General features: G+C 53.2%; 4 protein-coding genes and 1 long non-coding RNA gene across 57 annotated transcripts; 2 read left to right on the forward strand and 3 right to left on the reverse strand.

Annotated features, from left to right (window-relative positions):
* Window positions 1–8,180: 8,180 nt before the first annotated feature.
* Window positions 8,181–149,380, reverse strand: LRRFIP1 (LRR binding FLII interacting protein 1). Of its 50 annotated transcripts, none has more exons than XM_058700029.1 (26): window positions 149,224–149,377; window positions 76,662–76,748; window positions 69,540–69,557; window positions 66,395–66,442; window positions 64,825–64,869; window positions 64,245–64,295; window positions 61,399–61,437; window positions 56,341–56,400; window positions 53,845–53,913; window positions 51,031–51,102; window positions 49,639–49,683; window positions 47,971–48,036; window positions 43,815–43,892; window positions 35,673–35,708; window positions 35,129–35,254; window positions 33,605–33,676; window positions 31,692–31,862; window positions 28,812–28,904; window positions 27,577–27,669; window positions 26,483–26,575; window positions 24,782–24,923; window positions 14,854–14,903; window positions 13,162–13,279; window positions 12,210–12,289; window positions 11,019–11,123; window positions 8,181–9,055 (listed from the first exon to the last, which is right to left on the reverse strand). In XM_058700029.1, exons 1-26 carry the CDS (start codon window positions 149,317–149,319, stop codon window positions 8,945–8,947), a joined length of 2,064 nt encoding a protein of 687 aa, XP_058556012.1. In that variant the 5' UTR covers window positions 149,320–149,377; the 3' UTR covers window positions 8,181–8,944. The 50 variants fall into 50 exon arrangements, 49 of the variants coding, with proteins under 49 accessions (XP_058556012.1, XP_058555963.1, XP_058555979.1 ...); XM_058699980.1 differs by having other exon boundaries at window positions 64,215–64,295; XM_058699996.1 differs by lacking the exon at window positions 49,639–49,683.
* Window positions 149,381–149,599: 219 nt separating this feature from the next.
* RAB17 (RAB17, member RAS oncogene family) lies at window positions 149,600–189,784 on the forward strand. Of its 3 annotated transcripts, none has more exons than XM_058700095.1 (7): window positions 149,600–149,604; window positions 174,452–174,500; window positions 181,122–181,281; window positions 186,261–186,412; window positions 187,515–187,640; window positions 189,292–189,385; window positions 189,659–189,784. In XM_058700095.1, exons 3-7 carry the CDS (start codon window positions 181,125–181,127, stop codon window positions 189,769–189,771), a joined length of 642 nt encoding a protein of 213 aa, XP_058556078.1. In that variant the 5' UTR covers window positions 149,600–149,604; window positions 174,452–174,500; window positions 181,122–181,124; the 3' UTR covers window positions 189,772–189,784. The 3 variants fall into 3 exon arrangements, with proteins under 3 accessions (XP_058556078.1, XP_058556085.1, XP_058556095.1); XM_058700102.1 differs by lacking the exons at window positions 149,600–149,604; window positions 174,452–174,500 and adding exons at window positions 160,717–161,612; window positions 162,135–162,270; XM_058700112.1 differs by lacking the exons at window positions 149,600–149,604; window positions 174,452–174,500 and adding an exon at window positions 161,980–162,270.
* Window positions 189,785–195,995: 6,211 nt separating this feature from the next.
* PRLH (prolactin releasing hormone) lies at window positions 195,996–196,928 on the reverse strand. The gene is made up of 2 exons (XM_058696460.1): window positions 196,665–196,928; window positions 195,996–196,249 (listed from the first exon to the last, which is right to left on the reverse strand). Exons 1-2 carry the CDS (start codon window positions 196,762–196,764, stop codon window positions 196,119–196,121), a joined length of 231 nt encoding a protein of 76 aa, XP_058552443.1. The 5' UTR covers window positions 196,765–196,928; the 3' UTR covers window positions 195,996–196,118.
* Window positions 196,929–203,512: 6,584 nt separating this feature from the next.
* On the reverse strand, window positions 203,513–249,106 carry MLPH (melanophilin). 2 transcript variants are annotated; one of them, XM_058700125.1, is made up of 16 exons: window positions 248,869–249,106; window positions 244,774–244,904; window positions 230,863–231,084; window positions 230,623–230,735; window positions 227,986–228,024; window positions 226,334–226,437; window positions 225,052–225,168; window positions 223,714–223,915; window positions 221,535–221,674; window positions 216,865–217,050; window positions 216,442–216,597; window positions 214,925–215,017; window positions 214,309–214,386; window positions 212,706–212,763; window positions 210,586–210,686; window positions 203,513–207,945 (listed from the first exon to the last, which is right to left on the reverse strand). In XM_058700125.1, the coding sequence occupies exons 2-16, from the start codon at window positions 244,881–244,883 to the stop codon at window positions 207,919–207,921; spliced, it is 1,746 nt and encodes a 581-aa protein (XP_058556108.1). In that variant the 5' UTR covers window positions 244,884–244,904; window positions 248,869–249,106; the 3' UTR covers window positions 203,513–207,918. The 2 variants fall into 2 exon arrangements, with proteins under 2 accessions (XP_058556108.1, XP_058556114.1); XM_058700131.1 differs by lacking the exon at window positions 227,986–228,024 and having other exon boundaries at window positions 248,869–249,105.
* A 91-nt stretch (window positions 249,107–249,197) lies between these two features.
* On the forward strand, window positions 249,198–272,042 carry LOC131495308 (uncharacterized). The gene is made up of 3 exons (XR_009253882.1): window positions 249,198–249,516; window positions 270,469–270,641; window positions 271,301–272,042. It is a non-coding gene; the product is annotated as an uncharacterized LOC131495308 (long non-coding RNA).
* The last annotated feature ends 11,095 nt before the right edge of the window (window positions 272,043–283,137 follow it).

Here is a 283,137-nt window from a genome sequence, read left to right on the forward strand (position 1 = left end):
CTCCGCCGGCAGTGGCGGGAGAGCCCCCGGTGCCAGCTGTGGTCAGGCAGCCCTCCCCGACAGGTGTCTCTTCCTGCGCCTGGCACACCGCCGCTTCGGGCAGTCCGCTAGGGTATCCCCACCAGGAGGGGCCTGGGTGAGATGCGCAACATTGAAGGGAGCACCAAAACCCAGTCATCAAGACCCCATTTCAACGCAGTCCTTTAAGGAAATCAAAATCCCAAGTAGTGGAAAATCCCAAGTATGGTTCTGCAAGGCACAGCTATCCCGTCTTTAAAATGGGCGTATTTTTTTCATCCCTGGTGGATTTTTTTGGCATTAACTTTTTTTAAGTTTATTTATTTTGAGAGAGGGAACCAGAGGGGAAGGGGCAGAGAGAGAGGATCTGAAGCAGGCTCTGCGCTGACAGCAGGGAGCCGGATGAGGGGCGCGAACTCACAAACCGTGAGATAACGACCTGAGCCAAAGTCAGATGCTTAACGGACTTGGCCACCCAGGCGCCCCTTTTGGCATTAATTTTGATTTTTACTCGAATCATTATGTTTTGAATTTATTTTTTTTTTAAGCTTTTATTTGAGAGAGAGAAAGTGCAAGTGTGTGTGTGTGGGGGGGGGGGGGCGGGTGGAGCAGAGAGAGAGAGGGAATCCCAAGTAGGCTCCACACTGTGAGCTTGGAGTCTCGTGTGGGGCTGGAACCCACAAACCCTGAGATCAGGACCTGAACCCTGAGATCAGGACCTGAGCCGAAATCAGATGCTTAACCAACTCAGCCCCCTCCGGCACCTGTCTTTATTATTTTTTTTAAGACTGTTTCTTTTCTTTCTTTTTTTTTTTTTTAATTTTTAAATTTTTTAAATTTAAATTTAACTTGAACTTACAAACCACCGAGATCATGACCTGAGCCCAAACCAAGAGTCGGAGGCCTAACCGACTGAGCCACCCAGGTGCCCCAGACTATTTTTTTCCTTAAAGATTTTATTTTTAAATAATGTCTACCCCCAACATGGGGCTTGAATGTATGACCCAGAGATCAGGAGTCTCATGCTGTATAGACTGAACCAGCTAGGCGCCCCTAAACTTGTTTAAAATCATTTAAGATTGTGGGGGTGCCTGGGTGGCTAAGTCGGTTGAGCATCTGACTTTGGGCTCAGGTCATGATCTCATGGTTCATGGGTTTGAGCCCTGCGTCTGGCTCTGTGCTGATAGCTCAGAGTCTGGAACCTCCTTTGGATTCTGTGTGTCCTTGTTCTCTGCCCTTCCCCCATTTGTGCTCTGTCTTTCTCTTTCTTGAAAATAAACAAACATTAAAAAAAAAAATTTAAGATTGTGCTAAAAGCTTATCTTTATTATTTCTGGGGGGGGAGGGGAGGAGGGGGGAGGGACAGAAAGAGGGAGAGACAATCCCAAGCAGGTTCCACATTGTGAGTGCAGAGCCAGACTCGGTGCTCCATCCCACCACCCTGAGATCACGACCTGAGCCGAAATCAAGAGTCCCGCGCTTAACTGACTGAGCCACCCAGGTGCCCCAAAGGCTTAGTTTTCTGACATCATCTCCACATTTCCCACCAGCCCTGGGGCAGTGGGATCCTTGCTTCTCTTCACCAGAGTTCTGGGACCCTTAGAGTCTAGCCTCGGCCAACACCTCCTCTGCCCGGCAGCTCTAACGGGTCTGGACTCACATCACTGACTTGGGGCTTAAACTGTTGTGATGTGAAGTTTCCCATTTTATGGAACCCATCAATCTCTTTGTGATTTATTGCGGTGATTTTCCCCCCACCCCATTCCGAGTTCAGAATGATGGCTACTTACACAACAGGTTCCTCTTGCCTTTTAGGATTTGATTTTTTACATTTAATTTCTCCCTTCTGACTTTTATTAAATGTTTTAGCATCGTGAAAGTTACTTGTGTCCGTGGAGAAAACGCAGAACAGTGTGAAGAGGAAAATAGAAATCCTGCGTCATCTTCTCACAGGGCCTCACTTTAGAAGTTTTAGGGGTGCTGCACGGAGACACCACTGAGATCCTCTCCCACCCCCCACCCCCCTTCAGTGCCCTTATGCTTGCTCACCTGAGCTGTTAACACCTCATGCCACAAACACCTACTGACGTCCTGCTGGGTACCAGGCGGGCTGAGGAGTACAGGGCCTGAGGCAGTGCATCTGAAAGGACACACTCTCTAGCTGATGGCACGGAGAATTCGTCGTGGGCTGGGATGTGTGGAGCAGACTTGAGATTCAGGACAGTGGCGCGGAGCCTCAGTGGCACGGAGCCACAGCCGGGGGGTCCTCCGGGAATGCATCCAGTGCCCTGAGCCAGGCTGGCTGTGCCCTGGAGGGGACCTGTCTGTCTTTGCACCTTTGTAATATCTGTTGCACCTGGTGGAGGCTACTCGCTGACCCCACAGGGGCTTTTATCAAAGTTATCTAAGCTGGTGGTATTTTTTTTTTAACTTCCAGATGACTATTAGAACAACTGTGAGATTCACACCCCCTTCCCCCCAAAAAAAGAAAAAACTCAGAGCGATTTTCCTAAGAAACGTATTAAATCTCTACATTTGGGAGAAAGTTAACAATCTTTATGCTATTGACTCTTACTATACATCTCCATAGTATTTCATGCTGTATATCTCAAAGCAGAACGCACAGATTTCCTCTAATAGCAGAACGCACAGATTTCCTCTAATACAGGTTCCCAGGTATTAAAAGCTCCTTCTGGAAACTTTTTCTTGTTTTGATTCGGCTCTTTGAGTCATTTGTGCGGCTGCAGGCACCTTTGCTGAGATGAGGACTGGCCGTTTTCGCCCAGCTAAATCAGATTTTTCCCACATATTTTGTTTTCACATTGATGTATTCACGGGTGCATTCTCCCGTGTTTTACTTTGCTAAATCTTAACTGTGCTGACTCTTGGGAAATGCTTTTCTGGGTCTGACCTTTTGTTTTATATTAGGTATGCAGAAGCCAGACTTTTTTTTTTCCCCCCCACAGACTGGGAGGAGGGAGCGATGATTGTTTTGTTCTTTTTATGTTCCTTTTTAAAATTAGAACTAGGTTTAAAAAAATTTTTTTTAACACTTATTTTTGAGAGACAGAGACCGAGCATGAGCGGGGTAGGGGCAGAGAGCGAGGGAGACACAGAATCTGAAGCAGGCTCCAGGCTCCAAGCTGTCGGCACAGAGCCCGACGCGGGGCTCGAACTCACGGACCGCGAGATTGTGACCCGAGCTGAAGTCGGGCGCTCGACCGACTGAGCCACCCAGGCGCCCCTAGAACTAGGTTTTTAAGATTAATAAATTAAGGGGCGCCTGGGTGGCGCAGTCGGTTAAGCGTCCGACTTCAGCCAGGTCACGATCTCACGGTCCGTGAGTTCGAGCCCCGCGTCAGGCTCTGGGCTGATGGCTCCGAGCCTGGAGCCTGTTTCCGATTCTGTGTCTCCCTCTCTCTCTGCCCCTCCCCCGTTCATGCTCTGTCTCTCTCTGTCCCAAAAATAAATAAAAAACGTTGAAAAAAAAATTAAAAAAAAAAAAAAGATTAATAAATTAAAATGTCTGGGTGTGGGAACATTAGACCACACGATCTTCAGCCCCACTTAGTAAAATCACGGTGGGTGAGGAATTACTGCTCTACAGAATTCCAGGCTGGGTGAGGCAGGTGAGAAAACCCCTGCAGGCCAGAGCCAAGAAGCCAAGGCGGCTTTGCCCTGGGGTAGTTTACAAGACAAGCTCAGGCAGAAAACTCTCAGCACCCCAGCATTGGGGATGGGGCAACATTTCGTTCAAAGCGGAAGAGAGCCAGACAGGGGTGCGGTCTTCAAAAGGCAGAGCTCAAGGGGGAGCGGGGGGGGGGGGTGGACTCCATGTGTGCTCATGGCGGTGGTGATGGGCCCAGAAGGCTAGCGGTGAGGGGCAAACACAAACCTCAAGATCCCTCCTCCCTTATCCTGGCACCCACATCTAAATACAGAATACATGCCTCTTGAGATTTAGGGAGTTCTTTTTTTTTTTTTTTTTAATTTTTTTTTTAACGTTTATTTATTTTTGAGACAGAGAGAGACAGAGCATGAACGGGGGAGGGGCAGAGAGAGAGGGAGACACAGAATCAGAAGCAGGCTCCAGGCTCCGAGCCGTCAGCCCAGAGCCCGACGCGGGGCTCGAACTCACGGACCGCGAGATCGTGACCTGAGCCGAAGTCGGACGCTTAACCGACTGAGCCACCCAGGCGCCCCTAGGGAGTTCTTTTAGCGTTCTTGGAACCAAGGCCAATGTGGGCGGGGGGGGACCCCCCCCAAAAAACACCAAGCAATTTTTGGACACAGAGGCATGAACTGAATTCTAACATGACCTACCGGAGATAGCGTCAACTTCCACAGGTAAAGGGTTTAGTCCTCCAAGGCTCTCCTCGCCACCCCACCCCCCACAGGCTGTCACCTGTGCTTCTGACCAACCGGCTACAGATTGGAGGCTCCAGTGGCCTCCGCTTTAGGTTCAGTTAATTTGCTGGGGGGGGCTCACACGGCTCACAGACTCAGAGAAACACACTTACCAGCTTATTAAGAACATGATACAAGATAGGAAGGAAGAGATCTATCGGGTGAGGTCTTGAACAAAGGAACTTCTGTCCTTGTGGAGCTTGGAGGCTAGGTTGGTGGCCACCCACGGGGATGGGCAACTGCAAACAGAGACACTCAGCCGCTCGGGACTCGAAGAGCCTGCTTCGTACTCAGTGCTCTCGGGGACAGAGGAGGAGCCACCTGGCAGGTGGTGAGGGGGGCTATTCTGGCAGAGAGGGGAAAGGAGGAAGCAGTGGGGGTTAGGAACCGACCGTACATAGAGATCATACCAGCCAGCAGAAAGGCAGTGTGGGGGCAAGTGTGGGGCTGGGGCTTGGGACAGCCACCTAGTCCTCGAGAGACTGGGAACAGGGTGGAATCTAGTCCTGGAGGCTCTCGGACACAGGGCAGAGTCCCCGACCCCTGAGCTGGGGATCGGGCTACAGGTGCAGGGAGCCAGGCAGGTCCACAGACAGCAGCTCTCGCTTCCAAATACCCAGACAGGCATGTGCACCCGTCTGGCCTGGCCATTTGGAGAAACACGCCAGCTGCTTATGCCCCAGTTTGAAAATCTGAACCTGGCTGTCTCCACCTGGCATCCGACCCCATCCCATGCCGCCCTCTTCTGTGGTTATCAGTGTGCGTGGCCATTCTTTTCCTTGGGACCACCGCCCTCTTAAGGTGGGCATCCGTCTGCTGTCCCCCAAGAGCTCAGCACTGCACAAAGCAGAAATCCGTATTTGCTGAATAATAACATAAAATTTCAAAAACATCAACAGTAAGTTTTGATTCTGTAGTTTACATTTCAGATGATCAGAATGCGAAATCACAAACAAAAAATGGAAACTAACACCTCCCAGCGGCTCTGAATTGCATCTGACTTTACCCATTTCTATTGTCCACTTAGCATGTCTTTTTAATGGTCTCTCTACATCCCAAATGCCATTTTGTTTCTAAAAACGAAAACACTTTGTAGGAAACATTCAACAGGGATCCTGGTCCAGGTTTTCAACCAACTCTTTTCTTCTCCCAATTTTCTAATTCAGCTTAAAGCTGTGGTTCTCAATGGGGGATGCTTTGGCACCCCACGCCCCCAGCAGACACTTGGCAATGCCTGCAATACTTTTCTTGATCACGACTTGGGGTGGAGCCTGTTTGCCTTCAGTGGGCAGAGGCCAGGGATGCCGTTCAACAGCTCCTGATGCCCGGGACGGCAGCCCAGCAACCAAGCGCCATCCCGCCCAGGGCGTCAGTAGTGCGGGGTCGAGAAATTCCGGGATGAAAAAAAGCTGGCAACAAATTCCCATAGCTGTATCTGAATCTGAGGAGAAGCTGTATTACGTGAATAGATTTGAATATCATGTTCTATCTTCCTCTGGATTAGGAAGTGTGCCTAAAATGGATCTGCTCTTTTTGCAAAGATGGGTGTGAAAGGTAGACACGGAAGGTTTGACCTGTTTGGAGCCGCAGTTCTGGGAAACGTCATCTTCCCAGGACTGGGGAGACAGGGAGCCCCCCTCCTACCAGTGGCGAGACTTCCAGCCAGTCCTTGGGCTCCGGCCTCTTCATCTGTAGCCTCACAGGGTTTTTGTGAAAATTAATTCAGTGAAAATATGTATCTAACTGCCAGGCCCGTGGAAGTGCTGCGTGTGTTTGCTATTATTATCTGTGATCTCTATATGTGGATATTTTGCTGGTTAAACATAGTTGTATTAAGATGTCGGTTGTAGAAGAAACCTCGATCCTCAAAAAATTAGAAAAAACCCTACCCTATGACCCAGCAGTAGCACTGCTAGGAATTGACCCAAGGGATACAGGAGTACTGATGCATAGGGGCACTTGTACCCCAACGTTTATAGCAGCACTTTCAGCAATAGCCAGATTATGGAAAGAGCCTAAAGGTCCATCAACTGACGAATGGATAAAGAAATTGTGGTTTATATATACAATGGAGTACTACGTGGCAATGAGAAAGAACGAAATCTGGCCCTTTGTAGCAACGTGGATGGAACTGGAGAGTGTGATGCTAAGTGAAATAAGCCATACAGAGAAGGACAGATTCCATATGTTTTCACTCCTATGTGGATCCTGAGAAACTTAACAGAAGACCATGGGGGAGGGGAAGAAAAAAAAATGGTTAGAGAAGGAGGGAGCCAAAACATAAGAGACTCCTAAAAACTGAGAAGGAACTGAGGGTTGATGGGGGGTGGGAGGGAGGGGTGGGTGGGGGATGGGTATCGAGGAGGGCACCTGCTGGGATGAGCACCGGGTGTTGTATGGAAACCAATTTGACAATAAATTTCATAAAAAGAAAAGAAACCTTGAGGATAAGACAATGAAGTCAACATCTCTTCCTTGCCGGCTGGCCCACTATGGTCTGAAGAGGGTGTTGGAGAGACCGTGCAGGAAGCCAGGGCTCCCCACTCCTGGTTGCTTCTTTCTAGTTCACAGCGCCTGTGGTGTGCAACGTAGGCCACCCAGAGGCGCTCACGCTCCAGCAAAGTTAGCTCCCCAGTCCTGGCCCCCGGTTTCCTGCCTGCTGGCATCAGCCCCCGGGCGCCCTGTGACTTGTCTGTCCTCTCATGGGCGGTGGCCCCAGGCCCTCCAGTGAGGTCTCAATCCTAATTTGCCCTCTCTTGGGTGTTCTCCCTCAGCTCCAGGACATTCTCTAGAATTCTCTTCCACCCTTTCTTCGGAGTTGATGCCCTGCGGTGGGCCGATCATTCTTTATATTAAATTTTCCCCAAATTTTCTGGGTTTGGACCGGACCCAGATATATGGCATTCCTGAAAGAACCCGGAACGCTTAACGCTCATTAAGTAGAATTTCAAACTCGGAAGGCTTTTGAAAACCAACGTATTCTGACAGATCTTAGGTCAACGTAAAAACCACGTTGCTGTGGACAGTTGGGAGCTTCCACGGGATCAACGCAAGAGGAGGTTTCTGTACAAATACTGGTCCTGAACACGCATCAGCTATAGCAGGTCTGTGGGCACCAACCGTGGACTGGGGATTGGATGATCTGATCAATGGAGTGCTCAGGAAGGAGATCTGAACTGTAAGCTGTCCTCGGCGTGAGGAGACACGAACCCCTCTTGTGCCCTGATGCAATATGACCTTGCGGGTCCTGGACCCAGACGGTGCCGGGGACGGGCCCTCGTGACCTCCAGCAACGTGCTGGGAGCATTTTCTCAAACGTAGGCGCCCAACCCACGTCGCCCACACCAGCACTCTCCCAGGGTCAACACAAGGTATAGCTTCGGGTGACCCTTGGTTTGCGCTCGCTAATGTCCCGAAAAGGTGGCCCGCGTCACCAAGCTGACTTCAGGTGCAATATACACAGAGTAACTAAAAATTAGCAAGTAGCCAGACTTTCTCTACTTCTGTCCTTGAGGAAATCACAGTTGTCTCTAGCCTGTAACTTCCTCAGTTTATTTTTTATTCTAAGAATGCCAATTCTTGGAAGTGAGCTCTTCCGATTCCTGTGAATATACTCTTTGTCTTTTCCACAGGGCAAGGGAAATTAATTGATTTGATAGGCTTAAAAACATGACCCCACGTGTACAGAACAATTAATATGAAATAAAGATCTTCTTTCTCAGTGGGAAGAAAAAAAAAAACACAAACCACATGGCTAAAGTCTTTCAACATTTCATGTTTTAATTTTTCTAACAGTACATTCTTTAAAAGAAGTTAACAACTTCAATTCCAAATATAAGGATTAAACAATGCAAATGGAAAGCTGTCATTTTTCGGGGGAGCTATGGCCTAATTACCCTGGAAAAAAGTATCCTTATGATTGAACCGATGCAAAAATCCCTTAGAAAAGCTTCATTTGTTGCCTGTGAAGAGTCTTCTTAAGGTCACTTTTACTTCTAGACCATCCCCTTGTTTCGAGTGAAAAGAGTTTCGCTTGGTAATGGCTTGTGGTTCCACAGTGTTTTGTGTACGAAAAGCATAGACTAAGAGATATTACTGAAGTCGCTCACATTTGTAGATTGTGCCCCCAAAGGAAGTCCCGACACCGTGACATTTCCCCTCAGTTTTCAGCAAGACACAGGAAAAGAAAACCCAAGTCCCAGTTTAGCCTTTACTTCGACTGCCACGTTCAGTGGGAGCCCGGAGCTCCCGTGGGCCCGATGTGCTTGTTAAAACGACCTGCAGGTTCGGAGAGGCGGCCCCGCCGGGGGGGGGGGGGGGGGGGGGGGGGGGCGGGGGCCGCAGACAGAGGCATCTGGTGGCCGCGGGGGCTCCCGCGGGCGGGCGAGCAGGGGAGCCGAGTGCCCGGCGGGCCTTCTCAGAAGCAGGGGAGGAAGCAGCAATCCCGGACGGCGACAGAGGCCAGCCCGCGAAACAGCGCTCGCCGTCCGCCGCCCAGGCTCGTGTGCAAGGCGGGTGCTCACTGCTGGGACAGCAGGGCACTCCTGTTTGCCTTCATCTTCTCCAGACGCTTCACTAAGTGGCCGTTGCTCACCTCAAGCTCTTCGGTTTTGTCCAACGCGCAGCGCAGCTGCAAACAGAGGAAAGGCCGCTTTGAGGAACCCGCTTCCCCCAAACGTAAAAGGGTCGCCCAGATTCCAGCCTACTGGGAAACGCGGTCGTAGCCCGGACCCACTGAGGTCCTAGAGGTCCATACGTACGCATCTGTGCGTGGATGTATTTTTCTGGACGATTCCTTAAGTAACACAAAGGCCAAGACTCTGGCCTCGTGAGTCACTAGGCAACAGTCATCCTCTGGAACAACTTGGCCCCAGACTCCTATGACACGGTCTTGGGGGTCCTGAGGGTCTCACAGAAGGTAAGGGAGGCAGAGAAAGAAGAGTGGGGCCCAGGCCAGCTGCGGGAGTCCGTCCCCACAGCCTGGGCAGCAAGGCTTCTGCAACCAGGAAGGAACGCCTGAGGTCAGGACGGTCTTTCCTGGAGCCAGGGCCGCAGAGCCTGGGAGTCAGACGGAAGCCCCAACAGCAGGGAGCCACGTGGACCAGCAGGCAGGTGCAGGTGCCCTAAGGTGGGGGCCGGGGAGCGGGTACAGCAGCCACGCGGTTGTGCAGACACGCATTGTGGGAACAGGGTGTGCAGCCCTACTTCTGATCCAAAACCTCCAGGGAGGGGGGCTGGGGTCCCGAGGTTAGCCCCCTCTGCGTCCCCTCTCACCGGCAAGGGCAGAGGCAGAGGCAAGCCCTCTCGGCAAGAAATTTCCCCAAGTCTGGCCTGGAGTGTTCCTACAAATGCCGATCAAGCATAGATTCACAAGACACCCAACGCACAAAGGACAAGCCATCTGACCAGCAGAAGCAAGAAACCACAGGGTCAGGCCCTCAAAGACACGAATCCATCCTCAGACGTGGAAAACGGAACAGCTGTGTGTGACATCTTTGTTTTTAATGTGTATTTTTGAGAGAGAGAGAGAGAGAGAGAGAGAGAGCGAGCATGAAGGGAGGAGGGGCAGAAAGAGAGAGAGAGGGACAGAGGATCCAAACCAGGCTCTGCGCTGAAAGCAGTGAGCCTGATGCGGGGCTCGAACTCATGACCCATGAGATCATGACCTGAGCCGAAGTCAGACGCTCAATTGACTGAAACTCCCCCCCACCCTGTGTATGACATCTTTAAAGAAATAAGGATACAGTTAACAAAGAAGCAGGACCACATGTGACCACACAACAGGAAAGCATCAGGAATGAATACACTTTAAAACCAGAAAAGGTGAACCGGAAGATTCGTCACCAGTGCAGCCAGGAAATGGGAAGTACAAGGTCAGGTGGCTAAGAAATGCGCGGGCTGCAGGGACGGTCCGCCAGCCGGCCTTGGCCTCGGGTTGGAACCCCCGCGGGGGAGTGGACACACCAGGGAAGAGGAATACTTAAGGAGGTCATGGTTGCAAACTTTCCGTACTTGACTTAGAAAAAAGACTTCCTGGGGGCACCTGGGTGGCTCTGTCGGTTGAGTGACTTCTGCTCAGGTCATGATCTCACGGTTTGTGGGGGTTCGAGCCCCACATGGGGCTCTGTGCCGAACACCCGCTCGGAGCCTGGAGCCTGCTTCAGATTCTGTGTCTCCTTCTCTCTCTGCCCCTCCCCACTGTGCTCTGTCTCACTCTCTCAAAAGGAAATAAATGTAAAAGAAAAAAAAAAAGAAAAAAGAAAATAGACTTCATGGATGCAAGAGACACCACACGCTCTTGAGCCAGCAGAACAGCAAGAAGCCTGCACACAGCACACTAGGGTGAAGTTGTAGAAAATCAAAGACACAAAGAACTCGAGAGAAGCTCGTCTGTAGGCGGCTGGGCAGAAGGACAGACAGACTCTCAGCGGCAGCCTTGAGAAGGCGGCCCCATGGAGGGTGGTACCATGATGACCGTGATTTGGCCCCAGACTCCCCGTGACGTAGGCAGATGTCCCCCTCCCTCCCCCCTGCCCCGTGCTGCCAGCTGGACAATCGTCCCGCTCTCCCGGGAAACAGCCTAGAAAATTTACCTCTCTTTGGAGTTTCCGCTTTTCAGCCTTAAGTTCATCTTCTATCTTTTCGGCGTTTTCGGCTGCCGATTTATAACGTGATACTTGACTCTCTAACCTTATTACCTAAAAGGAAGGGAAACACCGTATGTATAAATTCATAGGCCTGTTTTCTTTCTCCAGTTGCGTTATCACATGTGAGACCAAGGGGTGTGGCTTAGGGAATGGGGCGGGGGGACAGACGATGCAAATCGTATGATCTAGCATGTTGGGCTATCGTGTAGGTTCCAGCCACGCAAGCTGTTCAGAGCACCCCCCTGCTGACACCTGCTAGGGCCTCATTCCCTCTCTGACCCCTGGTCCAGAAGGGTGGCTCCCACAGTGCTGCTGTCCCCTTCCCTCCGTGGGGCCATCCTGCTGGAGAAGGCAGGTCGATGCAGAACGACACTTAGGCAAAGGACCTCCGCTCTGGTCCAGTGTCTCCTGGGGTGGCATGGTGTGGAGGTGGCAGGGGAGAAGGAAAGCCCAGGAAATAGCAGGGGGGAGGAGTCGGAGGCTTTGGGATGGCAGTCCCCAGCCAGGTCTGCGGCGAGAGACAGAAGCAGCCACGGCCCAGCGGAGACCCTCGGTCCACGGAGGCCACAGCATGCTTCCTAAACTCCTTCCGTAGGATGCCGTTCTCACTTCTCTGTCCTCCAACATTCCCCAGAGTTCGAGCCACGCAGACCCATAACTGAGGGGGAGAGAGTACCATTTTTAACTCTCCCTTTGGTTAGGACGCAGTTTGCCCCAAATTTGCCCAGCAGGCTGGAGGCAATGAATACCCCAAATCTAGAACCAGAGAGAGCCACCTGGTTGGGAGAGAAAGACGGAAAAATCCAGGCAAGAGGAATGTCGCTGCGTGAGGTGTTTTAAAATTAAATAAATTCTCTTTAAAGAACAAACTTTAAAAACTTCCCAGCCACTTTAGTGATTTTCTACAACCAAGCATTGTTTATAAAGGGTGAGTATCCGTTACAACAGCCCGAATCCTAATAGTGATCTTCCCTTCCCTACTCTCTCTCTGCAGGAAATACACGGAGGACCTTTTTTGGTTCTAGAAATCTGTCTGCGCCTCTCGGTGCTCAGCCTTTCCGAGCGAGTTCTAGCGAGTACAACCTGCTCAATCATCACTGTCACTCTGCCCAATATTGCTTCAAAGTGTGCACGTACATTTTGTTCTAATGCTGTTATCTCTTGCTCAGACTTTGCAAGTTTAAATTTGAGGTCGCTGATCTGTCTGTTGGCATCCCCTAAAGGGTGAGAGAGAAGGAACACGTGTTAAGCTCTTCGGGCTTTTTGAAGTGTTGAAACAATAGTCACTGGGAACCCAGCCCTTCCTTAGTAACCGGCATGCAAATCTGTTAGGTCCTGGCCTGTGGCCCCACACCTGGTGGGGCTGAGACAGGAGAAGGCACGGGTTCTCCAGGAGCCCAGGATGGCAAGTGCCAGGCAGGAGAGCACCTGCGGGCACAGAGGACGAAGAAATGGTAGGGGTGGGGCACACGGGGGGGGCGGGGGAGACTGGGAGGAGTTTTATCTCCTTTAAGCTTCTTTCTGGTTTACGTGTATAGAAAAACGCCTTTGAATTTTTCCATACAACAGGCTGATCAAAAGGCAGTTATAATCGGGGCGCCTGGGTGGCTCAGTCGGTTAAGCGGCTGACTTCGGCTCAGGTCACGATCTCGGGGTTCGTGGGTTCAAGCTGTGCTGACAGCTCAGAACCTGGAGCCTGCTTCGGATTCTGTGTCTCCCTCTCTCTCTGCCCCTCCCCTGTTCACGCTCCGTCTCTGTCTCTTGAAAATAAATAAACATTAAAAAAAAAAAAAAAGGCAGTTGTGTCCAGCGGAGTAAATCCGGTTTCTCACGGGGCGCCACCTGGTGGTATCTTGGCGCACCTGTTCTATTCTTTAGGCTCAGACAGAAACATCCTTGCTCCACCCACCTGCCCATCCTTGTTCAATCCCACACGGAAACTTCTTTGCACTCTTGTGCTCAAGGGTTTGGGGGCAGCCAAGGGGAACACCAGGCTTTTTTTTGCGAGGATGGTTTTTCTCTTCCAGCACAAATATGATAAAAATAGGACACGTAAAGCATTCACTCCTACACAAGGGTTGACATTTACTTTGTAGGTCCATTACATGCATGTCTGTCCCGTTTTCTAAGACGTCATCTCCAGGACGCAGATTGTCTAACTTGCCATTCTTCTGTCTCTCTTCCAGCTGCCCTTTGAGTTTCTTAATCTGAAAACACCCACCGATAAAATAGGTGAATTTCTCTATTCTCAAGGAGACTGAAAAGCTGAGCTTAGAGCCTATCAGGAAGGAAGCACAGTGTAAAGAAACAATACCCCATAAATACAATCAGATGTTGCTCTGGAGTTATTCCGTGCGTCTGCAAGGTGCCAAAGAATAGGGGTTACGTGACGAGGTACCAGAAAAATGTAGTAAGAGGTTATGATCTACCGGCCGCCTGAGTAGGGAGTCTCTCCTCTCTAATAACCAAACCAAGTAAATGAAAAACTTTGGCCGGTTAGTGCTTTTCTCAGAAAGTGATGGCATAACGGGTGAAAATGAAATTAGATTTACAATATCAGACATACGTTATTTTGTAACTTGGGGTGAAAGGTTATTTCTCAGTTTGAAATTCCTCTTGAGTTCAGGAGGAGATGGTACATAAAACACTTGAAGTGTTCATCTAAGGGTGAGGAAGTCGGTGTGCCGGGTCACCTTTCCTTTATTTACTAAGAAGCCAGGAAGGACCTTCTGGATCCCCCCCAGGCACAGAAATACTGTAATTGTGTCGCCAGCAGAACCGTGTGGTCGCGCACAGAGCCCGGTCAAGGTGCAGGGGTGCCACCTTCAAGGAGCTGGCCCCTGCAGAGCTCTCCTCTGCCCGGGGAGAGCCAGGTAGAGCGGAAATGCAGTCAGCAGCCAGGACTGCAGAAAGTTACGGTGTCTAGGGGAGTCTCCCAGCCCTTGCGCTGTTAACCTCCGTCCCCCGGGGACCTGGGGGACCCCGCCTCCCCGAGCGACCAGCACCACCAAATCAGACCCCCCGCCCCATACTGACCGTTGGTGCTCTCTGCTCTGAGAAAATAAGTACGGAATCGCGATGGATACACGTTCTTAAAAGATCAAAGGAACCTCAATGCTGCCACCACATTGAGCGCTTTCCCCGATTTTGAGGGAACTCCAAGAGAATTGTCACAAGGAAGGCAAAAATACCTTTGATTACGCTCATGAAGGAAAATGGAACTGAGTTTCCTTAGAAAGTGACTGTGGCAGGGCTTAAGAACTATGCTGCATACAAAAAAAGACCAAATGGGACAGCTGGTTGGTTAGTGTTTCCGGGGGTGGAAGAGAGCCATGAAGGTAAACCCCAATTAAAACAACTTTGATTGGCTGGAACAAGAGAACATCTGCTGGAAAGGGGTGCTGATCGCCCAGAGATCCCAAAACCGACTTCTCTGAGTCGGCGGAAGTGAGAGAAGTGGTGTCTGGGGTGACTCAGTAGAGAGCTCTTGCCTCGTTGCCTCAATGGCTAATCTAGGCTCTTCACATAAATATTTATTTTAAGTAGCAATTTGCATGGAGGATCCCAAATTCAGTTCTGTGGCCTTGAGTCTTTGGGGACACCCTCTCTACGCCTCGCATGACCTATGATGCCCTACTTGGATAAAAACGGCAAGAACACAGGTTGGCTTGATCATCTGCAGACATGACATGCTAGGGTTTTCCCGACGAAGGGAGACGTTCAGGTGCCCCCCCCCCCCCCCCCCCCCGCAGAGCTCATAAAGTAATAAAAAGATTGTTACCTGTTCCAATAAGCATTCCCGTTCATCAACAAGCTTTTTCAACCTAATATCTAAAGAAACCAAAAAGACACAGGTTGAGGTGGCTCCGCGTAGGGCACCTTTCAGCAGACCGCCAAACTGAAGAATGAGCATTGAGGTTAGTGAAACGAATGATGAAGGTATTATGCACGTACCACAGCGAATGAGGCCACAGACAGGACTGGGGAGGACGTCAGCCGAGGGAGGTTGAGTTGGGTCAACCTCCTACAACATGCTTATCTCATCACGGGTAGCATCCGGCTGCATGCAAACAGGCTAATCTTCTACTTTGGGTTAACATGCAAGAGCAACCACACTGCAACACAAGATCTCACAGGCTTCATGGTTTAACATCATTAGCAAGGTACGAACGCACTGGGCGTCGTGGTTCATGTCAGGGGCACTTTCATTGTCCTCGACTTTCCGAGTTTATATCCCAGGAGAACTTCTTGCTCTCTTTTCTCTCACAGGCTCACCAGTGTCAGAGCTCTGACTACACGTCCCACGAACCTTAAGTCTGCTAACCCGCTCGTCAAGAGCGGATACTGTCTCGAGACAGACGCGGTAACGCTCCAGGTCCCCGTCACCCTCCCCCACCCCAGACAGAAGCATCTCAGGATCCGTCCCCAACCATTTCTTTGAAGGGGTGTTGAGGAATACGATCTCGAATACAGAGGAGACCAAGGGCTGGGTTTGGGCAAAACCCTACACCACTTTAAAGGACACATCAGGATGGTGCGATGGGGACAGTGATGCTAATGGGTCCTGCACGGTCACTGTGTCCCCGCTCAGCTCGAGCAGGTGTGCCTTCACCTGCAAAGCCTCACGGGTGTCCCTCAATACTCCATCCCTCTTCTACAGGCGAGCACCCGCGGCCCAGAACAGCTAAGAACTGTCCTCAGGGCCACACCCCTCACCGCGGCCTCCTCTGTTGTTCCAGATCTAAACCGGGACCTCGGTGTCGGAGCGCGACTCCCGGTCCCAGACTCTTACTCCCGAGGGGACACTGCTCTCACACTGCGCAGCTCTGACTCACCACGTGAAAAGGAAATAATCTGTATAAAATGCAATTTGTTTGCATCTAAAAAAAAAAAATCACCTGTCTCACATGGTTCCCCAAGTTACACGCTTTCTCTAAGTTGTTTTTCCAAACACCCCAAGTTGTTATGTTCAATTACAAAAGAACTAAAACCAGAAATGTCAACCATCAATTTATGATCTTCTGGATTCCATTTTAACATGCATAATCAAATTGCTTCTGATATCTTATGCTTTCTCTTCCGCAAGCCCACCCAATGCTGAAATGAAATATAAACTCAGCTCTTTGTTCAATATTACTTTTTATCTTATAGTCTATATACAAAAACCGTAGGCATCGTAAGAGGCACTGAATATACTTGGAAATGATCTTAAAGCTCACCTACGTATTGTGTGCTTTTATTACGATATTTCTTTCTATTAGAAGACTCCAAATATCCTGGGTAGCAAGTACAAAACCAAGGTTAAGATGTAACAATAGCACCAGCCAACAAAAAATAAGGGTAACGTGACCCTCACTCTTATGGCGAGAATATGGAAACAGAGAAGTAAACTTTCAAGGAAGAAAAGTCTGGAAGCGGAATTGGAGAGGAAGTTTAAAAACTAAATTGTTCGAAGAGAACGAAAGAGAGAAAGGAGCAAATTAATTTGGTACGAAGAAGACAAAACAGCTTTTTGCTGTTTTACAGGGTTTTTTTCTGCAGGTTTAAAAACCAAGCCCGGTTTGTTGATTGCACGGTGGGGCATCGTCGGTATGCTTACCGGAATCCTTAACCAGAGTACCGCACACCCACCTTTACCCTGTATTTACCAAGTGTCACCGCTCATCGTTGGCCCATAATACTCAGTTACGAATAGACGTAAACCATTCATTTCAAGACCACAATTGCAGCTTTTAGAAACCAGGCATCAAAGAAAACGAAGTCACGGTGTTTCAACTTCAGACTTTTCTCTTAAACGGAGAAGTCAAAATGAGCTGGCTATTAAAAGGTCTCAATTCTTTTAAAAAGCCGGGTTTTTCTGTGTTAAACTCCAATAAACCTTCCGGTACACAAGTTAAGACCCGTGGAATGAGAAACTCTCAGAGTGACAAGGTCTCGGGACAGGGGGCAGCCAGTGCAGAGCGCTCCTGAAGTCTCTGAACCCCTGTTCTCCTTGGTCATTCTTCTGGCCTGCACATCATCACCCCATCTGTCCAGGTACAGCCTTGTCAACCACCGGCAGCCACCACTGTCCCCGAGCCCTCCTCCTCTGTGCTGCTTTGCCTGGATCTGGCCCACGACTCAAGACAGCGGGTTCCAATTCCATTTTCAGAGAGCAAACGGAGACGGGGTGGCAGGGGCGATAATAATACACGGCCGGGAGCATAATTTCCCTTGTGGGGATTAATTTCAGCCGTCGTGGGCCTCAGGCCTCCTCTCCCCACAGCAGAGGACAAGCCACCTCCCCTCTGCATTTGCAAAGAGAGTGAGCAGGAGGCTGAGGTCTCTCAAGAATCCACTCCTGCCTCGCACTGACTTAGTTGGGACTATAACCCACGTGGACGGTTTTCATCGTCCCTGGGGTCAGCCTCCCCCTGGCCCCTCCAAGACAGCCTCTCCTTCCAGCAAAAGGCAGAACAGGGAAAGGTCTTTCCCCGTGTTTACAGGCCTGAGAGGTCTGTACAGATGGGAACTGTGTACATCAGCCACCACCGAGGTCATTCACATCTTGAAAAAAATGTAAGCCTTGCTGTAAAAGGCACAGTGGATAGAATGAAAAGGAAAGTGAGTGAAAGCCTTGCTCCTAAAAGACACAGTTTTCACTATATACAATCATCACACACCGAATAAGCATATAGTCTAACATAACACAGGCACAAACACCCCTTCCTCTCCTTCCAGAGCCTGGACATTTGGAACGAATCTCACTGAGGTGTTCCTTGTTTCGATGGCGTGCTGTACAAGGTGGTCTCCTAGGAGAGGAGTCTATCTGTGTGAACTCCCGGAACCAACACTCCAGGGTCCTCGTGACCGTGGAAACGTAAATGTTCAGGTTTTCTGTTCACCAAAACTCAGGGCAATACATCTCATTCCTAACAACTCTTGAAAAAAAATTTATTGATTCTCAGCCTCTATCGTAATAGCCCATAATTCAAAATTCTGTTACCTTTCCCTGTTTTCTGTATATACTCATAATTACACTTAATTATGCTTTTGAAGGAAGAGTTCCATTTTATATACAGTGGTATGTTCTGCTTTGGGGCTGGTAAATATTCTCGTTTTTTGATTTAAGGTATCAGTGATCACCGCTTTGTTCTGGATCATACTGACATCTCAGGGGCCTGGGTTGCTCTGGGGATGGGGCTGACAGGTAGACTTTCCATTCTTTTCTGAGTCAATCTTTTGACTCGGAATCTTTCCAAATTGCCTCATATGCCTCTGTGCATTCCTGACCTGAATATACCTACGGTAACGATTTCTTGGTAATTTTAAGGGCCTTCCTGTGGACACCAATCGCTGTGCCACAATGTCATTTCCCCCTTGGAGCAGGGTCACTGATGTTCACACTGAAGGCTCTTAGATTATCAAGAAATGGGTTGGCTGTTCAGAATCCCTTTCTTCTTTCTTTGCTCACTTGCTGATTCTCAGCTGTCCCCGTCCACTAGGAGCTGGGTCGTATCTGCCCGTCTACGGGCACAGTGCCTTCCGGATATGAAGCGATCAAAAAGTCCATTACTTAAGTGAGTGAGTGGATGATCGACCCCTGGACAGCTGGCCTGAGGGGTATGAAGCATGCCACAGTGCCCTTACATATGCTGTTGAGTAACAGAGGCAAGAAAGCCCTTAAAACGGTTGGATGATGTCACCATTTAGTGAGTTTGGTTGTCGAATCACCTCCCCAGGGGCCTTTGGAAGTAGGAATGGGAACTGCTCGCAAACGTGCATTCCAGGGTGGATGCGGCTTTGCTGAAGTTACAGGCAGCCGCCGACCCCCTTTCAAGTTCTTTGCAGCCCTTGGACTTGAGTCTCTGGCAAGCCTTGTATTTGTCCACGTAGCTGGCACAGGTGGAGAGGGCTTATCAGTCCCCGACTTCAGGATACTTACACAGGAAGAGTCAATGTTTATTTCCACCATATTCTTCAAAACATTCTAAGTGTTGGGATGGGTCAACACAGTAACAGAATGGAGAGCTTTCTTAACAGAATGGGGTTCCTCACCAGACTCACAGATCACAGGGGAGTCTATGAGGGAAGATCTTCTCAATTCTCCCCAGAAAGGTCCAACACCGGCCCTGGCCTAGGGGCCCGGAGAGAAGTTGATTCATTACTGACAAAGAGCATCAAGCATGAGTCCTTCACCCAAGGCTGACTGGGAATCAGCAGTCCAGAAGTAGGTACTACTTTTAAGACCATATTTAGGCAGTCAGAATTCAAGTAGGCCAAAGACTGGAGTCACAGGCTTGTCAAATTATAAAATGTTGGGTTTTTTTTATTTCAGTTACATAATAACACACTTGCCTCAAATTTTATTGAGGTTCTGGTCTTTTTTTTGCATTCAATTATATCTTGTAACAGTGACATGAATTCATATAATCTCACAAAGTGTCAACAGCATTCATCATGTACAGTCCTTTGTAATTTTAACATTTCACAATATTTTTTATTTAACTTTACAATTACTTTTTAAAAGGCTTCCTTGTATAGAAAAGATAGATTTCCTTCAGGAAGATCAAATCAAGAATTTTCCAATAAGAATATACTGAGAAACAGCAAAGGAAAATATTTATACCAAAACACCAAAAGTGATTCTCTATTTAAAATATCCTGTTACAGTCCAATGAGCAGTTTGCACAAAAATGGTCACGTTTTGGATTAACACTTAGACAAATAGAAAGAGAAGTAATTTTAAGGTTAAGAAAACCTAAACAATTTTAGAAATGGTCCCCCCCCCAATACCGCATTAGGAAATACAATTTCAATGTACGTCTCTTCCAGAAACAAATTAAAAAAAAAAATCTTTGTATAAAATGGCTTTGGTACATGATCAGCACAGAGTGAGGTCAAAATCTATAAAACAAATTCAGGTATCATTAACAATGAGATCAAAAGGTTATTGGTTTGAGATAAAATATTTGAACGCGGTAAAGGGAAGGGAGATCTCCCAGTGCTTTCTTATCCCTAACATGATGCATTACTGTCCTAAGGTGCAAATCTTATCACTCCGTGACCTATACGCTATTTGGCCGTTTATTTCCTTTTAAAATAAAATACCTCACAGGTTATAACGTACACATCAAAATCAAGTATGAAAGCACACGTTTGAATGCGACAAATCAATTTAAGTATCACTGTACTTACAATATGGAAGTCTCAGAATGCCATTTGGTCAACTGTATGCCGACAGATTTGGTCAAGAGTATCAGCCTAAGGCAAGTGCTGAATAGCTTTAGGTGGAATTTAAGCAGAAATACGAAGTGTTATGAGAGACACTACTAGAGTGCTCTCAGTTGGAACGCATACTGATCACAAGCGTGTCTTTCTTTCTAATCGGGGTGACAGGCTTAGCGAGGAAGTATCCATCCCCAAGTAACAGTCTATAACTCAACGTGGCAGACAGCTCGGTGGTTGACTGTCACGTGGTGCGTCTGAATCAACGGGGGCCGTTTTAGGAGCCTCACCGGTGTTAAGAGCAGATGAGCCTCTGACAGCTGGACCTACTGTGCAGTCCTTGGCCCCTCTACAGCCAGCCTCCACTCCACTTACGACAGGGTGCAGTCCTCTTTGCTTCTGCCCTTCTCGCTTCCGCCTCTCGGCTGGTCTTTGCTTTCTGAATCGGAGGCTCCCAGCTCTCCTGCGGGTGCTAGGTCATCCTCACCCTCTACAACCTTCCGGACTACCTGACTGGCACATTCCGTCGTCTCCTGCGGCTCTGTGCTTCCTGCGTGAGACGCATCGTCGATGTCCTCGAGGGGGCTTTCATTCTCCAGCAGGGTGCCGCCGGGCGCTTCTGCACTCCCTGGTTCTGGAATGCGGTGGGTGGCGCCATCTTGCTCGGCGCCATCTTTTAGAACGGCTTCATCGGGCTCCTTCATCGCGCCTGATGACTGGGCCGCGTCACCTCCCGACCCCCATGTGTCGCCATCGGCTGCTTCTTTCCCCGCTTTAGTGTTTACGCCCTCATCTTCTTGGTTAAGTTTTTCATCCGACTCAATTTTAGGATTTTCTGGACCATCAACATTTTCACTGCTTCCTGCTACGCTTTCCTTTTCTGGGCTTTCAGTGACCTCATCTTGTGCTTCTACAACTGGTTTTTCGTCAGTAAATTTTACCTGCTCTTCTTCCTTAACTTCACTTAAATCTGGGCTCTGGAACGGTAACTCTTTCTTAACATCTTTCAGGGTCTCTATAGGCGCCAGTGGTTTTTTCTTCTTGTTTTTCTTCTTCTTGTTCTTCGTCTTCTTCTGGGATGAATCCAATGCCTCTCCCTGTTGGTCATTCTTTTCTTCCTCGGGTTCTTTCGGATCTGGGGGCTCGCTTTCTGTGTCTGCCACACCTAGATCCGTTGCTCCCCGAGGACTGCTTTCGGCTGCTGGACAACAAGGGACGTTCCGCACTTCCGTCTGGATTGGTTTCTCATCCTTCGGCCCCCTTTCCTGGTCCTCCTTTTCATCACTCTCCTCACCTACCGCTGTGCTCTGAACTGGGAGCTCCCCGGGCTCAGCAACTTCCTGCGTGGCGGGCTCTTTCTCTAGGTCATGCCCTGAGCTCGGGTCCAACTCGGTGGGGACATCTACCGCGTACTTTTCATCATCACTCACGGTGTCACTGTTATACCTCGGAGGTCTGGAGTCTACTGTGCCCACCTGCTCCCCAAGCCCCCTTGGCCCTGCCTCCACCACACCCTCTGTGGGGCTCCCGCCTCGCTCCCTCGTGTCTACACTGCCCAGCTCTCCAATTTCAGGTGTTTGTGGAGACGCAGATTCTTGACATGGCTCTGTGCTACCCTCTCCCAAGATTTTCAAATCTTCCTGTGTTTCTGCAGATTCTTTACTTTGGTTGTTGATATCCAAGGCACTGTAACTGTCCTGCTCAGTCACAGGACCTGGGATTTCACCATCTAATTCACCCAAGCAGTCGGACCGCTCAAGGGAAGCCCCAGTCCTGTCGTCTGGTGTGGACTCAACCTGCTCCGTGTTTTCAAGAAAGGAAGCATTCTCTAGACTCTGGTTTGGAACGCGTTCCTCATCTGGACCATCTGCTAAGACTCCCAGCGAGGGGGCCCTGTCTTCAGAGGCTTTCTGGTCCTCGGCATTTCCACCAGCATGGAACACCTCTGTGTCCGCACGCTCCCGTGCTGGGTCCTCTGTGTGCTGTTCTTGCTCAGTATTCTGCAACATTCCTTTTTCCCCCACATTCTCCACAATTTCGCTTTTCACCTCCACTTCACTGGCTCTTCCTAAAAGACCATTGAGAAAATTGAAGGGACCCCGTGAGGTGGCGACCGCTTAACACATATTACAGCGTAAACACATGTTCTCTCTCCCACCCGACCCCGTTCCTAAGGAGAGAGACTTGCCAGAGAATCACACGAAACAGAAGCCTTCGCCAGTTCCGTGCGGCAAAGCAGCCATTGCGTCAGGCAACATCTGATCAGCGAGGGCCACTGCCGCCATCTTCAAGGCAAGAGTGGCGGCCGGTGCCATCTCGTGCGAACCGGTTTTCAAAGGGTGCCGTTAAGGTTTAACAAATAGAGCTCTGGATCGGGCAGCCAAACAATCCAGAATGAGGCGTTTAAGAACGACCTCCAGTCCCCGTTCCCTCTTCTCATTTCCAAACACGCGTCTGGGCTACTCCTACTTCCTCAGCTGTCCACCTGCACTGCACATCACGTGGCTCTAAAACCCCCTTCAAGTCATCTGAAACCTGCAATTCACCTGAAGAAATTCAACCTTTGGTCAGTCCTAAGGGAGATACTTCTGAAATAGCTCATATGAGGTAAAAGGAAATCAACCCCCCACCATCTAATTACTGTGTTTCTGAGAAAGCAGCCTGTGCCTGACACACCCCTGCTTCGTTCCCTAACGGACTGGGGCGGGGGGGGGGGGGGTTGTTTCAGCAGAGGCCAACACTCAAGGGCAAGATGACCACTTAATTAACGATCAGTTATTCACCAACTAAAGAATTACGAACTAAAAAAACCACGTCACTACTCTGGAATGAACGCTTACAGTTTAGATTCTCCAAACAAACACACCCCCGGCGTATTAGATGCCATGTTGCTATGAAGTGAAAGCCTGATAATTTTCTACCACTGTGGTCTCCACAGTGGGTCCACTCACCTCAGACAAAATGGGAACATTAGTAGGACTTCTGGTAGTTTTGCTTCACCCTTTAAAGATGTCTATCAGGGCACGGGTTTTATGACACACACTCGGCATTGATAAAATAGTGTGTGTACATGTATATATGCATACTTGCGGATACATATGTAGATATGCAGATTAAAAATATACATATTGGGAAGGTCCCGTAAGTCTTTACTGATGGGGATTTGCGGTCAAAAAACATTTGGCGCTCACTGATAACAGGGATATGTCTGGTTCTTTAAGGGTTGGTTTCCTAAATGGTGAACGAAGATTTATAAAATGTATATTTGAACGAGAGCAGCACGATCAAATTCCCAGCTGCTCACAGAGCTAATATAAAGGTATGATGGAAATCAACCCATTTTTGTCCTTTCAGCAACTTACACACAGGGCGCTGTATGCGTGTAGCATACACGCATTATGTTGTAAAGGTAACAGAGTATCTCCCTAGGAAGCGAGTCTTGAGAAGCGCGGGCCTACAGGTGTCTACACTTCCATGAATAAGGCAGTACGATGAAAGCTTCCAAGTGGAACTCAAAGTCACGGGCCCTGGCTGTACTGCGGCCTCACTGTAAAAAGCAGGGGCACAGCTGGTCCTAAGTGACAAGGAGGCCATATCTGCTGGCCGGATTCCGACGGCTGCACACCAGATTCCGAAAGCTGATCCAAAAGCCAAATATTACGACAAACCTCAACGGGTGAATCTTTGCAGGTGTTTGCAAACTGCAGCAAATATTCTTACTGTCTGTTGGGTTTCCCAATTTACATTCTTGCAGAAAACAAAATGTGACCTACAGAGGGACAGCACCTCTGACAACGGGGAAGGCATAGTCAGACTCCTGTCGGTAAAGGTCCAACACCCACTCTGACCCTCCAGCCTGGGGCTGCCTGTCTGTCTTGTCCCTCCCACCCCCTCTACCAGCCTAGGGCTGCCTGTCCACCTCGTTCCCCACTCTTTGCCCCTCACCTAGGGCACCTGAGTGGTAGCTTGAGAATGGCAACCAGACTGGGTGTCACAAGCCCCAAGCCGCCGTCCGCGGGCACCTCATGGCCTCAAAACACCGAATGGATGGTGGGTAGAATATGCGGTTCTTGTAAACAGCGTTAACTAACTCACTCACTCACTCGACAGCCTTGGCTGTTCTGACCTTTCAAGAAATCTGCAACGGAGTAAGTTAAAAGCCGTACTTGGCACATATCTGAGGAGAGGCAAACAGTACTGCCCAAACGGTCCCTTAAGTTCAAGACGATCTTCCTTGTGTTTCACAGTTTCGCTTGGTGGCTTTGAGAAGCAAGAGAAATGTATTCTTCAGCCATCGGTGGTGAGCACAGAGATGCGTGCCAGAAAACACACGTGGGTGATCGCACCGCTCGGCAAGGAAACTCCCATGAAGTGACAGAACGCATGGCATGCTGGGTGATGGTTAATTGATCAGTGATGATTACGCCAATTCTAATAATGCATGGAAGGTGCACCGATGCTGACCGGAAGATACAAGAACGCAAAGGAGAATCGGCACTTACCTAGCGTCCCGTCCCCCATCGTCTTGAGAGCATTTAACTCTTCTTTTGTTATCTTGGTAGGACCTCGGTGTCCAACGTTATTTAGGGTGTCGGAAGTCTCTCCATTGGTAGTGATCTCTGAATTGAGGACTATTCCGTGTTTCTGGGGACAAAAACAGACTCGTAATACTCACTGACTGATATTAGGTTAAAACTCTGTTTTGTTCATAATTAAAAAGAAACTCTTTTTTCCACGAAGTCCAGAAACTTCCACAGAGTCAGAGAAGCAGCAGACACCACGCTCAGAAGCATTCTATCAACACACACAAATCTGGGACATCTTCCTCCAAGGGCCGCCTCTTTCTTACATGCACCAATCAATCCCATGCCTTAATGTGCTGGTGACCAGACACTTTTAACAGGCATCCCTTGTAACTGGGCCCGCAGGCTGCCACGAAGGAGGGCATCAAGCAAATCACCGTCAAGTGACCTCACTTTTAAAACCCTGGGTGCATTCTTTAAAAAGAGAGACAGAGATAAAGAAAGAGGTTATGTGCGTCTTCTGAAAGGAATAAGTACAATTCGTGCTAAAGGAGGAATTAAGAAGTGGCTGGAACATCGGCTATACTCAAAGGAAATATCGTCCACGTTCACCACACAGCCAAACACCCTAAAACCAGTCAACGCTCGGCAGCTCCAGGCTGCGCACTTCACCAGGGATCTCAGACTCACTCACCACTCCTGCTGCCCACGGCTGTCTCCCTGAGCTTAGAGGCAGCCCCCGTGCCGGGCTCACAGCCCTGGGAGGAGCAGTGATAGGAACCTGTTCCCCCTGGTTGACCGCTGTGGCCTTGACCCCTGAATATAAGCAGCGACACTGACGTGTTTCCACCGCCGATGTAGGAACTGGCCATGGCCACACCCTCTCCCAACACTGTCTCCTACAATGCTAACAGCCCACCCGGACCCGTTTTTCTTAACTCAGTGTCCAGCCGGCACCTGAAGACCCCTTCACTTGGCCCAAACAGGACGTGGGACTTTCCTCAAACCACTGGGTCTCCAAGTCTAGTTAGTGTGGGCCTCACCTGCACCACTGTTCAGCTGGAGAAGTCCTTAAACTTGAATCTTCAATAAAAAGAAACACATACGTTCTCTAACTTTGAGTAATCTCCTGGAGAATTGATTAATGAATGTGAGACAAAGATCCAAAAAATTCCTGGAAATCAGAGTTGCTTTCGGGATCAGATATGCTTGTAAACAGACCCGAGGGAACCTGTGCTCATTGGATGTGTCTCTTCAGTGTCAGTGAACCTAAGATTTGTAATTACCAGGATTAAAATCTGGGGCGCCCGGGTGGCTCAGTCGGTGAAGCGCCAGACTCTGGCTCAGGTCATGATCTCCGGGTTCACGGGTTCGAGCCCCACGTCGGGGCTCTGTGCTGACAGCTCGGAGCCTGGAGGCTGCTTTGGGTTCTGTGTCTCCCTCTCTCTCCGCCCCTCCCTCACTAGCACTCTGCCCCTCCCTCTCTGTCTCTCTCTCTGTCTCTGTCTCTCGCAAAAATAAACATTAAAAAAAAAACCCCAAGAACAAACAAACAAACACAACTAAAACCAATGACACAAAATTAACTAACACCAGTTCGCACACGCAGTCATTGTTGAGAACCCCGGAATCTGCTGTCACGCGGGTTTTTTCGTTTTTAACTCTACTTTGGCTTCATACCTTCAATTCCTCTTTCAGCATGACTACTTCTTCTCTAAGATCATCTCGGTCACTCCTTATGGAATCAAAGAACTCTTTCTGCCTCTCTAAAGCCTGAGTGTGAGCAGAGCAGAGAGAGAGAGAGAGAGAGAGAGAAGATTCGCACAGGTGAGCAGGTGACTGAAGCGGGAATAAGGAGGCTTCTGCTGCATAAAACACCAACAGGGTTAAGGTGTTCTGTAGGATACGCTTAAAGACACAGACAAAACGCCAAGAATAAGCTCCTCAGGGATTTACGCCAGCCGAGAAATGGCGCCTCACGCTCCCTTTAAAGGCATTAACGTTTGGAGGCTCCTGTATCCTATTTCTGTCCATCGCCGCTCGGCGTTTGTTGTCCCCGATGCACACCATCGGGGTGCATCCCTGGAGCACGCGCTCCACGTCCTGAGCGAGCGTGGAAGGGGAGACGGAAGGGACAACAGGGACGGCCTCGCGAAGCACGTGCACGGACGGTGTGCTCCCACCTCGGAGACCCGCCCTGGCGCCGTGGAGGGCGCCAGGTTCTGGAAGACGGCTGTCATCAGGAAGCACGGCGGTTACCCTAAGCGGGTTCCTTCCTACTCATCACGCCTAAAAGCAGGTGGGCTGCTTTTGTCATTAACGGAGGGGGGGCGGCTGAGGCCTCCAGGGGCACATTTCAAGGTGGGGATAGGTGGGCACAGCGCCCTCCGCCTGGCGATTCCTCAAATGCCTTTCAGAAAAGCCCGGGAAACACCAGACAGAGACTGACTCCAGGAGGCCGGAGCCTTCGCACGTCCGACTGCCCCAGCGTGCCTTCCTCGCTCCTTACATCTCAGCGTGCTGCTGGCCTGCTCCGTGCAGGCAGAGAGCCCGGTGAGCGTCCACGACGTGCCCACCCCCCGTCCCGGAAGTCAGCTTCAGGTTCAGAGTTAACGGCAGCTTGAGTAAGCCAGTGCGTTCTCTGTATTACTACCTGGTGTCACCTGGGGCCACATGCACACTCATGCAAGTGTTTCTGCAAACCAAAGACCCAAAGCACTGTATCTGCTAGCGGACTGCCCGTGTGAACAGTTGCACAGACGTGGGAGTCCTACCCCTATCTTCTTGTCTTTCCACTCTATTGTCTCCTGAAGGTCAGAAATGTCCCTGACATAACTCGCCTGCTTCTGCTGTAGCTGTCGGATTTCCTGAAGGATAGGAACAGATAGAAAGAAAGCAGATAAAGGGTTAAGCGAGAAGACAAAGGGTGGGCTGGAGAGCTCTGACCCCCAGGGAGCCCCAGGGAGCAGGCAGGTATCAGCCCTGATTCGACCTGTCTCTCTGCACGCAGGAGCCTTTTCCTCTGCCTCGCCTCGTCCCCAGCTGCCAGAGCGCAGACGGAAATCCTGCCTGGGGGAAATTCTGAGAGGCGCTAAAGTTCTGATCGGGTTAAAAAATTAGAACCAAGCCTGTATCGGTTTCCTGTTGCGAATGTAACACGTTACCGCAAATTCAGCAGCTTAAAAACAACACGGGTTTATTCTCTTCGAGTTCTGGAACTTGGGGGTCCACAATGAGTCTTACGCCCTGGAGTTACAGTGAGGGCAGGTCTGGACTCTCTTCGGGGGCTCTAGGAGAGAAGCTGTACCCTCCCCTTCTTTTCAGCTTCCAGAGGCCGCCGTGTTCCTTGGCTCACGGCCCTTCCTCCCTAGGCACCAGCCTCTGCTCCCTCCCCGCTGCTGCCTTTGACTCTCCTGCCTCCCTGTGATAACACCGGGCCCCCAGATAATTTAGGGTCAATTCTCCATCACAAGGCCCTTAACTTAATCACACCTGCAATGTCCCTTGGGCTGGGTAAGGTGTCACATCCACAGGTCCCAGGAATCAGGACGTGGACCTCGTAGGGGGCCATCATTCTGTCTGTCACACCTCCCAAAACAAACGCAAAGCCACCAAAGGTGAAAACCTTCGGGGCGCCTGGGTGGCTCTGTCGGTTAAGCGTCCCACTCAGGTCATGTACGATCTCACAGCTCGTGAGACTGAGCCCCGCAGCTTCGGGCTCTGTGCTGAGTGCGGAGCCTGCCTGGGAGTCTCTGTCTCTGCCCCTTGCCTGCTCACGCATACACATGCGCTCTCCCTCTCTCAAAATAAGTGAACGTTAAACAAACAAACAAACAAACAGAAAGGAATGAAAATCTTCACCAGCAAAAGGGACTGTTCTCCTTAGGCGAGGCATGATGAAGAATCAGCCTGAACTCTCGATTTTCGAGAAAACGGTTCACTTTCATAATGCACCCACAACGCCCTCCGAAGCCACAAAGGGAAGAGAAAACCGGGAAGGGCTACCCACCTCCAGCATGTCTTCTCGTTGCTTCAGGGCCTCCTTAACTTCGGCAAACTGGAACTGCAGGACGCTGTGGGCGTGCTTCTCCCTCTCGAACTCCTACGAGGGAGGAAAAGACCGACCAGGGAGGAAAAGACGGACCGTGCACGTGGTGGTGCGAACGCACTTTCTTCCTAGTCCGCGCTCCCACGACTTAACTGGCCTTGGAGCAGACTACCTGTTACCGTGCCCGCCGTCACAGCTTCCAAGGCCTTTTAGCGACGTGAGCCCACTTCTCTGCACTTTCTGGTTGACCGTGAGCTCTGCCCGAGGACCCGGTGCATCTGACAGGTGCCCCCTGACACTTCGCGGGCCGGCAGGGCCCAGGAGGGGCCCCTTCCCCGGGGGGCTGCCGCAGCCCAGGCTGTCTGTGCGGGGGGGTGGCTGTGCCACGGACATCAATCGGAGGGAACTCTCCCCGATTTTGAAATTCAACAAGGAACACTGGGGACCAAAAGGGGTGTAGACATGGTCTACTTTGGCAAGCCTATCTAAGTGGGTGGCCAACTCTGTACTCTGGGGCCCCCGCCCCAGGGACAAAACAGGAAAAGGTGGGGAGCACAAAGATCGCCCGGTCCGACCCCGCCCTCACCCCAGGGACCCGGCAGCACGCTCCTCTGAGGTCCCCGAGAAGCTTAGACGCTGCACAGTTCCTGAGGACGGTCTGGTATCCAACTGACGGCTGACAGCTTAGGGGACAGCAGGGTCCATCTCCTAGGTCGGTGAGGGGTTATTCCGGAAGGCACATGACCTTCACTTCTCACCCTGGCATCACTGCTCGCCCACTTTCTGCAGTCCGAGGGTCCCCGTACCCTCCTAGCTGTGACAAGGGCCTGCCTTTTGGGGGCTCTGCTCGGTCCCTGCTCCCCAGCTTGGGGCAACATTCCAGATTCATCCAAATTCTCTGGAATTAAATTTGGGGGTTCTTGGTCTACTTCCTGGTGCCTAAGTGAGGACATCCTAGGGGTACTTAGAAGGCATTAATGTGTCCTCCCCCACACATGGGGCCCAGAGCGTTCTCTCTGCTCCTATATTCCAACAGGGCAGCGGACTTTCCAGTCTCATGGAAAGTTTCTCCTTTGTTTCAGAGTCTCGCTCCCAGAAACTTCATAAATAAAATTCTTCTTTAGCTTCTAAATCAATTCTATAGCAGTCAAAGAAGGAGACCTTTGAGGTGTTAATGGCAGCTTGGTTTTGACCCTTGGGATTTAGGGTACAGAGTCAGTTAAAAAAAAAAAAGATAGGGACACACACAACATAAATTTTGCTTATCTCAGCAACTCTGAAAAATCAGACAACATCCCAGGGGTTGACAGACCAAATAATTCCTAAAAATCTGAAAAACAAGTATTCCTTACTTTATGTTCCACAAAGAACATCTAATTAGTCTTTTGTCATTAATTTCAACATAGGCTCAGACTTCTTGCTGGTATCATAAATTAACCTAATTTAGCTTAATGAAAGTATTTAATCCTTAAATAGAATAACTGTAACTTTCTCCAATCAGTAGAAAATAAATATCGTTTTCTTAAAAGATTTGATACCTACAATTTCTTGTCAGTGATAAGAGGTAACAAAATAAAAATCCAGAAATGTAGTTTAATAGAAAAACAATTTTTAAAGATTTTTTTTTTTTTTTTAACATTTTTTATTTATTTTTGGGACAGAGAGAGACAGAGCATGAACGGGGGAGGGGCAGAGAGAGAGGGAGACACAGAATCGGAAACAGGCTCCAGGCTCCGAGCCATCAGAGCCCCAGAGCCTGACGCGGGGCTCGAACTCACGGACCGTGAGATCGTGACCCGGCTGAAGTCGGACGCTTAACCGACTGCGCCACCCAGGCGCCCCTAAAGATTTTATTATTAAGTAATCTCTATACCCAACGTGGGGCTCAAACTCAGGACCCCAAGATCAAGAGTCAAACACTCTACCGACTGAGCCAGCCAGGCGCCCCCACAGGAACATCTTAAAGCCTCCATTTATGACCATTCAAACATGCTGGTTTTCGTAGGCATGTTTTTTTCATGGTTATGACTTTATCTTACATGCAAACACACAAATAATCTCCCGGTAAAATTGTCTCTAGTTTACAGACTAAAGTTGCGCATGATACTAATATTAATATTATAATTATAATAATTAATTTTAATATTATTGCAAATCCCTCAGCAAAGAGCATGGCATTCTTATTCTCAGATGTCTGGGCTTCCTGGACAAGTGGAGGACCATCATTAAAAAAAAGATGATCAGGGGCGCCTGGGTGGCTCAGTCGGTTGAGCGTCTGATTTGCGCTCAGGTCACGATCTCGCAGTTCGTGAGTTCGAGCCCCGCGTCGGGCTCTGGGCTGACAGCTCAGAGCCTGGAGCCTGCTTCAGATTCTGTGTCCCCCTCTCTCTCCGCCTCACTCCTGCTTGTGCTCTGTCTCTCTCTGTCTTTCAAAAATGAATAAACATAAAAAAAATTTTTTTTCAATTAAAAAGAAAAACAAAAAAGAAAAAGATGATCACAGGGGCTGCTGGGTGGCTCAGTCGGTGAAGCGCCCAGCTCTTGAGTTTGACTCCGGTCATGATCTCATGGTTTTTTGAGTTCGAGCCCCGAGTCAGGCTCTGTGTTGACAGTGTGGAGCCTGCTTGGGATTCTCTCTCGCCCTCTGTGTCTGCCCCTGCTCCACTGGTGCATGCATTCTCTCTCAAAATAAATAAATTTTAAAAAGTAAAAGTAAACTAAAAAAACTCATACGTACAAACACACATACACATAAACGCACACACACACACACACACTCCACATACGCACCATTATCCCAAACGCACACATTCCGCCATTCTCCCTCACGCGGAAGCTCACTTTGTTCTTCTCTTCGTACTGCCGCCTGGACTCCGCCAGCTGTTCTTCGAGCTCCAGCAACATGTCCTTTAATGTGTCAACCTGGTACATGAAGTTCGTCTTTTCATTGTCAAGCTGAGCGTTGGAAACCATCGCCTTTTTGTATTTCTCCTCAACTTCCGCCAGTGAGTCCTGAGGAAACCGTGTCACGTTTTTGAAATTATAGTAAGAAAACAAAAGAGACGTTAGTTGAGTGGTCTTTGAAAACAACAACAACAAAACAAACAAACAAAATCCGGGGCCCTAATCTTAGGGCAGATGAACCAGGAGAAGAAATACAGGATCATTTCAAACGCACAGAAATTCCCCCCTTTTCACTTTGGTCAAATCGGTTATTCGCCGCTCAGAACATTAGCTATTAACTCAGAGAGCTGGCTCTCAATTGTGTCTGGGAGGAAGATGGCTTCCACGGCCATCAGCACAAGGGAGACACGCGATGAGGAGGCTCTGAGCGCGGGCAGGCCTCCTGCCTCTGACCTCATCACTCAGGGGCACCTGCCGCGGCGGCTTGGGGCCCTCAACAGGTTTCTGAAGGAATCACTCAAGAAATGTGCCCAGAACCCAGGAAAGAGCCAGTGCGTGATGGCGGAGAGAACAGAACACCCACCGCTAGCTGCCGGCTGCCCCTGCCTGGGCTTGTGAGGCGGGAAAGGATTCGGCAGAAGTTTAGGTTTCAACCCACAGGCCAACCAACCAAACAACACAGGCCTCACTGGGTCGGTCCTGGAAGGACAGAGCGCATTCCTTTGAAAGGACAGCTCTGGGGGAAAGACGCCTGCAAAATCAACGTGGCCCTGCTGTGTCTCACACCCGTGGCGGCCAGGCCACAGAGTAGACCAGTGCTTACATCCCAGAGCACAGATCAGGGCCAGGTGACCCCAGAACGGGGAGAGTAAATCCCCGGGGTGTGAACCACCAGAGCTAAAGGGAGCTGGGCGCTGTGCGGTCCGGTGTGACAGGTCCCGTCAGAGGCCTCGCGGAGACCAGTGCTGCCTGCAACGTGCGAACCGGGGCGACGACTTTGGGTGGGACCAGTGGCTCCCCGGCTGGTTCCGTGACTCCCTTCTCATGTGCGCTGAGAGCCCGTCATAATTTCCCCCTCTTTTCAAAGAGAGGTGACAAATATGCCAGTGATTACTGAGTCGTTTTAAAACCAACGTGTCCTCTGTTTGGTGCTCATAGGATACTAAACTCAGACTCCTTCTGGGGAGCTGAGAAAGAAGGGAGACGTCTGCCATCTACTGCCAGATTCACGGAGATCACAGCCCACACTATCCGCCTCACCTTCAGGGAATGTGGCAAGCATACCTCCTGGTGGGCACAACGCAGTAATTTCACATTCTAAAAGTGGGGTGTATTTACTCAAATCCAAGATGGTGCCCATTCAGACACTGCTTCAACTAGGGAAATTCTACAGCACGCAAATAATTTGGATGTTTCAAAAGCACGGCGGTACGGAACGCCTCATCGGCAGACATCAGATGTTTTGAGAAGCAAAGGGAGGGAGCGCTCTTTGTATGTTAGGGCTGCGGAACGTGAAGGAGACCCAGACACCCTCCTGCAAGCGGACGGCCCACTTCTGTGGGAAGAACTGGGCTTACGCCGGGGGGAACGGAGTGAGTACAGAGCGTGCATCAGGAAGCGTGTTAGTTTTTCTACTGAGGGTTATGGCATTCAGGTCTTGGCTCAAAAGCTGCATTTGGGAGAACGCTCAAAATGCACGTGGTGTGAGCCCACGCCGGCGTGTCTGCCGCTTGGAATTAATTCTGTAGTCCGGAGGCTCCCGGGAAGAGGCATGCAGTCGGAAGGTCTTTGGGATTTCCGAAGGTTAAGCTGGGTTAATACCATAAGCCCACACTTCCACGAACGGGTACCTTCAGCTCTTTCAACCCCTGCATGTATTTGCCTTCTACGTCCTGAATCTGGTCCTTCAACTCATTCAGTTCCTAGGAATTGGCGAAAGAGGCAAATCATATCAAGGGAAAAAGGGGGCACGACCACGATGAAAGAGCAGTGGTTCTTGGGCGCCTGGGTGGCTCAGTCTTGGTTGAGCGTCCGACTTCCGCTCAGGTCATGATCTCACGGTTCACAGGTGCGAGAGCCCCGCGTCGGGCTCTGGGCTGACAGCTCGGAGCCTGGAGCCTGCTTCCGATTCTGTGTCTCCCTCTCTCTCTACCCCTCTCCTGCTCACACTCTCTCTCTTTCTCTCTCTCTCTCTCTCTCTCTCTCTCAAAAAAAAATAAACATTAAAAAAAATTAAATAAAAGAGAAGTGGTTCTCTAAATCTTTTCTATTTCTGGGGAGTTTCCTTCATTCAGGGAATCTGAGCAAGTGATTTTCCATTTTTTTTCCTCTTAAGTGCGAAAGGAAAATAAAATAAATTTCAAAACTACAAAGATCAAAATTGAGGTGTCTCTCACATGATATTTTCACAAAATTTTACAAAATTTAGGCCTATATTACTATAATTTTGCACATTGTATTAATTTTTTTAAGTTAATTTACTCATTTTGAGAGAGAGCATGCACAAGCAGAGGAGGGAGGGAAGGAGGGAGGGAGAGAGAGAGAGAATCCCAAGCAGACTCCGTGCTGTCAGTGCAGAGCCTGATGCGGGGCTCGAACCCACAAACCATGAGATCATGGTCAGCTGAAGTCAAGAGCTAGACGCTTAACTGACTGAGCCACCCAGGCACCCCCTAACCAGTTTTAATTATTAGAAAGTTCTTCTATCAGCGAAGCCAATTCCGATCCTTTACATTTCCCCCTCTGGCCTTGGCTCCGCTCTCCAGAGGACACGAGTGCCAGTACCTTGGGCTTCCTATTTACCTTAACCAACAGCACTGCACTTCTCTCTCACACACTCACGGTGGCCTCGCACTGAGTGGTAAGGATGCAGCAGAGAAAAATGTTTATGTTCCAGTGGAAGGGAAAAAAAAAGTAACAAGGTACAACGATGAGATCTATTGAAAGCATGTTATGCATATTACAAATAGAAAAGAGGGGCACCTTCTAGGCGGAGAATGGGGGACACTGAAACGGGAAAGTGGGGTTGTTGGGAGCAGTGAGTGATCTGGTGTCCAACACATTCCAAAATACGGAGACTGAGTGTCTGCAGGAGCGGCCGAGCACCGCGGTGCGGTGTGGCGAGGGCCCCCACCAGGGTGTGCCCAGGGAGCTGAGGGAGTGCGGAGGGCACGGGCACCTGTCTGCCCTGCTGGGGGGGGGGGGGGCGGGGCGGGGCAGGCAGGTGTGGCTTCCTGCGGGTGCCTAGAACATGTGTTTACAGCAGGTAGGGGAGACCGGAGCAAGAAGAAAGATCTGGAACTTTACGGATATAGACTCGAAGGCTGATTTTCATAAAAGGTTCCTCTAGGTCATAAGTAGGTAGGCAGCCTTACCTTGATCTCCCTAATGGATGCCTCCGTGTCGATGGAGATGGACGTGTCCCCGCTTCCCCTCCGGGAGGAAGTCCCGCCCAGGGAGGCCAGCGTGGCTGCCGACAGGCCGGGCAGGCTCCGAGACCCCTGCAAGGTTGCAAGGATCGAATGTGATTTCGGACGAAACCAACATTGCTCGCGAGTCTACTGTTATGGTACTTTCACTCGAGTTCAGTTTTCAATCGGAAAATCATCCGTGGCTCACAGAAAGCGATAAAGAGAGGTTCACTTTGAGGGGCCTCGTGGGTGCCTGGGAATGTGCCTGGATTAACCTTACGCTCTATGGTCGGGCCCACGGTGGACGCCTTTGCCGCTCTGTGGGGTTTAACACACACGCTACAAGTGAGTCCTGGGGACCCCTCACGGCTGTGATGCCGGCTGGTGGGCCACACACAGTCTTTATCAAAGATGAACCGACACGTTTTCTTGTTAATTTCACCCACGCGTGTCGGGCCCCTCGTCGTTCAGCAACGACACCACATAACGGCTTACGGAAATTCCTTACCTTCTCAGTGAAATCTTTGTCTGGTCTCTCTTCAACCTGTGGAGGAAAGTGGACAAATACTAAACACTTAAGATCACTGAGCGGGTAACGGGGATTTAAGGGGCACGCGGGTAACAATAAAACATCAGCTTCCTTTGTGATTTAAAAACTACTTTGCCAACGAGCACCCGCGGAGATGATTCTGCCAGGTGGTGCGGGCACGGCGGGGGCTCGTGGGCAGCTTGGTGGGCCAGCTCGAACTTCGCTGTGTGGTTTTTCACCGATCAATTTCCAGGGGGACACAACAGCTAAAGGACACCCACGCTGACCGCAGAAAGCCTCGTCATCAGGGATCCGTTCATGAACTGGACAGGCTTCCTTCACAGATTCCACAGTTGAACGTGCCGGTCCCCGATGTGGGAGAGGATGACAGGCGCCCAGCTTGTTCACCACCCCCCACATTACTATGGTTACAGAGGGAGAGCAGGACCAGGAGCCTCTGGGGCTGGAAGACGCGACCAGAGTCCTCGTTTTGACTCCCGCTGCCCGGGTCTCCCTAGCGAGAGGAAGCAGCGGAACCGGTTGGAAGTTTTCCTACTTCTCATGAGTAACGGAGTCCCCATGAAGACTCCGGTTTAACCGTCTCGGGACTGATGCCCAGATGTGGGGAGCTGGCGGAGGGGGGTGAAGGTACAGGAAAATCTGCCAGGTGAAAAGTGAGACCCCCTCCCCTCCCAATTTGGCTTTTACGTGTCTCCCGTTTACACACGTCCCTGAGGTCGCTCTGCCCCTTCCTCAGGCAGGATCCTGTCTCAGTGGGACCCAGGGCATCACCCCCAAGGCAGACCCTGTACCTCAAGGGTATCTCAGGGTCAGCAGGCGGAGGCTGGCACCACTCCTGCTTCCTTCTTTGCGGAGCGTCCAACAAAGGGCGACTGTTTTCATTTTTGTGCACGCTGAGAGCTCCTTGCCGCGAGCGCACTGGGAAGGTCACGGTGGGCGAGAGAACCTGGGGCTCGCTTGTGTCCCAACCTCTGGGGGAAGCTGACAACGAACCATGCCTTTCCCCTCACGTCTCCGATCCTCCTTCCTGCAGCTCAGATGTTCCCAAATTTGACCTCCAGGAGCCGACCGCAGGTGCACGTGACGAGCGCGGGCCACGGCTCTGACTCAGTAGGCGGGATGGCGATCAGGGGCTCTGCAGATACCCTGTATGCTTACACCACAGGCCGTCCGAACTCAGGCTGAGGAATCCCGACAGAGCTGGGTCGGAGGCCACGGCAGGGTGGCTCGTGGACATGTAAACAGCCCACCACGAAGCTGTGCACAGGAGAGCCTGAGGGCACAGGGGCGGCTCAATAAAGGCAGCGATCTCTCGTAAGGACGAATGATCCCTGGCTTGTGCCCACCCTGGGCCCCCACGGGGCCGGATGCCCCTGGCCTCACCATCCCGTCCCCCGCCGGCAAGGCTCACTAATAGCCACCTTCTCTCCTGCAAACCCCTCACGCCTTCACCCTCCTCTCCGAGGGCAGGACACCTAAAGCCAACAGTAAAATGACACGGCAAATATAAGAGCGAACCAGACAACCAAGAGGCTGCCACGGAATCCTACAGAATACTCGATCAATCCAAAAACAGGTAGTTTCTGGAACCAGCTCTCAGCTCAGCCAAGCTCAAGGGTCTCCTGCTCAACAGATCCAAGTTCAGCCCCGGGGTCTTGAAGCGACCACATCCGGTCCCCCCACCAGGCCCACCCTTGGGTCTTTAGCGAGAACCTTCTACTTTCATCTTGCTGGTCTCCTTGCTGTCGTGAGAGTAGGAGAGGAAACGTGAGCAAAGAGGTCAATCCTCAGGCCGGGGGGATGGACCAAAGAGCAGACTGGCCTCACTCCCAGTTGGTTAAGCGAGCCCCGTGGGTGGGGGCGGGGGCCTTTGGGACTCTAGTCCTCCCCCTGCCCACAGGCCTCTCCCTTCCACTTGGCCACAGCCGGCGGCGCTCCCAGGGCCAGCGCGAGCCTGTGTGTCTCACGGGAGCCTTCCAGGCAATCTCCACCCCATGTGCCCTTTTCCTTGATGTGGCCGGGTACACACTGTCCAGCTGTGTGCCACAGCACCTGCCGTTTGTTGCTATGCGTGTTTGGTGTGTGTAAACACGTACACCTACGATTATTATGTTTGCAGATACGGGTGCCACGTCAGCCTACTGCGGATATCCCGGGGTGGTCTTTGCTCAGGACGGTTCTGTCTCCCCGTCCCTGGCAGAGCCCCACAGAGCCCTGGGCTGATGTGCTGAGTTACGATGATCTAGCATTTCAAGTGTGGCTCTCCTCTCCCCTTGGGAATAAAAATCTTCCTGAAAACTTCAAATCACTCAAGAAAAGCGCACTATATAGCGACTGGTCTGCAGGGGAATCGGTTTATGAAGTCTCCCGGGCCCGACGCCCTCCTTCCCTAGAATCAGGTGGTCTGCAGAACGAATTGTAATGAAGGTAAGGAGGGTAATTTAACTGCTGGTCGAATACGAAGCCCAGTTTAGCGGACTGTCGAGCCACCGCTGAAAAGTCCGCTGCCTTTTCGCTCTGCGGTTTGTGTAGAATCCCTTCCGACCACTCACCAGCAACAGGTAAATATCATACGTATGCACGAGACACCAGAAATCCTGTTCACCCACAGTAATATCTGTGCCTATAAGAGAAGGCCCCGCGGTTTTTAGTATTTCCTGTAATAAAGAGGAGAGAGGACGTGCACCGGGGCGTGGGGGTCTTTAACACAGCTTTGTTCTGTGCCGTTTCACCTGATACCGCCCACGTAAACGTTATCTTTGTAATCTGCAAGACATCCAATGAGACAAAACACCTAGGACCACAGCTGGCTCTTTAGTTTAAAAAAAGTTCAAAAATAGTTTTAAAAAAGCCTTTGTTCGAAACACATGATGAACTCAGAACGTGGAAATTTCGGATGCGTCTAGAGGAGAGACCAAGCGAGGAAAAAAGGAAGCCAGTCTCCCCTTCACCGCTGCGTCCCACCTCTCGTCGGCATGTTAGGGTGGGTGCCGCTTTGTGTTTCTGAGTGACAAAGGACACGTGTGTTTGCCAGCCCTCCTGAAAGAGAAGTACACGGACCCCACGGAAAGCGCCACCGAGGCAGGAGCCGTCGCAGTCCCCTCAGCTGCCACCAGATGGCAGCCTGGACAGAGCTGAGGGGGGCAGGTCCTGGAGCCGCGGGCACCTGCACTCACTTCATACAGCCCTCCTCACCTTCCCCTAGACAAAGGGACAGACAAGTCACCTGGGGGGGGGGCCGTGGGTTCGATTTTGACAAAAACACTGCACTTTACCTCTGAAAACAATATGTAGAGAAACAGAATTGAAAAACGTGAACACTGTCCTAGCCGCCGCCAGACGCGGTGTGGGGGGGGGGGGGCCACGGTGTGGACACGGAGCAGAGAGGGACCCAGGAGATGCTGTCGGGCGCGCCCACTGCCAAGGCACCGGGGTGCACGCGAGCCTGGGGCCTGGGACGAGCCGCAGGGCCTCCCTGAGTCAGGGCAGCCTCCGGGAGGCCGGCACCCCGTTACTCCCCCGTGCCGAGCAGTTCTAAACACTTCAGGTCAGCGTGAAACGTTCACAGCAACAGATTTATGAAACGTGCGTGCCAGGATTTTACAATCACCACTGAGCATACACAAAGGCCTCTTCTGAAGTCTACTAGAAACGGTCACTTCTGAAAAATTTCTGTTGAATTTTAAATCATGGCAACTCTTCCCTCTCAACCACAAGTGCTCACAGTAGCACGTTAAATGTTTTATTAGTTCCAAGCTTCCAGCATCGCGTCTATACGAGCATGCCAGCAAGGCTCGCTCAAACGGGACGTCTGCCGAGGCCTTCCCTGTCCCGACCTGGACTGCCCGGCTTCCTCGAGAGAGAATACAACGTGTGGGCACGGACGGGCTCTAGCAGAGGGGCCAGGCACAATGGAACTTGCCCCATGGTGTCCCCGACCCCCCCGCCGGGCAACCCTAGAGCCCAGATGGGAAACAGGACCACAATAGCAACGTCAGCACACGGTCCCTCTTGACAAACAAAAGGACACTCGTGAACACTGCTCAGAAAACACCCACGTCCAGGGTAATTTTCCTTCAAATAGAAATAAGCAGTAAAGCCTTCCATTGGCGTGGAGATTTCCGCTTTTCATGCAATCATTACGTTCTCCTGAATGACTTCTCCTTGAACTCCTGTATTCACAATGCATGACCTCTTTTTCCACCTGGTCCCCGCCCTCGCCTCTTCATACAATGCAGAGGAGGAGTCACTACAGTCTTGTTTTTCTAGCTCAAACCGGCTGTAAGCTCCAAGCTCCATCAACCGTGTTTTCTCTACATGCACACAGGGGGACATGAACCGGGGCTCCGCTCAGGACATTTCTGATGGATGCTTTAGAACCTGGGCGGCTTTCCCTGGGTTCCTGGAAGGATTCCGGGGCCCCGACGACACAGATGTGCGGGCTGCACCAGCTGAGGCCCTCTGCTTGCGTGGGCTCCAGGCCGGCAGTACCAAGCCTCCTGGTTCCAACTCGGAAAGCTTCCTGCGTCTGTCCCCAGGAGTTTTACACTGTATGTGTGCCGTTTGCTGCCGGCCTGTCTCCTCCAGTCAATGCATCCGTGAGGGCTGGGAAAGGTGCGTCTGCTCAACACTGTAGCCCTATGCCTAGAACATTCCAGGTACTCAATAGCTTCCTCAAGGGGAAGACCCCAGACTTGCTGGAGAAGAACACATAGCTCATGTATAGAATGGGAAAAATGAGAGTAAGGTCAAAGACAGATGTCCTGAGACCGGGCGGGCGCCCTCTCTGCCTTCCTACAAGGCCAAGAGGACCAAGTGGTGGGCGATGTCTTTGGATGCCGAGGCACCTTTCTTTTCTTCAAGTGGGACAAGCTATCACTTCCTCCATTCTGGTTACTTTTCCTCTTTAAGAGTGCCCCCTCCCCCATCCCCTGGTGCACCAGGCTTTCTTCCACACCCAGCCTTCTAGAATTGTCCCTTCCTCCCCTCCCCATCCTATCTCCTTCCCAGAGAGACTCCTGTCCCCTGTCCTCCCTCACATTCCCCGCCTCCCCCCCCCCCCCCCACCACCACATTCCCGATGAGTCATCAGGCCATGGATCAGGGGCCACCGACCCGGCAACAGCAGCAGGGATACAAGTGACCAGTCTCTGGTTCTTTGGGCGCCCAGATGGAGCTGGAGAATGGCCCGTCACACACAGTCTGCGAGATGCTGACCTTTGCTCGTTCAACGTGTCAACAGGGTGATGATCCGCTGACCTTTGTGAATGAGCACTTCACTCAGGGAAGGGAAAGGAGGGTTTATGTGTTTGTAACGAACTGGGAAGTTAGCTCAGCTTCCCACACTGTGAGCTCTTCTGCCCACCTTCCCTTCGGAGCTCGGGGAAGCCACGGGTAAGGACAGTTACATTTCCTTGGCTGTAAACACACAGAATTAAGACGAGGGAGCACTTTAGAGTCGGGGGGGCCCTCACAGCCTCTGTTCCCGTGGCTTTTCCCCGTCAATGGTGCTTGGAGAGGCTCCCGAGGGCGCGGGCTCCGAGTCTGGGCGCAGCTAGGTCACAGGGAGGCTGTCCATCGCTGGTCACCAGGTCCCAGGGGCACGTTTAACGCCCACCTCTCTGGTTACAGTGACCCACTAAACCCATTGTACGTGGGTAAAATTTTTCACAAACACGGGAAGCACATGGCACAGAAATTTGTATCTGATCCCAGTCTCCTCAAAGGGACTAGATAGAGCCCCGTTATTCTGTGACTTCATGATGTTGAAGAAGTCAAATAACCGTGGCATTTACAGCTCCATGCGTCCCAGTGGTCGCCCCAGCGTTGTGCGAAGGGAGCCCGGGATCCTTCGCAAGCCGGGCCACAGCCACCTTCTGCCAACCGCAAACACTTTCATTGGTTTCCAAAGGGTGAGCGAGCGTGCGAGGGTATCGTGCCTAAGGAAGAGTGACTTTCCGCTAAGTTGATCGTGGGAACGTTTTATTCCCAGGGGTTCTAAGGCTGCACGTGGCTGAGCCTGTATCTGCTGTGCTACCCCAGGCCACGAAGGACACCACGAAGAGTGGACGTAGAGGGTGGCGCACCGTGGCCTCAGTGAGCAGGGATTCCCTAGTTCACAAGAACTGTTCTTGGGTCACTCACGGACGACCCATAAAAAGCAACCTGCCCGATTTTAAAAACCGAAGCTACGTGACCTTGAACGACGACGATCTTCCTGTTCCTGCCGCTGGTCCTTGTGGGGGCGTCTGGCCCCCACACCCCCCTGCGAGCACCTGAGCTTTCATTCAGGCCATGGCTTCTCCTATTCTCCTCAGGACCCCTCTCCAGGATGGGGGTGCTCAAAAGGCCGCGAGGCGGGGCTCAGGGGGGCGTGCGAAGCGTGTGCAGAGGCAGGTACGGCACCTGTGTCGGCGCGGAGTGGGGAGTCTTCATTTCCACAAAGAAGCAGGCTCTCCTGCTAGAATCCTCGTCCCTTTGGTCCGTCTCTTGTGTCCTCATCCTCGACCGCACGCGCTCAGCTCCCAGGCATCCCTTTACTCGCTTCCCCAGAAGAAGCTGGGATCTGTATTTGCGTGAAACCAGTGCCCAGCGGCACGTCTGTGCAAGCGGGAGATCTCAGCCCCACGGCCTCTTCTCTGATTAGCAGGAACGCTTCCTGAATTTTAGGCGTCAACACATCTAATCGTGGTGTTGTGTAACTGAGTTAAGAACCACGTTGAAGCTTCTCCCTAAGTGGGGAGCAGAGCAAGGGACCCACTTTGCCCATTTTGCCTTCTTACAGCCGGGGTTTATCACGGAGGGGGCCATCGTCCTCTGATGTGGCAATCCTTACCGTGTGGGCGGGCACGCATGCCACACAGCCCCAGCTCCTGCCCACCGGACTCTATGCCTGCCCACTTCCCAGATGTCCTCCGGGCTACTGCCCTGCACGGCCTTCCTATAAAGAGACTGTGTGGCGGCCTCGTACCAAACGTCTGAAATTGCAAAGACCCTGGGAAAAATACGTAACAAGGACACTGAAAGGCTGGGGACTAGATGGTGAGGAACAGGAGGGCAGCTCTGTAGTTTTCTTTCTTTTCTAAAAATTTTTTTAATGTTTATTTATTTATTTATTTTTTTTTTTTAAATTTTTTTTTTTTTTCAACGTTTTATTTTATTTTTTGGGACAGAGAGAGACAGAGCATGAACGGGGGAGGGACAGAGAGAGAGGGAGACACAGAATCGGAAACAGGCTCCAGGCTCTGAGCCATCAGCCCAGAGCCTGACGCGGGGCTCGAACTCACAGACCGTGAGATCGTGACCTGGCTGAAGTCGGACGCTTAACCGACTGCGCCACCCAGGCGCCCCTTAATGTTTATTTTTTGAGAGAGGGAGGGAGAGAGAGAGAGAGAGAGAGAGATCGAGAGAGACAGAGCATGAGCAGGGGAAGAGCAGAGAGAGAGGGAGACACAGAATCCTCTGTCAGTACAGGATTGTCAGCACAGAGCCTGACGCGGGGCTTGGACTCGTGAACTGCGAGATCATGACCTGAGCCGAAGTCAAACGCTCAACCGACTGAGCCACCCGGGTGCCCCTGCAGTTTTTCGATACTGAGCAACTGGGGGAGCGGGGCAGAGCTAGGAACACCACGACCCTTCTAGGCGATACTTGATTTTAAAAACTATCTGGGTCCGGTAACAGACGACATCACAAACACAATATTAAAAGCCAATCCTTCCAACTCTTCACTCATAAAAAAACAACACGTTAGTACGCCTGGCTACATTTCCCCCCACTGGACAAAGTTTCCCTCCTTCCCAGGAAGACCCCAGCCCCGAGCACCGATAACTTCTTGATAACCGCTAACTTTAGATATTTAGCAATGCAATTCTGGTATCACGGAATAGTAATATTCCAAATTTGGGAGCATTTTTCCCAATTGTGTCTTTGCTTAGACCTGAAATAAATCTTAGGAAAGCCCTCCCACTTTATGCTGGGTTTAGGTTTTTGGAGGTGGAGGGTCCCTTCTGCAGGACAGCGAGGTAGAGAGCAGAGGGGAGGAGGAGAAGGGACGAGCAGGATGGTGGCCGAGCAGGACAGGACAGGACGCACACTCACCACTGGGCTGGCCCGCGCCGAGCTGGCTCTGGAGGAGGCTCGGGAGCTGGAGTTGAGGTGGCCGCCGCGCTCCGAAGGCTGCCCGTGCAGCCCGCCGTCGGGACGCAGACAGAAACAAAGGGACAGGGTCAGCAGGGATCAGCGACCGCAGAGGCCCCCACCAGCGGCCCGTTAGTAGAGGTCAGCCACGTGCAGTGCGGAAAAGACAGGGGTGAGCACGGACACCAGGCTCCCCGTGAAAAGGAAAGCTGTGTCTCCAAGCTTCAAATAAAGGCCCGTGAGGAACAGAAAAAAAAAAAAATTAGTCCTAGTATCAAAAGGACACAGAATTCCTGGGGAGCGAGAAGAAAGTAACACAAAGCGTCCGTTCAAGTCGGCTGTGGAGTCACGCCTGCTTTACGCACAGAAAGCCACCTCGTCCGCGCGGACAGGTCTGTGTGTTTGAGAACATGAGTCCTTCCACTCGAGCACAGAAAGTGACAGCCGGACGGGGTGCTTGGCTTTTTTAGCAGGGGAGAAGTTTGCTTTCTCTCTCATTCCAAGTGAAAACAAAGTAAGATTTAGGGTTAATACCAAATCAAGGCACGGCCCAGACTGCCTGGTCTGGTGGCCCGGATGAAGGTGTCTGTCCGCCCGCACTTTCTCTCTTCCGGGAAAGGAAAACACAGCAAGTAGCCGATCTGGAAGCTTCTCCCTCTTAACTTCGATTTTTATTCACCTTTGTTCCAGCCCTAGACACGGTGCCATGTGTTTTTGTTCTTGTGTTTTCAAGTCTTACTTGCCTCTTGAGCGAGGTGGGAGGGGAGAGGGAGCCGGGAGGCAGCATTCGAACACGCACATGACTGAGGACCACAGTCATCCAGCGGTCTGTGGCATGGCCTGAGGGACGTCGTCCCAGAGACCTGCACAGCCCAGCGGTGAGCCCCTCCATCCAGCCCCCCGGGACACCGTGCACCCCGGCGGGAGCGGACTGTTCTCTGCCCTGCCCACACGGCCCCCCGGGGACGTGCAGGCCTTCTCCCTACTGCTGTGCTCTAGGCACAGAACTTCAGAGGTGCTCGTGATTCTCATCTTAAATACCACCTTTCAGCTTGCACATCTTTCCACCAGAATGTAATCCCCTGAGGACAGGGTCTTTGTCTATTCCCCGAATTCCCTGCAGGGACCGGATGAGGCCAGACACAGGGTGCACTAAAGCAATACTTGTTGAATGAACAAGACCAACTTCAGACTATAAGCAGCCAGACCCACCCTACCCCATCGTCCTTCTCGCTTCTTTACCCCATTAGTATCTATTGTATACTTACAGGTGCACAGAAAATACAGCCATACGTACACCCTATGCAACAATCACTACCACACTTGGCATTGACAAGAAACTCACCACCATTCCTAGTCTCACCTCTTGCTTTATTGGTCAACATAAAAGAAAATACCCAAGGTCAGTGCTTTAAGGCAGAAGAATTTTGCTTTTGGGTTCACGGTCACAAGCCAGAGGAAAACTGTCCTAGAGACAAATCCTACTGCGTTCTAGGTCATTTGTGTCCCGATTCACCATGCAGAGGTAGGACAGGTTGTGGTTGACCGGGCTTTTTGCTGGCCCACGTTTTTCCAAACGCCTAGTCAAAACCGGCTCTCAAGTCAACTGACCTGATCTCACAGGGAAAAGTAAGTTTCAGGTCAGTATCACCCGGGTCCAGGTGCCACCTTCTGAGCAGCTGGTGTCTGAGAGCCAGTGGGGCTGATGCGGGGCTGATGTAAATTATAAAGATCCTGTCCAGGCCTCATCTCTTACTGGCCATGGGACCCTGGAAAAGCTAATCAGCCTGTGACCGGGGACATGGAATCGTAAGGACACTGGCCACACAGAGGTGCCAAGGATTATGGACATCACTCTCTTCCCCGACTTCACTTTCTGCTACAAGCAACTTGCACGCTCCTGGCTCAGAGCGCACTGGTGGTGATGACTGCTCCCCAGCGTGTCAAATTAACTCCCGCCAGTTCACTCACGGCCACGAGTCCTTCCCCCACCTCACACACACACCCCTTACGGATGTTGAGGAAGGTATAAAATAGAAAGGTTTTCAGGCAAAACAATGGTACTTGAAAGTGAGCCAGTCATTTAGTTGTTAACCTGTAATTAAGTCATTTAATTGCAAACAGGCACGGGAGTGGAGCTACCTTCCTGGGGAGGCTAACAGAAGCTGGACGCTCTGGAGGTGGGCACCAGCGTCCCAGAGCGGGATCAGGACCGCCCTGTGCAGGCGGGGGGGGGGGGGGGGGGGGGGTCAGCCTGGACTCAGGTCGAAACACAGGGTCCCCCCCACTCCACCCTGCATTGCAGGACAGGATGTGAGGGATTTTCAACCCCAGGGTCCAATCTGTCCAATTGAATTCAACAAATTCACGTGGGGCTCTTTCTGCGTGGGAGTGCGGTGATAAGCGCAGAAAGAATTTGTTTTTGTTCCCTCTGACTTCTTCGGCATGGTTTGATGCCAGGGACACGCGGCTAGATTTTAGACATTTGTGCTGTCAGGACAAGAAGACCTTTCACTTCCTTAAACTTCCCGAACCCCATGGCTCCCAGGTGGTTCCTACAGGAGGCAGAAAGCACACAAGTTAAGAGTGCTCAGCGACGCCCCGGTAAGAATGGGGGAGGGGCGGCTGGTCTAAAAGTCCACCTGCAGAGGCCATATAGAAGGAGAGTGGATGGGACACACATCCTGCCTGATCCGAAGTTCTACTTCGGTCGCAGGAAAACTACCCAGGGCTCGCGACAAGTTTCATTCTCTTGAAGAATTAGTATGTTGTCTCTTTTCTGATAAAAGAAAACCATTTCGTTGCACTTTATCCATCATATGCAGGCCAGAGCTAATGCACGCATTAGGCATGATCTGTGAGCTTCTTAATGGCCTACAGACATGTTTAAGAACTGAGAAAAAGACTTAATACAGTGGGCTCCACCTCATTTAAAATGTTATGTAATAAGGGCATCTGGGTGGCTCAGTCGGTTGAGTGTCTGACTCTTGATTTCGGCTCAGGTCATGATCTCAGGTTCTGTGCTGACAGGGCTTGGGATTCTCTCTCTCTCTCTCTCTCTCTCTCTCTCTCCCCCCTTCCCCCACTCTGCTCTCTCTCTCTCCATCTCTCTCTCAAAATAAATCTTAAAAAGAATAAAATGTTATGCGATATAAAATGGTTAATTAAATGTCAACAAAAACCAATGCCAATGTCAATTAATTATTGGGTTTCGATATTTATAAAAATTACATTCTAGAGAAGCCTGTAGGTTTGATTGGCTTTGTAAGAATTCCTGAATACTCATGAAACATAGTAAACCATAAATTGGATTATTTAACCACTTAAGTAGCCCATTAACACCAAAAGCAACATTATAAAAACACTTTCAAGCAGTGGTTAGCAAGCCATTATATTTCACATGGGGCCTGGGTACATTTTCACAGGACCCAAGGGGAAGCCCTGGCAGGCAGAAGGACCCATATGGTCAGTTGCCATTGTTTCCACGGCCCCTCAAGATGGGCCAACTGGTTTCCCGCTTCCACGGACTGACTCCATTTTTTCTATGTTGCTTCCCTCTTTCATTCATTTATTCACTAGTTTTTTTCATTCAACAAGTATTTCTTGCACGACTAGCTACACCCTTATGTGATAGCCAAGTCTGTCATTTCAAATCCTTTGAAGAGGTGGAAAGACAGCAAAATAAAAGGAAATTATGTACGTGTAACATCCCGAGTCTCTAATAAATCTGTTCATCTTCCTCAAGTATCCAGAGGCGAAAATAATTTGCAGCCTGTGGAACTCCCCTCTTCTTCCTTTTATTATTTTAAGGGCACCTCACTACTTAGTACTGTCAGCGTGTTGCAAGGAAAACAGCGGATGAAACTCAGTTGAGGTGGGTCTTCTCCCTTGAACTCAATGTAAATTGACGTGTGAGGACACTAACCCGCCAACCAAAGGCTTCGCCATTCACATCATCCATGACCCAGCCTCACTATGATGGGAAATTGAGATGAGATAGTGTTTCCTCCCTGTAACTCTGGTTAGTAATCTCCAGGGGTTGGGACTGTGCCCGGTAAGCCAGTCAGGGTCATGCAGCACACGGGAGAAAGTTCGGAAACCACAGAAAATGCCTTACAGCATAGGAACCGCAGGCACTACCCCGCCGTGTCCCGCCGGGACCGATGTCATCGAACACAGATGCCTGTGACAAAAACAGACTGTCAGGTCAGGGAGCCCTTCCCTCTCCACCGGTGCCCAGAACACAGGAAAAGGGAAGCTAAGGAGGTCTGACCCGAGAGAAGAACACGTTCGGAACAAATCACGATGGAAAACAAGCAGGGAAGGCCTTAAACCACCCACAGAGGCCAAAGCTGTATGCAACAGGGTCATGCAAAAATCTAAGAGAGAAACCAGTTGCTGTTAACTGGCATGCAGCGCAACCCCCCAGTAGCTCCTTGAAACGCATCATTCTGAAAAACGTTCCTTGCTAAGGAAAAACCTGTTAGTCCACATTTAAAGTGAGCAGATAATTCAAATATCCTGAATTCTGTCATGACATCCTCACGCCTGACGTGCAGAAAATTGCGCTGGTATGAAGAAACTTCGGGATACAGCAGTATGATAACGATAGTTCAGTATTTTGTAATTCTTTGCAAATTGCTAACTAGAAAACAATACTTGATTAACCTGGAAATCTCACGTAATTAGGCACTGAAGGCGAATGGGGGTTTACAGGGTTTACAGTTCGGTGGCCACACCGAACTTTGCCCGGCTGAAAGGAGCTTGGATTCCCCTATCTCTCCTTGAGGACATGGCTGGTTTGTTCAGCCAGTTATATATGCTAATTCTTAGGGGTGAATTCTGATGGAAATTCAGAAACTTATTAGCAATACAGCAGAACTACTTTGTTTAGTGAGGGTTTCCTGCAATGGGGAAGTGCCTTGTATTTAAAACTGGAAATTTACAAAGTCATAGAGCGCAATGGGTTAACATCAGTTGAGGTTACCAAACAAATCAAAAGCCATCTTTCTTTCTACCAGCAGAGTAAGTAAATGATGCCTTTGCTCCATTCCTGGCTAATAATCCTATGCGAGCACGTGTCTTCCCGGAGCCTGAGGCAGTATGACAGCTACTGTCAGCTGCGGGGAGAAAGAACACCCAGATCCAGCCAAAGGGGACTGACAGACATCACCGGTCCTACAGGCTTCTTGTAAAGGGGGAGCTCTCAGGTGGTGACCTGCAGACACGCGCAGCCACCGCTCCCAGAGCAGGTGTGAGATGCCCTTGGCCCCTGGCCCCGAGGGGGCCAGTGGGGCCCGGATAAGTTGGGGGATGGGGCGGGGGCAGGTCAGGGGGCTGTGGCGGGGAAAGGGGATGGGGGGGAGGGCAGGTCAGAGGATTGTGCGGGGGGGGGGGTGGGGAGGGGAGGGGGAAGGGGATGGGGGCACAGGCAGGCCAGGGGAGTATGGGGGGAAGGGGGGTTGGGGCAGGTGAGGGGACTGTGGTGGGGTAAGAAGGGTTGGGGGCGGGTGAGGGTCAGAGGACTATTGGGGGGGAAGGAAGCTGGGGGCAGGGGGGGCAGGTCAGAGGCCTCTGTAGGGGAAGGGGGATGGAGGTGGGGGGGCAGGTCAGGGGATTGTGGGGGGGGAAGGGGACGGGAAGGAGGGCAGGTCAGAGGATTGTGCAGGGGTGGGGGTGGGGGGATGGGGCAGGGGCAGGTCAGGGGAGGGATGGGGAAGGGGGCGGGGGTGGCGGGGGGGGGGGGGGCGGCAGGTCAGGGGACTGGGGCAGGCAGCACACGCACCCGGTAACTTGCAGGAGGCCGGGCAGCACTGTACAGATAGGAGGGCTGCAGGACGAGAGCGAAAGGCAGGTTTTAAAAGCCTTGGAAAACAGCAACAAATAACAGTGACAAGATAATCATGATGCTTTCAGTAATCACGACAGCTGAACTGTCGTACAACAGAAGGAAAGAAAAAAGTCGACGCAGGGTTTTCAGTAAATCACAGAGACACAAATCCAACTTTAAAATAGTAAACGTCCCCAGGATCTCTGAAATAGGACTATTTTCTAGCCATTTCTTTTCAGGCATTCCTGGAGGAAAGAGTCAGGGAGTGAGAGCGAATGGTGACAAGGTGAAAATGTCACCAGCAGCAACCAAACCCCACAACTCAAAGTCCCAGGTTAATAAAGCACTCCAGGGTGTTAATACATCAATTTCCACACAGGAAGAGAGCTGCGGACACAGCGCTTCTATTTCCATCAAATGATCCCAGTCCCGGTCTCCAGGAGCCAACAGGAGCTGTTAAGACTGCTCCAGCCGGCCAGGGCTGGCACGTCCCTGTAACGGGGAGCCCACACCCACACCCACACCCATATCCCAACCCGGGCTGAGCCGCGCCTGTGCGGGCATGTGCCCCAGTGAAAGGGCAGCTCCTGGCTCGGCCAGACCCTGAGTTCCAGAATAGGATCATGACTCATTTACAAGCAGAGGCCACGTAAGCCCGCAGGGCCACCAAGACGGTCAGGGAATGTGCGGGACCCAGGATCAATCACTCAGCAAGGCAGGGGAGACAGCAATGCAAGGAGATATGGTTCAACCTCTGCGGGAGGAGGAGTGCGGGGCTCTGATGCTGAGTTCCTTGTATAGACAACGGGCTCCTGTACCTACAGCCCAGGGCCTGACCCGCCCACCCGCCTTGTGAAAACAAAACAAAACAAAGAAAAACCCAGGAAACAGAGGGGAGACTGACTGAGCCAAAGAAATAGGGCTGTTCTCCCACTTCTCAAAGATGGAGGAACCAGATTAGGCACAAAGGCTTCCAAATTGCTTCCTGGACACATTTACAGGAGAAAAATATTTTTAAAGAAACACATGAAACCCCAAATGGGGAACAATTGCTGGAAAAGGAGGAGAGAGCCCCAAGAGACCAATTCTTTGGGCCTGAGCTTTTGGAAATATACACTTAATAGAGGCTCCTTTTTCTATATAAGGTCCTAAATGATTTTGATAATGTCTTACAACGTTGACGAAAGTCTTAGCAAGTTAGTCAAGCCAAATAAAACACCTGCTAAACTCTCCTCTCTGGACTTGACACGGAAGAGGTTGAAGTATCTTCGTACATTTGATCGGAGAGTGAAGTGACCCCACAGAAGGAAAGAGGAAGGGAAGCGGGTGACAAGGAGGAGGACAGACCTGCTTTCCGCTCTGGGTAGACAGGAGAGCAAGGCCGCCCCTGGGAAGCCCGAGGTCCGAGCAGGAGAGTCCCTGTAGTCAGAGAAAATGTGAAGGAGGGGAGAAGGGCTCACAGCTTCATTTCACCTCAAAGGTACAATGGTATGGCGTATCCGCACACAGCTACCTTCTACGACAAAATCGGTTAAGGGCATGCACTTACGGAGGAGGGAGAAAGGAGGACGATCAGAAGGAAATAAAGACGGTCCGGTTAATTGACAAAACTAGGACACGGGACCAAACCAGGAGTTCTGAATCAACAAACAGGCAAAACTACATTTCATTACGTTTTAACCGACAGCCAGACCATAGGGGTTTGAGAGGTCTTTGTAATTTGAGCTCTGAGTTTTAAAGTTTGGATGGAAAAATTCAAAACTAAGGATTGGCAGAGGTATCAGCCTTTATGTAATAAGATATTTCACTGGACAGGACCTCTGGCCTGGCTTTCTTAGTTAGCTATTTACACCATGCGTACGTGTTCAGGATTCACAGAAGGTGGGGTCTAATTCAGGGGTCTAATTCTGAGACCAACAGTCTATGCAACGTCTCTGGGGAATGCTACCATACAAATTGTTTCCCCAAATAAAATGCTTTATCCAAACGGAAGGCTCCTTGAAGAAGAAGCCAGTTAGGGGCGCCTGGGTGGCGCAGTCGGTTAAGCGTCCGACTTCAGCCGGGTCACGATCTCGCGGTCCGTGAGTTCGAGCCCCGCGTCGGGCTCTGGGCTGACGGCTCGGAGCCTGGGGCCTGTTTCCGATTCTGTGTCTCCCTCTCTCTCTCTGCCCCTCCCCCGTTCATGCTCTGTCTCTCTCTGTCCCAAAAAAAAAAAACGTTGAAGAAGCAGCCAGTCATCTTGGCAGTATTCTACTAATTGTACAAGCACGGGACAGTCCTTGAAGATGAAGTGGCTCCATTCAAGTAGCCTGATGGCACCTGGAGATATCCTGCCATCCCCTCAAGGTCCCATAACTTGTGCCTAACATTCCTATGTCTTGCATAAGCTGTACCACCTGACCTGAGGGGCAGGCAAGTGGAACTCTGGAGGTGGGGTGGGGGGCCGGACCAGGGGGGGAAATGTTCTAACGTCTGACACAAATATTGAGAATGGTCGAGAGGACACCGTGTGTAGAGGCCATCTTGTCAACCCCTCTGTGGGACGTGGAAAGTGCCAAGGGGGAGAGGGCGTCCACGGCTGTGGCCGCCATGCCAGGGTGTAGGTCTGACAAATCTGGAAGACTGGAGAAGTCATTCAGAGGAGTCTTCAACACCCCGTGCTACCTTAATATCTTTCTGTTTTAGATTTAACTCAAATGAAACATGCCCATGTGTTTTGCAGGAATAGATATAATACCTACAGAACACGGTAATTCCCAGAAGATTCTGCCGGTCGGTGAGTACGGTGAGACCTCGGGCAGAGCAAGGGTGGGACATGTGGCCCCAGGAAAGTTCTGACGGTTAACGTTTTGAACGGATCGGCTCTAATTTTGACTCCGAGGTGGGTTATTTCTCTTAAACGAATTTAAGTGAGTCGGAGACGTGCTGAACTGGGGGCAATGATTCACACCCACATGTTAGCTACCCAACACCATCGTCTACTTCAGAGCAAGTTTCTCAGCTCAGAAAGTGACGAGGAAGTCAAGTTTTCTGGACGACAAGGTGCTCTTTGGAAACAGCAAAATCTCCCACTGAAATTCACACAACACACAAAAAATTCACGGTGGCGAAACCCACCAATACTTTGGTGATTACAGCCGATCTTGTTTTCAGTCAAAATTCACCTACTGGGGGAAGAAAGGGTGGAGTTCTTATTAACATATGGGGCTGAAAGGCAACCGTGGAGTTTGGAAAGTGGACCAGCAAGCTGATGGGGGAATGGAAAGGCCAGCCGTGTCTGGAGCCCCCTGCAGCAGGAATGAAAGGGGGCAGGGGATGAGGCAGGACAGGGGAGAAGGACCAGGAACTACCGGCTTTAGCTCCTTAGTCTCAATTTATTTTTTCCCCATGTACTCTTCGAGGTTCAGTTCACATCCTTTGTTGCGACACTCCTTTCTCCCTATTGTCCCATTTATGCTGCACCAGCGTATCTGGTAGCTGGGTCTGCCTTCTGTTCTAGAAGTAAATGCTTCCACAGCACCCACCTATCTCACGCGTCACCTGTGTGATCTTTCTGTGATAGTCCTGCCTACACTAGGTTCCCTAGTGTTTGCTAAGTGAGCATGGGCCTGATGGAAAACAAACCAACCTTCTCTATTAGGGCTCTCACATAATTTAGAAATCTTTGCGCCCATCGAGATCGATGCATGTCCTTAAAGTGTGGGAAGGAACTCTACTGTGTAGACATCTGAATTGGGATTTGATGTGGTTTTCATCCCTAGTCCAGTCTGTCCCTGAGAAACTGCCACAAAGTTTACATGCACCCTACAAAGTGATTCTGTTTTCAGGAACTCTCAAGGAAAGAATCATAAGGTTTTCTTCCCCCCCCCCCCCCCCCCCCCCTTTGGTGACTTCTGACTACAAACACCCACATGAATACTTTCTTTCCTTGTACCCAGCTGAGTGCAAATAGGGATTCGAATGCAAGACAGTGGGCTAAGCCTGCATAAAATACATCATGTCAATTAGTGCCCCCAACCTGACCTCAGCATCCACCCAAATGAAGATTAGTAAAACAGGCGTGAAAAATGAAAAGAGAACTGAATTCACACACAACACTGCATGCTACAAGACCTGTGGTTTTTGAATAGAGGATGTGAAAAGATTTAAATGAAAACCAACCAACGTCTCCTCTCTGGCTGATGACAAAGTAGAGAATCTGCCCTCACCGCTGCTGCTGTAGCTGGAATTCTGAGAACCAAAGAAGACATTGTAAGTGGTGAGCACTTCCTCACTGTCCCCCAAAGCACCACCTGTCCTGGCCAAAAGGCAAATGTAAAATCACCAGTGTATAAAGTCACACCGGTATCAGTGCCCCAGAAATACCAACGTAGCTTAAGAATCAAGACACTCGGCTACGGCAGAACTTCTCAACAACCAGAGGTCCTCAGCTGTATTTTGTATCTTGGTGTTTCCATCCCCGCGATGTCTTATGGTTTAACTCGTACTGGTTTTCACAATATTTCAGCTCTCAAATTACTCGTAATTACTTACTCAACTCAATCTCCTGATGAGCCGCCTGTAACTTCCCACCGGGGACTTTCCTTATTACGTACTTCGTTAGGTAACGAAGATGATGTCTGGTGCAATATTTTCCATCTTTCCTGGGCCTGACACAGCTGATGGCTCAGCTCAGCCGAATTTGCAGGGAGGTGGCTGCAGCCTGAGCGAGCTGCACCCATGTAGCTGAGAGCCACCCCCCAGACCCACAGCGATCTCCAGGGACTTGGCGTATACCTTATAAAGGTCAGAGTCTTCATGGGGAGGCAGTATGTATGCATGTTACACACAAGGCGTAAGATGCTCATCGATACGGTCAAGGTCGTTCTTCTACGTAGACTTTCAATTCCTTCACGGAAGAAAGAGGTGCTTCCAAACCCTTGTGGTCAGTCTGGCTATTTTACTCCTCCCCACGGACGTGTGCTGCTGGCATCTGTGAAATGCCTCCCTCCCTTCCAGTCTTTTCTCCAAGCCCATCCTCGCCCTGGGACCTTCCCACAGAACTCGCGGCGTGCACGTACGCTATTTGGTTCTTCAATTGTTCTGTTTCCTCACTGTTTATGAAATCAATTTTATGTCCCGTTTTACTCTGCGGTGAGCAATTTTACCAACAAGCTCTCTTGCATTTGATTTCTAGAGGCATTGCTCAAATCCTAAACCAAATCAAAAGGTTTAACTTTTTTAACTTACTGTTAAAACTTACTGTTTCACCGTAAACGTCAAAGATTAAGAAATATGGACATACGGATGGCACATAGCTCACTGATGCTACCTCGTACTGACCGGAGTACTCTAGAGAAGAAGGTGGCATTGGGTAGAAAGAGTGGATGACGGAACTTCTCAAGGAACTGCCAGCTCTAAGCGATGATTCTTTAGGATCAATTATGGGGGAAAACTATGCCTCTGGGGGAAGAAGTTGCTAATTAGTCAACATAACCCCAGTGAGCAGTCTGGGGCCAGCAGAGTCCTGCAGCCTGTCCTGTAAAGCCAGCTCCAATCAGTGCACAGGAGACACAGCTGTCCCCACCACACGAGGACAGAATGGTGTGCTGCCTGCTTCCATCCCCAGACGGCGGCCTTACCTTAAAGGAAAACATAACAGAACTGGAGGAAATCCAAAGGCCGTCAACATAAAAAACATAAATAGGAAGACACGGCCTTTAAAAGGGGAGGGTTTTTTTAGTCTGGAATGAGGAGAGTTTAGATGAAACGGAGGTGTATGCAATCCTTAAGAGGATGAGAGGCTAAACTCATCAGCCAGTTTCAGAAAGCTACAGTGGGACTGGGAAACCCCTCTGACACCTGAAAACAGAATTCAAGTGCAGATAGGATATATCTTAATACAAGTAAGATAAATGAGAAGAAACACTAATAATACAACTAGTAAAATTTACTATAAGATGAAAAGTAAAGCAAATGTAGGACTAGGAAGATTTTAGATAATTTAATGTACAACGGGTCTGCAAGTGGGTCATGCAACTTCATTAGAATATATGCAGTTTGTGACCTTGTGAAGTCCCCTGTGACCTCCCTGCTAGATAGATCCAAAGGCCTCCCCACTTGTCTCCTGCTGTCGGTCCCTCTTCTCCTTTCTCCCGCCACAGAACGTTCATGACCCTGCCCCTTCTGCGGTCTCTGACCCCTGCCCTGGGAGCATTCCATGGTCAGGGTCCAGGGGAACACGGACTCGAACATGCGTGTCCTTAAAATGACCAGGGAGAGGTGGGCACGGAGGGAGAGAATGTCAGATGGGAGGTATACGTGAAAGCTGAATACACTTACTATACGCATTCTGCGTGTACACCCAGGGCAACAAAATAACGACGGAGTGAGTATTTGATCCTACATATTTCTAAGCTGAAGAGATTCTTTTTAACATCCGCCTCTTGCATTGAGACTTCGAATGTCCGGAAGACCAACTTTCTAAGAATGTTTCCCAGTTGAAAACCATTAGTTTCCACTCATTCACGTGCTTGGCCGGGGGTGGGGGTGGGGAGAGACCCTTTATCACACGGGGAAAAAAACAAAAACACGAGGAAGCTAAATGTAGCAATATTTTCTTTAAACCGCTGCAGCAACCTGGTTGAATTTTGTGACATGCACATTCACTATACTAACCCTGCCAGATCTTCTATTCAGGGACTGGGATCCATATGATTCTCCATCATAACCATTTGTCTGTTTCAATGAAGAAAAGAAGAAAACTGACATCAGTATACGAATGAAGACGCAGGGACACATCAGCAGGGAAGCATTAGCTGGGCTGTAAACTGGGCTTCCTTCGTGGAGCGAACGAATGACAGGCCCAGGACAACACAAACCTTAGCGTGCCCCTAGATGCTTCCGTGCTTCTGATCTGCTCTGCCGCAACTCGGGGGGGATCGGACACTCAAGCTAATCACACCCGCCCAAGTCACTGTTACTTGTCAGTACAGGTCACTGTAGGATTGCAGGCAATGCCCAGCCCTTCCCGCGGGGTGAAGCACGTGGCCACGGGTCCACGGCTGCTTTTCCTCCGCAGTTTTCCTGTTTCCCGTGTTACGGTGGTGCCGCGGGAGTCCCAGTTTTCCAGTGGCCTGAATGCCACGGGCAAGTGGGGTAATGCCTTGGCCCACGTCAACTAGTTTTCAGTTGTTGGTTCACAGGGTTAAGTCCTTGAAAGTCATGGCCCGGTATGAAGTTGCATTCAGAAGATTCAGAAATAGCTTCTGCTCAATCTACAATTCGGTGCAAAAGTTCATCATGGAAAAAATGTTTCTCATGGGGGTAGATTCTCTGATTAGCTTCTCTTTCTTTTTTTTAATGTGTGTTTATTTTTGACAGAGAGCGCGGGAGCAGGGGAGGGGCAGAGAGAGAGGGAGACACAGAATCTGAAACAGGCTCCAGGCTCTGAGCTGTCAGCACAGAGACGGACACGGGGCTTGAACTCGTGAACTGCAAGATTACGACCTGAGTTGAAGTTGGATGCTCGACCAACTGAGCCACCCAGGCGCCCCTCTGTCTTAGCTTTTCATTCATCCTGTCTTCCAACTTTATTTTTCAGAATGAAATCTGAGGATGCATTTCATGATTTCCTAATTTGTCCTCTAGAAAAGAGAATGATTGGGACCCCACCTCCCTTCTCTCCTCACCTCTGCACCCACGTTCCACCAGCCAAAGCCTGGCCTATCTCGAATTGCTCTCATTCTATAAGGATGTTTCTGCTGATTTAAGACAAGAGCTGTTACATGTCAGAGGCCTGACCGGCTCTCGAGATAGAAAAAGGAAAACAGTGGGGTGGGGGGTGGGGCTCCTTCGGTTGAGCGGCTCAGGTCACGATCTCATGGTTCATGGGATCGAGCCCCGTGCTGGGCTTTGTGCTGACAGCTCAGAGCCTGCTTGGGATTCTCCGTCTCCTTCTCTCTCTGCCTTTCCCCTGCTGGTGTGTTCTCACCCTCAAAAATAAATAAACGTTAAAAAAAATTAAAAACAAGGAAAAAGGAAAGCAGTCCACAGAACGGGCAAAACCGGAAGGAGACGTCGGGGGGTTGTGGAGGTGAGTCCGAATTCCAAATCAATGCTCTATGTGTGACCTTAAGCTGGCTGCTTAATCCACTGACACTCCGCTTCCTCAGCTGTTAAAAATGTGCCTAGAAATACATACTTTATAAGGCCACTGGGAGGGTTAGACCGGATTAAAATGAGTATCCCGAGTGCCTGAACCGTGTGCCGACAGGATGGCTGAGTGAGCGCCTGTGGGAGGGACCCAGCACCCACGAGGAACGGGAGCCTTGCTCACGGGGTCGGGCATCGGGAGACCGGTTGGCAGGTATTCCGCAGCTAGACATTAACGAAGAATAAAGAAAGGGATTTCCAGACAGGTTACAAACCCAGGTTCACGCCATCCTGACTATAAAACTATGTATTTACTTTTGTTACAACTCAATACCAAGTCAACTTGAAGTTTCTAAATGAAACAAAAGGGTATGTAGACATCCCTCAACTTTAAATTTCAAACCTTGGGGCGCCTGAGGGGCTCAGTCAGTTAAGCGTCTGCTTTCGGCTCAGGTCACGATCTCACGGTTCGTGGGTTCGAGCCCCGCATCGGGCTCTGTGCTGACAGCTCGGAGCCTGGAGCCTGTTTCGGATTCTGTGTCTCCCTCTCTCTCTGCCCCTCCCTCACTTGCCTCTCTCTCAAAAATAAATATAAAAAAAAAAATTAGAAAACTCTGTGAGTAACATTAAAACATTTCTGAAATAAATTTGATAGGCAGGAATGTTACTCAATCTAATCTAATCTAATCCCTTTCCCCACTGACAGGATTTTCTGATATGGAAACGTGTATCAAGGACTCGGATACCTTTCCTATCTGCTTAGAAACTCATTCCTGGGAAAAATTAATGTAACAAGAAAGGCTAACATCAATCAATTTTTGATGCCTTTTCCTTTACTAACAAATAAAGTAAAATACATTACATGTATGAACCCTCTGGCTTTCCACTGCTGCTTGTGAAATACATCCTTCCCCATGCGAGTTCTTCCTTCTGGCCTTCTCACTTTCCAGCACGGTGTGCAGCCCAGAGCAGAGGGCCGTGAAGGGCGGGAGGGCAAATGCGCCCCTCACTGTCACCATTTCTGTCCTAGCTTTCCACGGCCGTGCAGGAAAAACTCCCCCTTCAACAGCTCTGTGGAATACCCACCCTTTCTGTAGTAGTGGAATTCTGCCGTGGGGAGTATATTCCTAGAACGAATTCTCCAATCCACAGAGCTCATGGACGCCTCTATGGTGAAAAGTACTTTGATCTCTTTAAAAAAAAATTTTTTTTAATGTTTATTTTATTTTTGAGAGAGGGAGAAAGAGAGAGAGACAGAGCGTGAGCAGGGGAGGGGCAGAGAGAGAGGGAGACACAGAATCCAAAGCAGGCTCCTGGCTCTGAGCTGTCAGCACGGAGCCCGACGCGGGGCTCGAACTCAGAACAGTGAGATCACGACCTGAGTGGAAATCAGATGCTTAACTGACTGAGCCACCCAGGCGCCCTTAGAGTACTCCGACTTCTTAAAGAACACCACCAACCTTTTCCTCTTGGCTAGTTTTTATGGTGGAGCTGTTTTTATGTAGCAGAACAGGCTAAGGAGAGTTGAAAATTAACCTAACGCATCGGAATAAAAAGTCCATAGACGGGATACCAGTCATCTTAAGTCAGGGCTCTGTTTAACCTTCTTTGCTCTACAGGGCGATTCTTCTTTTCTTTTCTATTTTACTTTTTTTAAATGTTACTTTTTTTTGAGAGAGAAAAGAGAGACAAAGCGTGAGTGTTGGAAGGGCAGCGGGAGGAAGACAGAGACTCGGAGCAGGCTCCAGGCTCCGAGGTGGCAGCATAGAGCCTGACGCAGGGCTTGAACCTGTGAACCGTGAGATCATGACCTGAGCCAAAGTTGCTGGACGTGTAACTGATTGAGCCACCCAGGCACCCCTACGGGGCGATTTTTCAACACCCTTACTGTGCTGACCACCTGCATCACGGTTACCTGGTGTGCATCTTAGGACCACGGCACCCTGACCTAGGCAGCCGTCAGAGCACCTAAAGCTGGGGGCTGGGGAAGTGTGTTGTGATAAGCTTCCCAGGTGGATCTCACACAGCAAACACACACGAGCACTGCTATCAGAGAGAACAAAACCCAGAAGACATCCACAAATCAGCGTTTTCTGAAAGAGTGTAAGATCCAAGCATAAACGTCCCGTCGCAGCCAACTATTCCAAGGGAAACGTGTGATTAGTCCCAATGTCACCAGCCACCGTGCTGGGCTATCAAAGCAGCACCCCTCACGTGCAAGCATGCAGAGGGCAACGGCTGTCTTTTCTGATTAATGGTGTTAGATTACTTTTATAGTGAGTCGACAGACAGATCACGCCCAAGGGTATGGGAGATGGGAAGCAAAAGAAGGAAGGCAAAATCGAAACCCTGAAGTGCAGTCTTTGAGGCACTCGACTGAGTTTGAAAACAGAATGAAAACTGAAAAATAAAAATGAGATCGGAAACGTGTTTCCGTCTCTTGCTAACACACGTAGCCACTCGTTCCCCCAGGGACTGGCCCTGACAAAGAATTTGCTTTGGCTTTAGAATGAGAAGGCTAAGCATCTAGAAATCTGCTGCTGATGCGCTGAACGGCAGAGAATAGAAGAACTACGAGGACTGGCGAGGACTGGGGTCACTGTGAAGTGCTGCGGGACGCTGTGTGAAAGCACTTCCCGAATCTAATCACGTGCCCCTGGGCTTCCCACGCTCCGTGGCGGATCCGTCCCTGTCCCTCGACGGCTCCGATCCATAACCGGCAGCCCAGCAGGAGGCTCGGGGCTCACCAGTGCTACGCAACTCTATGGCACTATTAAATTATCGTCTTAGAGGCAAAAACACATTTTAAAAACAGATTTGCTAAGTAACTTTGAAATGCGGTAGAATGAACGAAGCCCAAAATGCTCTAGAAAAAGTCCTAAAAATGAAGCCGTGTCTAAATTGCTACAATCCCTTCAGTACGGAAATCACTTCATTGCTAATTTCTGGCGAGATGAAACTTCTCTCCTTTTTACCTTGTTGTTTAAATTTACAGGTTTTCAGAAAGCATGAGGTGTAGACAGACGGCCGTAAGAAGGGCAACTCCGAATTTAAATCGAAAGCCTTCGTTTTTGTTACTGGAACAGCACTTTTTGGCAAAAGGGCGGGATCGCACATTTCATTTCAACGGACAGATCAGAAAACGACGGAATTTTCATTAAAGTAACTTTGAACTTAATCTTTGAAAAGCAACGCAGAGGCTTTGGGAATTCCTGATCTGATCTGAGTTCCTTGAAAGCAAGGTGCCCTCCCCCCGACTGGTGCCCACAGCTGTCAGCACACAGCTGGTGCTCACAGACCGCGTGGTGAGTGAGTGTGTTCACGCACGGGCCGACCCTGAGGACCAGTGACACACCCAGGGGGCTCTGGACGCAGAGCGCTCACTCTGGTGGGGACATCTGCCCTCCGGCCCGTCGTCCCCCGAGGGGTCTGGGGGACGGCACGTGTGTCTTTCTGGACAAAGACATACTTGGCTTTGTGGACAAACACAGCCACGAGATTAGTGGAAATACTGTAGGTTATTACGTATCACACAGTAAGTACTATTAGGATCACACCCCAGCATCTATCCAACCGTCTCACCCAGGCGTAAGGACCCCCATAATCCAGGTCAGGCTGTGGCTGTCGGCGTGCGGATGGAGAGGAAAACAACAGAAAACAGAGTTGTCAAAAATCAGTGAGAATAAGTTAACTCAGACATCACAAAACATAAAATACAAGCCAGGCGATCTTGAAATCTTCACAAAATTACATTTTTTTTCAGGACTTCCAGGATCTTGTGTATTTACAAAAGGAACAGCATCAGAATGAAGCCATCATAAAATGCAGTAACATTAAATCAAACTTCCATGGCAAGGGTTGCTGTAATTCACGAAATCGGACTGAGCAGTCTGACCCCCTCCTTTACATAAGACCTACTCTATTTACATTAGACAAAAGGGGAACACCTGTATCACTCTCAATTTTTAACTAGGAAAAATGAAAGTCTTAAGATGTCCAAAAATCTAGGTTTGCTGAGAAGAAGGTCCATGCAGACCCCAGGAAGATAACGTTTTCCTGTTTGGGGTTTATGTCGCTGTCCGTGATGAATGAAGAAGGCCTATATTTTGAGAAAGTCAAGAAATAAGAGACCTGACTTCTGAACTTTGCAAATGGAGGATTTCAGAATATTAAGACACACAAACACAGCATGAACTGACCCTGTACAGACAGGGAGCGAGATGAGCTTTCTCCCAGCAGCACAGTTGGCCCAACAACCAAAGGCGGTCAGAGCGTCCAGGCCCCAGAGGACCTGGGGACGGATGCTGTCACCTCCTCGCTGCTCTGGGCTTGTCCTGAACCCGTCAGAGTTACGAGGTCTGCCTCTTATCTCCAGGATCCAAGTGCTCAAGTCTGGTTTTTAAAGAGTGTTATTTCACGAGATCAGACATATCACGGGGAAGAGCAGTGTAGGAAACCACCTGGCTGAACATGAAAATCCCATCCACGGTTGATTTTCCACTCTCTCCCCCTCTCTTATTCAACGTCCAGGTTGAGGGCCTCTTCTCTAAAATGTGACACCTTAAAACAAAAATGCTTGAAATCTTGGCAAAGAACGCTGTCTAGCAAAGAAATGTAACTCGTGTAGGTTAAACTCATTGAGAATGAAATGAAGGCTATAAACACCCTAACACTCACTAAGACTGCAATTGTTTTAAACTCCCTGGGGTCAGGAGACTTCCCGAGAATGTTAAGAAAGCGACAAATTCTCTTCCCCGAAAAATGCAAGTGTACCCCAAATCCTGAATACCAAGTGTGGAGGATCAAAGATCTGAAAACGATCCTGTGATAGATTTGGATTCTGTGGCCGATTTCTCTGCTGTTCTCTCTTGAGCCTGCATGAATCAGGTTTTGCTCTCCCCATGTGCACCAAAAGTCTCCTTGTCAAGGTCACCGACGTCCTCCACGATGCTAAGGCCCTCGGTCCCATGCTTACTGGACCCCTCGCTTCCTCCTGGAAACAGTATCTTCTCTCGGTTTCAAGGGCCGCCCTTCTCCTGGGCCTGCGTACTCCTGTGTCTCCTCCACAGATTTCCTGCAAACTGAGTTTTGCATTTATGATGTTTTGGTTACATAAAAGTTACTTCCTCTGGCCTGAGTCTTGTCAGAGAGAAGGTCTATGAGGAAGTGACGACCGTATGGCTGAGGGGAAAGTTTCGGAGTGCGGAAGCTCTTGAACGGACCTCACATCTGAACTGTTACTTTCTGGCAAAATCAATGCGGATCTGTTTTTGGCACCTGCCAGGGCAGTGACAGTGACCTTGCCCGGCACCCCAACACTGTGTTATCTTTATAGCTGACTGCTGTGAACGGCCGACGAAATGCATGCTCAGCGGCCACACAGGAAGTCTAGGGCTGGTGGGGCGCCCGGGTGGCTCAGTCCTTGACCATCCAAGTCTTGATTTCAGCTCGGAACAAAGTCTCACGGGTTTGTCAGCTGGAGCCCCGTCAGGCTCTATGCTGGCAGCACGGAGCTGGCTTGGGATTCTGTCTCTCTCCCTCTCTCTCTGTCCCTCCCCTTCTCGAGCTCTCTCTCTCTTGAAATAAATAAACGTCAAAAAACAAAAAAAAGGAGTCTAGGAGTGATACTATAATTTAATTGTTAAGGTGGAAACAAGCTTTCTACTCCATACTGTCCCCAAGTGAAATGGAGCGGCTGCATTGAGGCCTCCTTCTTACCAGCAGCGACAGCGACAGCAACCCTGTGGTGATAACACGGACATGCTCGCAGTCATTTACCGACTTAAGGCACTAATAAGCAAAACGCAGTTTCTCTACTTCGCTTCCCAAAGCACGCAATGTTCTCCAGTCTAATTATGAAGGTTTTGGGAATGTTTACGGAAAAGCACGTATTCGTCTCTGCCAGCCATCAAGCTGTCCGTGACGAAGACGTTGCATCGCCGCTGACCGAAGGAAGGACTTGGGCGAGCAGACCCGGGTCTCAGGGATCTGACCTGCTCTCATTTCCCACCAGGCCGCCTGCTGCAGTTTTCAAGGAGCTACCCAAGAACAGCACTGAGTTAACAGGTGCTTGAGCTCAGATGCACATTTGGTGGGGAGTGTGTAGGCAAGCAGGATCCCTTCAGGGCACCAGCGCCGCACAGAGAAGACTTAATGGGGGCGCGGCAGTGTTGTGATGCAGACGGATATAAAAACATTATGATTTGCCCACGCGGGAGAAACACACGACAAAAGTGCCCGCGTTTACCAATACTCTTTCCGCGCCACAAGGAAACATGCCACCAGTGATGAGATTTCAAAGGCGGCTTCCCAGATACTGGTAACAAGACGGTGGGGTAATGGACGCGAAATCTGACTGCGGGGACACAGGCGGCAAAGGACGCCAACACAGACTGTACCGTGCAAACCCAGTCATCCTGGTTACTGACCCTCAGACTTCCACGACTACCCACTGACATGCGCTCGTCTTCGTCGGAAGCCTAGTGAAAGAAAGGATGAAAACAGCCATGAAGCATAATATAACACGCATAAGAGAAGCCGACGTCCAGCTTTCAGAGGGGACGTGGCCCACGACACCATAGCAGGGCCCCAAGGTAGGTGACTCTGGAAATCTCAGTACACCTGAGCCTATGTCTTCTCCAAACGGCCCCGTCTGGGCGCCTCTGTTTACAGAGGGCTGTTTCTGGATGATACCGCTTTACGTTAATGTCATTTCTTTGCTGGTAACCTATAAACACGTAGCCTCAGTGCGTATCACTCTCAAAATTATTCATGGGTATTCGATAGCAGAAAGAGCATTAAAACTGTCATGAACATATTAATATTCAGAAGTTTCCAATGCTCCCTTCACCAAGTTAGGTCAACAGGCTAAAAGCCTTTGTTTAGGTAATAGTATCAGCATTAATTTCTTTTATAAGCATCACTAAAATACACACACGCACGCAATTTATGTATTTCAGCCACTACAACTACAAATTAGACTTCAATCAAAATGAACACAGTACTAACCGATGTGTTTCTTCTGGATCTACGTGAATAACGCTCACTGTCTTCCTACCGAAGCAAAGGGAAGAAACAGCATTAAAGGTCAGGTACAGACAGAGCAGAAGCCTTAGTCCGCTGGTGACACAATCCAGTATTTCTGATATAAATGTCACATAAATATTTTCTTTGCTGTCATCAAAGGCTTCAATTAAACCACTGGGGAAGGATGTTCTCTTTGGGCGGGGGTACGTAAGCACACAAGTAATCTGCGTCTTTCATTTTGGCTTTAAAAGCATGTGTTGGGAGAGAGGTTGGGCCTTAGTTTGTCCCTAACCTCTACTATGTGGTCCATTTAAACTAGTCTACTTTCCCCCCTACATTCAGAACCTTATTCTCTTTCCTTTGGGAATCAGAAGATAAATCATTTCTGGAAAAGATCCAATAAGGGTGTCACCCCATCTACCGTATTTTGTGCACTCTGAGATAGGCACAGTTTTCCACATGTTTGCACATCTCTGCAGTTGGGGGTATATCTTATAATCAAGGTTGCCCACATTATAATTAGCAGCACTTTTTTCTTTCTCGATGGTATACAAAGCAATGATACAGCTTTTAACTGGGTCTTAAGATTTGACAAAAATACATCTGCCTATGCCACAGAAGCCTAAAATGATGGTTTACACATAATGAAGGTTGAAGTGAATAATTTTTTCGGTAGAGGACATATACACTCTTTATCTTTCAAGAACTCTTCTCTTTCACGTTCTATACAGGTGTCTAAGAGAGGAGATCATTTTACATTTCTTTGCATTATTTATCCATAAGGGACAATGACTGTGGCATTTCCACTGGCCAGGCTCTTAATTGCTAAAAGTATGTGATGATGTCCATGAGGCCATTCAGTAAGGTGTCAAGGACAAGAGGCAGGGGCGGGAATTGAGGTGGATGAATTCATGAGAGAAGGAGTGGGTCCACGTTCTCCTGGGGCAAGGGGAATGCTCCCCCTTCTAGAGCGTCATGCCTGAGGCATCATCTCCTTCTGAGTGTGCCTGGAGGAGAGTCCTCTGCCCAAGGCGACGGGAGGCAGTGGCCCCAGAGACCCCCACAAGCCTCAGCTAGCTGCTGATTCCAAGAGTCAGCGGCTACTGAGCAGACCAGACAAAAATGCCCGGCCAGGACCATTTCTGACCCAGCTTCACAGGGATGTAAACAATCAGGCCAGACCAGAAGTCCCGGGGAGAAAATCTCTCAGGATTCAATTATGGCAGGGCAGGAATCTATTGCTATAATCAAAGTGAATAAGAGTAAAATTATAAACCGGGGCGCCTGGGTGGCTCAGTCAGTTGAGCGTCCAACTTTGGCTCAGGTCATGAGCTCACGGTTTGCGGGTTCGAGGCCTGCATCAGGCTCTGTGTGGACAGCTCACACAGCCTGGAGCCTGTTTCGGATTCTGTGTCTCCCTCTCTCTCTGCCCCCTCCCCCGCTCATGTTTGAGCTCTCTCTCTCTCTCTGTCAAAAACAATTAAAATTTTTTTTTTTAAAAGAATAAAATTATAAGCCACTTAAAGTTCTTAAAATTGTATTCAAGGCCTACCATCCACTGTTCGATGTCACCCCATTTTGTGTCCAGCCCATAATATTTCTATGGACAGAAGGGAAAGAAAATTAGGCGAGAAGTGAAACGGTAACCACACAAGAAACTGCTCTGACATGCATTTCCAAACCGCTGCCCAAGCCACACGCTGAGGGTAACATGCTGGGGCAAAGCAGCAGAGACCAAGGTCGCGGCTGCGCAGGGGAGCGCTCCCGAGCGTTCTGCACAGTGCGTGAGCCTGTGCTGAGACCCCCTCGCCCTCCTCACCCCACCCCTCCCAGGCAAGCCAACAGGGCCAGGGCAAGGCACTCTGGACCGGGAACTGAAACTCAGCCCAGCAGCCCTCGGGGAAGGCTGTTGGAGCCTGCAGAGCGAAAGAACTCATGCTGTTGCTACAGCAGAATGAGAAAAGCTTCCTCGGTGTGGGGGAGGGGGGAGAGAATGTGTGCTGACCCCTAGGCCTCCAGCTATCTGGTGTCCACGCTAAATTTAGGCCCAGGAGAATTTACGTTCTTTGGATGTCTTTATAGCACGTCACCGATGGAAAGATGACTTAGCTAAGAGGGCTTGGTGCAGGGAAAAAAAAAAAAAAATTTACATGAGCAGCTTATATGTTCGGCATTTTCTTTAGCCAATGTCTGCAGGGTTTAGCTTGCTTGTCTAAGCCACAGCGGGTCAAGTTAAAATTAGGAGAGCGGACTCAGAATGGCTGTTACCATTACTAAATACAGTAATTCCAAAGATAGGTGGGAGCCCACGTACAGTCTCAGATAATGGGGTTCTGCCTTTCTCCTCACTTTTCCCTCCATTCCAACAGGAAAAGCGAGCAATACCTGACCAAACCCCCATACCACACAACACGTGGTTTTCCTCTTCATACGTGAAAACCTTATAATCAGAAAAAGGAAAAAAAAAAAAAAATCCAATGCTTAAAGTAGAAGACGAGTTTTGAAATTGTTTTCCAATCGCCGAAACACGCTGCTAAGTTTGGCTTAGTTTCAGTGCATCTTGAGGGGTGGCCAGACTGAGTAGATGGCCCTGCGACGGTCTTGGCCCTTTCTCCTCAAGACGGCGGCGGTCTGGAAGAGGAAGCCGCTGGAGGGAGACCTGAAGCAGGCTCGAGCATTCCGCCCTGGGGCAGAACTGCAATATCAAACCTACACGAGCCGGGTCTCTTCCTGTTAGTCACTTTCCTTACTTTGATGTGTCGAGCTCAGTTTCCCAGCCGAGCAACAGTGTCAGGCTATTGTGCGTTAACGCTCGCTCCACTCTCACTGCCAAATTCCGTGTTTCTCACACGTGAAATGAGATGCCACCTAACCTCGTCATCTCCTGGCTTAATTACAAGATGGAAAAAATGTATTTTTTAAAAAAAGGGGGGGGAGCCTACATCGGTTCACAAAAACTGTCTAAATTCCAAAAGAAGCTTGTATTATCAGTCTCCCTATTTTCTTCTGCCAGTTCTGTGCCCGTATCAGCAATAGCACACCATCTACTGCTGTCTGTTGCGATGATCACGGTGGCCTTATAAGTAGCTCTATGACTGTGGCTACATTTCCATGTCACTTCAGGGAGGGAGAACACCCCCAGAAAGAGCTAGGCGCCCCCAGCTAGCAGTTCTGATGTTAGTGAGCAGGCCAGCACAGCAGCGTGCAGAAAGCGGACAATGTTTCAAACGTAAACTACTATGATTAGCCAGTGAGTCATGCGCAGGAAGCAACAGCCAAACTTACAAAAGGGGCTTGACTTTCAGAAATAGCTTTGATTCAGGAGAAGAGAAACTGTCGCACACAACAGCCAGATGGGCTGAGAGATGTTTACTGCCTCCTTTTCCTCTTCTCAAATGGTAATAAGGAAAGCGTTCCCTCCCCTGGCACGTCTTTATTACAAAAATGTACATCAGCTTTTGGAGCCGGGACTTCCTGAACTCCTTTCTAGTTTTACTTTGTGTACAAATTAACATTCTGACAAAGTTCTAACACCCTGTCCCTGGTGCTGCTGAGAAGATAAAAGTGATCTAGAACTAGAAAGGAATGAACCAGAGTGGAAATTAGCAGGTGGAGTCTCTTTCCTTGGTTCAGGGCAATTTGTTACAATGCGGGTTCCCCCTTGCCTTTTAGGTGTTAAATTCCTACGGAGACTCTGTAGGTATGTTTGGATCTAGCTTCAACATCCATTGCAATTACTCGCCTGCTTTCTTTCCACCAGGTAATAGTTATGCAGAGTGGGGGTGGGGAGCAGGACACAAAGGCAGTCTGATATCATAGCAAAGGACCCCATGGGAGGACTTTTTAAATGGACTGTGTTTAAAAGGGCTTGTTCTAACCTCTGAAACAGTCATCTTATTTTGATTTTCTTAGCTGCTCTAAAAGATACCGTTCTTCATCTATAGACTAAATACATTTATGAAAAGCAGCTATTAAGGTTGTCGTAAGTAACAAACTAGGTACATTTACAGGAAAGGCTCCAGTATATACACTCTGAATTCCCACTCACTCCATCATCATGGCTGAATCAGGAGCCCCTTACCTGGTTGCTTCCTACTGTACTCTCTGCGCCTGGCCTGCTAGTGTATTTATCTCTAACCTTCAGCTGGTTCTATGAAGGGCTAGGGAACAGAGAGGCACGTTACTATCCTGAATGTTAGGGGTGGACGGCAGGTATATTTTAAGCTCTTGGATTTTACTGTTGTATCATTTTCTTTTTGGCTCCGATTTTTAAATCAATATTTAATACTCTTTTAGTGTACGGTAATCTGCATTGATATTTAAATTTTTTTCTAATAAAATTATATGGAAGGATAACCTCTCCTTAAACAGCTGATTTCAAAGGTTTCCCACATCCTGAAATGTGATTTTACTTTGCCTTGGAATTTTTTTTTCAAAGAAGTAATTTTCTAATTTGAGAAAAGCAGAGACGAGGAAAGCCTTCTGTGAACAGACGTGAGTCTAATGGTGGCTTTTTAAGGGGATGTAAGTAGCAACTTTGGCATTTTGATCAAACCAATTCATCAACAAAGCAGTAAAAAAAGAAGCAGTAACAACTTCTATCTCAACGAAGGGCATTATTTCTGAAAGGTGACCAGGCCCTTGGCAAGGAAAAAACTAGCACATGCAATTGAGAAAACAAAGAAGAAAGAGCCTACCTTTTGAACCTGATAGATCTACAGAGAAGGGCAAAAGAAACGGGAAAAGAAATAGGAAATCCAATTACAAAAGGAGAAACATCAGAAAGAAAGGTTCTGTAAGTACCTGGAAATGTGAATAAAAGTCATACTGGGGTGGGGGGCGGGCGGGGAAACGCTGAATACTGGTAAAATACAAATTGAAAAATGTTTGAAGTCTCATTGAAAGAATTCTTAATTTCCTGACTCATTTACATTCTGTTTTAGGTACAATGGGGAGACCCGGGCGCACACACGGACCCCTACGCGGATCCGGTTATCATTCCCATGCGCGAGCGAGTCTGCAGAACCCGTCACCATCAGTGGGGAAGAGCATTTCGTCTTCGATTCGAAATTTCTTTGCACAGCGATGAAAGTTTAACTAGAAAGCACAGAAACCGATTATAAAGTCAACTGGTCAAATTCACAGACAGGAAGAAAGACGCTTTCCTGTCCTGATTCATGCAGACAGAAACAGAATGCCAGGAAAGTTAGCCCTCAACCGAGCGATCACTAGAAGAGAACTGAAATACACATTTTAAAAAGCCTATTATGACGCATGGACTTTTTCATTTGCTCCAAGTGTTTCTCCTCGGGGTGTCCCAATCACTAGGTGAGGCGGAGATAATCTGCTTCATTCACTCATTTGCTCACTCATTCATTCACAGAACAAAACATCGGCCAAGTCAGGCTTTATTCAAGGCGTTTCTAGGCGTTCGTGGGGGAGCACGGATGAACATACTCAACGTTATGACCACGTGGAGCACAGCACTCTCCATGAAAGTCACTGGCAAGAGAACATCACACCAGGGGGGGTCACGTCCCACCATCTATCTTCTCTTAGCGGGGGTCCTTGTGTGAAATAGAAGGTTCCCTAGGAGTTCCCAAAGACTCTCCACATCTTATTCTCCCCTGATGAATCCATTAGAAAGGACCTCAGCATCCTTCTAAACAGCCCCCGGCACAGTGAACAGGGGCCACAGTCTCTCACCATCTGCAGGGCAAAGAACTGTGATGGGTGGGTGTAGGGGCTCTGCTATGGGGAGGAGGGGGAGGGGGGCTGGGCTGGCCTCGGTGGGGTGGTACCGGTAAATCCCAGCTAGCTCCGAGGCCCCCGTGTGGCTCCAAACACAGCCTGCCTCCGGAACTCCCAACCTCTGGCACCAGCTTCCCGCTCTCCTGGCCCCCAGGGACGGTCACTTCTCCTTCTCCTTTTCCTCCTCCTCCTCCTCCTCCTCCTCCTCCTCCTCCTCCTCCTCCAGGGACTCACAGGCTCTGTCCACCTTCAGTGGATCTGCGCTCCCTCTCAAGGAAACCCTTTCTGGCCCAGCTCAGAAACACCTGTGTAGAGATACATGGCTCGGGGATCATGCTTCTCAATTTCTTACACCAAAATATCAACCTTCCTAGTTGAACACTGGCCTTCCAAAGCATATTCATTTCCACTTAACCAACAACTTAAAATGCCAGTACCCCGGGCTATCAGATTGTATAACCTCAAATTGTGTTAGTGCGTTCTAAGAATAGTCCGGCCCAGAGATGTGATACGCAAAGGGCGGGCTAGGGAAGTGCTGTCCGTATACCTTCCGAAATCCCCAGACTCCACTAGCTTGCCTCGTCTTTCCCTCCAGAGGCGCATGCAAACGCTCATGCATGACACGCACGTGTCCCGTCCCCCGCCCCAGGATCTGGCTCAAATCCAGAACAGCTTCTGCTTCTGTGTTGTCTGTAAAACTCGAACAAAGTTGCCTACTCCGTTTATTATACTGGGCTTCTAAGTCCACACCGACGAAAAAATGACTTCCAAGGTTTGCCTCTACTTGTGAAATGACCAGATTGCGTACGTCTTCTCCTCCCCCTTTGCTGTGGTGCCAGCCAGCTCACGGACAACTTTCATCCCACGGACACCGCCCTTTGTTTTTGTTTTTATCGTTAACCATCTAGCTGATCTTGAGGTAGAGAGCACACGCGGAGGACCATGACTTTGCAGCGGTCAGATCTACACATGAATCTTAGCTCAACCACCATGGCTGTGGGGGAAACTGTCCATTTTCCTCACCTGTACATAAAACTCGGGGAGATCCCCTCACACACTGTGACACTACCCAGGTGTGTGTGGACTGCCCCGGACCAGGGGCTCCCAGGATGTCCCTGCTCGTCCCTTCTGCCCTACCCCAGTTCTCTTTGACTAGCAAGAAAGTACACATCTATTTCAGTTTAAACCTTTCAACTACCCTTTTTGAGAAAGCAAACTTTAAACACCAGTGCTCTCCTAGTTCAAATACCTTACGCTTCTGCCCGCATAATTGTCATTTGGATGGGTCAGTGCTGCTGCTGAGCCAACCAGATCAGTATAAACTGCAGGACAGACCAGGGGGCCTCCCTCCACGCTTCACCCCTTCCTTGACCTGGCTGTCTCTGTGTTCTGCCCACCCCCACGTGCCCCTCCTTCATTCAGTGTCCCCCCCGGCTGCGTGGACCAGGGTTAGCTTCTCGTTTCCTCCCTGACACACGGATAATTCACATCGTGGTAGCTGGTCATCAGGCCTGTGACTGATCCCAAATAAGAGTCTGAGTTCAGCAGAAAAGGAATTGTTGAGGTCAATCACTGTGTCTGTGAGATCACATAGGGAGGAGGGGGAGCACAGGTGAATGATGTCTGTGAGATCACACGGGGAGGAGGGTGAGGCCACACATGGAGGAGGGTGAAGTCACATGGGGAGGAGGGTGAGGTCACACGGGGAGGAGGCTGAGATCACACAGGAAGGAGGGTGAGGTCACACGGGGAGGAGGGTAAGAACACAGAGAAAGGAGGGTGAGCACAGGCAAGTGATGTCTGTGAGACCATATAGGGAGGAGGGTGAGATCACACAGGGAGGAGAGTGAGGTCCCATGGGGAGGAGGGTGAGGTCACAGGGGAGGTGGGTGAGATCACATGGGGAGGAGGGTAAGAACACAGAGAAAGGAGGGTGAGCACAGGCAAGTGATGTCTGTGAGAGACCATATAGGGAGGAGGGTGAGATCACACAGGGAGGAGGGTGAGATCACACAGGGAGGAGAGTGAGGTCCCATGGGGAGGAGGGTGAGGTCACAGGGGAGGTGGGTGAGATCACATGGGGAGGAGGATAAGAACACATAGATAGGAGGGTGAGCACAGGCAAGTGATGTCTGTGGGACCATATAGGGAGGAGGGTAAGGTCACACAGGGAGGAGGGTGAGATCACACAGGGAGGAGGGTGAAGTCACACGGGGAGGAGGGTGAAGTCACACGGGGAGGAGGGTGAGGCCACACGGGGAGGAGGGTGAGGCCACATGGGGAGGAAGGTGAGGTCACACGGGGAGGAGGGTGAGATCACACGGGGAGGAGGGTGAGGTCACACGGGGAGGAGGGTGAGGCCGCACGGGGAGGAGGGTGAGGTCACGCTGGGAAGGGAAATTAAGAAGCTCGTGTCCACCTGAGGCACTTTCTCACAAGTAAAGCCAAGCTTTCCTGCTGGTCTTCTCACAACTCAAACCCACACTCGGGGGAACCCGCTCCCAGGCCTGAATGTGCCTCTGCTGTGCGACTGTGTGAATACCGACAGGACCCAAATGACCACCTGCTTCCCGGTGAGACGTTCCATTGGACCTGAATCATTACAAAGCTGTCACATCTTGTTAAAATGGAGAATTTCAAAACTCCAACGCGGGTACTAATGGAACGATACCTGTGCGTAAGACCCAGGAGGCCGACTGCGGCCTTTGTGATCAGATCCCTGGTTTTAACCAGGCTTCCTTTGCAAAGCCGAGCTCCTCAGTGGGCACTGAACGCTGAGGACGGCCCGAGCCGCACAGGAGCTGGGCAGTGCCCGCGCACAGGCCTGGCTTCCAACGCCCTGTGGCCAGGACCGGGCTCCCGTGTCCTTGTGCACCGTGGGGGCCTTGGCCTCGCACGGCTGCTGCGAGGGCCACCCCCAGCCTGAGGGAGGCTTCTAAGGAGGCCGCTCAGAGAGCGGCTTTCGGGCCTCAACTCTTTTTAACCTTCATTTGCTAAATCAAGAACTTCTGCCAGAGGACTTTGTGGCTGACAGGCCACATATGTTAGCAGGCTTGTTTTTAAATCAATTCGGGAGAGGACACGCTTTATCTACACGTGGAATCTGGAAGGCAGATGGGAAGGTACACACTGCATGATTCCTTCTCGCCTTGGCTCTGTAGAAATCTCCCATCTTATTCTTAGCGAACGCTCATCTTCTACCCTCGAGGACAGTGACAAAATGATCACTGACGCCCTCCTGGAAACCCAGGCGTCACGGCCGTCTCCTTCCCCAGCCTGCTGCGTCCGCTCCAGCAGTGGGGCTCAGAGGCAGCCACGGGCCACCCGAAACACCGACAGCACCAAGATGCCACCAACTGTGGCCAAACCGGGCGGAGGTGAAAGGGAAGTTGTTCTTACAGGTCTTTTATGACCTTAATACAATGACTAGGGGCCGCGGGAGAACCAAGGGAGCTGATTAAAACCAAATGAGCCCCGAGAAGGCGACAGGGCGAGAGGTCAGGGCTGTTGGTCCCGGGGAAGCGAGGCAGCCGTCGCCCCAGGCGCTGGCGCAGCTCCTGGCCATGCTGGTGGCCCTTGGCACTAACACCCTACTGCCCCCACTGCCCCATTCCCTTCTGAAGCCAGGTCGGGGGCAACAGCGTCCTGCACACAATGGGCTTGCAAATATCCACTGAACGAACAGAAACATTCTAAAGAGCAACTGATACCCAGCAATTTGAAAAAAGCATTGGAGGGGGCGCCTGGGGGGGGCTCAGTCAGTTGAGCATCCGACTTCGGCTCAGGTCACGATCTCGTGGTCTGCGAGTTCGAGCCCCGCGTCGGGCTCTGTGCTGACGGCTCAGAGCCTGGAGCCTGCCTCGGATTCTGTGTCTCCTCTCTGTGTCTGCCCCTCCCCTGCTTGCTCTGTCTCTCAAAAATGAATAAACGTTAAAAACAAATTTTAAGATAAAAGCATTTGAGGGGCGCCTGGGTGGCGCAGTCGGTTAAGCGTCCGACTTCAGCCAGGTCACGATCTCGCGGTCCGTGAGTTCGAGCCCCGCGTCAGGCTCTGGGCTGATGGCTCGGAGCCTGGAGCCTGTTTCCGATTCTGTGTCTCCCTCTCTCTCTGCCCCTCCCCCGTTCATGCTCTGTCTCTCTCTGTCCCAAAAATAAATAAAAAATGTTGAAAAAAAAAAAAAAAAGCATTTGAAAAAGGAAAAATACCTAATTTTTAAAAACCAGTGCAGGCTAAGAGAACCTTTCCATTAGGTGGCCTCTGGTTACAACTGATCCCGGCATCTGAGTGCACAGAAGGTGCCTGGCGTCTGGGTGGGTCCTACAGCACAGGTGACACTGTCTCAGGTGTGTGACAAAGTCTACCAGCAACACCTATACTTCATCTCTGCCTCTCGTTCAAACGCTTCTCTCCAGAGATGTTCCTGAAAATGCTTCTTTGAATGGCTTCCCATAGTCACTCCTGGTGTGACCGGTACCCTGGGGTTCACAGGCGGGGATCAGTCGGGTCCCCATCCCGGTCCGAGCCGAAGCTCGCCCCTGACACAACGGGAGGGGAGGGGGCTTCACGTTAGCCGTCAGCTGAACAGCCGAGGCCGGATAATTAACATGAAAATTCAAGAGCGCCTATATCCAGTTTGAAAATGACACATGTGATTCTTGGGGGAAGGCACTGAGAAGGGGCCAAACCCGTGCTCTGCATAAATTAAGAGAAAAAAAGGACAAAAAACCAAAGTCAATTCTAGAGGCAGGCCCACAACTGTGTTTGTATTTCTAACGAGGAGAGAGAACGTGGTGATTTACTTTCAAATATTTGTTCCGTCTTCATTCACGGCGTAAACACAGGACAAGGGCTAAGCTACCGCAGAAGTGTGACTGACCCTCATCTGCTTGGGTCACTCCCAGGAACTGCTGGTGTGGTGTGGCCCTTCCCGGGGGGCGGGGGGGGGGGGTCCACGTTCCCGCCTGTCCCCATCACTGTGGGGACGTCCGGCCTGTGGTCGGATTCTCCTAAGTAACATTCTGGCCTGGTCTAGTCGCCTTCAAACCCCACGGAAGAGATTTCTTCCCAAATCCAAACGTGGCTGTGCCCCTTCCCTGCTTCTGTAGCTCTACTGCGTGGGCTGCACACCCTGCAGGCAGGGAAATGACAAAGGACACCTGGGCTGGTGGCCGGGTCTCACGCTACAGGGGACGCGAGGCTGTGTGGCGGAATCTGCGGTGATTTTAGGAGAAACTGGAAATCCAGGATTTTTATCTGAAATCTCACAGGCTTTAAAACACTGGCTTAACTTCGAAATGCTGGCTGTGTGCAATCAGCCCCGGGCAAAGCGCCCGGCCACCTCCCCGCGACACGATACACTCAAAACCCTCAAGCGGTGCCCGGTGTGGATGTCCTCGCAGGGTGTGACCCGTAGAGGACACAGGTCAGGTGGACGGGGAGTTGCTTCTTCCGTGTTGACCTCAAGCTCAGGGGAAAGCTCTCTGCTCTGAGTTCAAGAGTCCTCATCCTGCCCACACGGCTCAGGCTCCAGCCCAAGGTTATGAAAATAAGTGGCAAACAGCATTAACAGGTGAGTAAACAGATTACTGTCCACGCTCCCGGGGTGGGACGTTACCGTCCACTTCCCTGGTTATTTCCCCCGCCCGTGGGCCTCAGTCATCACGAAACCGATTAAAACGCTTAAAAACCACAGGGGAAGTATTTTTCAACAAACAGTTTGCTTAGTTTAAAAAAACAATAACCCGTTCCTTCACATTTTAATTCAGAGGCTCGAGATTCTAGCTCGACGGCTGGACCTCGAAGTTCAGAGCCAGCGACTCTCGGCCCCTTTCGGCCGGAAGCCTGGGCTGGGAGACGTCTGCAGGCAAGTGGCCGTGCGGGGGGCCGTCTCGGGATCCAGCACATCGAGGCCTGGGACAGGCACGTCTGGAATCCGTGCTATGCGCGCTCCCCGGCCTGACCTTGAACAAAGTCACAGGCACAGTGCATTCCAATCGCGGCCACTGTCAACGGGACAGGTGCCTGTGTTTGCACACCCTCCCTAAAATAAATAATCGAGCCGCGTTACCTCCTTCTGCTGTCGCTCCAGCTCCTTCATTCGGATCTCTCGGGCCTCCGCGCGGGCCGCACGCTTCGCAGCCAGCCTCGCCTCCGCCTGAAACAGACACGAGTTTTATCAGAAGACAGACCAGCAACTCGCCTCCTTCCCACCGTTAACGACGAGGATGTTGCAAGAGACTTTGTTCAGGGCTTAATAAACATACAGGAACACACTGCAAACTGACAAGAGTTAAGGGTCATCGGGAGGGACAGCAGCAACAGTTACAGTAACAAGGATGCCTACCATTTACGGAGCCCTTGCCAAACGCCGAGTGGATGCTGTTCTAAGGGCTTTACGTGCCATGCCGTATGCTCCTTGCAACAGTGCCGTTAGGTAGATACTGTTACCATCCCCGGTTTACAGATGAGGAAACTGGCACAGAGAGGGTAACTTAACCAAGGTCGCACAGCGCGTAAGCGGCAGGGCTGGGCAGTGTGCCTTCCTCTGGAGCTCTGACACACCATTGCAGGAAGCAAACATTAGAGCTGGGCATGGCCACAGGCCACCGGCTCAACCCCTCCCTTTACAGAGCAGGAAGCGGAGGCCTGGAGAGGCTGCCAGACCGGTCTCCAGGGGCGGGGACTCGGGACTGCTGCTTTCCAGAACTCCCGTCTGGTCAGCTCTCGGGACACCCTGCTGGCCTCAGCTCCCCGTGGCTGCCTGCAGTGCTGGGAAGCCCATCTTTTTTATCAAGAGAACCAAGATGGTGGCAGAGTGTTTCTGGCTGATGGGCTGCCCACCGCCATGGAACCTGCCACTTGAACACCGCCTCCCAAGTTTACAAATGTCACGTTTATGCACCACGTCAGCTGATACAGTGGAGGGCTAGTCAGGTAACTGGTGCAGGTGCACCATGCAGGCTTTTTGGGGCCGAACACAACTCACCTTCTTTCCACTTAATTTGGGGGGGATACACTCGTAATTCTTCCACCAACAGTTCTGTAGATAAAGTTTCAGACCTTAAAGCAGGGCCAGGACAGACGGCCAAGTACTTCTGGTGTGGTGTGGGGCCAGCAAGCAGGAGGGGGCCCAAGGGTCATTGTCCAGCTTCTCTCAAAGGACCAGGCTCACGTCGGGGGGCGGTGTCCACACCCCCCCCCAACCCCGCCACACTTGTTCTGAATTACAAATGCATCTTCTGTCCAAGTGCTCGTCTAAGTTGAAAACTGACCACCGCTGATCTGTCGGAGGTCGGCCGGTGTGTGTCCTCATGAGGAATCTATTCTAACTTGGTTCATTCGCATGGTTCCTTTATCAGTCCCAGCCCAGGTCCCTCAAGTCAGGGGCATCAAAAATCACAGCAGCCTCAGAACTTTGATACCTCGGGGCCATTTTCAATTCTGTAAATCACATTACACCGTGTGAAGGGGCGCTCGGGGTCTATAAAAAGATCTGGCAAAGCTCAAGGGGAGGGGTGGGGGGTTCACTTGACAGATATCCGGCCATGCTGTGATGCTGTAGCCCAGGGTCGGGCCAGCAAGAGGGCGAGGTTCACACTGAGTGCAGCCTGCCTCCCTGTCTTCCTGGGGGGAGGCGTGGGCTCCCTGCCTGCTGGCTCCCTGTCTGAGCCGGCACAGACCAGACAGCTATGGCCTCAGCTCGGGTGGGAGGAACAGGGGAGGGGATGGGGGAAAAGAGAAGGGAGGTCATGGGGGAGGGAGAAGGGGAGGGGCAGAGTGGGAATGTGAGAAGCAAGAAAGGGGACAGAGGGAAGAGGGCTGCAGGGGCACACAGGCCGAGAGGAGTACGGCAGGCCCAATCCTCGGGGGTCCCTGAGACTCCCACATAATCCTCTCCCCTTGAGAGTGAGCCACACTGTAAGAGTGACAGACGCCCGTCCTGTGACCGGGTTATATCACATTGCAAAGAGAAATGCAAAAGTAATTAAGGTTCCTCATCAGCTGACTCAAGAGTTAATCAAAAGATAGATTATCCTGGGTGGGCCTCACCTAATCAGATGAGACCTTTAAAAGAGGGACTGGGGCGGGGGTGCCTGGGGGGCTCAGTAGGTTGGGTGTCCGACTTCAGCTCAGGTCACGATCTCGCGGTCCGTGAGTTCGAGCCCCGCGTCGGGCTCTGTGCTGACAGCTCGGAGCCTGGAGCCTGCTTCACATTCTGTGTCTCCCTCTCTCTCTGCCCCTTCCCCGCTCATGCTCTCTCTCTCTCTCTTTCAAAAATAAATAAAATGGTAAAAAAAAAAAAGTTTAAAAGAGGGACTGGAAGTCAGACGGACTCTCGAGCTGGCATGTGTGACAGGGCCCGGGAGGGGTCACATGACAAGGAGCTGCAGGTGAGCTCTAAGAGCCGAGAGGGACCCCCAGCTGGCTGACAACCAGTAGGAAAACGGGAAGCTTGGCTTGGTTTTGCAACACCAAGGAGCTAGATTCTGCCCACAGCCATGTGAGCTCGAGAGGACCTCAGGCAGCCTGTGAGGCCCTGAACGCGGGACCCAGTAAGCTGTGCCCGGACTTCTTTTTTTTTTTTTAGGTTGATTTATTTTAGAGATAGCGAGTGTGGGCGCGGGAGGGCCAGGGAGAGGGAGAGAGAGAATCAGAAGCAGGCTCCACACACGGTCAGTGCGGAGCCGACGTGGGGCTTGAGCTCACGAACTGTGAGATCAGAACCTGAGCTGCAATCAAGAGTCCTCCGCTTACGGCTTCTGACCTGAGACACTGAGATGAGACACGTGTGCTGTTTCAGGTGTGTGAGTATTTGCTACGAGGCGACAGATAAAGAGGACGGGGAGGTGGGGTCTCAGATGAGTCCTACTCTCACAGTGCTTGTGTCTCTGACCCGAGGGGTCGCGCGCCCCCATCCCGCCCACCTTCGGTCCAGCTCTGCTTGGGACCGGGCCGAAGATCCCTGAAGAGCCCATCTACGTGGACAGACCCGATGCCTGGAGTGGCCTCCCTGCCGGATGGACAGTCCTCCAGTACAATATCCCATCAGACCACAGCGGCTAGTCCTGGGGCCCTCCCCCCACCCAGGAAAAGGCTCCTGTCATGGCCCACCCACCCGTGGGGGCCCTCGTGTCCAGCCCAGGAAGTCCGTCCCAGCCGTGAGGATAATGGGGCTGAAAGCCACCAGCCCCCAACTTGAGGGACCTGGGCTTGGGATGACAGGGACGCATTTGAATGAACCAAGTTATGCAGTAAATTCCTCTTGAGGACACCCCCCCCCCCGCCCCCGGCCAACCTCAAAAACACAGCGACTGTAGTCAATCTACATTTTAAAAATAGTATTCTTTTTTTTTTTTTTTTAAACTTTTTATTTATTTTGAGAGAAAGAGAAAGAGAGAGCAAGCAGGGAAGGGGTAGAGAGACGGAGAGAGAGAATTCCAAGCAGCCTCCACACTCAGTGCAGAGCCCGATGCGGGGTTTGATCTCACGACCATGAGCTCATGACCTGAGCCAAAATCAGAAGTCGGACACTCAACCGACTGAGCCACCCAGGCGCCCTTCAGTCTACCTCAGTTTAGAAGTTAGAAAGGAGGTAAATACGTAATTCGGTACAATCTCATGTCCTGGCAATGGCCGCCGTGGGCACGGCTCCATCTCCCAGGATCCTCGTGGGACTCGTACGTGGGAAGCAAGACGTCCATGGCACAGGAAGTGGTCACAGCCACGCTTGCTTCTGGGAATCGGCTAATTAAAAACCCACAGACATACGGGCCAACATTTAGAGTAGTCCAAAACCTCGGCACAGCCAACTTTGTGAGCACAGAACTGCAATCAACATCACAACCCTGACCCTGGCCTGAGATGCCTGAACGAAAAATCGTAGGGTTTTGACAACATGATTCATCCTAAAAACGCCGACATTTCCAAGAACACGCAAGAGCCTGACCCACAGCCCAAGGGACCATGATCAAACGATCAGCGCAAAGTCTGCAGAGAACATACGTGATATGATCGAGTCATTAAATGAACACAAAACACAAAACAGCTATGGTCCGCCACAACGATAAGGAAACGAGAATTCATTCCCCTCCAACCTCTCCTGTGAGGCTCAGTGCTGCCTCCCACCTGCCCCCCTCCAGGCAACAGGTCTAGGGCTCCGTGGGCCTCAGGCCAATGCTTCTGTGGTTCAGGACAAACCCATCACCACCCACGCTTTTGTGAAATACAAACTCACAGCCACGTCTGACTGCATGAGTTTCCAAACGCTTACTTTCACTTCTGCTCTCCACTTGTGGGGACCGCGGCTACTGGTGATCGCCAGCCAGGGCCACCCAACCTGGTAACACCTTCAGACACAGCCAGAGCAGGGCCTTCAGGCTGCAGGGTGGGTCCCCAGTCTCTGGAGGAGAAAGCCGCACAGGGCTTCAAAACAGCAAGCTTGGAAAACGGGAGTTCACACACTGCCCAGCGAGGGGCGAGGCGTCTGTTCGATCACCCTCAGCTCCAGGGGAGCTCCTCGGATGCCCCCCCCCCGATTGGCCTGGGACCAAGCTCCTTCTGGGACCTGCTAGGGCAGCAGCAGGCCCTTCCTCCTGGGTCCTGGCCTGCCCTCTTCCCTTCCTACAGGAGGCAACAGGAAAAGGGTACCAAGCCCTCAGCTCCCGCCCCCCGGGGGGGGGGGCTCCAGAAAAGGCGGAGCTCTGGGCCCCAAGCCTCCTCTTGCACCCCACTGTGTCTTTGTTGCGAAACATACTAAAGCGTTTAAGAAGAAATGATAAGCTCTCCCTAGGCCTTGCCTTCTAATAACGAGAGGAGCTGGGGGGGGGGGGAGTGGGAGGGGTCTAAATGGCTGTGGGCTGACAAGTGCTGGGGCTGGCTGGTGGGACCTAGCTGTCACAGCGTGCCCCCCACCCCTCAGCACACCTGGGAACAGTTAGAGATGCAGAATCACCCCACCCAGACGCTCTTGGGGGAGAATCAGCATGTCCCTGGTGGGGGACGGGGGGGAGGGGCGCAGGCACTTGCTCAAGTGTGAGAAGGACCTCTGCTTTCTGTCATCCCTTCTGTGTTTGACAGCTTTCAGAATAAATAGCAAACGTTTTAAAGGAAGGAAGAAAGGGGGGAGGCAGGCAGAGGGAGAGAGGAAGGAAGGTAATGAAGGAGCCCCCAAACCCAAACCCTGCTCACTGCTGCTGGAAGGTGACCCTGGTTCTGTTGCTGGAAACCCCTGTCGCTCCCCCAGCCAGGCTCCCCCTCTGCTCCCGAGGCCCCTGCAGGGTCAGGGGCAGGGCAGGGGAGAGCTGATCCAGCCAGGCGCGGGATGAGATCCAGGCTCCTGGCCCCCAGGGGGCCCTGCCCTGTCTGGGAACCCCACAGACGGAGCTTTACTGACCCTGTTTCATTTGTCTAAAGATTCTATTTGTTTAGTAATCTCTACAACCAGCATGGGGCTCTAACTCAACCCCGAGATGAAGGGTCGCACGCTCCACTGAGCCCCCCAGGCCCCCTGAGATGCTAGGTTTTAAAGTGAGGTGCCCTCCGATGACGGAGACGGTCAGAAGCCTCCACTCATCGCCACAGTGGCCTTAGAATAATTCTCAAAGGCTGAACCCTTCGAAGTTCCGCGTTCATGGTTTATTTTACCGCAGACACGACGGCCCTCCGTCGCCACAGTGTCGCGTACAGCAGGGGAGATGCGCACACAGAGCGGCACGGGCCTGACCCCAGGCCTCCTAACAAACGGCCCGCACGCCCTGGGTCTCCCAGTGGGGTCCCCACAGCCACAGAGGCCCCCAGCCCGGGGCTGGCCGCAGGGGCGCACGGGTGGCGGGGGGGGACGCTTCTCCCCCACTAGCCCTGTCCCCGCAGCATGGGCCTGGCCAGGCTGGGGAGCAGGTGAACGGTCTGGGGGGAAAGCAGGATCCTGTAGGGCGGGGTCACTACGCCACGGCGACAGCCCCGACGGGCTCTGGTCCCACAGCGGGCCACAGAGCAGAAGCAGAGTCCACTGAGCAGGACACAGAGGGCGGCGGGGGAAGAGCCAGATGCACCCGTTCTGGGCTGACACCGCGACAGGCCTCCTGCTCGAGGCATCAGACGGTCCAGGCCGTGACGGATGCGTCATCCCAAGGTGCGGCGGGAGCTCAGGGACAGCCCCGCTCAGCTGCGGTCTGAGGCTGAGGACAACTGTAAAGAGAAGTCCTGCGCAGGGACGTGAGGAGGACGAGGAGGGAGGAGGCAGGCCTCGGCAGAGAGGCTCCCAGATGCCCTGCGCCCTGGCCAACCTCACCTTCCTGCAGCGAGGCTGGGGGTGGGGTCAGAGATGCTGCCACACCCCATCCCCCAACACCTTGCACCCCAATTCCAGTGGCACCTGGGGGCTCTAAGGCTCTCGTGGCTCCTCCCCATTTAAGCACCTGGAGGACCCCGCGTGATGACCCTCGAGGTACGGGGACATGAGGAGTACCCGCTAGAACAGAAGGGCTGAGAGCAGGAGCTGGCGGGGGAGGAGGGAGACTGCGTCCCTTGCAGAGCCTTGAGCTGCTACAGGGAAGCCCCCTTGCAGAGCCTTGAGCTGCTACAGGGAAGCCCGGCTCTGTGTGTACGTGTCCCGAGCTTCCAGGCTTTCCTGGGATTCAAGCACAGTGTGGAATTCGGTCTCCCAAGCCGTCTCATCCTGCAGTCACGGGAAATGTTCTTATTCTGCTCTTAGACTCTGCGGGCCCTCCCAGGGCTTCTAGAACCCTACGTGGGAGCGGGAAGGGGTTCATGAGCCACAACTCTGGGGCCACCTTGAACAGGGGACTGAGACACGCTTCCTTCACTTCCTCCAGCTATGCAAGGAAAGCCCTAGGGCCTGGACAGGCACCAGGGTGAAGGTGCTGGAAGCCGGCCGCCACGGGCTCAGTGCAGAGCCCAGGGCACCCTCGTGCACGCTGCTGACGTGCGAGGTGACTGCGTGCTCTGTGACGCTGGGTGCAGCCATCCGAGAACAGGTGTGTGGGAGGGGACTCGCCACACAGCTAGAACACTGCCAGGGTCAACGGAGAGGGCCCAGGCCTTGGGGACCCCAGCGACTGCCGCCTCCTTAGTCTCCTCAGACGTAAAGTGGAAATGAGCCGCACGGGCTGTGCAGAAACACAAGCAATCGGTCTGTCGGCTGAACAGCGTCCCAAAGTTAGGAGGAAGCTTTAGCATTGATTATACACATTCGCTTTGGCCGTCAGGCTTTAGAATCCAGCACAACTGAAAACCAGACTTTTTTCCTCCAGGCCACATAATGTAACTATAGCTCATAAGCTCTCGGGGAAAGTTTAAGGATGTATTTAAAGTTCACTAGGGGCGCCTGGGTGGCTCAGTCGGTTGAGCATCCGGCTTTGGCTCGGGTCAAGATCTCTCGGTCTGTGAGTTCGAGCTGACAGCTCAGAGCCTGGAGCCTGCTTCAGATTCTGTGTCTCCCTTTCTCTCTGTCCCTCCAACCCCCCACCCCCCAAAATAAAAACATTTAAAAAAATTTAAAAAAAGAAAGAAAGAAAGAAAGCAGCAGAGCGCTTCTGTCCATGTGATTCTTCCCCAGGACAGAGGAACGCAGCTCCTGATGGGACAGGCCTGAAACCCCTGAGTCGCTGGAGGCCACGTACACAGGCCCACGTGGAAGCGCCTTCTATTTTTTTTTTTTTTTTTTTTTTAAATTTTTTTTCAACGTTTTTTATTTATTTTTGGGACAGAGAGAGACATAGCATGAACGGGGGAGGGGCAGAGAGAGAGGGAGACACAGAATCGGAAACAGGCTCCAGACTCCGAGCCACCAGCCCAGAGCCTGACGCGGGGCTCGAACTCACGGACCGCGAGATCATGACCTGGCTGAAGTCGGACGCTTAACCGACTGCGCCACCCAGGCGCCCCAATGGAAGCGCCTTCTAATAGAACGTCACGCACATTTCCCGTTGAGAGTGGACAGCTGTGCAGAATCCCTCTCCAGAGTGGCCTTTGTTCCAGGAAGTGGCAACAGCCAGAAACTTCTGTTTTCCCAACCCCTCACATGCAGTAGGTTCTAAAGGTGGGTCGCTATTCAAAGCAAGCAGGTGGGATTAGGGACACGCTCTCCCGCAGGGGTGCCAACAGGGAGGGGATCGTGCTCAGCCAGCAGCTCACAACTGAGGCTCAGGTCGCCTCTGTGCCAGGCACCCATCGCCCCGGGTCCCTCAGCCATCACGTGCATGTCAAAAAAAAAAAAAAATGCTCATCTTCCCCAAACCCTTGCTTACACAATTACTGTATGTTTTTCCCCAAAGAGGAGACCTACGTTTAGGGACATGTCTGTAACTACAATCACCATGGAGGGGAAGATGCTTTGGCACGGCAGTTTTCAGTGGGGGCAGTGCCAACCCTGCAGAGGGCATTTTGGGAACTTGGGGCGTGTTGCTGGGAGGTCACAGTGAGTGGAGGCAGGCACTGATGGCATTTAAGGGGCAGGGTGGTGGCACCTGGGTGGCTCAGTCAGTTGAGCGACCGCCTCTTGATTTCGGCTCGGGTCATGATCCCAGGGTCATGGCGAGCCCCACGTGAGTGTGGAGCCTGCTTGGGATTCTCTCACTCCTTCTGCCCCTCCCCCGCGCAAGTGTGTGCACACACACACACACACACACACACACACGTGCTCTTCTTCTCTCTCAAAAAAAAGTGGGGAGGGGGCAGGCCATGGCAGGCGAACCATCCCACACTCAGGCAGGACTGCACCTTGAAGAACCTTCCCACCGACTATCCAGGCAGACAGAAAAAAACGACTCTATCTGTTTCGGATCTACAAATGGATTCCAACTGACACATAAAATCAAAGTATGTTTTGTGCAGTTTCAACCTACGCTGCAAATCCCAGGAATGTGATCAGCATGAAAATTGAGGGAAGGCTACACCTGGCTTTGTTCAGACCTCTCGGAGAGCTGGTGCCCATTCTGGAACGTCGAGCCACCAAGAGCAACGTGCGGCACCTGGGACGGAGCACACCTGTGTCAGTCTGCCCGCAGCTATGGTGCTGGGCACAGGTCTGCACACGTGTGACTGCTCTGTCCTTCTTCTGGGACACCAGGGCCAGAGCGTTTCTATATCGACATCCACATTCTGTTATCGCAATTTACCTTCGTTTGCTTTCATTTCAACGCTACGGTTAAAACATGTTGACTTGAGATGATCTGTACCAGATCTTACTACCTATGGACTTCATTTCAGGTGAGCAGTGAGGATGTGAAAACCTTGCTATAAAAAGGGGGCACTGGGTCTGACAGGGTTGAGGACCGCAGTTTTTGATAAAATGCAGAGTGGAGCGGGGGAGCTGAACCTCTCTACTGCACGGCCACTGTCCAAACAGCCCCGGTACAGGTTAAGGGCACGGGTCCGGGGGCCGCTGCATGAGCCATAAACTAAACAAAACACACTTTGTCAATTTTTCCTTGAAGGTTTGGAGGACAGAAAGTTAAAGACTGACATTTAACTGGTAATCTAAAATACCAACTCCGATGGGTTCTGGAGTAGACTGTAAAATGATCATGGAATTTTACGATAAAACATCAGCCTTCAGAGAAGCCTTTACCTTGCAAGGCTGAGGTGGCTGGGCCCTGGGCCTCCAGGAGCCCGGACCGGGGGACCAGGTGGAAAAGCCCAGGACTTTGGTGCCACCTCTCTGCAGGCCGGGCACGGGCTCTTCAGCAGGGCTCTGGATTTTTGCAGGCGGAGACACCCAACTCCAGCCGGAATCCCCCCCTGGCTCGACTGTCTACTAGGTATATGGGCTCTGACAAAGTATGTTGCCTTTTTTTTTTTTTTGGTATTAATCATGCAATATTTCTTTATTTACGTTATCTTATCCTACTTCCAGGGTAATTAACATGTAGTGTAATTCCAGTTTCAGGGGTACAGTGAGTCAACACTTCCATACATCACAAGTGTGCATCACAAGTGCCCTCCTAATCCCCATCACCTCTTTCCCCCACCCACCTGTTTGTGCTCTAGAGTTACGAGTGTGGTTTCTGGAAAGGACATCACTTTTGAACAGTAGCCCTCATCACAGGGAGTGGGAGGAATCAGACTATGTGATCTCTGGGAGCTTCCTCCGTCTCTAGAACCGTGTCTCTCTCTCCACCAGGGGTGAGTTGTTTCTACTATGAGACGGTCACTTCTCTCTCCCCGTTTTGCTACCAGAAATCTCCCGACTTTGTTTTTCTGGGTAATAAACGTCTTAAAAGCACCCCACATGCCCAAAATAACAAACCGGTATTATTCAGGAACAAAATTCTCCATGTTACTTTATCGACAGCAGTGACTTGAGTAACATTTACTCAAACTCCACATCATCCTCTTGAGTTCAGCAACTACTCATACGGATGCCGATGACGAAGGATGTTGCACGGTACCCTCCGTGCAGATACATTTCCCCTCTTGCTGCCAACACCTCCTGTATTTTCTTCTGAGATGAGAGAATGTTCACATTTATTTCCTTTAACAGCCTCATCATGCCGGAATTACAAAGGAATAAAGAAATAACAAATACAGTGTGGCCACAAATAACAGTGTGGGACTGGCAGGTGACAGCATCCTGGTGGCCGTCCCGTTGCAGCCAGTGCACCAGGGCTCCACTCCCTTCACCTTCACCTGTTCTGCTCACGGATTTCTCTGCAAACCCCGTGTCTTTAAGGTGTCACAAAACACTGAAATTGGGGGCGCCCGGGTGGCTCAGTTGGCTGAGCGTCTGACTTGGGCTCAGGTCATGATCTCATGGGTTCGAGCCCTCCATCAGGCCCTGCGCTGACAGCTCGGAGCCTGGAGCCAGCTTCGGATCCTGTGTCTCCCTCTCTCTCTGTCCCTCCCCCGCTCGTGCTCTGTCCCTCTCTCTCAAAAATAAATAAACATTAAAAACCAAACACTGGAACTGTTCCTTCTCAAAAGAAGGCAGGACAACCAGAAGCACCAGGGCTCCTACATCAGGCAGCGTAGGGCTATTTACCACCGTTCCCACATCACTTCAATTCTCAGGGAGCCTGTCTGTCTGGGTGGGGTGGGGCGCAAGCACACAGCACCCAGGAAGGAGGCTTCTGGAGGATGCTGACACCCGTAACAGTTAAAAAGTTAGTGCAGGATGAAAACAGAAAAATCGAAATTTCTGCAGCTCTTTCGTTTCTACTGGTCTTTTCCTTATTTAGAAAAATAAAGCCCATTGAAAGTTCTTCTGTCTGAAAACTACCAGGAAGGGCAACGAAACGTTGGATACAACGAGGACGTCTCACCATGCATTCGGGAGCAAGGGCATGTGTCCTAAGAGGCTGCCTTTGTAAAAAGACGTCCTTCAGCCCAGAGGCCGCCAAGAGCAGCCGAGCAGCGGCCGGTCAGCGCCTCTGCAAACTGTATACAGTGGCAATGGTTCTCAGCACCAGCTCTGAGCCAGCAGGCTGGGTCTGAGCCAGCCCTACTGCCTGCCGGCTGTGTGCACTTGGGAAAGTCCCCTGACCTCTCTGAGCCTCAGTTTCCCTTTCATCTGTACGTGGAGGCAACCGGACAAGGTTCCGGCAAGGGCTAGGGAAGACGTCTGCAGAAAACACTTAGCAAGGCGGCCACCGCAGGGCTCAGGAAGTGCTGCCTGCTGATACTTACTTACACGGCACCTCCCACAGCAGCACACAACCAGCTGCGAACACAACTCAGCTTTAAGAGCACCGGGAGAGGGGCGCCCGGGTGGCTCAGTAGGTTGAGCGTCCGACTTCGGCTCAGGTCATGATCTCCCTGTTCCCAAGTTCAAGCCCCGCGTCGGGCTCTGTGCTGACAGCCTGGAGCCTGCTTCGGATCCTGTGTCTCCCTCGCTCTCTGCCCTTCCCCCACTCGCATTCTGTCCCTGTCTCTCTCAAAAATAAACAATAAAAAAAATTTTTTTAAAGCACCGGGAGAAGACAAGTGAGGTCAGGCGCCCACCAGGAGAACGTGCAGGGGGGAAGTTTCAGGGGAGGGAGGAGAGGGTCCCAGCCCGCACCAAAAGGCCACTCTATTTCTCTTCCCCCTGGAAGATTGCACACCTACTTGACAGATAACAGAAAAAGACATGAGGACCAGAAATGACATTGCTTTGACAAGCCCTATCACGCAAGCATACAAGTGAAACATTCTGGTTAAAAAGTCCTTGTTCGAGTGAGGCTAAATGACTTCCCCACTACAAAGTAGTTGTACTTTAGACTCAAGGAAAAACCACTTACATGACTTTAACACTGTCCAGTTACTGTCCGAGGAGAAAACAAAAAACCCCTTGAACTCTGGCTCTTGCCCGAATGAATGGAGGAGTCTCAGAAGACACATTCGTGTTGTTGTTGGTTTTTGTTGTTTATTTATTTTGGAATGTGGCCAGGGGAAGGGGAGTTTTCAGTGGTGGTCTGCGATCAAATGCATGGCAATTTTGAATTATTACATCATGGATGTACATGTGGAAGAAAGAAACTAATGTATGTAATTTTATCTAGAAAGTGGGAGTAATGAAAATTTAGTAAATCCATTCCATGGAAACGAGCTTCTTTATTAAAAGAAAAAAAAAAACACTAAAATTTTGGTGTCCCAGAGTACAAACTCCTCTGCTCCCCACCCTCCGGGTCCAACCTATAGTGGGGGGATGTGATAGGCTTATTTCGACAACAGGTTAGTAATTTGGACCTTATGGCCTCCAAGGCTCCAAGATTAATACTCTTAAATATGAACAGATACTTGGAAACACTGAGTAACCAGTCATAAACAATGCCTGTGCTGAGTCACGTCTCCTGATTTTTCAGGGATAACAAATTCCTCTCGAACATTGCCTTTTGAGGCACAAACATGTTACACCAACATTCGGCCTCACAATTCTGTAGAAACCAGATAAGGACCTCTAATCAGGTAATACTCCGACTAACTTGGCCTGAGACCTGTTTTGTAACTGGATTTCCTGTGCTCGGTGTAAGTGGCAGTTTAGACTCAAGGGTTTTCTAGTTAAAAAAAAAAAAAAAAAAGTTGCTAAGGAGGCTTCCGCTATGTCGTGTTAGCTTCGGCTGAACAGAAACTAACTCTTAAAGCAAAAGGGACTTTTGTCTCTATCTTTGCCCTAGTGGACCACTCTTAATCCTATGGGAAAAGCTCTTACTTAACTATTTTTATACCTTAACTGCTTGGGAAAATGACCCATGTAAAACAAACCATGATTCCAGGGCTCAAAATCTCAGACTGAGCAACAGCGGGGCCTACAGCCTTTGCACGGACTCCGGTCAATGCTTGCACTCGCCCAGACCTGGGGGACCTTTGCAAAGGTATCTGTGATGATGAGACAGGGCTTGGGAGGCTGTGTCCACCTTCTCGGGACAGGACTGCTGGTCGGTCTGTAAGGGCTTGGTGCTAATCAGTATGTGGAAAGGGACCAGAGATAACACAACCCATCGGAAACAGGAGGAAGTTACAAAAGTTCAAGAAATGTATGGTTTCTATGCTGGCCTCTCCCGGAGCTCTGGGGCCAGGGCTGACTTATGTAAAAAGCCCCCAACTGTTCAACTTCCTTTTAATCAGACCATTAACCTCATAAAACAAACATGGAGTTTTATTTCTGTTCCCCAAGCCCCACTCTAAGATACTTCGTGCTACTATTTACTAAAAAAAACAAAAACAAAAACACCCAAACAACTCCTATAAGTTTACAATTTCTTGTTGGAAACTCCTGGGACCAGAATTCAACGTTTTGGGATTTCAGGAGGGTAGTAAGTCGTAAACACCGTATGGTCTGTGGCCACCCGGAGCGACAGCCCTCAATCAAGGCCATTCACAGGCTGCAGAGAAATGTGTGAATATTCACAAGGAGCGGGAGAAAGATAGAAAACAGCCTCCCATCAGCCAGGGAAGGTCTCCCGGCCAAATGAATTCTGCCATAAACCTTACCAAAAAAAGGCAACAACTTCCAGTTTTCAGAGCGTATTGGGTCCAGGCGCTGGGGGAACAATGGAGCGCCTCAATCAAAGCCCACTCCAGACCCCCGGGCACCTAGTCCCACAGCACCTCTAAGAAGTGTGTGTCTCAACCAGATCCAGTCCACGGGGTGAGGGTGAACGGGAGTCGACAGCCAGGGCCAGGACTCACTGGTTCTTTCTCCTCATTTCTCTGATGGCCTGTGCCTCCCGTCCTCACATCCTGATTCTCCATGTTTATTCTTTTCTCCTTCGAGGGCTCCCTGCCCAGCACGTCGTCCCTCTGAGCTCGATTCTTGCCCAAGGTTAACATCACTCTGCGCCTGCCATCTATGGTTTGCCCAGACCCCTCCGCGAAACACCAGCATCTCCCAGCAGCCTTCCCGTCCTTCCTTCTAGCTTCCCTGATGGTGAACCAGAATCCCTCTGCAGGCTCCCAGGCCCCTGGAAACCAGGCAGGTTAAGGGGTAGGAGGAACCAGCTTCAACGTCTGGCTCATGGAGGTTTAAAATGAGGCCATAGGAACGCGCTAAACCAGACCTTAAAAATATCCACCTGAGCGTACTCACCAAGGAAGGTAACTTTCAAGTGTTATTCATCACAGTCTATTTATTTCTACGCCTCTCCCCGGCTTACCAGTAAGCTCTCCAAGGCGAGGGCGGTCTTATCTTGGACCCTCCACAAACTCCCAGTAGATGATTAACTCCTGCCTGATGAAGGAGTGATTGTGTTGGGCTCACACTTTTATCAAGGCTTCCACAAAAGCCCACTAAAGTGGAAATCTAGGGTCCCTGTCTGTAGCATTGACACCATGGTTCTTTTCCAAAGTGCACCCCTCTGCCTCCCTATGTTCCCATTCGAAGTCAACCACAAGCTTCATGAAAACCGGCAATTACAAACCTTTGCCACCCTCCCCCCTTGTCCAACTTCAATGTCAACCAGCCCCACATACAGGATCCCAATACTGGGTACTGAGCTGAGTAATTGCAAAATCCCGTGGAGGGAGGGGCCTGTCCAGACCTGGACACCCCAGGAGACCAGCCAAAGTAGATCAGGTGACAGGGGTCCTTGGAGGTGTTTGGAGGAATGGGCTCACCTAAGATCCAGAGCAGGATAAATACCACCCCAAACTACCCCAGCCTCTGGAGGTGCCAGCCTCTGGGTGGGGGCACCAGTTCCCAGGTGCTGGATTTTGTCAAACACCAAACTAGCAGCTGAGATGGGAAACTCCCGACCACGCGCAGCTCTGAGACCTCCGCTGGGTCCACCGCCGGCGCGGGCTGGGCGGAGCGCGTCGAAAGGCCACCGCTACGGGCAGAGCGGAGCGCCCGCGTTCCTCCTGGTCCCGGTGAGGGGCGGCTCCGGCCGGTAAAACGTGCTTCCCGGCGCGCGAGGAGGGGCCGCGCCCTCGGGGCCGGAGCGCAGCCCCGACGGCAGAGCCCGCTCCGGCCCGCACCTCCCCACCCCACAGCTCCCCGGGCCCAGAGGTCGGCGGCGCGCCCTGCCCCGGGCAGCCAGGGGCAAACCGAAAGTTTCGACAGTGTTTTCGTCTTACCAGTCTCTGGGCTTCTGGGCTCAGACAGTCTATTTCCTTGTTCTGCGTGGCCGCAGGGTTGGTCATCCTGCCGGCCAGAGGGGCGCCGTCTCGCACAACCGGGAAAGGCCCTCGCGAACGTCCTGGGATCCGCGATGCCCAGGGCAGCGGACGACTGTCCCCGGACACACACGGCGCGTCGCAACGGGAACTCGCCCTTCCCTAAGCAGAGGCGCGCCTCCGCCTTTCCCGGGCTCGGGCGCGGCCGGGGCGGGGCGCAGGTGGCCGGGGCCGGGCGGGTCGGGGGCGGGGGCACCCGGGGGCGGTGGAGCGGGGGCCGGCCCCCTGCGTCCCGCCCCGGAGGGTCCCCCCCCCCCACCGCCCTGCCTCCCGCGCGCGCCCCGCCCCCGAGGGTCCTTCCACCCCCGCCCCCCACCCGCGTGCGCCCCCGCCACCCCCGTCCACCCTGTGCGTGCGTCCTACTCGCCCCGCGCCCCAGCTGCGCGGTTATCAATCACCACCCAACCCCCTCCGCTCGACACCGGAAAGGCGGAGGTGGAGGGGAGGGGGAAAAAAAAAAAAAGACCCCAGCCGGCCCGCCCACAACCCCGCCCCGGCTGTCCGCCCAGAGTCGGGGGAGCGCGAGTTGAGAGGTTCAGGGGCCGGGGAAACAGGGGTCTTGCGGGTGGAAAGCTCTCGGGACAGGGGTCTGATTGGGGAGGGGCCCGTGCGGATCTGAGCGGGGGAGGGGCCCTCTGGGGAGGAGCCAGCGCGGGGCGGGGTCCTCCGGGGCGGGGCTCGAGCGGGGGGCGGGGCGGACTGCCGCCTTGGCCCCGCCCCCGCTTCCCGCGGTTCCCGCCCCGCGACGCCCTCCTGACTCGCGCCAAACTGAGCTTCTGAGTTCGCGACCACCTCGGCCCGAGCGCGGTAGCACCTGCTGGCGGGGGTACCCCGTTAACGCGTCGCCCCGACAAGGGGCCGGCTGCCGGAGCCACAGAACTGCGTCGGCCGCGCAGCAAAGAGGGCGGGTGCCAGCGGTTCGGCGCGGAGCCGGGGTCTGCCTGCACAGGCCGGGGGTCCGGCCGGGAGGGCGGTGCGAGGCAGGGGCCGAGCGGAGCGGGGTCGTCCCCGCGCCGGGATGCGCGCTGCTCGTTCCTTAAAAAGTCCTCGGGGCAGAGCAGACCTCGCCAGGCTGGGACAGGAGCGACGGGAAGGACGCGGCGCAGGTTTTCACCGGAATGTTTCCCTGCCCTGGCCAGGCCCTGGGCCTGGGGTGCCTGGAACCTGGCTGCGCCCCTCCTCCTCTCCTGGGTCGAGGCTGCTCGGGCCCCCTCCTGCCCAGAAGGTCCTTCTCGGAAAGAACACCTCCCCGCCTCAAAACGGGAGTTTTCAATAGAATCGCTTGGCCTAATTCTCTGCAAAGGCGGCTCCAGAAAGTCTTGCGAGACCACAGATTCACATTTCGATGTTACAGCAGCCCAATTTCCCACTCTGCCCGCCGAGCCACAGTTCTCGCCAGATGTTAGCGCGTGGCCTGTGCGCACTGCCTGCCCACGGTGGACGGGCTCCCCGGAGCACCAGGCTTCAGAGGAGTGGGCCCGTAAAGGAAGGGGTTAACCCGGAGGGTGGGCGGGCACAGGGGGTACTGATGGACTAGAGGACCTGACCTGGGAGAGAGGAGGGGCGACAGAAAGGGAGGCCGCGCAGACGCTTGGACTGACCAATGTGGGAGAAATTCACCAGGCTTCAACTTTGATGAAGGCGAACTCCGCGCCAAGCCTTGATGCATGATCTTTAGGTTTGCCAAAAGACCTTTCAAAGAGTGAAACGCCTACCTTTTAATGCCTGTTTTCTTGTCATTCTGTACCTCTTTTGAAATGTTAGTGTGGTACAGTTCTTGATCCTTGAAAGTTACATTCATTGGAGAAAATAAACTGTTCTACATAAACAAGTGTGGAACTTACAGAATTTATCATGGAAAAAGCAATTATAATTTCGGTAGCAGCAGCAACTTCACAGGTGAGAATGATAGACGTCAGCTTGAATATTCCAAGCTGGGGAGGCAAATTCTAGAGCTACTTGCCATCCTAAACTCGATGACCACATCTCCCAGAGCAGGGGCACTGTGACGGGGCAATGCCAGATGTCTGCATTCTCCCCAACCTCCAGCCACCATCCAATCTGAGTATCAGCTCCGTGAAACCGAGCAGGGAAGGGGTTAAGTGGGCTATGGAATTAAAGTCCCTGTCACGTATTGCGGCTCGAGAGCAAGTTACTTAGCACTGTGTCTGGAGATTCATTTGAAACATGCCAATGATAATGACAGTGCCTGCTATAGAGGGGAGGACCGAGGGTACCAATGCACAGACCCCTTTGAGCAGCCCTGCTGGCCTGATGGAAAGGTAAACCAATGCTGCTGGTCAGCCCCTCTCTTCCCATGGTCCCCAGAGTCCCCACCCAAGGTGTCCAGGACTTCCTGTCCTCCTCTACAGCAGGAAGGAAGCAGGGCAACAATGAGGGGCGCCTGGGTGGCTCAGTTGGTTGAGTGTCTGGCTCTTGATTTCTGCTCAGGTCATGATCCAGGGGTCATAGGATCGAGCCCCTAGTCAGTCTCTGCGCTAAGCACGGAGACTGCTTAAGATTCTCTCCCTCTCTCTCTCTCTCTCTCTTTCTCTCGAAAATAAATAAACATTACCAAAAATTTTAAATAAAAAAACTGGCAAGAAGACCAACAATAACATAATTTCAGGTAACAATGACATCAAAAGTTTCAATCATAGGGGCGCCTGGGTGGCTTAGTCGGTTGAGCGTCCGACTTCGGCTCAGGTCATGATCTCATGGTTCGTGAGTTTGAGCCCTGCGTCAGGCTCTGTGAGGACAGCTCAGAGCCTGGAGCCTGCTTCTGCTCTCTCTCAAAACTAAATAAACATTTAAAAAAACAAAAAACACTGAGTTAAAATGGCTGAGAACGGGGATGACCAGAGAAGCTACAAGAGGGGCCAGCTGCAGAAGCCCTGGGTGGCAGGACACCGTCAGGGAGGAAGAAGCTGGCTACTTTTAGTCCTAGGGATAAACTAACAATACCAGCAGTAAAATAAGAACAATCTGTGCACAAGAGATTTCTTACTCCACTAAGTGGGAGCACATCAGAGCAAACTGCTAACCCAACATCCTTCCAGATAGGAGATTGCTCCCTTCTGAGCGTGTCTCAGTCCAGGAATCCTGTGAGACGGCCAAGTCCCAGAACCATTCCCAGCCACGGGGCGAATGTCAGAGCCTAAATTGTAAGTGGGGCCCTGAATCCATGCTTCTCAATATTATTGTGCAGACCCCGGGGCCCAAGAATAAAGTGTAAGGGGTCGCATTGCCTTCCGTTGATTTTGATTATAAATAGGTCTCTAATGAAAAGGTCCTTCATTGAAGCCCCCTTTCCAGGCAGGTTTTTTTGTTTTTTTTTTTTTAATTCTTAGCAAGGCCGCTTGTGAGGACTTAATGAGGAGCCTACAAGCTTGTTTTCGGCAAGTGCAGGAAAACATGGAAGACACGGGTACAGCTGTCAAAAGTGACATTCTGTCGAATTTCTCACTCCAAATACACATTTCTCCCCCGTGCTCAGGGCTCGAAAGGCAGCTTGGCAGAGTAATCAACACCCTTTCCCTTGAAGAAGACAAAACTAAAACCACCTGAATGTCAGGTGAGAAGAAAGCGGACAAGAAGCCCCAGGTTTCCATCCTCAGGAAGGTGAGCAGGAGAAACCCGGGTGTCTTTGCACGGGCTGAGCGGCATGACGGGGAGTGGGGGAATGTGCTCAGAACAGGGTGGCCGTCCGTCTGGACTGGGCCAGTGCTGCCCCAGGGTCCTTATATCAGCAGCTGTGAGGTTAGGGACGCAGGTTCAATTCTCCCCAGTTCCACAGTTTTTTGGCCAAGGTGCCGCTTCTAACAGGTGGACCCTGGATTTCTGGCCCCTTCCTGGCTGCCAGGCAGTTAGGGACCAGCAAACGTGCAGTCACTGGGAGCTCTGTAGTGAGGATTCCTGAACGCTCTGGACCTTCTCGGGCATTCCTAGAAGTCGCCCTGCTTGTGATCCTCTGTGCCCCCTCAACAAAAGTTGAATGTCCAATATCTAAAAAACAGTTCTCCGATGTACAGTAAGATTATAGTCGGGGACTTAACTTCTTAAGGGACCCCTGGGAAATGAGCCAAAGGTAAACTGATCAGTCTCACTTGGTTCTTGGAACAGCAGAAGCAGAGCTGACCGGCAAATGCCAGGACATTTAACCAACACGGCCACACCCAAACTTAGTTTACTCATCTCCATGGTGTTGGGTCTGTTGATAGGGTTCACGCGCTTTGCCTCCAGCTGCGGTTTGGTTCTAAGTGTCGGAACCACAGAGACAAACCCTTCCTGGGATCCTAGCACAAAGCAGAGGGCAGACGGTGGGGGCGGGGGGTGCTCTCGGCTTCCCCTTGAGTCAGATGACTGACACGAAACCATTTTTCTAAATCAGTCACAATCAGCCGTTAACTACTGCTTTTCGTGAACACGAATTGCTACAAAATGAACGGCTCTAAATCCTTCTACAAGCAATGAGCTTGCATTTTTGCTATGATTTCGTATGGACCCTTTTGACGAATATCAAAGAACACTTCACGTTAAAAAGCCGGTTCGTGAAACGATTACCCAGACTTGCACGGCACCGTCCAGTCTACAAAGCACTTCATCTGGTGGAGGGCCAGACCCTGCTTGCCATCTGCAGAGAAAGCTGCACCCCACGGGGCAGCGAACACAGCTTGTGGGCCAGAATGCTGCCTGCCTCCAGTGGACACAAGCATCCGGGGCCGGGGGAGCTGAAAAGAAGAGTGAGCTCGTTTCTAGCATAGAAACGGCTCTTGCTTAGGGAGCACTCACCTGTGCTGGGGTGTGATACAACCACATGCTTCCTTCTCTCAGCTGCCTATGACTTGGTACTTAGCCTCTCCTCCCCCGGGAGTGGGCCCTTCCAGAATGGGAGGGTGTCCTCACCTTGGAACACGGTGGGCACTTCAGAAATGATGGGCGGGTGGGTGGATGATTCTCCCGAGAAAATGGAGGACTTTGGCAGGTTATCATCAACTCTCATAGATCCTCAGTATTTTCTATTTTTGTAGAAACTGGGAACAGAAACTCTCTCTTAAAAATGTAATGTCTTTAGGAATTTTTTTTTCTTTAATAACCACCTAGTGCCCCGCGATTCACCACACTTCCTTTTCATCTAATAAATCCCTTTGGATTTTCTAAGGAAGGTGATGAGTTTGGGTTTGGGGCGGACGGCACTGAAGGGGCAGAAAGCCTGGTGGAGGTGTCCAGCAGGCCCATCGGCACCGTCACAAGCGTGAACTGGTTTAAGGTGGCGAGGAAGGTGAGCGCAGGCACGGAAGAGGAAAGAGGTGAGGGAAGGAATCATGGGGCTGCGACACGCAGGGGGTGAGAGATGTGCCAGCAACAAGCCAAGACGGACGAGGGGAGGTCAGAGACACAGAGAAAGAGGCGTCTCCGGACAGCCCCGTTCATGAGCCGCCCCAGTGGGCTGGTGTGAACAGCCGTGTTACACACGGCAGACGGAGGGAGGAGAAGGGGTGAGGAAGCCTTTAATTTACAACTTGGCTACTGCATGCCGTTGTTCAAATTCTACAATTAAACATTTTTAGCGATTTGGGCAGGTGTGACAAATGGCAGATTTGCAGCCTGGGAGGAAGGAGGGATGGGGGGGAGGGCTCCGGTAGGGACACGTGTTCATTTGTCCCTCTCGGTTTGTGAGGATGGGAGAGGCTGAAAGGTGGGAGCCAAGGGAGAGTGGGGGAAAGGGTGTGGGGGTGGGGACAGGCCCGAGAGACTCTGCCCCAAAGGGTCAGGTGTCTGGACTTTGGGATTTGGCCCTGATTCTGAGCTGAATGGAGATGAGAAACCAAGTGGCCAGGAGAGGACAGATAACAGGGAGCACGATCCTGGCACAGGGACTGTGGAGCATGGGCCTGAGGGAGGAGGAACAGAAATTGAGGGCCTGCCACAGAGCTGTCTCTGGCCCAGCCAGGGCGATGCTGTTTCCACTCCCAAGCACAGAGCCCTTCCACGAGCTCCAGAAAGCCCAGGGGTGCTGTCACAGGGTAAAGTTGGACCCACACTTAACATAATATCTGATTTATTATACTCTGGAATTAAGTTCATACCCAAAAGTGTCCAGGAATAAGTCCATAGCAATCCTGGAGGGGGAAAAAAAAAAAGTATCCATTTTTTCATTCCGTCTCTCAGAACTGGTGATCCTGAGGCCAGACCGGGGACGTGGGAGATCGCAGAAGCATCTCCCATTTATTGTAACCAAGGAAACGGCCACGTCCACCTCCAATGAAGTACCTCTTAGGAAAACCAGTTGTGCTTCTCGTAAGCACAACACACAACAAAAATCGACCAGTTATTTTCCAAGAATATTGAAAACAAAACAACCAAACTCTATTATGCATTTCTCAGCCAGATAGGGACACATTGTGAAAAATCCCTCCAAGTTAACTCTAAAGCAAAGCAAAGAATATATCTACCTATGCTCTCTGAATAGTCAATTTGAAAGGCTTTTGCTCAGAATAAATAGGGAGGTGGGAAAATACACTGTACTCTCGAGAATGGTGTTCACTAGCTAATGGAATACCCCACCGATAAGAAATAAACCAAATGCCTCACCATATACTTGGGAATAGAATATGGTGATTACATAAGCGAAGGCAATGCTTTTTCTAGGTTCTCACTCATTTATTTGGCTTGGACCTCAGTGCTCCCGCCCCTGAGTTTACCGTGTTAGAAAGGCAGAACGCAATCATAATCACAGCCACGGAACACGTCTTTACCCTTCAGAAATCCATCAGGCTAAGATGTGATTGAAAAATGTCATTCACAGAAAAGAAGTGTGGGGAGCATAGGGCTTTATGATCTGAATTGAGGCAGTACCTACAGCAAACAGGGAAACTTAAGGGCGGGTAAGATGGATTCAAAGGTTTAAAAATCAAGCATTCCCACAAATAAGCAGCTTGACTTCAAGGAGACCTGACTTAAGGATGGACGAGAACGGCAGAAGTGAGAGCCACCCTTCCACCCCAAGGTACAGAAATTCCTAAACAGCATCCCTAAAGGCATCTTTCTAAAGAAAGGAGTAAATAACGTAGAATGAAGACCGTCTCACACACTTCCGCGTGGCATTAAAAACACAAGCCCCTACCCTGATATAAGGCTACTCCCCTCTGCACTCGAGTCCCTGAAATACAGTTCAGAGATAAGTCATCACCTAGAGACTCCAGAAAAGTACCAGATTACGAGCGACTCCTTTATCGTCAATCTATATGAACTGTGTATCTTTACAGAAGGCTTTAACATAGAATCAGAAAGTCTTACCTTTGAAAAATGAGTATTGTAGATGAAATTCAAGGGAAGTTTAAGGAGGAGCAAAGGACAGCAGTCTGGAGAGGCATGTTTGGCACAAGAGTGGAAATTCTGGAATAACCGGAGATCATATAGCCACTCCTGACCACGTCATCTCCGAGTACCAGCAAAGAGGTCAATTACAGGCACCTTTATACCTGACATCTTGTGGGGCTGCTTGGACCCGCCTTGGCATAATGGGGGGCGGGGTTCTCTGAGCTCACTGGGGCCTTTTGAAATGCTTCTGACCAGGAGCTTTGATGCTAGGCTAGCTACTCAGATTATATCGAAGCCCCCTCCTCTTACCCCACTTCCGTGGAGACATCCAGTATCAAATGTGGGATCAGACTTTACGAGGAAACTCTAACGTGAATAGAGAGCAGGGTTTCATAACCTCGACACCAGGGACATTGGGGCCAAGTAGTTCTTGGTGTGGCCTCTGTCCTGTGCCTCATAGGACGTCCAGCAGCGTCCTTGGCCTCCGCACTCTAGATGCCAGGAGCACTCTCCACCCTAGCTGGGATGACCCAGAATGTCTCCAGATACTGGCAACTGTCCCCCGGGAGGCAAAACGCCCCCAGGCGAGAACCCCTGACGTACAGGGGCTTATACCTTCACCAAAGGTGCCCACGCTCTAGAAGCACACTGACTTACCAACTGACACAGAGGAGTCGCGCTAATTGTCGTAGCAGGAAGAGCAAAGCAGTCAGCACCAGACATAGAGACGGAAGGTGGGGGCCCCCCAGGCGGGAAGTCTGAAGCTGAGACTTCAGAGGTGGCATGGTCAGGCCAAGGTCAACGGGATCACGGTGGAAGTGAACTGGAAGCCAGAGCCTTGCACGGAGAAGGTCCCAGAACGGGGCCTGGCTTCTCGGCCCCTCTGGCCGGGCGCCATCACAGAGGTTGAGAAGGGGCTGAAGGGTCAGGGCACCAGTAACTCCCACCCAGAGGCCACAGTGACTCCCGCAGGAAGCCCTCAAGCCTTTGCTTTGATTCCGGCCGGAATCCCCCCTCTGCTGCTCCTTGGTGTGTGGTTTCGGGCCCTCCAGGGACTCCCCCACCCCACCCCACCCCCAGCTTCCTGTGTAGAATGGGAGGGACCAGCCACCACGCAGGATGGCAGGTCACAGTGGGCCCCCAGGCTGGCAAGAAGGGCTTGCAGCACATTCTGTCCGTTCTTCTAAAAGCACACGGATGATTCTTCCGGCAAGATAAGGGACTCCAGAACTGCAGTTTACGTCCGGGTTTAGAGAAGCCGTGGGTAGTCCCTGTCGCTTAATTCGTTTGGTTTGAGACTTTAATCAGCATTTTGGGAGCACTCACGGAGCTGTGCCCCTGGCAGGCAGCTGCCCCCCAGAATTCTGGCGTGGCCTCTACAGCTCTTCCCGCAGCCAAGCTTTCCATGTTCTCGGTCCTTAGACAAGTATATTTTGAATACAACTAAGTAAAAAATGAACTCATACAGACAAAGACTGGAAGGAAATACAGAATAAACAACACAGCCGGCCACTCTATTCAAGTGATGGCATCGTGGGAATTTGACTGCTTTTCAGAATACCTTTAGATATTATTAGAATGTTCTTTTTTTACATAATAGGTGAACTTTATTCAGGAAGCAGTAGAGGACCCACTGACTGCATTTGAAGAGGGAGGTAGGATTCTGTTTGAACAAAGAACCTGGGGCTACCAAACACGTCGAAAAAATCGCCCTCATTAATTCTTTTCCAAAAATGTCTTGGCTCGTCTCACTCTTTACTCTTCGACATTAACTTGAGAGTCCACTCATCAAACGTTAAACCAGTCTTGTCCCCTAAACTGGAATTTTATTTGAGAAACCAGGTGTCTCTCTCCACTTTCCAATCTGATACGACCTTCAGTATATTGTAATGGTCTTCTCCACAGAGGTCCTGCAGAGTTCCTTGTTCCTCAATACGACTTTGAACGGGCTCTGACCTTTTTGCCATAATTGAAAAAAAAAAAATCATTGTCGTGGGATATGCCACTGCTATGTGTGTGTGTGTGTGTGTTTTTAATATATCATCACAAAAGATTTCACTGAACTCTCAACATTACACTGGTTTTTTGGATTAGACGTACAAGTGGTTACAAATTCTCCCCTCTTCCCGTACTCTGCAGGTTTCTTTACCCTGTCTGAACATCAGAACTGCCGTCTTAGAACATTCCAGCAGCCCTGGTTTACTGGTCTCCTCTTAACATGGGTCCTCTAGGCTCAGGGAACTAGTAAGGACACAGCAGCTATGTGGGTTGGTGCTTTTGCTGTCATAATACAGGCAGACTCAGAGCTTGTTAGAATTTAAATAGCATTAAAGTCGCCAATAAAGTGAGCAGAGAATCTGTGGTCAGTCACCTGCTGAACCACCTGAAAGGAAGCAAATGACACGTCTCAGAACAAGACACTCTTGGCTGAAGGCTAGAGTCTAATTCTGACCAATAAAAGACAAACAGGCAAAGCAACTTGGAGAAGGCGCAGCACTGAGGCCGGTGTGAAGTTAATTACTATTGTCGGTGTTAGAATACAATTGCTTTCTGCTGGGCGAGTCCGGAAGAAGAGGAACGCACCAGCTCTGCCTGGGCGGGAAGTTTCCCTAAACTCACTGCTGGCCTTGGGCCAGTTATGCAAACCCCTCTCTGTGCCTCAGTGTCCTCATCTGTAAAATAGGAGTAACGGTGTTACCTACTTCCTATGGTTTGTAAGCAGCAAATGAGTCATTATTCGCCATCGGTATTTAAGTAAATAAAAAGCTAGCTGTGAATGAGGTGCAGGTGTTTGGTCTGTGCAGGGCACAATGTTACAAGAGAATTCAGGGGGCACAGAATCTAAATCTTATGTATCTAGTCACCATTTACCAAGGGGAATGGGAGTTAGCTCTTGTCCCAGATGAACTCCCGTTCTCCCCACTCCCCCGCTGCCTTCTGGCTCCAGGCAGCATGGCTCTGCCCTTGGCCTTCAGCTCAGAATGCACAGGCTGCACGTGACCCCTCACGCAAGGCAATACGTAAGCTGGTTAAACCCTTAGAATCGCAGTATTAACCGGAATAGGAAGTCATGGGGCGCTGGCAGGAGCATGGGGGAATAACCAGGTTACCTTCCTAGAACAAGAGGCCCGAACTTGGCCACAGTTACTTTCTTCGAGGTACCTGTCACTTCCTACTTGCGACTCTGATCTCGATGTGCAACCGAATTTCACAGGCCAGATAAGGGGGTATGACTGTGTCTCCAAAGAGTGGTATCATGCAGGAGAAGCTCAGGGACTTCTCTTTTTGGGTCAAGGGGCTCTCCTATGGTATAGGCTTTTGAAAAAGAAATGATCTGCCATGGTGGGGCAACTAAGAGTATTAAAAAGATGAAAATATTCAGAGATTTCAGCTCTAATATTCTATGATTGTTTAAAGTATATGTCCTACATTTAGAATAAAACACCATAGAACTATCTTTGTCTTTTGAAACTTTTATCTCTGCAAGAAGGCAAAGGGGTATAGGGCAGTGGAGACCAGGAGAAATCTGGGGGGAAAGGGTGGGGGAGGGGCTGTCCAACTTCTGGTGGCCACAGGTGGGCACTTCCAAGGGGCCTGAGCTAAATGTTCATGTTGGCTTAATACTATCCAGTAAGATAATGATAAAAAGGGACTTTAGTGAAGCCTCGAAAACAATATGCAAAGTGAAGTAAGCCAGACAGAAGGCCAAATATTGTATGGTCCACTTACAGGAGATCTCCAGAATGGTGAAACTCACAGACACAGAAGGTCGATTGGGGGGCACCAGGGGCTGGGGGAGGGGGACGGAGACTCAGTGTTTCATGGGGACAGAGTTTTAGTTTGGGGAAGAAGAGAAAGTTCTGGAAACGGTGATGGCCGCACCTGAAGTGTGAATGCACTTAAAAATGGTTAAGTTGCAAAACTCCCTGTTAGGTGTATTTAACCACAACTTAAAAAATAATGGCTAGAAAAATCCTAGTTACCCTGTTTATGCAGTATCACAAAAGGAGGAAGGAGGAGCGTCAGTGTGGAGTGTTCCCCAGAAAACAGAAGTTGGATGGTGTGAGGTCCAGCAGTCTCCACGCGAAACTGGACGTGTGAAAGGTTTGGAAATCCACGTGGAAGAAAGCTTCCAAGTATGTGACCAGCGCACGTCTGTTTTATTTAAAAAGAAAAATTTTTTTAATGTTTATTTATTTTTGAGAGAGAGAGAGAGACAGAGCATGAGCAGGGGAGGGACAAAGTGAGAGAGGGAGCCATAGATTCTGAAGCAGGCTCCCGGCTCTGAGCTGTCAGCACAGAGCCCGACGCGGGGCTCGAACCCACAAGCTGTGAGATCATGACCTGAACCGAAGTCGTACGCTCAACCGACTGAGCCACCCAGAAGCCCCATCGCGCATGTCTGTTTTAAAGCCATCTCCCTGCCGTGAGCTCTCCACATCTGCAGTTCATGGACATAGAAAGATTTAAGTCATCATGACCCTACGTGAATTTTCAGACCCCATTGGCAAAATAAGAACACTTAGGACTGGCAGGATGGCTTTCCATGTGGACAGCTGCTAATTTAATTAAAAAGAAAAAAAACAAAGGCAAGGGGCGCCTGGGTGGCTCAGGGGGTTAAGCATCCGACTTCGGCTCAGGTCAGGATCTCGAGGTCCGTGAGCTCAAGCCCCAATGCTGGGCTCTGTGCTGACAGCTCGGAGCCTGGAGCTGCTTCAGATTCTGTGTCTCCCTCTCTCTCTGCCCCTCCCCTGCTCAAGCTCTGTCTCTCTTTCACTCTCTTAAAAATAAACAAACATAAAAAAAAAAAGTTTTTTGTTTTAAAGGCAGGCATCAGGCAGATACTGCTTGTGTTAAGTCTCACATTTAAGCCATTTTAGTCTGGGAAAGCAATGCGCAATAGTAAAAATCTGGGTTAATCAGATTCATAGAAACAGAGCGAACGGCGGGTGCCAGGGGCCGGGGGAAGCAGACAGGGAGTCCCTTAGCTGGGACAGGGCTTCAGTTTGGGAAGATGAGAGTTCTACAAGGTACCGACTGCCACTGAACCGTAAATAGGGAATTGTACGTGAGGCATATTTCCCCACAGTAACGAATAATTTACGTTAAAGTTTTACATGAGAAGAAAATGGCCAAGTCAGCCTTGGCATGTCTTACGGCAGCCTGTCCAGCTATAAAAATGGTGTTTACGACAAGTGTGAATAAAATGCGAAACGCTACAACACACCCGTGCACACACGCACACACCCGTAACAGTCACGAGAAAATAAAAAAACCACAAAGACCCTAAGGAAATACATCGAAACAGATGCCTGGTTGTCTTCATGTCATCAAGAGGACGCCAAAAACGTTTTGTTTCTTTTTGCTGATTTTTTTTTTTTTTGATAAACACGTACTTCTTTAAAAAAAAATTTTTTTTTACGTTTATTTTTTGAGAAAGAGAGAGAGAGAGAGAGAGAGTGGGAGGGGCAGAGAGAGAGGGAGTGAGAGAGAATCCCAAGCAGGCTCTGTGCCATCAGCACAGAGCTGCGCGCAGGGCTCCAACCCACAAACTGAGATCATGACCTGAGCTGCGATCAAGAGTCAGACACTCAACAGACCGTGTGTCACCAGGGGCCCTGAGCACGTACTACTTTTTAAAGGGGGGAACAATAACACAAAGTTCACTTTCTTCCATTAGTTTGTTTGAAAAGAAAGGAAGGAAGAATGGAAAGAAAAACCTTTATGTCTTGTGTTCCAAGAGGCTTTCAAACCCAAGGGAGGGAACTGTAATGAATTGGGCTGGTGACCACTTCGACTTCTTCCCTGCTTTTGTGACATGGATGCCTCCGGCACGCCGGTGAGGGCCTGTGGCCGCTCTCAGAATCATATATTTTTTAAAAGTTTTAATGCTTATTCATTTATTTTTGAGAGAGAGACAGACTGTGAGCAGGGGAGGGGCAGAGAGAGGAGACACAGAGCCTGACGTGGGGCTCGAACTCATGGACCTCGAGGTCATGACTTAAGTAGGACACTTAACCCACGGAGTCACCCACGTGCCCCCCAGAATCATATTTTTAAATGCTTAAAGCAAAGAATAGAGGGTTACAAAGGAAGTCGATTATTCTGAAATGCATTGTCAAAATGTATTTTTATTCTTTTATGATTATTGTTTTAGGTTTATTTGTTTATTTTGAGAGAGACAGAGACAGCGTGAGTGGGGCAGGGGCAGAGAGAGAGAGGGAGAGGGAGAGAATCCCAAGCAGGCTCCACGTTGTCAGCACAGAGCCTGACGCGGGGCTCGAACTCACGGAGCCACGAGGATCACCACCTGTGCCGAAACCGAGAGTCGGATGCTTAACCGACCGAGCACCCAGACGCCCCTCAAAATAGATTTTTAAATCGTGATGTGGTGTATCAGCCAGAGCTGTCATGTTAACAGAAGCACTGAGTTCAGGGGACCCTCTGGCTGGGTGCTGGGTGACTGAGAAAGGGAAGGGGCTCAGGTAACATGGGGCAGTGACCTGGGGACCCCTGGGGCTGGCTGACCGCACTCCAGGGCGTGCCGCACCTCTGGGCGGGGTGTTTTGGAGTGTGACAGGGCTCCCAGACGGGGGTTTCTGAGAGCCAGCCTGACAAACACTGGGAACTGAGCCCTGAGGCCGTTGCTGGGAGACGCAGGGAAACAGGAAATGGCGGGAGGAGCCCCACAGGCCGTGTAGGAAGGAGGGCTGGAGCTGCACGGACAGCACACAGCATTGGGAGTGCACTCGGCGACAAGAGGTCGTGTCTGTCACGATGCTGGCACAGCGGGCTGTCCTCTCCCCAGCTGTCTGCAACCGCGGTGACGTGACATACAGACACCAGGGTTTCTACTGGTGACAAAGTCACAGACACCTGTGACACCACCCCAGAGTCTGGCCTGCATTCACACTGGAGGTAACGCTGTTCTTTTTTCCTGTCCAATTTCAGGGGGGTCTCTTGACATCTAACCGAAGGCCCTCGGGGGATCCGTGGACCCAAGGTTGAGGAGCTTTCTGGGTCTTTCAAGAGGTCAAATACAGTTCTTTGTCTTCTTTAATTTTGCTTTAAAGAAATCACACAACTGACCATCGACGCCAGCTTTCTTTTATGCTTTGAGAAACTAACAACAGCAACAATAATGCAACTTCGTTGTATAGATCTCTTTGTATATGTATCTTTGTATATGTCTCTCGTGTGACTGATACCGTCAACCACTCCTGCAAACAACAAATAACAATCTTGGCATTTTATTGATCGTATTATACCTATTCGTGAATGCCACAGAAAATAAAGAAAGAGAGAACGCACGACCACAGTTACATCCTTGCCTGCGCTCGTGGGGAGGTGGGCCGTTTCGGATTCCTGGCTGGTGTTCAGAGTGATTCCTGTCATGCCTCTTGCTCCCTGGGCTCGGTCAGCTCCCCCACTTTGACCGTGACCGAGGTGTCCCCGGCACCAGGTCTATGTTCCTGCTCCCGACTTCTCCGAGCTTCAGTCTACCTGCCCGCAGCTGGATGTCCCAAAGGCATCTCAAACTCGTCACATCCAAAGCAGAACTGCTGTCGTCTCCTAGACTCTTTCTCTGGCGTTTCCTCTCCGTGGGGGCGTGACCAGCAAGCGTCCCCTTTATCGAACGTCTCTGAGCCTCGGTTCCGCCGTCCGTAAACGAGCAGCGACGATGGCACCAACCTTACGGGGCTGTCAAAAGGACTAAAGGAGACGACACCTGCAGGGTGTGGGCGCCGAGCCTTGATGTCCTCCACGCCCCCCCACCCCCACCCCTGCTGTCGGCCTGCTTCTCAAAGACCACACTCCCCCTGCTCCGGCTTCAGTTCGGCATCAGCCGGCTGCCGTTTTCACTGCCGTCTCGGTGCCCTCCCACGGCCCCTGCCTCATACCGGTCAGGCCTCAGGGGGTCTCCCCTGAGTGACTGGTGACCCCGAACAGCCCCCCAACGCTGCTGCCCGTGCGATCCCATTCCTTTGCTCGTTCATGGATGGAGGGCCCGCTACACATCACACACCAAGCCAACCGCGGTGTAGCAGTGACAACAGGCAGTCAACATTCCAGGGGGAAGACTGGCATTAAGTAAGTGTACAAGTAGGGAACCAGTTCTAACTGTGATACGTGCCCTGACATTGCACAGAAGTGTCCCTGCACCGTGCCAGGCTCAGGGGTTGTCAACAGGAAACGCTGGCTTTGGGCCTTCGAGGAAGTAAGAAAGGATTACAGTGACCAGGGAGCAGGTTAGCCCTCTAGCGAAACCTTTGCCGGCCTTCCCTTGGAGGAGGGGTGAAGTCCGAACTCCTCCCAGATGTCTGTCCAGCTCTCCTGGAGGTGGCCCGCGCCTCCTGCCACAGCCCCTCCCATGCCACAGACCAGTGACAGGTGAGCCTGTGGTGCCTCCTGGTGGCGACTTCGAGCCTTGGTGAGTCCATCCCCAAGTTTCTTTCTTTCTTTTTTTTTTTTTTACTAAAGCAACTTACAAAAATTTAAGCGTTGGTAATCAAAGAGGCCCCAACCCTCGGCTGAAGAATTTAACGACCTAATCCACGTCAGAGTTTTATTTTTTTTTTTTTAAATTTTTTTTTTTCAACGTTTTTTATTTATTTTTGGGACAGAGAGAGACAGAGCATGAACGGGGGAGGGGCAGAGAGAGAGGGAGACACAGAATCGGAAACAGGCTCCAGGCTCCGAGCCATCAGCCCAGAGCCTGACGCGGGGCTCGAACTCACGGACCGCGAGATCGTGACCTGGCTGAAGTCGGACGCTTAACCGACTGCGCCACCCAGGCGCCCCAGAGTTTTATTTAATATACAAGCAAGATCACTTTTTTTCTGACTTGTGCACTGAGCATACGTGCATTGGTAAGTCTGTTCTTCATCTAAAGAGTTTGGGCATCTCCACCATATGGTAACGGGATTCCATCATGCTCTAGGAGGAATGGAAAAATACTGCTGCTTATTAAAGACGCTGAAAGTCAGTATTTTGTGGTTTATCTACACAATACTTAAAGAGACAAGAGGAATCGCATGGAAAGGTTTAGAGTTTTAAGCTCCTAAGGAAAATATTTTAACAATATGTATCATCCATTTTCAGATTTTTGTAATATATTAATTTCAGTGTATGATAGTTACTCTCTCAGAATAGCCAGGATAATAAGCCAAATTTAGAACGATCAAACTTAAGTCAATATTTTTTTTTAAGCACACTCTCCCCCCAATGTGGGGCTCGGACTCATGACCCCGAGATCAAGAGTCACACAGCAGGCAGGTGCCCCAAGTCAGCATTTTTTTAAGGGCAAGATAAAATTTGTATTTCAGGGGTGCAGAAAATCCTCTGCTTTCCTATTTTGAACAACGAATATGATATCGGATACCTAAGAATTTTAATCATTTATTATACCCAATTTTTTATTTTTCAAATATTCAGTCTTCATTGAACACAAAAGTCTAACTCTCTGGCGTAAGAATTCCAGGCTCCATCTGTTTTAAGAAGCTTCATTTTGGGGGCATCTGGGTGGCCCAATGGGTTGAGCGTCTGACTCCGGCTCAGGTCATGATCTCACAGTTCGTGGGTTCGAGCCCCGTGTCGGGCTCTGTGCTGACAGCTCGGAGCCTGGAGCCTCCTTTGGATTCTGTGTCTCCCTCTCTCTCTGCCCCTTCACCGCTCCCACTCTGTCTCTCTCCCAATGATAAATAAACATTAAAAAAAAGAAATATGCTGTCAGACTGGTCAGTTACATGACTGAAATACAATTAGCTTATAGGTTGAAGATATTTCACAAGAAAATCAGGTACACACGCATGCACAGACACACACACGCGTGCACGCACACAGGCATACAAAGCCGGGACAGTACTGACCGGCCTACGGAGCTCCGGGTGGGCTCCAGCCCCTGGCCAGCCTCTCCCACGGGGCAGGGACACTGAGGGCAGGTGGAACAAGGAGCTGGTGTGCTGCTCAGAGAAGCCCCTGGGCCCCAGCAAAGCCCTCGCTCCCTGTGCGCCCCCAGCTCTTCCTACTATGCTTCGGTCGCTGCGGGAATATAAAAGAGTCCACATAAATTCTGTCCTTGTAAGGTTCGCCTCCGATTGCAAAGTGTCCGACTTAAGCCAGCCTCCAGTGAGCCTGGACAAAAACGAGAGCCCACAGAGCATATCAGCTTCATCCAACGTCTGACGTGCTTTACTGGGGTTATTTCTGCCAATAGCTCCATCGGGAGAAAAGATCGCACTGTCCACCCTGATAACACTGAGGACAAGGACACCAAAGCACAGACAGAGCGGCTTGCGGGGGTCCTGCGGCTGGTGGGCAGCAGAGGCGGACCGGAACCCAGGCGTGTGGCGTCCGTGTGGATGTCGCTGCACGCGCCTCCCCGTGGGACGCTGGCCGCTGACTCACGCAGGTGCTGTGTTTGGTCTCAGTGACGCCTAAGCAGCCCTGAAAGGTCACCGTCGCTGTTCCCGTGGCATCATGGTGAAAAGTGAGGCTTGGGGTTGAGTGATGTCCTCAAGCTGGACTGTCCATGGTCCTGACTCCCACCCCATCCCTGGCCACTGTCGGACAAACAAATGTTTTTCCCTCTTTCTTTCTTTTTAAAAAAACTTTTTAATTACATTTAATTATTTTTGAGAGACAGAGGGAGACAGAGCATGAGCAGGAGAGGGGTGGAGAGAGACGGACACATAGACTCCAAATCAGACTCCAGGCTCTGAGCTGTCAGCACAGAGCCCGACGCGGAGCTCAAACTCACAAACCGCGAGGTCATGACCTGAGCCGAAGTCGGATGCTTAACCGACTGAGCCACCCAGGCAGCCCTGTTTTTCCCTCTTCCTTAAAACCACAGCCAGAAGGGGCCTCCAAACTCCAGCCAGCCTGGTCACTGCTCCCATCAGGAGATGTCATTATTCCAGTCTTAACAAGTGACCGAAGGCCCCTCGGCCAGGCTGACTCACCAGTGTGCCAGGACGCAGGCTTCCTAGAACACAGTGACCTCCATTTCAACAATACTGCTCTTGCCCTCCCAGCTGTGTTACAATGACAGCAAGCAGCTTTATTTGGGACATTTCAGACTTTTTCCTTTCTGTGAAACACCCAATTGAGAAATCATCCTTAGAGTATGTGTTACTTTTTCCCTTTTAGGATTATAACTGCCCGCCGCCTCCGTCAGCTGTCCAAAAGCAGAGAAAACCCGCCCTCCCTGCTGGGCTGAGTTAAATGACTCGGTGCCCAATCTCTTCCAGACTCGCCCGGTCTTCTGCCAGAGGCTGACTCAGGCTGACTCTCGAGGCGGCTGCGTGCAACACCCCGTCAGGTGAACACATCTCGCGCATGGTGGGCATGAGGGAGACCCGGTGGGCTTCTGCTCTTCAGCAACTGTGTCCTAGGGAGCGGTGGGCTGGAGTAGCCAGCTGCGTTTCAGGAGATCGTGTTGTTTTTAATTTCTTTTTTTAAACGTTTATTTACTTTTGAGAGACGGAGAGAGACAGAGCACAAGCATGGGAGGGGCAGAGAGAGAGGGAGACACAGAATCCGAAGCGGGCTCCAGGCTCCGAGCTGTCAGCACAGAACCCGATGCGGGGCTCGAACTCACGGACCACGAGATCATGGCCTGAGCCAAAGTCGGACACTTAACTGACAGCCACCCAGGCACCCCAATGTGTGTTTATTTTTTAGAGAGAGAGAGAGAGAGAGAGAGAGAGAGAGAGAGAATGAGTGGGGTAGGGGCAGAGAGAGAGGGAGACACAGAATCCAAAGCAGGCTCCGGGCTCTGAGCTGTCAGCACAGAGCCCGACGCGGGGCTCGAACCCACCAACCGCGAGATCGTGACCTGAGCCGACGTTGCATGCTCAACCGCCCCTAGATCGTGTTGTTTTTAAAAAGAGGCGTGTGTAAGCATTTATCTCAGGTGGAGCCGTCATTTCGGTGCTGAGCCCCACCTCCGCTCTCTCTCATCTACTCAGCAGGCTGTGACATTAATGTCTCACCGGGCAACTAACGCCCAGGGGACAATCTCCGGTTCGGTCCTCAAGCACTGGCTTAGGCTTAGTTCTTTCGGGAAGGTGTTCACTTCCTGATCTGAACTGAGAAAAAACACTGGCCACCGCTAGGACCAGGTAAATAAGTCATCTACAAGTCGGCAAAACCAAAGCAAAACATTCTCACACTCCCAGACGTGCTTTGACAATTGCAAGAAGAACTTCAAAGCATTCGAGAGCTTCACCTGCTACCAGTCTGTAGCCATCAGACTCACAAAGGCTAAGAATAATCGTAGCGCTTGACCCCGCAGTGAACGCGCGGTGAGTGTAAACGCGGATGCGACCTTTCGGGAAAGCAATTTGGGAACAGGTGTCAGGCCCGTCACACATGTTTACGCTGCTTACATTTGTCTCTGCCCATTTAACATTCCAATTTAAGGAGGCAGGTTGAGGTGCGAGAACTTACTTCTTTGTGAAGACACTTCCTGCAGTGTTATTCACAGCTGAAAACAAACAGACACAAAAACGTGTGGACAACCTCTTTGAGTCCAATAGGAAAAGACAAGCACATGATGGGATGTCCTCCGTGCTATATTCTGTGGCCGTTAAAACGTTTTTCAGAGCATTTTGATACAAGAGTTGGGCTTCTTTCTTTCCTTAGGAAAGGGAATCAAAAATGCAGTGTTTCCAAATATGCAATTGAGACTGTGTTCAAAAACATCCACAGGCAAAACACACACACACACACACACACACACACACAAAAGCAAAAAACAAAAAACCAACCCAGAGGAAAATAAAACAAAGTGTTAACAGGTCTTATGCTTGGTCACAGTATGGGGCGTAATTTTTATTTCCTATTATTGTCTGAATTTTCCTTATTACTTCCTACAATGAACGTGTATTATAGTTAGTATAATAAATCAAACATTTCTTTTCCTCAATAATATCTATCTTTTTTTGGCAATTTCATCATTTATTCAACAAAAACCTTGTTGAGAGCCAAACATCAGGATAAATGCTGTGAGGATGATACGCTCCTAGGCCGCCCCCTGGGCAGGCAGGGAGGGCTTTCTGGAGGAAGGCGGAAGGGAGTCTGGAAGGATGGTGAGTGATCGAAGACAGAGCTCAGCATGTCTGCATGTTTGGAGATGAGATGGGAGACAAGGCCAAGGTTTTAAATCTCTCCTGCCCGCTGGGGGGAGTCATTGAGAAGGACGGTGAGGAGGGGCATCGTGGCATGAGGTCTGTGTTTTCTGGGGATCAGGGGCACACCAGGATGAAGGCAGATTTGAGGTGGGGCCGACCCTGCAAGCAGAGAGACCAGCAGCCTGCGAGGTGACCGGAGACGGAGGAGCTCCTGCTCCTCTGGCTCTGAGCCGCGGGGACAGGCCAGAGACGCGGCAGGGGTGGCCGGCCGGCTGGGGGTGCTGAGGGCTGTCCGGTCACCAGGGGGAGATCCACGCAGGGCTCAGGGCAAGGAAGAAGGAAGCACCAGTCAGTCGGGGCTGCCCGAGAGAGGTCACAGAGCAGAAACGCGGCGGCAACGGCCATGCGATGATGCTGGTCTTGTCCTGCAGGGTCTGTGGGCGTCCCGTGCAAGGACGGCGAAGGTGCTGGATTCTGGGGCATGGAGGGGGCTCCAGCACTTGCCCCCTGCTGAGCACCGCACCTGGATGCTCTTCATCCTTACGACAAGCTCATGAACTAGAGCGCTTTCCCAGGAAGGACACTGAGGCACAGAGAGGCGAAATCACCTGGCCCGCGTCTGCGGTGCGGCCGGGACCCTGGGGCACTTCCGGGGTGGCTGCGAGCCCCTAGGAGTTTCGAACCAAAGACGCATGGGTAAGAGGTCACTGCAGCCGCGTGGTCGTTGCCATAGAAACCCTCCCGCGCACCCAGCCCGAAGGGAGGAGCCCCGCCCCAGAGGATGCGCTTGGCTTGCGGACTGCAGTTGGAGGCTGATTTCGAACAACAAAGGACGTGCATCCGTCCGTCCTTCCCCCTTCCCTGCTGCAGGGAGGCGGCATCGCCCAGCCAGGCTGCAGGGGTGTCCTCGCTCTCCACCAGCCAGCTCAGCCCTGCTGGGAGACGCTTAACAACAGCCACGCCCCCTCCCCCCCCCCCCCCGCCCCCCAATCCCACTCGAGCATCGCGCCTGGTTTTAACACTAGTAAAGGTTGTAAAGAACTTACATTTGTTTTATTTTTGTAAGTGAAACTACCTTTTGGCAGTGTTGTCATTAAATGAGCCACTGGAGATAACACCCCAGTTTTAAACATTGTGCTTCTGATAAACAAGGCATCGTAAGCATCGTATTAAGATATTTTGGCTTGTAGCTACTTCTGGGAACCAACTCCTTCTCACGTGACGGGTGGGTGCCAAACACCCAGCTCTCAATTAAAAACCTGCCAGGAGGGGCGCCTGGGGGCTCAGGTCATGATCTGGCGGTTCACGAGTTCAAGCCCTGAGCTGGGCTCCGTGCTGACAGCTCAGAGCCTGGAGCCTGCTTGGATTCAGTGTCTCCCTCTCTCTCTCTGCCCCTCCCCTGCTCATGCTCTGTCTCTCTCTCTCAATTAAAAAAAAAAATTAATAAAAAAAAACCACATCAGGAGAAAATTCACTCCGGAAAATAAGAAAATCAGTGTTGTTTCTCTTAAACTAAATTAGCATTGTATTTTACCCTGACATTTATATGAGACTCTTAGACTTTAACTTCATTAACTTCAAAAAGCGTAAGTAAATAGTTTATCCCCCAATATGTAAGGCTGCATTATTTGACGCGGGGCAAGAAGCTTATTTAAATGCTTCATGAATAATTAAAATCATAACTGTTCTTTGAGACATGGGAGAAACTCAAAATCTTCTGGAGTCAGCACAGTGCAATGGCTGATAAGCCTGAAGTCATTGATTAGCTTCCAGAAAAATCCCTACGCTCAGTTTTACAAATAGAAACTCTCGGCTGTCGTGAAATTCTGCAGACTAATGGAAAACCAAACTAGGGTGGCGTGCTCGTCGGTCTTCACAGATGTGCGCCTCCTTTGAACCAGCAAGTTTAACTTCCAGCGACGATCAGAGATGCCCACGGAGATGACTGAACAGGTGTTCATGTCCATGTTATTTATAGCAGAGGGAAACGGGGGCCTTCTGCAAACAACTGTGGTGAAAATACGGACAGAATACGATGTAGCCACGGGGCAGAAACAGTACGTGTAGGATGATGACTTTACAAAATGTTATTTCCTCGAAATTTCAAAATTCAAACAGAGAACTTCCAAGAAGGTGAAAACACACTTCCAGAGACCAGACCCTCGCACTTTGGAAAGGAAGGGCCTTCAGCTCCTGAGCAGCGTTTCTTTGTGGCAAGTTCCCTTTTAGCTGGGATAAAGCCTCGCCTCCTTGGAGTGTCTGCCCTCACACAGACGACACCTTGTTTCTTCCGAGGGCACCATCCACGCACTTGGACCTCTCTCTCAGTCTGTCTGCTTTTCCCCGACCGCACCTGTGTCACAGCACTGGTGGAAGATACTCGCAACCGGCCGGTATGTAACAGGCACTCAGCAAATTACGCTTCTGGTTTTTAACAAGATTTAGCTCCTAGAACAGCCTTCCTGCGGGGACAGCCAGCCAGCAGGACACCCCGCCTGAAGCAGCCAACGGGCCTGGAGGTCACAGGGGCTTCAGAGCTCGGCACAGAACCTTGGGAAGCAGCCCTGGGCAGGGGCAGTACGGTCAAGATCCCGAAGCGGCAGTGAGCAGGAGCCCAGCTGGAGAGGAAGGCACGGGTCACTGCCGTGAGCCCAACGGCCTTGGCACCTGCACATCTATTCCCACCCCCCCTCCCGTGATTCTTCCCCCTCCAGGGCCCCACCGAAACTGCTCAGGCTGAGGCCACCAGGGGCCTCCCTACCGCAAAGTGCCAGCGACACTCGTCCACTCGTGTCTCTTTGGTCTTTCCGCAGCACGTGACATGGCCCATTTCCCTCCCGTCTCGGTGACTGTCCCCCGGCCCCTGGCTCCAGGTGTGTGGCCGGTGACCCTTCTCATCTTCTTCGTCCTCCGACAGCCCAGTGCTCCGCCCTCGGCACCCTGCTCTCCTGTTCTCCTTAGGAGATCCCACATACCCACGTGCTTTCCACCATCTCTGAGCTCTCTCCTCCACCAGCTGGGCCAGCGTGTGTGGACGTTTGCTAGATCATTCCATTCGGGCATGCCGCACGCCGCTTTCCGTCCTTGTCCCACAGAAGGGCCACCGACTTTATCGATGATTTCTCCAAGCCACAAATTCTAGTCCTTTAAGTTAAATCAGTTATAGCCGTTAATGTTAATCGATGCGTTTTAATTCCGAGGAATTAGGCTTCACTATAAATAGCCAGATGGAGAACGGGAGAAAAAACTGTCCTAGTTACAAGGTGTTATTAATGGATCGCGCTACAGAACAAACAGTGTATCAGGCCAGTTTATGACGTAGCGTTGTACATCGTCAAGTCCCCAGAGAAAGGAAAAAAATATACTCAAGTAGTTGGGCCTGAAAAAAACAATGGCTTTCCGTATCTCGTCGAAGGGCGTTAGCGTGTGTGGACATGTCACATGTTTCAACCCCGAAGAGCAAAATCGTACAGGAGATGCTTAAGAACGCCGTGCTGGGGGGGCCCAGGTGGCTCAGTCACGTAAGCGTCCGACTCCTGACCTCAGCTCAGGTCATAATCTCAGAGTTCACGAGTTTGAGCCCCGCATGCTGTGCTGACAGTATGGAGCCTGCTCGGGATTCTCTCTCTCCCTCTCTCTCTGCCCTTGCCCCATGTTCTCTCTCTCTGTCTCAAAATAAATAAATAAACTAAAAAAAAAAAAAAAAAAAAAGGAACACCGTTCAAGGTTGACTATCATCCTCCAAAAATTCATGTCTACCCGAAACTTGTGAATGTGACCTTATTTGGAAAGGAGCTCTTTAGAGGTGCAATCGAGCTAAGATGAGGTCATACTAGGTTGGGGTGGTCCCCCCATCCGATGACTGGTGTCTTTATACCAAGGGAGAAACTTGGACACAGAGATTCAGACCCACAGGGAAGATGCCATGAGAAGATGGAGGCAGAGATTGGAGGAGGTGTGTTCAAGACAGGGAGCGTCAGGGTTTCTTTCCAACCATGAGAAGCTGGGAGAGAGACAGGGACAGACACTCCCTCGGAGTTTCCAGAAGGAACTAAGCCTCCTGGCACCTCAATTATGGATTTCTGGCCTCTCGAACTGTGAGATAATAAATTTATGTTGTTTTAAGCCAGCCAGTTCGTGGTAAGCTGTTATGGCAGCCTCAGGAAACGAGTCCCAATCACACTAGGCACACACAGACTTCAGCCAGAGTTCACATTTGCTCATCTTCTGGGGACTTCCTGGGACCTGGGTCAGGGCAGCCTTTGCCACGCAGCCTGGCCACGTAACTGCAGAGGGCAGACTTGGCCTTCTGGAGCTGTCCTCGGGCAGGCACGCTGAATGTGTGCTCACCTCCCTGCTCTGTACCCGGGTCGACGGGGGTGACGTTCCCGAGTTCTTGTGCTTTCAAAAATCAGAATTCTATTTCCCTACATATGCTTTCAGAGAAATTCTATGCGTGTATAAACAAACACAACTTTTTTCTCCTTTATGTTTGAACGACAGTTCGGTGTATACAATTCCTGGTCACACTTCTTTTCTGTGGCTTTGCTGGCATTGTTCTAACTGATGTTTAGTCGAATGTTGCCACGGGGAAATGTGAGGCCAGTGTGAACACTTTTCCCTTATAAGTGACCCGCTCTTCCCCCCCCCCCCCAAAAAAAATCTTCATTACAGTTGTTTAGAAACTTTACTAAACTATGTCTCAGTATTGGCCACACTAAGAACTATGTTTTCTGGGATACGGTGTCAATTCAAATCTCTTTTCCTTTCCCGAATGTTTTATTAATTTACATTTTGAAATATCATTTCTGTTCTATTTATTTTGGCTTTCTTCTTTGGAGGCTCCATTTATTCTGGAGGCCTACTTCCCCAAAGTGAAACTCACGCTTTTCTTTTTTTTTTTTAATTTTTTTTTCAACATTTTTAATTTATTTTTGGGACAGAGAGAGACAGAGCATGAACGGGGGAGGGGCAGAGAGAGAGGGAGACACAGAATCGGAAACAGGCTCCAGGCTCCGAGCCATCAGCCCAGAGCCTGACGCGGGGCTCGAACTCACGGACCGCGAGATCGTGACCTGGCTGAAGTCGGACGCTTAACCGACTGCGCCACCCAGGCGCCCCTGAAACTCACGCTTTTCTAGTTATATTTTCTGTCCTCCCTTTTTTACTTTCTGTTTTTATTTGTACCACACCATGCATTCATTTTCATCGGGCCGGTGCATGTGGAACTTCCACACAAGTAACCACGCCTGTGGCCGATGGTGTTTGTGCAGGAGTACTGCACAACGTGGCCCTGGGAACCCCGAGACCCTCAGCCAAGAATCACTGTCTTTACAATTCAGCCAAAGTCCCGCATAGACAGGTGCTCAGTAAGTATTAGCGGATCGATTGACCTCAGAAGGCATTTCAACAGATGTAAAAACCATACGGCTTCACTTGGCATAAAAGGGCACCAGTGTCACTTGAGTAAATGTATTCGAGTATCTGAAAATCCATGCCTCGCTGCTCCCCAGGAAAATAGCTTTGACTTTTCTTACAGTAACTTGCGGCGGCAAAAAAAAGAAGTCTGCCATTCCAAACAAGACAAAGGGAGTTACATAGGTAGCACCGATTTGCTTACACGGTATTCGTTTTATTTTGTTTTGCAATACATAATGCAAAGTGCACCAAAGATCAGTCTTTTTTTTTTTAAGGCTACATCTGTGATTCCTTTCAGGCAGACAACTCCCAACCCCCAACCTCCCAACCCCTGCACACACACTTCAAGTCCAGGGGGTCAGGGTGAAAAATGAAATGAAATAAAACAGAAACAAGCTGAATAGCAAAACCGACAGCTGATTGCACAAACACACCTCAGACTCGGGCCCTAGAGCTCACCGTTGCGAAGGGAAGAAGAGACCAGAAGGAGACGTCTACACTGTTTGTGGAATTACGGTCTTCTTCAAGAGCAACCTAATGAGAAAAAAAGTAGCCTTTCTCTTGATTTGTCTTTCGATGTTTCAACTGAGGGTCTGGATATTTTTGGACATAAAAAGATGTAGTGCTCGGGGCGCCTGGGTGGCCCGGTCAGTTAAGTGTCTGACTCTTGATGTAGGCTCAGGTCAGGGTCTCACAGTTCGTGGGATCGAGCCCCGCATCGGGCTCTCTGCTGACAGTGCGGAGCCTGCTGGGGATTCTCTCTCCCTCTCTCCACCCCTCCCTCACTGTCATGCTCCCTCGCTCTCTCTTCTCTCAAAATAAACAATAAATACACATTTTTAAAAAAGATATAAAATTTCTTTGGATATTTCTTCTTTTGCTCGCGTGACTGGGTTTCAATCAACACTGACCTGTTGGAGAATACACAGGACTGGTTTGAGTTAAGTCATGTTTTGGGGTTAAAGATGTACTATCCACATCTGATCACAGCACAAGTGAGCCAGCGAATCTCCACCGATTTGGTGGATTTAGTCAACCTGCCCAGGGGGCTTTCTCACTGTTTCAAAGACAGCAGAAATGTAGCCCGCCTAAGAATCTACGGGACGTCACTCGGCCCTCAACAGTGCACGCTTTTAGATTCATCTAATTGCCCCAGTGAATTCAGCCTCGCTGAAAACCTATAAATGTCCACCTTCCTTCTGAACATTAAAAAGCCCTCTCCACTGGGGCGCCTGGGTGGCGCAGTCGGTTAAGCGTCCGACTTCAGCCAGGTCACGATCTCGCGGTCTGTGAGTTCGAGCCCCGCGTCAGGCTCTGGGCTGATGGCTCGGAGCCTGGAGCCTGTTTCCGATTCTGTGTCTCCCTCTCTCTCTCTGCCCCTCCCCCGTTCATGCTCTGTCTCTCTCTGTCCCCAAAATAAATAAAAAATGTTGAAAAAAAAAATTTTAAAAAGCCCTCTCCACGAAGACGTGAGTGATGCCGGGGTGGCCTGGAGAGGCCTCTCGAATGAAAGCCCCGCTAAAATCCCTGCAGCCTCCTGCTGTGCGATTGTGAGTTAAAAAAATTGGCTTTGATTGTCATGCCCAGAATAGCAGTTCCCCAGTCTGTGCACAAGAACACTTTTTTCCACCAGGGGAGGCGCCCGACCCCACCCCAGACTGGGGCGGCGTCTCCAAGTCCCCATGTGCTGCTTTTCTCATTAGTGACTCACGTTGTGAAATAACAGTTAACGTTTAAAAATGTTTTCTGGGTGCCAGACACCCTTACCGTTTAAAAAAGTCACTGGTAAACACTGAAACCAACTGAACACTCAGGAACATTAAAATCACGTGGATAACAACTTCATCTGCTATCTGGACCAAACGCGGTTCGGTCTAATTTCATTCTAGATCAAGACTTTACTTCATCAAGTGAAGTGGATCATAGCCATGCACAGAGCTCCTTAAAACCATCAGGCTGCTCTTACTACGAATGTCTCCGTAGTACATCAGGCTGCTGTTACCACGAATTAGGTCCACACGGGACGAGCCAGAATTGTAATCTCCTTGACATCGAGGTGACACAGGAGGAAGGGGGCATCGGGCAGGAAATCACAAATCCACCGGGAGAGTTCTCAGGAACCACGGGGCAGGTCTGAGTCCTGATGCTGAGTTTAGGATGACCCTGTGCAAGTGGAGGGCCCGCTGAATCTCGTTTTTCAAATAAAGGAGATGGGGTACGGATGCATGATCTCTAAGACCCCTTCCAGCTAAGTTCTTACGGTCATTTGATTGAATGCCATTAATCTAGGAGAGCACTTAGCAGCTTCTCCCTTTGGGTCTGGGCGGACGGCTCAGCGATGCTTTGTGACATGTGCCTTTTATGGAGTCGGAGCCCGGCGGGAGCAGCTGCTCTGTGTCCAGTCACCGGGAGGCCTGAACGCCGCCCCCATAATAAGCGCCCCGGGTCGGCACGCCCTCTGAGTCCGCGGCCAAGTGACAGAATGGAATGGAATGAAGTGATGCATGGCTCTGACACAAAAGGCCAGCCTCAGAGCTATTTGCAGACGGGCAGTGTCTCAGGGAAGTTCAAGCTCTCAGCGGCAGGCCCGCCTTGCTGAGTTCCTATGTGCTGAGCCAGCTGCTGGCTCCTTGGGTCAAAGCCTGACGGGGGTGTGAGGGGTGCGGGGGGCACAATGGGAGCCGTGGGCGGTCCCGAGTGACGGGCGGGGTGTGAAGGAGCCAGGGCCACCCTCCAAGTCTCCGCAGGGGCCGGCCACCGCGAAGGTGGCCGGCAGCCAAGCGGGTGTCATCCGTGGGAGTCGCTCTGATGACCCCCCAGCCATGGGGAAGGCTTCATCACGGAGCCAGAGGTGGAACTGAGACCCACCGGGCCACCCAGTGGCCAGGGCGCTTGTGTCCAAGGGACAAGCTCAGGATACCAGGGAGCACGATGCGTGTGTATTTTCACAGCCACAGGAGGTGTAATTTACACACCATGAAGCTCATCTACTTCATGTGTACAAGCCAAGGAGTTTCAGCAAATTTATGGAGCAGGACAACCACCGCACGATCTAATTATAGAGCATCTTCCATCCCCCCAGGGATGTTGGTTTACATCCTCTGTTCCATCTGGTCTCTGGCGTCGACGCGCTCCCCAGAAGCACCTTCAGCCCAGCCTGAAATATTTGGTATCGAGACTTCACTGGATTTTTTACTGCCTCCAAGGCCACCATGGAGAAGTAATCAAAAGCAATCACCTCCTCTCCTTTACAGCATTTTTATGTGTCACCCTTGATCTACACAGCTGAGCTCCCTCACAGAATGACACCCCCGGCCCCCCTGTTCTCATTATCTCTGGTCCTCACATTCTCATCCCAGCCTCCAGTCTGGCACCCACACTCCCGCCATCCACCATGCTCCCAAATTGCAACCCTACCTCAACTCCCCCCCCACCATACACGGTGCCCTGCGCCTTTTCTTTTGTGGTAAAATATACCTAGCATAGAATTGACCATTGCAACCATTTCTAGGGGTGCAGTGCAGTGGTGTTAAGTATATTCACGCTGCTGAGCGACCACAACCACCATGGTCTCCAGAACTTTCTCTTCTTCCCGAAGAGAAACTTTGGCCCCATGAAACACTGACTCCTCCTCCCCCTCCCCCAGCCCCTGGCGCCCACCATTCTGCTCTCTGTCTCTGTGAACTTGACTCCCCTAGGGACTTCATGTAGTATCTGTCCTTTGGTGACTGGCCTATTTCACTTAGCATGGTGTCTTCAAGGTTCATGCATATTGTAGCAGGGGACAGGATGTCCTTCTTTTTTAAGGCTGAATAACATTCCCTTGTGTGGACAGACCACATGTGTTTATCCATTCATCTACGGATGGCCACTGAGGCTGTTTCCACATTTTGGTTATTGGGGACAACGCTCCTATGAACATGGGCGTCCAGGTATCTTTTCTAGATCTTGATTTCAATTCTCTAGGTTATAGTACCCAGACGTGGGATGGCTGGATCATGTGTTCATTCTAAGTTTAATTTTTTGAGGAATCCCCCCGCTCCCTCGAACCTGCTTCAATCGGGCATCCACCCCCGTGACTCGCTGAACCAACTCTCATCAAGGTCACCCCCAAATCCAGTGGGTCCCTCTCAACCCTGTCCTTCGCTGACCCATGGGTGTTACCTGACACAGGTGATCCCTTCCTTCGCTAAATTCTTTCCCTACTTGGTGTCTGAGGCAGCAGCCCAGCGTGCTGTTTCCCTACCTCGCTGACCCCTCACTTGCTCTTGTCCCCTTGATCTCATCTAGTCTTGTCCCACCGATACCCTGGTGACTCCCACGTTTATATTTCCAACTGCGATCTCGCTCTTGAATTCCAGACTCCCATCCATCTGCCTTGTCTACTTCTCTCCTTGGAGCTCAAGTAGGGTTTCAGACACTGTACGTGCCAAACCCATCTCCGAACTCTCCGGTTTCCTCATAGTCTTCCCATCTGAGAAAGTGGGAGCCTATTGTGTTTTTGGATGGACAAACTTACAGTGGAAGGCCTCCTTGTCACCGCACTGTACCCAGCGATCACTGCAAGTGGCAGCACCGCTGAGGACCTCTGACAGGATGCGAGAGGAAGCCCACGGCTCCGCCCACGGGGGAACGGCGTGCCAGAGTCTGGAGAAGCACCCTGACACCTGCTGCCTAATGCACACCAGCCCCGCGTGGCCACTGAGCGGGTGAACTACCAAACCCAGAGGTAGCACCAGATCAAAGAACACTCCAGATTTCAGGGCTCAGTGAGAGACAAAGAATGTAAAATACCTCATTCCTAACGTTTATGTGGATTAATGTTGAACTGATACTATGTGGGACATACTGGGTTATATCCAGCATGTTGTTAAAATTAACTTCACCTATTTCTTCTTGCTTTTTGTTAATGGGGCTAAAATAAAATTATCGTGTGGCTCACCTTATGTTTCTCTTGGACAGCACTGGTCCAGAGCTAAGTCTCATTTACAGGGAATACAGAGGAGAGACAGACAAGTACAGAGAAGCCAGAAGGGAGCCACCCCTAAATCGAGACCACAGGACCGTCTAGTGGTCAGGTCGCCTGGCTTCCACAACATGGGGGTGGGGACAGGAGGGCCTCCAGAGATCAGAAGGCCCTGATGCACGGACTTTGGTAGATCCCGCTTCAAGGAAACCAACTGTAAAGCAGCATGTTTGAGATAATTAGGAAAATTGTATTTGGTTTGAGGATTGGATGATATGAGGAATTAATGTCAGATTGGCTATTTCTGAAAACACCGTGGCAATGTAAGAAAGTGTCCCTGCTCTTAAGTGATGTGCCCTGAAGTGACCCAGTATCTGGAATTCGCTTACTATGAGCAAGGAAACAGGAAAAGAGTTGGATGAAGCAAATTGGGCAAAATCTCATTGGCTCCAGCTGATGGACATGTGGGCATTTCTTGTACTTCTCTCCCGAACTTGGGGTAGCTTTGAGATTTTTTACGTTAAGATTCATGTGGAAAAACCTCCAACTAACGAATTAGTAGAAACTAATGGTGAAAATTGATGATGACTATGACTTCGCCTCCGAATTCCCCTAAAATCCAACATCCACACCTCAGACCTGTGAGCGTTTCTGAGGGACGGGGAGGGCAGAGGTGTCCAGACAGCAGTTAGGCTTTTCTCCCCAAACCGACTTTATTCAACCCTCAGACGAGCTTGTGTCGAACCCTGTTTACTTTTCCCACGGCTCAGGGCAAAACCCCTGGGGTCATCTGGGGTGTCTCTCCTTCTCTCCTACTTCACATCCGATCGGTTATCAAGTCCTGTGGGCTCTCCTTGCAGAAGGAATGCAGAATCTGGCCAGTTCTCACCACCGCCACTGCTGCGCTCTGATCCAGGGACTCTCACCTCTCTGCCAGGTCACTGCCCCTGCATCCGGTCTGGCCCCCTGCTTCCGTCCCCATGCCCTCCAGGCTGCTCCTCATGCACCACTTGCTCAGGTGGGTGATGGCCATTCACACAGGACTCAGTCTGAAGGGTATGCTCTTGGGTTTTGCAGTGCACAACCTACACAGCCATCTGCAACGGTCCTACACCAGGAAGAACCCTCTGAAAACAGAGGCCAGAGTGGGCCTGTCTTCCACGAAGTGGCCCATTAGCCGCTCATTTTCCCAGGAAAAAAAGCTCAAGTCTTACGGTGCCCTAGAGGCCCCTGACGACCCAGTGCCTAGGTGCCTCTCCCTTTGGGTTCACCCTGCTCAGCCACACAGCCTCCCTACTCAGGCCTGCTCTCAACCAGCAGCCTTTGGGCGGCTATGCCTTCCGCCTGGAATAGCACCTTATCAGGGCTCCCTCTGCTGACATCCCATTACAATAGCAACCCCCCTTTTCCTCATAGCCCTGCTTTTCTTCCCTGCACTTTTCAACACCTGGCCTGTCACAGAGCTGCCCGTTCAGAAGTTTATCTTTAGGGTTACCGGGGGGACGGGGTGATGACAATGACTTTGCCTGTGCGCTGCTGTGACCCCGGCACAGAGGGTGTGGTCGGTAGAAATCTGCCCAGTGGACAGATGGATATGGAAAGTAAGGTTGTTTGAGGGGCGCCTGGGGGGCTCAGTCGACTGAGCGTCCGACTTCGGCTCAGGTCATGATCTTGCGGTCTGTGAGTTCGAGCCCCGCGTCGGGCTCTGTGCTGACGGCTCAGAGCCTGGAGTCTGCTTCGGATTCTGTGTCTCCCTCTCTCTGCCCCTCCCCCGCTCGCGCTCTATCTCCCTCTCTCTCTCAAAAATAAATAGACTTTAAAAAAATTAAAAAAAAAAAAAGTAAGGTGGTTGGAGATGAGCACATCTCACCTGGCCCCGGCATGTGGCTCCCTGCTGGGGCTGGTCGGGATCTGCCGAATCGGAGAAGGAATGCATTCCTGAATGAACAGGTAAATGCACAGAAAGGCGACCCCGGGCTCAGGAGGCCAGAGTGATGCCGGCCCCCGTGGCTGTTCTGAACCACGAGAGGGAGGAAGGGGGGCAAAGACCGGAGGGAGAAAATGAAAAATAAAACAATGTCAAGACCCTTCGCCGTCCACGGTCAACGGCAGCCTGAAAAACACCATCTTCTTTTCAGGAAATGGAACCTAAAAATACACCGAGTGCCCTCCTGTTGGCCTATAATTGCATCTAACATCATCGCGCTCTCAGCTGAGTGTAGCTAATTAAATAGCGCCCGCCCTGTGGGTGCTCAAGGGAGAGGGGGGCCGGCTCCTGGCAAGCCCAGGGCCGCAGCGGTGTGGACGCCCCCAGCCCACCGCCCCACTCTGCCTCCTGCTCCCGCAGAACCCACCACGCTGAGCCCGGGGGCCAGGCGGTGAACGAAGCCCTCTGAGTGCGCGGAATTCCCCGGTGCAGCCAGAGCAGCAGAACGGACAGGGTCACACGCACAGGGCAGAGGGGACGAAATCCTGAAAAGCCCGGGGTCTTCCAGGAATCTGAGAGAACGAGGTCAGAAGTCCAAAGCTGCTTGATCTCAGAACTTTTTCCTTCCTTCCGGTGAACCCTGACATCACTTCTGCTTTGCGTGGGGGCGGGGGGGACGCTCCCCGAACCATCACGCACACTCTCCTTCCTCCCGGGTCTAGGCTGCTCGGCGGTGGAGGGGGGGCGGCGGGGGCTCGGCTGCCTTCTAGGAAAAATGGTTTCAGTCGCTCAGCAGAGAAGCAAAGAAAGGCTGAGATCCTGTGACTTGACAGGCTCACGAATATCCTGAGACGTGAAATGAAACGCCAGGGCCTCGTACAGCAGAGCGCAGCGGATGCACCGGCCACTGGAGAAAGAACATACCTTTTGTGCCCTGCCACACAATTTCAGAAAAGAACAGTCCCTAGAAGCAGAGAAGAGAGGAGCCGTAGGCCGGCTGGAGGGTCCGCAGTTGCAAAGACGTGGCGCGCAGGAGAGCTACGCCCAGTGTCCGTGTTCTGATGGCTCGAGTGTCCCCGGTACGTCCAGGGAGGGGCAGGGCTCGCGGCTGGCCTCCCCCCCGCCCCCGCCAGGCCTCCGAGACGACTCCGACATGGAACAGAGTAGGTGGAACCCCAGGACCCAAACGAACCCAAGCAAAAAGACCAGTGTGTTTACACGCTGTCTCAGTTGCCGGTTTAGACGCTGGACACAGAAGCTGCCCTCAGTAGTTCAGAACGGCGAAGAAGATAGTATGTTCTTACCCCAGATCCGGGAAACATCGACAAGCAGGTGCGGCTCCTGCTTCGGGAACGGTCTGAAACGCGGCCTTGCCAGCGGCCCCGGGTCCCCACGAAAACACCCCAGGAGGTAGAGTCCTTTGTAAGGCGGACCTCTCCCCACCTCAGCTGGGGCCGGGGTCTGGGGGAGCCCCCCACTAACTGGGAGCGGGTTGAGGGGCTAGAAGAAAGCCTGGTCGGCTTCCTCTCATGGCGGCACCAGGCTCTGGGGCCACCGGGGTGGAATCCGGCCCCTGCTCCCCACCCCACACATCCACTTTGGGGGGGCTGCCCTGTCTAAGGGAAGGGGCACTTTCTCCTGCCCAGCTGTGCACCTGTCGGGCGGGTCTTCCTTCCTTTCCTACTTTGTTCAGAGGTCCTCACATCGGCTCGAGGAGCCGGCTGGGCACCGTCCCCACCCTCGTGCCCAGAAATGATGTGTCACTTCAGGGTGGAGGTACTGAGAGCCAGGGAACAGGTGGGTGGCCTCTGCCCCTGCTGTGGTGACAGCAGAAGTCCTTAGAAAGGAAGTCGCCCAGCAGGAGGCCTTGAAGCTTAACGCACTGAGCCCCTGAGACCCATGATGGGCGCCTAGTGTAGGCCAGAGAGAAACCTCAGCCATTTCAGGGCTCTGAAGATTTGGGGTGTTTACTCCCACACCATAACCTAGCCTATCCTCATGACACCAGGTTTCAAACATCAACACTAAAGAGAATCCAGGGGCGCCTGGGTGGCTCATTCGGTTAAGCGTCTGACTTCGGCTCAGGTCATGATCTCGGGTTCGTGAGTTCGAGCCCCGCATTGGGCTCTGTGCTGACAACTCAGAGCCTGGAGCCTGCTTCAGATTCTGTGTCTCCCTCTCTCTCTGCCCCTACCCTGCTCATGCTCTGGCTCTCTCTCAAAAATAAATAAACATTAAAAAAAAAAAAAGAGAGAGAATCCAAAGTGAAAAAAGTCAACCATGGCAAAGCTGTGTGATAAGAGGGCAGGTTTATGATAAATGACTCGGCAGGTCATTTCTATATGGGAATAACAGTATCCACCTGTCATAGTCTGCTGCAGCAGCTATAACATAATGCCACTGCCTGGGTGGCTTATGAACAGTTCTGGAGGCTAGAAATCCAAGTTCAAGGTGACAGCAAGTGTGTTTCAATGACCCAGGGGAGAGCTCCCCAGGGTCTCTTCTGATAAGGACGGGAATCTTACTGGGTCAGGGCCTCACTGTTGTGACCCCATTAACAAAATTTTTTTTTTTTTTTTAACAAAAATTTTTTTTAATGTTTATGATTTATTTTTGAGGGAGAGAGAGCGCGAGAGCCCTACCTAGGCCAGCACTGATGCAATTCCTGATGCTCCCGGAGAACCTCGCGAACTCTGCTGCATGTGACTTAGCCCCGGTGCTTTCTACAGAGAGGCTTGTCATTCTCTGCAATCCAGACATTTCGTCTCGAACGGTCCGGTCTGCATTTTCTTCGATCTCTCTCATGTTCTATCACTCACTATTACAGGCCTACGCCGTTTCATTATGCTTCGCCTTTTGTGCCTCGCGGATACTGCAGTTTTTACAAGTTGAAGGTTTTGGGCAACCCTGTGCCGAGGAAGCCTATCGGCACCATTTTCCGACAGCGTCTGCTCACTTTGTGTCTCTGTCGCATTTGGGTAATTCTCGCAATATTTCAAACTTGTTCATTGTAATATTTGTCGTGGTGATCTGTCACCCGTGACCTCGGATGTCACTACTGTCATTGTCTGGGGACACCGCGAACCGCGCCCATATAAGCCGGAAAACTGAATCGATAAATGTCCTCTGTGTGTTCTGTCTGCTCCCCCCGCCGGCCACCGCCTCGTCTCCACCTCTCCTCGGGCCTCCCTGTTCCCTGAGACACAACCCTATTGCAATTAGGCCAGTTAATAGCCCTACGATGGCCTCTACGTGTCCAAGTGAAAGGAAGGGTCGCACGTCTCCCACTTTCAATCAAAAGCCAGACATGAGGAAGCTCGGTGAGGAAGGCCGGTGGAAAGCTGAAACAGGCCGGAAGCGGGGCCTCTCGCACCGAACGGTCGTCCAGGTTGTGAACGCGAGAGATGAGTTCTCGGGGAAATTAAAAGGGCCGCTCCAGTGAACACACGGATGGTAAGAAAGCAAAACAGCCTTATTGCTGGTACGGAGAAGGTTTTGGTGGTCGGGATAGAAGACCCAGCCAGCCACAACGTTCCCGTAAGCCAAAGGCCAATCCAGACCAAGGCCCTGGCGCTCCTTGTGAAGGCCGGGAGGTGAAGAGGCTGCCGGAGGAAAGTCTGGAGCGAGCAGGGGTTGGTTCAGGAGAGAAGCGTGTCCGTAACACAGAAGTGCAAGGGCAAGGTGAGGCTGCGAGTGCTCGTGCCGGAGCTGCGGCAAGTTCTCCGGGAGACCCGGCAGGACGATGGTGGGGGCGGCTGCCCTAAACAACAGACGGGCGGTGTGGACGGAGCCGCCTTCTGCTGGAAGGAGACGTGATCGAGGGTTTTCACGCTGGAGAGCAGACGTCAACGCCCGGCTCCAGAGCCCCAGGGGACAGGCTCTCTTACCAGGGGCCGGTGCGACTGGGGACTTGACAGTGATGCCAGTGCCCGTTCACCGTCCTGAAAATCCTGGGGCCCTTCAGAATTATGGGAAATATACTCCACCCGTGCTCCGTAGGCAGAATAGCACAGCCTGGATGAGCGCACGTCTGTTCACGACGTGGTTTTCCAAATATTTTAATCTCACTGTTGAGGCCCAGGGCTCAGAACAAAAAAAGAGACTCCTTTCAAAATATTAGTGCTCACTGACAACGTACTGGGTCACTCAAGAGCTCCGATGGAGAAGGACAACGAGACGAATGCTGTTTTCCTGCCAGCTATCACAGAACCCATTCCGCAGCCCGTGCATCAGGGGGTCGTTTTGACTTTCAAGTCTTTACGTTTCATGAGGCTACAAGTGTCATCGTGATTCCTCTGAGGGATCTGGGCAAGGTAAACTGAAACCCCTCTGGAAAGGATTCACCACTCTCTACGTTTTATATTGAGAACATTCACGATTCACAGGAAGAGGTCAAAATACCAACATTCACAAGAGTTTGGAAGAAGTCGATTCTAGCCCACACGGACAACATGGAGGGTCCAAGCCTTCCGTGGAGGAAGTCGCTGCCGACGGGGTGGAAACAGCAAGAGAACCAGAATCGCAAGCAGAGCCTGATGATGGGACCGAGTGTGTGGCCGCGGTCTTGGGGGAAATCTTGAACGGAGGAGGAGTTGCTTCTTGGGGAAGCGGTTTCTTGAGGTGGAATCTGCCGCTGGTGACGATGCCGTGAAGACTGTTGACGTGACCACAAAGGACCTGGAAGATGCTTACACTGAGCTGATAGAGCCGTGGCTGTGTTTGAGGGGACGGACTCCGGTGTCGAAAGATTCCTACTGTGCGTAAAATGGCGTCAAACGGCATCACGTGCCACAGAGAAATCGTTTGTGAGGAGAAGTCATTCGAGGCCACAAACTCCACTGTTGTCTTATTTTGGGGAATTGCCACAGCCACCACCCTGATCAGTCAGCAGCCGTGAACTTCGAGGCAAGATACTCCTCCAGCAAGAGGATTCTAACTCACTGAGAGCTCAGGTGACAGCAGTTTTTAGCAATAAAGTATTTAAACAACTTTTCTAATGTTTATTTATTTTTGAGAGAGAGAGCATGAACACGGAACGGGCAGAGAGAGAGAGAGGGAGGCACAGAATGCGAAGCAGGCTCCAGGCTCTGAGCTGTCAGCACAGAGCCCGGCGTGGGGCTCCAACTCATGAACCATGAGATCATGACCTGAGCCAAAGTCGGATGCTCAACCGACTGAGCCACCCAGGCGCCCCATGGACCTGTCCCTTTCTGCTCCTCCAGTGAAAGTAGAAGGGGGCCTCTGGGAGTGGGGAAGGAAGGTTTGGGGGAGCAGAACACAGAAGGGTGCTAGCAAGACCCAGAGAGCCAGCCGGCGTCCCAGCAGTGAGGGAAAAAGGCAACGGCCACGGGGTTGGGTCACAATCAGGCCACGTCAGGTACCACAACACATTCAAGGGCTTCCCAATCCCTGCTCTCGGGTTCACTGGTCTCGCCAAGTAATCTGGTTTTGGCATTCACACTTACAGAAGTCCACTGACGGACTTCAGGAAGGCACAGGACATTTGCACAGCCTCAAAGATATCAATCTGAAATTTACTAATTATGGTGAAGGTTTCAACCTAGGATCACACATTCTTTCAGGACATGGAGCTGAAGTCCTCTGTCCGAGTGTGGCTGGACTTAGGAGGAACTCGCTTGCAGGGAACAGAGCTGGGGGGAGGGTAAGTACCCGTACAGTGGAGGAACCTGGCAGACCCCCCCCCCCCTTAGCCCAGCGGTCCAGGTCAACACCGTCAGTGATAAGTCGTGTGCCATCGTGCATCCCCCGATGTGATGTGAGCAAGAGGGCACTTCACCTCCATGAAATTCTTCCCTCAAATCCACAACCTCAGCCTAACCAGGCAAATCCAGAATGAGAACATTCCACAGAACACCTATCTGCTACTTTCCAGAAGTGCCCAGGTCACGGAAGACGAGGAAAGTAGAGACACCGTCACAGACTGCAGGAGACAAAGGGACAGCGGGACAAGATGCAGCGTGGGGTCCCTGCATGAATGGATCCTAGGACAGAAAAAAGACTTTGCTCAAAAAACTGGGAAACCCATACAAAGTCTGTGATTTAGTTAACGAAAAACATTGCTCAGGACAGGTTATGACTTCTCTCGAAGATCAGTCTAGCTAAACTTTCTGGGGCAGGGGCACACGTCCGAATTTCTTCATTTCAATTTCCACCTGCATGCCCCTCCAACCCCCTTGACCCCACCCCTCCAGATGTTTGCAGTGGCTCCTGGTGTGCACACGGCTCTCCAGAACCACGGCTCGTACGTGAGGTTAAGGTCAGGCAAAGACAGCTATTTTTTGCACCTGGCAGGGTATATTAATAATACACCTAACTTCCTCCAGTCCGAACCCTGTGCCCCAACAGGGAAGCCACACAATAGAATGTTCTACAAACATGCTCCAAGTTTCTTCAGCCCCTGGGAGAGTGCCATCAACCTCAGGAGCGCTTTCCTGGACACCGTGCATGCCTTTTTAGGGCATGCCAGCTCACTGTGCTGGCAGCGGGCAGAGCAACCTAATCGCCCCCACGCCGCCCGATGAAACCAAAGCCCCCTCACCTGGATCACTCAGAGATTTTTTCCAAGTGCACACATAACACGGAGAGTCAACGGAGAAACACAAGAGAGAAAAGGTCACCAAAAACAGGGAGCCGGGAAGAGGGAGCAAACGTCAGGTGACCGGGGCAGGGGCAGAAAGCCGCCTGCTTTTCCACTCCTTCCATGTCCTATTACATGAAAGGGGACAGGCGACTCACTGTGTTGGCCCAGATAACCGATCTGCACCCTGCAGGGGCTCAACCCCTGGCCGAAGTCGACCCCGCTGGCCACAGCTTTCTGGTAAATCTTCACTCACGCATAGGTGACCACTGTTGATCTCTGGACTCTTGCTCTGGCTTCAAAGTAACTGAAGGTTCACGTGTTCCTGAAGTAGGGCTAACGCGACCCATCTGTCCATCCCTCCACGAACTCGCTCGCTCCCTCACAACCAGGTGTGTGCTGTGTGCCCAGAGGCCGCCCCCTGGGGTAGGAGGCCACCCCAGCCTCTTGTCTGGGGAGCGGGGAGGCTCTCAGAAAGGGCATCTTCTCAGCAGCGGCTTCGCCAGCCTGAAGGTCATGATAATACTCCTCTCTGTGGCTGAAAGAACTCAGCCAGTCCTCGGGCGCTTGGGCAGGAAAAAGCCATAGTGTTCTAATCAGGAATATTAGTGTCAATGCTATTCTCTGGCTCTGTGATCAGACCCCCAGTGGCATCAGTTTATCTGAGGCGGACCTTCTAAGCTTGGGTGTGCGTGAGAATCACCTGGAGGGCGGGCTCACCCCCAGAGGCTCTGATTCAGGAGCGGGGACACTGAGAAGCCGCATTCTTAACGCGTTCCAAGTGGCGTGGGTACTGTGTCTGGAGGCCACGGTTTGAGGGCCGTTGATCTGAGGTGCCATCGACCACCCTCAATCCCAGCCCCACGTGCTTTGTCTTCTCAAAGTTGGTCAAGCAACGCAACAGGTACTTACTTCAGAGAGACTGTTGTGAGCATCCCCAGCTGAGGGGCTGGAACCATCTAGGTGACAGGCTGACCTGAGCCCCACCCCCCACGAGGCACCGGTGGCCTTTGCACGTTTGTTGTGCAGTTAGCATCCACAGAACGCAAGAGAAGGCAGACAGCCAGAGAGAGGCCTTTACGGCAAGGTCCAAGTAAAGGTGGACCTTTAAAGACACTGGTTCCAGCACTTCCCCTCCACACTGGTACCTCTCCTGACTCCCACACTACGCATGCACCTGTGCCCTCCCCTGCTTCTAGAAGAAAGCAGCATCACCACCAAAAAATAGAGAGTGCCCTGTGTAAAGAAAAATGCACAACTCCCAGGGCCAGTGAGCATCTGCTCCAAGTTCAGGAGCAGCTACAAACCAGCCTGAAACATCCAGGTGTTAAGCATCTTTTTTGCACTTTTCTGACAACAATGCCACCACCATCTTACATTTGCAAAGCCCTTGAGACTTCGCGTGCATTATCTCAAATACTTTCTCCCGAGTGCCCCATGTGAAGGCTGTGAGACTGGCAGCCCCTGGTCCCTCCTTATAGTTAAGGAGGCCAAAGCTGAGTGCAGTTTGTCGCCAGGTACCCAAACCCACCCACTTCCTTAGTTAGGCAGCCTGGAGCCTGAAGCCTAGAGTCTGGAGCTGGAGCCTGGAGCCTGAAGCCTAGAGTCTGGAGGAAAGCCTGGAGCCTGGAGGAAAGCCTGGAGCCTAGAGCAGAGCCTGGAGCCTGGAGCCTGGAGGAAAGCCTGGAGCCTGGAGCGGAGCCTGGAGCAGAGCCTGGAGCCTGGAGCCTAGAACCTGGAGGAGAGCCTGGAACATGGAGCCTAGAGCCTGGAGCCTAGAACAGAGCCTGGAGCCTGGAGCCTAGAGCGTAGAATAGAGCCTGGAGCTGGAGTCTGGAGCCTAGAGTGGAGTCTGGAGCCTGGAGCCTGAAGTCTAGAGTCTGGAGGAAAGCCTGGAGCCTGGAGTCTGGAGCCTAGAGTAGAGCTTAGAGCCTGGAGCCTGGAGCCTAGAGCTGGAGCCTGGAGCCTAAGGTAGGGCCTGGAGCAGAGCCTGGAGCCTGGAGCCTGGAGCCTGGAGGAAAGCCTGGAGCCTGGATCCTAGAGCAGAGCCTGGAGCCTGGAGCCTAGAGCTGGAGCAGAGCCTGGAGCCTGGAGCCTAGAGCCTGCAACTTGGAGCCTGGAGGAAAGCCTGGAGCCTGGAGCCTAGAGTAGAGCCTGGAGCCTAGAGCCTGGAGCCTGGAGCCTAGAACCTGGAGCAGAGCCTGGAACCTGGAGCCTGGAGCCTAGAGCCTAGAGCCTGGGGCTTGGAGCTGGAGCAGAGCCTGGAACCTGGAGTCTGGAGCCTAGAGTGGAGCCTGGAGCCTGGAGCTGGAGCCTGGAGCCTGGAGCCTAGAGCCTAGAGCAGAGCCTGGAGCCTGGAACCTGGAGCAGAGCCTGGAATCTGGAGCCTAGAGCCTAGAGCCTGGGGCCTGGAGCTGGAGCAGAGCCTGGAACCTGGAGTCTGGAATCTAGAATGGAGCCTGGAGCTTGGAGCCTAGAGCCTAGAGCAGAGCCTGGAGCCTGGAGCCTAGAGCAGAGCCTGGAGCCTAGAGCCTGGAGCCTGGAGCCTAGAACCTGGAGCAGAGCCTGGAACCTGGAGCCTGGAGCCTAGAGCCTAGAGCCTGGGGCTTGGAGCTGGAGCAGAGCCTGGAACCTGGAGTCTGGAGCCTAGAGTGGAGCCTGGAGCCTGGAGCTGGAGCCTGGAGCCTGGAGCCTAGAGCCTAGAGCAGAGCCTGGAGCCTGGAACCTGGAGCAGAGCCTGGAACCTGGAGCCTAGAGCCTAGAGCCTGGGGCCTGGAGCTGGAGCAGAGCCTGGAACCTGGAGTCTGGAACCTAGAATGGAGCCTGGAGCCTGGAGCTGGAGCCTGGAGCCTGGAGCCTAGAGCCTAGAGCAGAGCCTGGAGCCTGGAGCCTGCAGCTGAGGGCGGGAGCCAAGCCTCTGTCTCTCCGTCCGGATCTCTTTTAATGTGGGTGGCAGGCAAGTGGCCACTGAACACACGTGATCTGTGGCCACACCACCCTTACCTCGTTTCAGAGGGGTGTGTAGGGGAGACGTGGGGGTCCTAATGAGCGGCAGGAGTCCCTGTCCCGAGCGTCACGTGTGCATCCCCTCATCTGGTCCTCGTGACCATACATCATCACCTCCACTTTAGAGATGGGAACGCCGAGGGGCCGTGTGGATTGTCCGAGGTGGCAAAGTCAGAAAATGGGGACATCAGACCGCAGACCCAGGTCTTCTGACCCAGAGTCCAACTCTGACCCTCTATGTTGTGTTTTCTTACGGGCGTACAAAATACCTCCAATCATGGGAATCAGTAGGAAATTTTATTTCGCTGGTTTCTGGGGGATTTCCCACAATGCCATCCACCTTACTGAAAGCACCCATCGTGCCAAGAAACCCAAAAGCAACTAACACAGATGTGGCTTCGGCGGCAGAGTTCAGTGTGGCCCCGGGACAGCTGTGGCCTCTTGCCGATCAAGTCTGACCAGCTTATCGATATGGAGACGGAACAATTCTATCTCCTGACCTACGGTGACAGCTGATGAGGTTTCGGAATTTAGGGGGTTATCCATGAAAACCAGTCTGTGTAATCCACACATGGATCCTGACAGAGGCAGCCCCAACTACCCGCAGAAAAAGACCACATCCACAGGTTTTCGTATTAGTGAGGAGAGCAGTCCCACCACGCCGCCGAGGAACTCTTGTTTGAGCTTCGACCGGGTTCATTCAGGAGGTGGTTCCTGAGTGACTCCTGGAGGCCGGGTTTGGGGGTCCCCCAGAGATGGGGCCTGGTGCAGCCCCCTGAGAGCACATCGTCTAATGGGGAGACTAGAGCCGCTAAAAGGAAACAGCGACCCGGGGACGAGTGTGACAGGAGGAGTGGGGGGCACTAGGTGCACATCTCGGGCCCGGGGCGGGAGCCGCACAGGCCGCGAGGCTTCTCAGGAGGAGCGGGAGGTGAGGGGGAACGTATTGAGCACTGGCTGGGGAGGCCCCTTCTCAGGAGCCCGCCACTGACCCCTGTCTTCGTCCTACAGACGAGGAATTAAAGCTTCCAGAAAGCGAAGGACCACGTCCCAGACCCGGCGAGCCACAGAGCTGCCCCTTCTATGTCTCCTAAAGAAAGAAACCATCCACAGAGAACATGGCACGGGCCTAAGGAAGGAAGCCTGACCCTGTCTATGAAGTCCTCATGGGGCCAGGTGTATCTTCACTCGGAATAACTCAAAAATTTTAAGAAGCTGGATACAAAACCGAATAAACAGAATTAATTATATTCTGTTTATATTTACATTCTGTAAGAGATGGCGTTTATTACGTGCGTCAAAAAAGAGACAACAGGCCCCCAACGGCATCACGTGTGCTCAGCCCCGTGTCAGCAAAGCAAGACTCAGCACCCGACCAAACTGTGGTTCCGGCCTCTGTCGGGAGCGCAGCCTTAGCTGGTGGGTGCGGACTCGCCTGCTCAGCACTGGGAAGTGACCTGCCAGATGGATCCCTGCCGCCTCCACGCGAAGGCGGCCTTGCCTGAGACAATCCGGTCTCTTTGCCAGAGACTTCCCTTTCCCGCCCCTTCTGCCTAGACAAACCGGGTTTGTTCAGCTCTTCAGGGCTCCTTTCTATTTGCAGAGGGCACTGCCCATTCCTGAACGGCAGCATGAAGCTGGTTAGATCCTCAATTACTCAGTCGGATTTTTTTTTAACTTAAGTTTGCTTATTTTCGAGAGAGAGAGAGAGAGAGAGAGAGAGAGAGACAGAGACAGAGCACAAGTGGCGGAGGGGCAGAGAGAGAGGGAGACACGGAATCCGAAGCAGGCTCCGGGCTCCGAGCTGTCGGCACGGAGCCCGATGTGGGGCTCGAACCCATAAACCCCGAGATCATGACCTGAGCCGGAGTCGGACGCTTCGCAGACTGAGCCACCCGGGGGCTCGCCCCCTTACACTTTGCTACGTGATGTCATTTAAACAGGTCGGTAACTGGATGGTCTGGGGTCCGGCCTGCCAGTGTGCCAGGCGGTGCACCCGCTCTGTTTACCACTCAGTATAATTATGAACGACTGCGTCCCATTCGGGGAAAGTTGGAAAACTCTTTATGAAAGAAAAAACACACTAAAGTAGTGACACTGTTCATCAAACCAAAACAAAAAACAAAAAACAAAAAACAAAAAACAAAACACCCCCAAACCAAAAACAAACCAAAAACAAACAAACCACGCACTAAATATCCAAGTGGAAAAGACCTATGAAGCTGAAAGGAATCCTGACGCTGAATTTTCAGTTGGCGAGGGCGACAGCTTACCGTGTCTTCCTTCACAAATCGTATGTGACAGTGGAGGCCGGAGGTCTAAGCCACAGAGGGGAATCTGACGGACACAGAACATTAACATGTAGTAAGTACTCCGGCCTCACCCCTGTAGCCTGAGGGTCCCCGCACACCCTCAGGCCAAGGGAATGGAGAGGGCAGAGGGCGGAAGAGTGTTGCGACACTGCCGATTTTCTGTCCTCGGGAGAAGAATGGAGACACACAGGCTGCAGGGTGCTTTCTCAAGAACAAGTGTCGTGCTGGGCGTGGCCATGGCACCAGGGCACCTGGCAGGGACCCTGCACAGGACCACAGTCTAGGGATCTAGTTGAAGGAGTTCAGCTGCGAACAGCGAAGCAACATGCCTTTTAGGAGACGCGGGGACAGGGGCGCCTGGGTGGCTCAGTCGGTGGAGGAGGTGCGGGGACAATTGTAACCCCGTGGAAATGTGCTGTGGCTGGTCCTCCTGCTGCCCCACACCCGCCCCCTTCTCCAGGGGGACCCTGGTGGGCCACCGGCACCACCCCCGCCGGCAAGGCTGAGGTGTGGTCTCCCCCATCCCTCCTCCTGCAGCACACCTGGGATTTCGAGTGAGGGAGCCGTGCAGGCAGGTGCACTCGGGAGGTCTGGCTCTCATGGGACCATGTGGCAGCGCGGGCTCCCCGTCGTCTGGGGGCCCCAGGCTGGACGGGAGCGTCATTCCAGGCCTGGCCACTTACTGTCCTGATGCCCCTCCCAGGCTGCTCTCCTCCCAGCCAGCGGGCACCCACGGAAATGCCACCCTCAGGTGACAGGACGATGGCGGACTCACCGGAGCAAGGGCCTGGCTCTGCGTCCAGGCAGCTCCTGGCAGCGATCCCCCCGTCCTCAGTCTCCCCAGCACGAAGCCAGCAGGCACGAGGCAGGGCCAGTGCGGGACGTGACCCCCAATGGCCGGAACGCCGGCCCTGGCGCTGCGTGACCTCTGGGCCCGGCGGCTCTCAGCAGCGGCCTTGTGGACACCACGCTATCCCTGGCGCACCTGAGCCATGGCCTCGGGCCTTTTCCTGGAGGGAAAGGCAAGTCTCGGCTGCCCCAGTCGACTCAATTCCTGCATCCCCGCTCCGTGGCCCAGCGGAGCGAGGCTTGACGTGACCCGTGTTGTTGGCCTTGAAGCATACCCGAGGTTGGCGGGAAAAGGGATCTCCGATGGGCAGAAAGGAGCCACTCGGCCCTGTAGGATTTTTCACTCAAAAGATCGCTCTCACCAGCTCCCACCTTCATGCCAACCCATCTTCCCTGGGCAGCAAGAAGTTCCTGCCGAAGGAGGAGAGAACTCAAGGTCTGTTCCAGTGCCCGCCTTGTAGACTCTCTACACCCTCCCGGCCCCCGCCACCCACTCGAGTGCACTCTGGAACACGGCGAAGAGTCACCGAACTTACAGCTGATGTCCCAGCTTCCTGAGTCCGCAGCTGCTCCCAGGACCTTCCACCCGGGCCCTCCAGGGCATGATGCACCTGCTGACTTCCGGGAGCGGGAGATGGGGAAACTGGGCGCAGAGCAGGGGTGGGCCAGCCCGTGTTCCCTGCCCCCACGGAGCAACGGGGCCCAGGGTCAGGGCTGAGCGAAGGTCGGGTTTGCGGGGCCGAGGCGAGCGGGGCTCAGCTCAGCCATGGAGCCGGGGCGGCAGTAGGAAAATGCCAAACGTGCTTCTCCATGGGGCCATCTCGTCCCCGGGGCACCTGCCAACGTCTGGGCCATTTTGTTTGTCACGCGGGGGGAAAGTCAGGGATGCTGTTAAATCTACAACACACAGGGCAGTCTTTCCCCCAGCGGAGAGCTGTCCCTCAAATATCTGAATGACCGCAGTGCGGAGGCCGGGAAGCCCCTTACAAGAAAAGCAAGAGAAAGAATGTGAGAAACCGAGACGACAGGGGAGGGCCGTGAGGCCACCGCTTCATGTGACAAATGGGCAGGTAACTGAGTGGCTCCTGAGAGGTCAGGTAAGCCTGGAGATACACCACGCGGGACAAGGCCAGGTGGGGTGGCCATGGTCTCCAGCGTGGGGACCGCGGCCCCGAGGAGTCGCTGCCCGACAGCCTGGAAAGTCTGCTGGCATCTTGCTCTTAATCCTCAAATTCAAGGCCAAGAAGCAAAAACGCTGCTGAAAACAGAGGGCCCTTTGCGTCCCTCTGTTCAGCTGCACACGTGCTCTAGATTCTACGGGAGCCGCAGGGTCGTGGCGCTGAAGACACGTGTGGCACTGAAGTGGCCAATGTCTGTGCGCTCACTCAGAGTCACCAACCAGCCCCAGGGCCGTCGGTGACCCTGCACGCGGGGACCTGCCTTCCTGGGGTTTCCGTTCCTATGGTCTGCTCTCCCTCCTCTCGGCCGCCTCCTGGGAAGGGGGTGCTGCACCCCCTGCCCCTGGAAGAGCGGTTCTGGACACGTCCTGGCCAATCAAGTGCCCCCACTGTCTCTTTCCGGAGGTGGACACAGCCACCAGAAGGCAGAAAACCACCGGGGCTCAGTTAGTGCCCACCGTGTACCAGGCCACCTGCCCTGCGTTTCCCGGGCACAACTCGTGACTCTAACCATGGGGCTCAGATGTGATAAGCTGTCTGCGGTCCCCCAACTTAAGAAGGCTGATGGTGCTCCTTCCATGGAGACACCCATCCATGGAGTGTCCATGAAGACTTCCGTCCATGGAGACACCGTCCATGGAGACTTCCGGCGGTCGGCCGGTCCTGCCCCCACTCCCCCGGTACGCTCCTCCTTGGCGCCTGGCCACGAGTGACACGGAGCCCTGTTCTGCATTACGGAACACACCTCTATCACGATGTATTACAACAGAGAATAAATCACTGCTCTGAACCTCTGCTGCCAATCCGGTGGCCACTAGCCGCGGTGGCTACTGAAATGCAAACGAATTAAAATTAAGTAACACTTGGGGCGCCTGGGTGGCGCAGTCGGTTAAGCGTCCGACTTCAGCCAGGTCACGATCTCGCGGTCCGTGAGTTCGAGCCCCGCGTCAGGCTCTGGGCTGATGGCTCGGAGCCTGGAGCCTGTTTCCGATTCTGTGTCTCCCTCTCTCTCTGCCCCTCCCCCGTTCATGCTCTGTCTCTCTCTGTCCCAAAAATAAAAAATAAAAAATGTTGAAAAAAAAAAAATTAAAATTAAGTAACACTTAAGATGCAGTTCCTCACTGGCACGGGCCACATTTCAGGTGCTCAGCTGCCACACGGGGCTAGAGGCCACCACGTACACAGCACGGAGACGGAGCGCTGCCCTCGCTGCGGAAAGTCCTAGCAACCAGCCCTGCTCTGGATGGTGTTAAAATACACCTGGGGTAACTTAAAGCAGTATCCTAGGGCATCCAGGGTAGAGACACAACAGATGTTCAGTCAGCATGGAAACTGAATCTTTCTGTCAACCTGGAAACGTCCGCGTCTTCCCCCATGCCTAAGAGATTTCATAAAAGGAAGTGAAAAATAAAATTAAGTCAAGGATGATGGCTTAAAAAAATAGATAAACTTATGAGATGGAGCTTAAGAGCAAAACAAAACGTTAGGTCCTGTAGGTTTCTATCATCACGACCACGGTGTGATTTTTCATTTACTCCCCCAAGCCAAGAAGTGGGTGGAAGCATTGCAATGCAATACTCCAGGGGAGGCCCTGAGCAGCTCTGGCTCTTACGTACTTGCTGATCCAAGAGTTTACCCACTGCCAAGACCATATCACATTCTGCCTACCTAAACTCTCCAGGTATCTCATAGTTGTTTCATGGCTCAGATTTTAGAGAGTGTTCCAAACAAGTAAGTGAATTATCCTTGACGGGTAAAGCTATGAGAATTTTATTTCTATAACTCCCTTTGTTTGCTCACCTAATTTGATACCTTATTCCACTCTCAGTAAAAGAATGTCATAATGACCAGTTCCCTTGTCCAGGCTGTAGGGACATTAGAGATTACTCTGTCCTGTTATAAATCTCGTATTAATTTTCAACGTTCTTCTCAATCCTTAATCAAAAACAAAACTCTACCTATAGGAACCAGCTTACGGAGGTCTGGTTTGATAGCATTAGGCAACATTTCCTTCCAATACTGACACTGTCCAGGGCACTGGCCTTGCAGACCAGGGACCTGAGCTCCAATCCAGGCTGTGTGCCTGTGCCCTGAGGAGCTACTTAATGCCCGGTGTCAGCACTTCAGCCGCCCCGCTGCACCCCCAATGGTGTCCTGGTCCCATCTTGTGCCATGTCACCTCCTGGCCTTTGCCCAAATTGTTCTCATAATGTTTTAGTGCCTCATTCTCTGAGTGGATAGCCAAGGATCACCACACATCTGCAAGAGGCTTTAAGATAAAAGAGGCTGCAACAAAGGACAAAAAGAAACAGACCATAACGCAGCGGACAAAAAAAAGAAAAAAAGTTTTGGAGAAAACGACAATAACAAATTAATATCCTCAGAATGACAAGAAAAGGTGCTACATTTGAGAATCAGAGACAATGCCATAAAAAGGGAACCAAGAATAACAGCCAAAAAAAAACACCCCACCTTTTTGAAATGAAATATAGAATAGGTAAGTTTAGTAGAAGGAGTGGAAGAATACAGTTGAGTAATCTCCCACAAAGTATCACCAAGAGAAAAAAGCTAGAGAATGGGAATGAAAAGGAAGTTATTCTCAACAAAGGAGCTGCTGTAAAAGAGACAGAGGAAACGATGGAGAAGGGAAAATTCAGAAAATTCCCCAGAATTTTAGGATACATGTTTTGTTCAGATCCAACGAACCCAATGAATGCTCAATATATGGGGGGTAGGGGGATCCAGAACGCTAAAGATCAAGAGAAGGTTCTAAAAGCTTCTAGAGAGTAAAAGCAGAGATCATACAACATACTGAAAACACACAACTCATCAAAATTCTCAAAGCAATCCTGAAAGCTGGAATAAAATGGGAAAAAATTCTTAAATTATGGTAGAAAATAGCTTTTAATTTTACTTTCTTAGGAACTATTAGTTTATTTCATTGAAGAGGCAAGGCAGTCACATGGTTCCATGTCCAAAGTGTATGAAAAGTTACACTTGATAAATCTGCTTCCACTCACATCCACACTCCATTTGCTCTGCAGGCTTTGTTCACCCAAATGCGGAGAAATCCCCACCCTTCTCACATAAGGGACAGCGTGCTATTTTCGCTTTCTGCACATTGCTTCTTTCAGTTAACAATGCATGCTGGAAATAATTTCAAAGAATACATAGAGACCTTTGTCATTCTTTGGAGAATTATTTTTAACCTAGAATGCTACAGTCAGCCAAACTATCAGTCAAGTATGAGGGTAGAATGGTCCTTGTCGGACACGCGAACGCTTAGGAAGGGCCACCAAAGGACGAAGGACGCGTTCCAGCAAAATGAGATAGTAATCCAAGGAAGAAGACGATATAGAATCTGGCAAAGAGGGATCCAACAACAACTGAACAGTGGCAAGAGAAACTCGAAGAGTCGTGGTCAAGGGACATGACCAACGAGTCCTGAGAGCGCCCGGAGCAGGCTAGGGGAGTGGATAGACATCTGGGGGAGGGGGTCGAGTCCCAGAAGAGAGAATGAAGGGGAAATGGTAGATGGTCTGGTTTGTTGAATCACACAGGAAATAGTATTGTGAGGGGCTCTGTCGAAAAGGTGTTGAAGAACTGGCTGTGACAGACACGTAGACAGAAACGCAATTGAAAAAACCAAAAAAACAAATCATTAACTCCAGAAAAGGCAGAAAGCTGTCCAAGGACAGAAACGTTACAGCACCACACGGTGCGTGACATCACCGTCACCACCAGCCTCCCCTGCACCCGGGGCTCGTGCTGAGTGAGGTCTTCTCACGAAATAGCTCCTTTGCCCCCATAAACCCCTTGCGGGAAGTGCACTCGAAACTTTCCCACCTTACGTGCGGGGCACCTGGGCCACAAGGTGAAGTAACCACGGAGCACGTGGCAGGGCCAGGACTCGAGCCCAGGAATCTGACCCCCGTCGCATTATCCTCTTTAGCAGTCCGTTGTCCTACGACATAACCCCGAACACGACACGACTGTGGTGTGACAATGTGGAGGGAGGAGAGCGGGGCTCCAGCCCCCCCCAGCCCCCCCCCCCCCCAGCCAGGAAGCCGGCACTTAGTGTCCACGCTTGGAAAATCGATAGAGTGCACACGTGTATTATTTATAGACACGGAGCTAATCACCAGATCATTCAGGGTCTTGTCAGGCCATTGAGAACTTGGCCTCGATGGGGTGATATGAGAAGCCGTTGGAGAGTTTTAATTAGAGAAGTGACATGATCTGACATATTTTAAAAGGATCACCCAGCTGCTGTGTGGAGAATGGCCTGAGAATGTGGGACACGGGTAAAACATAGATTACCTTCAATAAACGCGACGGTTTAGGAGTCGAGACAATGCAAAAGGACAATGCAAAAGGAGGGGTAGCCGGGGGAGAAGAGTACGGACCCTCCCGTGAAATGTCACGCCTGGTGGCCAGAGGTCAGCTGGGGACAAGAGTCCCAGAGATGGGAAGCGAGTGGGTGTGACTGCAGGACACCATGGGCAACGGGGCCTTGGCTGGAGCCAAGACATCGATTCCAGGAAGTGGGGGCAGCCTGGGGGTCGAACTGGCACCTTCCTGGTTACCTTGGGCCGGTCCCTTAGCACCTCTGAGTCTGTCTCTGTCAAACAGAGACATACTCTAAACTCTGCTCCTGGGGTTTGATGTAACTATGGGGGAAGCTTCTGGGAGCATCTGGCAACCCGCAGGCCTCAGAAGCCACCTCCGCTCCCACCTCCGCCCTTCCCAATCCTGTTCCCTGACAAGGCGCACAATCCACAGCCTCGGCTGGAACCCGGGTCCCCTGATTTCCCACCCGCCGGGCCGTCTCCGTGTGTCACCCACAATACAAATCGCAGCCCCTAAGCGGGACGCCGGTGAATCACGAGAGTCGCCCAGAAAAGGGAGAGGGAGACAGCTGGCTCTCTGACAGAAATAGCTGTGGGGCGGGGCCCGCAAGCCATCGGGGACCCGCAGGCCCGTCCACAGCTGAGTTCCTGATCCCACGTCCAACTGGAACCATCTCGTTGGGACTCACCGAGGCAGGCCACGGTCACGGGCTCAGTGTGCGCACCCCCTGATGGCCCAGACTTGGTGATGAAAATCCCCCCGGACGCCTGTCTTGTCACATTCCTGATGCCCTCTGCTGACACACCGGGATGTGCGTGTCTGTCTCAGGAATAAGAGCCCCGGAAGGGTCTGGGGTTACTCCTCAGCGGCTGCGTTAGAATTGGGGGTTCTTCCCGTGGGGCAGCCTGTGCCGTGCCGGGCATCCGACCCCCTCGCCCCTTCCCACCCCCTGGAAGAAGGGGGCACGACAATGTCACCTGGGAAAAAGGCATGAGGGTGACAGTTCGAACGACAGGAAACAGGCTGTAGCAACAAGACCACGTTCGGGTAAACGCTGAGCTCAGTGTGGTCTCACCTGAGGGCAGGGGAGCGGAGCAAGGGGCCAGGGGTGTGTGTCAGGCCCGCTGGGCTCACTCCCAGACGGCACGGGCCCAGAGGAGCTGGAGGAAGGTGAGGCCCCAAACTGAGCCCGATTTCCAGGACCGTTCTGAAAAAGAACTTGTGTGCCCAACCCCCAGCTTGGCTTGAGGCTGGAGGAGAAAAGAGACAGGGTCCCTCAAGACAAGCGGACTTAGGAAGGCTATTTGCGGAAGCAAGGGGTGAGGGGGGCTGGGCAGTAAACTGAAAGGAGGACTTGGGATGAGAATATCCTGCATTTACAGAACTACCCAGAATGAAGCCCGGGGTTGTCCTAAGCTGGGGTCCCTGCAAGCAGAGCCTGAGGCAGGGATTTGCATCCACAGGCAGCAGAAGAGGGGTGAGGGGAGCTGCGGGGCAGGGGCAGGAGGAGGCCTCCGCGGGAGTGTGCCTTCAGCCCCGTCCCACGGGGAGCTCTGGAGCAGAGTTAGCTCCACCTTGAAGCAAGGGGAGGGGACACGGACACCCTTGGTCAACAGCTGCAGCTGCCCCAGGGGTGGGGGGTGTCATACCCCCACCCCCACAGTGACTCCTATGTGGTCAGGGGCACCTTTCTAGTGAAGGGGCAGCTGTGAACCCCCAGGAGCCACACTCACAGGCCAGGGAGTCAACACCCTCCCACCCCGATAAGAGGGATCTGAGCCCCTGTAGGCATCGTGTGCCCAAGGGTCAGTCTCAGAGAAGAGGCTCTGGGGACAGTCAAGGAGAGGGCACTGTGCTGTGAGTGAGGAAGAGAAGGGGACAAGGGTTTGTGTGGCCGCAGGGGATGACTCATTCACCGCCTTGGTGAAAGGGCCCACAAGTCCATTTCTAATACAACTTGCCTGTGATTCTTAAAAACCTTTCTTTTAATGTTTATTTATTTTTGAGAGACAGAGAGAGGGAGAGACAGAGACAGAGACAGAGTTGGAGCGGGGGAGGGCAGAGAGAGAGGGAGACCCAGAATCCAAAGCAGGCTCCAGGCTCCGAGCCGTCAGCACAGAGCCCGACGTGGGGCTTGAACTCGTGAACCACGAGATCACGACCCGAGCCCAAGTCGGACACTCAGCCGACTGAGCCCCGCAGGCGCCCCGATTTCCTTTTTCAATTTTTCTGTTGCTGTGATTCTCCTTTCGAGAGGATACTCTGAATTGCCCCAGGCACCTGGAGAGCAGTATCCTCTCCCTCAGCGACAGAGCCCTGGATGAGAATTTGGGATGCTACCAAAAGCCTTGAGCAGAATGTGAAACGCGGTAGGAGAGAAAAATAGAACTGCTTTCAAAACACCTTTCCCCAGGGTGTGAGAAGCACTGCTCCCGCCCTCAGTGGCGACGAGTGTCTCAAAGTGCTTCCTGGACCTTTTTCCTGACAACACCTTGCCCGAGTTCCACGTCAGGGACAAGCTAGTCGTGCTAATGCATCTACAGTGTTCAAAAGTTACAACTCCATTTACTAGAAACCCGCCTCGGCTGAGACCATAATGTATCTGAACCAGGAGTGTGTCAACTGGCCGCGTGTCAGGTCACTGCTTCCGGCACGTACCCAGGAGGGTCCCAACCCCTCGGCCGACCGGGCCCTGCCTGCCCGCTCTCCTTCCCGCACGGTGACCCTGCCAGTGGGCCTCAGGTCACCTCGGCCCAGAATGCTCCTTTTTCTCCAGAGGGCACATTCCTGGACACCCGGCCCACGTCCACCCACCTCCTGCCACCTGCTTAAACCCTCTCCAATGTTCACTCAGGCCCCCTCGCCTCCCCAAATGCTTCAGAGGCAGCCAACGTTCCCCGTTGCCAGGATGGGCCTGACGGGTCCTAAGGGAGGACTACCCCCCCCCCCCCCCCCCCCCCCCGCCCAGCCCCACACACCCATGCACAGAGACTAGCGTGGGCTGCTGAGTCAACAGTCCTGGTCACAGTTTGGCTCAGGAGCAGCCAGGGAGCCACGTGGAGATGTGTCACGGAAGATGCTTCTAGATCTCAGGAGAGAGACCGGGTGTGCGCTCATGGGGGGGGTGGGGGGGGATGTCTGGGAACATGGCAGCCAGTCTTCCAGGAGCAAGAGCCTGGAGATGAGGCCATCCGGAAGAGGACAGCCCGGCCTCAAGGTGCTGTGGAGACAAGGGGCCACTGGTGGGGCTGGCCAGGAGTCCATACCGCAGCCAGTATGTTTCTTCTCGCGGAGGCCAGTGCAGGTCAGGGTTTCTGTCACTTCCAGAAAAACCTCGAAATGCCATTTCCTCCAGGAAGCCGCCTCGGATTGCCATCCCTAGTCCCATCAGTAAACTGGAACTCTCGTTTCCAGACTTTCAGTGCACAACATCCATGCCCTTGTAACGTCAGCTCTCTTCCTGTCTTCTGTTATGGTTATTGCTCTACAGGTCAGGCCCCTTTCCCACCCAGTTCTTTTTTTTTTTTTTTTTTAACGTTTTATTTATTTTTGAGACAGAGAGAGACAGAGCATGAACGGGGGAGGGGCAGAGAGAGAGAGGGAGACACAGAATCGGAAGCAGGCTCCAGGCTCCGAGCCGTCGGCCCAGAGCCCGACGCGGGGCTCGAACTCACGGACCGCGAGATCGTGACCCGAGCCGAAGTCGGACGCTTAACCGACTGAGCCACCCAGGCGCCCCATCTGACCCAATTCTTTGAGGGCAATTCCCTTCAGGTCCATCCCTGAGTCCTACTTTCCCTGGGACAGAAGTCTGGAGAGCATGGCACGTATCTGCTGAATCGATGAGCAAATAAGAAGGCGCCAAACTTATGACACTTTTGTTAACTTTTAGCGCAAGTCTCAAGAACTCCGTGGTGAACAGATACTCGCCATTTGAATCCCGGTTTTAATTTTCACAGTTGGGCCCTAGAATTCAATTTGTAGCAAAACAGAAAACGTAGCACCTGCTTCTCCCAACATTACAGATACATGCCACTCAGTACTTGTAACAGCCCCATCTGTGGCTTTAATGGGAGGACAGGTGGGAAGATCTCACACTGACCTAGTTACTCACCGACAGCCAAAGCGGATTTCTTCTCCCCATTTCAGAGACGAGAAGACAGAGGCTGAAAGGGGTCGAGTAACTCACTTCCCTGGGATCACATAGCTCCTCCGGGGGGACGTGTGTGCGGTTTCACAGCCCAGGTCTGACTCCCAGGCCTGAACCTGTTACTGCCATCTGTGTCCCCCCGGCTGGGGGGCAGGACCACGGGTTCCCGGTCCTCAGGACCTCAAGGGTGTCAACCCAGGGAGCATCCCCAGCCTCTCCTTCCAAACCAAAGCAGCAGATACCAGGCAGACCTAGCGAGCGCTCAGTCTCCTGTTCCTTTGTCCATAAGCAGCCACGGAAAGACAAGGCCGAGACCACCAGTCCCCCCCGGCCTCCCAGAGGACACTTGCTTGGTCTTTCGGTCAAATACACACATAAGTGATACTCCTTACAGCAGCGGGGATTATATTCAGGCTACCACTTTTAGCCAACGTCTTTATTTAGCCGAACGTACTTTAAGCTCCTGGTACTTCTTTTGTTTGTTAATTAATGCAACACACTCAGGAGCTTGTACCACACGCCTGACTCTGTGCGGAGCTCTGCGGATACAAAAGGGAGTGAGATACCGCCTGCCTGTGTGTCACCTCCTACAGGGAGAACAAATTATGCCGAGGCGAAGTGACCACCACACCAGGTGCAGGGAGGCAAGAGTGACAGGAGCCTGGGGGAGGCAGGGAGACTTCTGCCTGCCGTGATCTGGGTGGGCTCATAGAGGACACAAATCTCCAGTGGGTTTTAAGGCATGAATAGGAGTTTGCCCGGAAAGCCCTTTTCCTTTTCATACAGAGGAAAACCAAAGTCTTTATCCATTTCGGTATTCAACAAACACCACTGGATAGCCACGTGCCCATCAACGCCAAATCGGGTATTTGCAAACCGAAAACACCTAAGAACTGGTCATAGAGCAGACCTCAGTGAAGAGGCAATCAGAGCCCGCAGCCTGAGTGGCTTGGGAGTTTTTCCACGTGAGGCCAGTGCTGTGTAGACTAAGTCCACATCCTAACAGAACCCTTGGGAGGGAGTACATGACGGGGGGATGAAGTGTACCTGCATATACAGTCTTCGTAGTTAGCATTTTCACGGGACACAATCCCCAGGTAGCAAGTTTCTTTGTCACGGGGGCCCAGGGAACGGGCCCCCTTCCCCAGGGAGCTGCCGCCGCCCATCTGCCGTGCAACTTTCCAGCGTCATTGGTTAGTTTAACCTAAAGGTTGGACCCTTGGGGGGAACGGCGCGGACGGGGACAGACAGGCACACAGCGTCCCTTCATTTGCCACGCTTCAAGTTCATCACCAGCCGTTCCAATAAACTGCCCAGGAAACTTGGACGAAAACCTCTCCGTGCGCCTGGACCCGCTTTCGGGCTCGGTCCAGAGACGAGATTCACAGAGACCACGCTCATGCCCGAGCTGCACCTGCGTGTCAATCGACGGCCAGTGGTCACGGACATGAACCAGGCCGTTTCGCCAGGGCCATGTGGCCTCCGGGGACCGTCCACCGGCCTCCGGGGTCGGCCCGCTCCACCCCCACGAGGCCGCGCGACCGAGCGGGGCGCTCGCTCCCCGACCCCGCGGGCCCCGGGCGGTGGGGAGGGTCCCGAGCCGCCGGCCCCAGCGCCGCTCCCCGAGGGGGACGGCGGCCCCGGGCGTGGGGGAGGGGTCGGCGTCGCCGGTTCGTCCCCGGGGCCGAAGGACCCGCGCCCGGCCCGCGCCGCCGCCGGCGGACGGACCGAGCGACCCACCGACCGGGGCGCGACCGCCGCGGAGGCGCCCCCGGCCGCCCCCGGCCCCCGGCTCCCCCCGGCCGCCTACCTCGCGCGCGATCTGGTTCAGCGCGTCGTCCTCCGCCGTCAGCCGCTCCCGGTTGGGGAGCCGCTTGCGCCCCGAGCCCTGCGTGCCCATGTCCATCGGCCGCGCCGCCCGCTGCCGCCGCTCGCGCCCCTCTCGGGCCGGCCCCGCTCCGCCCCTCCCTCCGCCGCGGCGTCATGGCGTCAGCGGGCGCGGGCCGGGGACGCGGGGACACGCCGGAGGGGGGCACACGGGGGCCGGGGGCGCGGGGACACGCCGGAGGGGGGGGACACGCCGGAGGGGAGGGACACGGGGGCACGGGGACACGCCGGAGGAGGGGGGGACACGCCGGAGGGGGGCACACGGGGGCCGGGGACGCGGGGACCCGCCGGAGGGGGGGACCCGCCGGAGGGGAGGGACACGGGGGCCGGGGGCGCGGGGACACGCCGGAGGAGGGGGGGACACGCCGGAAGGGAGGGACACGGGGGCCGGGGGCGCGGGGACACGCCGGACTGGATGGGGGAGCAGGCGGGGCCGGGGTCGCGGGGACAGGGGCGCGGGAACCTGGCACGGGGTCTTGTGGGGACGCCATGTAGGACGGGGCCGGGGACGCTCTGGGATGCTGAGCATGGAGACAAATGGCAGTCTGGAATGGATGGCTGGGGTTACCCCGCGCAAGGACGCGGAGGTGACAGGGCTGGGGGCGGCGGCGGGTAGAGGGGCCGAGGGACCAAGCAGGGTTCAGAGGCGCCGGGAGGCCCAGGGCCCCAAGCGGCCCACTCCAGGCCAGTGGCTCCCGGTGGAGTTGGGACCTCTGCGGGGCTGCTCCAGGGCGCAGAGGAACCGGGTTGCAGAGAAGGGTTTGTGCGCAGAGGAGTGCAGGGACCCGGGGTTGGGGGGGGGGGGGGGGGCTCAGACAGGGGCCTCCGATGAGCTGGAGTCAGGCAGTCACAGATGGGGTAACAGGCAGGCTCTGGAGTCAGGTCCAGGGGGTCCGGATCCAGCTCGCAGCTACCAGGCGGTGACTTTGGCCAGCCTCCTGGGCTTTGCAGCACATCCAGAATCATGGAGTTGATGTATAGGGTTCCTTCTTCACGTGCATGTCCCCTGTGACCTCCCACTTCACTTCTGCGTCCCCAGCTGTTGACAAAGGAGTGAACTTACCTGAGCCTTACCTTCCACACTCTAAAAGTGGATTTTAAAATAAATTGGAGAATCAGAGAAGGTTTACAGAGCCGTTGCCTTTTTGTCTACGGTAACGATGCAAGCAACTGTTAGCTGTCGGTCCTGACTTAGAAAACAAAGGCGCGAGTCCAAAAGTTACTGGTGTTTGTGTGTTTGGGTGTGGGGAGATCTTCAATGGGGCTAGGGAAGAATGGGAGGGAGGGGGCCATATTGAAGTCACTTGTGTCCCTCCCCAGCCAGAGCCCCACAGATAAGGACAGTTAACATTTTGGTATATGTCTCACCAGGTGACTGTGACCAGGTTGGTTTGGGTTCTTGAAGTACCGTGGAAGCTGGAAGGAGTAGGGAACGGAAAGGGGGTTCTGCAGTCCCAGGAAAGTCGATGAGGTTGTATTGCTGGGAAAAGGCAGTGAGGGGAGGACACAGGGTGCTCAGGACACCTGAGTGGGCGTGGGCGGGGTGAGCGCACAAGGCAGGCAAGGCAGGCGTTAGGGCTGTGACCTTGTTCTTTACTGGTATTCCCAGAGCTTGTGCACGCCTGACACATCGTAGGCACTGAGGAAGCGTCTGTTGATTGACTCTCCGGTGCCATATTCCGCCGCTTAGGACCCCATACTCCTTGGGTGACATGAACCCGGTTGGAGGAAACTATCTCTTGCTGTGCCCTGAGCCTTGCTGGAGGTGGCTCACCACTCCCCTCGCCCGTGACGCATTGCGATGACTCTGTGTCTTTGCTCAGCCTGGTTTTCAGCCCCATCTCTTTGCTCACTCGTTCGCCCACACCCGCTACCCGGCAGGTGCTGTGCTGGAGGCTGGAGCACGACTGTCAAGGACACAGACATGGACCCAGACATGTGCCGGAGGTACCCGGAAGTCCTCATCCCAAGCCACATTAAAGCCTCCTATGTCTCCTTTCTAGAGGAAGTCTTCCCAAGTTCCCAAGGCTGCCCCTACTTCCCTCATCATTCTTCATCAGAACTTTGAGCCACTTTTTATTCCAGCACTTAAATTCTTCCGGAATGGTCTGTTGACCACGAGGAGGGCAGGCACAGACGGAGTCTCACTCACCTTTCTGTCCACACTGGGATTGGATGTGCTGCTGGTTCAGTCATACTGGGAGCGTGTGGCTGAACTCCGGGAACTGAGTCTAGTTCCCAACACTCCTACTTCATTGTCCCAATTGGCTTTTTCCCAGAGACAGAGGACTCACTACCTTGCACTGGCCAAGAGGTGTTTCTGAACAGTCCCAGTCCCTGGACAGTGTTCTTAGACTCTGGGGTGAATTTTGTCCCCACTTCTCCTCCTCACCCCCCCCACCCCCACTCCTGAAAAGAGCCACCTTTTGGGAATCTTCTGAACCAATGTTGTTGATCCTCAGTCCTATGATGACATGACCTCCAGACCTAGTCCAATGATGTCATGACCTCCCAGACCTTGTCCTATGATGTCATGACCTCCCAGCCCTACTCCTATGATGTCATGACCTCCCAGCCCGAGTCCTATGATGTCATGACCTCCCAGCCCTACTCCTATGATGTCATGACCTCCCAGCCCTAGTCCTATGATCTCATGACCTCCCAGCCCGAGTCCTATGATGTCATGACCTCCCAGCCCTACTCCTATGATCTCATGACCTCCCAGCCCTAGTCCTATGATCTCATGACCTCCCAGCCCGAGTCCTATGATGTCATGACCTCCCAGCCCTAGTCCTATGATGTTATTACCCCAGACCTTGTCCTATGATGTCATGACCTCCCAGCCCTAGTCCTATGATGTCATGACCCCCCAGCCCTAGTCCTATGATGTCATGACCCCCAGCCCTAGTCCTATGATGTCATGACCCCCCAGCCCTAGTCCTATGATGTCATGACCCCCCAGCCCTAGTCCTATGATGTCATGACCCCCCAGCCCTAGTCCTATGATGTCATGACCCCCCAGCCCTAGTCCTATGATGTCATGACCCCCCAGCCCTAGTCCTATGATGTCATGACCCCCAGCCCTAGTCCTATGATGTCATGACCCCCCAGCCCTAGTCCTATGATGTCCATGTGACCTAGTCCATGTGCTTTTTCCAACTCTCTCTGGCGATGCGCTCCCAGACTGGCTGGTTGTCACTTTAGAATCAGTTTTTTTTGTTTGTTTGTTTTTTACCTTTAAGTGGAAATGCTACTACCTGCTTTGTCACGGTGGGAGCAGTCCATGTAAAGAGGTGTTTCAGGGTTTGACACACAGACAATCGATAAATAGTCCCTTCAGCTCCTGGGTCTGAATGAATGGTGGGCAGTAGTTTGTGCCAGGCGCGGCGGGGCAGGGGCAGGGACATTAGGCCGCTTTAAGGGTCTCCCCTGTTCTCTGGTGCCCCCTCAGAAGGAGATAGACTGCTACATGATCTCATCCAATCACGCTGAGCCCCAGGCTCGCTGAGAAGCTGGGGCTCTCTCAGCCCTGGACCCTCGGCCTCTCCTGCGTGGTCATCCGGGAGCCCATTTCTACCGAGAAGATGAATTCTCCGTGGTTGTGCCATGACAGCCACCAAACCCTCCCCTGTAGCCCTTTTCCTACTTTCCTGCTCCAGGCGTTTGCACTACCCACGAGGCGTTGTCTCAGAGCAGGAGACAGAGAGCACCCATCACAAGTCCGGCGTCCAGGCCGAGAGAAGCAGTGTGGGCCGCCTGGAGGAAGAAGTTAACGAGCACTCTGGAGGCGGCCTCCAGCCCGCGGGGCCCTCCGTGGGAGCTCACGTGGGCCAAGAGGTGACTCACTCCGCTCCGCTGGGCAAGACTTGCTTGTGGTTCTGCCCCAAACTTCTTTCACTCGTCCTCCGGCCTTGCCCCTCCAATGAGCATGGGCCGGAGTGACCTCACGGCTAGAGAAAGGCTGCAGAGAATTCCAGCCCCTGACAGGGATGGCTTGAAAAACCAGCGGACACAGCATGGAGCTGAAATCATGCTCGGAAGAGAGGCTGGCTGAGGTCAACTCGGGAGGTCATCTGGCTGGTCTCCAGGGGCCGCTGGCCTTGATCTGTGTCTCTGCATCTCGTACACAGCATATCCCAGGTAGAACATTGGACCCGAACCCGCTTCCAATCTAGTCTTGACATTTCCAGTTACCTTTTCATGTCTCTTGGACTCCTTCTTCTCCCCTAAGCTCAGGTTTACCCTTTCCTTCATCTCTGATGGTCTCTACCCCCCTTCTGCACCTGTGCTGACACTCCGTGGTCTGTCTGTACGAGGCTCATCTTATCTCACGTGGGGATTACCTGCAGTGAATCGTTTCTAGGACTTGGGTGGGGCACACAAGACAGTCCATTGAGGTACAGGAAGAATATACTAGAACTTGTATAAATATGTATTTTTTATGTTTATTTATTTATTTTTGAGAGCGAGAGAGAGAGAGAGGGAAAATATGAGCAGGGAAGAGGCAGAGAGAGAGAGAGAGAGAGACAGAGGGAGGCAGACAGAGAATCAGAGAATCCCGAGCAGGCTCCACGCTGTTGGTGCAAAGCCCGACGTGGGGCTCAGTCCCATAAACCTGTGAGATCACGACCTGAGGCAAAATCGAGAGTCGGACACTTAACCAACTGAGCCACGCAGGTGCCCCTATGAATATGTATTTTCAACTAAAAATAAAAATGTGATATATCCAATATTAATTTGATTTTATGGCTCAACTGAACGAAGAGCCCCTATATATTAATATTTGATACATAACCTCCCTTGAAGTGGCCACATGCCAGGTCACAGTGATACACAGGTGTCCCCAGGTGCTGGTGGTGACCTTCTCTCTACACAGGATCATTTTCAGAGTACTTTGATGTATCTGCATTAGCAAGGTGAGATGGGTTTATGGATTAAACAACCTAGTTTTAACCAAAACTCAAAGAGTAGATCAATGGCTTCAAAGGATTTACGAGATGCCTCAAAAAATGATTCCCCCAAATCACAAACAAATAAGAAAATGAGATACACGTTTCTTACACCAAGTGGGAGCTGTTCATTGACTTCAGTATAAGGGTCTTAGATAGGATGAGAATCGGAAACAATGTGAAACGTGAATTTCCATTTCCTATCATTAATAATTAGCTTCATTTTTAAGTGATACTCTTCCTTGATTTATAAACTAATCGTGATAGATTATGAACAGAATTTAGACGTTAAAATATATAAATATTTATGGGCGTATTTAAAAATATTTAATGATTGAGTTCATGGTGAAAAAAAAAAGTCTCGGTTCTAGACCAGTAAGTCTTGAATTTGGGGGGATCGTGAACTCCTTTGAGAATCTGATGACAGCTGGATTCCTACCCTCCCCACCAAAAGGCACGTGAATAGGAAATTTGAATACAATTTAAAGGCTGATACTTTGAAGCCGTCCTTGGCCATCTGACCCCCATTCCATCCTGTCCCCATTCAAGCCTTTCTACATACTAAAGCAGAATAATCTTCTGAAATACCCTTTTGTCATGTTGTATAACGCACATTCCAGAACAGCTCCCTAGGGGGGCTATTGCAGAAGGTCTGGAGTGTCCCAGTAGGTGTGAGGTTTGTCACTGCTAACGTATGACCACAGCGGAAATGCCGAAGTTCATGAAAGTATTTGCTCTAAGTGATGTTACTGTTGTAATATCATCCTCACCGAGTGCTACCCAGTGGCAGGAAGTTTGCACAAATGAGCACCTTGGTAGGAGGATGTCACGCCCGGGATAATTACGTGCTGTGTGTCTCTGGGGAGAAAGCTGAGGGTGGCTGTCCTCCTGCACATAGCACCGGCTCCTTGGCCAGCCCTTCGAGCTCTGCCAGGAGAGCATTCCTGAGACCTGGGACCAAGGTGGCCTTTTCATAGCTGAGAGCCTTGTCCAGGGTCAGGGACCCATGGGTGCTCAGAAAATGTCTGTGGCTCGATGGTATAAAGAACCCTTTCGTAAGGTGCCATATAAAAGAGGATGAGAAGACCGATTTCCTTTCTTCTTGTGGAAGACCAGTACTGCAGGTTTTTATTGATGTGCCATGGAATCCATTTTCTCCTAGCATGGGATTTATTAACTGTAATTCAGTTGGTTTTAAAAATAGGTGTCAGAGGGCTTTTAGCTTCTAGCAATGGAGGTGAAGCTTATATCGAACCGACCTTCCTGCCGACAACAATTATAAACCTCAAACAAAATATAACATCAGTCATTCTCAGGCACTGGAGAGTAATCAAAGCAGGTAGAGACTGGAAAGGTTACCACCCTTGAAGCGAGGGAAGTCAGAGAAGTGACATTACTCTCCCAGAAGACATTCCCAGGCTTCGGGGTGCCCTGGGGATAGAACTGAGGACCGACAGCACTGAGGAATGAGATGTCAGAGGCGGGGGCTGCAAGTGCAGTGGGGAATCGAGTGAGGAAGCCCCATAGAAGGGGGCTGCATAGAGGACTGAGCCTCAGGATCTGCGTGCTAACTTAATCAGAACCTGTGGCTGGGCCCTGAAGTAGGTGTGTGAAGTGAGACTCCGATACACCCCGAAGAAAGCAAGAACTGAAAGCCTGAGTTGAGGAGACGTTCCTGCAGCTGCCTAGTGCTGGGGAGGTGAAGTAGGAATTCGAGTCCTACAGAGATAGAGGGACGTGGCGATCACCCAGAGCCTTTCGCTGCAACTCCAGAGGGACGTACCTTAACAGTAAGACCACATACAAGGACTAAGGGATATGACAGGAAAATGAAAATAGACATCTCAGAACAAAGCCTGGAACTGAGTCTCAGCACATCAAGGCCATGTGTGAGATCAAGGCTAACTGTCTACTGGAACCTAATCCAGTGCTCTTCAGAAGAAGATACTAGAATCCAGGGTCATGAGCACTGTCTCCAGCGCAAATGAAAAATTACTAGACACAAGAGGAAGCAAGAAAATGAGACTCATAGTCAAGAGGAAAGATAACCAGTCAGGAGGGACTCACAGGTGCCCCCAATGATGAAATTAGCAGATGAGTCACATAAAATAACTACGAGGAACATGGATATAATGGATGAAGTGAGAGAGAATTTTAGGAAGGATTTGGGAATTCTAAAAATGAATCAGATAGAAATTGTAGAACTGGAAAATATAATATTTGCCACGAAAGATTCACTAAATAGTATTCAGAATAGATTGGCTAATGTAGAAGAAAGGATATGGAACAGGAGAAATGGTCAATAAAATTACCCAAACTGAGGGACAGAAAGAAAAAAATATGAAAAAACGGGTCCCAAGGTCAGGTCACCGCAGTGGTCAGCTGATTTTTAACAAAAGCACCAAGATAATTCAATGGAGACAGGAAAGTCTTTTTTTAGTAACTGGGGCTGGAACCCCTGGATATCTAGAGGCAAAATAAAGCTTGACTCTTGCCTCACAATACACTCAATAATCAAATCCTAGTAGATTTCCAACCTAACCTTAAAAGCGAAATCTATAAACATTTTAGGAGAAAAATGGAAGAGTGTGCCTTTGAGACCTTGGGGTAGGCAAACATTTCTTAGGTGGTATACAAAAGGCACTGATCATCAAATACAAGATTGATAGATGGGATTTCATCAAAAATTAAATATTTCTGCTTATTTAAAAATTCAGTTATGAAAATGAAGAACATGGGCCAATCTGGGAGAAAATGTCCACAATCCACAGATGTGACAGAGTACTTCTATCTAGAACATATAAAGATTTCCTGCAAATCAGTCAGAAAGATATAAGTGGGTCCTTTAAATAATGGGGAAGAATTGTAGGAGACTGTACGGAGGTTTCTCAAAAAACTAAAAATAGAACTACTCTATGATCCAGTGGCTGCACTACTAGGCATTTACCCAAAGAATACAAAAACACTCATTCGAAAGCTACATGCACCCCATGTTTATTGCAGCATTATTTTATTTTATTTTATTTTATTTTATTTTATTTTATTTTATTTTTTTAACGTTTATTTACTTTTTGAGACAGAGAGAGACAGAGCATGAACGGGGGAGGGTCAGAGAGAGAGGGAGACACAGAATCTGAAACAGGCTCCAGGCTCTGAGCTGTCAGCACAGAGCCCGACGCGGGCTCGAACTCACGAACCGTGAGATCATGACCTGAGCCAAAGTCGGACGCTTAGCCGACTGAGCCACCCAGGCGCCCCAATTGCAGCATTATTTACAATAGCCCAACTATGGAAAGAGCCTAAATGTCCACTGACTGATGAATGGATAAAGAAGTGGGGGCAGTTGGGTGGCTCAGTCGGATGAGCGTCCGACCTTGGCTCAGGTCATGATCTCGCGGTCCGTGAGTTCGAGCCCCGCGTCGGTCTCTGTGCTGACAGCTCAGAGCCTGGAGCCTGCTTGGGATTCTGTGACTCCCTCTCTCTCTGCCCCTCCCCTGCTTGTGCTCTCTCTCTCTCTCTCTCTCCCCCTCTCAAATAAATAAATAAGCAAACAAATTTCTTGTCTAGTCCTACGCTGGTGTTTAAAAAAAAAAGAAGTGGTATATATACACAATGGAATATTACTCAGTGATCAAAAAGAACGAAATCTTGCCTTTTGCAACAACATGGATGGAGCTGGAGAGTATTATGCGAAGTGAAGTCAGTCAGTCGGGAGAAAGATAAATACCGCGTGATCTCATTCCTGAGTGGAATTTCAGAAACGAGACAAATGAGCGAGGAAAAAAGGAGAGAGAGGGGCAAACCAAGAAGCAGACTCTTAACTATAGAGAATAAACGGAGTACACTTTCGTGATGAAAAAAAGAAAGTAAAATGATTTAAAACAACAAATAATGGGCAAGAGATTTGTAGATTGGCACAGGCCCCTCCTTTAAGATCACGTACAAATGACCAAAAACCAGCGGGGGAGGTGCTCGGCTTCCTTATCTCCAAGGACATGCAAAATAAAGCCAAGTAACATACCACTTTGCACACACTGGAAGGTCCACAGTGGAAAGGTCCGGCAAGCGTGTGTGTGGGTGAGGATGTTGAGTCCAGGGAAGTCTCGGATGCTGTCATGGGAGTGTCAAGTTCTACAGCCACTTTGGAGCGCTGTTCTTAGAAACATAGCCTGCCCTGTGATCCGGTCGTCACTCTCAGTGTTTGCCCAAGGGAGGTGGAAACGTGTCCACAAAAAGATGTGTACCAGAATATTCCTAACAGTCAAGAGCTGAAAACCAACCCGGTGCCTGTCGGCGGGTGAATGGATAAGCCCATCGAGGTTCCAGAGGTGACACCACTCAGCAGTGAAAAGTAACAAACCACATAGGCAGTAACGCGGATGAGTCGCCAACACATTACGTTGAGTGAAAGAAGCCAGACGCAAAAACATCGACTGGTCCCATTTCTGTGAAATTCTAGAACAGCAACACTGAGCTGTGGGGATAGAAGTGAGAACAGTGACTGCTATCTGAGGTGGGGGATGGATTGACTACCAAGAGGCCCAAGGGGACCTTTTGGGGGAGATGGCCATGTCGTGTACCCCCGGTGAGGTGGTTGCTACAAAGGGTGACCAACCCCCGCCAACCCTGTCCAGGTCATCACCTGGGAGGAGGGGCTTCCTGAGATGTCCGACTTTCAGTTTTAAAACAGGGATAGTCCCGGAAAAACTGAAACCAGATGGTCATCACCTCCCACCCCGCCACGACATGCACGTATACATTTGTCATCCAATTTTTGCATGCATGTGGAAACACATCTACGCTTAAAATCCGTGCATCTTATTACGTGTAAGTTATACTTCAATCTGAAAAAAGAGTGTCTTAAAAGGGAAAACCACCAAACCAACAAACACAGAAGCTGGCAACAGAAGAGAGCGTTTGCCCTTTAGACACCAGGTCAAACTCAGTTTTAGTGCAATGACTTTGAAGGGACCACAACTTAAGGAGCTGCCCAGCACATCATCCATACGCATCACTTCCTCCAGGACACGGGGATGCTGGATAAACAAAGGGACCGTTGGTGTTCCGCCGAGGTGACACCGTCTCGGGGAGAGTTTAGGAGCTTGGGCAGTCCCATCTGTTTCCTTCCTACCGTTAGTTGTGGGGTCCCATCCCCATGACACGCGGTTTTCCTGCAGAAGGACCACTGGGAACATCAGGATGCCAAGAGAAGCAGGTGATTTGCCCACAGTGTCGGCTGGCTTGTTTAACCTGCCGTGAAATGAATCTTGGAGCTCCCTCCACAACGCCCCCCACCCCGAAACCGACTAGCCAATTAATCCCTGTTAGCATTTGCACACCCAGGCAGAGCTGGGGTGTTCCGGGCTGTGTTTGGATTTGCCGTCGTCGTCCGTTTGGCACGACTGTCCGGGCAATCTTAGGTGCCGGCTGGTTCCTGCGCAGTCTGGCGGGCCGTCGGTGCCCGCACATCTGGGGAGGCGTTTTGAGGGCGGAGTCGCCGTGCCCCTCCACTACGTCCGTGTTCCAGTTAGCTCATGCGGCCTTTCCCCTCCAAGGATCACTGTATTCCTGAGCAAAACACCGTCCTTATCAATTACTCACCCCCGAGCCTCCAGAAGCGGAAATTGAGCACAGCTGTTTCAGATCTTTTTCATTATTACTAGAAGATGACTGCCATATTTTTGGCAGTGGCTTTAAAAGCACTCCGTGTCCTCAATTGGCCAAGTTTTAAACCGTACAAACATGTCACCAAGTTTATGTGATGCTGAATAATGCTCTGAGGACTTTCTCCTGGGGGGGGAAAAAGTCAGTGGAAATTTCTGCACTTGAAGATGACAGTGACCAATCGAGAACACTCTGGAGGAGTCTGGCTCTGCCTGGTCCCGCTCTCAGCTGTAACAGCGCTCAGGGCTCCGGGCCAAGGCGAGGCCTCCCCGTCGGCACCCGATCTATTTTAGGACCATGAGAGAAAAATAGTTTGCCACTGACTCATTTGCATCCTGTGCTCAAGGTGAATTCTTTACATCCATTTCCCCAAAGAACAGCCGATAAAATTCGGCTTTGTTTCGAGCAGAACAAAGATGATACGGTTTTCTTCCTAGGAAACATTTTCCTGACTCCTAGTAAAATGCAATCCACAGCGCGAGACAGGGGCCTCGGAACAATGATCGCCGAAGTGGCCAGCCCTGCAGACTGTCCGGGGGAGTCCAGGGCCCAAGACGCAGGTGCAGCAGAGAACCTACTGTGTGCACGGGAGAGAAGAGAAACGAGTGAGACCCAGTTCCTGTCCTCGGTGCCTCTCAAGGCAGCAAAAGGAGTTGGGGCATGAGTCGAGTACGTCGCCACCCTGCTCCAACGTGGCTTCTCACGGACCATCAGGAAGGGACTCCTGCTTTGTGGATGGGTGTGATCTGCTCCCACGGGAAGAAGCTGAAGCCGAGGAAGACCCAGGCGGGGAAGCTGTGCGTGGCTGCCTTGCTGTGACCTGGGCCTCACGGCCCCGATTTCCCCGCCCCAAGGACAAAAGCGTCAGGCGGTGAAGGGTAGCAAGTTCTGCCATCCCCCAAATGCCTCTTTGGCATGAGGGTTATTCTGAGCCGATTATTTTAAGAAACAGGAGACACAGGAGAAGCGCAGAAAACGGGGTGGCAGTTGCTCCTTTGTAAGGGAAATTTGCATGTACACAGGACAGCTCTGGGTGTGGGGGTGGCTCCCTCTCTACCAGAAAGAGAAGAGACTCTAAACCACAAGAAACTCTGATCAGGGGACAAGGCGCCACTCAAATCTGCGCAAGCTTATCCTGGTTTACTGCGCTTTTCCTGGTAACCTCCCCGTAACTGGACCCCCCGCGCCTTTCTGCCTTTTGTCTCTAGCTGAACGCGGTATTTCAGCCAGTGGCTTGAGCCACTCTTTTCCGGGTGTCTCCCGTGGATGCGTCTTAATCAACTTCCGTTTGTGTTTCTCTTGCTATTCTGTCTTGTATTGCAGGGCTCTCAGCCAGGCATGCAGAAGGGTAGAGGGAAAATTCTTGTTTCTCCCCCATAACCATCTCTGTCCTCTCCGGAAACATCAGGCCTGTCACTCTGAGAAGGGGATTCAGGATCCTGGCTCAGCACCAGACCTTAGCTATTGACCAAGGCCCCTGGCTGCCCTGATGGGGCAGAAATGAGACACAGCTCCCAAGAGGAAGGAGGGGCCCTGGCCTTGGGGAGGAGAGGCGGGGTGAGAAGGGCAGGGACTGGGCCGAGGGACCGGCCAGAGCTGATCCCAGGAAGGAGGACCACCCTCCAGAACAGGCCCAGAGCCATGTCAGTGCCTGAGAGAGGCGAGCGAGAAAGAGACAACTCAGACCACACATCCGCGGGTAAGCTTGTGTGAACCCCCGTGGGTGTGTGTGTGTGCACATGGGTGTGCAAGCAGGATGCATCAATAACTTTCTGCTTCCCAGTCTTGGGCAAGAGCTTGCTTTTGCCTTTCTGGGTGGTCGACGAATGCATTGTGGGGGAAACCATCAAGCATGCCGGGACTCAAATTATTTTATTTAGTTCCTGAAGGACACGTGTCTTTCATTCATTCACTCACATGGCCGTTTAACTCTGCTAGGTCTTTTTTTTTTTTTTTTTTTTTTCCTATTTACCCACCACGCACCTGTTCACTGACCAGTTCAATAACTATGTTCTGAAGGTCGTCCGGGAATGAGGCAGAGGGGTGGCCTCCTTTGGTGGAGTCCCAAGGGAAGCAAAGCCCTTCCCGGCATCCTTGAAGATCATCTTTGTCACTGTCGATGGTGGCGCCTCCTGTGGTTATTGGGGCTTTTACAGTTACCAGTCCTGGTGTAATTACAGAGCCTCCCGCTGTGGAATCTTACTCCAGCCCCTGTTTCCAGTTCTGTCCCCTGGGATGGGGTCTTCTGCATCCTGCCATGTTCTGGGCAGGATAACCATCTACTCGGGCCACGGTCCTTAGGAGAAGACTTCTTCACATCAAACCTGGAGAGGAAGAAAGGCCTGGAAGGGGATCAGGTACCTGCCTTCCCTTGCCTGGCTTCCAAAGAGCGTTTCTTCCAGCGCATCCTGAGCTTCTGGCCCAGGGTGGGGTTGGGGGGAGGGTGGGCACTGAGTGCTCTGGGCGACTCTGACTGCCCTTCATGCTCTCAGGGGCTCACCATCTACTGTTATGGCAACATTCCTTGTATTGCTGTTGCGAGTGATGGAATTTATATTATGATTTACTTCTGCGAAGTTTCCTTTGGCCTTTTCAATCCACAGTAGGCTCCTCGAGGGCTTTTCTGTGTGGCTGCAGGGCTCTCTGGCATAGTTCCGGGGGGCACGGGAAGGTTTTTGATAAATACTTAATGAAGGACAAGTTTGCAGATCTCTTGTGCAAAAGAAATGACGTGCTCACTCCATTCTGTGTTGGTCAGACTGCTCTTGGGGGTTTGGTCTCGTTCTGGGAGTAAATTTATGTGGGCCATCGACAGAGTGTCCAGAAGGGCAAGTGGGGGAGGGGGCTTGGTGATGCGAAGAAGCTGAGTGGTGTGGCTGCTGGGAGGGCAGCAGGCATGGGTGCAGGGCACTTGTGCAGCATGAGCAAGGACGTTTTTAGCGCTGGGACCTAAGGGGCACAAGGAGCCTCAGGAAGGGATACATGTCCAGGAGCACCCCAGGGAGGCGCTGGCACCAGGTTGGGTGGGTTCCCCCAACATGTGCTTCCTTACCACTAGTCCCAGGGCACATAATAGGCAGTTCACGAAAGATGCACTTAGGATCCAGTAACTTTGGGAAATGCGGGTCGAAGTAAAGGTGAACAGGGGGGTGGTGCACAGCTCCCCCAGGGGACTCCTCGGGCAAATGGGATGGTTCATTGACTCCCCAAGAAGGGATTGCAGGGAGCGGTCCTTCCAAACGCAGCTGGCCGAGCAACGCTGGTCCTAGGATCATATCACACGGGTCTAGAATTCACGGAGCCCGCTTTCGGAGCTAACAGAGCCCAGGGTCTGTTGGACAAGACGTGGGTCAAGGGCCCTGCCTGCCCGGCAAGGCTGCCGCAGAGTGACTTAGCCCCCACGCCGGGTGCCCCACCTGGAGCTTTCTGTGGCTGTCTTAGTCCCTTAGGACTGCTATAGCAGAGCAGCACCTTCATTTCCCACAGATCTGGAAGCTACGGAGTCCAAGATCAAGGTGCTGGCGGATTCCGCGTCTGGTGGAGGCCTGCTTCCTGGTTCAGGGACTTGCTGTGTCCTCAGTGGTGCAAGGGGCGGGGGGGTCTCTCTGGGGTTTCTTTTACAAGGGCACTAATCCTATTCACCAGGACTCGCCCTCGCCCTCGTGCCTAATCTGCCCCCAAAGACCCTGCTTCTGAACGCCATCGGATGGTGGGGGTGGGGAGGGATGGGGGTGTGGGGTTTCAACCCGTGGAATTTGCAGGGACGCACGAGCCGTTTCCGGAACAGCCACGGGTGTCTTTCCTGTCTGGGATCAGAATGCATTTTAGGTACATTTGCCCTGAGAAGTTGAAACAATATAGAACCAGACTGGTTGTCATGTTTTGGAGTTTGTAGGCCGTGCACCGCATGAGTAATAATTATTACGTGATAATCATTCGAGTAACAGCCATCGCTCTGAAGACTCTCTGCCCTGTGCACAAGGAACCCCCTTTTGCTCAGACGTTTGTTCACGTTCCCCACACCCCATCTGCCTCCCCTAGCGTCCCCCACCATCGATGGCTCATGGGGATGGGAGTTTGGGAGTTTGCGGGGTGATTGGCAGCCGGGCAGGGCTGGTCTCTCGTCCATCCCAGATCTGAGGGCTGCTGTGAGCACAGACGGGCACAGATGTGGATTCCAAGCCCCCTGCTCCGGGCTTTGATGAGTAACCTCAGTAGATGTCTAATAAAATGCCTTCTATTCCTGGTAGCTTCAGTTAACTTCGTAACTTGCAGCCAAAAGAATGTTTTCAAAATACATTGGAGACAGTGGGGAAGCATCGGCCCCCTGCCCCTCCCTGGCTTCTGGTGGAATCCTTGGCGTCCTCTGGCTTCTAGAAGCGTTTCCTCCATCTCAGCCTAACTTTCCCTTTTTGTAAGGACACCTGTTGTACTGGGCTAGGTCCCACTGTGATGACCTCACTTTCACCCGATTACTGCTCTTTGGCCTCTATGTCCAAATGAGGTCTCATGCAGAGGTACTGGGCATTAGCTTCAGCGTATGAATTCTGGGAGAGACGCGGTCCAACTCGTAACACTGTGGGCATCATAAATCTTCACGAGAAGCTCGGCCAACATGCTTATGGGGAGGTCTGTCTCTGCGAAAAGCGAACTGGGCGTTTGTTCAGGCCCAGTCCTTCGGGGGTTCCTGAACCAAGAGGAGGTCTTTGGACACTAAGTGTTAGTACTAGGTTGACGAGCATCCCCCAAAATTTGTGTCCTAGGAGCACCAGGGGTTGCCAGGAACCACCAGAAACTAGGAGAGAAGCATGGAACAGATTCCCTCTCAGAGCTTCTGGAAGGAACCAGTCTTATGGACACCTTGATTTCCGGGCCTCCAGGATTGTGGGGCAACACATTTCTCTTGTTTTAAGCCCCCAGTCCATGGTGATTTGTTACATCAGCCCCAGGAAACTAGTGCAGAGCTGAACCCAACGAGGGGTCTCTGAGAGGATAATCACCCGACATGGAACAGCAGACCGAGCCCAAGTCCTTCAGAGCTTGGCCCCGCGTGCTGCACGGATCATGCTGGGAGGCACCCCCATCTCTCCTGGGCCCCAGCTGACAGGGGCACGGAGTTTACCCCACAGAGATAACGGTTGTAACACGAGCACACACTCACTATGTCACTTGTTAGTTCCACGTGACTAACTAGGATGATCATGTTCTCTTGTGGGCACTTGGCCACAAGAACAGAGACCAAGAAAGTGGACAGAAAGAAGGAACGGAAGGACAGCGGTGGGACTCTAGAGGGGCGGCAGATTATAATTTGGTCCCCGGAGCTGCAGCAAGTCCTGAATCACTTCAGCCCAGCCCCCACGAGACCTACTGCCAGGATCCCCCCACCACTGAAATCCCTGTCAGTCCTTACGGCCGAAGAGCCGACAACCTGGCGGTCTGTGCCCACCGCTGGGCAGGGACTGGGGACCCTGCAGCCGGGGAAGGAGGGGCTAAGCTGGTGCTGTAGAGTCTCAAGAGCGACGGCCACACCAGCGCCAGACAGGGGCCCCGATCTGGACGTCGCCTCCCCAGCCAGCAGCTGGTCCAGGGTTCCTCACCTCCCAGCAACTCCCTCCTCCCGCTTTGCTGATAGGACAGGTTCGGGGGGAGCACCCGGAGGGATGGGCTCTCACCTCTCACCCCTGCAGCTGGAACCTCCAGCACTACACTCTGTAGAGGGCCCGCCTGGCCGCTGCCTTGCCCTCCCTGACTGAGAGAAGGAAGTGCCGGTCAACCAGCACAGAGGGAGGGTCAGGCCCTGGCCTTGGCATCTGACAGACGTGAGTTCGGAGACTGCTCTGTCCTTTGCAGGTTGTGGGACCCGCAGTAGGTCATTGACTTCTCTGAGCCTCGGTTCCTACATCTGTAAAAGATGAATAAAGCTGGGTCCAGAGCACGGGAGGTTGTGAGCAGCGAAGGACTGGGAATGTGCAAGACCCAGCACAGAGCCTGGCGTGGGATGAAGAAGCGGGGGTGACTTGGCCCTTGAAGGAAGGGACCTGCTCTGCATGAGATCGTGTTGATACGACTTCCCTCTGAGGGCCTCCCCACGTGCTCAGGGCAGGGCAACTAGAACTTACAGGTCTGAAGAGTCAGACAATGCAGTTCAGGCTGCCAAGAATGGCTAGAAAATAAGGGGGAAAATCTTAGTGTACTGAGAGTCTTTGTCGTGAAAGGGTGTTGGGTTTTGTAGATGCTTTTTGTGCATCTACCGACTCGACCCTGTGATTTTTCTGTTTCAGCCTCTAAATGTAATGGATCACATTAACTGATTTTTGAATGTTAAACTAGCCTTGCATACGCGGGTTAAATCCCACTTGGTCGTCATGAATAATTCCTTTTATACATTGTTGAATTTGATTTGACAATATTTGTTGAGGACTTTTGTATCTGTTCATGAGAGATATTGATCTCTAGTTTTCTTTTTTTTTTTTTTAATGTTTATTTACTTTTGAGAGAGAGAGAGAGAGAGCGGAGGAGGGCAGAGAGAGAGGGAGACACAGAATGCAAAGCAGGCTCCAGGCTCTGAGCTGTCAGGGCAGAGCCTGATGCAGGGCTCGAACTCATGAACCGTGAGATCATGACCCAAGCCGAAGTTGGACGCTTAACCAACTGAACCACCCTCTGTAGTTTTCTTTTCTTATAATGTCTTTGGTTTTGGTATTAAGGTAATGCTGGCCTCATAGAATGAGTTAAGAAGTATTCCCTCTACTTCTGTCCTCTGGAGGAGATTGTAGAGACCTGGTTTGATCTCTTCTTTCAATGTTTGGTAGAATTCACCAGTGAACGCATCCAGACCTGGTGCTTTCTGTTTTGGAAGGTTATTAATTACTGATTCAATTTCTTTGATAGACATAAGCCTATTCAGATGATTTCTTCTTGCGTGAGTTTTGGCGGATTGTGTCTTTCCAGGAACTGGTCCGTGTCATCCAGGTTATCACGTTGTGGGTATGGAGTTGTTCACAGTATTCCTTCATTATCCTTTTATTGTCCATGAGCCTGTAGTGATGTCCTCTTTCATTTCCAGTTTTAATAATTTGTTTCCTCCCTCTTTTTTTTTTTTTCTTAGCCTGGCTAGTGGCTTATTAATTTATAGATCTTCTCACAGAACCGGTTTTTGGTTTCTTTGATTTTCTCTGTTGATTTCCTGTTTTCAGTTACATTGACATCTCCTCTAATTCTTATTCTTTCTTTTCTTCTGCTTACTTTGGATTTAACTTGTTCTTCTTTTTCTAGTTTCCCAGGGTGGAGGCTTGGATGATTGATTTTAGATCTATCTTCTTTTCTACTACGTTCACTGCTATCTATTTCCCTCTGAGTGCTGCTTTTGCTGCATCTAGCAAATTTCGATAAGTTGTATTTTCATTTTCATTTAGTTCAAAACATTTTAAAGTTTCCTGTTAGATTTCTTCTTTGCCTCCTGCGTTATTTGGAAGTATGTTGTTGAATCTCCATGTATTTGGGGATTTTCCAGTTATCTTTCTATTACTGATTTCTAGGTTAATTTTGTTGAACTGAGAGCAGACACTGTATGATTTCTATTCTTTTAGGTTTGTGAAAGTGTGTTTCATGACTCAGGACGTGGTCTATCTTGGTGAGTGTTCCACAGGAGCTTGAGGAGAATATGTATTCTGCTGTTGTTGGGGAGAGGGATGAAATCTTAAAGAGAAGGGGGCCACAGAGGAGAGAGCCCCCCAAATACTGCATCTTGATTGTCCTGAAATCCTTAGCTGATGTCTCAATGGTGCACACACACAGGTAAGACTGCAAGAAGCTTGGTGGCACGTGTCACCTGTAGGGCGTGAAGAGCTGACAGGGCCTCAGCTCCTGCCCACTGTAGGGGAGAAAGAGTGTGGAGTTCATGTTCTGCCACATAGAAGAGCTTGGTAGACGCCTTAGGCTTTCCATTGAGACCCCAGAAGGGCCTCAGTTTAGGAGCCAAGGCTATGTGCCAGGACTAATATTCACCCTAGGATCCATGGCAAATCAAAATAGGTCCCACCCCAACCAGGTGTGAAGCAAAATTCCCACAGGTTCGTGGTGATCCACCAGTAATTGAACTGGCTGCTGAAAACAGGTCAACACTCTTCAAGGGTAAAGGAAATGAGACGCATGGTTAAGAGAAAAACAAAACAAAACAAAACAACCAATCAATAGAGACAGACTCACAAACAAACCGGATGTTGGAATTTGTGCACAAAAAGTTTAAAACACTCTGACAAATATGGTCAAGAATCCGTATGGAAAGAGAGATCATATAATAGGCAAAGAAGTGTGAATTTCAGAAGAGATTCAGAAATTATAAAAAAAAAGTACCCAGTGCAAATCAGATAACTTACAATTATAATATAATATACTTTTTAAAAATGTTTATTCATTTTTGAGAGACAGAGCATGAGCAGGGGAGGAGCAGAGAGAGAGGGAGACACAGAATCTGAAGCAGGCTCCAGGCTCTGAGATGTCAGCACAGAGCCCGATGCGGGGCTCGAACTCAATGACCGCAAGATCATGACCTCAGCCGAAGTCAGATGCTTAACTGACTGAGCCACCCAGGCACCCCTATAATACAATATACTTAAGAAATCAGTAAAAGAGAGAGAATGGAATACGACAAGTGCTTGATGCACTCCACAGAGATGGAAAAAAAGAACAAAGGAACAAAGAAGAGAGGGAACAAATGGAAAATGAACATCAAGATGGTAGACTGAAATAGAACCATATCATTAATTACATTAAAGGTAAATGGACCAGATACTCTAAATTAGAAGGCAGAGAGGAGAAAAATGTTAAGACTCAACTCTGTCTACTGTTTTCAGTACATGCACATGAAACATGAACATGCAGACAGGCTTGCCCACTTTGTTCTTGGGGGTCTGTACCCCCTTTACCTCTTCTCCAGCTCTATCCCTCTTCCCTTGCACTCCCAAGTCAGCCCCGTAAGGCTGGGAATCAGGCAGCCAGGAGAAAAAGTCCCGTGGAAGGCAGGGACTGGGGAGCAAGCAGAGAAAGCGAAGCCAGAATCCCTTTTAGAAGGTGTGTGGTGGGGGGGGGGGGGGCGCCTGGGTGGCTCAGTCGGTTAAGCGTCCGACTTCAGTGTGGGTCATGATCTCGTGGTTCGTGAGTTCGAGTCCTGCGTCGGGCTCTGTGCTGACAGCTCGGAGCCTGGAACCTGTTTCAGATTCTGTGTCTCCCTCTCTCTCTGACCCTCCCCCGTTCATGCTCCGTCTCTCTCTGTCTCAAAAATTAACATTAAAAAAAAAATTTAGAAGGTGTGTGGTGGGAAAGATGGGGAATGTGTTCATGCTAATGAGTTTTCCCCCATCATGGACTGTGCTCAGAACATTTATTTATAAGTGGTGTACTTGAAAGTTAAAACATGTTATTCCACTGAGACAAGACATGAGGCATAGGTTCTTAAGCCAGCCTACAACAGTTGATGTTTGACAGGCAGATTGTTCTATGCTTTCATCAAGCATGCCAAGGAAATGGTAGCTCCTGTTGGATTAAATTAAGCTGGGTTAGAGGAAGTGTCAACGTCATGATGCTTAATCTCTGGGAACATATGGAGTGTCTTCATGTATCCGGTCTTCTGTGTCTCTCATCAATTAATGTTTGGTAGTTTAATTCACTTTTATCTGGTTACTTTCTAAAAGTCTATCCTTAATAATATTATAGCCGATGTCCTTTTGGATTTTCTAAGTATAAAATTATCTGTAAATAATGACATCTATCCTTCTTTCTTATGTTAATTATTTCTTTCTGTCTTGTTTTGTGTGTGTGTGTGTGTGTGTGTGTGTGTTTTGGTTTTACTATCATAATGTGTGACCAAGGGAATTTAATGTCATGGAAATTAATAATAAAAGGAAAATTAATACAGGGGATACTTGTTCGGTCTTCTGTATTTAATTAAAATACTCCTACTGCTTTTCCATTAAGTGTGATGTTAGTTTTGACTTTAAAGGTAGGTCTTCCTGTCTTCAGAAATCCTTCCTTCTAATCAAGGAATTCTTCATATTAGGTTCATGGGTGAACGGGTTTGATCCAGGAGTATCCTGAAATCGTGGGTACAGAATTTTCTCTAAACGCTTACATGCAAAGATTGGTTCAACCAACACTTACCTGGTGACTGTTATGTGCCAGATTTGTTCTAGGCCCTGAAGTTACAACAGTGAACAGGGCAGTTAAAAAATCCTGCCCTTAGGAATTTATAGTGTAGTCAGGGAGACAGCAATAGACAATAAGGAAAATATAAAACATGTGAGCCGCTGTGTCATGGAGAAAAATACCGCAAGGCCGAGGGGCAGGGAGTGCTTGGGTAGGTCGGTCAGAGGAAGAGTTGTGGGGAGGGGGCTATGAGAGCAGGCCCTGTTGTGGGCTGAATTGTGTGGTCCCCTGAAAGATGTGCCCACGTCTTAACCTATGGTACACGTGACTGTGACACTATTTGGCAAAAGACTCTTTGCAGATGTCATTGAGTTAGGGATCCGGAGATGAGGTCATCCTGGATGAAGCGGTGGGTCCTAAATCCAAGGCCAGTGTCTTCGTGAGAAAAGGAGGCCCACAGAGGAGGCCCTGTGAGGACGAGGCAGGGACGGGCCTGATGCAGCCAGGGGACCCCGAGGGCTGCCAGCAGCCACCGCAAGTCAGGAGAAAGGCCGGGGACAGATCCTCCCCCAGAGGCTCTGGGAGGAAACACCTCTGTGAACCCCTTAATTTCGACTTCTAAGTTCCAGAACTATAAAAGAGTTAAGTCTGTGTTGTTTTAAGCCACCCAGTTTATGGTCATTTGTTACAACGGCCGCAGGAAGCGAACATGGCCTGAAGTGTGTCCGTCTGGGAGGAGAAATTTCCAGGTAGAGGGAACAGCAGTGCTAAAGGCCCTGGGAGCGTTTAGCCAGTGGAGAGCAGTAGAATGAGGGGAGGGGTCACGGACTAGGGAGGCGGACGGATGGTCGCTACCCAACTGCTCCCCGTCAGAAGGCCCTTCGTCTTCTTGCCGTTGGGCGAGTTTCTGGTCCCTCCTCAGTGGGTCCGGTGTTACCTCCCTGAAGGGTCCATCTTGACCCTTCCCCTTCCGTCTGGCCGGGGGAGCCTGCCTCTTCTGCTTGCACCCACTGCTCTGTTAGCACCTCGTCCGAACCTGGGGAGGCCGCCTCTCACCGGGCAGGCCCCTGTCCCGGCCTGTGGGGTCCTGGGTGCCTCTGGCCGGACTTTGCTTCTTTGCTCCGCTCTGCTCGGCCCAGCCTGGGAGTGAGCCAAGCACCGGACTGATTGCTGAGCTGAGGAATTTCACTCGGTGTTCAGAAATCCCTGCCGGAATTTTCCATTGAGATAAGCAAGGGTGAAGGTTTGGAGGCAAGGCAGATGGCCGTTTCTGCTTATCTCAGAGGCCTTAGGAGATAAGAACATTCTGGAAGACCCGTACCTCAGCCATCTAGCACACTGGGTCTGATCCTTAACTACAGGAAGCCCAAGAAGGAAGGGGACGCACCTCTTCCCCACAAACCCCCACAGCGGGGTCACTGGGCGCGTCTCCTGGAAAGATGTGGTAACGGTCTGGGCCACACCGGTGGCCTCTACACAAGGATTGGGGGCAGGGTGGGGGGTGCTGGGCAGGTCATTGGCAGTGTCTGTGATGGGCCCTGATAAGTGCTTCCAAAATCTCAGAGATGTTTCTGTGGCGGTGGGTCAGGCGTTCGCCATGTGACCCCAGGAAGGCACACTGGTGGGACGTTACAGGAGGCTGGTTTGGGTGCGAAAGGACCCACATGCAGGGGCTGCCTCGGGAAGCAGAAAATCCCCGGTCACTGCAGATAGCGGAGCAGAGTCTGAAGAATCGGTTGGCGGGGGTGTTACAGACGGTCTTCAGACACTAGCTGGGGGCTCAGACCAGATAATCCCCAGGGGCCCTTCCGGCTTCCACATTCTATGATTTTGTATTTCTTTCCAAGGGGGAACACAGTAAGACCTTGGATTGCAAATTACTCGTTCTGTAAGACTTCCGCAGGACGGGCAAACGTTTCTAATAAATTTTAACTTGATAGACGAGCGGTCTTGGGATCCGAGCAGTACGTGATGCCGAACGTCACATGATCACCCCTGAGCCAATGGTTCTTGAAATTCGCTTCGGATGACAAGTGTGTTTCCGGAATGAATTATGCTCGTAAACCAAGGTTTTACTGTATACGCCTGCGGATGTGGATGCTTGTACGTACGTATGGCCCGATTCCACGGCGTAGCAAAGATTCCCTCTGCTGATGCGCGTGCAGGAAAGTTGATAAAATGCCGAGAGAGAGCTCACAAGTTATACAGCTCCATCAAGATGATATTAACGGTGTCATAGAAGTGAATGACTTTGCCGTCTTTGCCTGATTTCCCACGGTCCACCAGCAGTGTGCTAATGGGTAGATTTACTCTGGGTCAGCTGGGCAAGGTGTGCCCCCCTGTGTGGGCCTTAGCTCAGGCGCTGGGGTAGGCAGGATTCTGGACTATCGGCTCGTGGTGTCCACACCCCGTATAATCCCTTCCCCCTGAGGATGCCCAGGGCTGTCGATAGGATGGATGTCCCTCCTGAGTTAGGTGATGTTACATGGCAAAGACGAAGGGTTTTTTGCAGATGTAATTAAGGTCCCTTATCAGTTGACTTTGCGTTAATGAAAAGGAAGATGTGCCTGGTGGGCCTCACCTAATCAGGCGAACCCTTTAAAAGAGGGTCTGGAAGTCAGAGAGACTCTCCTGCTGCCCTGGCAAAAGCAAGCTGGCATGTGTGGCCCCTGTGGGAGGGGGCCACATGACAAGGGCCAGCAGGTGGACCGTAAGGGCTGAGACGGGTCCTGGCTGACTGCCAGCAGGAACACGGGACCTCAGTCCCGCAACAGCAAGGAGCTGAGTTCTGCCCACAACTGGCTCGGAAAGGACCTCCGGCTCCAGAAAGCCTGTGGCTGAGCCGACACCGTGACTGCAGCCTGGGAGACCCTCAGCAGAGGACCCAGCCGGCTGTGTGCACACCCCGGACCCTCGGAAACCGAGACGTGATAAACATGCTGGTGGCCGTCTGTCACAGAGCCTGGGATGAAGACACGGGCCCTGAGCCTGCCCCTTGGGGCCCTCAGTAATAGAATCTCCGGGCAGCTGGATGGTCACATGGGGGCTGAACGGATTCCAAAAATCTCTCCTGTGGTGAGGGCCTGGCTTTGAAACCTCAGGCACAAAACTCCCTTTTTGGAGGTAGGATGCTGGTGATCAATGACCTTGTCTCTGCATTCCTGCCATAAAACTGGGATTTACAACGCTCTCTCATTTTGTGTCCCCTTCCCCCCACCTGCAGGAAGGTGGATACTTCACCGTAAATGGGGACAAGCCCATCCCTGTTAAAAAAGAGAAGAAAAGCACCGTCATCAGTTTCAAAACTGGACCCTCCCCCGTATGGTTATATAGGCGGAACAGCACATCCTCCCCCGGACCTTTGGTTACTGGTCTGCAGGGGTGTGTGTGAGGGCGTGAAGGTGCCATTCACAGGAAGGGAGAGCTCCTGGGTCTCCAAAGTGGCAGGGCCCAGCCACGCTTGTTGGTGGGATCCAGGGAGGTGGCCACATCCCCAAGGAAACGATTGTGTGGAGGAAGGATCCCCCTGCCCCAGGGGCGGTGTGGGCACACCAGAAAGAAGCTGGTCCTGAAGGGGCGGTGTGAGGGCTTGACAGCAGGAGCCTGGCATAGTCGAACCCCCTCCAACACAAGATCCCTGCACCCCAGGGGGCGTGGGGAATGTCTCCTGGCAGCTAAGTGGGATGGGAGCCCCCTTCCATCCGTCCCTCCCATGGCCGGGTCTTCTCGTCCTCTGGGAGGAGCAGTCGGGCTGAAGGGTGACAAGGCTGGGAGGGAGCGTTAGAGAAACACAGCCCCTCACCGCCCCCTACCCCCACCCGTAGCACCAGGATCTGGTTGTCCGACCCCAGGACCAGCCCCCCCTGGCTTGCCTCTGGTTCGGGGGCAGGGCCCCACAAGAGCTGGCTTCCAGCTGTTTGTGGCAGGAATAAGTTCATTGGACCAAAATACAACCCTTTATTCCCTGAGCTTGAAGTTTTGAGAGCAACAGAGAACCTGCAGCCCCCAGGAAGGACCAGGGGATCCTCAGCACTGAAAGGAGGGACAGAGAACAAAGCCTAGAGCTTCCCCCAGCTCCCCTGCGTTGAATGACAGCTCACACCTGCAGAGGCTTTATATCTGGCCCGCCCTGCCCCCATCCCAGGTGACACGGACCCTGGTGGACTTTGCCCTGGGATCCTCCCGGAAGGGAGGAGGAAGGTTAACTTTGGAGCTGGAGGCGGGGTGGGGCTGGGCCCGGGCTGCTGTTCTGACCTGTTTTCTGTTGGAGCAGGACCTCCGCCCCTCCCGGCCCTCCCACCTCCCACCGTCCCAGCCACCTGGTGAGGGAAGCAAACCTTTCCCCAGGCCACAGGACCAAGAGAGGGGACGCAGGCAGAGGCCCTGCGGGGACACTGATGACAAGCCGTCAGGCTTCCCGGGGGTGACCAGGCCTGGGACACACGTGAGTCATTGTTTTAACTTCTGTGTGCTTTGTAGAGTGTGAGTGTGTGTGTGCGTGCGTGTGCGATGCTTGTGTCTGTGTGTGTCTGTGTGTCTGTGAGTGTGTGTCTGTGTATTTCGGTGTGTGTGTGTGCACACGTGTGCACATGTGTGAGTGTGTTTGTGACTTTGCCCTCGGGCACGTATCCAAAGGGCAAAGTGCCAGGTGAGGAGTTTGTTCTTCTGACGACCAGAGGTGTTTGGATCCCCGTGGCCGGCGAGGTCAGGCTCCCAGAAGGGGCCTCCTGTCTAAATAGGGGCCCTTTGAGGGGCGCCTGGATGGCTCAGTTGGTTGAGCGTCTGACTCTGGCTCAAGCCACGATCTCACAGTTTTTGAGTTCGAGCCCCGCGTCCGGCTCTGTGCCGGCAGCTCGGAGCCTGGAGCCTGCTTTGCATTCTGTGTCTCCCTCTCTCTCTTCTTCTCCCCTGCTCTCACTCTGTCTCTCAAAAATAAATAAAGATTAAAAAAATTAAATAGTGGCTCTTTGGGAAAAAGCCAGCACTTTGGAAAGTGCCGGCGGGGGAGAGGAGCCCTTGAAGGGACCCATTTCAGATGACCTAGGTGCTCAGTTAGCACAGACTGGCGTCGGCATAACCAGCACGAAATCCCTGTGTTTTTTACACTCTGGGGCAGGGATGACACACGGGTGACGTCCTGCACGACAGACTCAGCAAATCAGACCCTTCCCCCAAATGCCCTCTCCCACCCCGAAAAAGGACTAGCTTGGGTTTGCAACCCTTTCTTTTTCCCTTTTGTGGAAAGGAGACAAGCGTAGAGAGTGTCTCTTCACCCTAATCATGAATATTTCATTCCTGAGAACATCTTTGTGTTTAGGAGGACTTCAAATCACCCCATCTTGATTAAATTCTAAAGGCTGGGTCAGAAGTCATAGTTTTAATTTTCTCTCTGAACAGAGGGCTCCAGTCTATGACTACTGGAAACTTACAACGTATAATCACACAGAAACGTACACACGAAAGTGCTTTCTGCAGCCTTATTCATTACAGAGAAAACACTTCTGCCCAAGAAAAGATCTAGCAGTTGGGAAACTGTTCAGCCAAGTGGAAAAGCTGTGAGAGTGTTCTGTGGGTCATTAAATGTCTGTATGCTGAATGCATATAGAACATATACAGCAATGTGAAAAGCTTCTTTTAATACATATTGCTTTGTTTAAGGGGAGGATACATGATTTCACGTTAAAACTATGGGTTTTGGTTCGCTTGTTTTTAAGATTTGTAGAAAAGAAAAACAAGAAGACAATAGGCAAATGGCACTCCTGGTTATATTAAGGATGTAGGATTATGGGGGATTTAATTTTTTTCCTATTGACAACGATGTGTTTATATTGATGGTGAAATACTATTTTTATTTATTTTTTATTTTTTTAAGTTTTTATTTATTTATTTTGATAGAGAGAGAGCGGGGGGCGGGGGCAGAGACAGCCAGAGAGAGAGAGAGAGAGAGAAAGAGAGAGAGAATCCCAAGCACTACCCAATGGGGGGCTCCAACTCATGAACCATGAGATCATGATCTGAGCCGAAACCAAGAGTCAGACGCTTAACCAACTGAGCCACCCAGGCGCCCCGTGAAATACTATTTTTATTTTTTTATTTTTTTATTTTTCAACGTTTTTTATTTATTTTTTGGGACAGAGAGAGACAGAGCATGAACGGGGGAGGGGCAGAGAGAGAGAGGGAGACACAGAATCGGAAACAGGCTCCAGGCTCCGAGCCGTCAGCCCAGAGCCTGACGCGGGGCTCGAACTCACGGACCGCGAGATCGTGACCTGGCTGAAGTCGGACGCTTAACCGACTGCGCCACCCAGGCGCCCCTATACTATTTTTAAACAAAGCGATGTATCACCACCAAAGGAGCAAGATGCTGGAACGTGATATCGTGGTAATGGTGTATTCATTCATATTCCACCTGTTTTGATTCATGCGGACATGTTTGGGGCTGAAGATTTTCTAGATTTAAGAGCTTTATTAATCTGAGCGCATAAATAGCAAGGCAAACTTGAAGGGGTATCTTTACATACTCGAGAAGGTGCTGCCGTAGGTGTGTTAGAACTTTTTCCGTGCAAAATTCCAGTACAAATCAATGGGAGACCGGCTTCTAAGCAGGAGCCTTAAGTCCTTCCGGTTAGAAGCGAGGTGTTAGCTGGGGGGTGATGCAGAAAGCTTGGAAGTTGCATCCTTAAAAGTGTTTCTTTTTTTCCAGCTTTGTTGGGGTGTAATTGACATCTGACACCCGTGGGTTTAAGGCGGGCACCCCGTTGATTTGATACATTTATGGATTGCGACAGGATGCCCAGCACGGTGTTAGCTGCCACCTCGTCCTGTCTCACAATTACTGTTTCTTTTTGGCACTGAGAACAGTGAAGATCTACCCTCTCGGGGACTTGCGAGTATACGATACAGTATCAGTAGCTAGGACCTCCGTGCCGTACGTCGGATGCCCAGCCCTTGCTAACCTTGTAGCCGGAAGTTCGTACCTTTAGACTGACATCTTCCCATTGCCCGCCCCCAGCCCTTGGTGACCACCGTCCTGCTGTTTTTCAGAGGGTTTGCTATTGAGCTGACTGTCCTCAGCTACTGTCCTCAGTGAGTCCAGGCTGGTGGCTCCCTTGGGCAGGCTCAGTGCACCACTGTTTTTTTGTTTTTTTTTTTTTAATGTTTATTTTATTTATTTTGAGAGAGGGAGCGAGCGGGGAAGGGGCAGAGCGAGAGGGAGAGAGAAAGAGAGCTCCAAGCAGTTCCACACTGTCAGTGCAGAGCCCGGTGCGGGGCTCGAACTCACAGACGGTGAGATCATGACCTGAGCCGAAATCAAGAGTCGGATGCTTAACCAACTGAACCACCCCCCCCTCTGCCCCAGGCGCCCCTGCACCACTGTTCTCGAAGTGGGAAGCACGTGCTGGCACCCTCTGCAAGTGGCTGACACCACACCAGTGCCCAGGGAACCCAGGGTGAGAGTGAACACGGCCCGCTCCGGCTTCGAATTCTGTGTCTCTGTCTTAGAAAAGCTGCTGGGCCTCTCTGTAAGGTGGGGGTAACGCCAGGACGCCCCCGAGGCTTCCGGCTCAGCTTCAGTGGGACGTTCTATGCAGCCTGAGCCGGTCAGGGGCGTGTGGGCACGTCCATCCTGCCCCTCCATGGAGCTGGCCTCTTCGTTAGGCTTGGCTGCTTCTCCTATCACAGCCTCGCCCGAGTACCTGTGCAGGGTGACCGTGAAGCAAGTAACGGTCAGCTTTTCTTGGCCCCTCGGGGCTGAGCCCCCCGTATGGATCTTTTTCTACCTTTTTGTAGATACCCCAGGTCACCGCTTGGCAGGCTGCCTGGGGTTTGGCCGGCTGAGCAAACTGTGCAGTGTAAACAGCGCGTCTGTCCAATACGGCTTCTTGCCGAACCCTTCCTACGCGTGTCCATGAGGTATTTATTGAGCACCTACTATACGATCAACGAACACAGCCCTTGGTCTCATGAGAGGTTACAGCCTGGCGCATGCGAAAAGGTATTAATAAAATAATTATATCAAGTGCATCTCGGAAGTTCCAGTCCAGTAGGGCGCCTGGGTGGCTCAGTTGGCTAAGTGTCTGACTCCGGCTCAGGTCATGATCTCGCAGTTCACGAGTTCGAGCCCCGTGTCGGGCTCTGTGCTGACAGCTCAGGGCCTGGAGCCTGCTTCGGATTCTGTGTCTCCCTCTCTTTCTGCCCCTCTCCCGCTTGTGCTCTGTCTCTCTCTCAAAAATAAATAAAAACATTAAAAATTTTTTTAAAAGAATTAAAAAAAAAAAGAAGTCCTAGTCCAGCAAGAGAGTGAAGTTGTTAAAAAAATAATTCTTTGAGTTAAGGCAGAGTTACAAACTGAGATTAATTCAAGCTAGAAAAGGGCCAGGGGACCGCAGGCCACGTGATGGAAGAGACTTTTATCTGTTTTATTTACCTGCTGTTGGTGGGGACCAGATGTGATCAGGGGTGGCCGCTGAGGCAGGACAGAGGTCTGCTTCAGCTGGGACAGCGAGCCCTGAGCGGATCTAGCTGCTTTACCAGAAGCAAAGCCCCCAGTTTATCTGACAGCAGAGTGGATGCATAGTCAGTCTCCGGAAATATCTGAACTTTGAGACAATATCATTTTGTGACCTTTCGTGGTGATTCCATTCAGAATCCTGGGCTCTGATTTGCCACGTGGCTTGCAGAGTTGGAATCAAGCTACAGATTTTATTCCTGGGGGGCCCGGCTGACGTTTCAGCGTCTCTCCTATTTTGTTCATGTTTATTTTGCGTTGGCTTTGAGTTTAGTCTTCGACTAATGGGTTTAGACCTAATGGGCTTAGGCTAATTGAGTTTAGACCGATGGGTCAGAAATCTGCGGAAGGAACTGCATGGGTGGAGGGCTCTCGGAGAGGAGGACGGACCCTCCCGGGACCCTCGAGGGGCTGCTGTGTGTCTGGGTGTGAAGCGGCAGGAGTGGGCGGGGCTGGGCTGCCGTCCAGGCCACTGTACCCCGAACCCACCCCCGGCTGATTCTCCACGGAGAGCCTGCTCCCGGCCAAGTCGCTCGCGTCCTGCCTCAAGTCCTAAGAAATTGTCCTCAGTTGAGGCAGGCATTTCGAAACACTGGTGCTTCGATGGGTCATTTGCCCCTTCCTGTGTGTTTGGATGGTACACGGCTACTCATTCCTCGGGTGTTCGTTAGGCACCTACTGCGTGTGCTGTCCTGCCCCCAGCCCCGAAGAACAAAGATAAAAGTCACAGCAGCGGTTCTCAGCCTTGGCAGATACCGGGATCACTTGGGGAGCTTAAAAAAACAAAAACAAAAACAAAAACACAAAAACCATGGGCGGAAAACTTGAAACGCTTTATTTTTCTAAACCTTCTCTGAAACGTCCTACGTTGACCCTGTAAGCATCATACTTGATGGAGAAACTCGTGAGTCCCGTAGATGGCACTTCACATGCCTCCCATGGTCCCCTGTCCCCAAGGGGCAGGAGCACCAGTGAACCCTTCTCTCCAGACCCGTAACCGCCCCCCGCCCCCCGTCACTTCTGCTTAGAACAGCCTCGTTAGTATTTCAGACCCAGCCCGGTTTGTGCTGAGACTTTGACATGCTTTTCCTCTTCTTCAAAATTCCTTCCCTTCCTCCCTTCCCATAATCCTTGGGGGTCTCCCTCCTCCCCACCATGTTAAGGAGGGAGCAGAGATGTTCCTAAGACTGCCCGCCAGGGGTGGCAGTCGATATTTTTTTTAGAAGAGGATTCTTCCTAGAAGCGCCCCGGATAATACACGGAGACAAAGTGGTGACCTTGGAATGCCACCAGTCTGTAGCTCCTCGTGAAACAGAGGGTCTGGCAACGTCTTCAGTGACCCCTAACATCACCGCGACAGCGCCTGGCCACTACTTGCCTTCTGAGGAAATGCAAGGCTCACACGAAGCATCCTGGCCAAGAGATGGACTGCTGTATCTGATCAGATCTCTGTTCGGAAGCACCCAGCTCTAGGAAACACAGCATTCACAGGACACACTCAGTAACCACAGCGGAAGCAAACAGCCAAACCCAGACTGGAAAGTCGCAGGACAATCTGATCTCTTGAACAAATGAATTACAAAGAGAAAAAGATTCCCCGTACGTGTACTGAGATTTGCGGATGAAACAATGAGGCGTCTGGGATTGGCTTCAAACCAATCTTTGGCGGGAGGGGGTTTGGGGACGTGAGTGAAGCAAGACTGGCCATAGCTCAGTGTGCGAATGCAGCACGGTGCCCGAGGATGGTCTCCATTCTACTGTGGCAGGTGCCCGAAGTTTTCTATACGGAAAAGATACGCGCGGTTTGCCCAAATTTGTTTTGATCACAGAGCTGTTTTCCTCCACAGCATATCTCTCTGGGTGCTGAGGCTTTAGACACAGTGGGAAGGACCAAAACGTCGAGGTCCTTGAGACACCAACTTTTTCTTTAGGTGGATAATTCTGAAACACCAACTTGAACCCGTGAGTCACAGAGACAATACGTTGCCTCTCGGGTGTTTCAGATACTTTTTGGAATAAGTAATGGGTTTTTAAAAATTATTTATTATTTTTGTTAAATTTTTTTTAATGTTTATTTATTTTGGAGAGAGACAGAGACAGAGACAGAGCGAGAGCAGGGGAAGGGCAGAGAAAGAGGGAGACACAGAATCTGAAGCAGCTCCAGGCTCTGAGCGGTCAGCGCAGAGCCCCATGTGGGGCTCGAACTGACGGACTGTGAGATCATGACCTGAGTCGAAGTGGGACGCTTAACCGACTGAGCCACCCGGGCGCCCCTAAGTAATGTTTTTTTTTTTTTTTAAAGTGAGAAGAATGGATTGAGGACAGTAAGCCCCTATGATAACTAGCCCCTATGATAACTATGGGTCCTGCTGGGCACTGCCCGTACCCTTCCCAAACACGACCCCCAACTAGTTCCTCACAACAGACCTGTCACCCGGGTACGGCTCACCCCACTCTACAGGTGGGGAGACGGGGTTGCAGAGTGGGGCAGGGATATCGACCCAGGCTGCCTCCGACTCATTCATTCAACCTCCTGCAAATGCTGTCTCTTTGCAGGGCATGGCGCAGGCGGGAGGTGTCCCCTGCCCCGGGGCTGCCCCGGGCCAGCCCCGCGTGTTCAAGCTGGTCCTCTTGGGAAGTAGCTCTGTGGGCAAGTCCAGCTTGGCTCTCCGGTACGTGAAGAATGACTTCAAGAGCATCCTGCCCACCGTGGGATGTAAGTGACATGGGACAGCACACCCTTCCTTAGTCCGCTAGAGGAGAAGCCAGGGCCGATGGCTCGGGTGCGGGCACTTCCCACACTCCCCCCAGAGCCCCGGGTCGTGCCCAGCACCGCAGGGAGGGGACGAGGACTGTGCTGGTCAGACACATGTGGAATCCAGAAGGCGGTCGGGTTTCAGTAAAGCAGGAGTCTGCAGGGGGTGGAGATTTGGGGTCAGGGCCTCGGGTCCCCAGGGGTTGGTGAGTGGGATTGTACCTGGTGGAGGGGGGGCTCTCCCTGCAAGGCGGGCTTAAGTTAAGGCTGTCTAAAGGCACCGATCACCATCTTGTGACTAAGGTCATCACCCACGCCCGCACTGCAGAAAACAGGGTGGGACCAGGGGCTGGCTTGTCCAGGGTGCTGCTGCCTTCCGAGCATGCTGGCTTCAAGATACTTTACTCCAGGAGGGCCCGGGTCCCTGGGCCCCCCCAGGAGGTCTGGATCTGTTGGCAATCGCGTGCAGTGACTTGGCCACAGAGGATGGCACAGGCTCTGGGTAGCGCCCTCCGGAAAGGTGCCTGAGTCAGGACTGTGTCCTAGCTGTCTCAGGGCAAGACCCCCATCCTTCCAACCAGGGGATTCTGGAGCCAGAGCGGTAACCGGGACAGACAGACTCATGTCCCCGAAGCAGAGCCAGAGTGGGAATCCCAAGTGAGCATAGCCTCCTCGGGGGGGGGGGGGGGGGGGGACAGCCTGCTGAGGGGAGATCAGAAAAGCCCTGGTTCTCCTGGCCACCCCAGCCACCCCCAGCCACCTACCTGCGAGGCCCGGGTCCCACTTCAGGAGAGAGCTTAGTGGGGGAGGTGGAGGCTCCAGGTGGGAGTGCTGTGGCTGGGGGGCTTGAACCACAGAGAGCTCCCGAAAACCCCACCAGTGTCCCCACGGAGCGACCCCTCATCCTGGAGTCCCAACTGGCCGCAGCCTGAGGATTCGGGCCCATTTATTTCCCCAGCCTGCACGGAGTGACATCTTTTGGAGAAATGCTGACATCTAGTGGTTGTAGGCGTATTCGCCCGCGGGTAGCAGTGCCTCTCCGGGAAGGGAAAGGCGGCAAGCATTCTCCACTGTCGCTGCTGAACCCTGGTGGCCCCGAGAAGGCATCCATTTCTCCTTCAACCGGGTCTCCGATGATGATGTTTATGGAAAAGGCAAACGCCACGAAGAGGCTCAGAGGAGTGAGTCAGCTGTTTGTTGACATTAGGAGAGCGAGCACAACCACGTCCCTTATGTCAACGTTTGTAGAGACGCTTTTTAATCTGGGGCGATACCGTACAAGCCGGGCGCGCAGATGGGGGCTGTTCAGCGCACCAGCTTCCGGGAGCCCCCCCACCCCAGAGGGCGTGCAGCTGAGGCTGGGGCGTGGCCGAGGGGCGTGGCCGAGGGGCGTGGCCGGAAGCGTCCTTGGCTCTGGGGCACCTGTGTTGAGGTCTTCGGTGGGACCAGCCTAGGAGGAGGAGGTGGGAGAGGGGGGAGGGGGGAGGGGGAGGAGGAGGGGGGGAGGGGGGAGAGGGAGGAGGCCTGGATTGTGCCCTGACGGGGCCACGATACGTCACTGTGCAGGTGCCCCCGGCTCAGTCCATCCAAGGCCGTGAAAATGTGCCAGTGTGTTCCAGAAACTGAAAATCCCCTGGGTTTTGGCCTGATCCCTCCCCCGCCACCTTGTTGCTAATATCATTTCAGGCAAAATCTCCAAGTCGGTCTGGATTCCCTGGAAGTTTACTTTTCAATCACTTTTTGGCTTTAGCTGTGACAATGTAGACAATGTGGTCCGTGGGTTTCTGAACAAGTGATTAATGTGGGCTCTTCCTGGTTGGAACCCAGGGGTCCCTGGGGCCCAGGACTGGCAGGTTGCTCTGGATTCCATTCCTGGGGCCCCGAGGGAGCTTGTGTCTCTCTCTGGGGCAGATAAGGTTCTGGTCTCTGCAAGTATCTGGTTATTCGTGCCTAGTCATCACTTGGACTGAAACCCTCCTTGCAAATTGGTTGGGGTTGCACATGGATTTAAGCTCAACGGGGAGCCATCTTTTACAAAGTGGAGAAGGAAGGGGCGCCTGGGGGGCCCAGTCGGTCTAGCGTCCGACTTCGGCTCAGGTCATGATCTCACGGTTTGTGAGTTCGAGCCCCGCATCGGGCTCTGTGCTGATAGCTCGGAGCCTGGAGCCCATTTTGGATTCTGTGTCTCCCTCTCTCTCTGCCCCTCCCCCGCTCGTGCTCTGTCTCTCTCTCTCTCTCTCCTTCAAAAACAAATAAACATTCAAAAAAAAACACACAACAAAGTGGAGAGGGAAAAGATAAGAAGCTAGGGCTGCTGAAGAGTAGGCAGATCTGAGAGGCCCCTGGGGAAGCTGGCAGTGGGGCCTGCTTACATCACGTTCCATCCTGGCAATGGCCCGGTGAGGGCTGGGAGCCCTTCGTCCTCCTATGGAAATAGGCTGCAGCTTTGTTCCACCCAGAGCTGTAGCTGCTCAGGCTGCCATAACAAACACCACCCACGGGGTGGCTTACACAGCAGCGATTTATTCTCACTCTCCTGGAGGCTGGCGTCTGAGGTCAGCGTGTAGGCCGGTAGGTTCTGTTTTGGAGCCTCTTCTCTGGGCTTGTGGGTACCTGCCGTCTGGCTGCTATCTTGCTGTGTGCTCATGTAGCCTTTCTTTGTGCTTGCATAGGAGGGAGGGAGAGGAGAGGGAGAGAGGGAGGGAAGGGAGAGGGAGAGAAGGAGAGAGAGGGAAGGTAGGGGGGAGAGGGAGGGAGGGAGGAAGGGGAGAGAAGGGGAGAGAGGGATGGTGGGGGAGAGAGAGAGGGAAGGTATCGGGGAGAGAGAGGGAGGGAGAGAGAGAGAGGGAGGGGGAAGGAGGGAGAGATCAAGCCTTCTGGATCTCTTCTCACAAGGTCATGATCCTACCATGGGGGCCCCACCCTCATGACCTGTTCTAGCCCTGATCACCTCCCAAAGGCCCTACCTCCTAATACCGTCTCTTTGTGGGTTAGGACTTCACCTATGAATTTTGGGAGGGGACACAGACATCCAGGCACAACACCTCGGAAGTTGATCTGACTTCAGGTTTGGGGACACACAGGGCAATGCAGGCTGTGCGGGCAGAGGACGCCCGTTGGTGGGTTCTGTTAGGAGCCACCCCAAACTAGGTTCTCGTGTGAGAGAACTCTACCCGCGCTGCGCTGAAAACCTCAGCCCAGACTCATCCCTTATCCAGTGTTCGTAGCGGGTTGCATTGTCCCCCAAAAGATAAATCCACATCCCAATCCCCAGGGCCTGTGAATGTGGCCTTGTTTGGAAAAAGGGTGTTTGCAGCTGTGATTAGTTAAGGATGTTGGGATGGGATCATCCTGGATTTGGGGCTGGCCCTGAATCGGTGACAGATGTGCTCATAAGAACAGGAGAGAGAGAGGGAGAACAGGAGAGAGGGAGAACAGGAGAGAGGGAGCGAGCACAGAGTCACAGAGGGAGGGCCCTGTGGAGACACAGGCAGAGATGGGGTGACGTGTCTCCAAGCTGGGGAATGCCAGCAGGTGCCGGCAACTGCCAGAAGCCGGGAGAGAGGCAAGGAAACAATTCTCAGAGATTCCAGAAGGGGCCAACCCCGGTGCCAGCTTGATTTTAGACCTCTGGCCTCCAGGGCGGAAAGAACGAACGTCTGTTGTTCTGAGCTACCCAGTTAGCAGTAACTGTTATGGCAGCTCTGGGAACGGACGCGCTTGGCCTGGCGGTGACAGTTTTAATATCAAACACGCGGTTGTGTTTGCCAGTATCCCCTAACGGGTCCGAAACCCGGCCTGGGGTCTGGGCAGGCCAGCAGCTCCGCCTAGAGCCTCCTCCCTGCTCTGGACACGGCCTCCCCGGCCCCTCCCAGCCCCTCCCTCCAGTTCTGGAGAGGACACAGCAGAACACCTTGGTGTCACCAATTTCATTTACTTACTTATAAAGTTTATTTATTTCGTGAGGGGCGGGGGGAGAATCCCAAGCAGACTCCGTGCTGTCAGCACAGAGCCTGATGTGGGGCTCTTTACTCACTGCTTCGGCAAGTAAAGCTCAGAGTTAAAAGTCAAACGGGAGGCAGATTTCCCAGTGCGTAGAATGAAGGGTTTGGGGCAGGTAGGTCCTTCGCTGCATGTAACTATTAAGCAGGGATGGGAATGAATACAGGTCCCGGCTCACTGGCTCCAGGGCGACAGGTGAGAACACAGAAGTCCACCTGTGCCATCAGGGGTGTGTGTGTGTGTGTGTGTGTGTGTGTGTGAGGAGCACAGGTTGGCTGCTAGAGACCCGTCCTTGGGAAGGAGGGGGGGTACTCAGCAGAAGCCCTTGAAGGCTGATTGTTGCCTGAAGACCTCGGCGGACACCCGGGGGGCCAGAGGAACGACGCCGAGCGGGGCCCTCAGGGAAGGGAGGTCGGCAGGGAGAGGCGTCGATGAGGCCAGAAGGTCAGGGGGAGGCAGGAGGGACTTGGGGGACGACTGATGTGGTTGTGAGCACCTCTCGGCCAGGTTGGTCTGGTCACTGAGCGGCCGGTGGGGCGGGGGTGCGGATGGTTCTAGAGGTCCCCGGGGCTCAGCCGCATCGCTGGAAGCCCACTGGGACGTGCTGGACCCCTGGTTGTCAGAGGCCCCCAGATGTGGGGAGGCCCAGGCCCAGAGGTCCTTCCACATCACGCCGTCCGGAGGACTTTGTCTTTGGGCCCCGAGAGCCCATCTTCCCGCCCGGAGCCTCTGCGGAATCTGCAAAGGGTCCACGGCAACGTGTAACGCTTTTCCTTTCGTGGAAGCCGCCGTCTTCCGGGAGAGGGGATCGCTCGGCCTTCCAGACGGCGACTCGGCCAGCTGTCTCTCTGGGCCCAGGGCTCACGACGGCCCGGCCCGAGCTGGGGGCGGGGAGACCCCGTCCTGTGGGCGAAGCTGTCCCCGGGCTTCTGTTCCAGGCGCGTTCTTCACGAAGGAGCTGGAGTCGGGCGCCGTGGCTGTGAAGCTGGAGATCTGGGACACGGCCGGCCAGGAGAAGTACCACAGCGTCTGCCGCTTGTACTTCAGGGGCGCCAGTGGGGCCATCTTGGTGTACGACATCACCAGGAGGGTGAGGCTCCCCCCGGGCGCGTCCCCACCCGCCTTCGCGAGGCACCTGCTTCCTTGGGCTCCCAGGCACGGGGACGCTAGCTTCTGAGGGCTTTCTGTGACCGGCCCGCGCTGGTGCTTTATGGTAAAACCACCACAGCCGGTAGAAAACACTTAATGAAAGTCTGTCACTTCCTCCAGGAAGCCCTCACTGATAACCCCTGCTCCTCCTGCATGGTTGAGTTTGTGCCCCTCCGTGGTCCTCTCAGAACCCCGCACGGAGCACCCCCGTCTACCGCTCACGGTTCCTTGGGTGCCCGCCGAATTGGTGAGGGGTGTTGTCGCGGAAATAGTACGCGGCCCCTGGCTGTACGTCCCCCACAGTGTCATCTGGGTAGCTACTAAGTACGTGAGCAGGTGCTTAGAGCAGGAGGAGGGAAGGGAGCTGAGAGGAGGGGCACCTGACTCAGCCTGGGGTTGGGAGACTTCCTGTAGGGAGGGAGGGGAAAGTGGGGATTAGCCTGTTGGGGGTGAGGCAGGGCATGGGGGGTACGATGGTTGGGTGAGCAGGAAGGGAAGACAGTCTTTAGTGAGAGAGCAGAGACCCAGAGACGTGGGGTGAGGGCAGGGAGGGAGACGGGTTGGGCTGGGGAACGGGAGGCCGTCCACCTGAGCAGCTCAGCGGCAGGGAGGGGAGAGGGGCAGCGTGGGGCCCGGGGCAGGCTCCCCCCCGCCCCCAGGCCTGGTCTCCAGGGTCCGGAAGTTAGGATCAGGTGATAGCCACGCCCCCAAACTCTCCTGCACAGAGTGGTCCCGGAGGGCGCCCGGGAGTGAGGGGCCCGAGGCCTGACCCCGAACAGCCCGCAGCCTCCAGACTCGGGCCCTGTGGGGAGGGGAAGGAGCTGTGGTATGACCTGGGCCCCGAAGCCAGAAGACCGGGCCGCCCCGCCTCAGGGGACAGAGCAGCCCTCCGGGGGGTCTGTCGTCTGGCCGACTGGACGGTGGGCGCTTCCACGCAGCGTGGCCGTGGACATCTGCATTGCCACACCCGCATGTCTTTGCTGGGAGAGCCGATGAAGAGCACCCGTGAGATTTGTGTGGCGTTCATGTTTTTTCTTCGTTAGGATTCCTTCTGCAAAGCCCAGCAGTGGCTGCAGGACCTCGAGAGGGAGGCGCCCCCGGGGGAGGTCCTGGTGATGCTGGTTGGCAACAAGACGGACGTCGGCGAGCGGCGGGAGGTGACGTTCCAGGTAGCGCTTGGGACTGGGTTGTGTCACTCCCCGAGGGGAGAAGGGGGTGACCCCAAGGTGTACACGACCACTCGCGACCCAGTCTCCCACCCACCCGCGTGCACACCACACCTGCACGCACGTCACAGACACTCATATATACTTCCTACTTGAATGTCCCTTTTGGGCAAAGATTTCTGATCTTTCCTGGAAAAGCCAGGCCTAGCGATGGTTGTTCCCCACATGTGGGGAGGCCCAGGCCAGCCCTTCTGGAAGGGGGCGGGGGGACCCATGTGGCCGGCCTCCAAGGACCCTGGCCGGGTTAGCCAGGCTCACGAAGAAACCGTGGCCTTTCCTGCCCCTTCATCCCGGGCTGAGTTATGTGGGTGTTCAATCAATGATTGAAAAAGGGATAAGTGAAAAAAATCCAGATTTCCTTGCTAGGAACCGAGCAAGGGCTAGAAACTAAAGAAAGCCATAGTTGGGGTGCCTGGGAGGCTTAGTCAGTTAAGTGCCCGACTTCGGCTCAGATCATGATCTCAGCATTCCTGGGTTCAAACCCCACGTTGGGCTCTGTGCCGTCAGCAGAAAGCCTGATGTGGGGCTTGAACTCACGAACCACAAGATCATGACCTGAGCCCAAGTCAAACACTTAACCGACTGAGCAACCCAGGTGCCCCCAATTTTCATTTGAGAGAGAGAGAGAGAGAGAGAGAGAGAGAGAGAGAGAGGGATTGTGAGTGGGGCAGAGGGGCAGAGGGAGAGAGAGAGAGTGGGGTTCGATGGATCCCACAACCCTGGGATCATGACCTGAGCCAAAATCGAGAGTCAGATGCTCAACTGACTGAGCCATCCAGGTGCCCCTGGCTTTCATTTTAAAATAATTCCAGGATTACAAAAAAGTGGTGCAGAAGTACCACAAAAAGTTCCTGTATGCCCTTCGCCCAGCCTTCCCGAACACTAAGGTCTCGCAAAAACACAGAGCAGTGAGCAAATCAGGAAATGGACATTCACGCAATACTAAGTCCACACCTTGTTCAGATTGTATCGGTGCCTCCCTAACACCCTGATGCATCACTCCCTGCAGTACTCACCCGTGTGGAGAGTGAGGGGGGACCCCCAGAAGGAGGGCTCAGCTCAGCTCGGCTTCCACATTTCCTGCCTTCTCACTTGCTTGGCCCTACATCAGAGCCCACGGGTGCTGAGAGACGTGTGGGCAGGGAGCCGCCAGCTTCCCCTGGTGGCTCAGGCTCTGCTGGGAGGGGAGCCCTCCCCCTGCGAGGGCCTCCCCGCCTCCCTGCCTCCCCGGCCCTGGGCCCCCGCAGGAGAGAACCGAAACACAGAATTGGAAACCATCACTGGTCTTGGGTCTCAGAAGGCAATTGAGTATTACTAGGGAAGAGACTTTTTTTTCCTTAAAAAAATTATTTTTAAGTTTATTTTTATATTTTGAAAAGGAGAGCATGAGCAGGGGAGGGGTCGAGAGAGAGGGAGAGAGAGAGAATCCCGAGCAGGCTCCACGCCATCAGCGCGGAGCCTGATGTGGGGCTTGATCTCAAGAACTATGAGATCATGACTTGAGAAAAAAATCAAGAGTTGGGCGCTCCACGGACTGAGCCACCCAGACGCCCCGGGGAAAGTCTTTTTGTAAATTTGCGGCCACTTCCTTCAGGAAGGGAAAGAGTTTGCAGAGAGCAAGAAGTTGCTGTTCATGGAGGCCTCGGCCAAACTGAACCACCAGGTGACTGAGGTCTTTAGCACCATAGGTGAGTGGTGGGGCCCCCAGGAGAGCAGGGGTGGTGGTGATGGTGGGGGAGGGGAGTCATCACTGCCTCTGCTTCTTGGGTCTCCTTTCTGGCGTCCTGGGACCCGACAGAATGTCTCCGGGGGCTGGAAGGTGAGCAGGATTGCCAGGGGCCTGGACTTCATGGCTCTGGGTAACCGTCAGGGAGGACGGGGTCCTGGGACTGCCCCGCGTACAGGGTGCGTGCCAGGCCGGGGGCCTCCGCTCCCAGACCACCCTCCTCTGTCCTTCACAGCCCAAGAGCTGCTGCAGAGAGAAGACAGGAAGAAGGCCCAGCCGCAGAGGGGAGATGCAGGGCTGGCTCTGAAGGGGGCACCTGCCGGGCAGGCCAGATGCTGTGCCCACTAACAGCAGCCGCGCCAGGAAGGGCCTGGGGAGGATGCCCCCAGGCCCCGGCTCCGGCTGCCCCTTGGGGTGAGCCACTGCCACGGCCACGTACTCTGATTCCCCCTGAAGCGGGCTTGTTGCCGAGTCCTAGAGGTTCTGGAAGCTGACATCCTTGAGACTTACCACTTCTCAAAGCCGGCGGGAATCATTCAGGAGAGGAGCCGGTGACAACGGGCTCCCAGGCGTGATGAGGGAAATTGTCCCCTTTTAGGGTTTGTGGGCCTTGGCACGGGGAAGCTGGACTTTAACATTTACCAAGGGACGAAAACTTTTCAAAGCAGTCGCTCCGTTTCTGCCCCCAGCACACTTTGTACATCCGCTTCGTTAAAAAAAAACAACAAAAAACCAACAAGGAGCTTTCCAAACATAAAGATGAGAAAAAGAAAAAACACCTCCCTGGTTCCCATAAGATGAAAGTCATACAGCCTCGCACATACTAAAAACATAAGATAAAAATCTGTAACTTTCTGGAATGTTCTTTGCCGTGATGACTCCTAATTCTTTATGTAAAAGGCGTATACGACTCTGCTCTTCCTTGTGAGGCTCGTGTGTCCCGGGCAGATGTCCTCACTCGGGCTCCAATAAAACTCTTTTCTCTTTAAAATTTTAGGCCCCGTGTTGACAGGGTGGGGGGTGTCAGCTCTGCCTCAGCAGACGGTGATTCCAGATTCCCTGGGACAGGTGCACCCGCCCCTGCCTGAATTCTCGTCCCCTCAGCTGCCTCGCTACCCAGCATAGGGTGAAGCAGGCCAGGGGACGACGAGGACTGGAAACCCTGGGCTGGATGGGGTGCTGTCCGGGGCTGGGCCCGCCTGGTTTGGGGAGCTGTGAGAGGAGGGCGCAGGCCCGGACAGGGGTGGCGGTGCTGGGCGGAGATGGGGTGTGGACTATGGGGCTGCGTCCACGTCCTGCCTCTCAGGGCCGTGGCCCAGGGAGGGACAGAACCCAAGGGTGGGGTTGGGGCCCCAGGCCCCTCCCCCTCTCTTCTCCCAGCTCTGAGTTTCACCAGGTGATGCTTGTGCCCTGTGAGCCTGACTCTTGGCCTGTGGTGTAAGTTTTGCAGCTTATATGTCTTCAAACATGGAACCACGTTCTATAACCTGGCGGTTAGAGAGTTTGCAAGGTGGGGTTCGCCATGGCACGTGGACAGGAGGTGGTGCGTGAATGAGGAGGCGGGCCCACGCACAGGCTGTGACGGAGGAGGCCCAGGACACCTCTCCGGTGGTGACACATCACGTGTTCACCTCCTTACTGCCCGCCTTCAGGGGGAGGCCCCGATGGCCCTTCTGGGAGCTCGACCCTGATGTCAAGGTGGCTATTTTACTGTGGGGGGGAGGGGTGGTGTTGGTTTCATCCTTGTCCCTGGGACTGTGATTAGCTAGTCTGAAATTTTAACACTGTTGTCCCCCTGGAAAGGGTGGCCTTGCTGTATCGACTATGAGGGTCAACAGCAGGACCAAGGTCACGCTGACTCTGAATTCGTGACATCTGCAAAGGGTGTGGCAGCATTTCTAGGGGCTCCTCTGGAATTGCTCTCATCCACCTGCGTGGGGACGTCCTCCCAGCCCCAGGCCTGGACCTCTGTCGGGGCCCAGTGCACGAGGAACCCCGGCAGCAGACTGACCAGGACACGGAGCCAGGCACTGGCTGGGACCCGTCCACATGAGGTCGCCTCAGCCTGGCAGTATCCTGCCAAGGGTCAGGGCTCCCCACGAGGATCCCTTCTAGGTTCTGGCGGCTGGTCCCACCCTCATCCAGCAGGCCCTGGGACCCCCTGCATTCCAACCTCGTGATCCTAACTGGAAGGAGCTGGGCCCAGGCAGACCCAGCGTCTGTTCTGGGGAGGTGGGGACAGCCCAGGTGTCCCACGGATTCAGGCCTTCCTGATGTACATTCTCCAAGAGCTTCTCATGGATCTTTCTAGACTAAAGCAGATTTCACAAGGCTTCCCTTGTCATGATCTTTGAGAAAAGCTACAAGGCAAATACAGAAAATAATAGCCTTGGAGAGGGCCTGCTTCCTTGATTTCCACTCACGTTATTTTTTTTTCTTGAATAATTTCATCCGTGACAGTGTCTGTGGTCAAGTTGCCCGGTTTCTCATGCTTATTCCCGCGTAGATGAAACATATAAAGTGTGAGTCCCTGGGGTGCCAGTCCCTGGGGTCCCCTTCCCCCTCTGCTCCCCCCATCTTCCCTGCTGTAGCAGGGCTGGGGACCCCTGTGCCAACCTGACCAGATCCCCCTTGGAGGCCGCAGGAGGCCGAGGTCACCCCTGGCCACTAGATGGCATTCCAGCATCGCTTAAGGCAGACCCCGCTGCTCGAGGGCACAGGGTCTGGGTATTCGCTGCTAAATGCCAGGCTTTCAGAGACATTTCTCATGAGTTGATTGATGCGATGGGAAGTGGCAAAATGAAGGAGATATTTGTAGGATACCCATGTATCTATACCTATTCCCTCCTGTTTTGTCTAGTGAGTATCACTGTGCTAGAATTTATTATTAAAACGTATCCTTGGACTTCTTTCCACCAGGCATCCTTCCATGGTGTCCTAGGCTGGATGCGGTGCACTGTGGTCCTGGAGCTCAGCTCCCCATCACCCAGGATGTGACTGCACCTTTCCCTCTCCTCTGCCCCACTAGGCGGGTGGCTCGACCCTGCTATGGAATGACCTGGGAGCCTCCGCAAGCAGCAGCCCTTGCCCCCCCCCCAGGCTCTGGTTAAATCGGTCTGTGGCGCAGCTTGGGCCCTGGTTCCCGGGAGATTTGAGCCTCCCAGGTGAACCTAATATTCTGGCAAGCTGGAGAACCGCCCGAGGGCAGAGGTTCTAGCCGTCCTTTTCCTATGGGGCGCTCGGTGCCTGGTACAACATCTGACACACTCCAGGCGCTCAACAAACATGTGCCCGGCAAGAGGATAGAGATGGGTTTTCCCCTGAGATCTAAAGGAAAGACAGGCTTTCCAAAACCAGCTTCCACCACAATGACGGGTGGAAGGGCTCTGTATCTGTGCTCTGCCCACCTGATCTCGGCCCCATCCTGGAACCTGAGACTGGGGTGGGGGGCAATGTACGCAGGGAGATGCACCCATGGGGTCGGCAGGCATTCCCGGAGGAGTCCCAGGAATACCAGTTCCCTTGTGCGATGGCCTCTGGTCCTGACGATGTGGGAACAAAGGCAAATGACAAGTTGAATTTCCTTACTGCCTACAGCCCACTGACAAGTCCTTGAGACAGGCAGTGACCTTCCTCTGGGGGCTTTGCCCGGACGATGACACTTTGCTATGGGCAAAAGGCAAATTTAGCTTAACGTTATCCTTACCTGCCCCGTCCCCACCCCCAGGATCCCGTGAGTCTATATTAACATATAAAAATTCCTTTAGAAACTTCCTTTATCTCTACCTCCCGAGATATATGTGGCAATCATCCTCCAAGCTTCTGGCCCTTGATATCCATCTGAAGGGTCTCCTGACAGTTTGTACTCAACGGCAATAAATGACGTTTCCCTAGCAACAGCCAGCCCCTCAAGGTCCTGGACACCTTGCTTCCAAAATACCTTAGAGACTTGCGCTGTCCCTAACCCCCTCCCAAGCTGAAGGTGTATAATCAGTGACCTGCCACAGCCCCAAGGCAGCTCTTTCTGCCCACGGGTCCTGTCCCTTTTGCACCAAAGATGTCTCAAGAATTCTTTCTTGGCCATCAGCTCCGGACCCCTACTGCTCTCAAACCCCATCACTGAGGGATGCCAGCCTGTGAGCCCACTGTCCTGCCTGCAGCCTGGGAAGCTGCTCCCGCCCCACTTAGCCTGAGTTTGGACCTGGGTCCTCTCTGGAGCCCGTATGTGTGCACGCCTTCGGTGATGGAGGCAGGAGACTCAGAGGGTTGGTAAGTGGCCTCCAGGAGGGGCCCTGCTGTCCTGCCCCTGCTGTCCTGCCCCTGAAGGTACCCTTTCCCTGTCTTATGTTTCCTCGGGATGCGTCTCCTCCAACCCCACTGGAAGAGTTTCCCAGGCCCTGTTAACAAGACAACCACAAAGCCATAATGGAACCACTGAAGGCCCTGTTAATACTTAACCCAACCGCGGTTTCCACTCCCTCTGGAATGTAACCTTTAACCTGCCAAATTGGAATTTCCTGGAGGCCATCCTCTGCAAGACCCCTTCCCCCTTAGGAGGGCGACCTTGCCTAAACAATGCTAATAAATCCCTTAAAAAAAAAAAAAAAAAAAAGAACCTTCTCTCTGTCCTTAAAATCTTTCCTTTTCTGCACCTGGGCAGAGCATGTCTACTGGCTGGACTGAATGCTGCCCGATTCAGGGGTTGCTTAGTAAAGCCAACTAGGTCTTCAAATGTTTGAATTTTGTCTTTTAACAGCCCAGAGGGGTCGACTCAGGGACTTCTTCTTTCTTTAAAAATTATTCCTTTCTTGGGGTTCCCACTGGGCCAAACTGAGACAATTTAAGCATCTAATATTATTTGTAAAGTGTTGAACAAAAAGAGAGAGAGAGAGAGAGAGAGAGACCTCCTTTAGAAGAACCCAGCTAATAAATGTGGAAGGAATTGGAGAATCTCCATTGTGTGACCCACCGGTGAGGTCATTTGCTTCCCAGCAGGGATGTTCAGTGGGTGTATAAATCACTGGTGGGGGCTGGGGGGGGTGCTGGGCACACAGGGCTGGTATGTCAGGCACACGGTGAGCAGGGGGGAGACCCCTTACAGTGGAGATCCCCGCCTCTAGGCCAGGGTCACACGGAGGGACACAGCAGGAGGAGGGACACAGTGCCGGTGCCCACAGCAAGTGACTGAATCCAGCTGAGGCGCTCGATCTGCCTCTCAGACCACAGGAAATTCAGGGACATAACAAGGGAACACACCTCAACAAACCAGATCATTCTACAGGATGACGCATTGGGGCTCTTGAGAGACTCAGTGTCAAGACAAAATAAGAAGGTCAGGAGCTAACAAGCAATACCTGACTATGACAGTGAATTTAGATCGCAGCCTGCTTTCAACAAAAAGAAAGAAAAAAGGACAGCAAGACTTTCTGGCCATACTTGGGGATTTTTGACTATGGACTGAAAACCAGGTGATATTATGGAGTTATTAGAAAGTGTTTTAGGCACGGTCGTTTTCGAGGACCCGAGCTGTGGCATCGGCAGAACCCCGGTCCTTTTTATGGCTGAGTCCTAACGCGCTGTGTGGATCGACCGCACTTCCATCTGTTCCTGTGTCAGTTTCTGAGCATCTGCTGGGACCTGCTTTCCTGGCTGCGCCCCGTCCCAGGCCGGGTCCAGCACCTGTCTGTCCCGGGGAGCGGTCCTGGCCCTGCCTCCTCCCTGTGTCTGGTGAGCCCTGGACCCGCCTCCCTCGAACCGGAGCAGGGACGGCTGGGGTCTGGGGGCCTGTGGGCTTGCTCTGCGGCCTCCTGGGTGTGGACGGACAGAAGTCTGGCAGTCAAGGTGGGCTCCCGAGACCCTGAAAGCAGGGTGCAGACAGCGGCCTGCGTGCTCTGGGTTTGGAAGTGGCTTCCCGTTAAGCCCGTCCCCACCACCCTCCTCCCTGCACGCCGGGGTGGGGTGGGCCTTGGGGAAGGGGTTTACATCGAACACCCACATCGTGTTGGCCTGCAAGCAGGTGCTGTGACTGCCTGAGCTGTGGAGTGAGGTGGGTGTTCCTGTCCGGGGGTGTTCAGATGGGGACACTGAGGCTCAGAGTTAAGGGCTGGGCTCAGGTGCCCAGTTCGTGGGGGTGTGGCCCTGGCACCGAGGCAAGCTCCTCTGAGGCAGGACGTAGGGACATCTTGGCGCGATTTGGAACGGGCAGCAAAGGGACGCGGTGCAGTTCATTTAGGTTCGAGTCTCCCGCTGGTGGTTAGAAACAAGCAGCTCACACTTGTCTTTCTCCTCTGAGTGCAAGCAAACAAGGGAGGTGAAAGCGACTGGGCTCAGAGAGGACGGGTCAGGGGGAGGGGCTGTGCTGCCCGCCCCAGTGTGCAGCCTGGACAGCCACTCAGAGCCGCTCGGGTGGAGGGCGCTATGGGCCGCAGGTGACCCCGGAAGGTCCCAGCTCCCCTACCCAGTGCTGGGTGCCCTCAGGTGAGTCACGGAGCCTCTGGGCTGCTGGACTCTGAGCATCCTTCTAGGCTACTGTCCCTCGAGGGAAGACAGCTTCCAGTTTGCCACCACAAAGATGCAACTAAACAAGGCCAGCTGCTTTTATTAGGATTGAAGGGAAAGGAGCCGTGGAGGGGGGTGGGGGGAGGCTCCTGGAATCATGTCTTCCTGCGCAGGGCTGTCCCCCATCCCCAGAGGGCTCAGCGCCTCCTTTCAGGGGGGAGCAGCCTGGCCGGTTCACGACATCCCGGGGGGGCTGCTGTCCTCCGGCCGAAGCGGCCCACGGGCCTGATCCTGCGGCCCGCGTACCAGGCGGGATCGATGTCAGGGTCTGGGAAGGAGAGAGCGAGAGCTTGTGCGCGGGCGTCCGCGGGCGTCCGCGGGGCGTCCCCTGACACGTGCGTGCCGTCTGTCCCCGCAGGTGGCAGGCCAGGTCACTTCTGGGTAGTGGGCAGCTTTGGGAAATGGGAACTCAAGCTACGCAGCCACCCCTACCTCCCCCGCCCCCACCCCCACCCCAGGGTCTCGTGCCAGGGGCGGGGAAAGCCAATGAGCCCCTCAACTGTGTGCTGCGCGCGGCGGCAGGGGCGCTGGGAAGCAGGTGACCGGGCCACTCCCTGGAAAGGCCAGGCGAGCAACAGGCCGCACCCCTCCCAGGGCAGGGGCACTCGTGGTGAGCCACGGTTCCTGGGGGTGGAGGGGGGGGGGCGGGTGAAGGAGGCTGATGCCCAGGGTCGGGCACTCACTGCGGATCTCCATGGAGTGCGGGTGGGTTTGGCTCGCAGCCCCCCGCAGGGCCAGTCCCAGCAGCAGCAGGCCCAGCAGCCAGGCCTGCAAAGCCTTCATCCCTCGGCTCCTGGCTCAGGGCCGGCTCGAGGTGGGATCCCACCCGGGAGGGCACGACCTGGGCGCAGGGCAGGAGCAAAGTTACGTTACACACCCGGCAGGGCGGGCGGCCACAGAGGTGGGAGCCTTAGAGAACACGAGCGCGGCGTGCGTGAGCGAGAGGGTGTGTGCACGCGCATGTGTGTGTACGTGCGCGCGCGCATGCGTGGGACCGCGTGCCTGTATAGGACACGAGAGCGCGCGCGTGCGGTCACAGGCCCGTGCACGTGTGAAGTGTGGGGTGCGCGCGCAGCTGCCTTCCGCCGTGAGCTGCTGTGAGCCGCGCAGGAGCGGGCCCGGGGCCCGACGTGGCGGCCACACCGGGCTCTTTGCAAAGCGCGTCGCCCTCCCCGGGGCCTCATTCTGTGCAGCGAGCCTTACGTGAGGCCAGCACGCGTGTGTCAGCCTCGGACGGGCTCAGACCCGTTTGCACCACCCTCGTGTCATCGGAAGGAACCGGGGAGGTGTACACGCCGTGGGTGTAGAGAAGTGGGCTGTCTGGGAACGGCCCCGGTCTGTCTGTCTGTCTGTCTGTGTCAGGGAGCCGGAGGGACTGGAGCTCTCTGTACCGCTGTGTGCACCCTGTGCACACAGGCAGGGGGGCAGAGGCCAGCAGGGTGTGGGGAACTGGCCCCCAGGGTTGCTGCAGAGGCCCTGGGTGCAGGGGACGGTTTGCCTGCCAGGGACGTGGCTGGGGGCTGGGGGTCCCTGGCGCAGGCTGCTTTCCCTCACTCAGCCCAGGACTTCCTGGCACCCAGTCCATTGTGTCCCCACAGGTCAGCTGGTGGTCGGGCTGTGGAAGAGTCCTCTGGCACCCTGCCATCGTGGGGGGGACCTGGCCCTCCTCCCGCACGTGCCGCCACCCTCGGCACTTGGGGGGGGGCATCAGAAGGCTCCTGAGCACCCTGTGTGTTCCAGGGAGGACCCCTCTGCCGACCTTGACTTTCCAGGTTGCCCAAGCCCCATGGAAAGCGCTTTTGGTCTGAGAGATTTAAAATGCCCACCTCTCTGTTGGGGTGTCACACACGGGGTGGGAATTGGAGGACACGGAGGTGCCACCACGAAAGCAGAGTAATGTAGAGACCCATCCGGACGGGCTGGGCTGTTGCTGCTCCTCTGGGCGGGACCCAGGCCGGTGGCTGGCCTCATAGGAGGGGTAGGACGCGTCCTGGCCCCTGGTCCCCAAGGACCTGCTTCTCTTCCGCCTGGAGATTCTTGCCTCCAGCCCACTGGGCTTCCTGCTCTGCATTGCCACAGGGGCGCAGGGACAATTCTGCCCTTTGTCTCTACTGTGGCCAATGCTGGAGCATCGGAGCTGGGCAGGTGGGTGCCCCTCAGACACACAAACCCCTGGCTACAGGGAGACCCTCCCACCCTAGCCCTACAGGGAGGAGAGTGACAAGGAAGGGGCACAGAGAAACAGGGTGGGGGTGGGGTGGGTACTCACCGCGGGTCCCCACGAGCGTGCTGCACGCGGCGGTGACCCAGGCAGGGCCAGCTCACCCCCTTTTATAACCCGAGGAGGAAGCAGCCCACCCCCCAGCTGCCCCCCGCCTCAACCGCATCCCCCTCCCTCCCAGGGTGGCATCGGGACAGAGTCTCCGCTTTTTCTTTTCTTTCTTCTATTTTTTTTTTTTTTAAACTCATCAGCGACGTGATTTGTCCCTTCCTGGGTTATATAATCTCATTTGGGTCGAGTGGTTTTAAAACACATTAGCCTTCCTTCTTCACACCGGCCTTTGGGCTGATGGCAAAGTCTGTGCCACGGGCGGGGCAGCGTGGGAGCACTGCGGTCACAGAAAGGTGACGGGAGAGGCTGCCGGGGCCTGGCCCCGCTTCCCAGGCCTCAGTCCCCGTCTGTCCCCCACCTGCGGGGTCTTCACAGCTGCATTCATCACATGCAAACCAGTGCCGTCCTGTTTCTGTAACACACAGAATGCTTCCTCCCAGGCTTTCCAGTCCCCATCACTACTGCTCAGAATGAGCAAGTTTACTGTGATTATAAAAGAAATGTATTAACTTTCACTATAAAATAAGAAACAAGTTTGTACTAAAAAACTGTTTTGAAAGTTTATTTATTTTGAGAGAGAGAGAGAGAGAGCAAGAGCAGGGGAAGGGCAGAGAGAGGAGAGAGACAGAATCCCCAGCAGTCTCCTTGCTGTCAGTGTGGAGCCGGACATGGGGCTCCAGCTCAGGGACCCAGGGATCACAACCTGAGCCGAAGCCACGATTCAGATGCTTAACCGGCAAGCCTCCCAGGCTTCCCCACTGGCTGTTTCCAGGCACCCCTACTAGCTGGATTTGCTGCTAATACTTTACTTAGGATTTTTCTTGTCTGTTGTGTTCGATTCTCCTTTCTCACACGGTCTTTGTTCTGCTTTGAGGCTAAGGTTTTGCTAACCTTACAAAAGAGGAGGGGCCCTTCCCCCTTTCCTTTGTTCTGTGAAGGAGTTTGAGGAAGGACACGAGTTTGGGGCTGTTTGGGGGAGGGAGAGGGCAGGGCTTGGTGCTGATAAGAGGGGAGAGTGGGGGGGGTGGGGGCTGGGGTCATGGGTTGGGGGCTTCCTGGCTCCAGAGCTCGGTGGGCTGAGACAGGAGCCCTGGGGACAGGGAAATGAGTTCAGTGGCGGCAGGTGTTCGTGGATCCTGAGAGACGGCCGTGTGGCCGTGTGGTTGCTTTGTGCGTCCGGAGCTCCTCAGTGGGGCCTCGGCCACGGCGGGAACATGGGTGTGAACAGAGCTAACGGCTGGGCAGAGGGTGAGCTCACCGGGGAGGAGCGGGGAGGGGGGGAGGAGGGCAGAGAAGGGACGGGATTGGGCAGCAGGAGGAACCCAGGGATCAGCCCAGGGGAGGAGGCTTGAGCGCAGAGGGGCGGGTGTGAGGGCGCCTCCCTGCGGGGCCCTTTGCTGGGCCGGCTGTGGATGATGCCCCATCCTGTCCTTTAACTGCCCTGCACACGAGAATTCAAACCCCTCCGCTGTCCTGGCCCCCCCTGCTTCTCCAACACACTCTTGTCTGCTGGGGATCGGCAAACCTTTTCTGCAATGGGCCTGACGATGAACACATCCGGCTTTGTGGGCCGGGGTCTGTGTTGTAGCTGCAGGTGAACTGAACCTGAGTAGCTAGGGCTGGGCACCTGCAGGGCTGTTTCACAACACCAGGCTGCTGGCTGGATTGGGCCCCTGGGCCGCAGTCAGCTGCCCCCTGTATTTCTAGGGGGCACATTACTCATTAGAGGTGTGGGCCAATGGTCCACCATCGAGGGAAGCCCTCGGGCCCTGGTGGGGAGACCACAGTCTGATTTATGAATCCCACGTGTACGAGGTCGCTGGGTCACTTGCACAGGATCAAATGACCTGCTCCCCTGCTAGTCGAGGCAGATCCCGCCCTAGGCTGGCAGCACCTATGAGAGACATGGCCCTGCTCGCTCCGTCACTTTGAGTCTGGAAGGTGACTGTGACCACTCTAGGGAAATAGAACTGGGGCTGAAAAGCCCGCCAAGAGGTTCATGGTCAAGAGGGAAGCCTCAGAAACGTCATAGGGGCATGGCTGCCCCTGGGCCTCCCTGGCCCTGCCCTCCCTTCCCGAGGCTGGGTCTTGTGTCCCTCTGTCCTGACGGAAAGTGCCGTGCGTGGCTCATACACTCGCCGTCTCACCTGGGCTGGTTTGAGTGGGTTCTGCTCCTTGCAATGAAAGGAACCCCACACTGGGGAGACCCTCATGAGCGGACCCCTCTCTTGGAGTGAACTTGATGGCTTTGAATTCTTGGAACTCTTACCCTCAACCAGGTGGGTTCCCGGGCATACTCAGCAGGGAGCACGGTGGTGGGTAGCTGTTTGTGGTTTTGGTGTTTGGACCATAATGGTGCAGTGGGTTGAAGAGTGTCCCTCAGAAATTCACGTCAACCAGGAATCTCAGAATGTGACCTTGGAAATAAGATCTTCGCGGGTGCAGATGGAATCACGTTAAGATGAAGTCGTGCTGGGGTGAGGTGAGCCCTAAATCCAGTCCCTGGCGTCCTTAGGAGAAGAGGAGGGACACACGGTGACACCAGGAGAAGGTGCTGTGAAGACAGAGGCAGAGACAAGCCAGGGACAGGTGGAGGCCACCGGAAGCTGGGGCAGAGGATGGCACGGATCCTCCCTCAGAGCTTCCAGAAGGACCCGGCCCTGCCGGCACCTTGGCCTTGGCCTTTGGCCTCCTGAGCTGTGAGAGAACACGTTTCTGTCACCCCCAGCCACCTTGCTTGTGGTACTTTGTTACATCAGCCCCAGGAAATGGATGCAGGAGTCCGTAAGCGTGTCTGAGTGACTGATGAAATATTTCTTTCTGGTACTTATTTCTAGAAGACACTAGTCTTTGTGGTTTTGGCCTGTGTTTCTTAAACGTGGGCTCCTTCTGGAGTCCTGGAAAAATGGTACACAATCTGATTGCAAGGAGGTGGCCGTGGGGACTGGGAGCCACCAGAGTCCTAGCTGTAGAATGACCACGGTGTGTGTGTGTGTGGGGGGGGGGCCTCCAGTCACTAGCAAAGCTGCTTCTGATGCAGAAGTTTTCTGAAAATCCAAATTCTTGAGGACTTTTTAAAAATTATTTATTTTTACAAATTTTTTTTTTCAAATGTTTATTTTTATTTTTGAGAATGAGAGAGAGTCAGACGGTGAGCAGGGAGGGGCGGGGCAGAGAGAGAGGGAGACACAGAATCCGAAGCAGGCTCCAGGCTCCGAGCTGTCAGCACAGAGCCCGATGCCAGGCTCGAACTCGTCAAATGCAAGATCATGACCTGAGCCGAAGTCAGACACTCAACTGACTGAGCCACCCAGGCACCCCAATCAATTGCATTTTTAAAAAATTTTTATTTTATTTATTTTTTTTTGAGAGACAGAGCACAAATGGGGAGGGGCAGAGAGAGAGGGAGACACAGAATCCGAAGCAGGCTCCGGGCTCCCAGCTGTCAGCACAGAGCTCGACTCGGGGCTTGAACTCATGAACTGCAAGGTCATGACCTGAACTGAAGTCGGGCGCTTAACTGACTGAGCCACCCAGGCGCCCCTCTTGAGAACATTTTAAAGGACTCATCTTTAATTTAGAAAGCTGTTTCCCAGGTCTGTGTCGGGGAAACACCGCTCCCAAGAGCTGAGGTCATGTTTTAGTGAGAGATGAGCGGTGGTGGGCGTGTCTTCCTCCCCGAGGGGACAGTGGCTCTGGGAACTCTGGCATCACACTTATCATCATCGGAAATGACATTCTCCATTGCTTGTATGTGACTCCCATCCAACTGGGTTCTGGGTATCCGGTGTGGGAAATATCAGACGTGGCTTTTATGTAGGAACTATGCCTTAGTCAGGGTTCTCCAGAGAAATGGAACGAAGTGTGTGTGTGTGTGTGTGTGTGTGTGTGTGTGTGCGTGTGTGTAGAGAGAGTTTAAGGAACTGATAAGATTGTGGGGTTGGCAAGTCTGGAATCTACATGGCAAGATGACAGGCTGGGGACCCAGGGAAGAGATGATGTTGCAGCTGGAATAGGAAGGCAGCGCTGAGGCAGAATTCTCTCTTTCTCAGGGGACCTCCGTCTCTCTCTTAAGGCCTTCAACTGATTGGATGAGGCCCACCCACACTATGGAGGAGAATCCGCTTACTCAAAGGCCGCTGATTGTAAATGTTAACCACATGTAAAAAAGCATCACAGCGACATCTAGACTGGTGTTTGGCCAAAAGTCTGGGCTCCAGGGCCTAGCCAAGTTGACACCTAAAATTAGCCATAGCCATGGGGCAACATCCGGAGAGGGCTTCAGTAAACTCACCTGCAGGAGTTTTAAGTTGAGAGCAAACAACGGTTGGACGTCTGGAGGAATGAGCAGAGTTGCTGGTTGAGAGATGATGCTCTCTGTTCTTGTTTCCTTAGCTTTTCCGCGTTTTCTGTTTTCTTCCCGACAAAAGACAAAGATAGTTGTACTGCTAATAATTATTAGTAATAATTCTAATAATAATTCTGTGCAAAAACAATTTTGGTGCCACAGGCCTCATGAGCACGCTTAGAAGTCACTCGGCCAGCTCGCGTGCAGGCTGTGGAGTGCCTGGGGACCAGAAGCCAAGCGCACAGGGATCCTCTTGTGCCTTCGGGGTGGGTCTCCGGCCCCCGGTGAAGCGGCTTCTTCTGCACAGTGCTGCTGAGACTTACAGAAATCGCTGCTGGCTAGAGCACCGCCGTGGAAGACCACTGACCTGGGGTGGCTTGGGTCGATGCGCTGGGGCAATCGCCTGGAAAGTCATACCCTTTGCCGGGCATCTGGCAGGAACTGAGCGTAAGTGGCTATCTGGGCCTGGACCGCCATGTGTTGGGCGCTAGGTGATCTGAGCAGAGGGCCTCATGCTGCCTATTCTAAGCTCACTTTAAACCATGAAGGATCCAGGGCACCTGGGTGGCTCAGTCGGTCGAGCGTCCGACTTCGGCTCAGGTCGTGATCTCGCAGTTTGTGAGTTCGAGCCTGAGTCGGGCTCTGTGCCGACAGCTCGGAGCCTGGAGCCTGTTTCGGGTTCTGTGTCTCCCTCTCTCTCTGCCCCTCCCCAACTCATACTCTGTCTCTCTCTCTCTCTCTCTCTCTCAAAAATAAACATTAAAAAGAAAATAAACCAAGATCTGCACATTCAGCTCCTCATGATGCTTCTTTTCTTTTCTCTGATAAAGAAGACTGTTGGAGAATAAAACTCTGGAGAAATATTTTACTTTTTTATTTGAGTAGGCTTCATGCCCAGCTTGGGGCTTGAACTCATGGCCCCGAGATCAAGAGTCACATGCTCTACCGACTGAGCGCCCCCGGAGAGATGTTTTCAATGCTAGCTCTAATACCCACTTGGACTTGTAATGAAACCACGGACTCCTCTCGCTCTTGGCTGAACACCAGGGTCCCTGGTCGCCCACCTCCCCGTAATCAGCTTCCAGGAAAGGTGCTTCTGGAATGACCGTCTGCTAGAAAAGGGACTCGGGAAAGCTCTTTCAAAGAATGGAATTTATTATATGAAAATGACCACCTCTTATTTGCTGCCACGGGGAGCCAGCACTCAGCTGTCGGCGTGGGCACCCAGCGAGCTCTGTGGATTCGACACCAGTCTGGGGAGAGTCCCACTGCGAGGGGGCAGGAAGCGCTTCCCTTGGTCAGCCCTTGGGGACACAGCTGACTCTCGTCTCTGCCGCCCGTTTGGCTCCCAGGGAAGCCCTGCCCCCAAGCCGGGCTGCGGCCTCGGGGCTCTGTCTAGAATGAGCCACAGCGTTACCCCTGGAAAGGCCAGCATGGAGTGGGCAGTTCGGGGGCACTTTGAAATTTTAACCGTGGTGACAGCCACAGGGAGCCTCCCCTCTCTCCGCGTGGGGAACGCTGGTCCTACTCAGGCTGTCCACATGCCACTGCCTCTTGGGGGGGGGACGGTCAGTCGTGCCTGGGAGTCTCCTGGAAACCGGCAGTCTGGTGGCTCCGTGGCCGTTCCCGGGTGCTGTGCCGGCTGCCGTGGACTCCACGGGCGTGGGCCTGCTTGTGTCCGAGCCCCCAGGTCACTGCTCAGTGAGGTCACACGCACAGCCATTGTTCCTGAAGCTTTTCTACCACGTCTGGGCAGGCTGGGCTGTGGCCACTCGATGCACTCAATGCACTGTCTACCCCCTCCCAGTCCCCCTTCCCTGAACTGGTGGGACAGGAGGTTTACTTGCACAGAGTGGGTCCTCTGGCCTTGAGTGGGGCAGTGAGTGCCAAGTGTCCTGCTGCTGGGTGACGTGAGAACAGTCATGGGGGGGGGATTCTATGAGGATGGGGGCGCAGAGGACAAGGGGGAGCGTGTGGCAAAGCCAGTGGATGGGACGGGGAGGACGCCTGTTGTCCATGCTCCCGGTCGCTCTCGGAAGTGAAGCGTGTGCCTGAGCCCAGGGCTCCCTGGGAGGCTGGGAGGAGGCCGTTCACGGGAGCATGTGCCGTGACCTTCTGCTTTCCCCGTGCTTTCTCTTAGGGTCTGGCCGGGGGAGGGGGGGGTGTTCCATTGATCTCTGTCAGCATGATTATAATTTAGCTACAGTGGGCTGAATGGTGGCTCCCCAGACTCCTATCCTAACTCCTAGAACCTGTGGATGTGACCCTATTTGGAAAACGGGTCCTTGCACATGTATTTAGGGTAAAGATCTCCAGATGAGATTACCCTGGATAATCGAGCTGGGTCCTAAATCCAAGGGCAAGCGTCCTCGTGAGAGAAGGGCAGAGGGAGACTTGGGAGACCCAGAAGGCCTCGTGAGTCCTTCCCGTGAAGGGTCGGATGGTATACACTCAACTCTGTTTTTGCAGCACAAAAGCGACAGACAATAAGGTGGCAGGTGGGCGTGGCCAGGTTTGTGGACCGAGGCCTAGAGGCAGGGCAGGCGACCTGAGGAAGGAGGAGCTTTGGAGAAAAGAGGCGGGGCCGGCTTGCCTTGGACAGGGGTCCCCCAAACCCCCAAACTGACAGGCCTGGCGGATCCCAGGCTGGGGCTTGTTTGGAAGGCACGGGGATCCCTGTAGCGAGGTTCACGGCCATCCTTCTGACTTCCTGGCTGCCCCCACGCACGGCACGTGGAGTAGCTGGGGCTCCCTGGGGACACGAGTTCGTTCACAAGTCACAACGAAGGTCTCGGTAGAGTAACAGAGCACCGGCCACGGAAGCGAGAGCAGAGACAGCACGGATACGACAGGACAAGCTGTAGACTAAGCACACGGATTTGTCATGAGATGAGGGACAAGATCCAGGCGTCGTGGAAAAGAACCGAGTGGCAGTCTTTGGCATAAAGGTATATTCCCAACAGCCAGGTTTTCCCGACAGAATGTGAGGGTGAAGGAGAAGACAGCCCCAAGCCCTGGAGTGAGCTGCTGGAAGGCTGGGGTGGACATTACTGGGCACAGCAAGGGGCTGGGGGCGGTGAGGCCAAGTTCGGCCGGAAGGGGGACTCTGAGAAGCTGGAGGAGGGGGTGGCTGGTCTCCAGTGTGGAATTGGCTGCACTTCCAACCCACAGGTGCGCAGAGCCGTGGGGCTTGATGGGGGTTGGAGAGGAGCTTTGGAGGGGTGGAGGGACCGGTGCTGGGGGCTGGGAGGACGCCCGCCAGGTCAGCACAGGTCACCGGGCCTCTGTGGTGCCGCTGAGTGAATGAGTGAATGAGTACGTGCTCTCGCTCTGATGGCGCTCGAGTCGGCAGTGGGGGAACGAACGTGGCTAATAAAGCCCTCCGGTAGGAACAAGTAGTACCTGGGACCCGTTGTCCCTATTACATGAACACTCGGGGACACACGGCCGGCAGACCGTCTCTTCTCTAACTCCTAGGAACTCATGTTGACTTTGATTTACTTTGTGGATAAGGAGAGGTGTTACCCCCCCCCCCCCACCATTGATCTCCTTTCATTTGTAGGAAGCTTTTAATCGTTTTTAGCACTGAATTAGAACCTACGTATTTGCACCAGCTTCCATCCAGAGAAGGGGCCTCACGTCTGTCTTTTGTACAGACCCCAGCATAACCTGAAGCCCAGTCGTTCAAACTGATTTCTGAAACCCGCGGGCGGGCCTGGGGACGGCGTGAGCTCTGCGGCCGCCGCCTTTGGGCTCAGTGGAAACACAGAGCTAGTGGTCCAGAGTCCGCATGGCAGTGGGTGGGGGTGGGACTCTGACCCCCGTCAGGTCAGAAGACAGGCTCGCCCGCTCCCCTCTGTTCTCCACCTGCCTTTCGTTCCCTTCCGTCCCCGAGAGGTTTAAGAGAGAAAAGTTCAAGCTGGCCCAAAGTCACCTTAGAAAGCATCACGTGGTAGCCTCTAGCTCCCAGGGCAGGCTGCCTCACACACAGGGCTCAGTGTCCCCTTCTGCAAAATGGGCTTAAAGGCGGGGCGCCTGGGTGGCCCGGTCGGTTAAGTGTCCAACTCTGGATGTCAGCTCAGGTCACGATCGCACAGTTGGTGGGATCGAGCTCCACGTGGGGCCTTGCGATAACAGCGTGGAGCCTGCTTGGGATTCTCTCTCACTCTCTCTGCCCCTCCCCAACTCATGTTCTCTCTCTTTCTCACAAAATAAATAAACCTAAAAAAATGGGCTTAAATTTAACCCAAGGAGTAAAGAGTCTCTGGGAAGCATGTAATGATGCTCAGTTGGGGGGGGGGGGTGTGCCATCACCATTACTATGTTCCAAGGCAGCCCTGAGGGTCCCAGTGGGCTCCCCTTAAAGCTGGATAAGCCACACAGATGCCCAGAAGTAAGCCCGAGTCCCAGGCTGTCCTGGTGGAGGAGCACTTGGAGCTCACCTACAAGACTGACGACAGGTGGGCAGCAGGCATCACTAAGCGGTCCTGCTCCCCTGTCCCACTGGATGCCAGCGCAGGAGTGGCAGTGCCGGCTGGAACCCGCCGTCCTGCCTGTCTAGAGCCCCAGCGTCCACCTCTCCAGCAGGTCCTCTGTACCTGCACTTGGACATCGATCAGATGCTCACCAGCTACCACGTGCTTGCTCTGCCCTTGACCCCAGCGGAATTTCTCCTGGTCTGTGAGCCACAGATGAACTTGCAGAATAGGTGTGAGGGGCGGGGGGCGGGGATCAATCCCTCTCTGTCAGCTGGCCACGAGTTCAGTCACTTGCCTTGACGCCCAATTTCCTTGTCTGACTGCGCACGCGCGCACACACACCCGCACACACACACCTGCTCGTGCTCCGGTACGGTGTGGGGCACACACATAGCAGGTGCTACACGGAGCCAGCCCTTTACTGTCCCAGCCAGCAGGGAAAGGGCTGGAAGATGACACTGAGAACGTTCTACTTTGTGTCCTTCAAAAAGTTGAACGCGGTCCTAAAGGAAAGAGTGTCAGCTTAGATGTTTCTCACGGATCAGAGCAGGCCGGCAGGGGTGGTGTCGGAGGGCGTCAGGGAACGTGGGCGAATAGCTGAAGGTCTGACGACGGCAGTCCCCTCGCAGGTGGGGTTCCATTATGGACGCTGTTCCGTCGCGTCTCTCCGCTGGACTGAGCGCAGCACAAAGTACACGGCAGGCGGAGGAACGTGACGGCTGAGGTGGAGGGAAAGCCGGGGCTCCGGGGTCGCTCCGTCCTCTTCTGACAACCCCCCTTCAGGGCCGCTGGGTCATCACGGGTTTCTGTGAAGCACAAATACGTGTAGGCGTGGCTGTGCACAGCTGGGTGTACACACAGACATGTGCGCACAGGCATGCACACACGTGCACACACACGAGAGCACACACAAGCACACAAGCGTGGGCACACGTGCACAGACATATGAGCACGTACACACGCACAGATGCATAAGCATGCGCAGACGTGCAGAGGAGTGCACTCATGCAGACACACGAGGGTACACACACACAATACACATGAGCGTGCACACAGATACAGACGTATGATCATGCACAGACACAAGCGTGCACACACGAGCATGCACACACGTAGACACATGAACATGCACACACACGCGCGGCACATGTGCACAGACACACTAGTGTGCACACACAGGCACATGAGCACACACACATGCAGACATACGAGCACACATATACACAGACACACAAGCACGCACATATGCACACACAGGAGCATGCACACATGAGCGTGTACACATGCACAGACACACTGGCATGCACACAAGACACACAAGCACGCACACGCACAGACACATCAACGCGCACACAAGACACATGAGCGTGTGCACATGCACAGGCATGCCAGTGTGCATACACACAGACACATGAGTGTGCACCTAAGACATACAAGCACAGACATACAAGTGTGCATACACAGGCATATGAGCGCACATGTGCACAGACACACAAGCGTGACACGCGAGCATGCACACACGTAGACACATGAACATGCACACACCCGCGCGGCACACATGCAGACACACTAGTGTGCACACACACAGGCACACGAGCACACACACATGCACAGACATATGAGCATGCACAGACACACGAGCGTGCACACATATGAGCACACACATGCACACACGAGCACGCACATATGCACACACATGAGCGTGCACACAAGACACACGAGCGTGTACACACACACAGACATGCCGGCGTGCACACAAGACACACAAGCACGCACACGCAGACACATCAGTGTGCACACAAGACATACGAGCGTGTGCACACGCACAGACACACGAGTGTGCACATAAGACACACGAGCGTGCACACACAGAGTGTACACAAGACACATGAACATGTAGTCAATCCCCTTGGGGGTTTTTACACAACTTGTCTACCTCTGTTTCCCCAGCTCTGAAGCTGGGTCAGTGGCACTGGCCTCTCATCAAAGGGGGTGAGTGGACGGAAAGTATCTGAAAACTTAAGGCTCGGAAATACAGGGAGGTATATTCTAATTTGAAAGCATTTAGGTTTTCAATCCCTGTTGGCAAGTTTCTTATTAATGGTTATCAGCCCTCCGTCGGGGACGGCCATGCTCCAGCCACAGTCCCGATGCCTCCTTCTGGTGAAGGTGGGGCCCGCGGGGCGCCTCCGTTCTTTGTCATTGTCCCTACACACGGCTCCGTCCCCCTGTCGGTGCGGCTTAATGACGGCCATATCGCCCCCATCCCCGTCTGCCAGCACGAGGCTCACACAGTTAGGGACAGCCTTATCCCTGTATTGGGGTATCGCTATCACGAGAGGCTTTGAAATCCTTTTTAAAAGCTGGAGTCCATGGAGAGAATAAGTCACCGGTGGGAGGTGGGGGTGTAGAGCCATCTGGGCCTTGACTGTGACCACTGGCACCCACTCATCACGTCCATCCCCAGGACGTGGGCGTGGCCTTGAGGTCCCAAGAGATCAGCTTTTCTGAGCTGTGACAGTGCCATGTTTGCGACGTGCCGCTGGGGTCGCCTTGACCTCTCCCACAGACCTGGGGACAGCCTGACCCAGCATCTGTACATGCGGTTTGCTGAATGACCTTTACAGCACCGGTAAGCCGGTGGGGCTATGAGGACGGTGTTCTCACTGTCTCCTGGACACTCCCTTCCCCCGAGTGTCCTGTTTCGTGGAGGATCCCCTCCCCCTCCCCCGAGTGTCCTGTCTTGTGGAGGGTCCCCTCCCCTGAGTGTCCTGTCTCGTGGATGGTCCTCTCCCCCTCCCCCAAGTGTCATGTCTCATGGAGGGGCCCCTCCCCTGAGTGTCCTGTCTCGTGGAGGGTCCCCTCCCCCCAGTGTCCTGTCTCGTGGAGGGTCCCCTCCCCCGAGTGTCCTGTCTCGTGGAGGGTCCCCTCCCCCCAGTGTCCTGTCTCGTGGAGGGTCCCTTCCCCCGAGTGTCCTGTCTCGTGGATGGTCCCCTCCTCCGAGTGTCCTGTCTTGTGGATGGTCCCCTCCCCTGAGTGTCCTGTCTCGTGGATGGTCCCCTCGCCTGAGTGTCCTGTCTCGTGGATGGTCCCCTCCCCCTCCCCCGAGGGTCCTGTCTCGTGGACGGTCCCCTTCCCCGACTATCCTCACTGTCTTGTGGATGGTCCCCTCCTCTGAGTGTCCTCAATGTCTCATGGACGGTCCCCTCCCCTGAGTGTCCTTTCTCCATGGATGGTCCCCTTCCCCGAGCTGAGACCCATCCCTGGGTAGGCAGAGACCCTTATCATTGGTGTATTCTGGTACCTTTAAGAAACCGTGTTCAACTTTCCTTTAAATTTTTGCTGGTTTTACTGCACTTGTCAGTTTATCCCTATTTTCTTTGCTCCGCGGTCTTAACGTCAATCTGTAAATCTGACAGGCCTCAGGAAGCAAGGTCAAAGCTTACTGCGAAGCTGTGGTTGGCCACTCCCTTCCTGCTGTTGGGGTTTCTCTGCGTCAGGGATCCGCGGTACGCTGACTGCCGGTCAAAGGAGTCGCCAGCCTTATCTTTAGGGGAAACAGAGGCACGTCAGCAGGTGTGCAAGTGAACAACAGCAGGTGTGCAACAATTCAGTCCGATTCTTTCTCCCTTGCCTTGGAGCACTAAAGCCCCACCTCACCAGGGCTCCAGAGACTGCCACTGCCTCTCCTTTAGTTCCGTGATGTGACACGGGCTGCGGGGGTCTCAGGACCCCGCCCCTCAGAGCGAGGCATTTGGGGTCACACCCTAGTGAACTGTTTGCGTGCATGGCCACAAGCGAGCAGAGCCCAGGGGTGGGCAGGCAGCCCCCCTTCCTCTCTGGCAGGTGTGGCGTGGGCCCCGCCTGGCACACTGCACCTGTTCCTCGGGGGTGTGGGGGGCACATCCCCTCTTCCCAGCCCCGAGTTCCGGGACATCGAGGCGGCAGCTTGAGATCAGCCCCGGGGGAGGTGTTCACACCAGGGAAATCGGCAGATGCTGCAAAGGGTTCTGGGTGGTGGCTTGTTCGTTGGCAGGGGGCTGGCTAACCCGTCCATGGTTCCGTGCTGGGCAGAGGGCGTGTGGCCTGGCTTTGCCACACATGGCCTTCCCATCTGTCACTGCGGGCGTGGGGACCTGCGGCCCGCGTGGGGGTGGCCCTCTGGCAGACGGCGAGAAGCCCCCCGCCGGGGCTGGCCGCGGTGGCAGGCGAGCAGCCTCGCCTGTGCCGTTTAGACCCTAAAATGCCCGTCGGCTTTAGGGGGCCCGGCGGCGAGGTGCCCTGGGCTGGGACTGGTGAGAGGCCTCTGACCGACAAGGGGCTCATCGCTCGTGCCCCTGCTGGAAACGTGGGCCTCCACTTGGGTTGTAGCCTTGAGACCTGCTGGGAGCGCCCCCAGCGTCAGCGCACCCCGGAACCTCCCGCTGGCCCCATGGCAGGTGGTGTCTCTGGCAAAGTCCGTCACGTGGCCGGTGGCTCTGAGTCGGGGATTCGCCTCAAAGGACCTCGGGACCCACCGTGTCTCTGGACTGACCTGCCTGTGTCTGGGGAGCTCTGGGGCGGAAGGAGGGGGCCGGCACAGAGGTGAGCTGGGTGCAAACACGGATGCTCAAAGTCGTGCCCAAGGAGGTGGAGGAGAACGCCCTGGGAGGAGGCACTGCGCTTGGCCTGGAAGGGCTTTGAAGGCGGAGGTGGGTGGGGAAGGAAGAGAGCGCCCCAGGCAGAAAGCCTGGCCCAGGCAAAGGCACGGAGGCATGTGTTTGCACTGGGCGCTCTGAACCCCACGTGTGGCTGTGAGGTGTGTGTTGTCCAGTGTGGAGGAAAGCGTTCCCAGGGCTCCCGTGTGGGACAGGCAGTGAGGGTCTGGAAGCCTGTGCTAAGTAATCCCACCCATTCTGTGGGCAGGTGGGAGCCAATGATTGTTCCGGAGCAGAGCAGGAGTGGAAAGAGAGCTTGGGCTGGGACCATGGCTATGACAGGGCTGTAATGATGGGGTGGTGAGGACAGAGCTCAGATGCAGGGACAACAGGGGATGCCACGGTGGCGAAGGGACTCAAATGGCAGTGGAGGGACTGGACCCTGACGGGGGGAGGCGGTCGCTTTCTTCTGGTGACCTGCACTCAGGCGGCGAGGGGAGCAACGGACGAGTATATGATTCCCCGAGAGCCTGGCCACGTGCTGTGGATGGGGCAGCCAGACTTTCCATCCTGTTCCATCTGGAACAAAGTTGATGTCCTAGTCACCATGGAGACATCAAGGGCAGCTAAGGTATGTTCTGTGCTTTGCATAAGGAGGTGGGGGGGTTGAGCACAGCATTAGAGCAATTCACAGGGCAACCCCCCCCCCCCCCCGCCCCGCATGCTCAACCAGCAAATCCCAGTTATCCAGAACACCAACCCACTGGAGTGCTCCCCGACGGTGGCCGGAGTGGCCCCGGGAGTGTCCCAGGCACAGGGACATGGGATGCCATGTCCCCTGGATTACACAGAAATGCAGAACTCCCACTGGCCACTTTCACGGCCCTGAGCTCACCTCCATGGGGACCGGGGAAGCCACTAACCCTTACCTTGACTTTTTGGGGGATTACTGAACTTCCTTCTCAGAAGGTAGGGTGCAGTCATCACCTGGAAGAAAGAAGAAGTCTCTGGGCTTCGCGAAATTGCTGTAATTCTCAGCCGCACTGGGAGCCAAATTTGGACTTTTTATCATTCTTCCAGATTCTAGAGAATCAGGTCAGCCGTCTCCTGTTCTCAGGCAGCATCTGAACTTCTGTCGTATTAAAATACATGGTGTCAGTACACAAAGCACCAAACGCCAGAGTATAAAAGAGAGGTTTATGCTTGTCAACTGTGGGCGGACAGTAGGGAGGGCACATGTCTCAGCCGCGCAGACCTGGGTTCACATCCAGGCACCACCCCCACCCCTGTGGTGTGGACGACTTGCGTGTCCTCTCTGGACTCATCTGGAAACCGGGCCAGCGGCCCCTTCTCGGGGACTCTGGAAGATGAACTGTTCCTCACGGCTGGGGGCCCCCACACCTTCCCTTCTGTCCCACCTTCCTGTTGACTGCCTCTCTGCCGGGGGATCGTCCACTCCCCGTTTTGCCCCCTTCGGGCACGAGCAGTTGGCCTGGCTCCCCTGGAAATCTCCCTAGAATCTGGCACCCTGGGATTCTGCCTGGCTCCTTCCGTGGGCTGCCCCTGGAGACCCACTGCAGGGGCCTTCGGGGCCGGGCTTCCCTGGGCAGATCAGGAAGGATCCAAGAAGAGGGAGGGAGGTCAGGGCCGGGAGGCCTGGGCTGAGACCCCCTCCGTCACTTACGGTCTGCATGATCTCAGTCATAGATGTCAACCTCCCTGAGCTTCTGTTTGCTCATTGCTATGACAGGGTGAACACCAGTGTCTACTCACCAGCTTTGTAAACGTCACTTGGAAGGAGGGGAAGAATGCTGTTCCCAACTGTGAAAAGCTACCCGGTGTCACCGTTACGATAAACAGAAGCGACTGGATGTTCCCTACGGCTCCTAGCGGGCGGCAGGCAGGGCTGGGAGCAAGTACCATACTTTCTGGGGCACTGGGGGTGGCACCCGCACCCCTACACCCAGGAGATCTGGCTCCCTCCCAGGCCGGCCCCTCCCCTGCATGCTGCAGCTGTTAACAGTGCCATCGTCGCCCACGGTCCTGGTCCCTGGGCCACTGCGCACACACACACACACACACACACACACACACATGGGCTTCTGCTGCTCCCGCCGCTGAGTTGGCACCTGCCTCCCCTAGATGTGGGCCCGTCCCCAGGCCGCTGGAACCCACCGGCCTGTGCGGGGCCTGGGAGAAGAGCCCAGAATGGATGTCGTCCATGACGGATGAGCCCTGCACAGGAGACTGTGCTGCGTTACTCCGAGCTGAGGACCCCTTGCGTGGGGTCTGCCACCGTGGGAGGTTTCCTTTGTGTTTCCCTCTCTGTCCCACCTTCCCGCGCCCCAGCTGGGTGTTCCTGGGTTTCCCCAACAAACACGTCAACGCTCACCCTGTCTCAGCACGAGCCTCTGAGGAAGCCACCCTGAGGGGCCGGCCGAGAAATCAAGCTCTGTGTGGCTCAGCCCCACCACTCCCTGGAACCTTCTGGAAAAAGCTGTGCCGACCTCTTACTCTTGGAACGACACATACCTTGACCTCATCCGAAGGCTCTGCGTTTGGATCCTTAGGAGTCTGGCCCAATCTCCCAACGAGTCGGGGAAGAAATATCTGTGGAGGACGAGGAAGAGGCCTGTACCTGATTACTGCTTATCTGACCCCTGTCACAGGAGGGCTGGAGGCCGGAGGGACCGAAGGACAGGATGCCTGTTCTCTGTAAACACTTGGCCTGTCAGCAAACCACCCCCCCCCTACACACATCCCCCTGCACTACCCCTGCACCCTGCCAAAGTAAAACACAGAGTGGCTGGTTAGCTTTGAATTTCAGACAAATGTCGAATAATGTTTGTTTATAAGAATGTTTCAAATATTGCACGGGATGTACTTACACTAGAAAATGATGTGTCCTTTATCTGAAGTTCAGGTGCACCGGGCGTCCTGATCTTCCCTGCAGTGGGACCTAGGGCCCTCCCCGGACCATCCTCCGGTGGCCTGCCAGGTTTCCCCACTGCTGTGACCCGCCTGGAGACCCCAGCTGGAATCTGGGGAGGAGGCCGTTGGCCCCAGACCTGCCCTGCCTTCCCCAGCCGTCTGCTCCCGTCACACCCAGCTGGGCACAGACCTGCGGGCTCTGGCCCCCCGCACTCACCGGGAGGTTGGACCTCCGCTGGGGCCTTCCCGAGGGTCTCACCGAGAGCCCGGCAGCCTGCAAGGCGGCAATCTTGGACTTGATGTTAGAAACCTGGGGGACAAAGGACAGGCACACGGACGTTACTCTGATGTGCCAACCCAATGTCCCAGCCTGGGTAGGGCAGCTGCCGATTCACTGATTTCGTTGTCTCCCCTCAAGAGGCGCTTCCTGGGGTCCCATTGTCATTCATCTTGCGGGGCCATCGGGAGGGGGCTGGTGTTCCTTGTAGGTCACCCCAGGCAGGAGCAGGGGGGCTCTGGACCTTTTCTGGCACATCAGGGAGCTTGGCTCCCACAGGGATGGAAGCAGCAGCAGCGATCAGGGACCATGTCACCGCAGCCCTACGGGACGGGGCTACATTTTATGGGCAAAGGCTTGGCTGGCGTCGGGCAGAGTCTGCCTTCCTGGCATCATTTCAAATCACCCCCCGACCCCAGCTCTCACACCAGCCAGAAGAAACTCCTGGAAACAGAAACAAGGCCCCATTGCCCCTGTTCTGATCCCTCCAACAGCTCTCTGGAATCTGCTCTCCTCTCAGACCTGCCTCCCACCCCTGCCCCCTCGCTCCCTCTGCCCCAGGCTCAGGGTTTCACTGCTGATTCCTGAACATGCCAAGTCCGACAGCACCTCAGGACCTTTGCACGTATGCGCTGCCTTCTTCTTGTAACATCCCTTCCTGAGCAGCCCACCTGACCGCTCTGCCGGGCTACCGTCACTTCCTGCCTGCACGGCTCTCTTCGTGAACTGAGTCCCTCCATCATTGGCCTGTCCTCTGTCCCCACCTGCTACAGGCGTAAGCTCCATGAAGACAGAGGCCCCATCTAAGAATGTTACAGCTGTGTCTTTTGTGTCCTACACAATGCCCGCCACATTCAGTTTGAAAACTGTTTGCCGGGCAAGAAGGAATAAAAGAATACAGTCCTTGGGCTGGCCTGACCCCCTAATGTGCACAGCTCTGGGGACTTGCCCCATCCTCCTGGGCCTGATGAGCAGAAGTGCTGGCTCCCCTTGTAGCCTGAGGGGGAGACCCTCTCTTCCCTGCAGGCCCCCAGGGGGAGGGCAGAGCCGAGCCCGGTCACCTCGCCGTCTCTGGGAGGCCCCGGCTCTGCCCTTCGACCTTTGTATGGTACGGACACAACCCTCACCCAACTCAAGCCCTGGCCCCATGCTCAGGCTCACAGGATGTCCCTCGGGTGACAGTCTGGTCCTGAGCCCCAGGGCTGTCCTGAGCCTGCTTCTAGAGAAGCCCCTCCTCCTGGGAAGCCCTTCCTCCAGCATCTTCCTAAGGGCGGAAAACCCTGCCTGCCTCTCTCTAAGGCAAACCGGATGGCGGCCAGGGTAGTGCCCTGGGTGATTCCCCCAGAAACCCCCGAGCTCCTCTTCTGGAGCTTGGGTGGACTGTCCACGGCTGCCAGACCTTCAGGCCCACCACTATTCCTCCTGGGGAGCCGCCCGCCCCTGGGGCTAGTGGCTACCTCACTCTCCACCTGCTGAACCTCGGAGGCCGTCACAGCCACTCTGTCTTCCAGCTCCAGCAGCTCCTGGTCCGTGGTTCTGCCAGGCTGCATGAGTTCCTGAGGACCCCGGGGGCTTGTTTGCTGTCTGGATGTTTGGCCTGCAGCCACGAGCACCTAGGAGAGGGGAGCACGGAACATGACCACCAGCGGGAGAGACCGCAGGGCTCTCCCCAAGACGGGCCCAGGCTTACAACACTCTTTTCCCCTGAACTCAGAGCTGATCGGCCAGCGGGGACTGGGTCCCCCGTGCAGCTCTTGCTGGGGCCCAGTGCCCACCGAGGGGTGGCTTCCTGCCTGGGGTGGGCCAGTGGCTTGGTTACAAACCCTTGACTCCTGGCCCCACCTCTGCCCAGGTCTTGCCAAGCGCTCGGGTGGCCTCACCTCTGGGGCTGCCCCGGGGAGGTCCTCGATGGAGGTTTTCCTGTTCAGTCCTGCCTCTTCCTCCTTGCTCCCCTCCTCCTCGGACGAGGCCCCCTGGTCACTGATGTGGCTGGTCATCTCCTCCAGCTTCCTCTTTAGGGTCTCTTCTTCTCTGTCGGCGTCTGTGGGCTGGTGGCCGGTGAGATGCTGAAATGCACAAGCGGATCTGTGTTCAGTTGGTCCCCTGTGTGCACCGTGCTCAGAGGCAGGGCTCTGGGAGAGGTCTCCATCCACGCTCCAGAAGAGCCTGTCCGCAGTGCCCGTGCTGGGGGGCCAGTCCCGGCCCTCAGGAAGCAGGCTGTCAGGGTAGGAGGGCACTCCCAGCGATCCTGCCACCACCCACGCCAAAGACCCACGATTTGTGAATTAGACATTGAGCTTTCCTTCGTGGACATTTTCACCACGGGAGGACGCTTCTTCCCTCTAGCCCCAAATCAGGTCCCCAAGCCGAGGGGGTGGCCGGGGGACACAGTCCAGTCTCACCAGGCACCCATCACAGCACAAATTCCTGAGCAGTGGAAGGCCAGCTAAGGCCGCCATCCGTGACGTGAGCTGGGAAGGGTAAGCACGAAGCCCATTTTGACACAGAAAGTTCTGGAACACCAAGAGAAAGCTGGGAGTGATCCCAGCAGAGAGGGTAAGGGGGTGAGCACAGCAGGGGAGGTGACAAATTCAGCAAGACCAGGAAGCTGCATCTGAAGGGCGTCTGACACGGCCCCGCCGCTCCCCATCCGCACAGGAAGGCGCCAATGAATTACGCCAGGTTGCTTGACCTGAAAGTCGTCAGCTGGCCAGAGCCAGGGTCACTGCGGGCCAGGAGGGACCACTAACACCTGAAACAACTAAAAACACAACTTCCTCGTCCCCTGAGTCACCAGCCTCTTGAGTCACCAGAGTCTCTTAGCTCCCAGACCAGGACCTGAGAAAATCAATCCTTCGGTTTTCCTCCAAGCCCAGCCTCCATGTCCTTCTGGTCATTATCTCCTCCGTGGCTCACCTGGTTTTAAAAGGGACATTTAAGAGGCACTTGTGGAACGGGAAGGTGCTTTTGCTTTGTGGGGCAGGTCATTAGTTTGGTGTCCACGGCAGTGCCACGGGCCCCAAGCAGCCAAAGCTGCCCGGAAAAGAGCGGAAAGGTGAGTGACACAAGGCAAAGGTCTCGGTTAGGATTCGGTCTGAGTCTGAGTGGCGGCTGGTGACGGAGCCCCCCTCTGGTGGCACTGGGTGGCCAGAGGCGCGATCGATACGGGGGAGGCGGGGGCAGTGTTCACAGACAGCTCGTCTCCCCGAGAGCAGCGTGCGTGGGACATGTCCTGCCACCACACGCCCCAAGAAGAGTCCTGACACCATCATGGTCTAATGTCACCTACAGAGTGGCAAAGAGAGAAAAGCACCCAAGACGAGTTGGAAAGTTCTCATCTGGGGCTGGGGGACAGCAGGGAGCCACGGAGAGGCCGGAAGGCCGCGGCCGGGATCTGAGGGCCCAGGGCTGCTCTGAGCAGGGCCCTGGCGGCATCCGGGCTCCCGAGGCGGGAGGAGGTAGGAGGCGTCCAGGACAGCGTGGACACAGTAACTGTAACACCACTCTGGTCTTCCATCTGGTGGGGACGGCCGCCGGCCCCTTCCCGGAACCCCTGTGGGATGCCCACTTCTCCGGCACTCGTGAGGGACCCCCACGAGGCTGGTGTGGCCTCGTCCTTTCTGCCCAAAGCAGCAGCTGCTTGGCTGGCGGCCTCCGCCCCTGTGTGGGCTCCAGCTGTCAGCCTTACCACGTTTCGTGGACACATACGGACATAAAGCTCGGCACGGACGCCTGGTGCTTTCAACTCGGAGGCAACAAAACCGAAATTCGCAATTTATAAACACAACGCAGACACAGGCCGTGGATTAAAATGGAACCACCACAATTTGGCACCCGTGAGGCTTCTGCGGGGAAACCGAGTCAGAGTCTGCAGCCTGTGTCCAGCATCAGGGGCCTCGAGGCTGGGTTTGGGGAGTGGGGGTTCGCACCCCACCACGGGGAGGGGAGGGGGTGCATGCCGGGGCTGTGGTTTCCCGGCTTTCCGGATCTCAGCCCCACGGAAGCGCCCTTCACACCCATGTTGGCCTTCTCTTGGCGTGAGCAATTCTTTACAGAAGGCCTTTCCTGAATATCCCTCATCCAGAAAGTCCTGACCTTGAATACAGGACAGAGACAGGCACCAGAGCAGGACATGCCGATGAACCCCAGGACGCATCATGCTCAAGGACTCTGGGCACCCCAGGGCGTGTCTGTGAGTCTGGGTTCAGGAACAATGCTCTGGGGGCAGGCAGGCATAGGGGGTCCTGCAGCGGCTCTCACACGGTCCCCTGAAAGAGTCTGTCCCAGGCTTTTACCCACATGCCGGGCCCCCTGCCCTTTGCACCAGCTCTGTGAGCAGCCGGTCGCCTTTACGTGAAGATTCAGGGGAAGGGAGATGTCACTCAAAGTGGAGTCAGTGGAAATAAGTGAAGACAGGAAATTCCAGAGATGAGCTAGAGGAACGAAATGGGGGATAATTCAAGGATTCGAGGAGGCACAAAGGACGGCCGGCCCTGGGAGGGCTAGAGACCAGCGCGTGTGTGTTCCTGCAAGTTCCCACAGTCGTTAAATTAAAAACTGACTGAAAGGAGGCAATTCTAGTCTGTATCCCACTGCCTTCTGATCCGGCTCCTCTGCCCGCTGTGGTCCTGCCACACGGGACGGTCCCTGCCCTGGCCTCACTCCCCCCTCCACCACCATCCCCCCCGGCCCTCCCGGGGCCAAGCCTCGGTCTGGTCAAAGGTCACTTCCTTGAGCCAGTGTTTTCCTTGCTATTCCGTAAAAGGGGGTTCAGGCTCCAAGAAGTGTGGGCCACTCTGGGTGCAGAATGGTAGGTGGCTTTTCACTACAGACCTTCTCAGGGCCTTTCACACCCTGCCTAGCTCAGGGCAGAAGGTGGGGGGGCGGGGGTTGCACTGCTTCCAGAGATGGAAGGTGGGCACAGGAGAGCTTCCAGCCCATGCTTGTAGGACAGTTCTGGGTGACATCCCAGGAAGGGGAGTCAGCTGTGACTCTGGAGAGGCTGAGTTCAAAGACACCATGTTTCTGTCCTGCTGACGTTTTTTAGCCCCATCAATTTTACAACAAAAAACATACAGTGGTTCCTCAAAACCCATGCAAGACAGGACCCCTTCTCCAAGTCTGCCGCTGTTTTCGGCAGATCGTGTCCTGGGGCTCGGCAGCGAGAGGATGGAGGTTAGAGGAAACCCTGACCTTTCCTACATCAGCCGAGCCTGGGGAGCCTGGGGACAGTGGGTTCAGCGAAGCCCGGGCCCTGCCGGGCAGCTCCATCCGTCAGCGATGGTCCTGGGCAGCGCTGGTCTACCCACGGCCGGGACTCAGCCCGCCGTGGAGCCCGTGGCTGTGAGTCAGGCTCCTCCTGGGTCGTCCGGGTGCCCGGAAGGGGTGAGGGGCCGGGGAAGGCCCAAGTCCCCTGCGGAGCAGCCCCTCCCAGCTCGGGCCCCTCGCCCGCCCCTACCACCTGCTACTTGAATTGCAGCGCCCGCAACTGTCCTGCACCGTCCTCTTCCAGCCTTTTCTGAACACGCTCAACATCTGCTCAGTCTTCCACCTGGCGGCCCGGAGCTCAGCCCGTGGGTGCCCGGAAGGGAAGCTCGCCGGAGGCATCCCCGACCCCTCAAACCTCCCTGGGGGAGGGTCCCAGGAGGAGCTCCGTGCCATGCATCATGGTGCACGGGAGGCTGAACCAGCACTTATCCTGGCTCCTGCAAATGTGCCTGAGACCGGCCTGGGCTGAGCTACAGTCCGGAGTTCTCCATCCCCAGTGGGGGCCCTTCTCCTACTCAACCTGCCTCTGGGCTCCTCAGTTACACAACGGCCCGGCCTCACGATTTCACCCGTAGCAGTCGAGACCTTATCAGGATCACTGATGAGTCTTTATCAACCTAGCGGTCAGGATGGCCTCATATAAAGCATTGTTGCCTTTCCCCCCCAGTTAAGTGTACCTGCTCAAACCGGAATCGGTGGTCTGTAAACGGGATCATGGTTTGAATTCCGCGAAGGAAACCTGGGTACTCACAGGAATCTTGTCACTGATTTTATAAATCAGGGCTTGCAGTGTGAGTGAGTCGCACTCATTGAACAGGCGCCAAGTGTTGTAAGTTACGTTTTCTTAAAAGCTGCATAAAGTCTGCTAAAGGTATAGATCGACGGATTATTTCCTCCTCTTCTAAATGACATAATGCTTAATAGGGTGCACAGTAAACATTTTCATCACAAGGAATCAAGTACTGGGACACCTGGGTGGCTCAGCTGGTTAAGCATCCAACGTCGACTCAGGTCATGATCTCACAGTTCGTGGGTTCGAGCCCCGCGTCGGGCTCTGTGCTGACAGCCCAGAGCCTGGAGCCTGCTTCCGATTCTGTGTCTCCCTCCCTCTCTGCCCCTCCTCCACTCATGCTCTGTTTCTGTCTCTCTCAAAAACAAATAAACGTTAAAAAAAATTAAAATGAAACATCAGAAGCTTTGATTCCTCTGCCGTGACTTGGTGTGAAGGTAAAAAGCCTCCACCGCAGCGACAGCAAGAGCGGATCCGTCCCAGCTGCCTTACCTGGCTCTCAGCCGGGGCGCAGTCCCTCCACGTGAGGCTCTGGGAGGCCAAACCATCAGCCCTGGTGTCCTCGTCATCGGAGGTGCCTTCATCAGCCGGGTACCGGGAGGAGAGCCGCTCACTGCTGATGACGCCCGGACCTTTGGAGTGACAGTGGGTTCGAATTATTTGTGGTGAAAAGCCGAAAGCCGGTGGACACGTTTTTCCCAATAAGAGGTCAAAGAAACCGAAGGTGTGACCGCCGCCCCCTGAGGTCAGGGAGCAGAGTGCCTGAAATCGAAGTAAGAGTGGGGCTCGTTGCGTGTCCTCTCGCAAGGAGCTTCAGGCCCCTCGCGGTGACGCCCGGAGAGGAGCAAGCCAGGTCCTCAAAGCAGCAGGCGGGGGATGATTACAGCACACCCCTGTCCACATGCCTGGAGGGTGGCACACGTGGGTCCTGGGGAGTTTCCCCGAGCGGAGGAGGCATCACAAGTCTTTCCACGTTGGGCACTCCGGGCCGTTTCTCATGCCAGACTCTTGGAGGGCAGGGACCACCTGGGTGTCCGGCCGTGCTTGTCCTGGGCTCCAGCCGTGGGGGGAAGCTCGCCGTCCCCACCGCCTCACCCACGGCCCCAGGCAGCCTGGACGGCACCACACACGGCCACGCGAGGTGCGTTCAGGGTCGACCAGCCCGGAGGCGCGGCGGGAGCGGCTCTGCAGGGCCCCACGGGTGCCATGAGCTCTGCCGAGAACCCGAGTGAGCCTGGGGAGAGGGTCCCCGAGCTCCAGCGAGACTCCAGTGCAGGGAACACGCGGGTTTTAGCCTGGGACACCGTGTGCTGAGGGCGCCTGGACTCCGCCCACAGTGAGATTTCGAGCCGCTGTGTTGGTGACACTCAGTGGACACGACCGTCTCTTTTCCGCCTACAACCGTGCCGCGCGTTGGGCATGCGCCCCTCTTGGTGACGAGGAAATGGAGTGACGATGGCTAAGCGGGTTGATCAGGTGGCAGCACATCTCACCTCAGGTGATGCACCTGCAGGCCGTGATGTGCTCCCGACACAACGCGGCCGACCAAACTCCAGTACGTCCCGTGAGCTGCTCCCCGGTTAAGGGACGAGGTGCAAATCGTGTGTTAGCATCGGTCAAATAGAGCAACTATTGGTCAGGAACGCCGGGGCTGGAGCTCAGCGCGGACGGTCTCCCTCGGCCTCTCCTTCCCCACCCGCCGCCCTGGGTGCTCGGGGAGGTCAGGGATCACGGGGCAGGGGAAGGGACACCACGTCTGTGCGAGTCCCCATCCTACGACCTGTTCAATGTAGATACATTTATTCACTGATTAGAGGGAACAATGCCTCCCAAATGCCTCCCGCGTCCTAATCGGCCTGCAGACCATGAGATTATGTCCCTGTAATATAATGAGAAGGGAAAACGGACAAAGGACCTATTTCCTGGCAGACGGTGTGTTAACCACATTTCCCCGGCAGCTGGCCCCACGCCACGGCCACGTGGGGGCTCATTAGCAGGAAGGCTGCGCGGCCACCGTGATCTCATTTGCTGCGACATCAGTAGGGGGTCTCAACTCCTGAACCCACACGCCCACAGGGCACAGGAAAAGACGGCGATTCAGGATTTCATTACGAAGCGAACTGTCTGACAACGAAATTACACTGAGCAAATCCAGGTTCTGGGCATGTACAGACCTCCTGAGTCACAGCTGGGAGCCAACAGTGGGCCAGGGGAAGCAGTGCCCCAATGGAGCCTGTGCCACTGTCCCCGAGTGTACCAACCAGCCCCAAGTGGACTCTTGGTCCCCAAGTGTACCATCGGTCTCCAGGTTTGGAGCTGCCCTGTTCTTTGGTCAGGACTGTTGGTCCAGGTGACCAGGGATCCTAATCATTTCAGGGAAACGTGCGTGTCCCTACCCCAAGCCAGGTCCATATCCTCCCTAAAAGGCGTCAGGGTTAGAGCTGTGTGGCCAGTTGAGGCGTTAATGCTGGGTATTCTGAGCGTTGCGAGAGAAGCACCCAGCCCGGAGCAGGCCGGTGTTGATGGCGTTAGCCGGGACTGGCCGTGCTGGACAATCACGGGGAAGGAAGGAGTTGCTACAAACCGGCCAGTGTGTCTGCAGGAATCAGGACCTCGAGGCAGGTCTTTACCTTCCCCTCCCCCACCTGCACACCCCAGCCAGGGCACCTACCGGGTGTGACAGCCAACCCCAGGGCTGTCGTGCAGGACTGTCTGGGGAAGCGGGGCTCAGTGAGGGTGTCCTGTCTGGCAGCTGAGAGGCTGTCTGTCTGCTCTTCTGGATGAGGGTGGCGTCCAGGGGCACTGCCATCGGTCTCTTCCGGGACCACGGCCTCCTGGGAGGTGTCCTTGGCACGGGGTTCACCTGTGAGGGCCTGAGCACACAGAACCCCCCAGCTGCGGGACGTTTCTCCAGGAGGGGGCTGCTCCTTGGCATCGGGGTCTTTCCAGTCCCGGTCTTGGGGTGTCCAGACATCATCCGACTGACCGCACGCTAGACAGCCATCTGCTGTGCCCCCTTCCAACTCAGTTCCCTTCGATTTCAGAAATTCTGCCAAAACCATTTATTGCCCACTCTGTATCATGTGTCCATGGAAGGTTGGGGCTCCCGATGCCCTGACCCCTCATCACACGAGGGAACTGAAACCCATTTGACAGCCTCGGGGGCTCTGACCCTCCTAGAGATGGAACCCTTGAGAATACGGATGGGGAAGTTATCTTTTTTGGGGGCGGGTGCATTTTTCTAACTGCGTGCACCTTAATACTCCTAGAAGGCCAGGGGGGCAAGAGTGAGTGTGGGCAGGGCTCCTGGGTGGCCCCTTGGCTGCAACCCCAACACTCTCCCTTCCTCTCCCTTCCTCGGGCGGCAGAGGGTTCTCTCTGCTGTGCCGTCACCCCAAGGGAACAAGGTGCTGAGGACTTCGGGAAACCACGTGCCCCAGCCCCTTTCCAACTGGAGGGGGGCAGGAAGGAAGCAGTCCTCAGGCCCTGGAGGCCACTGGAAACGGAGACAGCAGCGGCTGGTCCTGTGGCCGGAGCAGGACCTGTGGCCCAGAGACCTCTGGGGTGCCGGCTCCCTGTCCTGCTGTCCTCTCCCCCAAAGCAGTCTGCAGATCAGCCGGGGCAGGTGTGTCCCTGCCCCAGCTCTGGCCTGGTACCTCCAGATGGATGTCCAGGCACACGTCAGGCCCGGACTTCAGGGCAGAAGCCGTTCTCCTGGCCCTCCCAAGTCACGGGGTTTCTGCCTTACTTCTGGGACAAGCAGCCAGCCTGAATTCCCTCGGCCCCTTCGTCTGTCCAGCCTTAGTTCCCATCCTGCACTCCACTTGCCCAAGCTGCCAGCCCCGTCTCTGCAGAGACCCTGGGCCCCCTCCCCAACTCTCCCCTGGCCTGTTGTGCCCTGATACTGGCCATGGTCATCGGACTCCTTCCCAGAGTGCCCTCCCCCACCTACCCCCCCGGGGCCCCGAGTGGCCGGGAAGGACGGGGGCAGAAATGAGAGCCCACTGACCTGCAGGCTGTCTGTGGCCATCGGGACCGGGGACAGATACGGGGGGTGACCGCAGGACTGAGTCGAGCCATCAGAGTCTGCCTCAAAGTCCAAGCCGTGAATGGAGAGGCGCTTTTTCTGAGCAGGTGTAGACACGGGCAAGAAGGGGGGAGTCAGGGTCAGTCTGACAGAGAGGACGGGGGCCCCCTCAGCCCTGGGGTGGGAGCCTCCATGGGCATATGTCCAACTCCCGCACTAGAAACAGACCCAAAGGAGCTCCAAGGCCTCGCCAAGGGGCCCAGAGCGCCTTCCCCCGATCCTGTGAGACCTGCTTCCTCAGCATCTCCTAGAGGAGCAGGAGAGGTATCCAGCTGCTCAGAAGTGCTGAGGACACAGACCCCGGAGCACCGCGGCCCTAGGGTGGGGGGCGGGCAGGCAGTCTGCTTGAGGGCCGACAGGTGCCTCTCTCCCTTGGGAGGTGTCTGGGTGGGGGGGAGGAGGCTCAGACAAATGAGAGGCACCTGCCGTGGGGGTGCAGAGGCGGGGAAGAGTTCCATGCTGTTCAGATGAAGGGCATATGTCTACTGAAATCCTCCCTCACAATGATCTTGATCCTTTAAAGGTATTGTATAGGGAATATTCCAGACACTGGCTAGTGCTCTTTAAGCTCAGGATGAGGCAGGAACACAGTGTTCTCACTGTAGACTGGCCAGACGTGTCCAGTGTCATATCTCAAAGACCCTGGCCTCCTCCCCGTGGCTCCATCATTGTCCCCCTGCCCCAGCCTGCTCCCCTTCCGTCATCCCACCCAGATGCTTCTCTATCACCAAAAATAACTGAAAAATAAGTTGCTGTTCTCAAGACAGAAACAAACACCAACAAAGGCAAGGCTCATGGTTGGCTTTTAAACACAAGCAAAAGTGTTCACAGAGGGGAGTCTAAAGGGGCCTTGCTTCCCTCAAAGATGCAAAGGCCGCCTTGGGAGACACCAGTGCGCCCTCTGGGACCCCTGCCTGCCCTGACAACCTGACACGTGGGCCCCCGGGGCCCTGACCCGCGGGCCAGGCAGGCTTCGCAGCAGGCTCTGCCTACCCCGCAGCCTGCCCCCGGGGTTTCTGATGGTGACCCCACATGGTGAAAGCATGCTCTCATTTGCTGCTCAGTGTCTCACGGACCGTCTGGGCATGGCAGAGGGGGGCAGGCTCTTCGTGCTCCTGCTGGAGTGGAGAGCACTGAGATTTTTAGGAAATCTGAGCCCAAGGCTCCAGGTGGGGGAGGGGCGGGGTGACTGGGGAAGACTTACTTTGCTCCCAAGGGGTTGGGCCTGGGCCACTGTGTCCAGTTCTCCATCCTCTTCTGTCCGCTCACTGTCTCCACTTCCCTCTCCAGGGCTTGGCTCAGGCCCACCTGCAGTGGATACCCGCATGAGTCCACCCAGGGAGGGGAAGATGGGGGCAAACCATCCATCCACCCACCCACCTGCTCATCCATCCACCCATCCCACCCGCCCATCCATCCACCCACCCACCCACCCACCCACCTACCCATCTGTCTACCCACCCACCCTCCTACCCATCCACCTGCCCACCTGCCCATCTACCAGCCATCCACACACCCATCCATCCACCCTCTACCAGCTGTCCATCCATCTATCATTCACCTATACGTACCACCCGCCCACCTGCTCCCCCACCTACCCATCTATCCATCCCACCTGCCCACCCACCACCTATCCACATCCCCATCCATCTACCCACCCACTCATTCATCCATTCTCCATTCATCCATCCATCCACCCATCCATCCGCCCACCCACTGTGACACTTCCAGGCAAGGCCATCTGCTGGCCTTACAAAGACCTAGCCAAGCATCAGTTAGAACTGGTCTGAATCTCAGCAGAAAGCTATTATTCTGCATCAATTTTGTCGAGGGTCACCCCTACAAACCCATTCATCGGCTCCCTCTTGGGCAGTCGGAATCACTGATGTTTGTGGTGGGTGAAGGAGGACTCTAGCTACGTCATGTTTTCTCAGATGGACTGCTTCACCCACAATCAGTTCATCTGCTTGTCTGCAGGCGTCAGACACAATTGGGACGGAGGTGAGCCTCAGCCCCGGGGCTCCCACCCCTCCTTTCTCGGCCCCCCAGGCCCCCTGTTTCACTTGAGCACCCAGGTGGGCCCCCTGTCAAGACCTCTTCCCCCTCTTCTCCTGCTCACCCTGGCCTGGCCTGCCCCTCTAGGCCGCCAGAGAGGGATCCAGGAAATGGGCCCTGGGGTGGATCACCCGCCGTCTCTCAGGGGCCACGAGGGCCGGCACTGGGTGCTTAGGCCTGTGGGGCCAGGCCCAGCACGTGCTGCCCTGCATGCCCCCACCCCGTGTCCCGGCCCTCAGCCCCTGGGCCTTTGGCTGCGGGGAGGTCTCATGTGCAAGCAGGCAGTGAATTGCACGTATCTGCAAGTGCCCTTCTCTGCCCCGCTCAGAACTGCGCAGCCGGCAGCCTGGGTAATTATCTTCGCTTCTCTGGGCAGTAGCAGTCTTGAGGGAATGCACCCCAAATTGCCAGACAGAAGACGGAGGGACGAACTCTATCTGCACCACGCGAATGTAGAAGTGCTTCCCGGAGGCCTGTGTGTGTGTGTGTGTGTGTGTGTGGCATCCTCCCCCCTCCCCAGACTGAATATGGAGGCCCGTGTGTGTGTGTGTGTGTGTGTGTGTGTGTGTGTGTGTGTGACATCCCCCCTGCCCCCCAGACTGAATATGAACAGGATCTCTGTGCCCCTGTTTGTTACCAACTCCTTCCATCCCTCTCTCCACCTGAGACAAGGGTTGGAGCGACTTTAACCCATCTCCGGAGATCGAGTCATTCTTAATAAAACCCAAGGAAGAGATTCCTCGACCGCTCTTGATAGCGGGGTGGAAACAAAAATAAAGCATGTGAGCATGAAGGACTTACTGTGGAGGTCAGGTGAGTCACGTGCCCTGTCAGGCAAACCTACAGCCAAAGAAAAGGCTCTGAGAAACACAGACACCCTCCGGAGACTGTGTGTTGAAGGATGGGGTTTCCTGTCATTTCCTTCCTGGCCCTGGGACCGTCTCCCGCAGCATCTGCCCATCCTGATGTGGGGGACTCGGGAAAACACCCCCATTGCTCTGCGGAGCAGAGCACCCCCCCAGTGGCTGAAACACCCCCATTGCTCTGTGGATTCCCTGGGAGAAGACCCCCCAGTGGCCCCCACCAGCTCACCAGTCATTAACTTCAATTGTTTCTATTTATTTTTCGGTTTGACGGCTTAAAAAACCCCACAAAGACACAACCTTCCTTCCCTGTACCCTCTCTGACTCAGTGTGCTGGGCTCCCAGGCGCCCAGCAGGGTGAATGCACCCTGGGCATCCCTCCGGGGGACCTGAGACGCCCCTCACTGGGGATGGCAGCCACTGGGAGCCGGGGTTCCTGTTGCCCCACAGCGCCACCTGGTGGCCCTCGGTGGTGACTACTTTGAAACTGGCAGGTTACTTGGGGTGTTGGCTCCAGCAGCTGGGGACGCTGGCCGGGCATCAGAATCCCCACAGCCTTTCACACAACACAGATTCCTGAGCCCACCCGGCCCCTGGAAATCCACACCTCTCAGGGTGAGGCCAGGTCCCCAGGGGTTCTAACGCGGTGGCCTGCGGTTTCCTCTGTGAGCAGGGCCGCCTCTGGGCTTGAGGGTCTCAAATGCTTTGCAGTGTGGCTTTCGGCCCTGCTTCCTGTGGTTCTCACCCGTGAGCCCTGTCAACCTCCTTCACCTGCCAAGCCGGCTCCTGGCTGGCCAAGGGGGCGTGGGGTCATGGGCTTTACTGATGGGCTCCAGCCTGAGACACAGATATGGCCTTGAGAAGCAGTGGGAGGGCAGAGGGAGATGAGGAAGGGCCTTCAAGGATTGGGCACCTTCCTGTGCCACCTCGGTCACATCTGTTGTCTCGGCATAGTTACCCAGAAAGTCTCCTTTTACTCATGAAAATGTTATTTGAATGATTCATCATATGCCTCCCTCCCCAAGAAGCCCCCTCACCCCACGGTCCACTGTTCCAGGTGCTACAAGTCATTCCGAGTGAGGGTGCCTCGGGGTGGTCCCTGTCCTAAATTCAGAAGTGTGCTAAGATGCCTCAGAAACACCTCAGTGGACGCCCAAGCGCTCTGGGGGTGGCTGTGCCCAACTTCAGGTCCTGCCTACCAGCGTGGGGCTTTATAGGACACAGACACAAGTAAGACCTCTCCCCAGAAGGCCTGGGAGGAGACACCTGCAATCCAAGCAGCACAGAAGCTGCCCCCGATGTGCCTCCTGCCCTAGGGCCCTTGCCTCCCGGTCCCTCAGATGGAGATATTCAAGACGCCCAGCCTGCCCCCCGCCCCCCACCCCCAGCCTGGTGAGCTCTCCCAGCCTGAAGCCTTGGCCAGGCTTAATGGCAGAGCCTGGGATTCAAGTGGCAGCGAATGACAGTGACAAGGCATGCTCCCTGCAAACACTGCTTAATTATCTCTGCTCAAGTCCACCTTCCAAACTTCAACCTTCCCCTGAAATGATCTCCCTTTCTGAACACCTTAAAGGTGGACAAGACAGGTGAATATACCTGTCAGGTTTTGTGTAAGATCACAGTATGGATTTCAAGTTCATTATGAAATAATACTTGGCGGGGGGCGCCTGGAGGGCTCAGTCGGTTAAGCATCCGACTTCGGCTCAGGTCATGATCTCGCAGTTTGTGAGTTTGAGCCCCGTGTCCGGCCCTGTGCTGAGAGCTCAGAGCCTGGAGCCTGCTTCGGATGCTGTGTCTCCCTCTCTCTCTGTCCCTCCCTGCTTGTTCTCTCTCTCTCTCACTCTCTCTCAAAAATAAATAAACATTAAAAAAATTATTAAAAAGAAATGGGACTCCCAGTTGCCTGGGTAGCTCAGCCAGTTAATCATCTGACTTTGGCTCAAGTCATTATCTCTCTGTTCCCGAGTTCAAGCCCCACGTGGGGCTCTGTGCTGACAGCTCAAGTCTGGAGCCTGCTTCGGATTCTGTGTCTCCCCCTCTCTCTTCCCCTCCCCCTCTCATGCTCTGTCTCTCTCTGTCTCAGAAATAAATAAACGTTAAAAAAATGAAATAAATACTAGAGTCAAAATATGAAAACACACCATTGAGTTAGAACTAATTTCTTTAAGTCTTGATAAACACCCGACTCCCAGGAATGTGTGTGGAAAGAGGGAGTCTCGGCCCCAAACCAGACGCCCAGGGAGGAGGGGTCTGGAGAACACAAGTGCCTTATTATTCGATTAGCCACTGAGGTTCAGAATCTTTGGCTCTGAGTTCTCAACCTGCTAGGAAGCACTGGAAAAATATGACTTCAAAGAGTGGGGGTGTCAATAGCATGCAGGACTTCCCAGGGGGCCAGGCCAGGGGGGTGCAGAAGTTTGCACCATACGAAAAGCAGCCAGTTTCACAGAAAATACCCGAAATGCACGGACAGGTGCACACACACACACATTCCAAAGGATCTGCTGGGTCCGGAAACATTACGACACTCCTGGGAACAGAAAAGAGCCCCCCCCGAGACAGGTACACTCCTCACCTCCACCCTGCAGCCGCCCGCACAGGGACCGGATCACTTTGGCACTCCCGAACCGCTTGAAGCGGGCTCTCAGGTGCCCGTAGTACCACTCCAGCGAGCCCATCTTCACAACCCTGCGGACACACGGAGCTCAGGCCCACGGCCCCGCCCACCCTTTCTTCGGCCAGCCCCTCTGAGGGGACGTGTCGGGCCCTGAAACCCACAGGGTCACCTGGACCCCAGGCACCCGCCCCGGCTCACCTGGCCAGGTGGCAGGGGTCACAGAGCCAGCCCTCCTCCTCCGGGTGGGCGTGGCTACAGTCTTGGCAGGTGAAGAGGTGACAGTCCAGGCATTGCCTCTTGGGGGCCACGAGGAGCCGGTAGGGCTGCAGGCAGCGGGCGCAGTGGGTCTCATTCAGGTGGGCCGCATCCGAGAGCAGCTCCCTCTGGGAGCTCTCTTTCTTAATCCTGTCCTTCAATCCCCTAAGGAAGATATCAGAAACAAGAACTACATTAGACACCTTGTTCTTGCAACAGGTTTTACACGCCTGCACGCATGTGTGTGCAAACACACACACACACACACACACACACACATTAATAACTTGGCAGTGAAGAAATCCTAAGAGGCCCTGGGACACCACTTCCCGCGTTGAGTGACACGGACTGCACTTCGCCGATTTCCCTCTCCCCACTCTCCGTTCAAACACTCTGGAAGACAGGCACACACACGAAACTCTTGTGTCAGCTTGGAAAACCAAGAGAGCGTGGCCGAGCGCTGGTGGCATCCAGGGTGGGTGATGTCATCCACCGACCACGGTCCAGACACAGCTGCGTTGACAAGGTAGACTTTGCCTCACAGAGACAAGTACAGCCACCTGAAGCCAGGAGGGGAGGGCCAACCCTCCACCACTTCCACGTGGACTGTACCTGCATCAGTCAGAAAATCTAGGGGCCACCCTTGTGCCCCTCTCCTACTGACTGCCCGTCATTCTCTATCCAGGCAGAACTACCTCCCAGCACGGCAGGAGGAAAGATGAGGACATGCGAGGCACCGTGCATCCCAGGAGGCAAAGTCCCCTGAAATAAGAGCCCCAGGGGTGGTGGCTGGAGACGGACAGTGCCAACTATGGGGGAAGGGACAATTATACTCTGCCTCAGATTCTCTAAAACATAACTTCTCTTCTCCATAGCTGGACAGCAGGAAAGGAGAGAAGGGGAGAGCCCGTGCTGGTCCAGCACAGTGACCCCAGCTGGCTCCTGCCGGCTGCAGGGCAATCACCCTGACCCGGAGCTGCACAGGGAGGAGGTGGGCGGGGTCAGGCCAACGCACACAGGATGCTCATTGCAAACACGGGGTTGACCAGATGTCCCTCCACTATGGGTGCCTCGGCAGACATAAGTCTAAGTCACCGTCAGGAAGAAAAGACACCCTGAGTGCGACTGTCGGAAACAGAAGACAACTTGAAACAAGTGTGTTTGGCACGCTCACTGGGATTGAGAGAGAGGAGGGGATAAAGAAGGAACCAGGCTGAGATGGAAAGACCACAGGCTGTGTTCACCGAGGTGGAGAAGAGACGGTCAAAATAAAGATGGGAAGGAATGAAGACTGACAGCGGGGAGGAAGACGGGCAGAATTACCACCAGAGCGTACGAAGTCCAAAGATTTAGACCGGTGGCCCTCAAGGCGGGGTCCGGGAACCTCTGGAAGTTCCCAAGACCCTTTCAAAGGGTTCACAAGGCCAAAATTATTTTAGTAATGATGCTGAAATGTTATTCCTCTTGTTTGCTCTCTGACGCCTGCAGTGGCCGTAGAAAAGCAATGATGGCCAAACAGCTAGGACCTCAGCACGAGTCAAGGCAGAGGGACAAACTGTACAAATTGCCATTCCAGTCTTTGTCACGGAAGTAAAGGAGAGCATGTCTTTGATGAAGTGTGTCCTGATTAAAAGGCAGGTGCTCCATGCTACAATGACAGCTATTCAACTAATTACACCTTGACCCTTGAGCACGTGTCTTTTTAATATTCTGCATGAATGGAGAGACGGGACGCACACACAGGAAGCATTTCTGCTACATCCTGAAGCACCACCAAGGTCCTGATGAGGGGAAGCAGGCACTCGCCGGACTTCCAACGGGAGCTAGAAGCTTTTTGCACGGGACATCACTTTTACTTAAAAGAACAACTGAAAGAGAAACTATTCTGACTTGGGCGTTCGCCAGACATTTTCTTAGGAACGAACAGAGGGAGCCCGTCATCTTGAGGAAACAAGTGACAGTTTGTGGCCAATGACAAAATTCAAGCTTTCAAGCACAAAGAAAGAAGGATCTTGGGAGATTTATGTCTGCCGCCATGAGTTTGATGGTGTCCGACGCTAATGTTTTTTTCTTTTTTTCTTTTTTTTTTGCTAATGTTTTTTTAGAGGTTGCCGATGACGTCAGTGGCGACGGAGTCAATGTGATTCCTTTGGGTAGATAATGAAATGTGTCGCCAGAAGCTGCATAGCGCGCAACAAAACTACACATGGATAAAAGATTCACTTTGAGTGCAAGACAGATCAACGGATTTTAATGTAAAAGGGAGGGAAAAGTTCACTGATAGGGTTTCAGATTCCACCGTGCAACCTCCTTTAAGAAATTACTAGTCGTGGGGCTCCTGGGTGGCTCAGTCGGTTGAGCGTCCGACTTCGGCTCAGGTCATGATCTCGTGGTTCGCGGGTTCGAGGCCCGTGTCGGGCTCTGTGCTGACAGCTCAGAGCCTAGAGCCTGCTTTGGATTCTGTGTCTCCCTCTCTCTCTGCCCCTCTGCTATTCTCCCTCTCAAAAATAAATAAACCTTAGGGGCGCCTGGGTGGCGCAGTCGGTTAAGCGTCCGACTTCAGCCAGGTCACGATCTCGCGGTCCGTGAGTTCGAGCCCCGCGTCAGGCTCTGGGCTGATGGCTCGGAGCCTGGAGCCTGTTTCCGATTCTGTGTCTCCCTCTCTCTCTGCCCCTCCCCCGTTCATGCTCTGTCTCTCTCTGTCCCAAAAATAAATTAAAAAAAAAAAACGTTGAAAAAAAAAAAAATAAATAAACCTTAAAAATTTTTTTTTAAAAATTACCCATTTGTTGTGTTTCCATGTAGAATCAAAACACAATGTTCATAATCATCTGGCTATTGAAACACCCCTCTTTTTTCCAACTATACATTTGGAGGAGGCCAGATTTTCTTCAAATTCCTCAGCCAAGACAACATACTACAATGCACTGAAAACAGAAGCAGATATGAGAATCCAACCATCTCCTCTTACACCAGACACTGAAGGGATTTCCAAAAATATAGGACATGCCAGGGGCGCCTGGGTGGCTCAGTCGGTTGAGCGTCCGACTTCGGCTCAAGTCATGATCTCACGGCTGGTGGGTTCGAGCCCCACACTGGGCTCTGTGCTGACAGCTCAGAGCCTGGAGCCTGTTTCAGATTCTGTGTCTCCCTCTTTCTCTGCCCCACCCCCACTCATGCTCTGTCTCTCTCTCTCAAAAAATAAACATTAAAAAAAAATTTTTTAAATATAGAACATGCCAGACTTCTCATTTGCTACGGAAAAAGTTATTGTTCATAAAAAATGTTATTTATGTTAACACATACAGGGTTTACTGTTGTTATTTAAGCGAATGAATGAATATTTTTTAAATGTCTGGTTTCAATTTCTGATAGGGTAAATATTGACATGAATAACCCACATGAACAGAAGCTCTTGGGGGTTTCTCTATAATTTAAGAATGTAAAGGGGACCCTGAGGCCAAAATACTTGAGAACGGCGGACTTGGAAGCAAGTTTGCTGCCCCAGACGCAGAGAAAAGGGCTAAAGGGACGGGAACGAGGAGGAGGAGGGCAGAGGTGGAAACAGGGACGGATGGAGGAGGAGATTAGCAGAGGGGTGTCTGGGGACCAGAAGCCCACAGCCGACTTCCAGCCCACTCTGAGACACCAACGTCAAGTGCTCTCTGCAAGACAGGCTGAGGGTCCTCTGAGGACAAGGTGGAGGGGGGGTGTCTGGTGCAAGGAAAGCCCTTTCAAGACAGGGCAGGGAAAGGAAGTCCCCTCTTGGCAATGACCGGGCGTGGAAGGGAGAAGGGCTGGAGGCGACGCAAAGAGGTCAGAACTATCTGTCCTTGCTCTCCTCCTCTCGGAGGGAGTCCGGAGGGGAGCGTGGTGGAAATGTGTGTGAGTACCAGGGACAGCCAGGACCCAGGGGCTGGTGATGCTCCCTCCAGGTCCGCTAGGGAGGAGCACACTGTGGCCACAGCACCAACGTCCCACAGCAGCCACTGAAAGAGGGATGGGCTCGGACCAGTGCTCTGCTCTCTGCCTCTTGGGCTGGGCGGTCCTTAGCCTGTGTCCCTGCAGGGTGGCACGAGGTGCCGAGGGACCAGGGGACTGGCAGTCTGGGGGCTGGGGCGGAGAGGGGTTGATGGCTGGGATCGGGGATCTCAGCAGCGGGTGCCAGCCGCGCCCGACGCCGGGAGAATTCACACACGAGTGACGGTCCCGATCCTGGAAGCAGACCTGACCCTCCACTCCGTCACAGGGACCAGCAAGGAGCCAGGAGACAGTGGGCGGAGTCGAGACCCCAGCAGCGCTGTTACCCTGGGGGCCAGGAGCCGCTCCCCCCACACCCACCGCTGCCCTGGCCACAAGCAGGGGCTGTGGGGATGTGGGACTCAGAAGGAGAAGACTGAGCCGCGAAGAGTCCGTCCGTGTAAGTGAGCAGAGTCTCGGAAACTGGAAACCGACAGGCTGAAGCCATCTCCTGCCCCAGTGGTGGGGACTCACGGGCAATCTTGGACGGGTGCTAAACGGACTGCTTTTCTCGGCACGGCTTGGTTGGCTGTGAGTCCTGACCAAGCTGTGGAGACAGTGATCACCGGAAGAACGCACAAGTCTCCCGGCCATGAGACAAGGAGGATCCGGGCCTTCGGGTCAGGAGTTGCTGGCCTGTAGACCGCACAGGGGCAGGCTGCCGGCACCGCTCGGTTCCGACGAAGCGGGCTCGCTCTCGGGGAACGTGGGTGGGCTGGCAGGTGGCTTCTCTGCAAGGCCGAGAGAGAGAGACAGAGAGAGAGCGAGCAGCAATGGGCCAGCTTCCTGTTGCCGCTGTCGCAAATTCCCACACATCTCATGGCTTAAAACAACACCTTCTCTTCATTTGATGGCTCCGAAGGTCAAAAGCCTGACGTGGGTGTCACCGGGCCCAAATCAAGCTGTTGGCAGGACGGAATCCTTCCAGGAGGCCCTGGGGGAGAATCTGTTCTTGTGCTCTTTCCAGTGTCCAGAGGGCACGTCGCGGGCCCGCGGCCCCGTCCTCCACCTTCAGAGCCCGTGTGGCAGGAGGGCTCCTCCCCACGGCGGAGCACTCTGGCTCTTGTGCTGTCCTGCCTCCCTTCCTTCCACCTGCCGGCCCCCTTCTGATCACCCTGGGCCATGCGGGTCATCCAGGACCGTCTCCCCAGGTCCAGGCCAGCTGATTAGAGGCCTTAATGGCCTCTGCAACCTAATCTTCCTTTGGCGCACGGCCGGACACGATCACGGATTCGGGGGATCAGCACGTGGGCGTCTTTGGCAGGGGAGGGTGTTATCCCACCAAAATTCCAAAGGGGAAGTGTGAGCAGAGGTCTCCCTCCCGGCTGAGAGATTCCCGACCGCCAGTTCCACGGGCCACGCCTCTCCGGAGAACCTAACCTGCAGATGTGCCCCCCAGGGAGAGATGAGTCCCAGGGGTGACCCTAAGAATGGGGCGTGGGGGCCCGAAGGCACCACTGAGTCGCAGACTCAAGAGGCGAAATTCTTGAAGGTATGGCACCCAAACGCAGCGTGACCGTCCCACACAACTGAGGAAAGAGACCGTGTCGTGCAAGGGTAACTGAAGAGCGGATACGGGGCTCTAAAGTCCCGATTATGGGAAGGAGTATCGGGAATGATAGGGAACGAGAACAGAAACTTGCTAACGTCCCATGCAGTCCTTGGAAGAGAGCGGCCACAGGACGACCCAACAGGACGAGGAGGAAATCCTTGCGGCTGCGTGAGCCACGGGCCCCGAGTGTCACGGGAGTCTCGGCAGTGGTCTTGGTCGGTCTGGGGTGCCAGGGGGCCCGGCTGGGGGCACACTTCACGTTCCTTGGTGGCAGTATCTCCAAAGCGAGCCACGAAAGCTCACGTCTCACGCAGGGAGAACTTTCAGAGAGAATCTCAGGAGCCCTGGTCTGTTTGCGGAAACAGCAATCCACAACCCCACCTGTTTGCCTTCCTGGGGAACGTTCGCAGGCCTAATATTTGATTTTCGGGCTGTGCCCTTTGCAACAGGGTGTTCTATTTAGGTAAGCTCCGTCCTCGCCCAGGGGCATGAGTCACTGTGCTGAGCACTCTTGTGCCCCCAGGGCTTTTGGATTACCCAACCCTTCCCACCCAGACACAGCTGCGAGGCCACCCCGGGCGGATCTGCGGGAAGGTCCTCATAGGAGCACAGCAGACAGCAGGCTCTCCGGCAGGGAGTGCGGGCTCCGGATGCCACACGCAGGCTCGCCATCCTCTCCCCTGCGCGCATCCGTGGGGTCCAGGAGGCGGGTGTCCACAGGACTGGCTCTTCCCCGGATGGAACGAGCGAAAGAGCGGGGCCACTATCTGGAGGTTTACTACTCTGTACTGATGCGACATCAAAAAATAATGTGTATCTTTCCTGTAGCTAACGTTCTTAACACCCGAGTAATGAGAACAAACGGCGAACACGGAGAGGACCGATGGTACAGACCGACAGCCAGCAAGACGTCCCCTCCCCCCGATATTCCCATGGCTAAAGATTCCTGGCCATTCTTCACAGCCGGGAGACCTGGCCCATTCCCAGTGTCCTCCCCTGCGAACGGGGATAATAGTAAGAGCCACGTGGCAGGCTTGTCCGGGGAGTAACCGATGTAACTCAGTGCACATTCATAATGATCCGTGCACAAAGACAGCTTTTGAGTCTTTCCGTGGTCAGGTGCTGTGCTGGGCGCTGGTGACAAAATAGAGCCCTCCCTGGGCTGAGACATGGGTGGGGAGGCCAACTCTAACTCAACAAGTACGTGACTCATATGGATTCAGACCGGCCCTAAGTGCTGTGGAGGGAGATCCAGGAGGCTAAGCAGAAAGAAGTGGCACTGGGAGGGTGGTGGCTATTTTAGGAAGGGCAATCCAGGGAGGCCTCTCTGAGGAGGTGACATCGGAGAAGGGACGTGAAGGAGGCAGCAACAGGAGGAAAGGAGCTTCCTGGGGGCCACAGAGAGAAAGACAACAGGGCAGGGAGGGCGGAGGGGAGACGTCCCGCAGAGGTGGTGTGGCACGAACTGGGTTGGCCGTGTGGCTGGTGAGCCACAGCTGGGATTTATTTTGAGGGCTGAGCCAACAGGGCTTGCTGAGGCACGGAATGTGGGACGAGGGGAAGGAGCCAACCGTGATCCCTGGGCACTAGACCTCAGCAACCAGGCTGTTTCCGAGATGGGGAAGTGGGGGCCTTGGGTGAATCGAGACCTGCCTTAGGCAGGCTGGATTAGAGATGCTGGTTAGACCCCCGGCCAAGGTGCTCAGTGGGCATTCGTCCCCATGTGTCACAGGTTCAGAGGCAAGTTCTCGGCTGAGGGCATCACTGCAGGACTTGTTGTCGAGACCTGCACTGTCCAATTTGGCAGCCACTAGGCACGTGTGGCTATTTTAGTTACAATGAAAAAAAGAAAGACAAAGCTGGTTCCCCGGTTGCACGAGCCCATTTCAGGTGCTAACAGGTGCGGAAGCTGGAGTGCAGAGGGAGGCCAGCGGCTCATTCTGCAGGACGGTGCTGGTCTAGAGGGCATTAGAGCCACAGTGCAGTGAAGACCGCTCCGGGAGTGAGTGTGCACAGAGGTGAGAAGGGGTGGGGGCCCCGGACCCTCTGAAAGTAAATACTGGGGGGTCCAGGAAGATCAGCAAAGGAAACAGAAGGAGCTGGACCCCACAACACGAGTGGGCAGCAAGAAAAAGCTCAGTGGGTACGGAGCCTCCGTTACTGCTAGACTTTTCTATGCATTTTTTAAAAAGTGAAATGTCAGGGAGCCTGGGTGGCTCAGTTAAGTGTCCAACTTGTGATTTCGGCTCAGGTCACGATCTCACGGTTCATGGGTTCGAGCCCTGCATCGGGCTCTGTGCTGACAGCTCAGAGCCTGGAGCCTGCTTCAGATTGGGTGTCTCCTTCTCTTTCTGTCCCTCCCCTGCTCGGGCATTCTCTTCCTCTCTTTCTCTCAAATAAATAAACATTAAAATTAAAAAAAAAAATCACGATATGCTTTTTCCACATAACCAAAGCTTATAATTTTGGACATTCGGGTCTTAGTTCTCTGCTCTTATGATCCTTGCTGTGAGGAATAGCTTCTCCTAATTCTTTCTGTAGGATGACTTTTCACAGGTTCAAAGGGTGAACACACATTTAGGGCTTTTGCTACGTGATGCCAGCCAGACTGGCCTCTGCAAAGGTCAACTTTATCCCTCTCTTTGTGCATTTGCCTGAACCCTTTAGCCAGGCTGCAGACTGGGAGTCTCATTCATCTTTGGAAATATGTGAAAACAATATATTTTGTTTAGTTTGTATTTCTATCGTCATGCTTTTAGCTATTGCTTTGTGTTTATTGGTTACGTGCATTTTTTAGCTGGTGAATTTCCTGTTCGTATTCTTTTCCTATTTCATTGGGCTCTTCATGGCTTTCTAATTTGGAAATGTATCTTTCTGATATTATGAAGCTCCTTATACATCAAGGATATGAATCGTCGCCATTTCTGTTAAATTGTTTCTTCTAACTCTTTAAACATTAAAATTTTCAAAAAATTTTTTTCTTTTAAAGTTCACATATATATAATGCATATATTTACTTAGTCGATACTAAGTTCATAGACCAATACTAAGTTCATATTTACCTCTATTCTGTTCCAGGAATCTTCATGGTTGCATGTTTTATATTTTTAACAAATCAATTACAAATCTCACGGAGGTTAAACCTCACCCGTGGTCAACTGTCCCTAAAGTAACCTTTCCCACAGCTACAAAATGTTACCTTTACTGTACTAGAAATTGTTACACATACTTTGCTGTGTTTTAGACCTTTCCATGTTGTTTCCTTGATGACAGCCATGGAGAACCAATTTATTTTCATTAATTAATTTATTTCACTGAAATAAATTATCTCACGGAACAAGGTCCTTCTTACTATTTTTACGTCCTTGTTCCTCCATACTATTTTCTCACGTTCCCCAACCTGCCGCGGTGATTTGACTGGGGTTACAATTCACTGATTCCTCTGCAGTATGATGCTTACACCACTTAGAATGTATGGTATCACTTGCTATTTATTTAAAATTTTTGTATGCTGCTCAATAATGTTTTGTGCTACTCGTCATACCGCATTGGCACATTTCTGATACGTGTATCTCTAGGTACCTCATGTTTTTATCGTAAATAGAATTTTTTTCTATATATTTTCTTATTATTTTTGGTGTCTAAGAGGGGGACACCGATTTTCTTCTACATTCTTTTGTAATTAGGCAAGCTACTCAATTCTCTTTTTTCTTTGTCTTTCAGAGAACTTGGGTTTTCACACCTGTAGATAATAGCTCTGTTTTGCTATCTTCTCTAATCGCATCGGCTAGCATATCAACAACAATGATAAATTAGTGGTGATGAGTGGTGCCGATAGAAATCCTTTTCTTGTTTCTAACGTTAATCTATCCTGATGGCTATTCTTTGGGGGATATTTTTATCATGTTAAAGAATTTTTATTTCCACTTTACTAATTAAAAAAAAAAAAAAAGATCGGAAAGAGCACACTACCAAACACTCCTCGGTGGCACTGAGATAATTCTAAGTTTTGTCTCCCTGACACTCATGAATGAAGGCTCACGGCCCAAGCCCTGCCCCAGGTAGCAGACTTAGCATAAGGGGGGCCATTGTGTCACCCAAGCGTCCGCCATGTTTGAAGGCTCAAAGTTCATCCACAGGAAGACACACATCCTCGTTATAGCCCAACGCTCAGGACTCGATGGTAGGAAACAGGTAGTACGTGAAATCTATCCTAAAGCACCTTTCTGATGCCAATGGTGTGAACACCCTGATTTTGTATATCTTTGAATTTCCCACTCTTTGGGGTGCAGCAGCACGTCCTGAAGGGAAGCCAGGAATAACATGACACCCTCACCCTGTATGGTAACCGTGGCCCTCCCCAGTCCCTGGTCGCACACGCCACCCTCAGGGGGCGACTTCTGCGTGCCTGGGGCTAAGCCAATGATGGCGTGGCCTCCACCTTCCTCCTAGTCGATTCAGAGGGAAGCCATCTGTGTCGTCTATTTGGAAGGCCACGTCAGGAGCTTCCGGCTGAGGCAGCAGCCAAAATCCTTCACCCCTTGCCTCTCACAGCTGGGACGGGCTCTGTCTTCCCCACGGGGCTGTGAGTGTCCTCAGCACAGGCTGGGGAGGGCCAGGCCCAGCGAGGGACCAGGGGCTTCAGTGTTTGGGGGACACTGTACTACCTGTGGGTGTTACTGAAACCAGTCTCACAGCCACGTGGACTTCGTCCCTCCCCATATCGGGGATCTTCAGCCAGGCCCTGCCCCAGCATCCTCCACAACGGGTTGGTACTCTCACGTCTGGGGAGAGGTCTGCCTGACACACGTTTCCATTAACTTGTAAATATCGAAAGAAATATTCTTGCTGTTGTCTTCAAATTGGTCTGTTCGGTGGACTGCTTGTTTAGCAAAGCGCCCCTTGGCAGGTCTGCTCCTGGGGAACCAGGCCCACACACTGTGCCCACCTGAGGCACATTCAGGGCAGGAGAATTCTTTCCCTTTAGCGAACATGCTTGTTTCTTGGTTTCATAATTCTTCCCCCATGGGCTCCGTTCTGTCAGCCACTGTGGCGGGTTCCTCCAGCTCTGCTGTCTGTCCAGCCGGCATCTCTTTGGGGGGATGGCAAAGACATCGGAAACCCATCTGAGCGATCCCCGAGCTGCCACCCACCTGGTGGTCATTGGAGGACTGGTTTCTCAGCTCAGCCCAGGACTGATTCACAGATCAGAGAACCAGAGTGAGGCATGTTAGCTAACGGCTCTGTAGAGCGAGTTCTGGCGTCGGGAACCCAGAGTGTTTACGCTGTGCTGGTTGGAGCATTTCTAGGCAGAATTGCCCGTCTGGGCAGAACTCGAACCCATGGGTTCTGACCTCACGGTGCTCATCACGTCTACCTGCCTCGAGACCTCGCGCCTGGGTCCTGCGACACCCCGGGGTCAGGGGACACTGGAGGAAAGGTTCCTCACGGACAGAAGCAGCTTTACTCCTTGTGGCGTGTTTAACAATGCCGCGAACACCCTGCTTTTGTATTAACATCCTAATTTTGTATTTGAGGTAAAACCATCAAATATGATAAGAAATGTAAAAACCCTTCCCTCCCTGCACCCCCTGAAACGACTCTTTACTTCCCAAACGTGATCACCTGCTAGATCCGGCCACGGTAGTGCCATTTGGGCGTCCCTGCCCTTGACCTAATGTTACTTGGACACAAACTTTCCACACCGCTGCATGCTTGCATTTCTGGGAGAGACACAACTTCCCACTGCATTAACGTTCCCCGTACAACCTCTCCCTGTCTGATGTCTGATGGGGGATGTTTAAGAAGCCCGTCCCCAACCACAAGTAAGACGGAGTAGACACGGCAGAACGGGCCAATCCCCCAACACGCCCTGCCTCCCACTCCCCACCCTGGCCCTTTCTGAGCAGACAGCTTTGGGCACCTCCTGACGAGGAGACAGGGGGTTGCCCTGACCATAACTGGCCCGGGGACCTGGCCTGAGCTACAGGCTGTGTGCCGGATAGGGGGTGACACAGCCCACATCCTTGTAGGAGCCTTCTGGTTCCGACAGTGTGGAGAGGTCCCCGGGCCCGTTTCCTCTTTGCAATGCGAAATGACCAAAGGAGTATGAAGATAAGGAAGGATGGACGTCAGAAGGGACTCACCTTCATGCAAGAAACACAGGGACTTCTGCAAAACCCATCTCAGCCGTCTAGATGAAGGAGGAGCTGCCCAGCTCATGGGTCTCTGGGAAACGGGGTGCCTCTTGGGACCTGGCCCGTGGGGTCCTCCCTCTGCTCCCTGGGGAGCTGGGCTCCCCTCCTGTCCCATTTATCTGTGTTTCTGTATACATTTCAAATAAAAGTTGCCAACAGCTGAGCTGCCTGGAGGCAGGGTTTGGTCCCTCTCCGGGGAAGAGGGTGCTGTGAACGGGAAAGGTTGGGCTGGTTTTGCTGGCATAGGCATCGTGGGCCTCGGCAGAGCCAGGCAGCCGGGCTGGGGCAGGTGGGTGCAAAGCTCTGACCCCTGCTTGCTACTCGGAAGTCGGGTCAGGTCAAGGCTGGCCATGGGCCCCGGTGTCAGGTCTCATGTGGGTGGGTGAGCGGCTGACAATCCCTGGAGGCCAGCAGGGTGGAAGTGTCTTAGCGACAAAAGCCCAGGGGGTGACCCGGGAGCCCAGGGCAGAATGGAAGGCAGGGGGCTGCACAGAGAAACAGCTGGAAGCCTGGCAGCACTGACCCGGACCCCTCCCCACAGACCCTGGGGGCGCTGATCAGAAACACACTTGTTTCTCTTCGTGCCTTGTCTGTTTCTCGTGGCCTCTGTCCCGTGTCGGGACCTAGAGTTCCTCCCAGCCCCGGTCTGTCTCTGTCATCTCGGGGGCCCTGCCTTCTTCTCTGGATCCCCTCCTGCGGGGTCTCCTCCTGTCTGGTGCCTAAACACTGGGGGCAGCTGAATAATGCTTCTCCCGCATGAAAAATGTCACGTTCCTGGTTTCCAGGTGTAAACGCGTCACCTCACATGGCAAAAGAGGCTTTGCAGATGTGGTTAAGTTAAGGATCTTAGGCGGGAGGTTACCCTGGATTACCTGGGTGGGCCCTGTGTCATCACGGGTCTGTATAAGGGACAGAGGGAGAAGGGGAGGAGAGCAGAGTCGGGGGCTGTGGAAGACGCCGTGATGAAGGTCCTGAAGACAGGCAGGGCTGGGGGGAGGGGGCTCGGGAAGCTGGAAAAGGTAAGGACACAGACTCTCCCCTGGAGCTTCTAGACGGAACGCAAACCCGCCGACACTGTGACTGGAAGACTTCTGGCCTCCAGAACCACAGGACATTTGTGCATCTGAAGCCACTAGACTTGTGGCGACTGTAGCGGCCCCAGGAAACGGACACGAGTATCATCTACCGGTGACAATGCCACCATCCCTTCTGGGCTCGCGGCCAGCACGCGCGGAGCCCTCTTGTCCGCCGGGCATCCGACAGGCAACCTAACCCCCGTGTCCGAACCCTCTCCTGGTTTCCCCCAGGCCTGCTCCACCTCGCTGCACCTTCCGGGTCACTCAGGCCACGAGTCGCCCTCGTCACCCCCACTTGCAGTCGTGGGCAGACTGGCTGGTTCTGCCCTCCCGCTACATTTGGCCGCGTCCCGGGGGCCCGCAGCTGGCAGTGCAGAAGCCGGCCCTCGTTGCGGCCTTGCCCCTGCCTGCACTGCTCTCTCAGACACGTTCTTGCCCCACCCTCGCCAGGAGCCCTTGCCCCCGTGTCTCCTCGACAGGCCTTCCAGCCACACGGACACCAGGAAAGCCTCGTAAGCGAGCACACAGCACAGCTAAGCCTTAGAGGTGGGGGAGGAGTAGATAATGGCAGAGGGTGTTGGCTGAGTCCACGGCCACCCATTGGGGGATGGGGTCCCCCCCAATACACTGGAAAGAAAGACAAACTCAGCCTCGATGCTAAAACCCCTCCAGCCTGACATCCGGGTGTTTCCGTAGTTTATCACCTTCACCTCGCCCTGCCACGGTTGAAGCATCTCCTGGCTCAGGAGACGGGACCCGAAGCTGGACCAGGATGAACTAAAAGTATTCAGGGCACAGTGGGATGCACCGGAATGCAGGCTGGGGAGTCGGATCCCCTCGCTTTAATTATGAGGAAACTGAGCCCAGACAGCAGGACGTTTCCCAGCATCCGGCTTCCCATCCGGTGTCCTGCCCCCCAAGCTCCCTGCTGTCTGCTCACCCCCAGCGTCCCGGGGAGGTGCCCCCTCCAGGGGACACCGGAGGGACAGGCTCGGCCTCATACACTCACCCCAGCCTTTCCTCTTCTTTCCTTCTCAGATCAAAGTCCCGCCGAACCACTTCCCAGATGTGCTTGGCCTCGTCGTCCGTGAGCTTGGAAAGATCCAGTTTTTTCCCCATCTCTGCCTGCGAGGATCACACCTGGAATAAGACAGGATAGAAATGGACTCTGATTTGTTTCACAAGGGGTTAATTATGACAAGTGACCATCACCCAGGCAGCATCTAAAATGAAAACTTCCTCAGAGGTCCTATGGCGCTCAACTAAAATATTCCCTGACTTGTGCCTTAAATTGGTGAAAAATAATTTATTAATTAAAAAAATGTTTTAACATTTACTCATTTTTGAGAGACAGAGCACAAGCGGAGAGGAGGACGGAGAGGGGGACGGAGAAGGAGACACAGAATCTGAAGCAGGCTCCAGGCTCCGAGCTGTCAGCACAGAGCCCGATGCGGGGCTCGAACTTGTGAATCGCGAGATCATGACCTGAGCTGAAGTCAGACACTCAACCAACTGAGCCACCCAGGCACCCCAATTTCTTAAAATTTTTTTTGCACCAAACCCTCAGTATTTCCACCCTCAAGCACAATGCTGGCTGTGAATGGTGCATCCAGAAGTCGCCCTGATATGCCAGAGTCATTCAGACTATATTCACTTATGGTCGAATTTAGATTTTGGACAAGAAAACGTGAAAACAAAATTCACTGCTGTTTCCCTAGAACCCATAGTGTCTGGTTTTTAAAAACCTGGATGAAAAAGTTCTTTTTTGATAGATGACTGAAGTTTATTCTTTTCTTTTTTTTTTTTTTTTTGCCATTTTTGAAAAAAAATTGTATCATAAGAAGCACATTCATTGAAGCTCTGTTTTCAGAGCAGATGAGAGAGCTGTGACTGTCAGCTGACTAGTTCCCACTCTGTCTCCTCTCTGAAGGGACACAATTCCGGGCTTCCTGGAAGACGGCGAGGGGTGAGGCAGCAAAGCAAAACAAAAGGAAAGTAGCACGCTTTTCGCACCTAAGTATCTTAGAGCATGGTCAGTGGCCGGTCAGCGGATGGACGGGAGGCCACTACTTAGTCAAGAGCTGCCCCCTCAGCCCCAGAGGCTGGGGACGTGTCTCCCCCAAGCCCCCTTCCCCACCTGTTCCTTCTTTCCGAAGCTTCTTGCTTGTAACGATGGCTTGGTTTCCCAGCTTGGATAGCAAAGATCACCAAGGTCGGGGGGACCAGATGCATGCTGGACCCAGTGGGTCTGGGCACCTGTGATGAGGGGGGTGCCTGCCGAGGGGGTGAGGCCTCAGGAGCAGCTGAGATGTGAACAGGGGAGACCAGCAGGCAGAGGGTGGCCGGTGGCCCCACCTGCTTCTACAGAAAGTGTGACCTAACACCTTCCAGAACGTGCCAGTCATGACCCTGAGTTATTAAGGGAAGTGACCTCTGTTCGCTATGCGGTGTTTACTAAAACCAGAGCTGATGTGATAACAGACTTTGAATAACATACACCCGGCACAGCTAAACCAACAACAGGTGCTTCGCTCCCAGTGCGACGTCACCTGAAAGATTTTACTCTGATGCTTACGTTCAGCTCGGACCCAGCTCCCAGGGGAGGCGGTGGGTGGGTGGGGGGAGAGGGGTACAGGGAGGGGAGGGAAGGAAGACGAAATCCCAAGTTCAGATTCGCCTGTAGGGAGGCAGTGGCGGCGGGGGGCGGAGGGTTGGATCCCCAGGGGAGCGTGTTCGCAGCATGGCCAGGGATTGAGAGCCAGTGGCCCACGACACGGGTCTTTATCTACTGTGACCGAATCTTCCCATGTAGTGAATTAATGACATGGAGAGGCTTTTCATGCTTTTTGAAAACTATGTTTAAAAAGTTACCTTAAACTGAACGGAGAATATGTTTGAGTTTAGCGTTTAAAACGCATATCCCACAAGTCCCTGTCGTCCCGAACACCCGCCCTGGCTTGGCTCCGACTGGGACACAGATGTGAGCTGTCCCTCAGCCAGACACAGCCACACCGTGGGACCACCCCCCCCACCCCCGGGCTCATTGGAGGGGATGGCCTTTCAGCCAGCGATCTCCTCTCCCATCACTACACACCGTGCTGGCTCGCCCCGACCCCGATCTGCTCCTGAAACCCCTCCACCCGCAGCAGTCACGGGGAAGCATGAGGGCAGAAGGCTAACGCAGGGGCGGGGTGGTGGGGGGCACCTCCCAGGGCACGTGCGTTGGGGCGGGCGGATTACACCAGGCTCCTAGTTCTGTCTCAGAGCCGATCACTCCTGGTCACGAGGTTCCCAAACGAAATGCTTTCAGTTTTGCCCATCCCACTGCTCGGATTTAATCACAGTCTTAATCTCTGAGACCGTTAGCCCTCCCGAACCGGTTCCGAGTGACAGTGGAGAAAAGCCATTAGGGCAAGGAGGTTGACCAGTTGCAAAGACAGCGGAATGGGTCTTATAAAGTGGAGACCCCAGATGCAGACCACTGAATTTCGATGGTGTGTCCGTCTCTGTCTGCTAAAGAACTGAGTTCACGTTCTGGCCAAATCAAAGGGAAGTCCGGGCCGGGGTTCCGCCCACACGGCACTTGGCTTCACCACCTCTGGGGTCAGCTGCCCTCGGAGCCTCGGAGCACAATGGCGATTGGGAGTGGTCACCCGCCTGAGCGAATAAAACTGGAAAGCAAGTCAAAGGTTCTCAGCAAATGCCCAGCTAACAAAGGCAGGAGTGCTCCCTGACTCACGGTCAAGGCCGAGCTGGTGCGTCTGCTGATAAAGGTGCAGGCACGTTCCTGAGCACAGGTGGCGGTGCCCACTCGGGGGCCCGTGTGTTAACCTCGCCTGTCTCTCAGCACTACCCTCACGCCGGTTACTCCTGCTGTGCATTTGCAGCCACCAAAGCCCCAGCCCTCGTCGGCTGCAAAGTGGCGCGTTTCCATCCAGAAGCTTCCCCCGACCCCTGCTCAAGGGGCACCAGGCACAAGTTGCCCCAGCAGCAACCGCGCTGGGTGGCACTCTAGCTTTGCCTGTCCACCTGCCCGTCCTCTCTGCTCTCTCAGGTCCCTGGGAAGTCGTTGGCAATCCTCATGTATACCCGGACGTGGGTTCTGCATGTCCGGCTGAAGCCTCAGCTCTAGTGTCCACAGCAAGAACGGGTCCCAGGGCGAGGCTGTGGGAGAGGACAGGGCCAGGAGCCGGGAGCCGGCTTCCTGTCTCAGTTCAGGCACCAGCTGGCCTCCTCCCTGGGCCTCAGCTCTGTGGGCTCCACAGCCATGACCGGTGCCTGCCACGGGCTAGTGGGCCTCACCTCCCCCACCACCATTGCAACCTCTCAGAAGGAAAGAAGATTTTTACAAAACACACCACATAGAAAAAGAAAATGTAAAAGCCCGACCCAACTGAAAATGGAGTTTTCTGCATCTGCTTAAGGTTAGTAGGAAACCGGGGTCCAAGTCTACGGAGCTCTAGTGGATTTCTACGGGAGGCTGAGCTCAGGCCAGGAGCTAATGTCCCATAGTGGGACCAGGGCCGGCTACGCAATGTCCACCACCCACGGACCCTTCCCCACATCTCTGCAGCAGGTGGATGGGCGGTGGGGGTGGGTGAGGAGGGGGGCTGTTGGCAAACAGAAGGTGATTTGGTTGTGATAAAGCTGGGGCTTTGCGGGAGCCCAGAGGAAGGCCAGGACCCTTCTCCCATGGCGAAACATCACCGGGCTCTGTGCCCCCAAATCGGCACCGCAGTGCAGAGGTCAGTCTTTGATCAGCTAGCCTCGGGCCCCTGGGCATCCAGCCTTGAGTCTCCTGGGCTGACCACAGCCTCAGCCCCACTGGCACACGGACCCGCGGCAGGGCTCTGGGTGAAACCACTCTTTTGTCCAAAACGGGCTGGCTGAGAACCCAGGCGGGTCTGATCAGGGTGGAAAGGGAGGCCTGGTTCGGTGGAAAGGGAGCGCCCCCCCCCCCCCCCCCCTCACTAGCCGGGACAAAGACCTGGGAGCCGCTGGGGGCCGGTGGGGCTGCTCACGTCACCGCGGACTCTCCCTACGCCCAGTCCCCAGTCCTGGGCGCCACACCGGCCTCCACATGCCCCCTTCTGACGGCACTCACCGGCTCCTTTCCAGGGGTGTGCAGGCCCTCGCCCGGCCCCCGGGGCTGCTCTTTCCGGTCCTGCGAGGGAAAAGAAGGCGACAAGGCAGGGTGTCGGGTCCGGGCACACTGGGGCGAGGCGGTATAGTCGGGGCCAGGCGGGGCGTTGAGCGCAGGGGGCCAGGCAGGGCGCGGGGCGCCGGGCACGGGGCACCTGACCTGCAAGGGTGGCCGGGCTCGGACCACAGCCGGGTGGGGCCCGCCTGGGTCACGAGGGCCGAGCCCCGCCCCGCCCCGCCCCGCCCAGCTCCGGGTGTGCCTCCGGGTGCCGCGCGAAGGGCGCAGGCGCTGAAGGCGCAGGTGCAGAGGCTCGCCCCCGACTCCGCGCCCCAAGCCACCCTCCGGGACAAAGGTGGCGGCGGGGAGGGGGAGGGTTGAGCCCACACCGGGAGTTGCGGCGACTCTGCCGGGGCGACGCGGCTGCGGCGGCCCGGCCCTCCGCGCCACGACCCGCTTGTCTGAACGCGCCCTCGGAGCGCGCGGGACTTTCAACTGCCATCCCAATGCTGCAGGCGAACGCAATTTACTCCGGCTTTACCGGTGGGCGAACTGAGGCTCAGGAAAGAGCCTTACCGAAAGCCACCGCCTAGTAAATGGGAATGCCAACTGGTAAGCGGGACCGGGGGCCCAGGGCTTCGTCGCGCGGGTCCTGCCGCTGGCCGCCCTCCATCCTGCCCGGGGCGCGGCAGGGCCGGGAAGCCCACAGCGCCAGGAGCCCCGCGCGGGGAGCGCACCCGGGCCTTGCCTACCGAGGACAGTCCCGCGGGTCGCACAGCCGCGGCTGGGGGCGGAGTCAGCAGACGGGGCGCGCAGACCGGACGAGGTGCCTTCGGAGGACGCAGTGGAGGGGACCCCTGCTCCGAGCTCCCCGCACCCTCCCCGCCAGGACCCCGCGCGCGCGCTCAGGGGCGCTTCGAGTTCCGGTTCCAAGCGCCGCCACCAGCCCCGGCCCCCGCCGGTCCTTGGGAACTCGCGGGGACAATTAGGGAAGCTCCCAACTTCCCGCGGTCTTCCGGAGTTGGGCGCATCAGAGCGCTCCCCCCTCCACCGTCTCTCTTATCCTTAAAAAATTCTGAAGTGAAAAGTACACCGCCCCCTGCGCCAGGAGGTACCTTTGAAACTCAGTGTCCTTATCTGCAAAATGGGGGTAGGATGAGTAATAGATACATAATGGGCGCAGTTAGGTGAACAGATACTATCGTCTCCATACCGAAGAGGAAACTAAACCTTGTAGGAACACTGGGAAGTCACATTAGGTATGATTCGTAAGGAGTTTTCAGAAGCCACAAATTGCGACCCCGGTTAGAGTGGTTGGTTACCTGGCTGTGCCCACCAAGCACCGCAAGTGAATTTGGGTATTTCAGGCACTTGGGCTCCATTAGGATAGGAACCCTCCCCAAACATCATCAACTGGTGGGGGGGGGGGGGGGGAGGGGGTGGGGTGGGTGGGGGTGCAAACCCTGGAAATAATTGCAACTTATAAGCCAGTTTCCACAGCCCATATGAGTCGGTTCTTATGTTTTTCATTTCCTTACCATGTATTTTACTATTTCTTGTAAAGTGAATAAATCCTTTAAAAGTTGGGATCGGGACTGTAAGTTCCTTAAGGGCAGAAGTGTGTTTTTTTAAATGTTATTTTTTATGCTTTATTTTAATGGGTGGGTTTTTAAAAATGCACAGTAGTGATACTTGGTGATACATGATAAAGAGTTGTGGTAAAGGACACAAACGGCATAAAATGAAAAGTCAGATTTGCCCTTGTTTCTGCTCCCGACGCCGCTCCCCAAAGGCAATTATTGCTAATGGTGTCTCGTGTATTGTTCCGGAATTACTGTGGTTGTGGGAAAGGACATAGACTCTGGATCCAGCTGCAAGATTGGACTCCCAACTGGGTGTATTCCCTTCTAGCTGTGATGTCCTGGGCATGTTATTCCCCACCCCCCTCGGGGGGCTCACTTCTCCGTCTACACGGTGGGGATAGCAATGGGATCCACATAGTAGGTGGTTCTGAATCAATATACATAAAGCGCTTGGGTGACACCTGCCATATGGTGAATATTTGGTAAATATTGACTGCTACTGCTATAGACCCAATTCATTCTTTAAAAAAATTTTTTTTAACATTTATTCATTTTTGAGAGACCGAGAAAGACAGAGTACGAGTTGAGGAGGGGCAGAGAGAGACACACACACACAGAATCCGAAGCAGGATCCAGGCTCTGAGCTGTCAGCACAGAGCCCAAGGCGGGGCTTGAACCCACAAACTGTGAGATAGTGGCCTGAGCCAAAGTTGGATGCTCAACCGACCGAGCCACCCAGGTGTCCCCCAAATTCATTCTTTTTAATTGTTGCAGAGTATTCATTGCATGAGTTTATCGTAATTATTTTACCATTCTATTGATGGACAGCCAATGTTTGATTTTTTGCTATGCAAAAAAATTCTGTCATGTAGATATTGTAGACAACACTTCATATCATTGACATACTTATAATGATACATATCATGGTACATACATATTTATACCGATATATTTATAGAATAAAATCCTAAAATTGAATCGTGGAGTCAAAGAATGTATGCAATTTTTACAAGGAAACTCTAGAATTAAAATATTTTTAATTGTAGAAACAATCTCAAAATTAGAGAAATTTGCAACTATCGCACAAAGATCTCCTCCCCTCCATTTGTGAGTTGATGACATGATTTTTCTTTAGTCTGTATTTTATACAAACAAGGGCAATTTCCTCCAAAAATGGTCTAACTGGCAAAATCGTGATCCATTGCCGTATCTCCTCACGAGAACCCTTCCAAATTTCGCCAGTTGTCTCAATAATATCCTTTGGAGCGTAGGATCCAGTTGAGAGTACCTTGATTTCCTACTTTAGCTATTTAGGGGAAACCAGGAGAGGACAGGGAAGCAAAGAGAGAGAGCTCGGCAGTGGCGCTTGGTGGGTTCTGGCCGGGATCTTGGGGCTCGGTTGTTTGTCGTCACCCAACATTCTTGCCTTCCCAGCTTCTCAGGGCTCCCAGCGTGCCCTTGGTGGTACCCTCTGGATCCCTGACATTTTGCTCCTGCCCCTGTGACTATCCTTCCTTGTTCACTTGCTTGGGGCTGGCTTTCTCCTTCTCAGTGCTCTGTGGTTTAATCCTATCTCTTGGTCGATCGATTGATCGATTGACAGAGTTGACCAACAATGTCCTGTTCGTTTCAGGTGTACGACACAGGGATTCCACAATTCTATGCATGATGCTGTGCTCGCCACGGTAAGTGTAGTTATCACCTGTCCCCCTACAAGGCTATTACAATAGTGTGACTGTACCCCCATCCCCGTGACTAACTTATTTTCTAACTGGACCTTTGTACCTCTCACTCCCCTTCCCCCATTTGCCCATCTCCCTATCCCCTCCCCTCTGGCAACAACTAGTTTGTCCTCTGCCTTTGTGAGTCTGTTCCTGTTTTGCTTCTTCATTCGTTCTGTTTAGATTCCACATCTGGTGAAAGCACATGGTATTTGTGTCATGCTGTCTGACTGAGGTCCCTTAGCATAATACCCTCTAGTTCCATCCGTGTTGTCACAAGTGGCAAGCTGTCATTCCTTTTTATGGCTCGTTGTCTGTCTACACCACCTTGCAGAAATCCATCTCAAGTCTTGATGGACACTTGGGTTGCTTCCGTATCTTGGCTATTGTCGATAATGCTGCAGTAAACTTAGGGGTGCCTGTATCTTTCTGAACTAGTGTTTTCTGTCTCTTAGAGACAGAGAAGGGGCGGTGCATACCTGAGGTCACACAGTGGGTTAGGGACAGCTTACCTCTCTAGCAGTGAGCTGCCCACGGAGCCATCAGACTCTTCTGCAATCTGGTTGATGGGTGGACACCAGAGGGCAGTAGAGGCCTCCTCCCCACCTCCTTGTCTTAGGGGTGGCTGTCTGGAGACCCTGCCTTTGCTGGGACCTCGGGACAGGCATGACAGGCAGGGAAGCATTAGGGTCTGGGCCATTCCCGCAGGAAGCTCAACATGGAAGACGGCCTTCAGAAAAGGATCCTTGAATTTCACAGTTGGGGAGACCCCGCCTCTCCAGGGCTAGAGCCACGCAGGCAAGTTTCGCTGAAGCCTGGGCTTGGGCCGAGCCTGATCTCTGCTCATAGATAGGGGGCTCCAGGGGGAAGGAGGTCCGCGGCCTACCAGGGAGCACCCTACAGCATCTCCGAGGTGGCAGGGTCCAGGATTTGTGCTGAAAGGCTGGCTGTCCCCAACCCACAGCCTCTCCCGGGTCCTCTAGCTCGCTGCAGGCAGCCGTTAAAATCCTTCCCTCGCTCTCCCCTGTCTAAATCCTCTGGGCCAGGTCGGCATTGGGTTAGCAAGAGGCAACTGAATTTTGGAGGTGAACTTACGGGAAGGTGAACGCATACGAAACAGGGCCCCAAACCCCAGCCATGTTCAGGAAACCACCTGTATGTTACAGGAAAACATGTTCTCATCAGGTACCGAATGACTTCATTTTTCTTTTACGAATCTGAGAAGTTGGGGAAAATCCCATTTTTTGGAAGCACTCTTTGGGCTCTGTGGTTGTGGGGACCGGGCAGGGAATCACTTCGAGGCAGTGTCACCTGACCCTGCTTCAGTCAGCTCTTCAGTGCACAGGGCCCCGTGACTGCCCCCCACCCCCCACATTTGGGGACCCACACTGACCCTGACCTCTGTGACACACCCGTTTGCTGTCTCCGAGCTGTCCCGCCCTCCCCCCTTGCTCTCTGAGCTCCAGCCCTTGATGGCTCCCCTCCCCTCCCCTCCCCTCCCCTCCCCTCCCCTCCCCTCCCCTCCCCTCCCCTGGTCTGGTCTTTCTCCCTTTTTCATTCCTAGCTCAACACCCCTCCCTCTGAAAAGCATTTTCGGAGCGTCCAGCCCTCCCCACATGGGGTGCCCTCATTCCCTGCACGTTCCTGCAGAACCTCCCCTATGTAGTTTACCTGCCATGTGTGTGGGGACCTGGCTCACGTCTGGGCTCCCCTGCTCCAGTCTCTGAGGGTACTAGGACCGGCATGTTCACTCTGATGTGCCTGGTGCACAGTAGGTCTTTGAGAACTATTTGTTGAATAGACCGGTAGTTAGATGATGTTTGGTGATGTCCTTGATTTTTAAGAAAGATTTTATTTAAATTCCGGTGAGTTAGCCTACAGTGTAATGTTAGCCTCAGGTATGCAATGTAGTGATTCAGCACTTTGCTACGATACCCGGTGCTCATCACGACAGGTGCACTCCTTAATCCCCAGCACCTGTTTCCCTGATTCCCCCCCCCCCCCCACCGACTCCCCACACCTCCCCTCTGGCAACCAGCAGGGTGTTCTGTGTGGTTACGAGTCTGTTTCTTGGTTTGCCTCCCTCTCTTCTTTCCCCCCTGTGCTCATTTGTTTAGTTTCTTAAATTCCACATGTGAGTGAAATCAAATGGTATCTGTCTTTCTCCGACTTATTTCACTTAGCGTGATACCCTCCAGCTCCATCCGTGTCGTTGCCGATGATGATGCCTTGGTCGTTAACTTTGACTGATGGGCATTTTCCAAACAGAGCTCTGCCCCTACCACCCCGTGCCAACGGCGCCCTCCTGGGGAAAGGGGTTTGCTGGGAAGGGGCCGACATTCTCCTCTTGCTTCTGCCGCCCCCCCCCCCCCCAACCGGCCCTTATAGTGTTGGGAGATCCTGGGCCCCAACCCAGCTCAGCCTCCTCCTCCTCTATCTTGAGTTGGGCCGAGGTCGTCCTTGCTTTCTCTCCCCAGGAAGGAGGTCAGAGGGCAAGAAACAGTTTCCTTCTACCCAAAGCCGGACAGGATTTCATTTGCCTGTTCCTACCCCGTGTTCAAGGGTTACAGAAACGTAGGATTCGCAAATTCGTTTAGGCAACGTGCTTTTCCTCATCAGAACACGTAAGGAATTAGATTTTGATATTGCTGAGAGGAAGCTCTAAGCAGCCAGAAAGGCCCAGGCCGAAGAGAGAGAGAAGTCGCCCGAGGAACGAAGCCCGTGACTCTAAAACCGTCAGACCACTCAGGCTTTCGGGGTTCTGGAGGCTTCAGGTCATGTGAGGCACGGGCCAGTGAACACTTGCCTTTCCCTGGACGAGCTCAGGTAGGGGCTCTTGCTACCAGGGGTTCAGGCCCGGAGCAGAAATGGTTCGAACGGAAGGGAAAGAATCCGGGCCATATGGTTGCATGCTCTATCTCATGCCAAGACCCCCTTCCGCAGGGAGGAGGGCCGGTCCTCCCTGAAGACCCGCCGAGTGCCGGGCAGCGTGGGTGCCTGACCACGTGCGTGGGGCGCCTGCTGGCACCACCTGGGCTGAGCAGGTGAGGAAGCCCAGACGCCGGGCCAGTTGTCACCGTCAGAGAGGGGAGACCAGATTGAAGCGCAGCCCGGCGGGGCACCAGCACCGCAGGGGAGGCCACCTGCGCCCGGGCAGTGCGGCCAGAGGAACAGACCAGGACGTCAAAGCCAGAGCCCCTCTGAGGCTCACCTGCTGGAGCAAAGCGCGGGGGCGGCCCGGGGAGCCCCTGACCGTGCACCACGAGGCATCCGGTGGCCGTGAGCCCCGCTTCCCGCGTCACCATGGTTACATCAGGCGCCCCAACTCTCCCCACCCCTTCTTCACGTCCACACTTCGGAGTGACCTAATTTCAGTTTCGACCGCATGAGCCGCACTTCATACTTCACATCACACTCTTGTAACGAATGTTCCCGAACATCGGCCGTGTGGCTAATCTGTCACCCGCTGACTCCCCTGAACCGCTGCCCCCGAACCTCCTCGGGTCATCCCGCCACCAGCCAGCAAGGGCTCCGAGGTCAGGGCCAACCGGAGAGCGAGCCAGAGCCAGGAGCAAGAGCCCCGCGGCCCCTCACCCCGTCCTCCCTCCACTCTGCAGCCCACCCTGTGCCCACTCACCCTCGCCCCACCCTCCCCTATGCCCATGCCCACCCGTCTTCACGTGAACCAGCCACCTGCACCCCAAGCCAGTTCAAATGCCCAGCCCCCTCTCCCAGAGCTCCTGCCCCCCAAGCCCAGATGGGCACACTTGTTTCCTAGAGCACAGATGTGCCTTCGGTCCAGGGCGGAAACCTGATGTCCACCTGCTTCTGTGCCTTCCCTTCGAACTCCACCCTTCCCAAGTTAACCTTCCAAACTGGCTCAGATCCCCCTGCCCAGGAGCATGGGCTAGGTCACCGCTTTTGAAATTATAATTATTATTATTTTAATGTTTATTTATTTTGAGAGAGAGAGATAGAGAGAGAGAGAGAGAGAGAGAGAATCCCAAGCAATCTTTGCGCATTAGTGCGGAGCCCGATAGCAGGGATCAATCCCATGACCCCAGGATCATGACGGACGGGACACCAAGAGTCCAACGCTCAACTGACTGAGCCACTCAGGCACCCCTGAAATTAGTTTTGTAAATGCAGTTCAGGGTTTCGGAGACACTCGATTAGAATTTTCAGGCTTTTAAAGTCATTTAAAAACTGTAATACAGACCTAAGCAACCTAACCCTAACCCTAACGCAAACCTGAGAAATAAATGGCAGGTACAGGTGTCTCTCAGGACATACTGGGAAAGCCAGAGGGCCTCCAGGTGATGCTGTTGAAAGAAATCCGTATCTCTTGACACCTTTGGGCAGCCTGTGCTGATAATCAGACCCAGCTTTTAATAGTAAGGGTGCCAGTGGAGGGTTTCCAGATTAAATTCGGGCTGCCTAGTTAAATTTCAATTTTAGGTTAACAGCAAACAGTTGTTTTTTTCCCCAAGTATAAGTATGTTCTAAATATTTCACGAGACATACTTATTTTTACTAAAATGTTCGGTCTTTTTCTGAAATTCAGGTTTCACGGGACAGCTGATACCGATATCTGGCAAATGTGTGCCACAGCTACAGAGGGAATGCCCTGAACAGGTTTTCTGTGATGCAGCCAGGGCCTTCATAGGGCAGTGGTGGCATCCTGGGACGGGGACGTTTGGGTGGATGAGTCTGAGTTTGAACACCCAGATACCCCAGAACGCTCTGAGCATGAAGAAGCAGCCTCTGGTCCATTTGGTGCCTGGACATCAGCTTCACCTGTCGTAGCTGTCCGACAACAGGATGCCATTCTCAAGACCTGTCGCCGTCTGTCCTTCTTTCCTCTAGGCCAGCGACGAGGGCCAGGTCTCAGCGAAGCCCAAGTGAGGAAACAAAATTCCTGCTCTGGGCGTAAACGGCCTCTTCGTGGATGGGAGCGCAGGTCCCGGCTTGTATATGTCACTGAGCGACAGAAGAAATGTGTGGGGCAGACTGGAAGATAATGAACTGGGTTTATTGATTTGGCAGAGTGTGGCCGTGTCTCAGGATCTGACCTCCCAGCAGGCATACTTGGGAGTTATCCAGATGCTGTAGGTGAGGTGGCGTGCTGAGGCTGTCTCTCTAGAGTGTCGAGAAAGAGCAGAGAGGGTTTGGGCAAGTAGAGATGTGGGAAGGAATCCATCATGTGAGGCTGAAGGCTCTATCACTTGACTATGTTCCCCGGGAGGCCCAGAGGTCACTTCTCTTGCCAAGACAGTAAGGAACACGCCTATGAGGAGTGGTTTTGCATTTCTAGGCAACTCAGTACTGGCTGTGCTCAATGCTGTCAATGTTGACAGTAGATTATGCCGTGGAACTTCACTCCCTAGTGTCAAGGGGTGTCAGGATCGTCAAACAGAGTTTAGGTGGAGGTGCTCAACTGTCAGAGGCAAGGCAGGCAGAGTTGCCATAATGGCAGAAAATCCAGAAAGGCGACCACGGCCCCTTGGCCCATTGGTATCTATGGGGCTGGCTAATAGACCATGGTATTCCTCGGGACGCAAAGGACGAGGCTCCAGCTAGGACATTGCTGGGTTGGTCTATGCGGAAGAAGCCAGGAACTAGTAAAAACAGAAGGCTGATATCAGATGTTGCAATGAAAAATCAGAATCCCCTCCAGTTTCCAGATCGAAACTAGTTCTCAGACCCAGAGCCCGCTGACCCAAGGAGAAGCCGGGCCCCTGGAGGACAGACCTTGCAAGGTCATTACAATATATGCCGTGCATATCCCACATTCCTTCCCCCGGAGGGACCTATGGCTGTTTGGCAGAGTAACTGTGTACTGGGTGAAGGAGGATGCTTGGCCTTAGGAGGGTGACTGGATGCGGACTCTGGGCTGACACTCGTCAGGGAGCCTCCACACTGTCATCAGGAAAGAGGATCCGCAGTGAGTTCGCTTTCGCATAGGAAGAAAGTAGCGTCTCCTCTCTGCTGTCTCAGGGCGATCCTAACTCTCTGATCGGCGTCTTCATAGAATCCTCAGGAACCTTGAGCATGCTTGTCCCACGTACTGATGTTTTTCTAATTCCACCTGGCACATCGGGAGCGGCAGGGAGGCTGGCTGCCCGGGTAGGACATGAGTATCGGGAACTGAAAGCAAATCCTGTGAGACTCGGGGGTGCGCAGCTTTGGGGGGCTTTTTAGGGGTCCAGTGATCTAGAGCATGCTGGGACATGCCTTCTCGGTCATGGCAGGATATTCCCTTCGCGATCCCCACGACAGACACCGAGCCACCAGCGTTAGACGAAACTCTGGATTTTGGAGGCAGCAGATGCCTCACGTGGGAATAGGGCTCCAGTCCAGTTAGCAAGTGACCTGGAAGGCTGACAGGTTTGAGCCGGGCTGCAAGCACGGGAGGGTGCTGAGCAGGTCCGGGCTGTGGTGCGAGCCTCTCTGGTTGGTCAGGGAACCAGAGGAAGGAAGATGGGAGGATCCGAGACGAGGAGCCACGTGTCTCTCCCAAGATCCAAGAGGGGAGTGGGTACCACATTTGCGTTTTTATCTCAGATCGGTGCTCACCAGAGGCTGTCCCCTGCAGAGGAGACGCTGAGCCAGTGGGTGTGCTGGGGACTCATCCTCCGTCAGAGGCCAGCCTCTGTCCCTGGTCACCTGGAGGTCTGCACCGTGGGTCCAGCAGCACGGGCTTCCTCTCGCCAAGGCTGATCTTACTTTATCCGACTGACGATGAGCCCTTTATCCAGAACCATCCCCTGAGAAGACCAGCCAGCCCCGTGGAACTATTTGGGGGTATTTAGTGTGTATTTGGGGGTATTTAGTGGGACCTGGTGAGAGAAGATTTGGAACGTGTGGTTATAAAGGACTTAGGATTTTGATTCTGGAAAAATGATGCTGGACTTCCTTTCCCCGGTTCCTCTATTCTAAAAATAACCTGACCCCCTGAAAATGATTTTGACTTCACCGTGGACAAAACATAGGCTGCAAGAAGGTGGAGGCCGGAGATCTCAGGGCCCGAGGAATGATGTTCGCTGGGTTTTCATTTTATCTGGGTGCCAGAAAGACCTGTAGTCAGAACCTCCAACAGGCAGAGATGAAAAAAAAATCTCAAAAAGCCTACTTTCTCTGGCCAAGAGGCTGGGAAAGGGGAACCCAACAGAGACTCAGTGAACAGCCCCAGCCCCGCTCAGCCACCGGGCTGCAGCAGGCCGGCCGATCTGGGAGCAGCCGCGACTGTCCCGGCCCCTCCACAGCTGGACCCCCGGGGGCCCGCCTGCCTGCAGCCGCAGGAGCCATGTGTCTCACTGCCCTCCGCCTGGTGATGTAAGGATACCTGGGCCCAGTGACCTCTGCCCCCGGGGACCACACCTGCAGGGACGGAGCCGCAGCCCCAGCAGCACGGGAAGAATGAAGCGGACCTAAATGACACAGCGTGTGTTCCAAAAACTAAGCCGTCCTTGGAGCTGACGCCCGCAAGTTCGACCTCAACGGAAGCTGGGCGATTATCTGCTGAAATACATTTCGTTGGGATCAAGTCTCCTAACACGATAACCAGAATGTCTAGGACACAGCACGAAATCCCCACCATACCGAGATCCAGGGATGCCTCTGGGACGGACAAGGACAGCAGGTGGGAGTACGTAGATGAATCCGAGGTCGGAAGGACCTGACGAGGATTTGAACGCAGCTGTCGTAAACATGCTTCATAAATCGGTGTCAGAGAAATGCTTTCATTTCACATCGAGGGCAGTCGATTACAAATCATCGGTCTATAAAAACACCAACAGTCCGAATTGGGAGACTGGATGTCACCCTTGCTGTGTCATCTCGGAGGAGACTGTCAGCCTCACTGTGCTGCAAGGCTGGGGTCGGTTCATTGAGTGCCAGGCGCTCTTCTGTAGGATTTACCCCCGTGGTCACAGTCCATACGCACAGCCTCCCACGAGGAAGGTACCAGAGCTGTCCCCATGTGAGAGGGCACTAAATGGAGGGGCGGGCGTTGTCTAAGATGCACAGTACTTACCAGGTGGAGTAGGAATGCACCTGCCCTACCTTCCTGGCACCTGGCTCCATTCGAGGATTTTAAAGACCCTTAGGACGGTGCTCATCACACGGGGACGTCTGTCCTCCCTGCCTCTCCTTCCTGCGTTCTCACCGTGGGTCTGTCTTTGCCGAGGGCTGGACGCATCTTCCAAGGCTGATCCCCAACAGCGGCAGGACTGGCACACAGCCTCCTGCCCCGGATGGCAGCTTGGGGAGGGACAGAGGGAGCCCTGCTCTAAAGGGGTGGGCGGGCAGGGGCGGGGCCATCATCCTCCTAAGGCCAGCTGGCGTGGGGGCCCACACTCCTGCCCGTGGTGGCCTCAGCTTGCCCACATTTAACCCTGGGACTGCTTCCCCAGCTCTGGCGTCTGGGCTCAGAGGGCACAGGCGAGCCTTCAACAGAATTCTGTGCAGCGTGGATGGGTCCCCCTGCGGCTGGAATGAGGGCCCTGTGCTGAGCGATGAGATTTCCAATGCAGTGTGGATGCCTTCTCTCAGTAGCCCGACTCCCTCCCCTGTACCCACCTCCCCCTCCGGGTTCCCTCCCCCAACCCAGGCCTGGCTGGGGCCTCAAGGCTTTCCGCACGGCCAACAAGCTTCCAGGGAGTTTAACTTCAATGCATAATTAAAGTCAGGGATGTGGTTTCTGCTGGAGGGCGAGCCCCTCACAAGCATGCAGGCGCCCCACCGTCGCACATCTGCCCCTTGGGTGGGGCTGCATGTGGCCCCTGTGGCCCCCGCCCCCGGAGGAGCCCGGCAGCAACAGAGAAACCCCGGAATGCTGGCCCTCTGCTCTCCAGTCCTTCCTTGTGGACTCCTGGGGGCCCTGACTCCTTGGAACACAGGGTCCCCAGCCTCATGCCCTTTTACTGGGAGACTCTCGTCACAAGCCACACTATTACGGGGAATCCGTGGCGACTAGGACCTGTAAACCCAGAACACTGGACATATTAGGTGGCCCTACTCTTCCTCCCTCCCAATCGTGTGATTCAAAATAAAACCAGACTGGGGCGCCTGGGTGACTTGGTCGGTTAAGCGTCCGACTTCGGCTCAGGTCATGATCTCACGGTCTGTGAGTTCGAGCCCTGCGTCGGGCTCTGTGCTGACAGCTCAGAGCCTGGAGCCTGTTTCAGATTCTGTGTCTCCCTCTCTCTCTGCCCCTCCCCTGTTCATGCTCTGTCTCTCTCTGTCTCAAAAATAAATAAACGTTAAAAAAACAAACACAAAATAAAACCAGACTATAGATAAGTTATGGAAATTTAGCACTGGGCCCTCCAGCCAAGTGGCTTTTTTTTTTTTTTTTAAATGTTTATTTTATTTTTGAGAGACAGAGAGAGAGAGAGAGAGAGATCACGAGGGGGATGGGGTGCAGAGAGAGAGGGAGACACAGAATCTGAAGCAGGCTCCAGGCTCTGAGCTGTCAGCACAGAGCCTGACGTGGGGCTCGAACTCACGAACCCTGAGATGGTGACCTGAGCCGAAGTCAGACGCTTTACTGACTGAGCCACCCAGGTGCCCCCAAGCCAAGTGTTTTTATCCACAGTAGTTACTTGAATGCTTTTTTGTTTCGCTCTGTTTTGTTTTTAATAGCAAATTAAAAAAGAAGTCTCATCTCCCGGTGCCCCTGCCTAGCTGGTTGGTGGTCTAAGTCCCCTTGACTTGGCCCCTCGGAGTCACTTCTCAGCAGGCTGTCGTCTGGGACCTGCTGCTAACTCCATCAGCCCCTTGCATCACTTGACTTTCTGATCCCGGAGCGCAGCTAAGGGAGTCCTGGGCCTTCAGAGGGTGGGGGCGGGGGAATGGGCCTTCTGGGATTTCCCTCTGTCCTCAAGTACAGGGTCAAGATCCCTGGCCCAGTGCCTTCACAGCCCCAGGACCTCGAGGCCTGCAGATGCCTCCAGGGACCCACCCACAGCTGCCTGGGGCTGTTCCATTCAGAGCTGTACCCTCTTTCCCAACCCCAATTAGCAGCTACTTCTAGGAAGACCCAACCTCCAACGACTCCCTTTCTGACCCGAACCACCCCCACCCGGGGAGGCCCGGTCCCTGCCTCCCTCCATGGGGCAGGCCCTGGAGGGGCATCCCATCTGGCCACAGCTGTAGGGCGGGGGACAGTGAGTGGGCGGGTGGCCCCGGCGGGGGTGGGGGCTGGAGGGGAGAAGGGGCGAGACGCTATTTCTAATTCTCAGGATGTGAAGGCGTGGGATCTGGGCTTGCCATTTCCCAGGAAACAATGGGAAGCTGGCTGTCTCTGTTGGCAGGTTAGTCATGTCATGGGTTGTGTGGTTTCTGGCGTGGGGCCGGACCACTGTGGCTGTTGGAACACGTGTCCCGGGCTCCAGGCTCCGCTCTATGGAGCGAGGGCTCCGTACAGACTCTGGGAAGGGCTCCTTCTCGCTGCCCGATCACGCCCAGCATCTCCTACCTGCGGGGGCTTCCCTGGTGGGTGTGTGTCCTCTGGTGTCGTCACTCAGCCTAACTAACCCACAGCAAGTCTGAGCCGGGGCGGCTCTGGGACCTCTGTCCCCACACCCTGGGTTTTGTGCTGTCTGGTCTCCCCTGCAGGACTTGGTAACCTAAGGGCTCCCGGCCTGAGCACGAAGCCCGGGCTCTCTTATCCTGGCCTCACGGGGGCTCCAGGCTGTGCACCCCAGGGGCCTCCCTGAGTGCCTTCTCCCTGCCGGCCAGGGGCTGGGCAGGGCACCACCCCCTCTCCAGGCAGAGGTGTGGGTGGAGTTGAGGGAACCAGGGAGGGAGGCTGAGTTGCTCCTGGAGCCACAGGAGTCACGGAGAAAGCCATTTGCCACCTTAGGCCTTAAGGGGCAGAGGAGGGAGTGGTTTCCGGACGTGGCCGGCAGAGTCGCTGTGCCTGCAGCACCGTGGGGCAGGGCACAGTGAGGGCCATGAGCGGGGAGGCAGGGGGGTAAGGACCACGGCCTGGCTCCCCGCGCCCCGGGTCCCGGCTGGCGCCCGTCATCGGCTGAGCCCACGCGGAAGCCAGAAGGCAGGGCCTCAGCGCGTGTGGGCGGCAGAGGTCAGAGTCTGGGACACACGGCAGGATGCAGGGGGTGGGAGGGCCTCCAGAGGGGCAGACGGGGGTCCTGCACAAGATCGCCCCACGTGGCCCTGGGCTTCTGAGTTCCAGCAACCCTCTCGGTCCCCCCCCCCCCCCCCCCCGGATCCTCGGGGGCCCTCATGAGCAGCAGCTGGTGAACTGAGAGGTTGCTGCCTGAATCCCAGGCACCTGACCAGCCTGGCCACGTGAGCTCCCGGGCAGTCACTCTGGGAGCAGCCTCCAGGGCCTGCCCCGGGCCCAGCTGACGGTCACTTGCTCCTGCTACACATCAAGTGACGGCCATGTGATGTTCAGTGGCTCCCAGACTCTGAGCCTTTAAACCACGCACGGCCCTGTGCTTAGTGCCACGTACATGATCTCAGTCCCCACAGCACTCCTGTGGGGGGTAAGCACTGCTATACACAGCCCCATTTTATGGGTCAAGAAACTGAGGCTCGGACAGGATGAGTGCCAGTTAAGTGACTTTCCAGAGGCCACTGGGCAGTGTGGGTGGAGCTGGGGTTCCCACTCAGGCCTGTCTTGGAGCGAGCATGGGCTCCGGGCCTCGGTGATCCTTGGGAAGTTGATGGCTGAAGGCAACTCTACTGATGCCGAATTTGGTGATGATTGGGCCAGACCCCGGGCGGGAGTCACCCTGGGCTCCATCAGGCATCAGGACTCCACGTCTGCCTCTCTAATACCCTTCCCTCCAAGACCCTCCTTCCGCTCTCCCACCACAGCCTGACCCGGCCCCAGCACCCGGGGCCTGGAACGAACCCCCTAGAGAGATTCCCAGTGCTGCCCTTACTCATCCCTGCAGCCAAATGACTCACCTCTCTGCTAGGGAGCTTCTGGCACGCACATCTCCTCATTAGCCTTCCCTGTTCCCCGGGGCCCTGAGTCCTTCGGCTGCGTGGCCTGGTGCTCCGGGGCTCCGTCCGAGCCCTGCTTTGCACCCCGTCCTTGCCACACGCTCAGACACTGGGCCTGCAGTGCTGAGCCCCCATGCGGGCCTTTCCTCCACCTCAGGCTGGCGGCAACTCTGGCCTTGGCACATAGCAGGTGCACGTAGCAGGAGCACCACCCTTCAGGAGCTGGGGAGGGAGAGCGGCACACAGGTCTGACCCTGACGTCTAAGCCAGCCAGTGGCTCCTCCCGGAATGGAGGAAAGAACCAGCGTCCCCAAGGGCCCGTGCCGCAGGAGCCTGATGACTCTGTCCGCCTCTGTCCAACAGCTTCACCGGGCTGGGATCCCGGGAGAGCTTCCTTCTGGGCCTGGGCACTCTCAGCCACCACCCTTTAGGGACAGGCTCCCTGGTGCCTGAACAGCAGGCTGGTTTCTGCTGCCCTCTGCTGCCCTCCATTGGCCGGAGTGGGTTATTGAGGCTGACCCTGCACGCCTGGAGCCCGGGATCGGGTGGGGGGTGCTCGGGATGGTGAGCACAGGTCCAGAGCGACCACACATACTCCCAGCCCCGCGGCATACCCCCATCGGCGTGACGAGACCATCTGCCCCGACCCGGAGCCCACAGTGAGCCTAAGCAACCCTCCCCACCCACTGTGAGGAGCTTGGGTGGCTGTGAGCCTGCCCATCTGGTCTCCGTTAGGGTCTGAGGCACCTAGAAGAAGGCAGATTTCTCCTGAGCAGACCTAAGGGGCATGCTTTAGTGCTTTAACGTTTAGGCTCTTTTGCTAAATGGCTTGCCACGTCTTTAGGTGTCCAGTTTCAAGTTGCTGGTCTTTGGAATCTTACAACGTCTCTGCTTGATTTCCCAGGCAGAACGATTTCAGACGTCTGGATGCTAGAGTCAGCAGCGGTTCGGCCAAAAACATCCCCTGTGTCAAATCTGGAACCACGTTTGCCAGCCTGGGAAGTGAGCCTCTTGAGAGAGCTTCCCCAGTCAGGTGGTGAGAGCCCCTCAGGTGCATCTGTGTGTCCCTGCACACGAGTGCAGAGCCCTGGTGGGGCAGCCGGGGCGGCTCTGTCCCCAGTGCTGCTCAGATTTGGGCACTCGTGCCCTCTGCCACCGTCAGACAAGGGGGGCCGGGAGCTGAGCAGAAGCTTACTTGTGGAGACGAGTTGGTTCCATAAGACCCAGAGAAGATGACAGAATTCCGTAGTCATGCCTCTTTCAGATCTCGTGGGAAGCATTTCTAGTACTCTAATGTGTCATTTACTTTGGTTCCTTTCCTTTGGTACCGTGAGTGTTGATCAAAGCTGACTCCCCGCTTCTGGCCTTTCTAAAGATTTCCCCCCACGGTCTCAGTTGTTTTGAGTTAAGGAGACTCTTCACTAGTATGAACTAGCTTCCTCGTCTCCTTCCTTCCTCCCCTCCCCCATCACTCCCTGTCTCTCCCCCCGCCCCCCCCCCCCCATCTATCTACTACTTGTATTAGCCTGCTTGGGCTGCTATAACAAAAGAGCATAGGCTGAGTGGCTCAAACAGAAGAAATCTCTTTTTGAATAGTTTTGGAGGCCAGAAGTCCAAAACCAAGGTCTTGGTTGATTCTTGGAGAGAATTTCCTTCCTGGCTTCAGATGGTTGCCTTCTTGCTGTGTCCTCATATGGCCTTCATGTGGCCTTGCCTCACTCTGTGTGTGTGTGTGTGTGTGTGTGTGTGTGTGTGTGAGAGAGAGAGAGAGAGAAAGAGAGAGAGAGAGATCGATCTGTGGTCTCTTTCTTCTCATAGGGACACCAATCCTATTAGATCAGAGCCCCTACCCTGACGACCTCATTAAAATTTAGGGACCTCCCTGTAAGTCCAATATCCAAATATAGTCATACTGAGGAGGGTGATGAGGGCTCAGCATATAAATTTTGGGGCAACAATTTCAGTCCCACATCACTACTCCTTTTTATAAGCTAAGAATAAAGTACAGCATTCAAATAATTGCCCCCCTCCCCAAGTCTCCAGGTTAAAATACCTAAGATGCAGGTTGCTGTTAGTTGAGACAGGAGGTTTCATCACACAAGAATGGGAATTTTTAGGGAACGGCTGGTTTATAAGAATCCAGACATGCAGTGACAGCAATATGGCACCAACACAAACTGTAGGCCAAGGGCAACCAGCTCAAAGTCAGCCCTCGGCCCCTGTCTTGGTTTGTGTCCCCTAGAAGGAGACCCTGAGCACATATGATGCAAATAATTAATTTTCAGAAGCCACCCCAGGGAGGCACCTGCAGGGTGAGTGGGAAATGTAGGACAAGGAATTGAGGTGAAAGAGTATATGATCAAGATGTTTGCCCCCATGGGCAGCTGGAGCCCATGCCTGCCTGGAGATGGGAAGGCAGGAGAGACCATACCTCTGAGTTATTCCATCCTGGGTTGAGGAGGACGAGGTTTTATCTATCAGATCCCTGCCCCTTGTGGATTGAGGCTCCTATTTTCAGGAAAGATGCCTCAGACACAGAGTCTTGGGGTTACCAATAAGTAGCCTCCAGTAATGGCTCCGTGTGCACAAAAATGTGGCACTGAGCATCCCTCTGGTATAATTCCTTTAAGTGCTCTGTGTCTTGGGGCCGGTCTGGCCCAATGGCAGGACCTTTACCAAAACTTCCTGCCCTGTGTGCCAATCTCCAGTGCCATGTGACTAAAGCCCTACTCCACCACCACCCCGTGGGAGTGGGAATCCTGCTGAGCCTTTCCCATCCTCCTCCTTGCTCAAGAATTGGCTTAGCTCAGGACCTTCTGTGTTACTTTCCTGACTCTCACTTGTGTCCCATCTCCGGTGAGATCTTCAAAGTATGTGAAAGAAGTTAAAGAGAAATTTAGTTCAAATTTATTTTTTTTTTTTTAAAGAATGGGTTATGATGTTAGGGTCATGATATAGCTACGGTAATCAAGACTGTATGAAATTGCCACAGGGAAAGACTCACAGGTCAATAGAACAAGTGGAGAACCCAGAAATAGATCCACACACGTATGCCCAACTGATACTTGTCAAAGGTGTGAGGGCAGCCCAATGAAGGAAGGCGAGACTTTGCAACAAATGGTGTGAAAGCCAATGGACATCTGTGGGCAATGAGATGATCTTCAACCTAAATCTCACATGTTACACAAAACTCCACTCAAAAGAAATCACAGACCTAAATGTAAAATATAAAATGACTAAATGTTTCTGAAAAAAATATTTTAAACCAGGCCTAGGTGAAGAGTTAGCTGTTTGACCTGACACCAAAAGAAAGAAAGGAAGAGGGGGGCACCTGGGTGGCTCAGTCAGTTAAGCGTCTGACTCTTGGCTTCAGCTCAGGTCATGATCTCATGATTTGTGGGATCGAGCCCCATGTCAGATTCTGTGCTCACAGTGCAGAGCCTGCTTGGGATTCTCTCTCTCTCTGCCCGTCCCCCAACTCGCATGCTTGCTAGCTCTCCTTCTCTCTCAGAATAAATAAATAAATATTAAAAACAGAAAAAAAAGAATAGAAAAACAAGAAAAAAATGGATAAATGGGATAAATGGGACGGCATCAAAACTAAAAAAAACTCTTGCTCTGTGAAAGAATCTGTTAAGAGGCTAAAAAGAAAAGCAACCCACTGGGGAACATACTTGCAACAAAGGATTAGTATCTAGAATATATAAAGAACTCTTAAAAGTCAACAGTGAAACAAACTAAAACCCAAATAATCCAATTAGAAAATGGGTTAAAGGCATGAACAGACATGTCACCAAACAGGACACACAGATAGTAAATGAGCACGTGAAAAGATGCTCAGCATTATTCATGGGGCGAATGCAAAAGAAAACCACAAATGACATATTTCTACCTGTAAGAATAGCTAAAACAAAAAATTGTGGTATCATCAAATGCTGGCAGGGATGAGGAACAACTAGGCCACTTAAGCTTGCTCGCGGAGATGTAAGAGGGTGTAACCCCTCTGGAAAAGAATACGGCAGTATCTATCCTACAAGACTAAACATGCCCTTACCGTAGAGCCCTGCAATTGCACCATTGGGCATTTCTTCCAGAAATTGGAAAACTCGTGTTCACACAAAAAATCTGTATACAAATGTTCATAGAAGCCTTATTTGTATTAGTCCTAAGCTGGGAATAACTCAGTGTCCTTCAGGGGGTGAAATGTTAAACCAACTCATGCGTTGATATCTTGAAATACTTCCCAGCAATAAGAAGGCAAAAGCCATTGATACACATAAAGACCTGGGATAGGTCTTAAGGGAATGATGCCGCATGAAAAAAGTTAGCCTCCAAACATCACAAATCGCATGATTCCATGTAAATAGCATTGCTGCGATAAGTTTATAGCAGCGGATAGACGAGTGGTTGCCAGGTTATGGAGGGGGACAGGGAAGGCTGTGGCTACAAAAGGGATCCTGTGATGGAATTGGTCTGCCTCCTCAGCGTGGTGGGGGTCACACGAATCTATACGTGTGATAAAGTTGCACAGAACTAAACACACGCTCACACACATGCACACACACATGAGCACATACATAGCTGGTAAACCTGAATAAGGTCAACGAATTGTAGCAAGATCACTTTCTTGGTCTTGGTACTGTTCTATCGTCATACAAGATGCTGCCTTTGATGGAAGCTGGGTAAAGGACATTTGGGTCTCTTCGTAGTGTCTCTTAAGAGCTACATGCGGGGGCGCCTGGGTGGCGCAGTCGGTTAAGCGTCCGACTTCAGCCAGGTCACGATCTCGCGGTCCGTGAGTTCGAGCCCCGCGTCGGGCTCTGGGCTGATGGCTCGGAGCCTGGAGCCTGTTTCCAATTCTATGTCTCCCTCTCTCTCTGCCCCTCCCCCGTTCATGCTCTGTCTCTCTCTGTCCCAAAAATAAATTAAAAAAAAAAAAAAAAAAAAAAAGAAAAAAAAAAAAAAAGAGCTACATGCGATTCTACCATTACCCGAAAGGAAAATATTAAAACAATGAACGAGTTGCAGAGAAATGAAACCTGGTGACAGCAGGGCAGGACATCGTTGTCTACAACCAGAAGTAATGCAAACATCTGTCAACAGGTGGCTGGGTACACAAAGTGGGGTAATTCGTGAAAGGGAATGCTAGCGTATCCTCAGTAAGAATGACAAACCGATGACGCGCAGAGCAATCTGAGTGACTCTCAAAGACATTACGCTGAATGAAAGAAGTCGGACACAAAAGCGAACAGGGAGAAATCCGATTTGGTTTGGGTAAGCAGTTGTCTGGCGCTGAGGGTGGAGGTTGACTAATAAGAGGCACAGGGGGCCCTTTTGGAGGCGATGGAAAGGTTTTATATCCTCATTGAGGTGGTGGCTACGTTGTAATTCATCAAGATGTACTCTTCAGATACACAGGTGTATACATTCATCAAAAACCACTGAAATGTGCATTTAAAGGAGCGCATTTTATTGGCTATAAATTATAACTGATGACAACGGTTTTAAGTCTGAGCGGGAGTGTTTCAGTCCAGCGGCTAGAGCTGGTTCTGGTCGTCAGTTTTAGAGCACAGTTTCTCATGTGCCAGTTGACAACTGGATGAGATTTATCTCTTAAAACATTTCTCTGCATTTAACTGATTTCAGCTGGGCCCCAACCATCCCATCCACTATGACCCAAGTGATTAATCACTAACTTATAAGTCCCCATGGAGGGGCACCTGGGCGGCTCAGAGGGTTAAGCATCTCACTTCGGCTCAGGTCATGATCTCATGACTTGTGGGTTCAAGCCCCGCGTCGGGCTCTGTGCTGACAACTCGGAGCCTGCTTCAGATTCCGTTGCGCTCGCTCTCTCTCACTCTCTCTCTCTCTCTCCCCTGTTCACGCTCTGTCTCTCCCTCTCTCAAAACTGAATAAACATTAAAAAAAAATTAAAAACCAGAGGAGGGGCTTGCTGTTGTGGGTATGGAGCCATACCACTTGGCTCTCCCTTCAAGGAAGAACTTTCTGGAAAGTGGGTGAGTTTGTGGGGAAGCCTCCAGCTGCAGCACCTTTAGGACCCTGAAGGGGTGTGTGGGCCAAGGCTTCTCCTTGTCAGCAGCTCCTGGCAGGTTCTGGGCACAGTGGAGGATAGAGGCTGGTCCTTCCTACCCCCGCAGGACCTTCTGAGGGCTGGTCCATGTGACCCTCTTCCTCCTGGCTGGTGTCAGATAGCCTCCATCATGGTGGTTCTGAGGCTGTCTCCTCCTCTACAGCCCCCTCCCCTCCTTCTTTCACAGGTGTTGTCCACAAGAAGGATCTCGTGTCGTGGCCTGTGCCTCCCAGAAGACCGAGGGTCACAGATGTACTAACCTCTTGTTTCAGCCTGGATCCAATCAAGACAATAATCCACGTTGCTGATTTCAGATAGAGGATGCGATGCAGGGAAGTGTTTCCACGGTGATGGAGGGAGGTAAGGGGTGAAATACAGAATGGTAAGGCAATCAAGACATCGACAAGAGCAGGAAGTCACGGTCCCCTCTAGGACTAGAGGGTCAAAGGGAGGAGGAGGAGCTGTTTCTGGAGCCCAGGATCTCCGGCCACCTGATAGATGCTGGAGTCACTTCAGGCATGTCAGGTAGGAGACGAGACCCCGGGAGGATGACTGGCGGGTCCCTTCTAGTGCAGTTGGGGACCACCTAAAACGGAGAGAGGGAAGTAGAAACGCCCAAATCCCTCTCCTGCCTGTCGGCCTCTACCAATGTCTCTGCCTGCTCCCACAAGCTAGAAGACGACAGGGCCTGGGAATCCTATTTCCCTTAAATCAGAGCAGAGGAAGGAAAAGTCAGGATACGAATCTGAAAGGAGCCGGGACATCTTCCAAGACCTCATCCCTGCTAATCTGCCCGGAGCCTCATTACGAGTCTATGTAGATGGTGGCTGGGGGGACGGACAGACGGGTGGGTATGCGATAAAGCAAATACCGCGAATTATTAATGGCGGAACCTAGGTGGTGGAGATATGGACATTCGCTGTAATATTCTTTCACCCTTCCTGTATGTTTGAACATTTTCATAATGATGCATCACTGAAACAAAAGGACCCTCCTTAAGTAACATTTTCATCTTTCAGGAGGAAGAGGCAGGTGACTTTCTCGGTTCCCCGTTTCTCCCCGAGCCTGGTGGCACGGCCCTTTCTCCATGCTGAGAGAAGAACGAGGGGCAGGGTGGCCCCCACAGATGTGCATTCGGGTCTCTCTCAGTGGGGCTGGAGGCTGCACGGCCAGGGGTGGGCTTCAGTCTGTGACATGCCACGGGTGGTTCTCCCATTGCTTGACAACTTTTGAGTCAGTCACTCACATTGAAAAATCTGGAAAATTCTCATAAAAATCCCCAATCTCCAACCTCTCTTTGAAAGAGGAGATCCACCAGCGCTGGGCCTGCATTTCCCCACTGCAGCAGGTGAATGGAGTGCATCCAGCTTGATCGTGCCCTCCTCTGTCCGCCACGGCCTCCGCTGCTCCCTCTTCCATCTTCCCTGGCCCACTTTGCTCACTGTGATTTCCTGGCTGGTCCCTGAAAGCCTTGGCACTTAGGCCACTGGATTCATCAGAACACTTACATTTATAATGCGCTTTTTACAACTCCTGATTTGAGGCCACATTCCTCAAGGTGCATTAATCCACGAAGCCCCTTTGTGACTTGCTGTTTCCAGGTACGGGCCCCCTCTATTTGCTTAAAACTTTAAAATGCGTTCTTTTATAAAGTAAAGGCCTATTTTTTATGTTTCCTCAGCAGTAATCCCCATAAAACCAAGAGTTTGGTGTGCTCAGCAGGGTTCCTTCCTGATAAAATAAAACGTGCTTGTGCCGAAAGCCTCGGGATCATCTCTTCCGCTCGGTGGCACGTGGGTTCCACTCCAGGCCATGCCGACTGGATTATGCTGAGGCTGATTGTCAGAGAGACTGACCCTGCTTTGTTCACTCTCTGGCAGGGCCTTCCCTGAAGTACACTTTCCCCACCCCTGGCCATTTGTCCTCCTGGGGACCCAGGTTGTCTTCCACGTGACTCTGAAACCCAGAGGACATGGCATGGCTTCTGAAGTCCTTCCGTCTCCAAGACCTGCCTGGTGCTTGCCCCTCCTGAATTCTGCATCTTTAGTGCTTGCTTGGATTTCAGTATGCCTTCAGTTTGCCTAAGTACATCCAGATTGATCCAGAAGAACCTTAACAAGTTCAAACTGTAAGTTCTTCTTCAGGGATGGGGTGTGTGGTGTGAGGTAGGATCCTGTGGAAGAGGTGGACAGGGGCTGGGGCTGGGAGGGTTTGCTCTGCCACACTAAGGATCTGTTGAGGTCCTTGACTATTAATGATTTCCCTCTCAAGTAACCTCATTACTTGTAGAAATTATCATGTTATTCCAACAAAGTTGGAAAGAAGTATAACCACATCAACAGCAAGAACACCGCCCACATTTACTGAATGCTTACCACGAGCCCAGTGCGCACATGATTTAATTTAACGGTCACAAGAACACTACGAGGGAGCTAATACGACTTTGGCCACTTTACAAATGAGGAACGTGACATTCAGAGAGGTTAAGTAACATGACTAATGCCCCACAGCTGGTAAACGATGGAGCCAGCCATCCAAGCCAGGTCCATTCGACACCCATGTCCACACTCTTGACTTGCTGCTTACAGGCATTTGACACTGAGTCATTTCCTGTTCGTTTGATGAGTTAATCCCAATCCCTTCCACCTTCACTTATAGGTCAAGTGGTTTTGTTGTTTTTGGATTTCTCTCTGGTTTCTCCACCTTTGTACTAATACGGCACCCTGAATTGGGCACAGTGTAGTGAAAAGGCTACACAAATCAACTTGCCCAATGTGGTCAATTCTGCCTCCCACAATGATACTGTGTGTTCTCCTCCACTAGGTGGGAACCAGCAGGGACACACCAGCAGCCTCCACCCTGGAGAGGAATGAGTTCCTCTCCCTTCTGGCCAATACTACAAAATACTCTGTAAAGAGGACAGGAGACTGGTGTCCTGAAGTTCTTAAGACTTCATCTTCTGTAGCTTAGTCATCCCCACTGAGTCTTAGAGCCTGGAGGGCCCACAGATTCTGTGGTCTCCACACCCAGCCCAGGAGCAAGCAGGAGGCTGGGGAGGTCACACTGCCTCCGGCAGAGGCTGTCACCATTTACACACCCACCCGCAGTGAATGGGAGTCTGCTTGTGCCCACTGACACAGGGACCATCCTTAGAGGACACAGAGGATGGGGCAGAGGCCATGAGGGCTTACCAAATAGTCACCTGCTCCTCCCCATTTCCAAGCTTTCCTTGCAGTCATGCTGGGGTCATAGGACTAGTTCTGGCTGATGTGCAGAGGGATTTAGAAGTCACTGTACTTTCTCCAGCTCTCTCCCTTTCTCTCTTTTCCTCTGTCATGCCGACTTTGAAGTCCACAAATTTCAAATGATGTTATCTAGTCCTGCTGAGGACTGTGACCTGAATGAATGTGGTCACTAGTCTTCAAAGATGGCCTTACTGAGCCATACCTCCTAATGTCCACATCTGTTGTAGTTTGTTTGAGCTGCTATAACAAAATACTCTGGTCTGGGTGACTTATAAATGACAGATATTTATTTCTTACAGTTCTGGAGGTGGAAAGTCCAAGATCAAGGCACTGGCAGATTCAGTGTTTGATGAGAGCTTTGTGCTTCATAGATAGCTCTCTTATATAGAGGTGTCCCCCCTCCCCCATGGTGGAACAGGTGAGGAAGCTCTCTGGGGTCTTTTTTATAAGGGTACTAATCCCACTCATGAGGGTTCTGCCTCATGACCTAATCACCTCTCAAGGGCCCTACCACCAAAACCATCACACAAGGGATGAGATGGTTAGTATAGTGATATCCTTGTGTAGTGCCCCCCCCCATACTGACTACGGGCTGATCCTCTGACTCCCTTGAATCAACAGAATGTGGCATAAGTGATGGTCATTTAGGGATACAAGTCCTAAGCAGGCCTGGCAGCTGATGTTTTCCCACTTGGGGAGCCCTGAGATGCCACATGAGAAGTCCAGCTACCCTGTTGACCTTACTAAGTAAACGGGGTGACGCCTGGGGCTACATGGAGAGAGAAAGGTACTCAGCTGTTTCAGTGTTCCAGTGGAGTCCACTGTCCTGCCCATTCCTCCCAAGGGGCCAGACACTTGAGGGAGCCATTCCAGCTCAGTCGAGGCCCTCGATGACAGTATCCCCAGCCAACATCACGTGGAAGAGAAAAACCACCTGAGTCCAGTCAACACTCAAAATCACGGTTCCTGTTTCGAGCCACTGAACCTTGGAATGGTTTGCACACAGCGGTAGATATCCAATACAGTGAAAGAGAGGACACTCTGGCCACTGTGACTTGAAGGTTTGTCTGTTGGAGCAGCTGGTGTTTATTTCCCTGACTATAACAGATGATGGCTCAAAAGACCAGGAAAGAGAGAGCAGGTCCTGAATTCCGGTGAAGGAGTGAGACCGAGAGGGCATGAAGAAACACCAGAACACATTCTCATCACCTGAATGATGAAATGGGGAGTCTGACAGTTCAAGCCTGTGCCGCAAGGGCAGGGGCCAGAGGCCCAGGAGGAGGAACAGACTGTTTGGGGAAGGTAACAAGAGAAAGAGAGTATTCTAGTTTGGGACTTAAGGTGCTAGTGAGACCACAGTAGGAAAATAACCATTGGGCATAGTAAACTTCACTTTGTTGCTCAGGTAAGAAATCAAGGCCAGAAATGAGAGCTGACCCTGTGGGATAATGATGCCCATAGAGAGGGGAGAAAGGGAGAACTGGGCTGAAGGATAGTCATGGAGAACATCTCCATGGAAATGGCACCTGAGGGGCCAGCAGTCAAGGAAGGAGACTAAGGAAGAGGTGGCACAAAGAGATGATTCCTCAGAGCTAGAGTCAGAGAATTTCAATGACTGGGTGGGAGTCAATGGCATCAAAGCCTATGGCAGTGCTAAGCAGTGGGGGGCCCTGAGAAGAGGCCTTTGGACTCAAGCCAGAGACAATGGTGAAGGAAAAGAAGACAGAATGCTTTTGATCTTCATACCTTCATTCATCCATCAGTCCATCTCTCTGTCATCTATCCATCCATCTACTCATCTACCTATCCATCCATCCATCCATCCATGTGTCAACCTATCTACCCATCCATCTGTCCATCCATCCATCCATCCATCCATCTCTCTGTCAACCTATCTACCCATCTGTCTGTCCATCTGTCCATCCATCCATCCATCCATCCATCCATGTGTCCATCTATCTACCCATCCATCTGTCTGCCCATCTGTCCATCCATCTATCCATCCATCCATCCATCCATCCATCCATCCATCCACCAATCCTTGTTAGAGACTGCGATAGGCCAGGCATGGGTATCATTTTAGGGTAAAACAGATGCGGTCCTGCCCTTTGTTGGAAACACTTAGCAAAGTCCCTCAAATCCTGAAACACTCAGATTTCATAATCAAGTTCTCTTTTGCACAAGAAGTTAACTGCAGTTTTTCCCCCAAGCTCTTGTTTGGGGCCAAGCCCTGTAACTTGTGCTCTGTATCCTTGCTGTCACTTCATTGTCCCGACAGCAACAACGTAAGGTGGGAACTGTTCAGAGGTGAACTGACCGGGGCTAAGGGAGTTTATAGATCTTGCCAGAGCACAAGGGGTGCTGGTACTCACACCAAAAGCCAATGGCCACCAAGTCTCACTGCCCCGTCCCGTACTCCTGAGGCTGCTGTCACTCATCACCCATCCCTCCCCAGTTCTGGCCCTGCCTTGACCTGCTCTGGACATCAGAATTTATCTTCTCACAAAGTCAACGCAGAGGTGATAAGAAGGCGGTAATGTACTTCCATACACTATCGGGGAAGAGACGGCTGTGGGTTAACTTTACGACCAGCGGGCATAATTTCTATGGGAAAGTACATGTCAGGCTCCAAACGGCTGACTTGGAAAGACAACCCTAGAACTCAGCTTGGGTATAAACCAGGGACTGTCTGTAACTGTAAAGATTGTTTATTTTGAACATGGACCTAACTGGACTTTCCTTTCCTCACTCACTTTTTTTTTTTTTTTTTGGTTATGCTGTGCAAAGACCCTGTTCTAGCTAATTGGCAAAAAACCCACTGTCCCTTAGCAGAGTATACATTTTCGTAAATACCCCCTAGAGATTTATTTCTTCACTATGGAAAATATAATTCTGTTTTCCTAAGTGACGGGATGTGTTTATGCAGGGACTCTGAGTGGGCTCCAGGCCTGGCCAGATGGTTCTGGCTGTACTCTGTGTAACATGAGCAGTGGAGCCCTAAGGCCCTCCTGGGACACGTGACTCTTGGGGGAGCGACATCTGGGCAGCTGGGTGGCTGCGTGATCTGCACGCACACACAGAGCTGTACCTACAGGATGCACGGTTCTGCTCCCCGAATGCTTTTGGTGGCATTTAAGGCGGGGGAAGGCTTGCTGGAACCGCGGTTTGGCCCTCCCCCGCCAAGTGTGAGTCATGCCTATTTTCAGCCGTACCACTCCCCCAGGTGGGTGCTAACTGCTCTCTGCCTTCGACATCTCTGTTTCCTTTGTCGGATGGGGAGACGTGCTGAGCACTTGGCATTTTCCACCAGCTACTTATGCACATAGGAGTCTTGGCAAGGCTGGCGATGGAGGGAAGGAGAAGTAGCCATTTTGGGAACGTGTGACATAATGATAGTGACATTGGTTGAGTGGCTTTAGAGGCTTTGCAAGTCAATTGGCTGGGGTGGCAAACAGCAAGGCGTTTGCTGCACTCATTCTACCGGGGCAGACATGATTAAGTGATCATGACGCTCTGCCTTGCTGTCTTTCTACAGCCTCCGAAAGGGGGGTGGGGTGGGTGGGAACCTCAATCGATTAGTAATGTCTGTCTCCGAGAGCCTGGGGCGTGAAGAAGCAGTGTGCTGCCATTTGCCTTCTGGGTTTGAGGGCATTGGGATGTGATTTAGTTATTTTATAGCCTTTACTTAGATCTGCTTTATTGACAACAGCTTATTAATATGTACAGAGCACCTTAATTGGAGATTCTGCAGAAGCAGATCCTGAGATGAGAATCTGGCTGCAAGTCCTTTATCTGGGAGGTGGTCCGGGAGGCACCGGCAGGGCGCTGGGGCAGCAGGCAGGGTGTGTGAATGCCCCGCTCATCCCTGTGGGCCACTGGGCCTCTTGGGGACCCTGTAGGATGTCCCCAGAATTGTCCCTCTCTGGAGGTGAGTGAGGAGGTGAGGTCTTTCTTCTGCTTCTTCAACTGGCCATTGATTGAGGGCTGCTCATGGGCACTTCTGTTCTGCCCACATTGGGGGTGGTGTACATTCTTGTGTCCAGAGAGAGCCCTCGGGCCAGGCGCGAGGGCTCTGTGGGAAGTAAGGGCTGTGGGTGGGCACCGCGCATGCTCCAGGAGCAGTCTGATGGTGTCATGAAGGAGACCAGTGGTCAGGCCTGCCTGTACCCCCAGGGTATCAGGGAATCGCATGAAGTGATGTCTGTGGGAACGCTTGTCAATGTCAAAGGTCTCCATGACCATCTGTGTGGGCATCGCTCTCCAATGCTGCCTTCCTTCCATGGGGTCCTATCCTCCGTGGGACTCTGGGGAACTGCTCTTCATGCCCCCCTACTTTTCGCCCAGCTGGGCCAGGGTGGACTGTCCCATCCTCCTGATCCAAGCAGGGCCAACCAGAGACTTCCCTGGGCTTGACATGCGGCCCCCAGGAGACAGAAGACCTCCGGTCCCAGTGCAGGAGGCTGAACACCTGGGGTTGCAGGCGGTCACTGTCCCCCAAGTGGTGGGTGGCTGGGAGGGGCAGGGAAGGGCCCTGAGGACCTTCTTCAAGTCTTGCATCCAGCTGTTGCCAAGACTGGTGCCATTCTCGAACTTCTCCTATTAGAAGAGTCTCACTACTTTAATTCATTGGAATTGGAGTTTCTGTGATTTGGAAGTGGTGTTGACCTGGCTGGGGTGTATTCGCTGACATTGAAGGAGACTTCAAGGCAGCCACGGCTGACCGGAGTCAGGTGTCAGGACGGGGAGGAGTCTCCTGCTAGCTGGATTCACCCCAGGTACGGCGGGGGGCACTTTACAGGGTGTCTGTTGGGATCCTCCCCTCCCACCTTAGTGCCCTGTGGGGCCAGTATCTCTGAGCCCTTGCCGTCACCTTGGACCCCCTCCCCCAAGGGCCTTCCATGGCTCCTTGCCCTGCAGCGCCTCAGGGCTGCACAGGTTTGCCAGACTCTGTGATCCAGTCTCAGTCCTCAAGGAACGAGCTCCTGCTGGGGATTTCACAGCTGGTTTCTCTGAGGGGGCACATTCGCAGCTTCAGAGTAAAATCTGGAATTCTCACGTTTTCCCCCCAAACAGCCTGGGTTGGGGAGGACAGAGAAGGACCAGCACTGGTGTCAGAGGTCTGGGCTTGGTGGGCTGGGTGAAATGTCTCTGATGTCACTCAGCCTTAAAGCGCAGGTGAATCTGTTGTCTATTACACAACCTGTTGACATTTCGTCGATCACGAAACGTTTTCCACGACTTTAGTCGGCCCTGCCGTGTCTTGGAGGGCAGCTGCACTCCAGGGCAATGGTAGAGATTTAGCCTGGGATGTCTCCCCGTGCCTGTCCCGTTGGCCCGAGGACCCTAGTGCCGCGAGCAGGGCCCACATCATCGGGTTGAAACGTTGGGCTGGGGGCTGGGTCCTCAAACCCCACAGTTGAGCCTCCCTCCCTGGACCATGTGGCCGCCTCCACCGCTCCCCAGCATCCCTGTCTCTTCTCACAGTTCCACATGTCTCCTTCCTTCTATCAGAGAACGAACACACTCCCTCAGGCGGTCTCAGGCACCAGCGCCTCCCCGGGACCTCCCTGGTCCTCCAGCCGTCATGACTCTCCCTCCTCTCCCCATGTCCTCGTAGCATTTGGGCTCTGCCCTCTCCAAGCCCTTGCCTAAGCTCCCCTCAGCTGCTGTCAGAGGCATCACCCCACGGCCTGGCCGCCTGTGGGGCCAAAGTTCCTTGCCGGGGAGGAAGGAGGCATGAGGTTGCAGAGATCTCTGTTTCATGGCACGGAGACGCTGCCTGGCACGCGGTAGGTGGTCACTACGTGGGGGCTGAGCTGACTCCCCCGCAGGGCCGCCTCCCTCTCTCTGCGCAAGGCTCGTTTTGTGACCACAAGGTGAGGAGGTCCAAAAAGGATCAGCAGGGCGGCCGGGGGGCCAGGATGCTGAAAAGGAAGATTGGTTCTTTAGCAGTTAATGAGCCAGGAAGGGGTGGGGTGGAGTGGTGCACGAAGCCTCAGCAGAGAGGTTTCCCAGCTGTTGTGCATTTGCGTGGGGCAGGGGAGGGGGGTGCTGAGCAGGAAATGGGGCTCAGCTGCAGTGGGAGGGGGTCCTGAGTTAAAAGTGCGGGAGGTGTGGCGGCTCCAGGGACAGATGCTGGGAGGAACTCTTTGGGGACCCAGTGATGTCAGGAGCCCTGATTGACACCAGAGCTCCTGGTGGGGCGCCCAAGCCAGTCCCCCCAGTACAAGGAAGTCAGTCCTCATCTTCCCCGTGTGCCTCCACCATCAGACCAGCGGCGGGTCCCGCATGGCGAAGGGGCGAGGGTGTCAGGACACGCTCGTTTGGGCAGAGTTTTGGCCGAGCCCCTGTGGGGTCATGGGGTGGCGTGTGTGTCCCTACAATGGCATGGTGGGGCCGGATGAAGAAACAGCTTTCGGGCCTCTACGTGCCAAGCTGAGGCCTGGAGGGACATGATCTTTGCTCCATAGTCACGTCTCATCCCATTCGCTGGCTGAGCACTCCACGCGCTACACATTTAAGACTCTTGGCTCAGTGGATTAAGCGTCCGACTTCGGCTCAGGTCACGATCTCACGGCTTGTGGGCTCGAGCCCCGCATCGGGCTCTGTGCCGACGGCTGGGAGCCTGGAGCCTGCTCCGGACTCTGGGTCTCCCTCTCTCTCTGCCCTTCCCCCAGTCATGCTCCGTCTGTCTCTGTCTCTCAAAAATGAATGGACGTTGGGGCACCTGGGTGGCGCAGTCGGTTAAGCGTCCGACTTCAGCCAGGTCACGATCTCGCGGTCCGTGAGTTCGAGCCCCGCGTCAGGCTCTGGGCTGACGGCTCGGAGCCTGGAGCCTGTTTCCGATTCTGTGTCTCCCTCTCTCTCTGCCCCTCCCCCGTTCATGCTCTGTCTCTCTCTGTCCCAAAAATAAATAAAAAAAAAACGTTGGAAAAAAAAAAAATTAAAAAAAAAAAAATGAATGGACGTTAACAAAAAGAAAAAAGAAAAAACAGAGGAGAAACTCTTTGGGACCCACCACGAGGTGAAGGGCTCCCGGACTCGGCATCGGAATACCTGCCCCATAAAAGGAAAAATCGATGAACTGGACCTCATCGAAATGAAAACTTATGCTCCATGAAAGACCATTAAGAAGATGAAAAGCCAGGCCGCAGGGAGGGAGAGAGCGTTCTAAAAGGACAGGCCTGACGGAGGGAGGACTCTCACCGAGGGCGTCGCAGAGTGACCACCTGGGACCCGTCTGCTGGGCGCTGCCCTGCCCGGTAAACTGTGTGTGGTGAAGGGAACGTTTGCATGGCGGCCACACCACGTGGGCCTCCCCTCCCCTGCCACCCATGGTGGACGGCTGGCCCGGGGTCGTGGCCTGATTGCCGAGCCCCTGAGATCACAGCTCACCCCGTGTGGCCGGGGTCTTCTCAGGGACCCCAGGGCGGTGTGAGCCGGATGCCGGGGGATCCTGGCTGCAGCCGATGCGGCCGGTCCACTAGAGACGCGGAGGCCCCCCCACAGGGAGAAATGGGGTCAGTCCCGCCTGCCTCCAGAGCAGTGTGAACGCGGTGGGCGGAGGCTGCTGGGCTGGAGGCTCATGCTCTGGGCTGTTGGTCTCCTGTGGCTCCCAGTGTGCACCCTGGAGTGGACCACAGCCCAGCGCAGGCAGGGAGCACGTCCAGTAACCTGTGCGTTCAGCTCACTCTTCTCTGATGTCAACCTCATCGCCCCTCCTCAGAGCTGAGGAACCGGGGCCTGACCCGTGATTGTGCCGGGCCCTGCAGCCGGTCTCCTCGGGCCGGTTCGGTGGTCAGGGGTATACGTTTCCACGACACCTGCTTGGAGAAACGTTTTTAGCAGAAATGTATCGACTACATGTGGTGTGAAAATGGCCTGAGTGTGTTCACTCTGGGATCTGAAAAGATAGACTTTATCCACTGGAGACCGGGACTCAGATGGTCACTGTCACTTAGAGGCATCAGAAGAGTGCACATCAGAGTCTGACCCTTCGTGGGCCCGGGCCCGGCCTGTCTCGTGTCCCTGACTGTGTCCTTGGCTGGCTTGCCTCCGCCTCCCCCACTGGAAGGGAGCCTGACCCTGCATTCCCTCGGGCCTCAAGGCTTCTCTCAGAGTAATGGCCAGGACTTCAAGGGCCCCCGACACCCAGCTCCCCTTCCTGACCACAGCTTCCAGAACTTTCCGTGTCATTTCTCCAGTCAGGTCCCTGCCTCCGAGTCCCCCTAGGAGCCCCGGCTCACATCACAGGCGTTCACCGACCGATCTACATGCCCGTCTGGCCCCTTTCTGGAGTGGATGGAGGCCACCTGAGGGCTGGGCTCTCGGCCTGTCCTCCCCGGTCTCCCAGGGCGTTACGGAGCCATAGCCCGCACAGAGAAGGTCCTCGGGACACATGGGAGGGACGAGCGATCACACTCAGGGTGTGCATGAGTCCCTACACGACCCTGTGGGCATCACAAGGGGGGCAGGGGGGCCCCTGGCCGGAGGGCCCTGACGAATGGCTGGTGCTCTACTGAGCACTGTTCCAGGCTGGCCGAGCCCGCTGACATCTATGGAAAAGGGGCAGCGGCAGAGGAATTGACAGAAACAGCGGGCTCAGCCCTGCCTGCCTTCCCTTCCGTACTGACCTCTATGAACACAAGCGTCTTTAGCCAGATTCCCTGCTCCCGGTGGGATGTTTGAGTGCGGCCAGTGCCAAACAGGAAACACTCGGGTTTCCTGAAAATCGTTTTTAAATCTTTCACAGAAGTGCTAACGTACAAGATCTTGAGGTGGATGTTGGCAAACCGGAGCAAGATGTCAAGATTCCCCGGAGGCCCCGCACGCAGGGTCTTTCTCCAGGATCACGTACGGCAGGGCGTGACCTGTGCCTCAGCGGGGGCGAAACAGGAGGATGGGACCCAACGCAAACACTGTCCTGGAGGAGGGAGGCAGAGAGGGAGAGGGAGGGGGAGGGAGGGAGACACAGGCTTGCGGGGGCGCTGTCCAGGAAGGTCAAGGCCTTGATCCTGCCCTGCTCTCTGGCCCGGAACTCTGAGAGTCGCAGATCAGACTTGCCCTCACCCTGTCCTGGTGGGAAGGGAGGTAACAAGGAACAGTTGGATAAATACAACTTCCCGCTCAAAAACAGGCCCCAGACATATTGTGCTATTCCAAAAAAAAAAAAAAATTGTTTCTAAGTACAAAGATAAATGTCCCCATCTTGGCATTCTGAAGGCGAGTTTTAGCCAGGCTGCCTCTTCCTCCTTCTTTTGCCATCTGGGCCTGGCCTCCCTGTCACTGCCCCTCCCTGTCAGGGAGACCGCCCGGGCAGACGGCCGGGGGACAGGGAGGCTCAGAAGCACAGGGAAAGCCGGACAGTTGCGATTCCCCGGGGGGGAGGAGGGAGTTGCCCCTTGAGAAGCGGGGGTGCGGGAGGGGATGGGACACCCTCCAGCCAGAGCTCCGTGGCACCGGGGGCTTCGTGTCTGCTTGCTGTCCCTCTTCCCACTGGGATGCTGCCCTGGGGGCTGGGCTCGTCCCTGTTTTGTTCACCTCCCGGCCGCGAGCAGCTCAAGACTGATCGATGGGTCTGTAAACCATTGATGTCCCTGCACCTCCAGTTC

The sequence above is a fragment of the Neofelis nebulosa genome, chromosome 2 (genome assembly GCF_028018385.1).
Source record: "Neofelis nebulosa isolate mNeoNeb1 chromosome 2, mNeoNeb1.pri, whole genome shotgun sequence".
In the NCBI taxonomy this organism is placed as follows: Eukaryota; Metazoa; Chordata; class Mammalia; order Carnivora; family Felidae; genus Neofelis; species Neofelis nebulosa.

Coding starts and splice junctions, on each gene's coding strand:
- PRLH (XM_058696460.1), bottom strand. CDS start 196,764: ATGAAGGCTTTGCAGGCCTGGCTGCTGGGCCTGCTGCTGCTGGGACTG. Junction 196,250..196,664: donor GCACTCCATGGAGATCCGCA/GTGAGTGCCCGA, acceptor TCTCCTTCCCAG/ACCCTGACATCGATCCCGCC.
- LRRFIP1 (XM_058699795.1), bottom strand. CDS start 149,319: ATGGACATGGGCACGCAGGGCTCGGGGCGCAAGCGGCTCCCCAACCGG. Junction 27,670..28,811: donor AACGAGAAGACATGCTGGAG/GTGGGTAGCCCT, acceptor CCTATCCTTCAG/GAAATCCGACAGCTACAGCA. Junction 24,924..26,482: donor TGCTGAAAGAGGAATTGAAG/GTATGAAGCCAA, acceptor TTTTGTCCCCAG/AAACACGGAATAGTCCTCAA.
- MLPH (XM_058700125.1), bottom strand. CDS start 244,883: ATGGGGAAAAAACTGGATCTTTCCAAGCTCACGGACGACGAGGCCAAG. Junction 217,051..221,534: donor GCGCCCCGGCTGAGAGCCAG/GTAAGGCAGCTG, acceptor TGTGCATTTCAG/CATCTCACCGGCCACCAGCC. Junction 215,018..216,441: donor TTCAGCAGGTGGAGAGTGAG/GTAGCCACTAGC, acceptor TTTGTCCCCCAG/GTTTCTAACATCAAGTCCAA.
- RAB17 (XM_058700095.1), top strand. CDS start 181,125: ATGGCGCAGGCGGGAGGTGTCCCCTGCCCCGGGGCTGCCCCGGGCCAG. Junction 187,641..189,291: donor GGCGGGAGGTGACGTTCCAG/GTAGCGCTTGGG, acceptor CACTTCCTTCAG/GAAGGGAAAGAGTTTGCAGA. Junction 189,386..189,658: donor TGAGGTCTTTAGCACCATAG/GTGAGTGGTGGG, acceptor TGTCCTTCACAG/CCCAAGAGCTGCTGCAGAGA.